Source organism: Macaca mulatta, chromosome 1, assembly GCF_049350105.2.
Source record: "Macaca mulatta isolate MMU2019108-1 chromosome 1, T2T-MMU8v2.0, whole genome shotgun sequence".
Taxonomy (NCBI): Eukaryota; Metazoa; Chordata; class Mammalia; order Primates; family Cercopithecidae; genus Macaca; species Macaca mulatta.
In genome coordinates this window covers 187,555,659-187,815,718 of record NC_133406.1, presented here as the reverse complement: position 1 = coordinate 187,815,718, position 260,060 = coordinate 187,555,659, and the positions used below count along the sequence as shown (strand labels likewise).

At 42.6% G+C, this 260,060-nt stretch overlaps 3 protein-coding genes, 4 long non-coding RNA genes and 2 pseudogenes across 36 annotated transcripts; 5 read left to right on the top strand and 4 right to left on the bottom strand.

Annotated features, from left to right (window-relative positions):
- The first annotated feature begins 22,201 nt into the window (after positions 1–22,201).
- Positions 22,202–84,485, top strand: ZYG11A (zyg-11 family member A, cell cycle regulator). 4 transcript variants are annotated; one of them, XR_013401858.1, is made up of 14 exons: positions 22,202–22,498; positions 34,217–34,382; positions 40,854–41,605; positions 46,653–46,793; positions 54,196–54,260; positions 55,853–55,952; positions 56,041–56,091; positions 66,523–66,684; positions 66,766–66,810; positions 70,205–70,399; positions 75,747–75,808; positions 77,157–77,254; positions 82,713–83,509; positions 83,875–84,485. XR_013401858.1 is itself a non-coding variant. In XM_015139848.3 (14 exons), exons 1-14 carry the CDS (start codon positions 22,409–22,411, stop codon positions 82,898–82,900), a joined length of 2,292 nt encoding a protein of 763 aa, XP_014995334.3. In that variant the 5' UTR covers positions 22,202–22,408; the 3' UTR covers positions 82,901–84,485. The 4 variants fall into 4 exon arrangements, 3 of the variants coding, with proteins under 3 accessions (XP_014995334.3, XP_077812669.1, XP_077812671.1); XM_015139848.3 differs by adding an exon at positions 50,373–50,549 and having other exon boundaries at positions 82,713–84,485; XM_077956545.1 differs by lacking the exon at positions 22,202–22,498 and adding exons at positions 27,279–27,376; positions 50,373–50,549 and having other exon boundaries at positions 82,713–84,485.
- A 1,663-nt stretch (positions 84,486–86,148) lies between these two features.
- ECHDC2 (enoyl-CoA hydratase domain containing 2) lies at positions 86,149–112,316 on the bottom strand. Of its 11 annotated transcripts, none has more exons than XR_013401934.1 (10): positions 112,029–112,316; positions 102,852–102,919; positions 102,684–102,771; positions 98,505–98,591; positions 97,184–97,276; positions 95,705–95,761; positions 95,255–95,506; positions 88,763–88,853; positions 87,345–87,392; positions 86,149–86,514 (listed from the first exon to the last, which is right to left on the bottom strand). XR_013401934.1 is itself a non-coding variant. In XM_028833716.2 (10 exons), exons 1-10 carry the CDS (start codon positions 112,147–112,149, stop codon positions 86,437–86,439), a joined length of 879 nt encoding a protein of 292 aa, XP_028689549.2. In that variant the 5' UTR covers positions 112,150–112,316; the 3' UTR covers positions 86,149–86,436. The 11 variants fall into 11 exon arrangements, 9 of the variants coding, with proteins under 9 accessions (XP_028689549.2, XP_077812837.1, XP_077812824.1 ...); XR_013401933.1 differs by having other exon boundaries at positions 88,763–88,813; positions 95,271–95,506; XM_028833716.2 differs by having other exon boundaries at positions 88,763–88,813; positions 95,319–95,506.
- A 21,502-nt stretch (positions 112,317–133,818) lies between these two features.
- LOC100430989 (ATP synthase F(0) complex subunit j, mitochondrial pseudogene) lies at positions 133,819–134,110 on the bottom strand (annotated as a pseudogene).
- Positions 134,111–135,957: 1,847 nt separating this feature from the next.
- Positions 135,958–259,481, top strand: SCP2 (sterol carrier protein 2). Of its 17 annotated transcripts, none has more exons than XM_077956609.1 (16): positions 135,958–136,156; positions 156,786–156,843; positions 164,152–164,223; positions 166,873–167,004; positions 170,794–170,858; positions 178,684–178,810; positions 189,137–189,200; positions 191,055–191,141; positions 191,675–191,825; positions 193,884–194,031; positions 200,963–201,070; positions 224,777–224,930; positions 235,595–235,688; positions 246,790–246,919; positions 255,746–255,825; positions 258,463–259,481. In XM_077956609.1, exons 1-16 carry the CDS (start codon positions 136,088–136,090, stop codon positions 258,556–258,558), a joined length of 1,635 nt encoding a protein of 544 aa, XP_077812735.1. In that variant the 5' UTR covers positions 135,958–136,087; the 3' UTR covers positions 258,559–259,481. The 17 variants fall into 17 exon arrangements, with proteins under 17 accessions (XP_077812735.1, XP_014995343.2, XP_077812792.1 ...); XM_015139857.3 differs by having other exon boundaries at positions 235,586–235,688; XM_077956666.1 differs by having other exon boundaries at positions 189,137–189,248; positions 191,012–191,141; positions 235,586–235,688.
- Positions 153,185–156,740, bottom strand: LOC144333363 (uncharacterized). Its single transcript, XR_013401950.1, has 2 exons — positions 156,548–156,740; positions 153,185–153,975 (listed from the first exon to the last, which is right to left on the bottom strand). It is a non-coding gene; the product is annotated as an uncharacterized LOC144333363 (long non-coding RNA).
- Positions 156,948–163,391, top strand: LOC144333352 (uncharacterized). The gene is made up of 2 exons (XR_013401937.1): positions 156,948–157,080; positions 163,128–163,391. It is a non-coding gene; the product is annotated as an uncharacterized LOC144333352 (long non-coding RNA).
- On the top strand, positions 205,376–206,929 carry LOC144333339 (tubulin beta chain-like; annotated as a pseudogene).
- Positions 210,776–216,503, bottom strand: LOC144333361 (uncharacterized). The gene is made up of 2 exons (XR_013401948.1): positions 213,846–216,503; positions 210,776–211,421 (listed from the first exon to the last, which is right to left on the bottom strand). It is a non-coding gene; the product is annotated as an uncharacterized LOC144333361 (long non-coding RNA).
- Positions 215,055–217,642, top strand: LOC144333354 (uncharacterized). Its single transcript, XR_013401939.1, has 3 exons — positions 215,055–215,145; positions 215,881–216,043; positions 216,127–217,642. It is a non-coding gene; the product is annotated as an uncharacterized LOC144333354 (long non-coding RNA).
- Positions 259,482–260,060: the final 579 nt, after the last annotated feature.

The following is a 260,060-nucleotide window of genomic DNA, read 5'->3' as shown; positions in this document are numbered from 1 at the left end:
ATCGCAGATAACCACATTTTTTTTTCATAGATGGCCAGTGTTTTCAATAGGTATTTAAAATGGAATATTTAAATTATAATGATTATTCAGAAGCATTTTAATTTAGAAAGGAGCTAGTTTATTAGTTCACTGATGACATTTTTTGACAAACATTTTATACCATTATCACAATAATCAGACTTGAATTTTTTTTGAGTTTCTTCATGTGAATGAAAATTGAGTTAGAAGAAAGTAGGTATTGGCCGGGCGCGGTGGCTCAAGCCTGTAATCCCAGCACTTTGGGAGGCCGAGATGGGCGGATCACGAGGTCAGGAGATCGAGTCCATCCTGGCTAACACGGTGAAACCCCGTCTCTACTAAAAAGTACAAAAAACTAGCCGGGCGAGGTGGCGGGCACCTGTAGTCCCAGCTACTCGGGAGGCTGAGCCAGGAGAATGGCGTAAACCCGGGAGGCGGAGCTTGCAGTGAGCAGAGATCCGGCCACCGCACTCCAGCCTGGGTGACAGAGCGAGACTCCGTCTCAAAAAAAAATAAAATAAAATAAAATAAATAAAAAAAAAAAAAAAAAAGAAGAAAGTAGGTATTTAGGTCCAAATGCAGTGGCTCATGCTTGTAATCCCAGCACTTTGGGAGGCTGAAGCAGGAGGATTGCTTGAGCCCAGAAGTTCAAGACCAGCCTGGGCAACATAGTGAGACTTGATCTCTACCTAAAAAAAAAATTTTTTTTTTTTTTTTAAATTAGCTGGGTGTGGTGGCGCCTGGACAACAGAGCGAGACTCTGACTCAAAAAAGAAAGTAGATATTTAGAGTCACTGAAAACCATATTAAATACTGGGTTAATGCTGACTTAATTGGCTTAAGGAATTTTTATAGGTATAAGATAAATTTTCACAGACTAAGTTTATTTCAGACGAAATACAGAATTCTTTTAAAAGGTTTTTTTTTTCCTTTTCTGAATGTTAATGTCTAAGACAAAGTTAAGAAAATGAGATGGCCTGTGGTAGCTTAGAAATTGCTAGATATGTTGACCATTTCCAGGTCTTTTACCTAGTGTAGTTAAGGGAAAGCCTGTTTAAGAAGTTTGGCTTCAAGTTTCTGTTCTATGCTGTTAAAGACAAAAGTGCATATTTCTTTACAGGCTAATGCTAGGTTTTTGTCTCTACAAACTTTTTTTCAGAAATGGCTAAAAGTGTACAGAAAACAGTAAATCTCTTCTTTACTCAGAATAACTTCTTAATAGATGAAGCATCCAAAATATTTAAAAGCAAGGGTGGGCGTAGTGGCTCTTGCCTGTAATCCCAGCATTTTGGGAGGCCAAGGCGGGTGGATCACTTGAGATCAGGAGTTCGAGACCAGCCTGGCCAACGTGGTGAAACCCTGTCTCTGTTAAAAACACAAAAATTAGCTGGGCATGGCGGCTTTGTGCGCCTATAGTCCCAGCTACTCAGGAGGCTGAGGCACGAGAATCACTTGAACCCAGGAGGTGGAGGTTGCAGTGAGCTAAGATTTTAAGAGACTAAGATTTTAGGAGCCTTTCCTACTTTTTTTCTTTTCGTAGAGACAGAGTCTCACTCTGTCACCTAGGCTGGAGTGCAGTGGCACGATCTTAGCTCACCGCAGCTTCTTGGGCTTATGTGATCCTACCTCCTCAGCCTCTGGAATAGCTGGAACTACAGGCTAAATTTCCTACTTTGTAAACATCAGTAGTGGCCAGATATTTCTGAGTCTTAAAAGCAAAATAATTTCTTACATCCCAAATACATAAAAATTTGAGTGCCTTCGCAGTTGGGATGGTTCCTAAAATTGTGTATAGAATTAAGGCACAGAATTGTCTGTAAGGTCCTGAATCTGGCTAAAATACAGTGGATGTATATATTGGAATTATGAGGCATAAGTGGCCAGTATCTATAGTTAGAATCTACAAGGCCTCCCTTTTGCTCCTGTAGACCAGAATGTAACTGTTATTGGTGCCTTTGAGCGTTATCTCTCAGTGGCTTAGAGGTGCTATTTCAAGCACAGTTTAGACTAGGGTGGAACCACTCATTGTTCAAATCATTGGTGGGCTCCAATGTAAAATATCACTACATCAGTCCACAAGCAACAGTAAGGAAATCTACTAAAGGAAATGGAATTTGACTTTTTAGAGTATAGTGATATTCTAGGGCATAATGAGGAAAATTTTTAAAAAATAGATTATAATAATACATATTGGTATCATTGAGTAAAACAACAGATTTGAGCAAATACAATTAAGGCATTTTATTTTTTGCATCAAGTAATTATTGCTGTGGTCTTTCTACTCCACAAAATAATTTTTTCTTTTTGCAGTTGAAAATTAACTGCATTATTAACTAATTAATAAAATAAATCAAGTGGTATAAGGGATTAGTTTACCCTCAAGCCAATGACTCCGTGGCTACTGATCTTAGTTTAGGATTTTAAAAAATCATATCAGACCCCCAGTGTCAGAAATTGACTATAAATATTGCCTCTTGTCACCCCAGGATAGTAATGCCTTATAGTGGCACTAGTCACCTTAAGTAGATTACAAATGGTGGAGGTGAATAAAGCTGCATGGGAATTTGTTTTCATGATATGTTTCATTTGCAAACTTCCACATAGTCAGGTTTTATGTTTAAAACCATCAGTTCTATATATCTAGCTTTAAGAAGTTGCCCTTACAGGTGGGACCTTTTGTGTTAACCTGTTTTCTCCCAGTCATCTTATTTGGCTGTGTTAAAAAAATAAACAAATAGAGAGATGGTGTCTCACTGTGTTGCCCAGGCTGGTCTTGAACTCCTGGCCTCAAGTGATTTTCCCACCTCAGCTTCCCAAAGTGCTGGGATTATAGGCATGAGCCATGGCGCCTGGTCTTAGCTGTGTTTTTAATTATGCCATGCATCAACATAACATCGGGCCATCTTCCTATCCCTTTTGAGCACATTTTAATGAAAACATATTTTATGTGCTAAATTAGGTTAATTTACCGGAGATTTAGCTTAGTGTTTTTAAATGCATTACCCCCAAAGAACAATGTACAGCAGCACCCAGGGTTGAAAAGAGGTAGCAGGGAAAACAAACTTATACTCTTCGTATATGGTGAAACCCATCCCTCTCCTGCCCTCTAATGGTATGTTTACATTATTTGGTTATTATACAACGTTTATAGTGGTATAAACAGTATTATTAAACTGAAGGCATAAGTTAAAGGAAGTATGTTACTTTGAGCTGATGTAGGCTCTTCCACTTTTATCTGTATTTTACTTATTTGGGGACTTTGTATTGCTAGGGCTTCAGAATACTAACTTTGACACAGCTCCCAGAGAGGTTTGCAAACTTTTGGTTTCCCTTTCAAATCCATGGTAGCAGTTTCAGATGAGTTTGTGGATAATGGATGTTTAGTCCTTATCATTTGCTGTGTATTGGCAGTTTTTAATTTGCAGTATTCACTCACAAACTGTTTTATTTTGGAATAATGCAAAACCAACCTTTGTCCGGTGATGAGAATAGCCGTATGATAAGAAAATTTGCTCATTGTGCTTTAAATGAGTAATTGTTTTACCTTATTTAGTATTTCATAGACTTTGCATGACATGGTACACTCCTAATTATGCATTCTTTGGTTTCCAAATCTTAACCTAAGATACTTTGTTAACTGGTAGCCTAAGAAAGAGACTTTTCTTCCTGTTTTTCTCTCTCCCCGTTTTTTGGGGTACATTTTGCAAAGATCAGCGCTGCTTTTCATGACTCTAAAGCTCTTTTGGATAGCACAGCGTAACTTTACAGCTAGACAGAATGGCTATTAAGAATATTTCCAGAATCCAAATTTGTCAAAATTATTTTGTGGGAAATCATAAATCTACTTGATTAATATTATGTGCTTAATTGTGGACTTATTTTGGGAAAAACTGTTCAAATTGGGTCCTTTTAAGCTTATTTTAAGCAGCCTAGAAGGAAGAAGCTACTTAGCTAATGAAAGCTGAGACACTTTAATAAAGCAGGATCTTAAGAGCACTGTTTTTCCTTAAAAACTTTATACTCTCAGATTATCTGCAACAATAAAAATTAAGAAATTCCTAACTTCTGTAGAATTCTCACTGTCAAATTCTCTCTGACTTATGAGTGTGAGAAAAGTTATCTTTTGTTTGAATTCTGATAGAACAGTTTAACTCCTTTCTAAGGATATAAAAAATTCATTGGAAAGTGTGTATATTTCAAAGACTCTCAATTATCTGGACTGAAGGCACTGTTTTCACTATGGCCAGATGAATGGGAGTATTCTGTACAATGAATCATGCTATATTTTAAATCAGGACATCACTTAATTATTAATGTTATGTGTACAGATTTTCGTTTTGGGATTTTTTTTTTTTTTTTTTTTTTTGCCTAAATAAATGTTATAAATTTTATGTAAAGCGTGTCTTGTCTACTTTTATTCTAGACATTTGGCTTTAAAAGTTAATATTAATGCAAACTTCAAATTCCTTAGTGATCCACTTGTAATGACTGCTTTCTGAAAAAGGCTACTTTTACTAGAGAAGTTTTTATTTTTATTTTATTTTTTGAGACAGGGTCTTACTCTGTCACTCAGGCTGGAGTGCAATGGCATGATCATGATGCATGCCACCACACTTGGCTAATTTTTTAATTTTTTGTAGAGATGGGGGTCTCCCTATGTTGCTCAGGCTGGTCTTGAACTCTTGTCCTCAAACTATCCTCTTGCTTCAATCTCCTAAAGTGCTGAAATTACAGGTGTGAGCCACCACGCCCCGCCTGCAGACGTTTTTAATACTGGAACATCATCCATTTCCTTTTTTGTTTTTTTTTTCCCACTCAGCGATAGCCTTGAACATTAATTTCCTTAAATACCTATGCTAAGTACTATTTAAGTGTTGTAACTTATATAACTTATAAATACTTCGGGGAACTTAAATTTACTGGAGAAGGAATAATTATTAAATAAACATAAATATTGCATAACAGTATATTACAGACTAGTCCTCAGTACCTGTAGAGAGAGACCACACCTAATCCAGACTGGACACCCATTAGACAGTCCCAGAAGACTTTCGGGAGAAAAGAGTTGACATTCACACAAAGATTGAGATAATTAACTGGCATAACAGATATTGTTTAAGTGTACTTAGTGAGGGGGGATCCTAAAAACTGAAGCATTATATTCTTATATTAATATAAAGACTCCGTGGCTGGGAAGAATCCTTAGTGATTTTAGTTTCAGAACCTTCATTTTACAGTTAAAGAAAATAGGTGTGGCTGGGCATGATGGCTCACACCTGTAATCCCAGCACTTTGAGAGGCCGAGGTGGGAGGATTGCTTGAGCCCAAGAGTTTGAGACCAGCCTGGGCAACAAAGACTTCATCTCTACAAAAAATAAATAAATTAGGTCTACAGAGTATTCGGGAGGCTGAGGTAGGAGGATTGTTTGAGCCTGGGAGGTCAGGTACTCCAGCCTGGGTGACAGAAATAAACCCTGTCTCAAAAAAAAAAAAAAAAAAAAAAAGGTAAAATGAGTTGGTTGAAGTCACATAGCAAGTCAGTGACAGACTGTACTACAATGCTTTTTTTTTTTTTTTGAGCTGGAGTCTCACTCTGTCACCCAGGCTGCAGTGCAGTGGCACAATCTCGGCTCACTGCAACCTCTGCCTCCCAAGGTTCAAGCGATTCTGCCTCAGCCTCCCTAGTAGCTGAGATTACAGGCATGCACCACCATGCCCGGCTAACTTTTGTATATTTAGTAGAGACAGGGCTTCACCATGTTGGCCAGGCTGGTCTTGGACTCCTGACCTTGAGGTGATCTACCCGCCTTGGCCTCCCAAAGTGCTGAGATTACAGGCATGAGCCACTGCACCCAACCTAGCGTAACTTTCACAGAGAATTTAAAGTCTGTTGTGTAACGATAGCCTTTAAAGTAGCATTTGCTGTAGAGCCTATTATGAGAGAGACATTTCTAATTATTGCCTTTTCTATTCTAAACCATGGAAAAAGGACCTAACAAATGATGTCCTTGTAGAACAGTGAAGGCCTCCTGGCAGTGCTCTCTTTAATCCATGATGTGGGTTAAGAGGAGTTTTGACTGATTGTGAGGCAACATAGGTACCACTAAAGTTTGTCACCTACATTGGGCCTTCATCTCTTATCTATTAAAGTATAAGGTTATTCATGTAAAAGGCCGCCTGTAAAATCCTTCACAAATAAAAGTATACCCTATAAGTGCACATAACAGACCCTCTTTTCATTTCTATTGTTCATAGAAGCATAAGCAAGGAAAAAATACTCAAAGATAAGAGAGTCTCATGATAGTAGAGGTCTTCATCTGTGATCTTGGGAAAAGCTGTTCCTATCAAGGATGCCATCATCTTCTGGGGAGAAACGTTTCTAGTCAGTTTTACCTTAAGGGTTCCAGTGGGTGTGCTGTTCCAGGAGTGTGGAAGGACCCTTTTCAGTTGTGAGATTATGAACCCAAGGTTCAAGGCTCCAGAGTTTTGCTGTAGTATGGACAGCAAGGACAGTCTTTCTATGATGTTCTCAGAAGATCCAGTCTTCTAGGCCAGGCGCAATGGTTCATGCCTGTAATCCCATCACTTTGGGAGGCCGAGGTGGGTGGATCACCTGAGGTCGGAAGTTCAAGACCAGCCTGACCAACATGGAGAAATCCTGTCTCTACTAAAAATACAAGATCAGCTGGGCGTGGTGGCGCATGCCTGCAATCCCAGCTACTCAGGAGGCTGAGGCAGGAGAATTGCTTGAACCCGGGAGGCAGAGGTTGTGGTGACCTGAGATTGCACCATTGCACTCCAGCCTGGGCAACAAGAGTGAAACTCCGTCTCAAAAAAAAAAAAAAAAAAAAAAAAAAGATCCAATCTTCTGTAATCCCAGCATTTTGGGAGGCCAAAGCAGGTGGATCACCTGAAGTCAGGAGTTTGAGACCAGCCTGGCCAACATGGTGAAACCCCATCTCTACTAAAAATACAAAAATTAGCTGGGCATGGTGGCTCACACCTGTAATCCCAGCTAATCAGGAGGCTGAGGCAGGAGAATCGCTTGAACCCGGGAGGCAAAGTTGCAATGAGCCGAGATTGTGTCATTGCACTCCAGCCTGGGCGACAAGAGTGAAACTCCATCTCAAAAAATAAAATATATAAAAGAATATCTAATCTCCAGGTTCTAGATTGTGAAGGGATTGTCTGTCCTTGGTGACCTATAAAAAGCTTGCTTTACCTGGTGAAAATGCACTGTAGCATAATCTACTATTATAATATTAGCCCTCATGCATGTGAAAGCTTTTATACAGCCAGAAAACATGCATTGAAAATGACAATAGAGGCTGGGCGAGTGGCTCACGCCTGTAATCCCAACACTTTGGGAGGCCGAGGCGGGTGGGTCATGAGGTCAGGAGATCAAGACCATCCTGGCTAACATGGTGAAACCTCCTCTCTACTAAAAACACAAAAATAGTTGGGCGTGGTGGCGGACACCTGTAGTCCCAGCTACTCGGGAGGCTGAGGCAGGAGAATGGCGTGAACTCGGGAGGCAGAGCTTGCAGTGAGCCGAGATCACGCCGCTGCACTCCAGCCTGGGCGACAGAGCGAGACTCCGTCTCAAAAAAAAAAAAAAGAAAATGACAATACAACGAAATCCCTTTATAAATGTTTAAATGGCCCATCAGGTAGACAAATACACTTGAAGCTTTGATTGTCTTCCCAGGAATATGGAAGCAAACATTGGTTTTAAACTGTTTCCACAATTTGTAAGTCACCGCATCAATATAATTTGGATTATTTTATCTTTTCCATGACGAATCATGGAATGCAGAAGCTTTAATAACAAAAGCTTAAGGACTCAGGAAAGACAAGGTGGCTGTCCTGGTTCTTCATGAGTCCATGCTTAACACTGGACTTAGGTCCTCTTGAATACCAGTTGTTTCTCCAATATAGGTGCATGGCACTGGTAACTAATGGGTTATCACAGGTAATTTGACTTAAACCATGGAGCTCATTCAAATTGTATATTTAAACAATTTCAGTATTGGCTGATTTAGCATGATAATCTAGAGCTTGATTTTGAAAAGTTAAATAAACATCAAAGGTTTAAAACATTGGATGTTACAAAATAGAATCTTAAGTTACCGTCAGTCAGTCATTTAGCCAAAATGATAACTTGAAATTTTCTTTCTTTCTTTTTTTTTTTTTTGAGATGGAATTTCATTCTTATTGCCCAGGCTGGAGTGCAATGTCACGATCTTGGCTCACTGCAACCTCTGCCTTCTGGGTTCAAGAGATTCTCCTGCCTCAGCCTCCCAAGTAGCTGGGATTACAGGTGTGCGCCACCACACCTGGCTAATTTTTGTATTTTTAGTAGAGATGGGGTTTCACCATGTTGGCCAGGCTGATCTGGAACTCCTGACATCAGGTGATCCGCCTACCTCAGCCTGCCAAAGTGCTGGGATTACAGGTGTGAGCCACAGTGCCAGGCCAACTTGAAAATTTTTAAAAGGAAAAAGCATTATTCAGATAGCAAGGAGATTCAGCTTTCCAAACAAGACCCAGTGAAGATAGCATGAGGCCAACTGACTGTCTCCTTTCCTTCCCTTCCCCCTTTTTCTTCTGCAGTTTACTTAAATGGTAAACAAAAATGCCAGGCGTTGGAAGAATAGGGCCAGGAAAGGGGTCTCTGGTGCCTCCTGTTTTTCCCAAGGAGTCCAGGCTGTTAGAACTTGAATATCCACTTTTAATTAAGCTTTTAACCATAGCACTCTTTAATAAAATTCTTTTGTGTTTTTTTTTTTTTTTTTTTTTTTTTGAGACGGAGTCTCACGCTGTCGCCCAGGCTGGAGTGCAGTGGCCGGATCTCAGCTCACTGCAAGCTCCGCCTCCCCGGTTTACGCCATTCTCCTGCCTCAGCCTCCCGAGTAGCTGGGACTACAGGCGCCCGCCACCTCGCCCGGCTAGTTTTTTGTATTTTTTTGGTAGAGACGGGGTTTCACCGTGTTAGCCAGGATGGTCTCGATCTCCTGACCTTGTGATCCGCCCGTCTCGGCCTCCCAAAGTGCTGGGATTACAGGCTTGAGCCACCGCGCCCTGCCATAAAATTCTTTTAAAATTTCTTATTACCGCCGGGTGCGGTGGCTCAAGCCTGTAATCCCAGCACTTTGGGAGGCCGAGACGGGCGGATCACAAGGTCAGGAGATCGAGACCATCCTGGCTAACACGGTGAAACCCCGTCTCTACTAAAAAATACAAAAAACTAGCCGGGCGAGGTGGCGGGCGCCTGTGGTCCCAGCTACTCCGGAGGCTGAGGCAGGAGAATGGCGTAAACCCGGGAGGCGGAGCTTGCAGTGAGCTGAGATCCGGCCACTGCACTCCAGCCTGGGCGACAGAGCCAGACTCAGTCTCAAAAAAAAAAAAAAAAAAAAAAAAAAAAATTCTTACTACCCAATTTTAGCCAGGCCAAAAGGCTGATATTCCTGGCTTTTGAACTTTACCAAAGGTAACCTCCCAGGTTCTCAGAGAAAGGAAGATTTAAGATAGTCAGTGGAGAAGAGACTAGAGAAGGTCATGCAGATATTAAACCAGACAGGACTTACTTCCTAAGCAGGGAATTGAGCTAGTGTGAAAAGGCAAAGCCTTGACTACTGAGCTACAGCACATGCCAGTCTTCTTTTTCCCCTTCCCAGGAGTTTAGAGTAGTTAATTTTGAGCTTGCAAAGGCTTTTAGTTAAAAGATAATTTTTAGAGCTAACTATGACATAAACCCTAAAATTCCTGTTCCCTGGAAGGCGAAGACCAAGAGAAAGTATTGCCACATAGTTACAAGGTCAAGCTCCTAAGGACATAAAACAAGATGGAGACAAACAGTGATTTTTACCATTCATTCAACCATTTGCACAGAGAGAGAGAAGCCAGAAATTTGACTGGCAAGAAATGCCTGGCCAGGCACAGTGGCTCACGCCTGTAATCCCAGCACTTTGGGAGGCTGAGGTGGGCGGATCACCTGAGGTCAGGAGTTTGAGATCAGCCTGGGCAACATGGTGAAACCCTGTCTCTACTAAAAATACAAAATTAGTTGGGCACGGTGACACATGCCTGTAATCCCAGCTACTGGGAAGCCTGAGGCAGGAGAATCGCTTGAACCTGGGAGGCAGAGGATGTGGTGAGCCGAGATTGTGCCATTGCACTCCAACCTGGGCAACAAGAGTAAATCTCCGTCTCACCAAAGAAAAAAAAAAAAAACCAGGAGCCGGGCCAGGCGTGGTGGCTCATGCCTGTAATCCCAGCATTTTCGGAGGCCAAGGTGGGTGGATTGTTTCAGGTCAGGAGTTCAAGACCAGCTTGACCAACAGGATGAAACCCCGTCTCTACTTAAAATACAAAAAATTAGCTGGATGTGGTGGCGCACGCCTGTAGTCCCAGCTATTCAGTTGGCTGAGGTAGGAGAATTGCGTGAACCCGGGAGGCGGAGGTTGCAGTGAGCCGAGATCTTGCCACTGCACTCCATCCAGCCTGAGTGATAGAGCAAGACTCTATCCCAAAAGTAAAAAAGAAAAGAAAGGGAAAGGAGAGAGAGAGAAAAGCATTGCCTGCGGCAGGGTTGGGAAGGCGAAATGATCAGGGAAGCCAGAGAAAGACTCACCCATTACAATGACTCTGAAAAGTTCAGGCGGCTGCTTCTCGGTAGCAAAGGGATCTTTTCCAGCAGTCTCATCAGCTGTCAAATTTCCCCTTTTAGGGGGGAAAACGCTCCCCTGTCCCATGATCCTGTACATGCCTAATGGCCATGCACAGCCATTAGCAAAGAGTGCAAGGCAGATTATTCCAAAGAGAATAGCAGTTGACATGCTGTAGTGCCAAACTTGTTCTTAGCCAAAAGGGGCTTGACCGAGAGCCCTTAAGTTTAAATGTACTGCAGTGCATTGTTGTTCATTTGGAACATTCCACTGTAAGTTATCTTTAGTAAGATTTGGCCATTTCTGTAAGACTTCACTGCCTCCCAGGCTTAATGTATAAGCCAAAAGGAACTCAGTTTTCCAGAAATTAAGGATCCCATTTTCCCATTTTTCCCTAAAATATTGACTTTACTCAGGTTCTTTTTTTTTTTTTTTTTTCTTTTTCTGAGACGGAGTCTCACTCTGTTGCCAGGCTGGAGTGCAGTGGCGTGGTCTCAGCTCACTGCAACCTCCACCTCCTGGGTTCAAGTGATTCTTTTGCCTCTGCCTCCCAAGTAGCTGGGATTACAGGCACACACCACCACGCCCGGCTAATTTTTGTATTATTAGTAGAGATGGGGTTTCACCACGTTGGCCAGGCTGGTCTTGAACTCCTGACCTCATGATCCACCCGCCTTGGCCTCCCAAAGTGCTGGGATTACAGACGTAAGCCACTGGGCCCGGCCTACTCAGGTTCTCTTGATTAACTTGGTCAATGATTTTCTTCCCTACCTAAGCACGCACGAAAAATGAAACAAAAGGGCAGAACCCAAAAATCCATGTGAATTTCAAAAGCCACATTTTATAACCCCTGCAATATTATTGCTTACTACCAGTTCCTTTCTGACCCAGCCAGACGTAAGAGGCCTCTAACTTGATCCAAGCCAGTTAATTCCCAGGTCAAACCTGTTCCTGGACCCAGTCCAGTTTCTGTGGCAACTCCAAACCCAGTTTGGATCAGAAGTTTTCTCAAAGAAACTCGGAGAGCTCCAAACACAAATCCATGGAGCTCCAAAATCTGAGAGGGAGCTTAGCTACGATCCCCAGCCACTCCGGGAGATCATGGACACAAAAGTGGGTCCTGCAGGTACCTTGCGCGTTCACTCAGCACTCCTGGGCGTCACTAGAAGCTCCACTTCAGAACCCACTTCTGACACCATCTGATAAAAGAGAAACTTCAGCTGAATTAAATTTAAAGGAGTTTAATGGAGCAATGAACCATTCGAGAATCAGGCAGTCCCGAGAATCACAGCAGATTCAGAGACTCCTGGGGTGCCGCGTGATCAGAACAAATGTATAGATAAAAAAGGTAAAGTGGCATACAGGAATCAGAAGTGAGGTACAGAAACAGTGAGATTGGGCCCGGCGCGGTGGCTCATGCCTGTAATCCCAGCACTTTGGGAGGCCAAGGCGGGCTGATCACTTGAGGTCAGGAGTTCAAGACCAGCCTGGCCAACATGGTGAAACCCCATCTCTACTAAAAATAAAAAATGAAAAAAATTACCCAGGTCGTGGGTGCCTGTAGTCCCAGCTACTCGGAAGCCTGAGGCAGAAGAATAGCTTGAACCCAAGAGGCAGAAGTTATGGTGAGCCAAGATCACACCACTGTACTCTAGTCTGGGCAACAGAGCAATGCTCCGTGGGCGGATCACGAGGTCAGGAGATCGAGACCATCCTGTAACACGGTGAAACCTCATCTCTACTAAAAGTACAAAAAATTAGCCGGGTATGGCGGTGGGTGCTTGTAGTCCCAGCTACTCGGGAGGCTGAGGCAGGAGAATGGTGTGAGCCCAGGAGGCGGAGCTTGAGTTAGCAGAGATCACGCCACTGCACTCCAGCCTGAGCCACAGAGGGAGACTCCTCTAAAAAAAAAAAAAAAACTCGGTAACTCGGTGTTTGCCTTATTTGAATGCAGTTTGAACATTCAGCAGTCTATGAGTGGTTGAAGCATGCCCGCTAGGATTGGCCAACACTCAGCCATTGTTACAGGTGCATACTATTAAGTTCGGTTTTCAATGTTGTCTACTTTTCTTTCTTTCTTTCTTTCTTTCTTTTTTGAGACAGAGTCTTGCTCTGTTGCCCAGGCTGGAGTGCGGTGGCAGGACGTGATCTCGGCTCACCACAACCTCCGCCTCCCGGGTTCAGGAGATTCTCCTGCCTCAGTCTCCCGAGTAGCTGGGACTACAGGCGTGTGCCACCATGCCCGGCAATTTTTGTGTTTTTACTAGAGACAGGGTTTCACTATGTTGGCCAGGCTGGACTCAAACTCCTGACCTCATGATCTGCCCACCTCAGCCTCCCAAAGAGCCACTGCGCCCCAATGATTTTTTTTTTTTTTTTTTGAGATGAAGTCTCACTCTGTTATCCAGGCTGGAGTGCAGTGGTGTGATCTCTGCTCACTGCAACCTCTGCCTCCCAGGTTCAAGGAATTCTCCTGTTTCAGCCTCCCGAGTAGCTGGGATTACAGGTGATCACCACCATGCCCGGCTAATTTTTATATTTTTAGTAGAGACGGGGTTTCCGCATGTTGGCCAGGCTGGCCTCAACTCCTGACCTCAGGTGATCTGCCCACCTTGGGCTCCCAAAGTGCTGGGATTACAGCACTTTGAACCACCACGCCCAGCCTTGTCTGACTCTTAAACTAGGTTATAGTTCATCCCCAAGGACTCAAATATAGAAGTATGGAGTCCTCAGGTCATATTTAGTGTGCTTTAACACATGATACCTCTTGAGTTTAACACATTCTCAGCAGTTAGAGCTTAATAAACCTGAATGAAAAAATTTAAAAAGGTGTGTTTTCCGGTTACCTTTTCCCTATGCTGCTAAAGTATTCTGCCAAAAATGACCAAAGCATGGCAGACTGGTAGACTTGAAATGGCAATATGGTTTGTTTCTTAAGAGCCTGGGTTTTGGAATCACAAACCAGGTTCATGTCCTGGTTCTACTATTAGCTATATGGCCTCAGACAAGTTTCTTTCCGTTAGTGTTAGTTCCACATTTGTAAAAATAACAGCACCTACATCAAAGGATTGTTTGAGAACTCATTAAAATTACGCTTGTAGGGCCAGGCCCGGTCGTTCACCCTTGTAATCCCAGCACCTTGGGAGGCCAAGGCAGGCGGATCACTTGAGGCCAGGAATTTGAGACCAGCCTGGCCAGCATGGCGAAATCCCGTCTCTACTAAAAATACAAAAATTAGCTGGGTGTGGTGGCAAGCGCCTATAATCCCAGCTACTTGGGGAGGCTGAGGCTAGAGAATCGCTTGAACCTGGAAGGTGGTGGTTGCAGTGAGCCGAGATCGCGCCACTGCACTCCAGCCTGGGTGACAGACTGTCTCAAAATAAAAAACAAAAACAAAAAAATTATGCTTGTACCTAACAAATAGTAAGAGCTAAAAAGAAAAAGTGGCCACTATCATTACTATATATTTGTGATGTCTAAATTCATGAGTCAATTTGGCTGGGCCACAATGCCAGTATTTGATCAAACAATACTCTGGATGATCCAGTGATGGTGTTTTTGGATGAGATTAACATTTAAATTGGTGGACTCTGAGTAAAGTAATTTGCTCTCCAGGATGTGATGGGCCTCATCCCATCAGTTGAGGGTCTAAGGAAAACAAATACTGACTTCTGCGAGCAGGAAAGAGTTCTGCAGCAAATGACCTACTATTTGAACTGCAATATCAGCAATTCCTAGAGTCTTTAGCCCACCCACCACCTTGTATATTTTGGACTTGCCACCCTCCATAATCGAATGAGCCAGTTCGGCACACACACACACACACACACACACACAGAGTAGTGTTTCTCTGAAGAACCCTAATATCAAACTTGTAAATATAGTAATATTATTATGTACAACTTGTAAAAAAGAAAATCTGAATATAGGTAAGATTCTCATTACTTATTATAGTAAATGTCCTTTCATTTAAGTATCAAATGAGACTCAGTTACTAAGAGCAGCAGCAACAAGGCAACACAAGGAAAACTGGCTTAACAAAAAAGCATAAAGAAAAGGAGGAGGAAGAAGAGAAGAAATGCATCATCTTACGTGACTGACCTGCAGGTCGAGCTTCCTGGAGAACTGGATCCACATCTCAAAAATACCACCATGGCTTGGTTTCTTTTTTTTTTTTTTTTTTTTGAGACCGAGTCTCGCTCTGTTGCTCAGGCTGGAGTGCAGTGGGACGATCTCAGCTCACTGCAACCTCCACCTCCTGGATTCAAGTGATTCTCCTGCCTCAGCCTCCTGAGTAGCTGGGATTATAGGCGCTTGCCACCATACTAGGCTAATTTTTGTATTTTTAGTAGAGACGGGGTTTCTCCATGTTAGTCAGGCTGGTCTCAAACCCCTGACCTTGTGATCAGCCCACCTTGGCCTCCCAAAGTGCTGGGATTACAGGCGTGAGCCACCGCACCTGACCAAGGCTTGGTTTCTACTATCTCTCAGAGATGTCTTCTCCATGGGGTTTCATTCTCAGATACTGGTGTTACTATGGGCCATGCATAGGAAGAAAAATTCCTTTAGCTAATATTGAACCAAACAAGTTGTTGAGCTACGTGGTACATAGCCATCACAAAAAAAGAAGAAAGGGAGGGAAAGAGGGAGGGAGGGAGGGAGGGAGAGAGGGAGGGAGGGAGGGAGGGAGAGAGGGAGGGAGGGAGGGAGGGAGGGAGGAAGGAAGGAAGGAAGGAAGGAAGGAAGGGGAAAGAAAAGAGAATTAAAGGCCAGGCACAGTGGCTCATACCTGTAATCCTAGCACTTTGGGAGGCCAAGGCAGACGGATCACTTGAGGTCAGGAGTTCTAGATCAACCTGGCCAACATGGTGAAACCCTGTCTCTACCAAAAATACAAAAATTAGCCAGGTATGGTGGTGCATGCCTGTAATCCCAGCTACTCTGGAGGCTGAGGCAGGAGAATTGCTCTGGGACTCAGAGGTCAACGTTGTAGTGAGCCAAGATCCCACCACTGCCTCCGGCCTGGGTGACAGAGTGAGACCCTGTCTCAAAAAATAATAATAATAAATAAAAATAAATTAAAAATGAAAAGCCATCCTTTATTCTTCCCTTTCCCCTACTTGAAGTTTTTGTTATGTTGATTGACTTAGCCACTTCTTAACTGAAGTGTTCCTTTCTTTCCCCATGACACTCTTATCTTCTAGTCCGGCGTCAATCTACATCACAAAAGTCCAGTGAATTGGTCTATCTGCATAACTCCACAAATTGAGAAGTGGGAGCAAAGGGTGGAAACCTTGAGCATTCACATTAATCGTTTTCATCCCTTATAATTTAAGACTCTAATGCAGTCTCAAAATTCAGCCTTTATACAGGCTCCAATTTATGAAAAAGCAAGTCATAGTGTGGAGTAGTCATAAGAGCTCTCGGCTTCCAGAAGCCAGTCTTTGGAGCAGGGTTGGGGAGGTGATGCCGGTGGCCAGATGTTGAAGATGAAGACTCCTATGCTTTCATTTCAGTAGGATAGCTGTTTAAAATCATTTTGCATGCCAGGCTCGGAGGCTCACACTTGTAATCCCAGCACTTTGGGAGGCCGAGACAGGCAGCTCACCTGAGGTCAGGAGTTCAAGACCAGCCTGGCCAACATGGTGAAACTCTGTCTCTACTAAAAATACAAAAATTAGCTGGGCATGGTGACTCACGACTATTATCCCATCTACTCAGGAGGCAGAGATAGGAGAATCACTTGAACCCAGGAGGCAAGAGGTTGCAGCCAAGATCATGCCACTGCACTCTAGCCTCGGCAACAGAGTGAAACACCGTCTCAAAAAAAAAAAAAAAAAAAAAGTAAATAAGTTCATCTTGCAGTGACTCAGTCAAGGATTGCCTCTGAAGAGTGTCTCCTAGACCGGAATGTAAATCTAAGAGATAAGAAAACAACAACAACAGCAAACCTTAACTCTCCTGTCCCTGAACATTAATACATATTATAAAAGGAACCATTTAAGGCCAGGCCCAGTGGCTCATGCCTGTAATCCCAGCACTTTGGGAGGCCGAGGCGGATAAATCACTTGAGATAAGGAATTTGAGACCAGCCTGGCCAACATGGTGAAACCCCGTCTCTACTAAAAATGCAAAAATTAGTCAGGCAAGGGCCGGGCGTTATGGCTGCTGTGTAATCCCAGCACCTTGGGAGGCCAAGGCGGGTGGATCACCTGAGGTCAGGAGTTTGAGACCAGCCTAACCAACTTGGCGAAACCCCATCTCTACTAAAAATACAAAAATTAGCCAGGCTTGGTGGTAGGCGCTTGTAATCCCAGCTACTCGGGAGTCTGAGGCATGCAAATCACTTGAACCCAGGAGGCGGAGGTTGCAGTGAGCTGAGATCGGGCCATTGTATTCCCGCCCCGGTGACAAGAGCAAAACTGTGTCTCAAAAAAAAAACCAAAACACTACCCTGGCATGGTGGCGGGTCCCTATAATCCCAGCTACTTGGGAGGCTGAGGTAGGAGAATTGCTTGAACGCAGGAGGCAGAGGTTACAGTGAGCCGAGATGGTGCCATTGCACTCCAGCCTGGGAGACCTAGCAAAACTCCATCTCAAACAAAACAAAACAAAACAAAACAAAAAAGTCTTGTAGGGAAGATAATTATCCTCCACTTTTCAGATGAGGGGAAGCCTACTGAGGTCAAATGACTTGCCTCAAATCACACAGGTAGCAAATAGAGCAACTTGTAGATTAAACATCCACACAATTTTTTTCTTAATTTTTGTTTAAGATGTGGGCTGGCAGGGCTCGGTGGCTCACGCCTGTAATCCCATCACTTTGGGAGGGCCAGGTGGGCGGATCACCTGAGGTCATGAGTTGGAGACCAGCCTGACCAGCATGGAGAAACCCTGTCTCTACCAAAAATACAAAATTAGCTGGGCGTGGTGGCAGATGCCTGTAATCCCAGCTACTCGAGAGGCTGAGGCAGGAGAATCGCTTCAACCCAAGAGGCGGAGGTTGCAGTGAGCCGAGATCGCGCCATTGCTCTCTAGCATGGGCAACAAAAGCGAAACTCTCTGTCAAAAAACAAAACAAAACAAAATTAGCTGGGCATGGGGGCATGGTTGCACGCCTGTAATCCCAGCTATTCTGGAGGCTGAGGCAGGAGAATCGTTTGAACCCAGGAGGCGGAGGCTTCAGTGAGCCGAGATCGCGCCACTGCACTCCAGTCTGGTGACACAGCGAGACTCCCTCTCAAAAAAATAAATAAATAAATAAATAAAAACAAAGAAAGATGTGGGAGGGGGTCTCACTACGTTGCCCAGGCTGGCATCAAACTCCTGGACTCAAGCACTCCTCCCACTTTAGCCTGCCAATGAGATTAATTACAAGCTTGAACCACTGCACCCAGCCCAAACCTACATAGTATCTTGCCATTGGATTTTCTACTCTGTGGAAAACATGCTGCTTTGTTTTTTTTAATTTTTATTTTTTCCTTTTTGTGGAGAATGGGGTCTCGCTATATTGCCCAGGCAGGTCTTGTACTCCTGGGCTCGAGCTATCCTCCTGTCTCTGTCGCCCTAAGGGCTGGGATTACAGGCATGAGCCGCCACACCTGGCAACATGCTGCTTTGTATAATCTCAGTAGAATATGAGGAAAAGGGGATAGCTGGAAGCCCTCCAAAACTGATGCATAAAATAAAACACATAATTGGTTTTTTTCCTTAAACATAGAGTATCAAAAGACACAGGACAGGGTGCACTAGATCAACTGTCCTCTGCTCCAAATAATAACAACAATAATTTCATTTTTAAAATTTATTGTTATTTATTTTTTATTTTTGTTTGAGACAGAGTCTTGATCTTTTGCCCAGGCTGGAGTGCAATGGCGTAATCTCGGCTCACTGCAACCTCTGCCTCCCACATTTAAGAGATTCTCCTGCCTCAGCCTCCTGAGTAGCTAGGATTACAGGCATCTGCCACCAAGCCCAGGTAATTTTGTATTTTTAGTAGAGATAGAGTTTCACCATGTTGGCCAGGCTGGTTTTGAACTCCTGACCTCAGGTGATCCACCCACCTCGGCCTCCCGAAGTGCTGGGATTACAGGCATGAGCCACTGCGCCCAGCCGCTTTTATTTATTTATTTATTTTTTGAGACAGTTTCCCTTTTGTCGCCCAAGCTGGAGTGCAATGGCACGATCTTGGCTCACTGCAACCTCCACCTCCCAGGTTCAAGTTATTCTCTTGCCTTAGCCTCCCAAGTAGCTGGAATTACAGGCGCCTGCCACCATGCTTGGCTAATGGTTGTATTTTTAGTAGAGACAGGGTTTCATCATGTTGGCCAGGCTGGTCGGGAACTCCTGACCTCAGGTGATCCATGCACCTTGGCCTCCCACAGTGCTGGGATTACAGGAGTGAGCCACCCTACCTGGCCAACAACAATAATTTTAAAAGCGAAACCGTTCTGTAAGTTATTTGCCCAGATGCAGCACTTGGCTCCTGGCCTTAAAAATGCTGGGAGAAGACTGACAATCAGGCCACCGCTTGTGCCCGTGACAGAAACAGCAAAGCCCATTTTTAAATTTTTATTTATTTTTTAATAAAGGGAGTCTCACTCTGTCGCCAGGCTGGAGTGCACTGGCGTCATCTCGACTCACTGCAACCTCCGCCTCCCGTGTTCAAGGGATTCTCCAGCCTCAGCCTCCCGAGTAGCTGGGACTACAGGTGCACGCCACCATACCCAGCTCATTTTTATTTTTTTAGTAGAGACAGGGTTTCTCCATGTTGGTCAGGCTGGTCTCAAGCCCCGAGCTCAGGTGATCTGCTCACCTTGGCCTCCAAAAATGTGGGGATTACAGGTGTGAGCCACTGCACCTGGCCACTTTTATTTACTTATTTTTATTTTTTCCAACAAAATCTCGCTTTGTCATAAGACTGGAGTGCAATGGTGCAATCTCAGCTCACTGCAACCTCTGCCTCCTGGGTTCAAGCAAATCTCCTGGCTCAGCTTCCCAAATAGCTGGGATTACAGGGATGCACCACAATGCCCAGGTAATTTTTTTTTTTTTTTTTTGTATTTTTAGTAGAGATTGGGTTTTACCATGTTGGCCAGGCTGGTCTTGAACTCCTGACTTCAGGTGATCCACCCATCTTGGCCTCCCACAGTGCTGGGATTACAGGCGTAAACCACCATACCTGGCCTCATGTGTTAGGTTTTAAATTAATTGGTTTAATAATAAGAGCTTAAATAAAATATTTTGTCAGCAAAGTGAAAAACAATGCCTTTAGTTCATGTGACTTGGGTAATCTTTGGGAAATAAAGATGGGCTTAAAGATTACTGATAAAATACAAATGTCTTCAAAATGTAAACGTGGTTAAAATTATGTTCAAATATTAGGTTTGCTAAATGCTTTAAGGTCACAAAGTGCTTCCTTGGCTTTTGAAAACTGTTTAACTTGCCTGCTTTCTAGCTCGGTAAGGCCTGGGACATGTGGAGTTGGCCACACCTCTAGCTATGCTGGAAATAGTCAAACCTTATAACTTACCAGGTTTTATATTAAAGTTAAAATTGCTGAAATTCACACTTCAGCTGTAAAAGAAATATCCTCTCCATTGGGCATACCCCAAGGAAATGACTTTGTAACTTTCCTTCATCCTCTTCATTACATAGGGCATACCCGAAGTAGAGGGTATTTAAACTCCCAAAAATTCTGTAACGGGGCCTTTGAGCCCCAGTGCTCGGGCCCACTCCCACATTGTGGCATTATGGAGTGTACTTTCATTTTCTTTCTTTTTTTTTTTTTTTTGAGACGGAGTCTCGCTCTGTCACCCAGGCTGGAGTGCAGTGGCCAGATCTCAGCTCACTGCAAGCTCCGCCTCCCGGGTTCACGCCATTCTCCTGCCTCAGCCTCCCGAGTAGCTGGGACTATAAGCGCCCGCCACCTTGCCCGGGTAGTTTTTTGTATTTTTTAGTAGAGACGGGGTTTCACCGTGTTAGCCAGGATGGTCTCGATCTCCTGACCTCGTGATCCGCCCGTCTCTGCCTCCCAAAGTGCTGAGATTACAGGCTTGAGCCACCGCGCCCGCCCTCATTTTCAATAAATTCCTTCATTCCTTCCTTGTTTGTGCATTTTGTCCAATTCTTTGTTCAAGACACCAAGAACATGAACACCCGTTAACAAAAGCATATTGGCGGGGCACGGTGGCTCACGCCTGTAATCCCAACATTTTGGGAGGTTGAGGCCAGCAGATCATGAGGACCATCCTGGCCAACATGGTGAAACGCCGCCTCTACTAAAAATACAAAAATTAGCCGGGCGTGGTGGCGCACGCCTGGAGTCCCCGCTACTTGGGAGGCTGAGGCAGGAGAATCACTTGAACCCAGGAGGTGGAGGTTGCAGTGGGCTGAGATTGCGCCACTTGACTCCAGCCTGGGCAACAGAGTGAGACTCCATCTAAACAAACAAACAAACAAAAATGCATATTGATCGGACTTGCAGTGAGGAAACTCAATTCTGTCTCCCAGGTTGGCCACTCATCAGCTGGCTAAAAAACGTGTTGTCTATTTAACCTGTCAGTTCTTCAGTTTCCCTGTGAGTAAAATGGGGATGATACCTACAACACAGGATTTCTTTTTCTTCTTGTAAGTGGATTAAATAAAAGAATAAATGTGAAAGAAAAGTTTTAGGCAAAGTACTTAAAAATAATTTTAACATCTGAATTCAAGCCACTTATCAAGGACTTGCTATGTGCCAAGCATTGTGATATGTTTTACATACATTATTTAATCCTTACATTAACCGTGTGAGATAAAGCATTCTCATTCCAATTTACTGATGAGGAAGTTGAGCTTCAAAGACATCAAGAATCTTGCTCCAGGTTCTCCAACAGTAGACGGCTGAGCAGGCATTCTAATTCAGGATTCAAACTCCAAGGCTCATGCTCTTGAGAACTTTCCTTTTCCAGGTATTGTTTTCTCTGAAATTAGCTAATGTGTACTAACTTGTGGAGTTTCTTTCTTGGAGAAAGTTAGAAGGGTCTCTCAGGGTTTCTTTCTTGGAGCAGGTTATAAGGGTCTTCTCAGGTACTTTTTAGGTAACAAGAAAGCTAAATAGCTTTTTTTGGTAGATACTTGCCAATATTTTGTATTCGTTTTATATTTGATTTATCCAGAGACTCTAGGAGTTGAAACAGAGAGGACTGTTAGAGAGGTGCTGTTGCCAGATTTTTAGGGGCACAGTCTTTGAAATATATATTTTAATGTATGAAAGCTTCAAAATATATATATATAGAAATAATGAATATATATGTATGCATATACGTGTGTGTGTGTATATATATAGTATTCCCCAAACCTACAAAGCCGGTCCTCGGGGAATGTCCCCTCAAGCCCTGAGGCGCGGGGCTGGGGAGGAGTGGGTGAGCAGCTGGGCCATGGCAGGTTGGTCTGAGGAGGCTGGGAAGGCGGGAGGGGGACGGTTGGCCCAGGCGGCGGCGTGTCGGGGGGCGGGTGCGGCTAGGAGGCCGCCCGGGGGGTGGGGTCTGCGGCTGGCCGACCCCCGCGTGCGCGTCGACTCGCCGGGCATTTCAAAAGCCCGCCGGCCGGGCGCGGCGCTAGCTCTGTGTGCCTCGCAGGCGTGGTGGGCGCGTCCTGGCAGCCGCCCGCCTGGTTCTCGCGGGATCCGGGCCCCGGCTCGACGCCCGCTCTCTGCTTGACACCCCGCCAGTGGGGTCGCCATGGTTCATTTCTTGCACCCGGGCCACACGCCCCGGAACATCGTCCCTCCCGAAGCTCAGAAGGATGCCCTGGGCTGCTGCGTGGTACAGGTGAGCACCGGGGTGCGGGCTGCTACGCGGACCTGGCGCCACGTCCAACCCCGGCAAGCACGGCGAGTCTCCTGGGACGCTGCCGAGGCACTTGCTGGGGAGTGTGGCCCGCCCGGGGCTGCGGTCTAAATGCCGAGCCCTTTCCTGGCGCAGGCGTAGCGCGGAGTTGCGTTGCTGGGGAGGCGGCCTGGGCGCCGCGGGGCGGGGGACGTTTCTGCGCGGGGCGAGGCGCGTGGACTTTGCGCCCTGAGGCGGCGCGGCGAGAGCCCAGTCCCAGAGACCCGGGCGAGCCTCAAACGATTCCTCGCCCCAGTGCAGGGTGCTGTGAGCTTAGACGTAGGTGCAGGGCATGGCACTCGGCTTGGCCCGTGGTGGACGGTGTTTTTGCCGTCGTGAACCCAAACGCCCCAAACCTTGACCGTTTCCCCACGCGTGTTGTGGACGCGGCGCCCCGCGGAGGCGGTGACCTTTTGACCACTACCACCTGAGGCTTTTGGGCCCGGGGCCGGGCGAGTAGGTTAGTCCGGCTGGGGGAACTGGAACCCGAAGTCAAATTCTTTCAGTTCCGCGCGTCCGTCCCCGCCCCGGTCCCGTCCCCGTCCGATTCCCAGCCTTTGCCGAATGCCTGTTACTCTTAGTTCTGAACAAAATGCAAACCCAAAGAATGTGTGTTTAGCGCCTACTGTGTGTCAAGTGTCGCCTTTCTTTTTTTTTTTTTTTGAGATGGAGTCTCGCTCTGTTGTGGAGTGCAGTGTCTCAATCTGGGCCAACTGCAACCTCCGCCTCCCGGGTTCAAGCGATTCTCCTGCCTCAGCCTCCCGAGTAGCCGGGACTACAGGCGCGTGCCACCATGCCCGGCTCATTTTTTGTATTTTTAGTAGAAACGGGGTTTCACCGTGTTGGCCGGGATGGTCTCGAACTCCAGACCTCGTGCTCCGCCCGCCTCGGCCTCCCATTGTGCTGGGATTATAGGCGTCAGCCACCGAGCCTTTCTAAAGCAGTCTAGTAACCCCTAGTCTTTTGTAGGCTTTGCTAGGCTTCATTTTACCGATGTGGGGAAGTTGGGAGCTCTGAAATTGGGTTGACTTGCTCGTGAACTTGAATTTCACCTCAGGTGTTCAGACCTCCGACCCCACTTTGGAAAAAACCCGCCAAGGACCACCCTTTGGGAACTCGAGGGATTGAGTGGTCAAGGCTCGACCCAAAGTTTATGGAGAGAAGGAAATGCTCTGATTAAGGTTGTGCTTTTCATATTAACGCCTTGTTGAAAGACTTTTTGCCCTGCAGTGATCTAGCCTGTGCTCTTTTGAACTCACTTAGAAAAGTTGCTGTATAATTTGTGGATTTGTAATTCACGGAAAACTTGGATTTTTTTACGTGTGTACTAGCATCGTCTCAAGCACATTTTTTGCTGCTTGGAATCGAAACAAGATTTCTTGTTTTTGTTGTTGTTGTTTTTTTTTTTTTTTTTTTTTTAGACGGAGTCTCCCTCTGTCGACCAGGCTGCTAGCTCACTGCAAGCTCCGCCTCCCGGGTTCACGCCATTCTCCTGCCTCAGCCTCCCGAGTATCTGGGACTACAGGCGCCCGCCACCACGCCCGGCTAATTTTTTTGTATTTTAGTAGAGACGGGTTTCACCGTGTTAGCCAGGATGGTCTCGATCTCCTGACCTCTTGATCCGCCCATCTTGGCCTCCCAAAGTGCTGGGATTACAGGCGTGAGCCACCACGCCCATGCCTTCTTTTTATCCTTCTAACTTTTTATTTTTAATTAAAATGGTGGTTTTCCTATGTTGCCCAGGCTGGTCTTTGAACTGGGCTAAAGCAATCCTCTTGCCTTGGCCTCCCATATCCTTTCAATTTTTTGCTTCATGAATTTTGAATCTATTAGTAAGTTCATATGCATTTAGGAATGTTAATTCTGCTTGATGAGTTGACTCTTTTTATCATTAAGAAATGTCCATCTTGATCTCTAGCAATATTCTTGTCCAAAAGCCTCATTTTTCTGGCGATGTAGTCACTCCAGTTCCCTGTGTCTAGTGTTTAACAACTGTCTTTATGTTTTAAATTGAGTGTCTTGTAAACAGCAGCCCTGCATTTGTATGTAGCCTAAGAGTCTGTGCTTTGTTTTTTTGGAGATGGAGCCTCGCTCTGTCACTCAGGCTGGAGTACAGTGGCACACTCTTGACTCACTGCAACCTCTGCCTCCCGGGTTCAAACAATTCTCCCGCCTCAGCCTCCTGAGTAGCTGGGACTACAAGTGCATGCTGCCATGCCTGGCTAATTTTTGTATTTTTGTAGAGACAGGTATTTTTGCAGAGACAGGGTTTCACCATGTTGCCCAGGCTGGTCCTGAACTTCTGGCCTCAAGCAACCTGCCCACCTTGGCCACCCAAAGTGCTGGGATTACAGGCATGCACTGCACCCAACCTTTATTTTTGAATTTTTATTTTATTTTATTTTTTTTTTACAGAGGACAGGAAAGTAAACATTTTAATTTTTTAAATTAAAAAATGTATTCTTAAAATTGATTTTTGGGGGGAGGAGAGAGTCTCACTCTGTTGCCTAGGTTTGAGTGCAGTCTGTGATCATAGCTCATCCTCCCTCCTCAGCCTCCCTAGTAGCTGGACTATAGGTGTGCACCACCATGCCTGGCTGTTTTTTATTTTTTGTAGAGGCTGAGTCTTGCTGTGTTGCCCAGGCTAGTCTCAAACTCCTGGCTTCAGCCTCCCAAAGTTCTGGGATTCCAGATATGAGCCACCGTGCCCGGCCATTCTGTGCTATTTAATTGGAGTAAATATAATTATCAGTATTGTTGGGTTTAAGTCTACCGTGTTTTGCTCTATATGTTCCATTTGTCTTGCTTTTTCCTTTTCTTTTGAATTACTTAGAAAATACCATGTTCTCTTTTGACTTAGTAGTTCTCTCTTTCTCTCCCTTTCTCTCTTTCTCTCCTTTTCTCCTTCTTACCCTTTAATGGTCACTCAAAGGTAGCTGTTTTCAAAGTGTGGACCCCAGCACCTCCAGAATCCCAGAGATCCCATCTCTTCAATGAAACTTAGCCCACCTATCAATGAAATTTGCAAAAATGTAAAACAGTGCTGCTGTTCTCAACTAAGCTAGTTTTTAATTCTTTTGGAAATTGTGGCTTTTTAAATTTATTTTTTATATATATATATTTTCTATATATATTTTATATATATATATATAGAAACGGAGTCTCGCTCTGTTGCCCAGGCTGGAGTGCAGTGGTGTGATCTTGGCTCACCACAACCTCCTCCGCCTCCCAGGTTCAAGTGATTCTCCTGCCTCAGCCTCCTAAGTAGCTGGGACTACAGGTGTGCGCCACCATTCCCAGCTAATTTTTGTATTTTTAGTAGAGATGGGGTTTCACTATGTTGGCCAGGTTGGTCTCGAACTCCTGAACTCATGATCCACCCACCTCAGCCTCCCAAAGTACTAGGATTACAGGCAAGCCATCGAAAATGTTATCTATGTTAACATGCTCTGAGTTTTTAATATTTTCTAAGTGATTAATGTGTATTTTAAAGATTGCTAAGATTTAATTTTTAATGTGGTATATGTTGATAGATGTAACCCAATTTTTAAGAATATAGAGTGGTACAAGGACCAAAAAGCTTGGGAGCCATATCGCTAGGCTTTAAAATTACATCTTTGTCTGTTCATACTTACTTTTAAAGATACTACTTAATTTTTTTTTTTTTTTTTAATTGAGACCAAGTCTTGCTCTGTTGCCCAGGCTGTAGTGTAGTCTCGTGGTCATAACTCAATGCAGCCTCACACTCCTGGGCTCAAGCGATCTACCTGTGTTGGCCTCCCAAAGCGCTAACATTACAGGTATATGCCACCACTATACTGTTTCTTACTTTTTTTTTTTTTTTTTTTTGAGATGGTGTTTCAGTCTGTTGCCCAGGCTGGAGTGCAATGGTGCAGTCTTGGCTCACTGCAACCTCCACCTCCCTGGTTCAAGTGATTCTCCTGCTTCAGCCTCCTGAGTAGCTGGGACTACAGGAACCCGCCACCACAACTGGCTAATTTTTTTTTTTTTTTTTTGAGACAGAGTCTTGCTTTGTCACCCAGGCTAGAGTGCAGTGGCATGATCTCAGCTCACTGCCAGCTCCGCCTCCCGGGTTCACGCCATTCTCCTGCCTCAGCCTCCCAAGTAGCTGGGACTACAGGCGCCCACCACCACACCCGGCTAAGTTGTTGTATTTTTAGAAGAGATGGGGTTTCGCTGTGTTAGCCAGGATGGTCTCGATCTCCTGACCTCGTGATCCGCCCGCCTCCCAAAATGCTGGGATTATAGGCGTATAAGCCACCATGCCCAGCCACACCTGGCTAATTTTTGTGTATTTAGTAGAGATGGGGTTTTACCATGTTGGCCAGGCTGGTCTTGAACTCCTGATCTCAAGTGATCCACTGGCCATGGCCTCCCAAAGCGCTGGGATTACAGGTGTGAGCCACCATGCCTGGCCTCACTGCTTATAACAATATTTTTTGATTTTCCTTGCTCTTACCTTATTCTTTGTGCTATGGAAATAATGCATTTTACTTCTCCATGTTAAGAATTACACAGTATTTTGTTTTTATTTTTGTTTTGACCAATCAGTTATGTTAAAGAAATTCAGAATTAAGAAAAAAAAAAGTTTTATATTTAGCCACATGTTTCTGTTTTCAGTACTTCTTTTTCTCTAGATCCCAGATATCCCTCTTGTTTTTTTTTTTTTTTTTTGACACGATGTTTTGCTCTTGTTGCCCAGGCTGGAGTGCAGTGGCGCGATCTCAGCTCACTGCAGCCTCCACCTCCCAGGTTCAAGCGATTCTCCTACCTCAGCCTCCTGAATAGCTGGGATTATAGGTGCGTACCACCATGCTTGGCTAATTTTTGTGTTTTTAGTAGAGACGGGTTTCACCATGTTGATCAGGCTGGTTTTGAATTCCTGACCTTATGATCCACCCACCTCGGCCTCCCAAAGTGCTGGGATTATAGGCGTGAACCATGGTTCCTGGCCTAATTTTGTATTTTTAGTAGAGACGGGGTTTCTCCATGTTGGTCAGGTTGGTCTCGAACTCCCGACCTCAGGTGATCTGCCTGCCTCAGCCTCCCAAAGTGCTAGGATTACAGTCATGAGCCACCGTGCCCAGCCGGTCATTTTTTTGGGGGGAGCTTAAAGAACTTTTAATATTTCTCATAGCATATGAGCTGGCAACAAGCTGTCTCTGCTTTTGTTTATCTGAGAATATATTTCATTTTCACTTTTGAAAGATGTTTTCATGGATCTGACAGCGTTTCCCCTGTATTGTACTTTGTTTTTTTTTCCTTGAGACAGAGTCTCGCTCTGTCTCCAGGCTGGAGTGCAGTGGCGCGATCTCGGTTTACTAAAACCTCTGCCTCCCGGATTCAAGCAATTCTCCTGCCTCAGCCTTCTGAGTAGCTGGGACTACAGGCATGTGCCACCATGCCCCGCTAATTTTTGTATTTTTAGTAGAGATGGGGTTTCACCATATTGGCCAGGTGGGTCTTAAACTCCTGACTTTGTGATCCGCCTACCTTGGCCTCCCAAAAGTGATGGGATTACAGGTGTGAACCACTGCACCTGGCTGGCATGCTTTGTTTTGATGACAATTCAGTGATCATACTTTTTTTTTTCCTTCTGTGTCCATTCCCCCATCATAAGATTTTTCTCATTGTTGGTTTTTAGAAGTTTCCCATATTGTGCTTTTTTTGTTTGTTTATTCTGCTTTGGTCTATTTTGCTTCCGAAATCAGTGGGTCTTGCATCTTGCATCTGATTTGAACTTAAAAAAATAAAATGACATAAAGACACACTGGGTCTTGCTTTGTTGCCCAGGCCAGTCTTGAGCTCTGATCTAAAGCAATCCTCCCACCTCAGCCTTCCACACTTTGGGAGGCTGAGGTGGGCGGATCACCTGAGGCCAGGAGTTCAAGACCAGCCTGGAGAATCTTGTCTCTACCAAACATACAAAAATTAGCCAGATGTGATGGCGAATGCCTGTAGTCCCACCTACGTGGGAGGCTGAGGCACGAGAATGACTTGAACCTGGGAAGTGGAGGTTGCAGTGAGCTGAGATCATGCCACTGCACTCCAGCCTGGGCAACAGTGCTAGACTCTGTCTCAAAAATAAAAATAAAATTAAAAGAAAAAAAAAGAGACATCAAATTTGCACCCAGTGAATTAATTAACTATAACTCAATAGATATTAAACCACAAAGCAATTTTTTTTTTTTTGAGATGAAGTCTCGCTCTGTCACCCAGGCTGGAGTGCAGTGGTGTGATCTCGGCTCACTGAAAGCTCCACATCCTGGGTTCACACCATCCTTCTGCCTCAGCCTCCCGAGTAGCTGGGACTACAGGCGCCTGCCACCATGCCCGGCAGATTTTTTTGTATTTTTAGTAGAGATGGGGTTTCATTGTGTTAGCCATGGTGGTCTTGATCTCCTGACCTTGTGATCCACCCACCTCAGCCTTCCAAAGTGCTGGCATTACAGATGTGAGCCACCGTGCCCGGTACAAAGCAATTTTGTAGGTTCCAAGTATAGGACATTGTCCTTATTAAGTATTTTTTGTTAAAATATTCTTTCCCATTTCTCTCTTCTGGAGTTTCTTTCTTTCTTTCTTTTTTTTTTTTTTTTTTGAGACGGAGTCTCACCTCACTGCAACCTCCGATTTCCTAGCTTGATCTCACCTCACTGCAACCTCCGATTTCCTAGTTCAAGAGATTCTCCTGCCTCAGCCTCCGGAGTAGCTAGGACTGGGATTACAGGCACACGCCACCACACCCAGTTGATTTTTGTATTTTTAGTAGAGATGGAGTTTCACCATGTTTGCCAGGATGATCTCAATCTCCTGACCTTGTGATCTGCCCACTTCAGCCTCCCAAAGTGCTGGGATTACAGGCGTGAGCCACCGTGCCCAGCCTCTTTACTGTTTTTGAGACCAAGTCTTGCTCTGTCGCTCAAACTGGAGTGCAGTGGCGCGATCTCCGCTCACTGCAACCTTCTGCCTCCTGGGCTCAAGGGACTCTCATGTCTCAGCCTCCTGAGTAGCTGGGATTTACAGGTGTGTGCCAACATGCCCAGCTAATTTTTTTGTATTTTTAGTAGAGATGGAGTTTCACCATGTTGGCCAGACTGGTCTCGAACTCCTGGCCTCAAGTGATCTGCCTGCCTGGGCCTCCAAGTGTGCTGGGATTACAGACGTGAACCACCATGCTGGCCTAGAGTTTCAATTATACATTTCAAATAGGCTGCTTAAGATCGGTTAAGAAGTGCCTTAATTGGGGCACCATGGTTTTCAACTTTTTCCCCAGCCTTTTTCTGTTTCAGAGTCATTTCTATTGTCCTGACTTCATCTTTAGTGATCTCTTATTTTGTAGTTCTGATGTGCTGATAATCCTATCTGCTGTGTTTTTTTTTGTTTGTTTGTTTTGTTTTTTTGTTTTTTTTTTTTTCCCCAATATGCTGGGATTACAGACATGAGCCATTGCGCCCAGCTTCTAATTTTTGTATTTTTAGTAGAGGCGAGGTTTTACTGTGTTGGCCAGGATGGTCTCGATCTCCTGACCTTGTGATCTGCCCACCTCGGCCTCCAAAATCTTTGGGATTACAGGCGTGAGCCACTGTGTCTGGCCTGGTGTATTTTTTCAACTCTAGACATTTCCTTTTGGTCTTTTTCATATCTTCTGTTTTTCTGGTGTTTCCATATTTGTTCTCTTATTGTGTTCATGTTCTGTTTTAAACCCGTGAATTATAATAGCTGTTTTAAATTCCTGTCTGTTAGGTTATTAAAGTTATTTTGGGATTTTTTTCTATTGACTTTTTTTTCCTGCTTCTCATGTCTGATATTTTATTGTAAGCTGAGCTTTATGGATGCTACTTTGAGTGTCTATATATATTTTGCAATTCAGAGACTTATATATATATATTTTTTTTTGAGACAGGGTCTCATTTTGTCACCTAGGCTGGAGTGGAGTGGTGCAGTCATGGCTCATTGCCTCACTGCAGCCTTGACCTCCTGGGCTGGAGCAATTCTCCTGCCTCAGCCCCCCCAGGTAGCTGGGACTCAGGCACACCCTACCACTTTTGACTAATTTTTTTGTATTTTTTGTGGAGACAGGGTTTTGCCATGTTTCCACATCTGGTCTTGAACTCCTCAGCTCACATGATCTACCTGTCTTGACCTTTCATGCTGGGATTACACGTGTGAGCCACTGTGCCTGACCAGGAGACTTTTCATAGATGCGTAACCTTACCACAGTCAATTTATTATTATTATTATTATTATTATTATTGAGACAGGGTCTCACTCTGTCACCCAGGCTGGAGTGTAATGGCACGATCTGGGCTCACTACAACCTCTGCCTCCCGGGTACAAGTGATTCTCCTGCCTCAGCCTCCCGAGTAGCTGGGATTACAGGCGTGAGCCATCACACCTAGCTAATTTTTGTATTTTTAGTAGGGATGGGGTTTCAACATGTTGACCAGGTTGGTCTTGAACTCCTAACCTCAAGTGATCAGCCCGCCTCTGCCTCCCAAAGTGCTGGAATTACAGGTGTGAGCCACCATCCCTGGCCTACAGTTTATTTTATTATTTATTTTAATTAATTAATTACTTTTATTTTATTTTATTTTTTATTTTTTGAGATGTAGTCTCACTCTGTCACCCAGGTTGGAGTGCAGTGGTGTGATCTCAGCTCACTGCAACCTCCACCTCCCTTGTTCAAGTGATTCTGCTGCCTCAGCCTCCTGAGTAGCTGGGATTACAGGCTCCTGCCACCATGCCTTCCTAATTTTTTTTTCTTTTTTTTTTTTTTTGTGACGGAGTCTCGCACTGTCACCTGGGCTGGTGTGCAGTGGCACAATCGTGGCTCGCTGCAACCTCCGCCTCCCGGGTTCAAGTGATTCTCCTGCCTCTGCCTTCCCAGTAGCTAGGATTACAGGCGCCTGCCACCACCCTTGGCTAATTTTTCGTATTTTTATTAGAGACGGGGTTTCACTATGTTGGCCAGGCTGGTCTCAAACTCCTGACCTCATGATCCAACTGCTTCGGCCTCCCAAAATGCTGGCATTACAGGTGTGAGCCTCCGCGCCTGGCCAATTTTTGTATTTTTAGTGAAGATGGGGTTTCACCATGTTGGCCAGGCTGGTCTCGAACTCAGATGATCGACCCACCTCATCTTCCCAGAGTGGTGTGATTACAGGAGTGAGCCTCTGCACCTTGCCCGACAGTTAGTTTTATTTTATTTTATTTTATTTATTTATTTATTTATTTATTTATTTTTTTGAGACGGAGTCTCGCTCTGTCGCCCAGCCCAGGCTGGAGTGCAGTGGTGCGATCTCGGCTCACTGCAAGCTCCGCCTCCCGGGTTCACGCCATTCTCCTGCCTCAGCCTCCCGAGTAGCTGGGACTACAGGCGCCCACAACCGCGCCCGGCTAATTTTTTGTATTTTTAGTAGAGACGGGGTTTCACCGTGGTCTTGATCTCCTGACCTTGTGATCCGCCCGCCTCGGCCTCCCAAAGTGCTGGGATTACAGGCGTGAGCCACCGCGCCCGGCTGACAGTTAATTTTAGAGCACCTTTTTTTTTTGACATGGCGTCTGTCACCCATGCTGGAGTGCAGTGATGCTATCTCAGCTCACTGCACTCTCTAGCCTTCTGGGTTCGAGGGATTCTTCTGCCTCAAGGCTCCTGAGTAGCTGGGACTATAGATAGGCATGTGCTACCATGCCTGGCTAATTTTTGTATTTTTAGTAAAAACAGGGTTTTGCTATGTTGGCCAGCCTGGTCTCAAACTCATGACCTCAAGTGACTCACCCACCTCGGCCTCCCAAAGTGCAGGAATTAACAGCTACCACGCTTGGCCAGCCTTCCTGTTTTGTAGAGGAGAAAAGCATTTTTTGCTTTACGATAGGGTTATGTCCCAATAAAACCCTTGTAAATTTAAAATATTCTAAGTCCAAAATGCATTTAATACTCATAACCTACCAAATATAGGTTAGTCTGACCTACCTTAAATGTGCTCAGAACTCTTACATTAGCCTACAGTTGAACAAAATCATCCAGCACAAAGCCCATTTCATTATAGTGTTGAATATCTCATGGAATTTATTGATACTGACAGTGAAAAACAGTGGTCATATGGGTACTCACTGTTAACATATACAGCTGGAAGCACTCTGGGCCTGAAGAATGTTTGAAGCATTGAACTAAAAGTTAATTTAGATGGAGAAGCTACATCAATAGGGTCACTATTGCCCTTCAATGCCCTATTGCTCTCCAATGTTGCCCTTCTAAACATTGGAGCCCACTGACACTTGTTGATGGTTTAGCAGGCATAGTGTTCAAGAAGATATCAAGTAGTATTTGTTCACCCTCGTGATAGTGTGGCTGACTGGGAGCTGCAGCTCACTCTGCTGACCAGCATTGAAAGAATATCATATTATATGTCACTAGCCCGGTAAGAGATCAAAACTCAAAATTTCAAGTATGGTTTCTACTTTATACCATTGTAATTCCAAAAATCATGAGTCTGTACATGACTTTGTAGCCTCACCTTCCTGTCAGTTTCTTACACTTTCATAGGACCTTGAATGTATCACCGTTTGAGGTTGTGAATAGTTTTGGGAGTAGACACATGATAATCAATGAATATATATTTGTTGAATGAATGACCATGTGATCTCTGCTTGAAGTGTTCCAAATGTTGCGCTGAAATTGTCAATTTCTTGTTTGTATTCTTCAGTAAATGTTAACTCTAAAGGGACTAGAACTGTATCTTACCCATCTCTGTATTTTCAGTGGCTAGCACAGAACAGGTAAAGGATTAAGAGAACTTAATATTGGGGCCAGGTGCGGTGGCTCATGCCTGTAATCCAGCACTTGGGGAGGCTAAGGTGGGAGGATCTCTTGAGCCCAGGAGTTTCGAGACTAGCTTGGGCAACAAAGTGGGACTCTATAAAATGTACAAAAATTAGCTGGGCGTGGTGGCATGAGCTTGTAGTCCCAGTTACTCAGGAGGCTGAGGTGGAAGGATCAACTGACTGGGAAAGTCAAAGCTGCATTCAGCTATGATTGTGCCACTGCACTCCAGCCTAGGCGATAGTGAGACCCTGTTTCAAAAAAAAGAAAAAAAGAACTTAATGTTTTTCAAGATACAATATGTTCTTTCTGACTGTGGGTTCAGTATCTGTGAATTCAGCCAACTTTGGATGGAAAATATTTGGGGGAAAAAACCTGCATCTGTACTGAACATGTCCAGACTTTTTTCTTGTCATTCTGTAAACAATACAGTATAATGCATTTATACTGTATTAGTGCTTATAAGTAATTTAGAAATGATTTATAGTGTATGAGAATGTCTGCATAGGTTATATGCAAACATTACACCATTTTATGTAAGGGGACTTGAGCATCTGTGGATGCTGGTCGGGGAGTTCTGGAACCAATCTCCTGCAGGTTTTGAGGGACAGCTGTACAACAGAAGAGAAAACAGATTAAATTTTCCATTCAGTTAACGTTGGAATGAGGTGGTTTCGTTACATATAAATCATTATTAGAGTATGAAGGATGTTTCTTCACATACCCTCATCAAATGGAATATGTATGGCATGACTAGTTTTATGTTGAATTTTTGCAGATGTGTTCTAACAAAATTTGTTTGGGGTTTTGTTTGCTAGGAAGAGGCATCTCCCTACACTTTGGTCAACATCTGCCTGAATGTCCTGATTGCTAACCTGGAGAAACTATGTTCTGAAAGACCTGATGGAACGCTGTGCCTTCCGGAGCATTGGAGTTTCCCTCAGGAAGTAGCTGATCGATTTCTCAGGGTGATGACTTGGCAAGGTAGTGATAAGCCTTCTCTAAAGTCAGCTCTTGCAGTACTTTACTATTTGAAAAGCACTTTCACACACAGTTCCTATTGTGATTCTCACAAAGTATTTCCATTTCATTTGTCTGGAAGTTGAGACTCACTCTTTCTGGGATTTCATGATGGAAATTGTCTTCTAGGCTAGCCCTGCTATTGACTTGGTTTTCCACTCTTCACTTACTAAGTTATCACTTATCCATCTGCTCTCTAGCTTTCTTTTTTTTTGGGGATGGAGTTTCGCTCTTGTCACCAAGACTGGAGTATAGTGGCACAATCTTGGCTCACTGCAACCTCCACTTCCTGGGTTCAAGCGATTCTCCTGCCTCAGCCTCCCAAGTAGCTGGGATTACAGGCGCCCACCACCATGCCTGGCTGATTTTTGTATTTTTAGTAGAGACGGGGTTTCACCACATTGGCCAGGCTGGTCTCGAACTCCTGACTTCAGGTGATCCGCCTGCCTTGGCCTCCCAAAGTCCTGGGATTACAGGCGTGAGACACCACGTCCGGCCTGCTCTCTAGCTTTTTCAAAATGCTCTTGCTATAGTGTTGTTTACCATTCTTTTCATTATGGTTATGAGTCTTACCTCCCATTGTAGCTGTGCTTAAAGAACTCCACTAAAAACAGAAAGGAAAAAAAGGGCATTTTATTATTTATTTATTTATAACTTGGGATTACAGGTGTGAGCCATCACGTCCGGTGTGAGGCACCGTGCCTGGCCCATAATCAATTTTAGAACCTCGAAATTTCCATCACTTCAGAAAGAAACCTTGTGCCCGTTAGATTTTACTTCCTTTTTCCCACATCCCTCTAGCCCTAAGCAACCACTAGTCTACTTTTCATCTCTATGGATATTCCCACCAGCAGTGTCCAAGAGTGTCTCCACGTTCTCACCAAGACTCATCTGACATTTTGATTATAGCCATCCTAGTGGATGTGAAATAGTATCTGTTGGGCTTTTAATTTGCATTTCCCTAGTGACTAACAGTGTTGAGCAGCTTTTCATGTGCTTATTGGCCATTTATGTTTTGTTTTGTTTTGTTTTGTTTTGTTTTGAGACAGAGTCTCTGTTGCCCAGGCTGGAGTGCAGTGGCATGATCTCAGCTCACCACAACCTCCTCCTCCCGAGCTCAAGTGATTCTCCTGCCTCAGCCTCCCAAGTAGCTGGGACTGTAGGCGCTTGCCACCATGCCCAGCTAATTTTTGTATTTTTAGCAGAGGCGGTGTTTCACTATGTTGGCCAGGCTGGTCTCGAACTCCTGACCTCATGATCCACCGGCCTTGGCCTCCCAAAGTGCTGGGATTACAGGCGTGAACCACTGTGCCTGGCTTCTCTTTTTTTTTTTGAGACAGTTTTGTTCTTGTTGCCCAGGCTGTAGTGCAATGGCTTCCCAAAGTGCTAGGGTTACATGCATGAGCCACGGTGCCTGGCCTATTTATTGTATATTACATAATTGCTTTTTGCATGTTAAACCAACCTTGTATCCCTTGGACAAATCCCACTTGGTCATTTTTATGTGCTACTGCTTTTTAAGTTTTGTTTTGTTTATTCTGCTTGATAATGTTTTTTTTTTGAGATGGGGTCTTGCTCTGGTGCCCAGGCTGGAGTGTAGTGGCACTATCATAGCTCACTGCTGCCTTGACCTCAGCTCAAGCAGTTTTCCCACCTCAGTCTCCCGAGAAAAACACAAGTTCGAACTGTACAGATCCACCCATACACAAATCTTTTTCAATAAATATACTGCAGGTTTTTTTTTGGAGATTTGCAACAATTTGAAAAAACTCGCAAACTTTGTAGCATAGAAATATCAAAAGGTAAGAAAAGGATTTGTCATGAATGTATAAAAATATACTGCAGCACTCTTCATAATAGCCAAGGTATGGAATCAATCTAAGTGTCTATCAGTGGAGGAATGTATGAAGAAAATGTGGAATATGCACATAGTAGAATACTATTCAGCCATAAAAAAAAAAAAATCCTGTCATGTGCGGCAACATAAATGAACCTGAAGGACATTATGTTAAGTGAAATAAGCCAGGCACAGAAAGATAAATACCACATGATCTCACTCACGGAATCTAAAGAAGTTGATCTCATAGAAGAAAAGAATAGAATAGTAGTTACCAGAGGCTGGGGAGAGGGGAAGAAAGGGGAAATAGGGAGAGATTACTCAACAGGTACAAAGTTAGAGTTAGATAGGAGGAATAAATTCCGGTGGCCTATTACACAGTAGGGTTTCTATGATTAATAATAATGTATTATATATTTCAAAATAGATAGGATTTTGAATGTTCCCACAACAAAAAAATGATAAATGGGTAAGGTCATGGATATACTAAATACCTTGATTTGATGATCACAATATATATATGCATATAGAAATATCACACTATACCCCCAAATATGTACAATTATGTATCAAAAATAAAATGCAAAAGAAATGAAAGAGGGAACACAACTACTAACCTTATAGAAATGAAATGGATTAGAAAGGAATACTGTGAACAAGTGTATGCCAATAAATTCGATAACTTTCACGAAAGGGACAAGTTTCTAGAATAACACAAACTAAAATTTTAAACATGTCTTTATGGTAGCATAAAGGCTGAGGCAGGAGAATCACTTGAACTCAGGAGGCGGAGGTTGTGGTGAGCCGAGATCGTGCCACTGCACTCCAGCCTGGGCAACAGAGACTCTGTCTCAAAAAAAAAGACACAAATGGCCAATAAGCACATGACAAGTTGCTCAACACCGTTAGAGAAATGCAGATTAAAAGCCCAACAGATACTATTTCACATCCACTAGGATGGCTATTATCAAAATGTCAGATGAGTCTTGGTGAGAACGTGGAGAAACTCTTGGACACTGCTGGCGGGAATGTAAAATAGCACAGCCACAAACAACAGTCTGGCAGTTCTCAAAAAGATAACGATTTACCATTTGATCCAGCAATTTCACTCAGAGAAATGAAAACTTATATCCACATAGAAACTTTTACACATTCCTGCAGATTCATATGGGGCAGAGAAAGTTTAGAATACATTTTTTTTTAAGTTTAAAAATAAAATGTGTACACATATCTTTATGGTACCATATTATTCATAATAGCCCAAAAGTGAAAACAACACAAATGTCCATCAACCGAAAAACAGATAAATACAATGTGGTATGTCCATACAGTAGAATATGCGACTATAAAAAGGAACGAGTACAGATATACATGTTGCACAATGTGAGCCTTAAAAACATGCTAAATGAAAAAAGTTTGGCACACAAGACCACATATTGGATGATTTAATTTATATTAAATGTTCAGAACAGGCAAATCCATAGAGATGGAAAGTAGACTAGTGGTTGCTTAGGGCTGGAGGGATGTGAGAAAAAGGAAGTAAAATCTTAACGGGCACAAGGTTTCTTTCTGAGGTGATGGAAATTTTGAGGTTCTGAAATTGATTATGGGCCAGGCACGGTGCCTCATGCCTGTAATCCCAGCACTTTGGGAGGCTGAGGCAGGCAGATCATTTGAGGTCAGGAGTTTGGGACCAGCCTGGCCAACATGGTGAAACCCCATCTGTACTAAAAATACAGAAACTACGGCTGGATGTGGTGGCTCACACCTGTAACCCCAGATTATAAAACTGATCATTTGTTGTATAAAGTTTCTTGTAATAGGTATTTTGTCATATAAGTGCTATGATTTTGACGTGTTCCTCCGATCCCCGTATATCCTGTCATTTCAACGTTGGAGGTAGATGCTTGATCAAGTTCATGTCGGTTTTTTTTTTTTTTTGAACTCTTGGAGTGGTGCTATGTGCTTTCTTCAGGGAATTGATAAGGTTGGTTTGTTTTTGTGATGGCGGCGGCCATAGATGGATGATCATTGCCTAGATCCCTTAAATTATCAGGAGTGGCTGGGCACGGTGGTTCATGCCTGTAATCCCAGCACTTTGGAAGGTCTAGGCCGGAAGACTGCTTGGAACCAGGCTTTCGAGGCTATAGTGAGCTATAATCACGCCATTGCACTGCATTCCTGGGCAGGAGTGAGATTCTGTCTCTTAAAAGGAAAAAAAAAAAAGGCCGGGCGGGGTGGCTCAAGCCTGTAATCCCAGCACTTTGGGAGGCCGAGACAGGCGGATCACGAGGTCAGGAGATCGAGACCATCCTGGCTAACACAGTGAAACCCCGTCTCTACTAAAAATACAAAAAACTAGCCGGGCGTGGTGGCGAGCGCCTGTAGTCCCAGCTACTCGGAGGCTGAGACAAGGCTGAGGCGGGAGAATGGCGTGAACCCGGGAGGCGGAGCTTGCAGTGAGTTGAGATCCCGCCACTGCACTCCAGCCTGGGCGACACAGCGAGACTCCGTCTCAAAAAAAAAAAAAAAAAAAAAAAAAAATTGGGCCGGGCGCGGTGGCTCAAGCCTGTAATCCCAGTACTTTGGGAGGCCGAGACGGGCGGATCACGAGGTCAGGAGATCGAGACCATCCTGGCTAACACAGCGAAACCCTGTCTCTACTAAAAAAAAACACAAAAAACTAGCCGGGCGAGGTGGTGGGTGCCTGTAGTCCCAGCTACTCGGGAGGCTGAGGCAGGAGAATGGCGTAAACCCGGGAGGTGGAGCTTGCAGTGAGCTGAGATCCGGCCACTGCACTCCAGCCTGGGCGACAGAGCAAGGCTCTGTCTCAAAAAAAAAAAAAATTGGCCGGGTGCATTGGCTCAGGCCAATCTCAGCACTTTGGGAGGCCAAGGCGGGTGGATCACCTGAGGTCAGGAGTTTGAGACCAGCTTGACCAGCATGGAGAAACCCTGTCTCTACTAAAAATAAATACAAAAATTAGCTGGGCATGGTAGCACATGCCTGTAATCCCAGCTACTCGGGAGGCTGAGTCAGGAGAATTGCTTGAAGCTGGGAGGCAGAGGTTGCCTGGGCAACAAAAGTGAAAAAAAAAAAATTGTCAGCGTTTCTTGTTGGTTTGACTTTTAGTGGTCATTACTCTCCTTCACCTTTCTGGTTTAGAGTAGTTTTCTGTTTTGTTTTTTTTCTTGTGTCCTGGATTACTCTTCCACAATTTCCTTCTGTTTTTCTATCTGCACCTTAAGTATTTTGTGCTTCTTAAGGACCTGTCTTGGATACTTTTCTCACTCTGAACACTCCTTATGTGATTTTCCTTGGTTTATTTTACCTCCTCTACTGTCGTTCCCCAGAGTTCTCAGCCCGTTATCCTAAACTCCTGAATCATGTTACCAATTGCTCCCTTGGTGTCCTGCACTTTTCTCTGGGCAGCTGAGTCATCATATTTTCCTGATTTTCTTCCTACCTCATTGAATGCTGCTGTTTTTATTTTTTTATTTTTTATTTTTTTGAGACAGAGTTTTGCTCTTGTTGCCCAGGCTGGAGTGCCGTGGTGTGATCTTAACTTGCTGCCATGACTTAGCTCACTGCAACCTCTGCCTCCCAAGTTAAAGCATTTCTCCTGCCTCAGCCTCCCACTTTGATTACAGGGGCCTGCCACCACGCCTTGCCAACTTTTTATATTTTTAGTAAAAATGGGTTTCACCATGTTGGCCAGGCTGGTCTCGAACTCCTGATCTCAAACTCCTGACCTCAACTAATCTGCCTGCCTCAGCCTCCCAAAGTGCTTCAATTACAGGTGTGAGCCACCGCATCCAGCCTATTTTATTTTTTTTGAGACAGGGTCTCACTCTGTCTCCCAGGCTGGACTGTAGTGGTGTGATTATGGTTTACTGTAACTTCAAATTCCTGGGCCCAAGTGATCCTCCTATCTCAGCCTCCTGAGTAACTGGGACTACAGGTGTGCACTACCATGCCTGGCTAATTCAACATTTTTTTTTTGTAGAGACGGAGTGTCCCCATGTTGCCCAGGCTGCTCTCAAACTCCTGGGCTCAAGCAGTCCACATGCCTGGGACTCCCAAAGTGCTGGGGTTACAAGCATAAGCCACTGTGCACAGCCTAAATTTTTCTTTTTTCTGTCTTTTTTTTTTGGTTAGCAACAGTCTTAGTCTGTGTCTCCTAGGCTGGAGTGCAGTGGCACCTACTTGGCTCACTGTTCCGCCTCCCTCCCAGGTTCAAGCAATTCTCGTGCCTGAGCAATGAGTAGCTGGGACTACAGGCGCCCGCCACCTCGCCCAGCTAGTTTTTTTGTACTTTTTAGTAGAGACGGGATTTCACCGTGTTCGCCAGGATGGTCTCGATCTCCTGACCTCGTGATCCACCCGTCTCGGCCTCCCAAAGTGCTGGGATTACAGGCTTGAGCCGCCGCGCCCGGCCGAGATAATAATCTTACTAAAGGAGTTTAGAACAATGCTAGCACAGAGCAGTAAATGTTGTCATTATTGTTATTATTAGCATCTGTCTTCTTTGCCACATTTTATCCTGGAAAGACATGAGATCTAGTCGTCATTACAAGTTGGTTCTGGTTCTTTTATAGGCAAGCTGACTGACAGAACAGCAAGCATTTTCCGAGGCAACCAAATGAAACTGAAGCTGGTCAATATCCAAAAAGCTAAAATCTCTACAGCTGCATTCATAAAAGCCTTCTGCCATCATAAGCTCATTGAACTGAACGCTACTGCAGTGCATGCTGACCTCCCAGTTCCAGACATCATAAGTGGACTCTGCAGCAATAGCTGGATCCAGCAAAACCTCCGGTGTCTCCTGTTAGACTCGACAAGCATCCCTCAAAATTCAAGATTACTGTTCTTTAGTCAGCTCACTGGTCTTCGCATTTTAAGTGTTTTTAATGTTTGTTTTCATACTGAAGACCTGGCTAATGTTTCTCAGTTACCAAGACTGGAAAGCTTAGATATCTCTAATACTCTGGTCACTGATATTTCTGCACTGCTTACCTGTAAGGATCGATTGAAGTCTCTTACAATGCACTATCTAAAATGCCTGAGCATGACCAAACCACAAATTCTTGCAGTCATTAGAGGACTTACATGTCTGCTTCACCTTGATATTTCTGTTCACAGGCAACTCAAATCAGACCTAGCTTTTCATTTGCTACAGCAGAAGGATATCCTGCCCAATGTTGTGTCATTGGATATTTCTGGGGGCAGTTGCATCACTGATGAAGCTGTAGAACTATTTATACAACAGCGGCCTGCCATGCAATTTGTGGGACTATTGGCCACGGATGCTGGCACTTCTGACTTCTTTACTGCAAAGCAAGGCTTGAGGGTTTGTTCTTATCTAAATAAGTTTTGTTTCATTTGTTTAGAACATTATTAAACTTGTGCTATAGACCAGAATTTTTACCAGGTATTAGGGTTACGGAGACAGATAAAAAAATCTTTAAACAGCTTATTTAATAATTAACGATTATTGTGCACCTACTATGTGGTAGGTTGTGAGAATATTATTATTTTTTGAGATGGAGTTTTGCTCTTGTTGCCCAGGCTGGAGTGCAATGGTGCGATCTCGGCTCACTGCAACCTCCGCCTCCTGGGTTCAAGCGATTCTCCTGCCTCAGCCTCCCGAGTAGCTGGGATTACAGGCATGTGCCATCATACCTGGGTAGTTTTGTATTTTTAATAGAGATTGGGTTTCTTCATGTTGGTCAGGCTGGTCTCAGACTCCTGACCTCAGGTGATCTGCCTGCCTTGGCCTCCCAAAGTGCTGGAATTACAGGCGTGAGCCACCGTGCCCAGCCACACGTGAGAATATAATATTAAGATATAGGCTGAGCACGGTGGCTCACGCCTGTAATCCCAGCACTTTGGGAGGCCGAGGCGGGCAGATCACTTGAGGTCAGGAGTCCGAGGCCAGCCTGGCCAACATGGTGAAACCTGGTCTGTACTAAAAATACAAAAATTAGCCTGGTGTGGTGGCGGGCGCCTATAATCCCAGCTACTTGGGAGGCTGAGGCAGGACAATCGCTTGAACCCGGGAGGTGGAGGTTGCAGTTAGCTGAGACTGCACTACCGCATTCCAGCCTGGCCAAAAGCGAAACTCAGTCTCAAAAAAAAAAAAAAAGAAAAAAAGAAAAAAAGATACAGTCCCAGCCTCCATGTTGGCTTGATAATCAGGACCGTTTTTTTTTTTTGCGACAGAGTATCCCTCTGTTGCCCAGGGTGGAGTGCGGTGGCACCATCTCGGCTCCTTGCCACCATGCCCAGCTAATTTTTTATTTTTAGTAGAGACAGGGTTTCACCATGTTGGCCAGGCTGGTCTCAAACTCCTGACCTCAGGTGATCTGCCCACCTCCGCCTTCCAAAGTGCTGGGATTACAGGAGTAGGGCACCATGCTCTGCATGTGGTTTTCTCCTTTCATCCTCCCATTTTACATGGATGAGGAAAGTGGAAGCTTCAGGAGGTTTAGCTACTTACCCAAAATCATGGAACTATTAAGTGGTAGAGCGGGGACCTGTGCCAAAGTATGACTCTAAAACTTGTGTTCTTTAGCTCTGTGAAGAGCAGAATATAATGGATAAGGTATGTGATCAACATGGCTAACATTTTTGTGTGAAGTATTGATAAGCAATTTTACATTTTGGGGTTTTTATTGTTGTTCTTTGGAACATTTACATGAAACAAAAAGGAATTTTAGAAAGATTACTTAAGATGGCCTGGCATGGTGGCTCACGCCTGTAATCCCAGCACTTTGAGAGGCCAAGGCTGGTGGATCACTTGAGATCAGGAGTTCGAAACCAGCCTAGCCAACCCTGTCTCTACTAAAAATACAAAAATTAGCTGGGTGTGGTGGCGCCCCCCTGTAATCCCAGCTACTCAGGAGCCTGAGCCAGGAGAATCGCTTGAACCTGGGAGGCAGAAGTTGCAGTGAGCTGAGGTCGTGCCACTGTTCTCCATCCTGGGTGACAGTGAGACTCTGTCTCAAAAAAAGAAAAAAGAAAATATTACCTAAGAGAAAAGTATTGAGCATTGATGAGATGATGGGATAAGTGTATAGATGCACATGGTATTCATTTTTTATTCATTTAAAAATATTTTAAATTAAAATTTTAATATTTTTACAGGCAAGGTGTCACTATGTTGCATGACCTCACTACTGATTAGCATGGGAGTTTTGACCTCCATTTCTGGCCTTGATCAGTTCACCTCTCCTTAGGCCACCTGGTGGTCCCCTGCTCCTGGAAGCTTAACATTGATGCCAGGCTTGGTATGGATACCCAATTGGCATGCACACTATAGCCCAGAACTCCTGGGTTCAGGCAGTCCTCCTGCCTCAGCCTCCCAAGTAGCTGGAACTATAGTCATGTGCCACTGTGCCTGGCTCATGGTGTTACTTTTGAACATACATTTAAATACATGTGGTTAGGAATATATATTTTTAAAACAGTGGTTCTTTACCTTAGATGTACATTGTAATCACTGTGGGAGCTTTACTGATGCCTGTGTCCTGTCCCCCAGAGATTATGATTTAATTGGTCTGGGACTTGGCCTGGGCATTAGGATTTTAAAAACTCCTAGCTAATTATAATGTAGAGCCAAGGTTCAGAGCTATTATTATTATTTTTTGTTTTGTGGAGACAGAGTTTTGCTCTTGTTGCCCAAGGTGGAGTGCAATGGCGCAATCCCGGCTCACTGCCACCTCTGCCTCCTAGATTCAAGTGATTCTCCTACCTCAGCTTCCCGAGTAGCTGGGATTACAGGCGTGCATCACCACACCTGGCTAATTTTTTTGTATTTTTAGTAGAGGCAGAGTTTCACCATGCTAGTCAGGCTGGTCTTGAACTCCCAGACCTCAGGTGATCCACCCACCTTGGGCTCCCAAAGCGCTGGGATTACAGGCATGAGCCACCGTGCCCAGCCCAGAGCTATTGTTTGTTTTTTTTTTTTTTTTGAGACGGAGTCTCGCTGTGTCTCCCAGGCTGGAGTGCAGTGGCGTGATCTCGGCTCACTGCAAGCTCCGCCTCCCGGGTTCACGCCATTCTCCCGCCTCAGCCTCCCAAGTAGCTGAGACTACAGGTGCCCGCCACCATGCCCGGCTAGTTTTTTGTATTTTTAGTAGAGACGGGGTTTCACCATGTTAGCCAGGATAGTCTCGATCTCCTGACCTCGTGATCCACCCGCCTCGGCCTCCCAAAGTGCTGGGATTACAGGCTTGAGCCACCACGCCCGGCCCAGAGCTATTGTTTTAAAAGAATTCTTTCTTTATAATCATACCTCCTTTGTTCTTCCTAGGGGAAGAGAGTAAAGTGATTTGTATACTCATTCGTTGTGTTAACATTTTATTCTTTTGATTTGAAATTAGCAATTGTTGTATTTTAATTAATTAATTAATTTTTTTATTGAGACAGAGTCACTCTATTGTCCAGGACGGAGTGCAGTGGCACGATCTCAGCTCACTGCAACCTCTGCTGTGAGCCGAGATCTCCAAATTTTTTTGGGGACAGTCAAGTCCTGCTCTGTCGCCCAGGCTGGAGTGCAATGGTCCTATCTTAGCTCACCACCAAGGATTATCTCTTCTCCCTTGGATTAACTTGACATCTTTGTTGAAAATCGGGTGTCCGTATACGTGTGAGTCTATTACTGGGCTCTTTATTTTTTTTAATTTTTATTTATTTATTTTTTTGAGATGGAGTCTCGCCCTGTCACCCAGGCTGGAGTGCAGTAGCACGATCTCCATTCACTGCAAGCTCTGCCTCCCAGGTTCGCGCCATTCTCCTGCCTCAGCCTCCCGAGTAGCTGGGACTACAGGTGCCCACCACAATGCCCGGCCAGTTTTTTGTGTTTTTAGTAGAGATGGGGTTTCACCATGTTAGCCAAGATAGTCTCGATCTCCTGACCTCATGGTCCGCCTGCCTCGGCCACCCAAAGTGCTGGGATTATCGGCGTGAGCCACCTTTATCTGTTTGTCTATCTCCACCAATACTATATATATATGTGTGTGTGTGTGTGTGTGTATATTTTTTTTTTTTTTTTTTTTCTGAGACAGAATCTCGGTCTGTCACTCAGGCTAGAGTGCAGTGGTGTGATCTCTGCTCACTGCAACCTCCACCTCCCAGGTTCAAGTGATTCTCCTAGCTCAGCCTCCTAAGTAACTGGGACTGTAGGCATGCACCACCACGCCTAGCTAATTTTTGTACTTATTAGTAGAGATGAGGATTCACCATGTTGGCCAGGCTGGTCTTGAACTCCTGACCTCAGGTGATCTGCCCGCCTTGGCCTCCCAAAGTGTTGGGATTACAGGCCTGAGCCATCACGCCCGGCCTACTGTCTTGATTACTCTAACTTTATATGAAGTCTTGAAATTAGGTAATGTGACTTCTTCAACTATGTTATTCTGTTTCATAATTGTTTTGGTTATTCTAGGTTCTTTGTATTTCCATATGAATCATAAAAACAACTTGTCAATATCTACAAAAAGGACTACTGGTATTTTAGTTGGGATTGCATTGAATCTATAGGTCAGTTTGAGGAAAATTGCCATTTAATAACGTTGAGTCTCCTGTTATTTTGAAAAATAGAGGTGAGGTCTCACTACGTTGCCCAGGCTGATCTCATAGTCCTAGGCTCAAGCAACCCTTGTGCCTCAGACTTCCGAAGTGTTGGGATTACAGGCGTTAGCCACCATGCCTGGCACTAGTCTCCTGATTCTTTTTTTTTTTTTTTTTTTTTTTGAGACTGAGTCTGGCTCTGTCGCCCAGGCTGGAGTGCAGTGGCCGGATCTCAGCTCACTGCAAGCTCCGCCTCCCGGGTTTACGCCATTCTCCTGCCTCAGCCTCCGGAGTAGCTGGGACCACAGGCGCCCGCCACCTTGCCCGGCTAGTTTTTTGTATTTTTTAGTAGAGACGGGGTTTCACCGTGTTAGCCAGGATGGTCTCGATCTCCTGACCTTGTGATCCGCCCGTCTCGGCCTCCCAAAGTGCTGGGATTACAGGCTTGAACCACCGCGCCCGGCTAGTCTCCTGATTCTTGAACCCAGTATATCTCTGCATTTATTTAGATCTTTAATTTCTCTCAGCATATTTTGTCATGTAGCTGGGACTACAGGCGCCTGCCACCACGCCTGGCTAATTTCTGTAATTTTAGTAGAGACGGGGTTTTACCATATTGTTCAGGCTGGTCTCTAACTCCTGACCTCAGGTGAGCCACCTGCCTTAGCCTCCCAAAGTGCTGGAATTACAGGCGTGAGCCACTGCACCTGGCCAACACATGGAACATTTCATTGAACATCTGTTATTGTCTCAAACACTGGATGCCCCAAAAACCCTGTGCTTAAAAATGAATGGTGAAACCTATTTGGTAACGTCTTTATTTTCAGGTTGCTGGAGGAGCCAGTATGAGTCAGATTTCAGAAGCTCTGAGCCGATACAGGAACAGATCATGTTTTATGAAGGAAGCCCTCTGCAGGCTATTCACAGAGACATTTTCAATGGAGGTGACCATGCCTGCTATTTTAAAGGTAATTGAAGAAAGAAAAATTTTATTATTACTTCTTAACTTGGTTCAATTAATAATTGTTAATGAACCACACTGAATATAATAAATTATATGCTTTATTCTATAGTGAGTCAAGTGCTCTCATAGAGCAAAGAAAAGAATGTTAAGCTTAGCTGACAAAGTGTCTTTTGCTTTGAGTATCTGGATTTATGTGGAATAAATTTGAATCAAAACAGTTAAAATTTGGTCTAAGTAAGGGACTAATAGGATCATGTGGTAAGTGGCTTGGGAAAGAAAACTGCAGTTATTTATTTTTCTTTTATACATGTGTTTATTTGAAACATAGTTGTTTTTAGTGAAACATAACAATGAAAGGTCTTAAGAAAAATCTTTTCTTTTATTATTTGTAATTTTTTGCAATTCTTTAAAAATATGGATATTTCCCCAGCACTTTGAGAGGCTGAAGCGGGTGGATCACGAGGTCAAGAAATTGAGACCATCCTGGCCAACATAGTGAAACCCCATCTCTACTAAATACAATAGAAAAATAGCTGGGCATGGTGGTGCGCTCCTGTAGTCCCAGCTACTTGGGAGACTGAGGCAGGAGAATCGCTTGAGGTTGCAGTGAGCCGAGATCGCGCCACTGCACTCCCTCCTGGTGACAGAGCGAGACTCAAAAAATATATATATATATTTTTACAGCATGGGCGATTAACTTTATTTACAGCTCAAAAGCAATAATGTATAAAGAAAAACTCTGGGTCAGCTGTGGTGGCTCATGCCTGTAATCCCACCACTTTGGTTGGGAGGCCCAGATGGGAGGATTTCCTGAGGCCAAGAGTTCAAGACCATCCTGATCAACATTAGTAAGACCCTGTCTCTACACAAATTTAGAAAAAAAAAAATAGCTCTGGCTGGGCGCCATGGCTCACACCTGTAATCCCAGCACTTTTTGGGAGGCTGAGGTGGGCAGATCACCTGAGGTCAGGAGTTCGAGACCAGCCTGGCCTACATGGTGGAACTCCGTCTCTACTGAAAATACAAAAATTAGCCAGGCTTGGTGGCAGGTGCCTGTAATCTGAGCTACTGGGGAGGCTAAGTCAGGAGAATCACTTGAACTTAGGAGACGGAGGTTGCAGTGAGCCGAGATGATGCCACTGCACTCCAGCCTGGGCGACAGAGTGAGACTCTGTCTCAAAAAAAAAAAAAAAAAAAAAATTAGCTGGGCATGGTTGCACATGCCTATAGTCCCAGCTACTTGGGTGACTGACATTGGAGGACTTTGTGAGCTGAGGAATTTGAGGCTGCTACAGTAAGCTATGATGGTGCCACTATACTCCAGCCTGGGTAACAAAGCAAGATCCCAACTCGAAAAAATAAATAAAAAATTCTGGGCCTTTTTTTCCATCTGTAAGGAAGAGATTGAATTAAATGTTCTTCTGGGCCGGGCGCGGTGGCTCAAGCCTGTAATCCCAGCACTTTGGGAGGCCGAGACGGGCGGATCACGAGGTCAGGAGATCGAGACCATCCTGGCTAACACGGTGAAACCCCGTCTCTACTAAAAATACAAAAAACTAGCCGGGCGAGGTGGCGGGCGCCTGTAGTCCCAGCTACTCGGGAGACTGAGGCAGGAGAATGGCATAAACCTGGGAGGCGGAGCTTGCAGTGAGCTGAGATCCGGCCACTGTACTCCAACCTGGGTGGCAGAGCAAGACTCCGTCTCAAAAAAAAAAAAAAAAAAAAATAAATGTTCTTCTGTTTTTGTTTGTTTGTTTTTGTTGTTGTTCTTTGAGACAGGGTCTCACTCTGTTGCCCAGGCTGGAGTGCAGTGGCATGATATGGTCTCAGCTAACTGCAGTCTTGACCTCCTGGGCTCAAGTGATCCTCCTGCCTCAGCCTCCTGAGTAGCTGGGACTATAGGCGTGCCCCACCATGCCTGGCTATTTTTTTGTTTTTTCTATAAAGATGAGGTCTTACTATGTTGCCTAGGCTGAATTTAGATGTTCTAAATTTCTTTATTTCTTTTCATGCTAAGATTCTATAATTTTTGTGAAAATCACATTTCTTTTGGTTTCTGGATTTTTTTTTTTTTTTTTTGAGACGGAGTCTCGCTGTGTCTCCCAGGCTGGAGTGCAGTGGTGTGATCTCGGCTCACTGCAAGCTCCGCCTCCCGGGTTCACGCCATTCTCCCGCCTCAGCCTCCCAAGTAGCTGAGACTACAGGCGCCCGCCACCACGCCCGGCTAGTTTTTTGTATTTTTAGTAGAGACGGGGTTTCACCATGTTAGCCAGGATAGTCTCGATCTCCTGACCTCGTGATCCACCCGCCTCGGCCTCCCAAAGTGCTGGGATTACAGGCTTGAGCCACCGCGCCCAGCCTGGTTTCTGGATTTCTAAATTGCAGATGATGGCAATCTAATGAAACTGAAAAATCAATTTAGCAATATACAAAAAATGTCATTTTCCATAGCAGAAGTATATCCCAGGTCTGTCTCTAGTAGAGGAAACAGATCACAGTGTCCCTGAATGGCAGAGCAGGTGGGGTCTAAGCTTGGAACAATGCCTTCATTTTACATTTGTGTTCGAGGTCTTCCACAGTATAGCTTCAAGTTACCTAATGTTTTGTTTTACCATGTTTCAAATTCTTCTTCTCTGTTGGTGGATTTATCCCATCCTTTTTTCCACTTTGTTTTTCTTTTTTTTTTTTTTTTTTTTGAGACGGAGTCTCGCTGTGTCGCCCAGGCTGGAGTGCAGTGGCGCGATCTCGGCTCACTGCAAGCTCCACCTCCCGGGTTCACGCCATTCTCCCGCCTCAGCCTCCGAGTAGCTGGGACTACAGGCGCCCGCCACCACGCCCGGCTATTTTTTTTGTATTTTTAGTAGAGACGGGGTTTCACCATGTTAGCCAGGATGGTCTCGATCTCCTGACGTCGTGATCCACCCGCCTCGGCCTCCCAAAGTGCTGGGATTACAGGCTTGAGCCACCGCGCCCGGCCCACTTTGTTTTTCTTTATCACGCTTCTTTTCCCTAGGAATACCCTGTCCATTCTGCCCCCACATTTATCTCCTCCTGTGTAAATCCTGAGACTCTGCCTAAATGTGCTCTCTCAATGAGTTCTTTTGATTCTCTCCCGGAAATGACCACTCTCTCCATAATTACTGTCCTCAGACATCACTTCATTGATGCGTCTTTTATGGTGCTTTTCTTCCATTTTATTTTTTTGGCATTTCTCACAGTGTTAGTACTCTCACAAGGCTTTATGCTAATGAGTAGCTGTCACTCATGTTTGTGTCCCCTGCAGCGCCTGTCACAGTAACTTGTATGGAGTGAGGCTCAATAAATGATTTTGAGTTAATTTCACAGATAAAGGAACAGATGTCTTGAGAAAGGAAGTGACTTGGCCAAAGTCACACAGATAGTGACTCCATTTGGATTAGAAGGCTTTGCTGTAATACTCTGATGTACTAAAGAATAAATGCTTGGAGTAGGGAAAATCTGTTCCTGTCCCAATAAACGAAGATTTCTGCCAACCAAAACATGGACAAGACAGCATAGAGAATATTAGTGGCATCATATGCACTAAAAACAAGTTCATCTTCAGCTTGTGGCTGTAGGAATGAGGAATCACCCGTTGGATTTGCCAGTGCAGTTCACAGCCAGTGCTTGCGCTCTCAACCTAACACGCCAGGGCCTGGCCAAGGGGATGCCTGTTCGCCTGTTGTCAGAGGTCACCTGTCTACTTTTCAAGGCTCTGAAAAATTTCCCCCATTACCAGCAGGTAATTTCAATTGAATATTTGTTTGTGCTTTTTTTGTTGTTGTTGATACAGAGTCTAAGCTCTGTTGCCCAGGCCAGAGTGCAGTGGCACTGTTTGTTTTTGGTTTTTTTTGTTGTTTGTTTGTTTTAAAGACAGAGTCTCTCTTTGTCACCCAGGCTGGAGTGCAGTGGCATGATCTCGGTTCACTGTGACCTCTGTCTCCCGGATTCAAGCAATTTTCCTGCCTCAGCCTCCTTAGTAGCTGGGATTACAGGCGTGCACCACCACGCCCAGCTAACTTTTGTATTTTTAGTAGAGATGGGTTTCACCATGTTGGTCAGGCTGGTCTCAAACTCCTGACCTCGTGAGCCACCATGTGTGGCAGACAATTTGTGTTTTTTAACTTTAGGATAAATAGGTGAAAAATATATTATTTAGTTCTGGTTTTTCGCCCTATTAGAGAAAGAGGATAGATAAAAGAGTTTGTGTTTGTTATAGAAAAAATAGGAAATATAGATAAGCAGTGAGGTTAAAATTTTCTTTTTCTCTTTTCTTTTTTTTTTTTTTTTTTGAGAGATTTTCACTCTTGTTGCCCAGGCTGGAGTGCAGTGGTGTGATCTCGGCTCACTGCAACCTCTGCCTCCCGGGTTCAAGCGATTCAGCTGGGCCTACATGTGCATGCCACCACAGCTGGCTAATTCTTTTTTTTTTTGGGGGGGGGATAGTCTTGCTGTGTCACCCAGGCTGGAGTGCCGTGGCGCGATCTTGGCTCACTGCAAGCTCCACCTCCCAGGTTCACGCCATTCTGCTGCCTCAGCCTCTCCAGCAGCTGGGACTATAGGCACCCGCCACCACACCTGGTTAATTTTTTTTTTTTTTTGTATTTTTAGTAGAGACGGGGTTTCACCGTGTTAGCCAGAATGGTCTTGATCTCCTGACCTCGTGATCTGCCCGCCTCGGCCTCCCAAAGTGCTGAGATTACAGGTGTGAGCCGCCACACCCAGCCAGTTAATTCTTTTGTATTTTTAGTAGAGACGGGGTTTTACCATGTTGGTCCATCTGGTCTCAAACTCCAGACCTCAGTATTACAGGTGTGAGCCATTGCTCCCAACCTGAGGTTAATATTTTTAAAATCTCTCATAAACATACTGCCCAGAAACATCTATTAACACTTTATTGTTTAGACCTTTACCTCACCCTACACATGAAAATTAAGCTGAATTGAATCATACATCTAAATATAAAAGTAAGGCTGGGCTTAGTGGCTCATTCCTATAATGCCAGCACTTTGGGAGACCAAGAGGGCAGGCTCACTTGAGGCTAGGAGTTTATGATCAGCCTGGGCAACATAGCGAGACCCAGTCTTTACTAAAAATAAAAAATAAAAATTGGCTGAGCATGGTGGCAAGCATCTGTAGTCCTTGCTACTCGGGAGACTGAGGTAGGAGGATTACTTGGAGTTGGAAGCTGCAGTGAGCTTTGATCTGAGCCACTACACTCCAGCCTGGGCAACAAAGCCAAGACCCTGTCTAACAAAAACCTTGTCTAAACAAGACCCTGTGCCTGGCCTACAAAAACAGACAGACAAAAAAGAAAAGAATAAAACTTTAACAAAACATAAGAGAAAACATTTGTGACCTTGGGGTAAGTAAAGATATCTTAGGTTATGAAAAGCACATTATAAAAGAAAAAAATGAAAGTTCATCAAAATTAAAAGCTGTTCTTTCTCACACACACACATGTATATACACACACCTTTTTTTTTTTTTTGTGAGTCTCGCTCTGTTGCCTAGGCTGGAGTGCAGTGGTGCGATCTTGCCTCACTGCAATCTCCGTCTCCTGGGTTCATGCCATTCTCCTGCCTCAGCCTCCCAAGTAGCTGGGACTACAGGCGCCTGCCACCATGCCCAGCTAATTTTTTTTTTTTTTTTTTGTATTTTTAGTAGAGATAGGATTTCACCGTGTTAGCCAAGATGGTCTCGATCTCGTGACCTCGTGATCTGCCCGCCTCGGCCTTCCAAAGTGCTGGGATTACAGTCGTGAGCCACAGTGCCTAGCCTACACACATTTTCATTTTTATTATTTTTTTTGAGATGAAATCTCACTTTGTTGCCCAGGCTGGAGTGCAGTGGCATGATCTTGGCTCACTGCAACCTCTGCCTCCTGCCTCAGCCTCTCGAGTAGCTGGGATTACAGGTGCACGCCACCATGCCTGGCTGATTTTGTATTTTTAGTATAGATGCGGTTTCACCATGTTGGCCAGGCTGGTTTCAAACTGCTGACCTCAGGTGATCACCTACCTTGGCCTCCCAGAGTGCTGGGATTACAGGAGTGAGCCACCATGCCTGGCCCCCTCCCCAACACATTTTTAAAAATGAAAAGGTAGGCCGGGCGCGGTGGCTCAAGCCTGTAATCCCAGCACTTTGGGAGGCCGAGACGGGCAGATCACAAGGTCAGGAGATCGAGACCATCCTGGCTAACACGGCGAAACCCCGTCTCTACTAAAAACACAAAAAATTAGCCGGGCGAGGTGGCGGCGCCTGTGGTCCCAGCTACTCGGGAGGCTGAGGCAGGAGAATGGCGTGAACCCGGGAGGCGGAGCTTGCAGTGAGCTGAGATCTGGCCACTGCACTCCAGCCTGGGCGACAGAGCGAGACTCCGTCTCAAAAAAAAAAAAAAAAAAAAAAAAAAAAAAATGTAAAGGTAGATGATGGACTGGGAAACATGTTCATTTTATATATATGAGAATCGACTTCATTCAGAGTATCTAAAGAACTCAGCTTGTCAATACAGTACAAATAAACCAGTTATAAAAATTATCAAAGAATTTGAACAGTTTGGTAGTTTCTTTAGAAGTTAAATATATACTTTATAAACTACCTAGTCATTCCACTCCTAGGTATTTATTGAAGATAAATGAAAGCATGTATCCATATAAAGATATTTACATGAATGTTCATGGTACCTTTATTTAATTGCCAAAAACTTGAAACATACCAAATGTCCAAGAACAGGCGAATAGATACATTGTAACAAATCTATTTAGGGAAACACTGGTTGGCACACAAAGAGATGAAGTACTGATATCTGCAGTGTAGATGACACTCAAAAATGTTATATGCTTAGCAAAACAGGCCAAACTCAGAAGAGCAGAACCACATGATTCCATTTGCATAACACCTTAAAAAAACTAATCTATAATGATTGCAATTTTCCAAGGATAGGGTTACAGGGTTGAGACTGACTGGAAGAGGGGACAGTGGTACTCTCTGGGGAGATAGAAGTATTAAATCTTGATTGTAGCAGTGGTTACACAGTGGTATACATTTGTGAAATCTAATTCAAATGTGTACTTTGTAAAGGGAGTTGATTTTTTAAAAAATACAATTAGGAAGGTGGTTTTCCTCATTTATTTCTACCTTACTTTTAAAGTTGGAAAATCCTACTCAGTCTTCATTCCCTCATGACAGTCATCAGTTATAGCATTAAATGAAAATTGTGGATAGGGACAGGTATTTTCTTATGAGCTCTCAATAAGAGCTTTTGAGCTTTTCTTATGAGCTCTCAATAAGAAAAGCTCACTGGTACTACTTCCAAATACATAGAATCTTTGTTTAGAATGGAATGTTACATTTGTTCAAAATTATTTTTCTTTATTCTCTAAAAGTTACAGAAGAATTGTCTTCTCTCCTTAACCAATTCCAGGATTCTTGTGGATGTTCCGTTTGACAGGCAAGTATAAGACTTGGTCATTTGATTGGGGTGTTGGCCTTTGGTTATTAAATGCAGGGGCCTGATTAAGGCTGGGATAAGGTGTTTGGAGAGAAGGTTCTGTTGAGCTTCTTCCACATAGAAGTGATTAGAAGTACCCTACTTGAAATGTCTCCTAAAGTGATTCCAGTACAGGATAGTGGGTAAGAACAGGTTCCGAGAGCCAAACATACTTGGACTTAAGATCTAGCCCTTTCATTATCTTTGCTTATAAGTTTCCTCATTTGTTAAATAATGCCTCTTACCATCATTAGATACGATAGTGTCTGTAAAGTACAGGCTATTCTAAAGAATATTAGTAATAGGCCGGGCGCAGTGGCTCACGCCTATAATCCCAGCACTTTGGGAGGCCGAGGCGGGTGGATCACGAGGTCAGGAGATCGAGATCACCCTGGCCAACATGGTGAAACCCCATCTCCACTAAAAATACAAAAATTAGCTGGGCATGGTGGCATGCGCCTGTAGTCCCAGCTACTTGGCAGGCTGAGGCAGGAGAATCGCTTGAACCCCGGAGGCGGAGGTTGCAGTGAGCCAAGATCGCACCATTGCACTCCAGCCTGGGCGACAGAGCGAGACTCCATCTCAAAAAAAAAAAAAAAAAAAAAGAAAGAAAGAAAAAAAGAAAAAGAATATTAGTAATTTATTCATTTTGTTATGTAATTATTATTTTAATAGTAATTTACTTTTTAATTATTTAGAAAATCATCATCATCATCCTAGCCATTCCAGAAGGATTTCCCTTGAGGCTTTAGCAGTCTCTCAGATTCACAAGTTTTAAAACATTTATAATAGCTGACATAAAAGAGCAGAGAAAACAGGCCGGGCGCGGTGGCTCAAGCCTGTAATCCCAGCACTTTGGGAGGCCGAGGCGGGCGGATCACAAGGTCAGGAGATCGAGACCACAGTGAAACCCCGTCTCTACTAAAAATACAAAAAATTAGCCGGGCGCGGTGGCGGGTGCCTGTAGTCCTAGCTACTCAGGAGGCTGAGGCAGGAGAATGGCGTGAACCCAGGAGGCGGAGCTTGCAGTGAGCCGAGATCGCGCCACTGCACTCCAGCCTGGGCAACAGCGTGAGACTCCGTCTCAAAAAAAAAAAAAAAAAAAAAAAAAGCAGAGAAATGAGGCACAAGCTAACAAGAGCAAAGCCCCTGATTTGTGAATACAAGATTTAGGCTCCGTCACTTTGTAACTGAGTGATGTTTGCTGCAGCATTTTAGCATTGTCTGCTACTCAGATTACAAATTGCTACCACTCTGGAAATTCTCTTTCTTTTTCAGACCCATCGTAGTAGAAACTGGATGATAAATACATTTTTTCTTAGATTTGCTCATCTTTGTGTAAATTCTGTGTATTTTGCTCACATTCTTATTTGCATACTCTCCTATCCCCTGCCTGGTCTCTCTGCCAAATGCTCTTGGTTTTCATAGTTGAGGATGTAAAAGTCCAGGACTGTTTTTGTTATGGAATTACTCGGAGAATGCCAAATGATTTCTTCTGTGTAGTTTCACAAACTTTCTATATAGTTGTGAGAAAAATAAATACTGCTTTTCAGGTTTGATGCTGCCAAGTTTGTCATGAGATGGCTCTGTAAGCATGAAAACCCCAAGATGCAAACAATGGCAGTGAGTGTCACCTCTATTCTAGCTCTGCAGGTATGTGATTTCTTAAAGGCAAGATTTCTGTCTCTCTAGTTTTTATACAGGTTCCATAGTTCACTTGAGTCTTTCTGTTTGCTTACAGCTCTCACCTGAGCAAATGGCACAGCTTGAAGAGCTCTTCATGGCAGTTAAGGTAGGTTCCTTATCACGTTCATAACCTTTTTTTTTTTTTTTTAAAGTCAAATTTATGATTGTAGCTTAAAAAAAAATCAAATCATTCCAAAAGGCCTATTAAAGTGAGAAATCTGAAAGACTTTCTCCCCAGAAGAAACTTTCTAATTTTGTAGCTATTTCTTTTGATATATACCTCTACGTATCTTTTTTTTTTTTTTTTTTGAGACAGTCTCACTCTGTCGCCCAGGCTGGAGTGCAGTGGTGCGATCTCGGCTCACTGCAACCTCTGCCTCCCGGATTCAAGCGATTCTCCTGCCTCACCCTCCTGAGTAGCTGGGATTATAGGCATCCCACACCCGGCTAATTTTTGTATTTTTAGTAGAGATGGGGTTTCACCATGTTGGACAGGCTGGTCTTGAACTCCTGACCTTGTCATCTGCGTGCCTAGGCATCCCAAAGTGCAGGGATTACAGGCATGAGCCACCACGCCTGGCCATACCTCCACATTTCTAAATAAAATGCTTATACTATAGTTTCTTGATTGAGCAGTTTTAGGTGTTACTGATTTTGCTACTACTACGGTAGGTAAGAACTTAGTTCTCCTACATATCTTTCTACAAATTACTTCCTCCTCAAGTCCCCAACAAATTTATATCACAATTTAAAATAAATCATTAATCAGTATTTATGTTATGATTATGTTAACATCGTTCACTAAAAAATTTATATCATGGCCGGGCGCGGTGGCTCAAGCCTGTAATCCCAGCACTTTGGGAGGCCGAGACGGGCGGATCACAAGGTCAGGAGATCAAGACCATCCTGGCTAACACGGTGAAACCCCATCTCTACTAAAAAATACGAAAAACTAGCCGGGCGAGGTGGCGGGCGCCTGTAGTCCCAGCTACACGGGAGGCTGAGGCAGAAGAATGGCGTAAACCCGGGAGGTGGAGCTTGCAGTGAGCTGAGATCCGGCCACTGCACTCCAGCCTGGGCGACAGAGCGAGACTCTGTCTCAAAAAAAAAAAAAAAAAAAAAAATTTATATCATTGGGCTGGGCGTGGTGGCTCACGCCTGTATTCCCAGCACTTTGGGAGGCTGAGGCGGGTGGATCACAAGTCAGGAGATCGAGACCATCTTGGACAATGTGGTGAAACCCCCTCTCTACTAAAAATACAAAAATATAAAAATTAGATGGTTGTGGTGGTGCATGCCTGTAATCCCAGCTACATGGGAGACTGAGGCACGAGAATTGTTTGAACCCAGGAGGTGGAGGTTGCAGTGAGCTGAGATCGCACAGGTGCACTCCAGCCTGGTGACAGAGTAAGACTGTCTCAAAAAAAAAAAAAAAAAATCATTGTTTTATTCTGTACTTTTTATTTTTATTTTATTATATGAATTTTTTTCCTCTTGTCGCTCAGGCTAGTGTGCAATGGCACGATCTCGGCCCACTGTAATCTCTGCCTCCTGGGTTCAAGCAATTCTCCTGCCTCAGCCTCCCAAATAGCTGGGATTACAGGCATGTGCCACCACGCCTGGCTAATTTTGTATTTTTTGTAGAGACAGGGTTTCACTATGTTGGTCAGGCTGTTCTTGAACTCCTGACCCTCAGGTGATCCACCCAACTCAGCTTTCCAGAGTGCTGGGTTTACAGGTCTGAGCTGCTGCGCTCAGCCTGTTATATGAATTTTTATCATTAATGTCTCAGCATATTTTTGTACTTTTTTTTAATGGCATTTGAGCCATCTTTTTTTTTTTTTTTTTTTTTTGAGCTGTGTGGTCTCTTTGTAGCCCACGCTGGAGTGCAGTGGCATGATGATGGCTCACTGCAGCCTCGACTTCCTGGACTCAAGTGATCCTCCCACCTTAGCCTCCCAAGTAGTTGGGGACTCAGGTGCATGCCACCAAATGACTGGCATATATATATATATATATTTCTTTTAGTTACTTGTAGAGATGACGTCTTGCTGTGTTGCCCAGGCTGGTCTTAAATTCCTGGGCTCAAGTGGTTCTCCTATCTTGGCCTTCCAAAGTGCTGGGATTACAGGTTTGAGCCACCGCAACTGGCCTTTTTTTCTTTTTCCTCAAGAGTTATTTATTTATATATTTATTTTTGAGATGGAGTCTCACTCTGTCGCCCAGGCTGGAATGCAGTGGTGCAGTCTCAGCTCGCTGCAACCTCTGCCTCCCGGGTTCAAGCGATTCTCTTGCCTCAGCCTCCTGAGTAGCTGGGATTACAGGAGCGCACCACCATGACTGGCTGATTTTTATATTTTTAGTAGAGACGGGGTTTCACTATGTTGGTCAGGCTGGTCTCCAACTGACCTTGTGATCCGTCCACCTCGGCCTCCCAAAGTGCTGGGATTACAGGAGTGAGCCACCATGCCCAGCCGAATCATTTATGTTTTTTGTAAACTGTCTGTGGCTTTTTTCTACTTTACAGGATTTTTTTTATACATTAAGAAAACAAGCCTTTGACTATGATATTGGAATGCATGTATTTTCTCCCATTTTGCTGTTTATTTTTAATTCATTTATGGGATGTTTTATGATGCAATAATTTTTTATTTTCATGTAGTTGAATTCATTCTCTTTTATTGTGCATCTGGGATTGATGGCGCACTGCAAAGTATTTCCCTCTATCATGAAGTATTTAAAAAATTTCTTTGTTTTGTTTTGTTTGAGAGACTTAATCTCATCGTGTGCTGAAGCTGGTGTGTAGTGGCAAGTGGTATGATCATGGTTCATTGCAGCTTTATCCTCCTGGGCTCAAGCGACCCTCTTGAGTAGCTGTGTTGGTAGCCACCACATTCAGCCTCCTCACGTTTTTAATCCTATGATTTCTGTTCTTTCTTTTTTTCCTTTGGAATTGTTTTGAGATGTTGGGTCAGTTCAAGTTTTCTTCTCTGTGTTTCTACTTGCCTTTGCACTCTTTATGCTACCTTTATCATATTAAATTCCCCTGTATATATCTATGTTTGGACTTTATTCTGTTCCGTTAATTTGCATGTCTGTCTACTCACTAACTTTTATCTCTTTTTTTTCTTTTTTCTTTCTTTTTTTTTTTTTTTTTGAGACGGAGTCCCGCTCTGTCGCCAGGCTGGAAGTGCAGTGGCACCATCTCGGCTCACTGCAACCTCTGCGTCCCTGGTTCAAGTGATTCTCCTGCCTCAGTCTCCTGAGTAGCTGGGATTATAGGCGTGCGCCACCACACCCTGCCAATTTTTGTATTTTTAGTAGAGATGGGGTTTTACCATTTTGGTCAGCCTGGTCACTAACTTTATCAATACTTAAATATTTAAGATCTGTCCTCAGATTTCTTTCAGTTATCCTTATCTATTTGTTTTTTCTGTGCAGACACCAGAATTGGCTTCCTGTTTCTGAGGGGAAAAAACCCATTTTCTTTGGGATTGTATTATAGATTGATGTAGAAAAATTGACATCCTGTAGTTTCTCCTATCTTGGAACAAGAGTGTGTTTATTCAAGTCTTTCATGTCCTCCAGAAGTATGTTCAAGTGTTTGTCATGTTATTATATGCTTCTTACATTTATTCTAAGGGTTTTACTTTTTGCATTGCTGTTACGGGTGGAATCTTGTGCTTATGAATATCTAATATCTAGTGTTAGGTTTATTTTGTTTTGTTAGCTTGTATGTCTGTTTACAATAGAGATGAAATCAATAATAAAAATCAAGAGTGATTTTGGATGTTTTCATTACTGAGATGCTTGAGATGTCAAGAAGGCAGTTTGAATTTTTTTTTGAGACAGAGTCTGCGTCTGTCGCCAAGGCTGAAGTGCAGTGGCCCCATCTTGGCTCACTGTAACCTGCACCTCCTGAGTTCAAGCCATTCTCCTGCCTCAGCCTTCCGAGTAACTGGGATTACAGGTGTGTGCCACCATGCCCGGCTAATATTTTTGTATCTTTAGTAGAGATGAGGTTTCACCATGTTGGCCAGGCTGGTCTCGAACTCCTGACTTCAGGTGATTCACCCGCCTTGGTCTCCCAAAGTGCTGGGATTACAGGCGTGAGCCACTGCACCTGGCCCCGTTTGAATTTTTAGTACAGATGGGGTTTCACCGTGTTGGCCAGGCTGATCTCGAACTCCTGACCTCAGGTGATCCACCCGCCTTGGCCTCCCAAAGTGCTGGGATTTTAAGTGTGAACCTCCACACCCGGCAAGATTTCTCTCAAAATGTTACTGCTCATTGATAATGCACCAGCCACCCAAGAGTTCTGATGGAGATGTACAAGCAAGGAAGTTAATATTTTCCTGCTTGTTATACAGTATCCATTTTGTAGCCCATGGATCAGAGAGTAATTTAGTAATTTATTATTTATTAATTATATTATTTATTTATTATTTAAGAAACATTTTGTGGCCCGGTGTGGTGGCTCACACCTGCAATCCCAGCATTTTGGGAGGCTGAGGCAGGCAGATCATTGTGGTCAGGAGTTTCAGACTGGCCTGGCCAACATGGTGAAACCCCATCTCTATTAAAAATACAAAAAAATTAGCCCGGCATGGTGACACATGCCTGTAATCCTAGCCACTCAGGAGGCTGAGGTGGGAGGATCGCTTGAACCTGGGAAGTGGAGGTTGCAGTGAGCCGAGATTGAGCCACTGTACTTCAGCATGGGTCGTGACAGAGTGAGACTCTGTCTCAAAAAAGAAAAGAAAGAAAAAAGAAACATTTTATAAGGCTAGACCTGCCATAGATAGGGATTCCCTTGACGAATTTGGACAAAGTAAACTGAAAACCTTTTGAAAGGATTCACCATTCTAGATACCATTAAGAAAATACATAGCGGTAGCTCGTGTCTGTAATTCTAGCACTTTGGGAGGCCAAGGGGAGCAGATTACTTGAGGCCAGGAATTTGAGACCAGCCTGGGCAACATGGCGAAACCCTGTCTCTACAAAATATTAGCCAGGAATGGTGGCATGCGTTTGTACTCTCAGCTACTTAGGAGGCTGAGATGGGAGGATCACTGGAACCCTAGGAGATTGAAGCTGCAGTGAGCGGTGATTGTGCCATTGCATTCCAGCCTGGGTGACAGAGACAAACAAACAAAAAGAGTATTCATGATTCTTGGGAGGAGGTCAAAATATGAACATTACCAGGAGTTCAGAAGTTGGTTGGAACCCTTGTGAATAACTTTGATGGGTCCAATTCTTTAGTGGAAGGAGTAACTGTAGATGCCAAGAGAACTAAAATTATAAATGGAGCCTGGAGATGTGACTGAATTGCTGCAATCTAAAACTTTAACACATGAAGAATTGCTTGTTAGGGAAGAGCAAAGACGTACTTTGAGATGGAATCCAGTTCTGGTGAAGATTCTGTGAACATTGTTTGAATGACAACAAAGGACTTTGACTTATTATATAAACCTAGTTGGGGCCGGGCGCGGTGGCTCAAGCCTGTAATCCCAGCACTTTGGGAGGCTGAAACGGGCGGATCATGAGGTCAGGAGATCGAGACCATCCTGGCTAACATGGTGAAACCCCGTCTCTACTACAAAAAAAAAAAAAAACAAAAAATTAGCCAGCGAGGTGGCAGGCGCCTGTAGTCCCAGCTACTCGGGAGGCTGAGGCGGGAGAATGGTGTAAACCCGGGAGGTGGAGCTTGCAGTGAGCTGAGATCTGGCCACTGCGCTCCAGCCTGGGCGACAGAGCGAGACTCCATCTCAAAAAAAAAAAAAAAAAAAAAAAAACCTAGTTGGATGAGACAGCAGCAGAGTTTGAGAGGATTGACTCCAAATTTGAAAGAAGTTACACGGTGGTTCATGCCTGTAATCCCAGCACTTTGGGAGGCTGAGGAGGGCGGATCACAAGGTCAAGAAATCCAGACCAGCCTGGCCAACATGGTGAAACCCTGTCTCTACTAAAACTACAAAAATTAGCCAGGCGTGGTAGCGTGTGCCTGTAATCCCAGCTACTCAGGAGGCTGAGGCAGGAGAATCACTTGAACCCAGGAGGCAGAGGTTGCAGTGAGCCGAGATCGTGCCACTGCACTCCATCCTGGGCAACAAGAGCGAAAATTCGTCTCAAAAAAAAAAAAAAAAAAAAAAGAGAAGTTCTTTCTTGAAAGGAAGGGTCAATTGATGGGGCGGCAAACATCATTGCTATCTTAAGAAATTGCCAGCAGCCACCACCTTGATCAGTCAGCAGCCATCAACATTGAGGCAAGACCCTCCACCAGCAAAGAGATTACCACTTGCTGAAGGCTCAGGTGATTTAGCATTTTTAATCTATATATATACATATTTTTTAAGGTAGAGTCTGTTACCCAGGCTGGAGTGCAGTGGTGGGGACCCATCTCAACTGCAGCTTCGACCTCCTGGGCTCAAGTGATCTTCCTGCCTCAGCCTCCTGAGTAGGTGGGGCCACTGGTGCATATCACCACACCCAGATAAAATTTTACATTTTTTCTGATAGAGATAGGGTCTAGCCACGTCACTCAGGTTGGTCTCGAGCTCCTGGGCTTAAGCGATTCTCCTGCCACTGCCTCCCAAAGTGCTATGATTAAAGGCGTGAGCTGCTGCGCCCAGCCATAAAATATTTTAAAATTAAAGTATCTACATTGGGCTGGGTGTGGTGGCTCATGCTGTAAGCCCAGCACCTTAGGAGGCTGAGGCGGGCAGATCACGTGAAGTCAGGGGTTTGAGACCAGCCTGGCCAACATGGCGAAACCCCATCTCTACTAAAAATACAAAAACTAGTCGGGCGTGGTGGCACGAGCCTGTAATCTCAGCTACTTGGGAGGCTGAGGCAGGAGAATCCCTTGAACCCGGGAAGTGGATATTGAAGTGAGCCGAGATCATGCCACTGTACTCCAGCCTTGGCTACACAGTGAGACTGTCTCAAAAAAAAAGGGTATCCACATTGTTTTTTAGACATAGTGCTATTGCATACTTAGCAGACTACATTATAGTGTAAATATAGCTTTTGTAGGCAGTGGGAAAACAAATTTGTGTAACTTGTTATTTGTTATTTTATTGTGGTAGTCTGGAATTGAACCTACAGTCTCTCCTAGATGTGCCTGTTTACTGGGGTGGAGGGGGGAGAAGGATGAACCAGAAAAGGAGATTGAGCAGGAGCATCCAAAGTGCATTAGAAGCAAAACCAAGAGAGGGTGTTTTAGAATCCAAGAGGAATGTTTCAGGAAAAATTGGGCCATTATATCAAATACTACTGAGTGGTGGAGTGACATGAGGACAGAGCTGACCATTGGATTTGGTGAGAGGAAGTCATTAGTCAACTTGCTTATTTCAGTGGGGTGGTAGGCCAAAACCTGTTTGGAGCAGGATGAAATAGCAAATGGGAGGTGAGAAATGGATGTAACTTTTTGATATAATTTAATGAGAGGGAAAGCAGAGGTGGGGTTAGTCTTTAAAAAGATCGACTACATTAAGACATATTTTGTGCCCACGAGAAGAGTTCTAAAGAGGGAGAAGTTGGTGCCACAAGCAAAATAAAAGGAAATAATTTTGGTGCTGAATCTCTGTATGTGCAGAAATTGGGTTTAGAGTAAAAGTAAAGATGTTGGCTTTAGATTGGAGCAGAAGGGAAGGCAGAGTATATTGATGCAAGTGCAAGTAGGTTGGTAGCTTTTGTTAGGAAGAGTGGGTGTATTTCTCAATGAAAAAGAAGATGAAGAAATCAAATGAGGGGAGTGAGAAGATGGTGATTCAAGTTTGAGGAGAGAGAAGTAGTAGTAGTCTTTGGAGAAAATTCATTAGGAAATAAAGTAGTACTGACAAATACAGTTAAGTGCTCTTTTGAAATTTATGAGCAGATGTTGAAATTGAGACCAGGTGAACTCAGTCTTTTTCTTTTTTTTTTTTTTTTTTTTTTTTGAGACGGAGTCTCACGCTGTTGCCCAGGCTGGAGTGCAGTGGCGCGATCTCGGCTCACTGCAAGCTCCGCCTCCTGGGTTCACGCCATTCTCCTGCCTCAGCCTCCTGAGTAGCTAGGACTACAGGCGCCCGCCACCGCGCCCGGCTAATTTTTTGTATTTTTTTTTTTAGTAGAGACGGGGTTTCACTGTGGTCTCGATCTCCTGACCTTGTGATCCGCCCGCCTCGGCCTCCCAAAGTGCTGGGATTACAGGCTTGAGCCACCGCGCCCGGCCGAACTCAGTCTTTTTCAACATTAATATGTTGAATGTTGGGAGGTATGAAGTAACTGATAGTTACGTTTAACTTAGGTAGGAGTTTTGCCATACAATGTTATAGAGGAACATATCCCAGGAACATAAAGTTGCTGGGAGGGGTAACAGGACTAGATAAGGTACAGGTAAAGCGAGCAGGCTAGGCACTTGTCATATGACAACGGATAAGTCTCCTCTGTGTCTTAGATTTTTCATCTGGAAAACGGGTCTCAGTTGAAAAAATGACATCTGTCATAGTAGTAACAGTGCATAGTTATTTTGAGTATCATTAAGCTAAATTGTGTGATCAAGGGCCTGGCCACTGATACGCTCAGGGACAGGCTCACTTCCCCGGCTCCTGGTCTTGCTCTCATTCATCTAACTAGCTGCCTAGGTGAGTGCACCCGTCTCATCTGCCACTCTTTTCTTCTCCTCTTGACTTTCACATATTTATTTTTGTGATGAAGTCTCTTGACACATTCTCAACTGATTGGGCAGAATATTTGAGGTGGTCTCATTCTTCTTGAAAATACACATTCTGATTTGTTTGGTGCTTTGTTATATTTTATGTATCTTTTCATCAGCTGGTTAAAGTGAAAATTGTCTTTTTCCTCTCGCATGACAGTCTGATAGTGAAAGAGGCTGTAAATACTAGCTTGACTTCTTTCTAGAAATGTTGATCTCAAATGGTACTTTGCAGTCTGTTAAAGTGAACCAGTGGCCTCTTCAAGATGTGAGGTCATGTGATGGAACGCTGTCCTGGTGTTCTAGCCCCACTGACCTGCTCAGTGGCTTAGAGCAGCAGACTTTCCTGCCCCAAACTTTGCCTGGCATGTGCTTCCTCCCCTCTCCCCCGAGCCCCATTCCTGCCTGTCCCCATTTCTTTTTTTTTTTTTTTGAGACGGAGTCTGGCTCTGTCGCCCAGGCTGGAGTGCAGTGGCGCGATCTCGGCTCACTGCAAGCTCCGCCTCCTGGGTTTACGCCATTCTCCTGCCTCAGCCTCCTGAGTAGCTGGGACTACAGGCGCCCGCCACCGCGCCCGGCTAATTTTTTGTATTTTTAGTAGAGACGGGGTTTCACCGTGGTCTCGATCTCCTGACCTTGTGATCCGCCCGCCTCGGCCTCCCAAAGTGCTGGGATTACAGGCGTGAGCCACCGCGCCCGGCCAACCTGTCCCCATTTCTTTTTTTTTTTGAGACGGAGTCTCGGGAGTGCAGTGGCCAGATCTCAGCTCACTGCAAGCTCCGCCTCCCGGGTTCCCGCCATTCTCCTGCCTCAGCCTCCCGAGTAGCTGGGACCACAGGCGCCGCCACCTCGCCCGGCTAATTTTTTGTGTTTTTAGTAGAGACGGGGTTTCGCCGTGTTAGCCAGGATGGTCTCGATCTCCTGACCTTGTGATCCGCCCGTCTCGGCCTCCCAAAGTGCTGGGATTACAGGCTTGAGCCACCGCGCCCGGCCCTGTCCCCATTTCTTATTGGGCTGATTTATCCTCTTTTTCTTCTGGTCTCAGTTACATATTTTTTTTGTATGGAGGCTCCCTTCTCCCACCCTTCCTAAAGCCTAAATTTTAGGCTTTTATGTGTTTCCATCAGATAATTAACCAAAATTTAAAATTCTTTTATTTAATTTTAAAAAGTCAACTTTTTTTTGTCTGACTTCTACCCCCCCAACTTTTTTTTTTTTGAGACGGAGTCTCGCTCTGTCGCCCAGGCTGGAGCGCAGTGGCGGGATCTCGGCTCACTGCAAGCTCTGCCTCCCAGGTTCACGCCATTCTCCTGCCTCAGCCTCCCGTGTAGCTGGGACTACAGGCGCCCGCCACCACGCCCGACTAATTTTTTTGTGTTTTTAGTAGAGACGGGGTTTCACAGTGTTAGTCAGGATGGTCTCGATCTCCTGACCTTGTGATCCGCCCGCCTTGGCCTCCCAAAGTGCTGGGATTATAGGCGTGAGCCACCGCGCCTGGCCCACTTTTTTTTTTTTGTACTTGGTTTAAAGAAGGTGTTGACTAAGTGTTCTAAATAAAAATAATGGAATAGCTAACAATGTACTTGATTATGAACTTAATGACCATATACCAAGAACTGGACTAAGTGCTCACTAAACTTAAATTTTTTTCATTTAATCCTCACAAAAACTGTAAAAAGTAGTTGTAATTTATTTTATAGAAAGAAAATAGATCACAAAGCTACTAAGTGGCAGAACTTGGGTTTAGAACCGAGGTTTGATGCATCTTAACATTGCTTTCTTTATACTGCAATTGATTATTCATTACAGCATCTAACTCCCTGTCTCTTTGGTTTTTAGGAACTTCTAGCAATAGTAAAGCAAAAGACTACTAAGAATTTAGATGATGTCACCCTCTTGTTTACTTTGAAAGCACTTTGGAATCTTACAGATGGGTCTCCAGCTGCCTGCAAGCACTTTATTGAAAGTCAAGGATTGGAAATCTTCATCCAAGTCTTGGAGGTGGGAAGACAGGATTGAGTTTATATGTAAAGTTCTTTTCTTCATGATAAAGTAACCTGTATATATATATTTTTTTGACAGACGTTTTCAGAGTCAGCAATACAAAGCAAAGTACTTGGTCTTTTGGTAAGGTGAATTGTTTTGAATTAATTTTAATTGCTTGAAAACAAAACCTAACACTTATATAGTACCTACTATATGCTAGGCACTATTGTAAGCAATTTACATGTATAAACTCATTTATTCTTTACATTAGTCCTACAGAGTAAATACCATTGTGTATCAGTTATCTATTGTAAACAAACTATAGCTTAGTGGCTTAAAACAGTAGCCGTTTAATTTACTTATGAATCTGTGGGTCAGTAGTTTGAGCTCAGCTCAGCTGTAAAGTTCTTCTGGTCTGTCTGGTCTCATGTGGGGTCACTTATGTAACTGCAGTCATCTGGTGGCTTGACTGGGGGTGGAGGGTCTAAGAAGGCCTGACTCTCATGTCTGACAGTTGGGGCTGCTTACCAGCTGGCAGGCTTTTTGTCCACGGGCTTCTCCACGTGGCAGTCTCAGAGGGCAGGCCCCACTATCCAACTGCTTTTTAAACCTCTGCTTATGTCACCTTGCTAATATTTCATAGGACAACACAGATTATATATTTAAACCCAGATTAAAGGCAGTAAAGTCACATTGCTATGGGAAGTATATACAGGGATAGGAAAGGTTGTGTTATTTTTGTATTCTACCATGCACTGTTATCCACGTTTCATAGAGAATCTGTCTCAGAAATGCAGTTTATCCTAATTAGAACTCAAACTCGGCCGGGCACAGTGGCTCATGCCTGTAATCCCAGCACTTTGGGAGGCCGAAGTGGGTGGATCACCTGAGGTCAGGAGTTCAAGACCAGACTGGCCAACAAGGCAAAACCCTGTCTCTACTAAAAATAAATACAAAAATTAGCTGGGCATGGTAGCACATGCCTGTAATCCCAGCTACTTGGGAGGCTGAGGCAGGAGAATCGCTTGAACCTGGGAGGTAGAGGTTGAGGTGAACCAAGATCGTGCCACTGTACTCCAGCCTGGGCAGCAAGAACGAAACTCTGCTCAAACAAACAAAAAAAAAAAACACCACTCAGGCAGTCTGGCTCCAGACCCTCTGATACTAATCAGTTTACTATACTGCTTTATCCAGGCAGTCCATTTTTTTAGCAATTTCTTTGTTGATACTTATATACTGCCTCTCAATCAAGGTATTCTACAATTGAGACATTTCTTTGTTTCCTAGAGCTAAAGGTGAAGATTTTTCAATAAGTAATAAAGACATATAGTAAGCACCTTCACTTTGCCATGCCGTATGCATTGGAAAGACACAGATGCATGAAATATGTCAAGGTGATGTTGCTCATAACTTCGGGAAGGCAGTGTTAGACATGTGTACAAATAGGTGTCTGATTTACAACTGACAAGTGAGTGCTGCAAGAGAGGCACTGAGTCCATTGGGAGCCTTGGTCCTGAACTCATGGAGGGACTGTGCCCTATCTTCATGTATCTCACACATACAGGACTCACAACAAAGTAGATGTGAAAGGCCTCACAGAGAGGAATAAATGATTAATACTGGAAATCTGGAAGGTACGGAAAAGTATAAAGAAGGGACAAAGTCATTTTTGGCTAGGGAAGATTATTTATAATGTAATAAATAAGTGTAATCATTGAGGAACACTGTAAAATGGAATGGTTAGAATTTGGGGAAAAAGTAGGAAGGTGAAAAGGAATGGGAAATAATGCCAGAAAGTTGAATTGATGCCTCATATATCCTAAACAATTCTACATATCTTACTAGCTGACCTAAAAGATTGTCCACTTTTCTTTTTTTTTTTCTTTTTTGTCTTGCTCTTGTCACCCAGGCTGGAGTGCAATGGTGCGATCTTGGCTCATTGCAACCTCTGCCTCCAGGGTTCAAGTGATTCTCCCACCTCAGCCTTCCGAGTAGCTGGGATTACAGGCATGCACCACTACGCCCGGCTGATTTTTGTATTTTTTCAGTAGAGACAGGGTTTCACTCTGCCTGCCTCGGCCTCCCAAAGTGCTGGAATTACAGGTGTGACCCACCACACCCAGCCCACTTTCTTTCTTTCTTTTTTTTGAGAGATCCAGAATGTGAGGATTTACAAGAAAAATCTTGGGACTCACCTGTGGTGTCCCTGTCAGTTGTGCTAAGAATGTCTTGTTAGGGGGTAACATGGTAGACTTAACACTGAAATCATGCGTTGATGAGGGATATAGCTGGTCTTGGGAAAAACAGGCACGGGGGGACATCTCGATATCTGCTTCAATCTTTAGTGTCCTATGTGCCTCAATATAGTCATGTCTAGGGTGTGCTTTCCTGAATGGTTCATCAGAAGCAGCAGTTAACACTAACACAAACTGCTGTGTTTACTTTCACTGTTCCACCTCATTAAACCTTTGGTTTTTCTTTCATTTTTGTAGACAGATTCTCCCAGTGATTCCAGCCTCCTGAGACTGACATCCCCTACCCTTGAGTGTGGGCAGGACCTGTTTCTTGATTCTAGCCAAGGGAATATGGCAGAGATGATAAGATATCACTCCCATGATTACTTTGCTATATACTTATATATATGTAATCTGTCCTGCTAGCAGGCCCACTGTAGGGACTCTTTCTCTGTGGCCCTGACGGAGCAAACAGTCATGAAGTAAGTGGTTGGAGGAGGGAGGAACCCACAGTTTAAGGAACTTGGGGCAGCTTCTAGGAGCTGAACGTGGCCTCCAGCGAGAAACTGAATCACTCAGTCCTGCAGCCACCGGAAATGAATTCTGCCAGCAGTCTGAGTGAGGCTGGCAGTAAACTCTCCCCGAGTGGAGCCTCCAGGTGAAAATGCAGCCCAGCCAGCACTTTGATTGCAGCCCTGTGAGATCTCAGAGAAGAGGGTCTAGCTAAGTCATGCCGAGACTCCTGCCCCACAGAAACCAGGGAATCATAAATGCGTATTGTTTTACGCCACTAAGTTTGTGGTAATTTGTTACACAGCGTAGAAAATTAGTGTAACATATAAAATAAAGAAAATACTGCCTGACTTTCATTGTTATTATTAAGAGATAACGTAACCTTGAGCAGACCTTCAGTAATGTTAAGTATTTGAGTTAGGCCTTGATTTGTACTCTAGTTCATCCAGTTATTAGCAGTGTGAACGTGACAAGTTTGTCATGCTTAGTGTCACATTTCTTTGTAGTAGTATTTTAAAGATTAAATGAGATGAGATAGATAAAAAGACAATTGTTTATCTAGTACTGTGCCTGGCACTTAGTAAGTACCTATTTAGTGACTGTTGTTAATGATCATCCTCATCAAGGGAGTTGGATTGTGGGCTTTAGGCTAGCTTGAGGCGGAGGTGGGTACAGGAGTAAGTGTTCTGGATGTATCTGACCTGAGAAGCAGGAAAGTGAAAAAAGCCAATTCCTGATTCTCCCCTCCCTTCTCGTCTCTGGGGTTCTCTGCTCCATCTGACCTGTAGAACAACATAGCAGAAATCAGAGAGCTCTCTTCCAAGCTGGTGACCGAAGATGCGCTGAAGCATATCAGCAGTTTACTCTGTAGCAGGGAAATGGAAGTCAGCTATTTTGCTGCAGGTATCATAGCCCACCTGACATCTGACAGACAGCTTTGGATATCCCGTGACTTCCAGAGGCGTGCTCTTCTCCAAGATCTGGTACAGGAACCACATTCTTCTTTACAAAATCCAGAGTAATCTCTAATTACAGAAAATGTAGTTTTCTAAATAATAATAATATGATTGTAGAAAGTGGGAAAAATAGGCTAGGCGTGGTGGCTCATGCCTGTGATCCCAGCACTTTGGGAGGCCGAGGCAGGCAGATCACAAGGTCAGGAGATGGAGACCATCCTGGCTAACACGGTGAAACCCCATCTCTACTAAAAATACAAAAAATTGGCCGGGCGTGGTGTCAGGTGCCTGTAGTCCCAGCTACTCAGGAGGCTGAGGCAGGAGAATGGCGTGAACCCGGGAGGCGGAGCTTGCAGTGAGCTGAGATCGTGCCACTGCACTCCAGCCTGGGCAACAGAGCGAGACTCCGTCTCAAAAAAAAAAAAAGTGGGAAAAATATAGAAAAACTTATTACTAACCCATATCTTTCCACCCAAAACTATCTCTGTTAACATTTTGTTGCATATGACTTATTTCAGTCCTCTTTCCCATCATCTTCTTTTTTTTTTTTTTTTTTTGAGACAGGGTCTGTCTCCCAGGGTGGAGCTCAGTGGCACAATTCACAGCTCACTGCAGCCTCAACCTCTGAGGCTTAGGCGGTCCTCCCACCTCAATGTCCCAAATAGCTGGGACTACAGGTGTGTGCCACCACAACCAGCTAACTTTTGTATTTTTTGTAGATGGGGTTTTGCCACATTGGTCAGGCTATTGTCAAACTCCTGAGCTCAAGCGATCTGCCTACCTCGGCCTCCCAAAGTGCTGGGAATACAGGCATCGCGCCTAGCCAACTTCCTTATTTCTAAATAACATATTATGCGCTGTTCTTGACTTTATCGCTTTAGGAATCTATCAATTCATTTTCCCACTTTGGGAAACTGATTCTTTTTCTTACTGTTTCTATGCACAGCCTTTCTAAGTGTGTGCTCAAAGTATAAATCTTCATACATATTCTATACACTTCACCTACTCAGGATTTTCTTTCCCAGAGCCTTTGCGTTCCTACCATGTGGTCTGCTTGTTTGGTATACCGTATATGGTGAACTGCTGTCATCCTCGGATATTCCTTTACTATCATCCTGGGGGACCCCCTTTGCCTCTCTCGTGTTGGATTCTATGTTTCCTGGCTTATGTGCCTCCCTGTATCTTGGTTTACTCCCACCTTTTGTTGGATCATATTCTCCAGTAGCTTCCTAAGAAGAGAGTCATGAAAATGAGACCATACCTGTTTAAAAAGGCCTTTATTTTACCCTCACATTTAATTGATCAAATGGCTGGGTATAGAATTCTAGCTTTGATATTTTTCCTTCAGAATTTAAAAATGTTTGCTCTATTGTCTTTTACTTGTCAGGATCACTGTTGAGAACTCCTGTGCAATTTTTTTTTAAGCTTTAAGATTTTTGTCCGCCGGGCGCGGTGGCTCAAGCCTGTAATCCCAGCACTTTGGGAGGCCGAGACGGGCGGATCACAAGGTCAGGAGATCGAGACCATCCTGGCTAACCCGGTGAAACCCTGTCTCTACTAAAAAAATACAAAAAAAAAAACTAGCCGGGCGAGGTGGCGGGCGCCTGTAGTCCCAGCTACTCCGGAGGCTGAGGCAGGAGAATGGCGTGAACCCGGGAGGCGGAGCTTGCAGTGAGCTGAGATCCGGCCACTGCACTCCAGCCTGGGCGACAGAGCGAGACTCCGTCTCAAAAAAAAAAAAAAAAAAAAAAAAAAAAAGATTTTTGTCCTTTGTCCTCTGTATTCAGAAATCACAATGGCTTGCCTTGTGGGTTTATTTTGATTTTATTTTTTATTAATTTTTTTAATTTTTTGTGGGTTTATTTTCATATATTGTGTTGGGTACTTATCAGTCAGGAAGCTCATTTCCTCCCTGGGACATTTCTTTAATCATTTTTTTCTGGAATGTTGGCCTTCCCAGACTCATCTTTTCATATCTATCTCATTTATCTTTTTTGTTCTGAATCCTCTTCTAAAAATATAATATGCTGTTTTTGTTTCATAGGTCCTATATCTATTTTTCTCTTATCTCTTTCAACATAATAATGATAATTTAAAATTTTATTTTATTTTTTTGAGACAGGCTCTGACTCTGTTGTCCAGGTTGGAGTGCAGTGGCGCAATCTCAGCTCACTGCAACCTCTGCCTCCTGGGTTCAAGTGATTCTCCTGCCTCAGCCTCCCAAGTAGCTGGGATTACAGGTGTGGTAATGCATACTTGTAAAAACACAATAATTGTTGTGTTTTTAGTAGAGATGATTTCACCATGTTGGCCAAGCTGGTCTAGAACTGACCTCAAGTGATCCACCTGCCTTGGCCTCCTGAAGTGCTAGGATTACAGGTGTGAGCCACCATGCCCAACCAATTTTTTAAAAAAAAGTTTTTTTTTTTTTTTGAGATGGCGTCTCGGTCTATTGCCCGGGCTGGAGTGCAGTGGTGTGATCTCAGCTCATTGCATCCTCCACCTCTTGGGTTCAAGTGATCCTCCCACCTCAGCTTCCCAAGGCGCTGGACTACAGCTGCGCCACCACACCTGGCTAACTTTTTAATTTTTAGTAGTGACAAGGTTTCACTATTTTGGCCAGGCTAGTTGCAAACTCCTGACCTCAAGGGATCTGCCCACCTCGGCCTCCAAAAGTGCTGGGATTACACGCAGGAGCCATCATGCCCAGCCTAATTTTTAAGTTTTCCTGTTCCTCCAAGGCTTCTGTTTCCTGCAAGTTGCTTTTTTTTTTGCTGTTTATTTTGTTCCTTTGTGTTAGAGATTTTCTTAAAGTTATGGTGGTCCTGAGCTGTCCGTGGGGACAGCTATGAGTGGGACTGATTGAAAACTGCAGACAGGTAGAATATGTCTTACTCTGTCGCCCAGGCTGGGGTGCAATGGCACAATCATAGCTCACTGCCACCTCTGCCTCCTGGGTTCAAGGAATCCCTCCGCCTCCCGAATAGCTGGGGTTACAGGTGCCTGCCACCACACCTGGCTAGTTTTTATATATATATATATATGTATATATATTATAAATATATATATGTGTGTGTGTGTATGTGTATGTGTATATATATATTTTTTAGTAGAGATGGGGTTTCACCATGTTAGTCAGGCTTGTCTCAAACTCCTGACTTCAGGTGATCCACCCACCTCAGCCCTCATAGTGCTGGGATTGTAGGCATGAGCCACCACACCTGGCCTAGATTTGATCTTTTAATAGGTGTTCCCTGGTGGTAGTGTTTTTAGATCTTTTGTCCTAAACTGGTTGGAACTTACCTAGAGAAGAAACTTCTTTTATGTGCAAATTATAAGCTTGGCTGGGTACGGTGGATCATGCCTGTAATCCCAGCATGCTGGGAGGCCAAGGCGGGTGGATCACCTGAGGTCAGGAGTTTGAGACCAGCCTGGCCATCATGGTGAAACCCCGTCTCCTCTAAAAATACAAAAAATAGCTGGGCATGTTAGTGCATGCCTATAATCTCAGCTACTCGGGAGGCTGAGGCAGAATTGCTTGAACCCGGGAGACCAAGGCATCAGTAAGCAGAGATCATGCCACTGCACTCCAGCCTGGGTGGCAGAGCGAGACTCTGTCCCCAAAATAAATAAATGAATAAATAAAATAAATAATTTTTTGTTTTTGAGACGGAGTCTCACTCTTGTCACCCAGGCTGGAATGCAGTGGCGCAATCTCAGCTCACTGCAACCTCCGGCTCCCGGGTTAAGCGATTCTCTTGCCTCAGCTTCCCAAGTAGCTGGGACTACAGGCACGCACCACCATGCCCAGCTAATTTTGTATTTTCAGTAGAGATGGAGTTTTACCATGTTGGCCAGGCTGGTCTCGAACTCCTGACCTCAGGTGATCTGCCTGCCTCGGCCTCCCAAAGTGCTGGGATTACAGGAGTGAGCCACCACGCCTGGCCAATAAATAAAATTTTAAAAATATATATATAGCCAGCCATGGTGGTGGGCACCTGTAATCCCAGCTACTTTGGAGGGTGAGACAGGATAATTGCTTGAACTCGGGAAGCAGAGGTTGCAGTGAGCCGAGATCGTGCCATCGCACTCGAGCCTGGGCAATAAGAGTGAAATTTCATCTTCCAAAAAAAAAAAAAACATTATAAGCTTCATTGCCAATAGTCTGAAAGCCTAGTAAAAGAAGAGAGTTGAGGGGCAGGGAATCTCAACATTTAGTATTTAGATTTTAACTCCAGACACATCCCTGTTTTTAGCATGGTGTTCCCACCCTGAATTGTTTATGCGGTTGCCCAGTCCAGATGTTTTTATTAAGGATCATGGAAGAAATCTGGGAGTCCTAATCCTTTGAACCTGTCTTCCTATTTTGTTTTTCTTTCTTTTTTTTTTCCCCCAAGATGGAGTCTTGCTCTGTCGCCCAGGCTGCAGTGCAGTGCAGTGGCGCCGTCTCTGCTCACTGCAACCTCCGTCTCCCAGCTTCAAGCGAGTCTCCTGCCTCAGTCTCCCGAGTAGCTGGGATTACAGGCACACGCTACCATACCCCGCTAATTTTTATTTTTTTTAGTAGAGACAGGGTTTCACCATGTTTCCCAGGGCGGTCTCGAACTCCTGACCCCAGGTGGTCTACCCGCCTTGGCCTCCCAAAGTGCTGAGATTACAGGCATGAGCCACCGTGCCCGGCCCAGTCCTCCTATTTTCAACCCGACCTGTAATTTCACTTCAGAAAGTACCTCATATGCCAAATTTTTAAGTCTCTTAGGGGTTCTCTTCAAATTGGTTTGTGTTTTTTGTTTTGTTTTGTTTTGAGACAGAGTCTTGCTCTGTCACCCAGGCTGGAGTGCAGTGGTGCGATCTTGGCTGACTGCAAGCTCCGCCCCCGGGGTTCACGCCATTCTCCTGCCTCAGCCTCCCTAGTAACTGGGACTACAGGCACCTGCCACCACGCTCGACTAATTTTTTTTTTTTTTTTTTTTTTTTTTTTTTAGAAGAGACCTCTACTCCCAAAGTGCTGGGATTACAGGCGTGAGCCACCGCGTCCAGCCTGGTTTGTGTTTTAACCTTTCCAAGTGCTAGGTATTAAATCAGTTACCATTTTTCCATGTGCATCATTCTTTGTTTTACTTTCTGTTAATGGGATTATGGAGGGAGTAGAGGTATAAATGTGTGCTCAGTCCAGTATCTTTAAACAGATGCCCCTTGTTCTTATAGTTTTTCCCACACTGTTAAGATACTCTGTGTATATAATCGTTATGTGATTGATATTTTGCCAAGTAGGTGTATCTAAATTTGTTCAGTCATTCCCAGATTTTGAAAAATTTTGTCGTAAATGGTGAATTATTCAAATCTTGGTTTCTGTCTCTTGTTTTTGGAGTAGCATGCAGCCATCCAGAATTGGCCAAGTTCAAGTTGTAAGATGACAGCATTGGTGACCTATAGGTAATTTCATGATGTTGTGCTTTTCTTTTTCTTTTTTTTTTTTTTTTTTTGAGACAGAGTCTCTCTCTGTTCCTCAGGCTGGAGTACAGTGGCGCGATCTTGGCTCACTGGAAGCTCTGCCTCCCGGGTTCACGCCATTCTCCTGCCTCAGCCTCTCAAGTAGCTGAGACTACAGGCATCTGCCACCACGCCCGGCTAATTTTTTGTATTTTTAGTAGAGATGGGATTTCACTATGTTAGCCAGGATGGTCTCAGTCTCCTGACCTCATGATCTGCCCGCCTCGGCCTTCCAAAGTGCTGGGATTACAGGTGTAAGCCACCATGCCTGGCCCAATGTTGTGCTTTTCTTAAAGGCTGTACTCAGTGATACAGTGATGACGTGTTTAGAGTCAGTTAGCCTTATGTTCAAATCCTATTTCTCTGTGATATTGGGAAAGTCATTTCTAGAAAGTCAGTTTTCTTTGTCTGTAAAATGAGGCTGACAGCATGTAAGATTGAGGATGCAGTGAGATATTGAACGTATAAAGTGTCCAGTACAGAATGCAATTTCTTTTTTTTTTTTTTTTTTTTTTTGAGACGGGGTCTCGCTCTGTCACCCAGGCTGGAGTGCAGTGGCCGGATCTCAGCTCACTGCAAGCTCCGCCTGCCGGGTTCACGCCATTCTCCTGCCTCAGCCTCCCGAGTAGCTGGGACTACAGGCGCCCGCCACCTCGCCCGGCTAGTTTTTTGTATTTTTTAGTAGAGACAAGGTTTCACCGGGTTAGCCAGGATGGTCTCAATCTCCTGACCTTGTGATCCACCCGTCTCGGCCTCCCAAAGTGCTGGGATTACAGGCTTGAGCCACCGCGCCCGGCCCAGAATGCAATTTCTTAAATAATAGCTTCATTGTATGCTCGGTCACAGGGAGGAGTTGACCCTGTGGGGAAAATGTTGAAAATTCTTTTTTTTTCAACCCTTTGAGGCAGGGTCTTGCTCTGTTGCCCAGGCTGGAGCTGGAATGCAGTGGCAGGATCACATCTCAATGCAGCCTTGACTTCTGAGGCTCAAGTGATCCTCCCACTTGAGAATCCTCCCACTTGGCACCACAGGCGTGGACCACCAGGGCCAGCTAATTTTTTAGTTTGTTAGTTTGTTTGTTTGTTTGTTGCCCAGGCTGGTCCTGAATTCCTGAGCTCAAGTGATCCACCTGCCTTGGCCTCCCAAAGTGCTGTGATTACAGGCGTGAGCCACTGTGCCCGGCCATGAAAATTATATACATTATTATATTAATTATATAGTATAAATTATTATATCCCTGAACACTGGCCTGAGTTCTGGATTAACATCTTTGTACTTTTTTTTGTTTCAGATCTCTCAAGACATTTTTCCCACTCCTTGGCAACTTCTCTCAACCAGAGGTTCAGCTCTGGGCACTATGGGCTGTGTGTCATGTCTGCAGTAAAAATCGTATGTATTCAACATATGTTCAAAACATAATAGTTTTCCAGCTATTTTTCTGTGTAATGATTAAGTTCAAGGTGGATGTGCAAAAATTGTCTACTTCTGTCCTCTGCATTTAGCTATGTTTAAAAAGAAACTGAAAAAAGATCTTACTAGCTTAAAACAATGCTTCAGAATTAGTAATCTATTTGAGGGTAGATAGCAAGCAAAATAGAAGGTAAAAGTTTGCTCCTACTTGTATTCCCCACAGACAAGCACTGTTAATAATTTGATAATCTCCCAGATACTTGTCTATGTCCATGCTATATTTAGTATGTGCTGTGTATGTGAAATATAGTTTTTAACAAAATGGGCTCATTCTATGCATGCTGTCCTATAGCTTGGTCTTTTCACTCAACAGTTTATTGCTGACACTCTTCCTTTAGTAAAACATGGACCTGCCTCTGTGTAATGGTCTATGGGAGATTGGGAGGCCAGGAGTCAGGGGTTATTTCCCAAACACATTAAATATTTTTTGCATGTTTTGCCATTTAAAATCCCTTTTGAAGCCAGGTGAGGTGTCTCCCAAAGTGCTGAGATTACAGCACTTTGGGAGGCCGAGGCAGGAGATCGCTTGAGGCCAGGAGTTTGAGACCAGCTGAGGCAACATAGCAAGACCCCACCTATGTTTTTTACATTAAAAAAAAATTAGCCAGGTATGCGTGGCATGCACCTATAGTCGCAGCTACTCGTGAAGCCAAGGTGGAAGTACCCCTTAAGCTCAGCAGTTCGAGGCTGCAGTGATCTATGAGAGTGCCACTGTACTCTGTCTTAAAAAAATACAATCCCCTTTGAGAATTTCCCGTTGATATCTTTTGTTGAGAATTGGTATACAATTTTTCATTGTATTATAGGAGATATAAGCTATTATTTTATAACAGGAAACCCAAGAAACAACTTTTAGAATTAAAAGTTTAGCTTGTTGACTAGCTGTAAAGCAAGTGTATAAAAACTAATGGTTTTATAATGCCAGCAAAAATCAGAAAATATAATTAAGGGAAAGTATACCACCACTCACATTATTAACAAAAACATAAAATATTTTAAAATGCCTTTAACAAGTAATGAGACATATGCAGAAAACTATGAGATAATTTAAAAGCCTGAAATAATTATAAGAGCATTCCATTTTCTAAGATGGAATGACCTATTAGACATATAGATGTCATTTATTTTCAGTTTATTAATGTAATATAATTCAAATGAATAGGTAGGAGATGGAGGATCTGAAAATTATTCTAAAGTTTATCTGACAGAATCAACAGGAAAGAACAAAGAAAAATGTATGTTTGTTTGTTTGTTTCTGAGACAGAATTTCACTCTTGTTGCCCAGGCTGGAGTGCAGTGGTGCTATCTTGGCTCACTGCAACCTCTGCCTCCTGGGTTGAAGCAATTCTCCTGCCTCAGCCTCTCGAGTAGAGCTGGGATAACAGGTGCCTACCACCACACCTGGCTAATTTTTATATTTTTGTTAGAGATGGAGTTTCACCATGTTCGCCAGGCTGGTCTCGAACTCCAGACCTCAGGTGATCTGCCCGCCTCGGCCTCCCAAAGTGTTGGAATTACAGGCGTGAGCCACCGTGCCTGGCCAGAAAAATGTTTTTTATGGGCTCAGCCTGGTGGCTCGCACTTGTAATCCCAGCACTTTGGGAGGCCAAGACAGGAGGATCACTTGTGCAGGAGTTCAAGGCCACAGTAAGCCATGATCATGCAACTGCCTACTTCCAGCCTGGGGAACAGAGCAAGACTCCTGTCTCTAAGATAAGAAAGAAGGAAAGAAATGTGGTTTTTAGGAGCTTGCCTGTAGACTTCTCTTAACATTGTAAAATGGTGCCATGAGTGGTTCTGACATATGAATAGATAGCAGATGACTAGATCAGAATAGCCCTGAAACAGACTCAGACAGTTATAACAGGAGAAACTAACTACAACTGGAATTCAGTTGAGTACTTATTGTGTGCCAGGCAATGTTGTAAGCACTTCATGAATAAATCATTTAATCTTCACAACAATTAGAAGGGTAAGAATCTTATTTTATTTTTAAAATTTATTTTATTTTATTTTATTTTCATTTTATTTATTTTATTTTTGAGACAGGGTCTCACTTCATTGCCCAGGCTGAAGTGCAATGGCTTGATCACAGCTCACTGCAGTCTCAGCTCAGGTGATGCTGTCACCTCAGCCTCCCAAATAGCTGGGACTACGGGTGTACACCACCATGCCTGGGGTTCTCCCCCAAAACAGCAACCCTTACGGTATTTTTATCAGCATCATGTTAGAGTTATAAGTCAACCTAAAGAGAATTCCCATCTCTATGACAAATGAGTATTTCTTTAGAAAAATGTATTTAGTTTTTTTTTCTTTTAAATTAAAAAAAAAAAAAACACTTCAAAACAAAAAGCGACAGGGTCTTACTATGTTGCACTGGCTGGTTGTGAACTCCTGGGCTTGAGTGATCCTCCTACCTCAGCCTCCCAAAGTGCTGGGATTATAGGCATGAGCCACCACGTCCAGCCACAAATGAGTATTTCTGTCCAAGAACATGACTAATCAATATATTTCATTTCTACCTTGTTTTCATATCCTTAAAGATAGTTTAGCTGTTACTGTTTTACAGTCAAGGCTTATTTCAATTTGCTAAATACAATTTTCTTTTTTTTTTTGAGGTGGAGTCTTGCTCTGTCACCCAGGCTGGAGTGCAGTGGCGCAATCTCAGCTCACTGCAAGCTCTGCCTCCCGGGTTCACGCCATTCTCCTGCCTCAGCCTCCTGAGTAGCTGGGACTACAGGTGCCCACCACCATGCCTGGCTAAATTTTTTTGTATTTTTAGTAGAGGTAGGGTTTCACCGTGTTAGCCAGGATGGTCTCCGTCTCCTGACCTCATGATCCGCCCACCTCAGCCTCCCAAAGTGCTTGGATTACAGGCATGAGCCACCACGCCTGGCCTCAATTTGCTAAATACCATTTTCTTTGCTCATCCTGCTTTCTTTTTTTTTTTTTTTAACCCCCACCACTCGTTTTCTGTATTCAGATTTCGATGGTGTATTACTGACAAAATCTGTCACCCCACCCCTATTCTTACTCTTAAATAATAATATAACTGGGTGTAGAATTCCAGATAGTTACTTTATTTTAGCATTTGGGAGAAAAAATATTTTTAGTTTTCTTTTTTTTTTTTTGAGACAGAGTCTCTGTCACCCAGACTGGAGTGCAGTGGTGGGATCTCTGCCTCACATGTTCAAGGGATTCTCCTGCCTCAGCCTCTTGAGTAGCTGGGACTACAGGCATGCACCACCACACCCAGCTAATTTTTTATTTTTTTTAGTAGAGACGGGGTTTCACCATGTTGGCCATTCTGGGTCTCAAACTCCTGACCTCAGATGTTCGCCTCAGCCTCCCAGAGTGCTGGGATTACAGGCATGAGCCATGACGCCTGGCCATTTTTATTATTTTCTATTGCTGTTGGGGTCTACTGTCAGCCTAATTATCATTTCTTGATAGGTAATTTTTTTTTCTTTCTTTTTTTTTTTAAACAGGGTCTCACTCTATTGCCCAGGCTGGAATGCAGTGGCACAGTCACAGCTCACTGCAGCTTCAACCTCCTGGGCTCAGGTGACTCTCCCACTTCAGCCTCCTGAATAGCTGGGACTATGTAGCATCACACCCAGCTAATTTTTTTATTTTTTTGTACAGACATGGTCTCACTACATTGCCTTGATCCTCCTGCCCAGGCATCCTAAAGCACTGGGATTACAGGAATGAACCACTATGTCTGGCCTATTTCTCTTTAACTGGGTCTAAATCTTTTTCTTTTATTTATTTATTTATTTATTTATTTATTTTTTGAGACAGAGTTCCGCTCTTGTTGCCCAGGCTGGAGTGTAGTGGCATGGTCTCAGCTCACTGCAACCTCTGCCTCCTGGGTTCAAGTGACTCTCCTGCCTCAGCCTCCTGAGTAGCTGGGATTACAGAGGCCCACCACTATGCCCGTCTACTTTTTTGTATTTTTAGTAGAGACGGGGCTTCACCATGTTGGCTAAGCTGGTCTCAAACTCCTGACCTCAGGCGATTCACCCACCTCAGCCTCCCAAAGTGCTGGGATTACAGGCGTGAGCCACTGCACCCGGCCAACTGGGTCTGAATCTGCTCTTGGACTAAGTCTTTAATTTCAGTGATACATTTTTAAATGTCTGAATGTTTTATTTGCTTCTTTTTCAGATATTCCTGTTTTTTTCTTCTTTAAAAGTAATTATTTTGTAGTCTTTATCTGATCTTATTATGTGTGTTATGTTGAGTGGGGGCAGTTTTGGATTGTGAAGTCAACTTTATCAGGGCTTGTTTTTCTGAGAATTCATTTTAGACTGGATTGGCGTGTCCCTGTGGCAGTTTTGTATTCGCTTCTGTGAAGTGCTCCAGAGGTTTCCCTAGGCTTGTGCTAGATTTTTTATATTAATTTCTCAGCAGCATTCAGGTAGTGTAAATTCAAACCTTATTACCCACTTGGGATTGTGATCATGAGAAGATTTCTCCTCTCCTACTCTCGTATACCCCTACAGCCCCATCTAGGACACAGATGCTTCAGTATCTTATCCCTTCTCTTATCTAGCCCTTTGTGGGTCTACTTTTATGTATGGATTTTGCCTCCAACTCTGCAAGCTGAAATTTAAATGCCTTGATTACTAAGACCACCAGTTTCTTTCTGCCGCAGGCTTAGCTGCAGGTTAGCTTACACTAGCTGAAGTGCTCTTTGTTTCCAGCTCCTGGAACATTCCTTTAGTTTGTACATTCATCTATGCATTAAAACATTTATGAATTATATTTTATTTAACATCTGGTGTTTTCAACATCATTTAACTAGGATTAAAGATGTTTGGGCCAGGCGCAGTGGCTCACGCCTGTAATCCCAACATTTGGGAGGCCGAGGCGGGTGGATCACCTGAGGTCAGGAGTTCAACACCAGCCTGACTAACATGGTGAAACTCATCTCTATCAAAAATACAAAAAAAATTAGCCAGGTGTGGTGGCGCATGCCTATAATCTCAGCTACTTGGGAGGCTGAGGCAGGAGAATTGCTTGAGCCTGGGAGGTGGAGGTTGCAGTGAACTGAGATTGCGCCACTACACTCCAGCCTGGGCAACAAGAGTAAAACTCTGTCTCAAAAAAAAAAAAAAAAAAAAAAAATGCTTGAAGATAGAGTTTTCTGGAAGTAAACATACCAAAATGAGCAACTCTTATCTCATACAAACCAAGCATTATTTAAGTTTTGACGTACTGCTTTAGAATTGATTGACTCATTTTATCTGTTAATTCCTAGACCAAAGCATTTAAACCTTTGTATTCTTTCTTCAGCAAGGTGAATGTGGTGACATGGGAATATTTAAAATGCCAGTTGTCCATGGAGTGTCTCTGCTTGATTTTCTTTCAGCCAGCAAATACTGCAAAATGTTAGTTGAAGAAGAAGGATTGCAGCTTTTGTGTGATATCCAGGAGCACAGTGAGGCAACTCCCCAAGCACAGCAGATTGCAGCCTCCATTCTGAACGACTTCAGAATGCATTTCATGAATTATCAGAGGCCCACTCTGTCAAATGCCCTTCTGAACCTAAGGGACTAAGAGGTCTGCACTCTTCCTCAGTGTCCGGTGTTCTGCCCTGGCAGTAATTGCACATCAGCTGTCATTGGAGTTTGTGAGTTGGCTGTCTCATTGGCCTTTGATTGTTGATTTTATATATGTTACAAAAGGTTGATTTGTATGATAGCCATAATCCCAAGTCAGGTTGGACTCATTCTGCAGCCTTTCAGCAGCAATTTTGAAGACTCAAACTGTGGACTCTGGGAAGACCTGGGAGCTTGTGTTGGAACAGCTATGCCAGTTACTTTTCTCTAGCCCTGGACAATTTTTTCACTTTGGGAGCTTGTCATGGGAGCAGGACCTGTTCCCCTAGAAGAGAAAAGAAAGACCTACAGGGAGACTTTGATATTTATATTAAATTTCCTTAGTTGTTATCGTCATGTGAAGCTATGAGAAAAGCGTGGGAAGCATATGCTTGACAATGTGGTGTTTAGAAGGCAGAACCCCTGTTGGAGAGGGGGAAAAAGAATTTATTTATTTATTTATCTGTGGCCGGGTGTGGTGGCTCACGCCTGTAATCCCAGCACTTTGGGAGGCCTAGGCGGGTGGATTGTCTGACTTCAGGAGTTCAAGATCAGCCTTGCCAACATAGCGAAACTCCATCTCTACCAAAAAATACAAAAACTAGCTGGGCGTGGTGGTGTGCACCTTTACTCCTAGCTACTTGGAGGCTGAGGTGGGAAGACTACTTGAGCCCAGGAGGCAGAGGTTGCAGTAAGCCGAGATTGCACCACTGCACTCCATCCTGGATGACAGAGTGAGACCTCATGTCAAAAGAATAGAGGGGTGGAGGAAAGAGAAATATATTCTTTTACTTTTTTGTGTGTGTGTGTGACGGAGTCTCACTGTGTCGCCCGGGCTGGAGTGCAGTGGTTCTATCTCGGCTCACTACAACCTCCGCCTCCCAGGTTCCAGCAATTTTCCTGCCTCAGCCTCCTGAGTAGCTGGGACTACAGGCACATGCCATCACGTCCAGCTAATTTTTACATTTTTTAGTAGAGACGGGGTTTCACCGTATTCGTCAGGCTGGTCTCGAACTCCTGACCTCATGATCTGCCCTTCTTGGCTTCCCCAAGTGCTGGGATTACAGGTGTGAGTCACTGCACCTGGCCTTTTTTTTTTTTTTCCCACAATTTTGGGTGTCTATCTTTGGCATGTTTCCTGTTATGTGAACATGACATGCTGTGTATGTGAGTGAGCTTGTAGGGCATGGTGGGACTTCCGCATTTGCCGGCAGTGTTTAGATGAAAGATTGTATGTAATGATAAATCTGAATCCCTCCATTTTATTTGGGTGGGACCATGACCAAAACTGGCAGAAGAGGAAAGGCCAGAAAGAGACTTTGCCAAAGAGTTCACCGAGTTTTCTTACCCAGCATGAAGCTTTTCTGAAACCAGCTTCAACTACAGTATAAACTGTATCAGAAGCTTGTTTCACAAGCCCTGCGGAGCTGCTTTGAGGAATAGAGTGTGAATTCCTTCCTCGCCTTATTGTTGACTGTTAATGAACATGTTTTGTCATTTATCTGTTTAAGTTTTTCAGAAAATAAAAGTAAGGTTTTGTTGATTAGCACATTTTAAGACTAGATTTTTGTGCTTTTAGCTGGCTTGGTTCAGATTCTTAACTAGAGTACCATGTACTCTAGTTCCTCAAATGAGGAAGAAGCTTATTCTTATTCTAAACCATGTTCCAAACTATTACCAGAGTCCAACCAGATAAGCAGAATTTGTAACCTTACTTCCTTCCATAGTCCTTAAACTGTACTGTATTTTTTCACACTCTTGCATGATTCCAAAAGGGTATCTTCCTGACCTGGGTTCCAGCACTTCAGAACATTGTTATCAGATGCTAGCTTATGCTGATGTGAGGATGTGTTATGGGAACCAGTGTGTTAAGTCCAATTCTGTACAAGACATCCCTTCAAGTTCTGTGTCATTCACAACAATCCTCATGGGTAGGTGAGTTTTATTTTCCTCACTTAACAGATGAGAAAAAGGAAGTTCAGTAAGGTGGTGAGTTTCCTGGGTTGTCATAGCTGGTGTGGTTTGTGCTGACTGTAAAGGCCTGGGCTCTCCTGTGTTACTCTTCCTTCCAGGATGCAAGCATAACCCTGGGAGCACATTTGTATTTTGCAGAAATCGGCAATGTTATTTACATTGTATCCATGCCCATGGTTTAGTGACTCTAGGCCAGGCTCAGGCTCAGCTTAGCCAGAGCTCAGATCCAGTTGGAGGATGACTGCAAGGCCATAGCTTAAGATGTAGCCTTGGTACCAGAGGAGGGAGGGGTACTGGGACCAGTATGGTTATGTATCAGCCTGCTCTTGGTTTTCTAAGTGTATCAACCTCTTCCTCACCTTTGCTCATGCTGTGTCAAACTTTCTCTTCTGTCCTTGAAATGTTCCTTAATCCTTCAGGCTTCAATTCCAGTGTTACTTGCCCATTTCCTGATCCTCCCTTCTTTCCATTAGAGTTAGTTGCCCCCTTCTTCTCAGTGCTCCTAACTGCTATGAAAGAGTCTCCTGGAGGCTAGGTGTAGTGGCACACACCTGTAATCCCAGCACTTTTGGAGGCCTAGGTGGGTGAATTGCTTGAGCCTAGTAGTTCAAGACCAGCCTGGGTGACATGGCGAAATCCTGTCTCTACAAAAAATACAAAAATTAGCTGGGCATGGTGGTATACACCTATAGTCCCAGCTACTCCAGAGGCTGAGGTGGGAGGATCACTTGAGCCTGGGAAGTGGAGGCTTCAGTGAGCTGAGATCACACCACTGCGCTCCAGCCTGGATCCTGGGTGGCAGAGTGAGACCCTGTCTCAAAAAATAAAAAGATTTTTCTGCCACCCTATAGTTTACAAAGGGTTTCACAGTGATTATTTCATTTGGTTCTCACAAAAACACTGTAAGTTAACAATTAAAATGTATTTATTGACTATGAAGTGTTTTTATTTTGCTAAATCTTCACAAGTTTTGTTTTGTGGGTGAGGAAGCTGAGGCCCCGAGTGTTTAAACAATTTGTCCGAGGTTATACAGCAAGTAACTGGCAGAGACTGGGATCTGCAGTTTGACTCCTGACACATGTTCAACCAATGTCAGAGTTTATTTATTACCTCTGTTGTCCACAGGAAGAAACTAGGGGTACCTTAAAATCTTTTGACAGCTCTAGTGAGTGAGTGCCTGATAACTGAGAGAGGTCAGGGGCTGAGAGCCAATGAGACCAAGACTCAGAGAGATCTAATTTCATTCTTTATCATTCAAGTAGAGAGACAGGCATTTTCCAAAGCAAACCCAACCCTCGTGATTATTTCTAGCCAGGGTGAAGCTAAGGAAGGCAGCAGTAGGTGGTAGGATCAGCACCTTGGTTCTAGGCATCACGCCAGTCATTTGATCTCCATCATCATCTTTGTGAAGAAACGGAAGCCTGGAGAGGTGAAATAATGAAGGCAGTCCGGCCACAAATCTTCCTTCTGGATCCTGCTCTTCAGGGCATGCATCTCCCAAGCTGAAGGTTAAAGTGGGGGTCATTCACCAACAAATGTGGGGGGCCGCTTCTCCCTGAAGGCTGCCATGCCCTCTAGCCGGTCCCGGGTTGGAATGTTCTGCAACAAGGTACAAAATACTAGTTTTGGGGTAGCAGGGCCGGAGGCCCAGAAAGAGTTGCTTAAGCTTGTCCAGCCCATGACAAAGCCAGGGTCCGAGTGTTTCCATTGTCTCTGGACTCTGGTCTTGAGGCATGCAAAGGTGTAAGCCTCCGTGGCTGCTTTGTCTCCTGGGGAAGACAGGCCAGCCTTTGTATCTCTGCGCCCATCGGCATTAGCCTCCCTCGCACACTGCTTTCATGCTTTCATGCCTCCAGAGAGCTCACTGCCTTCTGCAGTGTCTGACGTGAGGCTGCTCAGTAGAGAAGAAAAATTCTTTACAGTAAGAAATCTGGCTTTGAATCCAGGTTCACACTAGTTTCTCCAAGTCCCAGCACCCCTTAGGAGTATTTTGGGTATCTGTTAACCTGGAGATTAGCATTTTTTACTCACCCATGAGTAAGAGATTTAAGAGGTCAGTCCCAAGTGTACACCCTTACATTGAACACAGCTTGCAGGCTACAACCAAGCCCTTGACCTCCCAACTCCAGCCTGGCCTTTACAGTGGCAACTGATACAGAGGCAAAAGAAGTGCTTCTTCCTCTTAAGGACCTGTGTTCTGTGATTCTCGGCATTAAGTGGGCAGGATGTACCCCAATACATTAGATGGTTGAGGGAAAAGTCCCAGAGAGAAGCACTGTGGCTCTCCTCAAGCCACTCCAGGTGACTTATGCGGGAGGATGGATGGGGTCAGACTGTGTTGAGAGGAACCTTCTAAATTGGTCATGTATTATACAAAGTCCCTCCAGCCTGGCCCAGCCTATGTTAACAAGCAGGCATGGGCTACATACCTGGGCATAGCACATCCCTTCAATGGCCATCCCAGATGCAATGTCCACCTGCAAGAAAGAAGTGCTCCCTGGATTGGTCTGACCTTGTCCATCTTCACCCACACTGGAAGCCAGCCCACCCTGTTACCTACAGACATCTCTATGTGAGCAGAGATAGCTATGAGAAGGAATTCCCTTCCTAGAGAAGGAACACCATAACTATGACAAAACAGTGCTGGGAGAAACCAGACAGACTGAGACATTTTGCCAGAGGAGTTCAGTGTTCCTCCTTCCCATCTGGCTGCCTCACCACGCTTCCTGTCACCCCTGTTAATTCCTGGACCTTTATGACCTCGCCCCTGGCAATTGCTTCAGCCTCTAGGGCTCACTGACTGGCACTTAAAAGCCTCGTTCTAAGAGAAGTACCGTGTGCGTGAACTTAATTTTCACAGCAAGGGTTAGTGTCCCTATTCTACAGCTGAGAAACCTGAGGCATAGAAAGGTGAAATAGTTTGTTGAAGTTCACAACAGTATGTGGAAGAGCAGGTCTTTGAACCCAGACAGCCCAGTGCCAGTGCTTCGAACTTGCACACAGTCCTCTTCCCTCACTCTCATCTGGTCGAGCTGCTTGCTTATCCTCCTCTGTGCCTTTGCTCATACTTTTCCTCTGGAATTCTTATCCTTCCCACAGTCCAACTGTAGAAAATATTCTTTAACCCAGCACTGCCCAGTATGGTAGCCACTAGCCACATGTGGCTGTCAAGCACTTGAACTGTGATTAGTGGGAAGGAGAAATTGAGCATTTTGCTTTTAATTTAAAAGCCACACGTGGCTATCATAATGGACCACAAAGCTCTAACCTCTCTGGGGGTGTCAGCATGGTGCCATTATCCTAGATTTGTGTCTGTAGCTGCCCCCTCCCATCTTGGGGGCAGTGACCATGTTTAACTCATCTATCTGTATCCCAATTGCCAGCTTTGGTCTGGATTCAGTATGTGATGAGTGAATGGATGGGTGAGTTGAGGTGGGCAGATGGATCAGCCACACCCAAGGCATCACCCCAAGCCCTGCCCTGAGGCCACGTTACTGACTGCCAGCACAAACCTTGCCGCATGGACTGGGAGCCACACGGACCCGGGTTCTTCCTACTCACTTCCTCTGAGACCTTGGGCAAGTCATTTACCCCTTCTGAACCTCAATCTCCTCCTCTCTCCAGGGGAGAAAGATGAGGATAGAATGTAAACAATAATATCATCTGGCCAAACTTCCAGTTTGCAGATGGTTAAACTGGGGTAGAGAGTGAGGTCAAAGTCTGTTAGAAGAGTCCACTTCCTGAGTTCTTTCCAGCTGTGCTGTCAGTCTGTCTGAGCTCTGAAAGCACTGCGTCCCAGCCATGACCAACTTCAGTGGCCCCAAGTCCCAACCCAAAACGCTCTCACCTCCATTCCTCGGTCAATGGCTACTTTGCCCAGCCGCACAGCAATGGGGGCCTGGGGAAAAGCAAAGTCTTGGTTGAGGAGGGACTCAAGGCTGATAGTTGCAGGTCTGAGGTGCACAGCTTTGTTTTGAAGGAGGGAGGCAGATGTCCGGGTCTAGTTCCAGCCATTCTACTGACACGTAGTTTCTTTAGCGTTAGTCCTATAACCTGTTAGCTGAGGTTCTTTTTCCATCATGAAATAAGCCAGCCTCTGACCCTGAACACCTGGGTTTCAGGTGTCCTTCCAACATGCACAACATAACTAGTTTATAAAGTGCTTTCCTCCCCACGGACTCATCTAATGGTGCTACCCACACTTCCAGCTGGTGTCATCACTGATCGCCCATTTTACAGCTGGGAGATTGCAGTGCAGGGAAGTGAAGCACTTGGCTGTGTTTATCCAATCATTGGTGAGACTTGGATTGGACTCCCAGCCAGCTTTCCCACTTCCTCAACCTCATTTCAGCAAATGCCAGCCTCTGTGGTAAGCAGGTTGTACGCCAGCAGAGTGAAACAAAGTCAGGGTTAGGAGCTTGGGCTTTCCAGTCGACAGGGCTGAGTTGAAATCCTGATCTGCTGGGCGGTGCAGGGGTGGGGGTGGGTGCATTTTAATACAGCCACAGAGAAGCAACAGTGTCTGCTTTGTCACTGGCCTTGGTTCCACACCAGCCCTAGCACTCCAGTCTCAGCCCCACTTCCAGGCAAGGAGGAATTACTCCTTACATCATATTATTTGAAGTGTTTAAAACTTGCTCAGGAAAAGTCAATTTTTAAAGTATATTAGCATAAAAACTATAAATGAAAAAGCTAGCTACATAAAAATGAAGAACTTCCAATTGGGAAAAACACCGTGAATGAAAGACAAAAGTAAAAAACTGGGAAAAACGGCTGGGTGCGGTGGCTCACGCCTGTAATCCCAACACTTTCGGAGGCCAAGGCGGGTGGATCACTTGAGGTCAGGAGTTTGAGACCAGCCTGGCCAACATGGCGAAACCCCATGTCTAATAAAAATACAAAAATTAGCCGGGTATAGTGGTGGGCCCCTGTAATCCCAGCTATATGGGAGGCTGAGGCGGGATGCTTAAACCCACGAGGCAGAGGCTGCAGTGAGCTGAGATCGGGCCACTGCACTTCAGCATGGGTGACAGAGTGAGACTCTGTCTAGAAAAAAAAAAAAAAACTGGGAAAAAGAATTATAATGCTTATGACAGATGAATGTCCTTGATTTACAAACATGTTAGTATAAAGTAACTTTTAAACCATTTACAAAAGCGTATGTAAAGGTCCTTCACCGGAAAAGAAATATGAACATGAAGGATGTCCAGCAGCTACATGCTTGAACGGCAAAACAGTGAGGTACTGTGCCCTTTCACCTCAGACCAGCAAATACTAAAATAGCAATAGGCCTACTACTGCCGAGACTGGGGAAACCAGTATTTACATACATTATTGATAGAAAAGTAAAAGAGTATGCCTCAGGAGAGCAATTTGGCAAAAACTGGAAAAATGCTGGTGTGCATGCTCTCTCAGAGCTGTGGCTCCTGTAGGCACTTTTATATTAACTCCACCTGTCTTGTGGTAGCAAAAAGATAGGAACAACAGAAAGGTTTAGTGTTGGGGTACTGGTTAAATGTACCCTAAAAAAGGGTAGGGAAGAATAGAAAACAAAACCTTTGTTTCGTTTTATTTATTTATTTTTTATTATTATTTTTTTGGAGACGGAGTCTCGCTCTGTCTCCCAGGCTGGAGTGCAGTGGCCGGATCTCAGCTCACTGCAAGCTCCGCCTCCCGGGTTTAGCCATTCTCCTGCCTCAGCCTCCCAAGTAGCTGGGACTACAGACTCCCGCCACCTCGCCCGGCTAGTTTTTTGTATTTTTTAGTAGAGACGGGGTTTCACCATGTTAGCCAGGATGGTCTCGATCTCCTGACCTCGTGATCTGCCCGTCTCGGCCTCCCAAAGTGCTGGGATTACAGGCTTGAGCCACCGCGCCCGGCTGTTTCGTTTTATAAATGAAGGTTTATAAATGTTTTGTTATATAAAATGAAGGTTTTGTTTTCTATTCTTCCATGTGTGAATTCTTTACTATGCATATTTAAAATTTGTTAGAACCAGATTAGCCTCGAAAGATATTTCTTGTCCTCTAAGTCATTAAAAGGAATTAATTTAAATATGTAAGCATATGTGCATAATACACGTCCTTCCATATGCAATGGAAATTTCTGGAAGAGTATGGAAGCTTAATAGTGATGATCTGGGGGGAGAGAGGGATTGGGGAATGAAGGGCTGTTTGGGTTGGCTTGTGACTGAAGGGTTACTGGGATGTGGGACTTCCACTTTTAAAACTGGGAAAGCCACAGGTAAACCAGGACTAGCTGGTCGTCTTGCCTTTGATTTTTACCTTATGCCCTTCTTACTCCTCTGTTCTTTTAGATTTGCTTGCCATATGAATGATTATTTAGGTAACTACCCAATAAAGTAATCTTAGCCAGGTGCTGTGGCTCACGCCTGTAATCACAGGGCTTTGAGAGGCTGAGGCAGAGGATTGCTTGAGCCCAAAGAGTTTGAGACCAGCCTGGGCATCACCGTGAGATCCCATCTCTACAAAAAATAAAAAATTAGCTGGGCGTGGTGACTTGCACCTGTAGTCTCAGCTACTCAGGAGGCTTAGGTGGAAGGATCACTTGAGCCTGGGAGGTCAATGCTCCAGTGAGCTGTGATCATGCCACTGTGCTCCAGCCTGGGCAAAAAAAAAAAAAAAAAAAAAAAAAAAAAGTACCCTTTAATTAAAGAAAGTTAAAAATAGTATGTACATATGTTTGTGAGTGAAAACAGCCAAATTCTAGCCAAGTCAGTAGCTTGCACCTGTAGTCCCAGCTATTCAGAGGCTGAGGTGGAAGGATGGCTCGAGCCCAGGGCTTCAAGGCTGCAGTGAGCTATGATCGTGCCACTGCACTCCAGCCTGGGCAACAGAGCAAGATCCTGTCTCTAAAAAGAAAATTAAAAAACACAGCCGAATCCATTTCTCAAAGTGTAATGTGTATTTACTATTTAAGAAAGAAATCTGATGCAAACTGAGGATATTGACAGTTTTTTTCTGGGCTGAGAAAACTCTGGAACCATTTGCTACCCTATCAGAGTGATTTGTCCACTAGATGGTGGCCATCTACACTATCCCTGGCTCCCACCTATCTGGGAACCTTTATTCTGAGCACCCAGTAACATAGGTGGAAGTTGAAGTTTCGTTTTTCAGGTTGACCCAGAAGGTCTCAACTGTGGGATTACTCACGCCAGGACTTGTTTTTGGTAGACTGGTGTTTTGGTATACAAAGCTACTTTTAAGTACTGAAAATATCAGTAATTATATAGTACCATTATTTCAGTATATTTGGAAATCTGAATTGTTTTGTGATTGTTATTTAGTTAATGCAAAAAGACAAACCCTATAGTCTACAGGTCTAGGTGTGAAAGCTGCAATCAGCCACTCCCTTGAGTGACCCAGAGTTCTGTATTAGTTCAGAGACTTTCTAACCAAGTGTAATAGAAACCTGACAGCATTAATATTGTCTAGGCAACAGCATCAGACTCTTCATTTATATATGATGAAACTTAAAAAAAAAGACAAATGCTTTCAAAAAGCTATAGTCCCTGACCCCCAAATTAAAGAAGATCTGTTTTAAGAAGTATTAGGATTATTTACATTTAAGAGACAGGAAAGAAAGGATTTTTGTTCAAAATTATACTATTTTATTTTATTAACAATCTTGCTCTGTCAATTGGGCTGGAGTGCAGTGGTACGATCTCGGCTCACTGCAACCTTCACCTGCCGGACTCAAGTGATTCTCATGTCTCAGCCTCCTGAGTAGCTGTAATTACAGGCATGAGCCATCTTGCCCAGCTAAATTTTATAATTTTAGTAAAGACGGGGTTTTGCCATGTTGGCCAGGCTGGTCTCAAACTCCTGGCATCAAGTGACCCGCCTGTCTTGACCTCCTAAAGTGCTGGGATTACAGCAATGAGCCACTGTGCCCAGCTTCTTTTCTTTTTTAATACAAGTGAGGTCTCACTATGTTGCCCAGGCTGGTCTAGAACCCCTGGTCTCAAGCAATCCTCCTGCCTCAACCTCCCAAAGTGCTGGGATTATAGGCTTGAGCCACCATGCCAAGCCAAAATGGTTACTTTTGTATGATTAATTCAATATACATCAATATTAAAATGATGTATGGTTAACTTTGTTTTGTGATATGTTTGTAAATGTTTATATTTGAAATGCATTAAATATTTAGTTTCAGTTTTTAAAATTTTGTACATATTTTACTTTTTTTTTTTTTTTTTATTCTGAGACAGAGTCTCACTCTGTCGCCCAGGCTAGGGTGCAGTGGCACGATCTCAGCTCACTGTAACCTCCGCCTCCTGAGTTCAAGTGATTCTCCTGTCTCAGCCTCCCAAATAGCTGGGACTACAGGCACATGCCACCATGCCCGGCTAATTTTTGTATTTTTAGTAGAGACGGGGTTTCACCATGTTGGCCAGGCTGGTCTCGAACTCCTGACCTCAGGTGATCCACCTGCCTCAGCCTCCCAAAGTGTTGGGATTACAGGGTGAGCTACCACACCTAGCTTACTCTCTTAAAATACCTTTTTTATATTGCATTCTGTATTGTGCAAAATAAATGCCAAAATACCAGTGTTGTTTTTTTTCTAATACTGCAATCACTCTTTGTGATCTTGATGAGCAACTCACTGAACTTTTATGGGTTTTCTCACAAATAAAATGGGGATAATCAACTCAACTGGATTGTTCTAAGAGTTGAGACACTGTATTAAGGCACCTAGCATTGTAGGCTAAGACAAATTTATTATAAATTAGTCTAACCTAGCTCCATTTCAGCCACTTTTAATCTTTTTTTTTTTTTTTTTTTTTGAGACGGAGTCTCGCTCTGCCGCCCAGGCTGGAGTGCAGTGGCCGGATCTCAGCTCACTGCAAGCTCCGCCTCCCGGGTTCACGCCATTCTCCTGCCTCAGCCTCCCGAGTAGCTGGGACTACAGGCGCCGCCACCTCGCCCGGTAGTTTTTTGTATTTTTAAAGTAGAGACGGGGTTTCACCGTGTCAGCCAGGATGGTCTCGATCTCCTGACCTCGTGATCCGCCCGTCTCGGCCTCCCAAAGTGCTGGGATTACAGGCTTGAGCCACCGCGCCCGGCCCACTTTTAATCTTTATGGAAATTTGGGATTTCCTCTACTCAACCCCCTCTATCCTGGGTCCCCTTAGAGTTGGGAGAAGCCAGCAGACCCTCACAGGGCCTTGGAGACCCCAGCCAGCCAGATCCCAGATATCCCTGCTGAGGGCTTTGGGCCCTCAGCTGGTAGGGTTGTGCCTGGGCAGAGCCTAACCTGCTCCCTAGTACCTTTTTGGGGTACCATGCTGAGAGGTTATTATTTGAGGATTTTTAAATTTTTTTCTTTTATTTCAATAGATTTTAGGGAACAGGTGGCTTTTGGTTACATGGATAAGTTCTTTAGTGGTATTTCTAAGATTTTGGTACACTGTACCCAATGTGTAGTCTTTTATCCCTCACCCCCTCCCATGCTATTTGAGGATTTCTTTAATGAAGGTGTTTTTTTGGTTGTTTTTTTGCTTTTTGTTTGTTTTTAGCAATGGGATTTCACTTTGTTGGCCAGGCTGGAAGTGCAGTGGTATGATCAGCTTACACAGAGCTGCAGTAGCAGCTTTAAATTCATGGGTGCAAGCAATGCTTTTTCCCAAATAACTGGTATTACAGGCTCAAACTACCACATCTGGCTAAAAAATGAATCCTGGCCAGGCACGGTGGTTCATGCTTGTAATTCTAACACTTTGGGAGGCTGAGGCGGGAGGATCACTTGAGTCCAGGAGTTTAAAACTGCAGTGAGCCATGATTGCTCCTCTGCACTCCAGCCTCGATGACAGAGTGAGACCCTGTCTCTTCAAAAAAAAAAAAAAGCTTAATACATGTCCAGCATGTTGTATTTCAAGAATATCTCCAGCAGGCAGTATGGTAGGAAATATGGGTTGGAAGTTCTGTATCCATTTTAGAATCTTGCTTTTCAGTCTTTGGGGTTTAAGGCTGTGCTATACAGTATAGTAGCCACAAGCCACATGTGGCTATTAGCATTTGAAATGTGGCTAGTGTGAATGAGGAACTACACTCATTTTCTCTAATTTAAATCATTTGACTAGTGGCTCCCATACTGGATAAGCACAAGTATAGACCATTTATCTCATCTCAGAATGGTCTACTGGACAGTGTTACATTCAGAGGGCTTTCAAGCCCATTTGGTTCCAGTCCTTTGGAATTCCATTTACATTACATTTTAATTCAGAATTAAAATTTGACTTGTGTTTACTGGATCGTTAAACTCTGAAGAAGGCTAATCATATGTCTCTGGGTGAATGGAAGTGCAGCCCAAGGGGCACCCTGCCCGACACTTGCCTCCCCCATGACTCCGGCCCTCCCTGCGGTGCCGAGCTGTCACCACACCTGGGGCAGGATCTCCTGGGCCAGTGCTCGTGCCCGGTGGTAGGCGGCGTCACCCTCCTCGTTCTGGGCCACAGCGTGATTCACCAGCCCCAGTGCGTTGGCCTCTGTTCCACTAAGTCGTCGGCCCGTGAAGATGAGCTCCTTCGCCAGGGCCACCCCCAGACAGCGTGGCAGCCTCTGAGTCCCTCCTGCCAGGATGGAGGGGCAGGGTGTGAATCAGCATGGGAAGTGGGAATCTAGAGAAGGCCCAGGCTGGGACTCAGCCAAGACTTCTCAGAGGAGCAGAGTTCAGATAGGAGGGCAGAGCCCGGAACAGAGGGCAAAAAAGGAAAGCAGCGAAGGACCCTGATGGGGTGGATTTGGGCAGGTGCTGTAGTTCCAATTACCTGCCCCCGGGAGGAGCCCTCGCGTGGTCTCAATCAGTCCCATGATGGCCGAGGAAGCTGCTCAGATAGAACAGAGTGAGGCCTCCCTCCCCCATCCGGTCCCTCAGTGCTAATCCCTGGGACCGCACCTGCCTCTGCTCTCTACTCGCCCCTCTAGCCACTTCCCCCATGGTCTGGCCACAGCCAGGACTCTCCAGACTATGCCTTTGGAAGAGCCCTAGCCCAGAAGTCAGGAGCCCAGGCCCTTATCTCACCACACCCCTTTGGTGGAGTTGTGTCACCAGCAAGTCCCTCACCCTTCCCAAGCCTCAAAGGTGGAAGAAAGATGGCTGGCCCTCTTCTGTCTGCTTCAGAGAGCTGCTAAAGATCACGCAAGGTACGACTCTGGGAGCAGAGAGTTCCCAGGAGTGCCCCATACCGATTTGTGGATTACTATTAATAGGTTCTCTGGCTTAACCCTGGCCTGACCTAGAGTGTCAGTGACTCCTGCTCCTGCTACGGTTGTCTCTCCCAGCTTTGTCACAGCCTGAAATTGCCCTGACTGTTCCAGTCCGTGTCCTGAGTTTTTGCTTCCTTCCTTCAAGAAACTTGCCTTGACTGACGCACGCCCCCAGGTCTGTCTCCTTTTCTGAATTCCCTCAGCATGGGCCATGTGAACGTGGGCAGAAGGGAGTGGGTTTTACATGGACTCCCTCGTAGTCTTCCCCAAACCATGTGAGTCAATCGCCTGAACATGGGCATGTGAGAAGCAGAGTTGGGGCTAGACCAGCCTGGTATTTTGGTGCCTGGACACCTGGTCAGTTCCTTCTCTTTGATCTGCATTGTGTAGACAGAAGCGACTTTCATGCCTGGAGTTACACATTTTTACATGTCTCCTGGGGTGGCAGGAGAGAGCAGGTGGGGGGAGAAGAGAGGACATTCAGACTTTGCCTAACTGCATCCAAGAAGGCTGCTCCTAATCACCAGGTCAGTCACCTGAAAAAATGATCCAGTTATCTTCTTTGTCTCCTCCCACTCTTCAAACAAAGCTCAATTGCTCAGAACAAGTAATGCAAATTTGGCTGGTGCCAGTATTCCTGCCCAGGCACCTTTGTGATGAACTCAGCCATTGACAAACTATCCCTGGGGCTCACCTGTTTCTGAAACATGGCAGATAAATCTGACTTGGACAGAATGGGAGGATTGGACATTGCTCTTTGACCTCCTTGGCTCCTAAGAGCAATTGCTCTGAGGTTGGTCAAATATTCCCAAAATGAAGGAAACAGGTTCTGACAGGTCACAGATACTACAGCAGTTAGTGGCTGTACCAGGAGGGGAAGCAGCTTCTGCCTGAGCACCCTCTGTGCCCTGCCTTGCCTTAGTTTTGCTTTTGGTTTGAAGCCAAGAACAGTGGCTGACTGCAGAGTGCCCAGACTCACCCTGTTGCACTCACCCCCAACTCCCTAGCCCCACCCTCTGCCCCCAGTCCTGGCCCAGTACCTGCCACTCGGAGGTCACAGGCCAGGGCAAGCTCCAGGCCTCCGCCCAAGGCAAACCCATCCATAGCCGCAATGGTGGGTGCAGGGAAGGCTGCTGTGGAGAGGAAGAAGGGCTCAGCCTTCGAGGCCCTGGTGGGACCAGGACAGAGACTCAAGGCTGGGGAAGGGAAAGCTGGTTGGGACAGAGGCCTCAGTGGACCCAGGTCTGGGGACATTACATGGAGCCTCAGCCAGATTATCTTATTATTTATTTGTTTAATTTTTTTTTGGTACGGAGTCTTGCTCTGTCACCTAGGCTGGAGTGCAGTAGCGCGATCTTGGCTCACTGCAACCTCTGCCTCCCAGGTTCAAGCGATTCTCCTGCCTCAGTCTCCTGAGTAGCTGGGATTACAGAGGTGCGCCACCACACCCGGCTAATTTTGTTTGTTTGTTTTTAGTAGAGACAGGGTTTCATCATGTTGGCCAGGCTGGTCTTGAACTCCTGACCTCGTGATCCGCCAGCCTCGGCCTCCCAAAGTGCTGGGATTACAGGAGTGAGCCACTGTGCCTGGCCTCTTTTTTTTTTTTTTTTTTTTTGAGAGGAGTCTTGCTGTTGTCGCCCAGGCTGGAGTGCAGTGGCACAATCTCAGCTCACTGCGACCTCTGCTTCCCGCAGCCAGGTTATCTTAGAAGCCAATTTTCCCTTTAGGGAAAGTTATGGAATCAGCCAGGGAACAGGAATGGGAGGATGGGCTGGATGATGCCTGTGTAGGCCTAATCTGCTGGCCTCCCTGGCACCTGCCTTTCTGTGTGCCAAGCCCTGTGCTGGGTGCTAGGAACTGGGAACACAGAATGAATCAGACATAGCCCTTGTTCCCATGGGGCTCAGTCTCATGGGGAAGACAAAGTGTATCAGGCATTAGTGACCCAGGATCATCAGTGCTCCAATAAAAGGAAGCTCGGAGGGTGGGTTGGGAAGGCTTCCTGGAGGAGGAGATACTCGGGGGCTTGAAGGATGAGTAAAAGTTCAAGTAACCAAGAAGGGGTATCCCAGGCAAAGGGAAGAGCAGTTGTCAAAGCCGGAAAGCATGCTTGGGGAAACTGACTTGCTTTGGAATGGCCAGGCTTGAACCCTGAGGGTAGACGCAAAAGCTGAAGAGCCAGAGCTCCTTCTCTGGGAGAATTGCCCTCTGTCATCCTCCCCCAACCCCCTGGGAGAGGCATCTGTCTTCCCACAGAACTCCCAACAGAAAGAAGACTCTCCTTAGATGCTGGTGGGGTGGCGGGGCTGTCATCGGCAGGGACCCCAAACCCCCTCCTCCACCCCACACCCAGATCCTCACCGATGTCATTCATCAGGCCCCGGAGTCGCTGGACAAACACCCCCACCTCTGCTTCACTCATCTGTTCCCGCTCCTTCAGGTCTGCACCTGCAGATGGCAAGGAGTTGGTACCAGCCCTCAGGAAAATGGCACTTTACGGAATCCCAGGCGGTTAAAGGATCCAGCAAAGAAGACCTGAGGACAGGCAGCCAGCGAGGAAGGAGAAACACCAGGAACCCGGGCAAGGAAGTCAAGGCAAAAGAGCAGCATCAAATGAGGGTGTGACAGCAGAAAGGTGAACTGGACTCCATCAAAACAGAAACCTTCTGTGCATCAGAGGACACTATCAACAGAATACAAAGACAACCCACAGAAATGGCTGGGTGCAGTGGCTCATGCTTGCAATCTTAGCACTTTGGGAGGCCAAGGCAGGTACATCACCTGAGGTCAGTAGTTCAAGACCAACATGGTGAAACCCTGTCTCCACTAAAAATACAAAAATCAGCCGGGCATGGTGGCAGACACCTATAATCCCAGCTACTCAGGTGGCAGTCAGGAGAATCACTTGAACCCAGGAGGTGAAGGCTGCAGTGAGCCAAGATCGCGCCAACTGCACTCCAGCCTGGGTGACCAGAGAGACTCCGTCTCAAAAAATAAAAAAGAAAAGACAACACACAGAATGGAAGAAAATATGTGTAAATCATGTATCTGATAAAGGATTAATATCTAGGATATATAAAGAACACCTCCAACTCAACAACAAAACAATCCAATTCAAAAATGGGCAAAGGGCCAGGCACAGTGGCTCACACCTGTAATCCCAGCACTTTGGGAGGCCGAGGTCTTGAATAGATACTTCTCCAGAGGAGATATACAGATGGTCAATAAGCACTTGAAAAGTTGCTCAATATCATCGTCATTAGAAAAATGCAAACCAAAACCACAATGAGATATTACCTCACATCTATTAGAATGGCTTTCAAAACAAACAAAAAGTTGGCATGGATGTGGAGACATGGAACCCTGGTGCATTGCTGGTGGGTTCCAAAAAGTTAAACAGAATTACCACACAATTCTAGTCCTAAGTATATACCCAAAAGAGTTGAAAGCAAGGACTCAAACAGATAGTCTCTCCTTATCCGTAGGGGACTGGTTCCGGGACTCCCTCAGATACCCAAATCCACAGATGCTTAAGCCCCTTGTATAAAATATTGTAGTATTTGCAATATGACCTATGCTCATGTATCCTCCTGTATACTCTAAGCCAGGGGTGTTCAATCTTTTGGCTTTCCTAGGCCACATTGCAAGAATTGTCTTGGGCTACACATAAAATACACTAACGATAACTGATGAGCTAAAAAAAAAAAAAAAACCACCAAAAAAACTCATGTCTTAAGAAAGTTTACAAATTTTTTTTTTTTTTTTTTTGAGAAGGAGTCTCGCTTTGTCGCCCAGGCTGGAGTGCAGTGGCGCGATCTCGGCTCACTGCAAGCTCCGCCTCCTGGGTTCACGCCATTCTCCTGCCTCAGCCTCCCGAGTAGCTGGGATTACAGGCGCGCACCACCACGCCCGGCTAATTTTTTGTATTTTTAGTAGAGATGGGGTTTCACTGTGTTAGTCAGGATGGTCTCGATCTCCTGACCTCGTGATCCGCCCGACTCAGCCTCCCAAAGTGCTGGGAATACAGGCGTGAGCCACCGCGCCCGGCGAAAGTTTACAAATTTGTGTTGGGCCACATTAAAGGCCGTCTTGGGCCACATGTGGCCCAGAGGCCAAGGGTTGGACAAGCTTGCTCTAAATCATCTCTAATACAATGTAAATACTATGTAAACTGTTGTACTGTGTTGTTTTTATCTGTATTATTTTTTATTGTTGCATTGTTATTTTTGTTATTAACATCTTCAATCCGAGGTTGGCTGAGTCTGTGCGTGCGGAACCCGCGGATGCGGAGGGCTGACGGTACTTGTACACCAATGTTCTTGGGGACATTCTTCGTAGTGGCCAAAGGTGAAAACAACCCAAGTATCTATCAACAGATGATTGGGTAAACAAAATGTGATATATACACAATAGAATGCTACTCATTACAATAGAATGTTACTCCGTAAAAAGGAATGGAGTTCTGACATTTGCCACAACTTGGAGGAACCTTGAGGACATGTTAAGTAAAATAAGCCAGACACCAAAAAACAAATACGATATGATTCTACTGGTATGAGGTATTTAGAATAGATAAATTCATAGAAACTAAGTCCCACAGAGGTTACCTGGGCTGGAGGGGAAGGGGGAAGGAGTCACTGTCTGAACAGGCTGAGTTTGTTTGGTATGATAAAGAACTTCTGGGAGTGGATAGCAGTGACATTGCACAATATTGTGAATGTACTTAATGCCACTCTGAATTGTACACTTAAAAACAGTTAAAATGGGCCGGGCGCGGTGGCTCAAGCCTGTAATCCCAGCACTTTGGGAGGCCGAGATGGGCGGATCACGAGGTCAGGAGATCGAGACCATCCTGGCTAACACGGTGAAACCCCGTCTCTACTAAGAAATACAAAAAATAGCCGGGCGAGGTGGCAGCGCCTGTAGTCCCAGCTACTCGGGAGGCTGAGGCCGGAGAATGGCGTGAACCCGGGAGGCGGAGCTTGCAGTGAGCTGAGATCCCGCCACTGCACTCCAGCCTGGGCTACAGAGCGAGACTCCGTCTCAAAAAAAAAAAAAAAAAAAAACAGTTAAAATGGTCAATTTTGTGTTATTTATATTTCACCATAATTTCTTACAGAAGCGGGCACAGGACGCAGCGGCATGCAAGTGGGCAAGCGCCTTGGCAGGAAGAGTGACCGTGGTGAGGTGCTCCAAGGCCAGATGCAGGGGTGAGCAGGAGTAGGGGGTAAATAGACTCTTCCAGTCCTAGGCTACAGGAAGTCAGAGCTGGGAGAGCCTTTGGAAGTCTTTGATCAGTTCCAGCCCTTCTGTGAGAGATGGGGAAACTGAGGCTCAGAGAGGGGCAGGAACTAGCCCAGGAATTCTAGAGCTAGTTGAGGCAGACCTGACCCTCATGCAGCCCCTTCCTTCTCTGTGCTTAGCTGGGAGAGTGACGAGCGAAGCTAATGGGGGAGAGCAGGTGTGACGTGACCTTCACAGAGGTCAGAGATGGAGCCAAAGGAAGAGGCCAGGGTAGGGTAAAGACCTCAGGCAGAGCAGCTGGGTCAAGCTGACTGGTCTGTGCACTTGTCAGCACAGACCCCAGGCTGGGCACCCTGACCCTGACAGCTCAGACCTAAGGGCTGAGCCACCTCCCCTTGAAATCTCCTGAGCATCATGCTACCCCTTTCCCATCCCTCCACAGTCCCCTCCTGATCCACAGTGGCCCCTGTCGGCCCCTCCCCAGCCACCCTCCAGAGTTCGTTCTCAGCTCAGCTCTACTGGCAGCTGACTTGCTTCTTGTGGGCCTGGTATGCATTTTTCCTCCAGTCTCTAAAATGGAAGTTCATGGTGCTCGCCCAGTTGTGAGGACCAAATGACACAGGGACAGTGGAAGGCTTTGGTGACAGGGAATAAGATCCTATTGGTAGGCAAAGGGGCATAGAGTTCCATCTTGGCCACTGACCTTATGAGCATCTTTGGGCTCCATTTTCTCTCTCTCTTTTTTTTCCCCCAGGCTGGAGTGCAGTGGTGTGATCTCGGCTCACTGCAACCTCTGCCTCCCAGGTTCAAGTGATTCTCCTGCCTCAGCCTCCTGAGTAGCTGGGACTACAGGTACCTGCCACCATACCCAGCTAATTTTTGTATTTTTTAGTAGAGAAGGGGTTTCACCATGTTGGCCAGGCTGGTCTCTAACTCGGGCCTCAAGTGATCCACCCGCCTCAGCCTCCCACAGTGCTGGGATTACAGACGTGAGCCACTGCAGCCGTCTTGGACTCCATTTTCTTATTTCCCCCGTGAAGAGTCAGAACAAAGCATGGCATAGCCGAAATAACTAGGATCTAAGGGTTAGAGGGGCCAAGTTCCAACTAAAGTCTATCCTACCTCTTACTAGCTATGTGATCCTAGGCAAGGGAATTTTCCTCCCCGAGTCTGCATTCACATCTGTCAGATGGCAACAATGAGTCCCATACTGGAGCTGATCTGAGGCTTCCCCCAACCCCTGGAGGCTGGTGGGCACCGCGCGGAGCCCGGATGGCGGCAGGAGAGAGAACCTACCTGCACAGAACACACCCTTCACTCCACTTCTGAAGAGCAGGACACGCACTTGCCGGTCCTCCCGCAGCTGGGCCAGAGTTTCCAGCAGCTACAGAGGACACCCAGTTAGATCCTCCCAGCCCATCCCCAGCCCATCCCCAGCCCACCCTGGCGCCCACCCTTTCTTACCTCACTGACGAAGACGTTCCCCAAGGCATTGCGGGCACGAGGTCTGTTCATCAGAATCTCAGTGATCCCTGTAAGAAGTCAGGGCAGCCATGGGCAAGTAGCTGGCTCTGCCTAATCCTGGGCTGTGGGCTGGGGACTGGAGGCAGGAGGCCTGGGCTCTGGGCAGCCTCTGCCCTAGATGACCAGAGTGACTTGGCACAAGTCACACTCAGGCAGGCCTCAATTTTCCCAACCATAAAATGGAGGGAAAACCCCTTGCTCTTTCTGCCTCAGAGAGAAAGTGGAAGGGCTTGTAAACCGTGGAGCAAAATGGGGAGGGGAAGAATGACCACCACAGTAGCCCTCGCCTGCTTCTGCCGTTGTTAGACAGACACACACACAAGCATACCTGCACCCATGCACCTTCTTTAATTTTACAACTCCCTCCCTCCATATTAATCTTTTCTTTTTTCTTTTTTTGGGGGGAGAATTTTTCATTTTTTCTTTTTAGACTGGGTCTCAACTCTGTCACCCAGGCTGGAGTACGGTGGTGTTAACATGGCTCACTGCAGCCTCGACCTCCTGGGCTCAAGCAATTCTCTTCCCTCAATCCCTGAAATAGCTGGGACTATAAGCATGCGCCACTACCCCTGGCTAATTTTTGTGGTTTTTTTTTTGTAGAGACGAGGTTTCACCATCTCGCCCAGCCTGGTCTCAAACTCTTGAGCTCAAGTAATCTGCCTGCCTCGGCCTCCCAAAGTGCTGGGATTACAGGTGTGAGCTACCACGCGGCCTTAATCTTTTCTTCACAGCAGACTTCTTCCTCTAGATTGTGAGGAGTTATAAGGCCAATACTCTTAAAACCACCACCCAAATCAAGAAACAGAACTGTGCCGGCCACCTCAGGAACCTCACCACACACCCTGATTCAATCATAGCTCCCTCCTTCCCCCTGAATAAGTAACTCTTTGACTTACAGTAATCACCTCTGTATATTTCTTTATAATTTTTTTTTTGAGACAGAGTTTCGCTCTTGTTGCCCTGGCTCACCACAACCTCCGCCTCCTGGGTTCAAGTGATTCTCCTGCCTCAGCCTCCCGAGTAGCTGGGATTACAGGCATGTGCCACCACGCCCGACTAATTTTGTATTTTTAGTAGAGACGTGGTTTCTCCATGTTGGTCAGGCTGGTCTCGAACTCCTGACCTCAGGTGATTCACCCACCTCGGTCTCCCAAAGTGGTGGGATTACAGGCGTGAGCCACCAGGCTTGGCCATTTCTTTATAATTTTATCACCCAGGTGTACATCCTTAGGTATCATAGTTTAGATTTGCTAATTTCTAAAATTGCCATGTGTCTTTTAAGTCCTGTTACAATCCTGACGTGCTCCCCACGACCCTGTCTTTCCCTCAGAGATTATCTGTGGAGGAGCCTGGTGCATTTCACCTATAGGGTTTCTCAAAGCCTGGGTTTTGCTAACCGCACAGTCATGGGGACAGATCAATATGATCCTCTGTCATAAGAAGTTAGCAACTAAATACAGAGGCTTGGTGTTCTGTCCTGTTTGACAAGACAGTAACCCTGGCCCCACCTGTGTAATGTACTTTCACCAGCAACAGCCAAGCTTCTTGGTAGTTTTCTATACTCATTTAGTCACTTTCTTACCTTCCATTCACTCAAACCTTCTCCAACCTAGGTTCCAGCACCATCACTCAGCAGACATTATTCTCATTAAAGTGATGAATATAGCCACATCACTAACCAAGGGACACGTTTCTCTCCTCGCCTCAACCTCGCGGTGGCAAAAACCTCTGCTGACAGTAACACACTCCGCTTGATCATTTTCTGCTTTGGCTTCTTAGAATAATATTTATTTATAAATAGATTATTTTCTTAGAGCAGTTTTAGGGTCACAGCAAAATGGAGTGGAAAATACAGTTCAATACAGTGCACATATATACTCCCTGTCCCTACACAGGCACAGCCCCTTCCGCAATCCCCATCTCCGACCAGAGGCACGTGTGTTGCAACTGACGAACCTACATGGATGCACTGTCACCACCTGGGGGCCCTAGTGTACACTGGGGTTCGCTCTTGGCGGTGTACACTCTGTGGGTTTGGACAGATGCATAATGACACATACCCGCCTTGGCTTTGGCAGGCCCCCATTTTCCTTCCTTCCTTTCAGGTGATGCCTCTGCACTCCTTCACTGCTTGTCTTCTGCCCAATTATTTTAATTGCCTAAGTTCCTTAAGGCCAATCAGATTCTCTTCATTCGCTCATTTGTACATTTATATATTTGCCATGTGCTGGCCTCTACTGGACACCATGATTCCAGAGACCAGGACAGACTCAGGGCCTGTCCTCATGGAACCTACAGCCTGGGGGGGAGACAGACATTAAACAATTACTATTTGTGAGGAGAACTTGGAGAAAAAGGACAAACAAGTAAGGGGCATCCAGTGGGCAGAGGGGAGCCCTAGTATAGAAGGTCAGCAATGAGTTCTCAGAGGACAAAATGGCCTTTAAGCTGAGAGCTGACAGGAGAGTAGGAACTGGCCAGGCAAAAGATGTAAGAGTGCATGTGTGCATGTAAGTGTGCATGCACGGGTGCATATGTGAGTGTGTGCACGAGTGCCTGTGTGTGTGCATGCATATTGGCAAGGTGCAGGGAAGGGGGCAGTCCAGGAGAGGAGCCTGTTGCAGGCAGAGGGAGCGGCAGAGAAGAGGGCCCAGGTGTGGGACTGCAGGGTGCCTTCCAGAACTGGAGGAGTTCAGGCGGAGGGAGAGCAGGATAAGCTGAGGCAGGAGAGGCAGGAGGGACCTCCCTTCCACAGCTCACACACGCCTGCCTCCTGTACATCCAGGGCTCCCATGTGTGCCCAGGAGCCCAGAGCTCTCCTCTGCACCCTAGGCCTGAATAGCCAAATGCCTACTTGATATCTCAACTGATATGTCCTGCTCCATTGGTGAGCCAATGACCTTGCTATCAACCCAGAAGTTGATCCTGTCACCTTGCTCTTCCCTCACCTACAAAATGCACTGTCACTGAGGCCTGCTAATCCAACCTCTTGAAGAGATCTCAGGCCTCTTGGCTCACACCACTTCTCACAGCCATTAACCTGGCACAGGCTCTTTCCTGCATCCCTCGGATCACCCACCTGACCCTCGAGTCCTCAGTCTTGCTGCCTCCCAAGACACACATTCGTTCCCACACTTGGGTCACAGTCATCTTTCTTACCCCAATCTGACCACGTCCCTCCCCTTTCCCCTTCTTTTCCTCAAAATAAAGTTCAACTTCTTAATATCGACCACAAGGCCCCCACAGTCTGGCTCTTGCACCCACTCTGGCCCCAATCCTTTGGCCTTCAAAGACCCCTTATTATTATCTCCCAGGGTCCTCGGCTTTGTCTGTGAACAAGCAGTGTTTATGAAGTAGGCATTCTCAGTGGAAGCTGATCGGAGACACGGAAGGGCCAGTGAAAGCTTCAGGGCTGTCGAGGGACAGGGTTTCAGCCAGGAATTACAGAACTATGGCTAGGGGCAGAACTGTAACATTCAGGCAAACTGGACTTCCTTAGCCTCCCCAGAAACCTGCAAAGAGCTCTTAGAGCCCAGCAAGTCTGGAGGCTCCAGAGAGGTGTGCAGATGGCCATCCGGTCACTTCCAGCTCCAGGGCTCCAGGACAGAAAATGGGGCAACTCTGGAGAAGAGACTGCAGTGGATACAGAGATGCCAGATCTGGAGGAGTCAAGGACCCTGACCCCCACAAACTTCAGAACAGTCTAGATCCAAGATCCCCAGAGTGGCCCTCGTGTTTACATCCTGAATAATCCCCTCCCTTGCATGTGGGTGGGACCTGTGAATTGCTTCTAAGCAATAGTGTACAGCAAAGGTTATACAAGGTCACTCCCGAGATTAGGTTATCTGGCAAAGGTGAGGTGACTTCGGTAATTCGGTTATAGTATATAAAAGGCTCTGTCTTATTAGAGAAACTCATGGGCCTAAGGAGCGCGTCAAGTAGCAAAGGACTGCGGGCAACCTCTAGGAGCTGAGGGTGGCCCCCAGCCAACAATCAGCAAGAAAATAGGACTTCAGTCCAACAACCCCAGGAGGTGAATTCAGGTCTCAGCAACCTGAGGACCTTGGAAGCAGATCTTTCCCATCAAGCGTGGCCAACTCCCGACTGCAGCCCCGCCTGGCAAGACCTGAAGCAGAGAACTCTGCTAAGTTGTGCCTGGACTTCTGACATACAGAAACTACAAAATGCTAAGTGTGTGTGTGACTTTGAGCAACAAAGTTTGTGATCATTTGTTAGGTAGTAATAGAAAGCTGATAAAGGCATGGTGTCCAGGGACTGGCAGACCCTCCTCTCTCTGCTTTCCTGTTCTTTCCTTCCATTCTCTCTGGCTGACTCTTATCTTTCAGCTTCATCTCCTGTCTCCACCTACATCTCCCTCTCGCAATACTGACTGCCAAATCTTACAGCCCTCAGCTCAAGCCACAAGTCAGCCACACCCCCACCCCATGGCCTTGGGCAAACCACTTCACCCTTCTGGACTTCAATTTCCTGATCTGTAAGAGAAATAATAAAAAGGTTATTGTTAGGATTAAAAGAGATAATGCACATAAGTATCTTGCCAGAGTTTGTGTAAAACGCCCAGATACTAGGGCAAGTCTCGGACCTAATACAGTGTCTGAACTTTAAGCTGGGAGCCCCCCAGGAGCCAGGCAGGGTGTCTTTGGCTGCCAACATTCAATTGTGCAACATTCAATTTGCACTACCACATGCCAGGTCCTGGAGAAATAGAGAGGAATCAGCCAAGGTCCTGTGTTCTTAGCCTAGCCCCGATGCTGGGAACATTGCCCTTCTAGCCCCAGTAGCGGGGATGGGGCTATGCTGCACCCTTCCCACTCTTACTTACTGAACCTACCATAACACTGAGCAGCTGACCTAGGATCACTTCTGTCCAGATGGCTTGGGTCACAGGCTAGGTGGTGTGGGTAGGAGTCAACAGAAACCACTGGAAGGGTTGGGCATGGTGGCTCACACCTGTAATCCCAACACTTTGGGAGGCTGAGGAGGGTGGATCACCTGAGGTCAGGAGTTTAAGACCAGTCTGACAAACATGGTGAAACCCCATCTTTGCTAAAAAGACAAAAATTAGCCAGGCACGGTGGCACATCCCTATAATCCTAGGTACTTGGGAGGCTGGGGCACGAGAATCGCTTGAACCCAGGAGGCGGAGGCTGCAGTGGGCCGAGATCACGCTACCGCACTCCAGCCTGGGCAACAGAACAAGACCATCTCAAAGAAAAAAAAAAAGGAAACCACTGGAGGGTAGTATGGAGAACAACTGGTTTAACAACCAACCCTTTACTATACAGAAGGGGAAACTGACGTCCGGAAACAAAGAGGATTTGCTCAAATAACAGCTGGACCCAGCTGGCAATCCTCACTCTCAAAGAGCCAACAGCCTAGGAGGGAGACAAGTTCAGAAACACAAAGCATAAAAGGACAGTGTCAGGGAGAGGGCAGCAGAGCAGGGAGTTCCAAAAAGATTTCCACAGGCAGAAAAGAAGGGAGAGGAGCCAAGTCAGGGCACAGCTAGAGCAAAACACAGAGGTAACGCACCTTCAAATGAGCCCATGGGTAGAGGAGGGAGGATGGAAAGGTCAGCTTGTGGTGGAGAAACCTTGAGTGCCCAGCCAAGGAGTTGAAGGAGAGCCATTAATTACAGTCATGCACAGCATATTTTAGTTGGTCAGCTACAGACCACGTATAAGACATATAAGTCCCATCAGATTATAACGGAGCTGAAAAATTCCTATTGCCTGGTGCCACTGTAGCATCATAGCGCAATGCAACACGCAAATGCTGGTGGTGAGGCTGATGTAAACTAGCCTGCGTTACCAGTTGTACAAAAGCACAGCACATACAATTAGGCCCAGAACATAATACTTGATAATAATAATAAATGACTATGTTTTGGGTTTATATAGTTACAATATTATTTTTTACCATTATTTTAGAGTGTACTCCTACTTTTTATTTTTAATTTTTTTGAGACAGGGTCTTACTCTATTGCCCAGGCTGGAGTGCAGTAACATGATCATGGCTCACTCATGGGTCACTTTGGGCTCACTTGCAAATATCAGGAATCCTTGATATCGGACAGCCTTGACCTCCCCAGCTCAAGCCATCCTCCCACCTCAGCCTCCTGAGTAGCGGGGCTACAGGTATGCACAACCATGCCTGGATAATTTTTGTATTTTTTGTAGAGAAGGGGTTTCACCATGTGTCCTAGGCTGGTCTCAAACTCCTGGGCTCAAGCAATCTGCCCGCCTTACTTACCCTCTCAAAGTGCTGGGATTACAAGAGTGAGCCAAGTGAGCCACTGTACCAGGCCTGGCTGAGTGTACTCCTACTTATTTAAAAAAAAAAAAAAAAAAAGTTCAGTGTAACACAGCCTCAGGCAGGTCCTTCAGTAGGTGTTCCTGATTATTATCATAGGAGATGACAGCTCCATGCATGTTATCGCCCCTGAAGACCTTCCAGTGGGACAAGATATGGAGGCGGAAGACAGTGATAGGCCTAGGCTTGTGTGTGTGCTTATGTTTTTGTTTTTAACAAAAAAAAGTTTAAGAATTAAAACTTTAAAAAGCTTATAAAATAAGGATCTAAAGAAAGAAAAATTTTTTTGTACAGCTGTACAATGTGTTAAGTTTTAAGCAAAATGTTACTACAAAAGAGTCAAAAAGTTGAAAAAAATTAAGTTTATAAAGTAAAAACAGAGTAAGCTAAGGTTAATTTATTATTGAAGAAAGAAACATTTGTAAAGTAAATTTACTGTAGCCTAGGTGTACAGTGTTATAGAGTTTACAGTAGTGTACAGTAATGTCCTAGGCCAGGTGTCCCCAACCCCCAGGGCTGTGGACCCATCCCAGTCTGTGGCCTGCTAGGAACTGGGCCACACAACAGGAGGTGAGCAGCTTCATCTGTGTTTACAGCAGCTCCCCATGGCTTGAATTACCGCCTGAGTTCCACCTCCTATCAGATCAGTGGTGGCATCAGAGTCTCATAGGAGTATGAACCCTATTGTGAACTGCGCATGTGAGGTATCTAGGTTGTTGCACGCTCCTTATGAGAATCTAATGCCTGATGATCTGAGGTGGAACAGTTTCATCCCCAAACCATCTGTCCCCCTGCAAGTCCGTGTGTTTTCCATGAAAACAGTCCCTGGTGCCAAACCAGTCCCTGCTGTCCTAGGCCTTCACATTCACTCACCGACTCACCCAGGGCAGCTTCTAGTCCTGCAAGTTCCATTATGGTAACTGCCCAATACAGGTGTACTATTTAAATAATCTTTTCGACTGTATTTTTACTGTGCCTTTTCTATGTTCAGATAAATAAATACTTACCATTGTGTTACAGCTGCCTACAGTATTCAGCCCAGTCCCATGCTGTCCAGGTTTGTATTCTAGGAGCAACAGGCTATACGCCACGTAGCCTCGGTGTGCAGTAGGCTATCCCATCTAGGATTGTGTAGGTACACTCTGTGATGCTCCCACAATGACCACATCACCTAATGATGCATTTCTCAGAATGGAGCCCCGTTGTTAAGCAATACATGACTGTATGAGAAATAAAGCCGCTAAGAACAGTGAAGAGTGGTTCACCACCCAACCTCAAGTTCAAGGGCAGCAGGTAAAATGTAACAGTACTCTGGTGCCATCAGCCCCAGTGGAAGGCAGAACCCGCAGCTTCTAATGTGAACATCAAATGACCCCAACTCATTCCCTGGGAGGGCTCGGTGTGTGATCTCGTCCCCATGCCTCCTCCGCACTGTCATCTTGGTTTCCGTCTCTCCTTCTCTCACTGACTTTTCCTGCCCTTCGTGCTCTCTGGCAGGGGCAGAGGCTTAATCTGCTGATCCCTGTCATTCTGTTTTGGATAAAATGATTCCCGACATTCGCAAGTGAGCCTAAAGGTCTTTAACCCATGATACTTTTGTATTTACAGATGTACAAGTCTGTATTTTGAGTCACCGAATTACTAGAAGAGCCAGTGATTACCTAATGGTTGAGAACACAGGCTTTGAAATCAGACCTGATTCAAATAACTTAACCTTCTGTGTCTCAGTTTTTAAATCTGTAAGTGGGGAGAATAATCTTGACTAATCTTGACTGTTTTAAGAGCTGTTGCCAGTTGGGTAGTGAACTAAGCATGAGATTGGGGGTATAAGGTTCAGCAATCCCACCTGGTCAAGGAAATTCTCATCAAGTGGGACATTAGGTGGCCTGTCCGTTTCCACTGAAGGTAGTAGATGCACACTTGGGAACAGTGGGCAACAGCAGGGGGCAAGGAACTGGATTTTATGGCAAAGCCCCCCTTCAAACTTGGTGTTAAGCCAGTAAAAAGGAAGCAATACAACGAAATGTACAGTACAATGCCATCTGTGTATCAAACGCAGGGGACAGGGGATGAGATCGGGGGAGGAGACCCAAGACAGGAGAAGCAAATGAGGAGCGTTTTCAGCATCACTGAATGCTCCACAAGTCCAAACAACAAAAACGCAACAGGCGATCGGAGGCGTTTTCTGCCAGTGACCCGCGAACTTTGACCGCCCCCTCCCCATACTACTCTGGATCTTGGCCAAAAGACGGAGAAGCAGCAAACTTTTCCCTGGAGCCAGATGACGCAAAAGTTCGCTAGCGGCCCAGGGCAGGGGCGCAGCTGGAGAAGCACCCTCCTCACTCCGCCCCGCTGCCGCACTGGGCTCCCAGCTGTCGCCGCACGCCTCCCGGGATTGGCTCCGCTGCTTCCACCCCCGAACCGGGCCAGGACCCTTGGCGGGGGAGGGGGACGCGCACTTGACAGCTCCTGGCCTGGGGGCCGCTGGGCCCAGTCCTATCTGTGCGGACCCCGCTCCCCTTCCACGCAGTCGGAAGACCCCAAAGGACCTTTGAGGAGACCAAGGTTGCCAGAGGCCTCCCGCCCCCAGCTACAGTCCGGAGCCCCTAAGGCGGCCGCCCACCTCTCGGGCCTGGAGCGGCTTGGGGCGCCTAGAACTGGGATGGAGGGACTGGAGATCGAATCCTTCAACGCACTGAGCAGCCCGCCTGCCCGCCCCCGGCTGCCTCCGGGCCGGCCTCGTTCCAGTCGCGTCATGGGCGCGCCCCGGGACGGCGCATTTACCTTGGTCCGGACCCGCCAGGGCGCGCACTTGGATCTCGGAGCCCCCGGCCGCACCATCGGAAGCGCAGCCGCGGGCCCGAAGGGGCCTCCAGGGGCGCAGGAGGCACAGGACGCGCAGCATCGGGGCGCAGGCTGGGAAAGAAGGCGCTTCTTGGGTCCTGCACCGTCTCGGCTCCCACTGAGAGCTCGAAGTTCCGGCGACGGGCGAAGCCTTCGTCAATTGCTCCACCTATGGGCCAAGGGGCTGTTGCCTCCGTCCGCACCTCTTGGGGACAGGGAGACTTGAGCAGAGGAGGTGGGGGGAAGCCCAGCTCCTCCATGTGATTTGGGGTAACCCTGTCAATCTCCCAGCGTCAGTGTTTTAATCTTGTAAAATGGGGATAATAGTGACTACCCCGTGGTGGTGTGAAGATTAAATGGGGTGTGAACCTTGCTTGCACATGTGCTCAATTTCATTTTTTAAATGAAATGACATTTAATGAGTCCCTTGAGCGTGTCTGCACTCGCGAACTTCACTGCCTCACCTCCCGTTTGCGCCTCATTTTGTTTTTGTTTTTGAGACGGAGTCTCGCTGTGTCGGCCAGGCTGGAGTGCAGTGGCTTGATCTTGGCTCACTGCAACCTCCGCCTCCAGGTTCAAGCGATTCTCCTGCCTCAGCCTCCCGAGGAGCTGGGATTACAAGCGCGCGCCACCAGGCCCAGCTAATTTTTTCTGTATTTTTAGTAGAGGCAGGGTTTCACCATGTTGGCCAGGCTGGTCTCAAACTCCTGACCCCAAATGATCTGCCCTTCTCGGCCTCCCAAAGTGCTGGGATTACGGGGATGAGCCACTGTGCCAGGCCTGTTGCCTCAAATTTAATGGAAGTAAATTTAACTTGAGTCCCAATTTAGTGCTCAATAAGTTGGCTCACAAAAATATTTGTGAATGTGAATCTCTGGCTTCTAACCCCATTGTCCACCCAAACTGCCTTTGCAGAGGTCAGCAGTAGCCTTGTTTAGTTCATTCAGGGTAGATCAATAAAAGTATTCAGTGCATACTCTGTGTTCCCCAATCTCCTACTTGGGAGACATGTCAAAGATCCCAAAGCCACTAACAATCCTGGCCTGTTGGTTAAAAACATCAAATGGTGAAAGCATTAAGGTTCATTTTATTCAATCTTACTAAAGATTGTAAACCAGGAGGAGTCTTGTAGAGAGTTTCGATCAGACTGCTCCAAAGCCGTGTTTCAGCCCACAGCTTATATACAGGTTGTGGAGGTTTTTCATGTACTCAGAAATTGCATCAAATGTACTCAGAAGTTACATTAGAGAAAAATCTTTTCAAAGTTTTGGTCTGAGAGTACAGCTGATAATAGAGTACAGAGGAATAATCATTAATCTTGTCAAATGTTATTTTATGTACAGGAAAAGGCAAGGGTTAGGATCATTGAATTTATCTTTTCTTGCTGTTTTGTTTTGTTTTAAGAGACAGGGTCTCACTCTGTCACCCAGGCTAGTGGGTAGATAGGATAGCACAGTCGCACTATCATGGCTCATTGCAGCCTTGACTCCCTGGGCTCAAGCAATCCTTCTGCCTCAGTCTCCCAAAGTGCTGGGATTATAGTTGTGAACCACTGCACCCAGCCCTATTATTTAATTTAGCATAACCTTATGATTTCAAATTACATGAAAGTTTATATATAGACATTTGTGGTGCTCTGTTTACTTTTACTTAATTTTAAAAATTTACCTAGATTATTTATAACAACTGAGATATTAGGCAAAACTAGTCATCATTTCAAGTTGTTTTCTGGTTAACCACTTTTATAGCCTGTTAATATCAGGTTTTTACTTAAGTAAGAATCTTAAAGTTGAATACTTGGGTATTTTGCCAATAACTCAGAAGATTCAGCTGTTTTCATTAAACTAACAATATTAAATTAGACTTGATTATAAAAAAATCACACAAACAAAAATTATTATATTTTGGGCTGGATTTATAGTTTTATAAACTTTGTGCCAAACTCTGACACCTTAAAATATCTAGCAAAGGCAAATATAAAACCGTTAAACCACTATACCCAGGCAAAAATGTATGCTGACAATTCTGAAGACATTTCAATTCTGAAACGTCTTCATTTTATTTTATCAACAATTTAAAATCCAGCTTATTTATTAAAGATTTACTTAAGTAACAAGAGCGTGGAAAATATTTGGATTTACTAATTTAGGAACACTTATTTATTTGCAAGTCAATTTGGTGGTACCAAGTAGACAAAATAGATACTGATATGTACATATATGTAAACACATCTAGATACATACACACATACAAATAAAGAGCTTATATCTTTCACTTAAGAATTTTAGTCATGAGATAGTGATACAAACTCACTGGTTTATAAAAGACAGTTGGATCCAAATTGTTTTTTTAAATAAAATTGGGACTTGATTTATGGCTAAACTTTATTTGCTCCAATAGGTCATCTAATGAGGGACCAAATTTTGAAAGCTATAAGGTCTTTATTTGTATGTATCTAGATTTGTTTACATATATGAACATATCAGAATCTATTGTGTCTTCTTGGTACCACCAAATTAATTGACTTAAAAATAAATGAGTGTTTGTGAATTAGTAAGCCCACATATTTTCACTGGAGTTTGATTTTAAAAACCTCTTTTGCCCCTTCTTTTCCCTTCAGTTTCAAATGAGTTTATGGTTAAATTTTGAGTGTTTACATTTTAACTAGAACCAGCTTAATTGCATAAGAAAAACAAAATCTCCATGTAGCCTGGGATTAGTAATACCATAAACAGTGAGTTTTATCTCAACATCAGTAGAAAAGTCAACAGATTAAAAGTAGTCAGGGAAAAATATAGTGAGATAGAGAACTTAGAAGACTCCACATTTTAACTCTGTAGTTGCAGGTTGCTGATTTGAACTCTGAATTTTCCTTGATGTAAGTCGCCCATCAGTTTAAAAATGTACACAAGAATGGGCCATAATATGCAGCCAGCTGGAGTTCCAGAAAATATCTTGGCATGTCTTTGAACTTTCCTGGGCTAATTTAATCTAAAGCCTTAAGTAAAGTAGGAATTTCTCCAGAGTTTGTTTGTTTAACATGAAAGCCACCAGAGCATCAGAAGGTGGCTGATTAGAGACCGTTCCCTTAGAACATGGATTACCCACTGCACTGACCCAATGAAGGCATCCCTTCCAGTGCCCTTAAATGTGAACATGCTTACAAAATCAGAAACATGAGCATACCCCACAAAGCATGAGCACACCCTGCAAAAATGTGAGTGTACCTCACAAAGTGTGAGCATTTCCTGCAGGGCCCTAGATAGGGTCAGGCTCTCTGAAGAAAACAAAGTCTCCAAGACTTTCACCTAAAAATCAGAGGTCTTGGATCAGAGAGGGCTTACCTGATTTCTCCCCAGTGTACATGGGATGACAACTGAGCTCAAGGGGCTTTTGCAGGTGCTGATGCATTCGTCCAGATGATGCTTGGAAGGAGCTAGGGGCCACTTTGTATCCCATCTTCCCTGCCAAGAAATGTTAACAAAAGATCATGAGATCTGTGGAGGAAAAAGAGAGAAAGCTTCATTTTCTTTCTTTCTTTTCTTTTTTCTTTTTTTTTTTTGAGATGGATTCTTACTCTGTCATCCGGACTGGAGTTCAGTGGCACAATCTTGGCTCACTGCAACCTCCGCCTCCCAGGTTCAAGTGATTCTCCTGCCTCTGCCTCCCAAATAGCTGGGACTACAGGCGTGCGTCACCACGCCCAGCTAATTTTTGTATTTTTAGTAGAGGCGGGGTTTCACCATGTTGGCCAGGATGGTCTCGATCTCTTGACCTTGTGATCCACCTGCCTTGGCCTCCCAAAGTGCTGGGATTACAGGCATGAGCCACTGCGCCCAGCATTTTTTTTTTTTTTTTTGAGACAGTCTCGTTTTGTTGCCCAGGCTGGAGTGCAGTGGCACAATCTTGGCTTGCTGCACCTTCCGTCTCCTGGTTTCAAGTGATTCTCCTGCCTCAGCCTCCTGCGTAGCTAGGAATACAGGCATACACCACCATGCCTGGCTAAGTTTTGTATTTTTAGTAGAGACGGGGTTTCACCATGTTGGCCAGGCTGGTCTTAAACTCTTGACCTGAGGTGATCCGCTGACCTTGGCCTTCCAAAGTGCTGGAATTACAGGTGTGAGCCACTGCACCCGGACTATTTTCTTAAAAAACAAAAACAATCTGCAGATTGGGGAGACACAGCCTCTGGTGTAAATTGCACCACATTCTGGAGAAGAGGGGAACTGGCCTAAACAGGAAAAGTTTCCTCTGTAGCTCTCAAATAGGTCTACGTATGCAAATAAAGGATTTAAATTTCAGTCCCCATTGGCTGAAAATAACTGAGTCCTGATTGGGTAGTTTCTTTGTTTCCTTCTTCTACTTTCCTTTTAGGCTCCAGGGGTACATGAGCACGTTTGTTGTTGTTACATGGGTAAACTGTGTGTTGCTGAGGCTTGGTATACCAAGATCCCATCACCCAGGTAGTAAGCATAGTACCTTTATAGGTAGCCTTCCAACCTACGCTCCCTTCCCATCTTCCCCACTCAAGCAGTCCCCAGTGTCTATTGTTCCCACCTTTGTGTCCATGTGTATTTAATGTTTAGCTCCCACTTATAAATGAGAGCATGCGGTATTTGGTTCTGTTTCTGAGCTAGTTTGCTCACAATAATGGCCTCCAGCTGCATCCATATTACTGCAAGACATTGAGTTCATTCTTTTTTATAGCGGCATAGTGTTCCATCGTGTATATATGTATCACATTTTCTTTATATAGTCCACCATTTTTTTTTTTTGAGAAGGAGTCTGGCTCTGTGGCCCAGGCTGGAGTGCAGTGGCCGGATCTCAGCTCACTGCAAGCTCCGCCTTCCAGGTTTACGCCATTCTCCTGCCTCAGCCTCCCGAGTAGCTGGGAACACAGACGCCCGCCACCTCGCCCGGCTAGTTTTTTGTATTTTTTAGTAGAGACGGGGTTTCACCATGTTAGCCAGGATGGTCTCGATCTCCTGACCTCGTGATCCGCCCGTCTCGGCCTCCCAAAGTGCTGGGATTACAGGCTTCAGCCACCGTGCCTGGCCTATAGTCCACCATTGATGGGCATCTTGGTTGATTCCATGTTTTACTATTGTGACTAGTATGGCAATGAACACATGAATGCATGTGTATTTTTGGTAGAATGATTTATTTTCCTTTGGGTATATACTGAGTACTGGGATTACTTACAATGGAATGGTAGTTCTGTTTTAAGGTTTTTTTGTTTTGTTTTGTTGTTGTTGTTTTTGTTTTTCTTTTTGAGACAGGGTCTCATGGCTGGAGTGCAGTGGTACAATCTTGGCTCACTGAAACCTGTGCCTCCCAGGCTCAAATGATCCTCCCACCTCAGCCTCCCGAGTAGCTGGGACCACAGGCATGCACTATCACACCCGGTTAATTTAAAAAAATATATTTTTCTGGAGAGATGGGGTTTCACCATGTTGCCCAGGCTGGTCTCAAACTCCTGAGCTCAAGCGATCTGCCCATCTCTGCCTTCCAACGTGCTGGGGTTACAGGTGTGAGCCACTGTGCCCAGCCTTAAATTATCTGAGAAATCTCCACGCCACTTTCCACAGTGGCGAGACCAGCCTGGCCAATGTGGACAAACCCCATCTCTATTAAAAATACAAAAATCAGCTGAGCACGGTGCATGCCTGTAATCCCAGCTACTTGGGAGGCTGAGGCAGGAGAATCACTAGAGCCTGGAAGCCAAGATCACACCATTGCACTCCAGCCTGGATGACAGAGAGAAACTCTGTCTCAAAAAAATATGTGTCAAAAAATTTAATTGATTTTTTTTTCTTTTTTTGTCCCCTTTTCACTTATACAATGTTTTTGACTTTTTAGTAATAGCCATTCTGACTGGTGTGAGATGTGGTTTTGCATTTATCTAATGATTAGTGATTTTGAGCATTTTTTCATATATTTGTCGGCTCTCTATATGTCTTCTTTTGAGAAGTGTCTGTTCGTGTCCTTTGCCCATTTTTAATGGAGTTATTTGTGTTCTGTTTGAATTAACATTCTTACAGATTCTTGATATTAGATCTTTGACAGATGCATAGTTTATGAATATTTTTCCCATTCTGTAGGTTGTCTGTTTATTCTATTGATAATTTATTTTGCTGTGCAGAAGCTCTTTAGTTTTAGCTGGGTTCCACTTGTCAATTTTTGTTTTTGTTGCAATTGCTTTTGGGGGCTTAGTCATAAATTTGTTGCTAAGGTCAACATCCAGAATGGTATTTCCTAGATTTGCTTATTGAAACTGGACCTCTTCCTTTCACCATATACAAAAATTAACTGAAGGTAGGTTAAAGACTTAAATGTAAGACCATGTGGGTAGTTTCTAAGTCCAAAAACCAGGAGTGCCTGTTGGATGCTCCTTTCAGGCTAGTGGGAGGAGTTTTCAGGTCACAGTGTCTGAGCTCCAATTATAGGAACCCTCTTAGCTCAGAGATGCAAACAGGATATTTGTTTGGAGCTGCCCTCTTTGAGAATAAAGAGTGCATGAATGCCCTTCTCTCACTCACCATGGCCACTGGGTTCCTATTATCTTAATTTGGGTGTCTATCAGCCACAGAAAGTCCATCTCATCTGAAGATGTTGGGGTCTTATTTACAGTTTCATTTCACTATTATGTGTCAATTAAAAAAAATAATAAAAGCACAACATTGGATTTGGCAGTGATTTTCTGGACATTACGTTAAATACACAGGCAACTAAAGAAAAAACAGAAAAATTATACTACTGTCCTTAGCCAACAGGTCATCTGTGGCCCTGGAGAAAAACGAGAGAAGGGTAGCCTTAAGTGAAAAAGGCATTCTGGAGCTGACTTTAGAAGGTTGAATCTGCCATTTAAGAATGCAGGGAGGGGGAGCTAATCTGCATATCACCTTGGTGCTTCTAGGTTTTTAAGTAAACTTTCAGGATTCCTATTTACATGACGGCTTTGTAACCTCCAGGGGAAAACAGAGAAGGAAACTTTGAGGTTGAAAGCAAAGATGTGATTTTTGTTTCTTTAGATTTATCAATCCTGGTAGCAATGAAGTTCAGGAAGGAGAAGGCATAGTTCTTACTTAGGGTTAAAAGTGTGGGTTTTGCTGGCAGTCAGCCTTTGGCCCAAGCCTTGGCTCTATTTCTTATTTGTGATGTGTCCTTGGGCAAGTTGCTTAACTTCTCTGAACCCCATTTCTTCATCTGCAAAATGGAGTTAATAAACCAACTCCAGAGACAAGAGTTGGGAAGATTCACCAACATTCTCACCATTGTTAACACTTATACTTCACATTTGCTAGACAATCCTGTGGGGTAGATATTATTATCATCCCGATTTACAGATGAGGGGCAACCAAGACTCAGAAAGGTGACGTAACTTTCTCGAGGACAAACAACTAGCAAGTAATTGGGTTTAAATTTGATTCCAGGAAATTCGACTCCAATAGCTCCTTAAATTTAATGTTATTTTTAGGCTGGGCACGGTGGCTCACGCCTGTAATCCCAGCACTTTGTGAGGCTGAGGCGGGCGGATCACCTGAGGTTGGGAGTTCGAGACCAGCCTGGCCAATATGGAGAAACCCTGTCTCTACTAAAAAAATACAAAATTAGCCAGGTGTGGTGGCACATGCCTGTAATCCCAGCTACTCATGGGGTTGAGGCAGGAGAATCGCTTGAACCTGGGAGGCAGAGGTTGTGGTGAGCCGAGGTCACGCCATTGCACTCCAGCCTGGGCAAAAGGAGCGAAACTCTGTCTCAAAAAAAAAAAAAAAAAGCTTTAATGTTATTTTGCCTCTAAGATTAAGTAATGTATGTTAAATCCTTAGCACCATGCCTGGGTCACCATAAATGTTGAATTATTGTTAGTGAGGCAGGAAGAATAGGGTCTGGAGACAGGGAGCCATCACTTCAACCTCCAATTGGTCACAGGCTAAGTCTTAATTTGCATAGGGTGTAACTTCACTTCAGCTGCTGATTGGTTGTGAGCCAAGTGTATTAGTTCGTTTTCATGCTACTATGAATAAATACCTGAGACTGGGTAGTTTATAAAGGAAAGAAGTTTAATTGACTCACAGTTCTGCAGGGTTGGGGAGGCCTCAGGAAACTTTCAATCATGGCAGAAGGGGAAGCAAACACATCCTTCACGTGGTGACACCAAGGAGAAGTGCAGAGTGAAGTGGGGTGGGGGAACTCCTTATAAAACTATCAGATCTCATGATAATTCATTCACTATCACAAGAACAGTATGGGGGAAGCTGCCTCCGTGATTCAATTATATCCACCTGGTCCTGACCTTGACACGTGGGGACTATTACAATTCAAGGTGAGATTTTGGGTGGGGACGCAGCAAAACCATATTACCAAGTCTTCATTTACATAGAGTGTAACCAACAGGAAACCTCTAAAGGGTACTTAAACCCCGGAAGATTTTGCAATCAGGGCTCTTGAGCTGCTTGCTCCAGCCTGCTCCCACTCTGTGGAGTATACTTTCACTTCAATAAATCTATGATTTTGTCTTCCATTGCTTTGTTTGTGCATTTTGCCCAATTATTTGTTCAACATGCCAAGAACCTGGACAACTCGTAGTCAAGACCCTTCACTGGTAACAGTAGTAGTTATTATTTGGATTATCACCCAAATCCTCCAGCTTGCTGAAGTCATTTTAAGGTTGTTTTTTGTTTGTATTTGTTTTGTTTTTGAGACAGGGTGTTAAATATTAATTCTAAATTTCTCTTCAAAGAATTAATATGTCAGTCTGTTCAATGTTCAATTCCTTGCCTTATACTTTTAAACTTCCTCATAAAGCAACCTTTTTCGATTACTACGCCACCCTGACTCATTCCGATCACCTGCTCATTTCAATCACCTGCTCCACGCTAACTCATTCCAATTACCTGCTCCACCCTGACTCATTTGAATTACCTGCTACCTGCTCTGCCCTGGCTCATTGGCCACCCTGCATAACCATTTTTTTCCCCGCCAAAGCACTCACCCCGTCACTCTCTTTAAATCAGCCAATCAGAATTAGTTTAGCCTGTGTGGTCTAACCCTAGCCAATAGGGGAATGACATAGCAGCAGGGGCCACGTACGTTAGGGATAAGAACCCCTTTCCCTTCCTTGTCCAGGTGTGTGCTCAACATTGCTCCATCTGTGAGGGTGCACCCTTCTACAGAAGTATGTTGCCTTGCTGAGAATTAAAAACAACATTTTATATTTGAGTGCTATTTCTTTTGCGGCACTGAAACTTTATATGTAACAATTTGGGGGCTCGCCTGTGATTACATACATTCCCCTCCAGGGGCGGTCTCTGGTTCTTTCTCTTGAGGAGGCATGTGCCCCACCCCTTGTGGCGGCCTCAGCAGGGAGAAATCAGAACCCACCTAGTGCAAGGAATAACCCAAGCTCTCAGCAACATGGGAAAAACAAAAAAAACAAAAACAAAAACAAAAACTGGCCAGCAATGTAGCTTAAAGGATCCTCACATACTGCTGCAACGACTCTGTGCACAGACCAAGGAAGAAGCAGCTGCGGGAGCTGGTAAAGTATTTCCTTGGTGGTTGGGACTAAGGTAAGAAAGCCGTGGGGGTGGGCGGTGAAGTATTCCTTGGTTGGAGTGGCTTAGAGGTCAAAAAGAGGCGAGACATCCCCACCTGGGGGGATTGAACCTCACACAAACCTCCAGTAGTAGAAAAGGCAAGATATTTATAGTGGGGAAACTGAGCCTCACCCCAAAAGGCAAGAAGTTTCCAGTAAGGGAACTTGAACCTTACCCCAAAACCATCAAGATGGGAAATGCCCCAAGCAAGACAGGGAGGAAGGTGGATAAAGATGGTAACAAAGATATCCCTGGGGATAGCCCCCTAGGTGTCATGCTAAAACACTGGAAGGATAACGAAAGGACTAAACATAGGATAAAGCAACAGATGATAAAATACTGCTGTTTGGTTTGGACTCAGGGACCCATCCTCAAACCCTTAATCTTCTCGCCAAAGTTTGGGTCGAATGAGGATGTAATGTGTCAGCTTCTAATCCGATATGTTAATGATAAAAGTCCAGTGTCTCAAGAAGAACTAGGCTATCCCTTTTGTTGGAGGCAAGGACCTGCCCTCCTTTTCCCCTTAAAAACAAAGAGGGAAGAACCCAGTCTGGCACCTCAAAATGAAACGTCAGAGGAGCTAGCTCTCATGCCTAAAGACTCCAACACGGCCGGGCGCAGTGGCTCATGCCTGTAATCCCAGCACTTTGGGAGGCCGAGGCGGGCGGATCACGAGGTCAGGAGATCAAGACCATCCCGGCTCACACAGTGAAACCCCGACTCTACTAAAAATACAAAAAAAATTAGCCGGGCTACTCGGGAGGCTGAGGCAGGAGAATGGTGTGAACCCGGGAGGCGGAGCTTGCAGTGAGTGGAGATGCGCCACTGCACTCCAGTCTGGGCGAGACTCCATCTCAAAGAAAACAAAACGAAACAAAACAAAGACTCCAACACATGGGATCCCCTAGACTACCTTCCCCCACTCAGCGTCCCCAATCTTTCCCCTCAGACAGCCACTGCTGCCTCAGATCCTGTTCCAAATTCCCCCTCTACTCACGTTATCCCTTCTCTTTATAACCCTGACTCTTGGGAATTACCATCCCATCAGCCTGTTCCCTCCCAACCTAAATACCCCTCTCTAAAAGGACTCCAGCATGAGGCAGGACAATGTAAAAAAGATATTCAGAATTTCCCATTTCCCTCCGTACCTAAGAGGTCAGCCCTGACCCTCTTCCCTTTGAAAGGGATACCACAAGGAGAGGGGACCATTGGCTTTGCAAATGTTCCCCTAACCAGTTCAGAAGTCTGGAATTTTAAAAAGGAGCTCAAACCGCTACTAGATGACCCTTACGGAGTGGCAGATCAAATTGACCAAGTCTTAGGACCTCAGTTATACACCTGGGTCGAGTTAATGTCCATCTTGGAGTATGATTCATATGTAGGGCTGCTATGGTAGTTTGGGAACGTGAGCACCCTCCCGGTGAAAACGTTCCTACCTCGGACCAGAAATTCCCTGCCCGAGACCGCCGGGGGAACAATAACGGAGATCACAAGGAAAATATGATAATAAAAGGAATTCTGGAATCAGTACCCCGAACCCGAAATCTTTCTAAAGCGCTTTATATACAACAGGAAAAGGATGAATGGCCTATGAGATTCCTAGACAGACTGAGGGAGCAAATGAGGCAATATGCAGGCCTCAATTTGGATGATCCCCTTGGACAAGGAATGTTGAAACTCCAATTTGTCACTAAAAGTTGGCCAGACATTTCAAAAAAGTTACAAAAGATAGACAATTGGGAAGACCGTCCTCTAAGTGAGCTTCTCAGGAAAGCTCAGAAAGTGTACGTGAAAAGGGACGAAGAAAAACACCTTATATTTTCCACCTTCCAACAGATGGCTCCCAAACCAGGTACTTCTAGACAGTTTCCAGGGAGCCAGAAACTGTAAAGGGTACAAACCCTCTTTTAAAAGACCCCAGCCTCCCTCTGGAGGACCAAGATCCTTGTATCAGGCCCCCTAAAGAGTATAGGGGAGCAGGGTTAAAGAATCCCAGAACTAAGAGGGAGGAAGGACAAGATAGGTGCTATAGATGTGGAAGAACAGGCCACTTCAAGAGAGGTTGTCCTGAACTAAGAAAGGAGAAAGAAGCCCTTCCACTCATGACTTTCCAGGAAGAATAGGGGGCTCAGGGGCTCTGTCTCTTTTATCTTGAGTCCCACCAAGAGCCCTTGATAAATTTGGAGGTGGGACCTAAACATGAGCTTATCACCTTTTTAGTCGATTCAGGGGCTGCTTGCTCCTCTGTTTCCCCCCGTCTAATGTTGTCTCCTCCTCAGAGGAACTTTTAGTCTCTGGAGTAAAAGGGGAAGGATTTAGAGCAAAAATTTTAGAAAGCACCCAAGTTAGATACCAGGATTGCTCAGCTTATATTCAGTTCTTGTTAATCCCTGAAGCAGGAACTAATTTACTGGGGAGGGATTTAATATTAAAGTTGGGTATAGGTCTACAAGTCAGCCCAAGAGGATTCCTCACCTCATTAAACCTACTCACCACTGTAGGTGAAAAATATATTAATCCTAATGTCTGGTCCAAAGAAGGAAACCCAGGAAAATTCCAAGTCCCTCCAATCCACATCAAGCTAAAAACCCCGGGAGAAGTAGTAAGAAAGAAGCAATACCCTATTCCCCTAGAAGGCAGGATAGGGTTGAGACCTATGATTGAAGGCCTTATTAAGGACGGGCTTCTTGAGCCCTGTATGTCCCCTTATAACACCCTAATAAGGCCAGTCAAGAAATCAGACAAGTCATACCGACTAGTATAGGACCTTAGAGCTACCAACAAAATAGTCCAGACTACCCACCCCATTGTCCCCAATCCTTACACCATTCTTAGCAAGATTCCATATAATCATCAATGGTTTACTGTAATAGATTTGAAGGATGCTTTTTGGGCATGTCCCCTTACCGAAGATAGCCGAGATATATTTGCTTTTGAGTGGGAGGATCCCTACTCAGGGCGGAAACAATAATACCAATGGACAGTCTTGCCCCAAGGGTTCACAGACTCCTCTAATCTTTTTGGCCAAATTTTAGAACAAGTACTAGAAAAAGTTGTCATCCCAGAACAAATATGCCTTCTTCAGTATATGGACAACATTCTTATATCTGGTGAAGATACAGGGAAGGTAACTGACTTCTCTACATGTATTCTTAACCATCTGCCGTTTGAGGGGCTACGAGTCTCAAAAAGAAAGCTTCAGTATGTAGAGCCCAAAGTTAAATATTTAGGCCACTTAAGAAGTGCAGGCAAATGAAGAATAGGGCCTGGACGAATTGAGGGAATTGTGTCCTTACCCTTGCCTCAAACTAAACAAGAACTCAGGAAATTTTTAGGGTTAGTCGGATACTGCCACTTATGCATTGACTCATATGCACTGCACAGTAAACTGTTATATCAAAAACTTGCCCAGGAGAAGCCTAACCATATCCTGTAGACTTCTGAGGAAGTTGATCAAGTCCAGAGGCTGAAGGAAAGGCTCATAACTGCCCCTGTTTTAGCCTTACCCTCCCTAGAAAAGCCATTCCACCTTTTTCTTAATGTGGACAGTGGGGTAGCTTTAGGAGCGCTGACTCAAGAACACGAAGGCCATCGGCAGCCCGTAGCCTTCCTATCAAAGGTCTTAGACCCAGTCACTTGTGGATGGCCTCAATGCATCTGTCCATCGTGGCTACGGCAATACTAGTCGAGGAAAGCAGAAAGTTAACCGCTGAGGGAGAATTGACAGTAAGCACGCCTCACCAAGTTAGAACTATCTTAAACCAGAGAGCAGGGAGATGGCTTAGTGACTTGAGAATCTTACAGTATGAGGCCATTTTGTTAGAAAAGGATGATTTAACATTGACCACTGATAATTCACTCAACCCGGCAGGTTTCCTAACAGGGAATCCAAATCTAAGGAAGGAACACACATGTTTAGATTTAATTGATTGCCACACAAAGGTTCGACCAGACCTAGGAGGAACCCCCTTCCGGACTGGATGGCACTTATTCATAGATGGTTTCTCCCGGGTGATTGGGGAAAAAGACACAATGGGTATTCAGTGATTGATGGAGAAACTCTCGTAGAAATAGAGTCAGGAAAATTGCCCAACAGTTGGTCTGCTCAAACGTGTGAGCTGTTTGCACTCAGCCAAGCCTTAAAGTACTTACAAAACCAGGAAGGAACCATCTATACAGATTCCAGGTATGCCTTTGGAGTGGCTCATACGTTTGGGAAAATTTGGACTGAATGAGGTATCATTAATAGCAAAGATCAAGACCCTGTTCACAAGGAGGTAATCACACAAGTACTGAATAGTCTTCAGTTGCTGGAAGAAATAGCTATTGTCCATGTTCTCAGACACCAGAAAAACCTTTCTTTTGAAAGTTGAGGAAATAACCCAGCAGATCAGGTAGCCAAGCAGGCAGCCAAGCAGGCTGCTGTGTCTTCTGAAATGTGTATTTTTCACTTAACTCCCTACTTCCCTCCTTCTACCATAATTCCCATTTTCTCCTCTATTGAAAAAGAGGAACTAATAAAAATAGGCGCTAAAGAGAATTCAGAAGGAAAGTGGATACTGCCAGAACAGAGAGAAATGTTGTCTAAACCCCTTATGAGGGCAGTCTTATCCCAACTACATCAGGGGACTCATTAAGGGCCCCAGGCCACGCGTGATGCAATTCTCAGCATTTATGGTTTATAGGAACTTATACCCTGGTCAATCAGGTTACAGATAGTTGCTTAGTATCTCAGCTCACGGCAACCTCCACCTCCCTAGTTCAAGCAATTCTCCCACCTCAGCCTTCCAAGTAGCTGAAACTACAGGTATGTGCCACCAGGCCTAACTAATTTTTGTATTTTTTGTAGAGACAGGGTTTCACCATGTTGGCCAGGCTGGTCTTGAACTACTGACGTCAGGTGATCTGCCCACCTTGGCCTCTCAAAGTGCTGGGATTACAGGCATAAGCCACCACATCCGGCCTATGTCCATTACGATTTAAGCAAAACTGAGCTCTAATCCCCTTCCTGTATCTAATGGGAAACTGAGTTCCTCCCTGTGTCCTTCGATATTATTATTATTCTTTTGAGACAGGGTCTCACTCTGTCACCCAGGCTGGAGTGCAGTGTGGCATGATCATGGCTTACTGCAGCCTCAACCTCCTGTGCTCAGGTGATCTTACCACCTCAGCCTCCTGAATAGCTGGGACTATAGGTGTGCACCACCATGGCTGGCTAATAATTGGGGTCTGTATCTGTCCTGGTCACTTCCAACTCTATGTCCCTGGGTCCAATGAATTAATTCAGATTATAGATCACCTGGCCATCCCTCCATATCTCTTTTCTGTAACCTATTGGACACAACTTCAATTCCTTCATTCCCTAAAGAATCAAGGACATGAGGCTGCATGTGATAAATTTTACAGAAAGGTTGGGGAGGAATTATGGGACCTTACCTCTCATACTTTTGTCAACCTTAAATAATAAGACTCAGAAATATTAAGTATTGAGTTTATTGGAGCACAAAGTTTGATAATAACACTCCAGGAAATACAGGCTGCAAAGGAATGGGGTCAGTGCTCCAAAATGGGGGAATTAAGGTTTTACTTATGTAGTGGAAGCAGGGAGGTTTAGCAGGGTTACAGTATTTTTCCATACAAGGCCAGTATGTATGTTACAGTAATTTGATTGCTTATAGCTTGCTATATTCCAAGGAAGAGTGCTTTAAGGTTCTGTGAGGAGGATCTGAGGGAGTCTGATCTTTGACACCACAAGGTTTTTCCTAATGATTTACAGGAAAAAAGCAGAAGTTGCAGTTGCATGCTGCAAGACTCAGGCCACATAGCCACATCTCTCTCAAGACTTGAAATAATTTAGAGTCCAACAGCTTTAGGTTTGAATTTATTTAATTTCGCACTTTAAAGAGGTTAATACAACCAGGTGCTGTGACTCACGTCTGTAATCCCAGCACTTTGTGAGACCAAGCTGGGAGGATGGCTTGAGCCCAAGAGTTTGAGATCAGCCTGGGCAATATAGTGAGACCTTGTCTTTACAAAAAAAGTTTAAAAATTAGCCCAGCATGGCAGTGCACGCCTATAGTCCCAGCTGCTTGGGATGCTGAGATGGGAAGATCACTTGAATCTGGGAGGTCAGGGCTGCAGTGAGCCGAAATCATGCCACTGCACTCCAGCCTGGATGACAGAATGAGACCCTGTCTCAAAAAGATAAATAATATAAAATAAAAAGGTTAATGCTAACCTGTTACAGGCTGAATTGTGTCCCTCCCTGTCACCAAATTCATCATTGAAGTCCTAACCCCCAGTACATCCGAAGGTGACTATATTTGGAGGTGAGATCTTTAAAGAAGCAATTAAATAAAAATGAGATTATAAGGTTAGGCCCTAGTCCAGTATGACTGGTGTACCTAAAAGAAGAAAACAGGCCGGGTGTGGTGGCTCACACCTGTAATCCCAGCACTTTGGGAGGCTGAGGCGGGTGGATCACGAGGACAGGAGATCGAGACCATCCTGGCTAACATGGTGAAAACCCCGTCTCTACTAAAAATACAAAAAATCAGCCGGGCATGATGGCGGGCACCTGTAGTCCCAGCTACTCGGAAGGCTGAGGCAGGAGAATGGTGTGAACCCGGGAGGTGGAGCTTGCAGTGAGCTGAGATCACACCACTGCACTCCAGCCTGGGCGACAGAGCGAGACTCCGTCTCAAAAAAAAAAAAAAAAAGAAAAGAAAACGTTGGCTGGGCACGGTAGCTCATACTCATAATCTCAGCACTTTGGGAGGCTAAGGTGGGTGGATTACCTGAGGTCAGGAGTTCAAGACCAGCCTGGCCAACATGGTGAAACCCTGTTTCTACTAAAAATATAAAAATTAGCTGGGTGTGGTGGTGGGTGCCTGTAATCCCAGCTACTCAGGAGGCTGAGGCAGTATAATCGCTTGAACCTGGGAGGCAGAGGTTGCAATAAGCTGAGATTGCACCATTGCACTCCAGCCTGGGCAACAAGAGCAAAACTCCATCTCAAAGAAAAGAAGAGGAAGAGGAGGAGGAGGAGGAGGAGGAGGAAGAAAACATTTGAGCATGGATAGGTACAGAGGGAGCATCATGTGAAGACAGAGAGAAGACAGTCATCCACAAGCCTACAGAGAGGCCTCAGATGAAACCAACATTGCCAACACCATGATTTTGGACATGTAGCCTCCAGAATTGTGAGAAAATAAATTTCTGTTGTTTAAGTCCCCCAGTTTATTGTATTTTGTTATGACAGCTTTAGAAAACTAATATACTACCTGAAAGAAGTACTTCTCCTAAGAGGAAGTCTGGTGTCTGGTTTTTAAAACAAGAAAGTAAGTGAGGCACAGTAGCAGGCACTTGTAGTCCCACCTACTTGGGAGGCTGAGGTGGGAGGATTACTTGAGCCCAGGAGTTCAGGCCCAGTCTGGGCAACACAGAGAGACCCCAAATCTAAAGTAAAATAAAAGGCCAGGTTTGGTGGCTCAGGACTGTAATTCCAGCACTTTGGGAGGCTGAGGTGAGAGGGTGAGAGGATCGCTTGAACCCAGGAGTTTGAGACCAGCCTGAGCAACACAGCAAGACCTCATCTCTACCAAAAATTAAAAAAAAAAAAATTGGCCAGGTGTGGTGGCTCATGCCTGGAATCTCAGTACTTTGGGAGGCGGAGGCAAGCGGATCACTTGAGGTCAGGAGTTCAAGACCAGCCTGGCCAACATGGTGAAACCTCATCTCTACTAAAAAATACAAAAATTAGCTGGGCATGGTGGTGCATGCCTGTAATCCCAGCTACTCGGGAGGCTGAGGCAGGAGAATCGCTTGAACCAGGGAATCAGAGGTTGTAGTGAGCCAGGATCACCACTGCACTCCAGCTTGGCGACAGAGCAAGACCCCATCTCAAAAAAAAAAAAGGGTGGGGTGGGGTGGGGCTGGGCATGGCAGCAGGTGTCTGTAATCCAAGCTACTCGGAAGGTTGAGGCAGGAAGAGTTGCTTGAACCCCAGGAGGCGGAGGTTGCATTGAGCAGAGATCGTGCCACTTCACTACAGCCTGGGTGACAGAGTGAGACTCCATCTCAAACAACAACAACAACAAAAAAAATTAGCCTGGCGTGGTGGTAGGCACCTGTAATCCCAGCTACTTGGGAGGCTAAGACAGGAGAATCGCTTGAACCCGGGAGGCGGAGGTTGCAGTGAGCTGAGATCATGCCACTGCACTCTATCCTGGGTGACAAAGTGAGACTCCATCTCAAAAATAAATAAATAAACAAATAAATAAATACTAGCCAGGCATGGTGGTTCATGCTTGTAGTCCCAGCTACTTGAGAGGTCGAGGCAGGAGAATCGCTTGAACCCAGGACTTTGAGTGAGCTACGATCACAGCACACACTCTAACCTGTACAACAGAGTGATACCCTTTCTCAAAAGTAAAAATAAATATTAAATAATAAAATAACATTAGGAGGCTGAGGTGGGAGGATTTCTTGAGGCTGGGAGTTTTGGGCCAGCCTGGGCAACAGAAATACCCCGTTTCTAAAAATAAATAATAAATAAATAAGATAACAAAGTTGCTCCTGCCTTCTTTTCTCTATAGCATTTTTGTTTCTGGGATTTCAAGGCAGCTTAGCAAAGGAGCAAGGGAAGTGGGACAAGAGTGGGACAACATGGCCACAGGGAATATCAATATTTTCTCTCCTTTTAACATTCTGCTGTTTTAAAATTTTTATTTATTTTGAGATAAGGTCTCACTTTGTTGCCCAGGCTGGAGTGCACTGGTGCAATCTCAACTCATTGAAGCCTCGACCTCCCAACCTCAAGTGATTCTCCCACCTCAGCCTCCTGAGTAGCTGGGACCATAGATACACGCCACCATGCTTTGCTTATTTATTTTTATTTTTTGTAGAGACCAGGTCTTGCTATGTTGCCCAGGCTAGTCTCGAACTCCTGCTCAAGTGATCCTCCTGCCTCGGACTCCCAAAGTGTTGGCCTAATCCTGCTGTTTTTAATGAGAAATATTCCTTCACTAATCTCTTCTGATCTAAAATCTGAATTAAAAAAAATTTATTGGCCAGGCATGGTAGCTCACGCCTGTAATCCCAGCACTTTGGGAGGCTGAAGTGGGCAGATCACCTGAGGTCAGGAGTTCGAGACAAGGCTGGCCAACATGACGAAACCCTGTCTCTATTAAACATACAAAAAAATTAGCTGGGCATGGTGGTGGGCACCTGTAATCCCAGTTACTTGGGAGGCTGAGGCAGGAGAATCGCTTAAACTCGGAAGGCACAGGTTCAGTGAGCCAAGATCGCGCCACTGCACTCCAGGCTGGGCAATGAGTGAAACTCCGTCTAAAAAAAGTTTTTTTCCTTAGTTTTAAACACAGTATATACAAAGCACTCTCACATTGCTGATGTGAATGTCTTTAAATGAAAAGCAACTGGTAATTTATATCAAAATTATAAATACACAAGCTCCTTGCCCCGGAAAGTCCAATTTTAGAAATTTAACCTATGGATAAATCCACACAGCTGTGAAATGACATGTGTTCATGGCTGTACATTGCAGCATTGTTTATAATAGCAAAAGATTGGAAGCATCTGTATTAGGCCATTTTTGCATTGCTATAATGAAATATCTGAGGTTGGGTAATTTTTAAAGAGGTTTAATGGGCTCATGGTTCTGCAAGCTTTACAGGAAACATGGTGCTAGCAGGTGCTTCTGCTGAGGCCTCAGGAAGCTTACAATCATGGCTGAAGGTGACAGGGATCCAGCATGTCACATGCAGAGAATAGGAACAAGAAAGTGAGGGGGGTGAGGTCCCAGTTTATCACCAAGGGGATGGCGTTAAACCATTCACAAAGGATCTGTTCCCATGATCCAATCACCTCCCAACAGGGCCCACCTCCAACATTGGGAATCATATTTCAACATGAGATTTGGAGGGGTCAAACATCCAAACTATATCACAGTCTTAATATCCATCAGTAGAGGGTTGGTTACATAAATTATGGGGCTGTGTGTAGTGGCTCACCCTATTATACCAGCACTTTGGAAGGCCAAGGCAGGTCAGTCACTGGAAGCCAGGAGTTTGAAACCAGCCCGGGAAACATAGCAAGCCCCTATCTCTACTTTAAAAAATAAAAAAAATACATCAATAATCTGAATACTATGCAGCTATAACAAAACACAGGAAGCTCTTTATGCATTGATATGAAACCTTCAAAATCTATTGGTATTTGAAAAAAGTCAAGATGCAGAATAGTGTGTAAAGAAAGCTAAAATTTGGCCGGGTCTGGTGGCTCATGCTCATGAACCTAGCACTTTGGGAGGCTGACGCAGGAGGACTGCTTGAGGCCAGGAGTTCAAGACCAATCTAGCTAATATAGCAAAACCCCACCTCTATTAAAAGAAATAATAAAGAAAATGAAAATTTGTGTTAACAAGGGAGATAACATTAGTATGCATGTGTATATTTGATTATATTTACATAAAACATCTTTGGAAGGATAGGGAAGAACTGAGAGGCCGGGAATAGCAGTAGGAGAGATAAGTTTTACAGTTTGACCTGTTACACTTTTTTGGATGCAGGATGTTGCTGTTGCTCAGATTGGAGCGCAGTGGCAGTATCTTGGCTCACTGCAGCCTCTGCCTCCCGGGCTTAGGTGATCCTCCCACCTCACCCTCCTGAGTAGCTGGGACCACAGGTACATGCCACAACATTGGCTAATTTTTGTATTTCTTGTAGAGATGGGGTTTTGCCATGTTGCCAAGGTTGGTCTCGAACTCCTGAGCTCAAGCAATTTGCCTGCCTTGGCCTTCCAAAATGCTGGGATTACAGGTGTGAACCACCATGCCTGGCCCCTTTTATACTTTTTGAATCTTGATTTTTGTTTTAAGTATAACTTACTCAAAATAAATAATGAAAATGAGAACAAAGTACAACGACAAAAATTAAAAACATGCCTTAGCAAAAATAAAAAACTAACATATACACAAAATCAAAACATACTAACTAGCCAGGCCCGGTGGCTCATGCCTGTAATTGGAGGCTGAGGTGGGTGGGTCACCTGAGGTCAGGAGTTCAAGATCAGCCTGGCCAACATGGTGAAATCCTATCTCCACTAAAAATACAAAAAATTAGCCAGGCATGGTGGCCTGCGCCTGTAATCCCAGCTACTCAGAAGGCTGAGGCACAAGAATCACTTGAACCCAGGAGGCAGAGGTTGTAGTGAGCCGCTGCACTCTGACCTCTGCACTCTGACCTCGGCAACAGAGTGAGATTGCCACTGCACTCTGACCTCGGCAACAGAGTGAGATTCTGTCTCAAAAAAACAAAAACAAAAACAAACACAAAACAAAACATACAAACTATAGTTGGGTATAAGATTAAAAGAAAAACCCTCCCTCTTCCATATTCCATGCATTTATTTTATTGAGACAGGGTCTCACTCTGTTGCCCAGGTTGGAGTACAGTGGCGCAATCAGTTCACTACACTCTCAGACTCCTGGGCTCAGGGGATCCTCCTGTCTCAGTCTTCCAAGTACCTGGGACTACAGGTGTAGGCCACCACACTCGGCTCATTTTTAAATTTTTTTGTAGAGACAGAGGCCTCCCTATGTTGCCCAGGCTGGTCTCAAACTCCTGGCCTCAAGTGATCCTCCCACCTCAGCCTCCCAAAGTGCTGGGATTACAGGTGTGAGCCAGCATGCCTGGCCTCCACCCATTTAAAAAGATTTTTCTTCTTTTTCTTCTTTTTTTTAGAGATAGAGATGTTGCCCAGGTTGGTCTTGAACTCTTGGGCTCAATCAATCCTCCCATTTTGGCCTCCCAAAGTGCTGGGACTACAGGCATAAACCACTGTGCCTGGCTGCTTTTTGTCTTTTTGTTTTTACAGAAAAGGTCTTACTATGCTGTCCAGGCTGGAGTGCAGTGGTTATTCACAGGCATGATCATAGCTCACTGCAGCCTTGAACTCCTGGACTCAAGCAGCCTTTCTGCCTCAGCTTCCCAAGTAGATGGGACTACTGTCGCATACCACCACACCCAGCTTAAAAGGATATTTGATGTATTTTATCTAGCATTTCTGGGTGGGTTTTTTTTTTTTTTTTTTGGTACACTTATTCATGCCACAAAGTAAGTGGTACTTATACAAGTGTACAGTGATTTTTCAGGTTCCTTTCTAATATAGCTTGCTTAAATTCACAAGCCAACTAATGTTTCATTTCATGTGCACTCTAAGTGAAGCTGGTTAATGATGACCATAAGCAGGTGCAGAAGCTTTCAACATTTTACTTATTTTATCAGTACTCCTGATTTTATAAATGATGAGGCTCATCAACCCCATTCCCACTCAAATCTGACAAACTTGGGTATAAGAGGGCTTCACAGGCATCCAAACATTTTTAATAATGTTTTGAAGCATCTTGGTGTGGGACAAACAGCTCAGGCTACCCCAGAGCCCCACATCCAATGACTTAGAAAAGTCTGTGTTTTATAGTGGGAAATGTTTGGATTATTTAGTCCGCCACATTGGAAAGGGAAGTGTTTTTTCTCAATCTTTTTGGTATTAACAAATACCTTTTATATTACTATCTATCCCCTCTGCCCCTCTATGGACTCCTGTTTTGAAAGCAATATCCAGTGGACCGCCAGCATTTGTTACCTAACAATCTTGACCTTAGGACTTGTTGTTCTATTAAGTTGGTAACTTTGTTTGATCCACGAATCATACTGCTGTCTTTATCAGCCCATCAGTTTCAAGAAACAACTGTACACCTCAGTGCCCTGACTTGTGTTTTTTTCTTTTTTTTGGTTTTGTTTGGTTTTTTAGAGACATGGTCTTGGTATGTTGCCCAGGAGTGCAGTGGCTATTCAGAGGTGTAATCACAGCACATTTGTAGCCTTGAATTCCCAGGCTCAAGTGATCCTTCCGCCGAAGCCACCTGAGCAGATGGGAGAGGCATGCATCACTAAGCCCAGCAGATTTTACTAAGTAGGTCTAGTCCTAGCTCAGTAGTTCTTTACTAAGCACAGAGCGGCTTCTTAGAATCTTCTACACTTGATCTTAGCCAAATAGCCAAGAAGCACTCTTTAGAATCTTCTAGGAGAGCCTTTCTACATGCTGATACTGCAAACCGAAAAGTATATGAAACATCTCAATTAATTTAGAAGTTAATTTTGCCAACTTTAAGGACGTACCCGGAGACAGGTCCATGCCTTTCTCTAAAGATGATTTTGAGGGCTTCAGTTTTTATAGATATTGGGGAAGGATGAATGAATTTTAAAAATATGTGGGTAGATAAGAGGCAAACGGTTGCGTTCTTCTGAGTCTTTGATCAGCCTTCACATGTGAGAGAGGGGTAGAGAAATAGTCACTTATGCATTCGTCTCGCTCAATGAATCTGCATTTTTACATAAGATAAAATAAACAGAGGGCCAGGAGCTGCGGCTCACGCCTGTAATCCCACCAGTTTTCGAGGCCGAGGTGGGCAGATCACCTGAGGTCAGGAGTTCCAGACCAGCCTGGCCAACATGGCAAAACCCCATCTCTACTAAAAACACAAAAATTAGCCAGGCATGAAGGCGTGCGCCTGTAATCCCAGATACTCGGGAGGTTGAGGCAGGAGGATTGCTTGAACTCGGGAGGTGGAGGCTGCAGTGAGCCGTGTTCGCGGCATTGCACTCCAGCCCGGGCGATAGAGCGAGACTCCGTCACAAACAAACAAACAAACAAACAAACAAACAAACAAACATGGAAGGCTGTTTCTACCCGGTTTGCTGGAATAAAGTCTCTGTCTTCCAAATTCCTTTTCGGAGAACTTTTGTTCACGAGATTAAAAAAGGTCAGGCAGCTGCTTATGGAGCCTGTATTTTTTGATTTAGACATTGTATTCATGTGTGAGATCCTGCCCATCCCCGCTTTCTTGGTGTCTTGTTAGTTTTAATTCATGAATTCACTCTCAACTGCCACCGCTAACTGGACACAGGCCAATTCCAACACGAACCCCAACGGCTCTCCTCAGGATCACCTTTCACCAGTCCGCTTTCCCGCCAATTCCTCCTCTCAGTCTTAGGCCCCACTGCAGGCCTACTCCCGCTCACCGTGCAGAACCTAAGCACAGGCTCAGAGATGGGGACGGGCTGACTCAGTCCCACGCCCAAGTCCGCAAATTAGTGCTGCTGCCGTCTAGGGTTACAGAACGCTCCCCACCCCACAGGACGCGCCCCGCCCCCGCTCCCCGCCCCGCCCCGCCCCGCCCCCACGCACGCGCACTCTCACCCGCCTGTGTTGCGGTCCGCGGCCCTGACTTCGGCGCCTCTGGGAGCTCCGGTGCAGTCTGCGCCTGTCAGTCCCGGCAGTAGTCCGCCGCGCCGGCCCCCGTCCCGCACTGGTGCAGCCATGTCCTCTTCACCGTGGGAGCCTGCGCCCCTGCGCCGGGTCTTCGTGGTGGGGGTTGGCATGACCAAGGTAAACCGAGCAGCGGCCCCGCTGGCCGGCTGAGGCTCGGGGGCGGTGGGTGCCGGGTTTCTCTGCCCCTCCGGTCTCCTAGCTTCGGCTGCTCCGCGCGTGGGGCATCAGCATGGCGACTTGGTGGCTTGTAATATGCGGAATCTCTGGGGTCATAGCGTCTCGGGCTGCTTCCTGCGGCCTTCTGCTTCCTCCTTCCCTTTTCTTCTGCTCAGAGTTCATGAAGCAGCCCCGAGATAACCCAAGGATCTCACCTCTTTAGATTCTGAGCGGAGTCCCGAGGTGTGTAGGCTGGCTTGCCCCGGAGGGAGGCAGGTCGTGAATGCCGTCTGCTCGACCCTCCCAGAAACAGCCCCCACAGGAGCCCTCGTAGAGACAGCTCCAGATGCGGATGGCGAGGAGAAACGCTGCTGATGCCCAGCGCCTCGGCCAAGTGGCAGAGTCCGGCCTCCCTCTGTCCCTCCAGTGACTGCTTGGGACCCGGACGCCGCAGGCTCCCACGGCCGTTTTCCCCTCAGTGCCCGCATGCTCTCTGAATGCCAAACTGCCTTTCGTTTCTCCCCCGACTCAGTTGTCTGATGCCTCTGTTGCTTCTGTTCTGTTTGTACCGTGTGTCTTCACCTGGTTAACTTTTGTGCATCCGGAAAGGATCCGTTCAGATGGGATCTTCTCCAGGACGCCTCGGATCCTCCTGACTTTCCCCTAGAGCCTTGCACTGTGCTTACTTCTGTCTTACACTTAACTCTACTTACGCTTACTAGGCAGTACCGAAGCTCTGTATGCGTCTGTGCGCCCCCTTAGCATGGCAGCTCCTCTAGACTGGGTACCTGGCTTATTCGCTGCTGTGCCCCTCACCCTGATCGTTCCTGATGCCTGAAGACCCTCAGTGAATGTTAGTTGAACAATCCTAAATGGATATGCTTTGTGAAAGAGTTCTTAGGGAGAGTGCTATTTCTGAGAAAACAGTCCTAAAATGTTTATTATTTTACCAGTGGGCTGAGCGTATGCAATTCAGTCCAACATGTAAATAGGCTGGGAGCGGTGGCTCACGCCTGTAATCCCAGCACTTTGGGATGCCAAAGCGGGTGGATCACCTGAGGTCAAGAGTTCGATACCAGCCTGGCCAACATGGTGAAACCCCGTTTCTATTAAAAATACCAAAATTAGCTGGGCATGGTAGCACACGCCAGCTACTCAGGAGGCTGAGGTGGGAGGATTGCTTGAGCCTGGGAGATGGAGGTTTCAGTGAGCCGAGATCACGCAACTGCACCCCAGCCTGGGCTGTAGAGTCAGTCCTTGTCTCAACAAAAACCAAAAATATCCATGTAAATGGAAAAGTGGACCAATACCTTATGAAGCAGAAGGACATCATCCTAGTGTTTCACAGAAGGGGAGGCTTCTATCACAGGTGGACAGTAAGATCTTTCGAAGTAAGGTGTTAATGCAGTCAAATCTTCCTCTGGCTGCTGAATGTCTGATTATATGTGCTGTATGGAAAAGCACAGTTGTCTAAACCTTTGGGAAATAGATGTGTTCCTTTTTCCTCAAGTTGGGAGGTAGAGAGGTGGGGGTAGGTGTTACAGTCCAGAGGGAAGGGGTGAGGAGTTTGGGTAGTGCCATTAATGATGTGCCTGTTTGGCCAGTGTACTTTCCTGTGGGTCTGGTCTTCTGGACCGTGGGGCAGAGGCTGATGGAGGAGGGAGAAATATTGACTAGACAACACTGTAACACTTTTTTTTTTTTGGAGACAGGGTTTTGCTCTGTCAACCAGATGGGAATGCAGTGGTGCAATCATAGCTCACTGCAGCCTTGAACTAGTGGACTCTAGCAATCCTCCCAAATAGCTAGGACTACAGGCATGCTACCATACCCGGCTAATTAATTAATTTTTTTTTTTTTTTGTAGAGACGGGTCTCACTACTTACTACTAGATGGGTCTCATTTCTACCATATATTACTGTTACAATTTATCATAATACTTTATTTTTATTTTTTGAGACAGAGTCTCACTCTGTCCTCTAGTCTGGAGTGCAGTGGGGCGATCTCAGATCACTGCACCCTCTGCCTCCCAGGTTCAAGTGGTTCTGCTCAGCCTCCCGAGTAGGTGGGATTACAGGTGTGTGTCATCACGTCTAGCTCCTGTTTGTATTTTTATTTATGTTATTTTTTGACACAGATTCTTCCTGTGTCACCCAGGATGGAGTGCAGTGGTGCAGTCTCAGCTCACTGTAACCTCTGCCTCCTGGGTTCAAGCAATTCTCGTGCCTCAGCCTTCTGACCAGCTGGGATTATAGGTGTGCGCTACCACACCTGGCTAATTTTTATATTTTTAGTAGAAACAGGGTTTCATCGTGTTTGCCAGGCTGGTCTTAAACTCCTGGCCTCAAGTGATTCCTCTGCTTCAGCCTCCCAAAATATTGGGATTACCAGCATGAGCCACGGTGCCCAGCCTAGGTAATACTTTAAAGTTCCATTGATAGATCTCAGCTGTTGGGGTTCCTCTGTTATGTTTCTCAATTTAAATAGCTGAATTTGACAATATGAAGTTCTCTTAACAAGGTTTTATTATTCACTGTAGGAAATGAGTTGGAATTCCTATGGTGGATATCAACAGGTTTTGTTTTTTTTTGTTTTTTTGGTTTTTTTTTTGAGACAGAGTCTCGCTCTGTTGCCCAGGTTGGAGTGCAGGGGCGTGATCTCGGCTCACTGCAAGCTCGGCCTCCCGGGTTCACGCCATTCTCCTGCCTCAGCTTCCCGAGTAGCTGGGACTACAGGTGCCCGCCACCACCCCCAGCTAATTTTTTGTATTTTTTAGTAGAGACGGGGTTTCACCGTGTTAGCCACGATGGTCTCAACCTGCAGACCTCGTGATCCACCCACCTTGGCCTCCCAAAGTGCTGGGATTACAGATGTGAGCCACCGTACCCGGCCGTCAACAGGTTTTAACACAACTTAGTCATGGCTGCCATCTGACTGACAGCAAGCCACACCCTTTGCTTATGCTGCCTATCTCCAGATATACCCTCTTTTCATTTACTTAAATGCTACTTATCTTTCAAGAACTAGTCCAAGTCCCATACCTTCTTAAAACTTCCTCAGACTACTCCAGTACACCAGTCACCTTTTTTGAAATTCTAGTGCCCTTATAGTCAGAACATATAATTTAGCACTTCAGTTTTTTAGTACTTTTATGTATGGTAATTTCATGAAATAACATCTTACATCACAATCCAGTAAACACATACAAAACTTATTTATAACAACTGAAACAATTTGTTAAAGCAGCGCTTATTGCATGTGATGAACTCTTGGTATCCCTAAGGTATATCTTAAAAAAAAAAAAAAAATTGCTTGGCTGGATGTGGTAGCTCATGCCTGAAATCTCAGCACTTTAGGAGGGCGAGGCGGGTGTATCTCTTGAGCCCAGGATTTGAGAACAGCCTGGGCACTATTGGCAAAACCCCATCTCTACTAAAAATGCAAAAAATTAGGTGGGCTTAGTGGCACACATCTGTAGTCCCAACCACTCGGGAGGCTTAGGTGGGAGGATCACCTGAGCCTGGGAAGTCGAGGCTGCAGTGAGCCCTGTTTGAGCCACCACACTCCAGCCAGGGTAATGGGAGTGAGACTCTGTCTCAAAAAAAAAAAAAAAAAAAAAAAAAAAAAAAGTGCTGCTCACAACCTACTAAATTGATTTGGTCATAATCTAATAAGTACAAATTTCAGTTTGAAAAATATTACGTTATTTTATTTAATTTTCAGCATGTAATGGATTTTTATATATCCATTCAATTATCTGACTCTAAGGCTCAGAGGGACTAAGTAATTTATTTTGGTGCAGCTTTTAAGTTTTGGAACTGCCTTACTTGAAATCTTTCCATATACGGTATACTTGAAATTCCAATATATGGTATACTTGAAATCTACCGTATATTACTGTTATAATTTATCATTGAGACATATATTCAGTAAATATTCTATGGGTTATATGCTAGAGATGCAAAAATGAGAAAAACAAAGTTCCTGTTTTAAAGGAATATCTAATCTGGAGGAGAAAAGAATAAACAAGTAATTTAAATAAGATTATTTGAGATATTTGTTTAAACATGGCAGATTGAGAACATGAATTTATCTCTGTTGGTGCTTTCCATATCCCACTAAAGCAACAATAAGGAAAGAAAATGATGTTAATCCACAAGGGCAAAGTGAGTAGGAGAGGAAACAATGCTGAGAGATATCAGAAAATTTTTGGAAGATTTTAAGTTGGTGGAGAAGTGGTCACTGACTCAGAGCAGGGGGACCACTACCTAAGTTCCTGAAGAGGGGTTATACTGGTTGAGTCTCCCAGCAGAACTCCAGAAGGCCCAAAACTTGGATATACTAGGTGCCAGGTAGGGTGGGAAAGAAGAAAAAGACTATTCTAAGGAACAGTTAGGTCCCAGTCTCTTTTACCACCAGGTGACTTTACCTTTTCTTAGCAGAGTATTGGAGACTTTTTCTCTGGGAAAACTGAACAGATGCAGAGGCTCTAGAATCATCTGAGCTGTTAGGCCCAAGTTGAAAAAAAGGGAATTAAATTGAATTCTGCATGCTAAAGGGTAGTACTTCCCAGTTGTGAGAAGCAACACTGGTAGTCACACATGTACTACTTTGCTGGCAGAGATTTGGAAAATTATTTGAAATGGCTCCAGAGAGAAGCCAGCTTGCTACTCCATCATCTTGTGGTGAAGATTAGCAGTTGATAAGCTTCATTCATGCAGAGAGCTTCCTTCAGGTGTTTAATTGTTTTAATTATGAACAAATAGCCAAGGATCACCAGACATTCAAGGAAAATTTCCAACAAGACAATGGTCAACCCCCCACTCAAAAACAACAAAATACTAAGGAAAAAATTTGGAGGAGGGATCAGAAGACACTTAGGGAACAAAAGAAAACCTAAACTGTAACAACTTCAGGGAGATAAGTGAAAATATTACATCTCTGAAAAAAGAACTGAATGCTATTAAAAAAAAAAGATATAGGAAAGAGCTCTTAGGAAATTAAACATATTTTGACCAAAACAAAATATTCAATAGAAGATAACGTAAAGGAAATCTGGAAAATGGAGCAAGAACAAAGAAATGGGTATTAGGAGAGAAAATAAAATTAAATGATTAATAAAAAAGATCTAATGTCTAGTTAATGAGTTCTAGAAAAAGAACTGAGAACATAGAAAGTAGGAAATTATCAGAGAAATACGGAGAAGTTTCCAAACTGAATTTTTCAGTTTGAAGAGTCAATCCAATGAATAAAAAGAAAACTCGTATCAAGGCACATTATCATGAAATATCAGCACCATAGCATTAGATTTCTCAACAGAAACCTTGGAAGCTACAAATGACAGGATAATGCTTTCAAAATTCTTAAGTAAAATTTTTTATCCTAGTATTCTATTCCATAATAAATAATCCAAATTTGAGGGTAGAAAAAAAAGTTTTTAATGTAAGCACTAAAAAATTTACTTTTTACACGTCCCTACTCACAAAGCTAATTAGAGAATGAATGTGTCCACCAAAATGGAGTAATCCAAGGAAGAAGATACTGGATCCTGGAAACAGGGTAACATAGAATAGTGAGAAAAGCCCCAGGATGGCATCTGTGCAATGACTCAGTTTGGAATATGTTCCAGGAGGGTTCCAGGAGGGAGGTCTCTAGAAAAAAACATTTTGACCGTGTTTTAAGAGAGATTTTAGAGATGAGTATATTAGAGTTGGAGTTAGGCACATAAAAAGCAAATGAAATGAAATACATGAGTTATGCAAATTAAAATCAGTAATTATGTTACTGAGCATTAGCATTAGTATTGTTATGATATTATTATGTGTGTAACATAGTTTAAAATACATAAATAAATATAATTCTGCTTCATCCCCTGGTGCTTGAGAATTAAGATTCTTGGTGGAGAAGAAAAGAGATACAGATGTAATACAGAAGGGAGTAGGTAGAAAATTCTATAATTCTGAATTTCTGAAGAAAAGAGATACAGATATTAAACAGAAGGGAATAGGTAAAAAAATTCTATAATTCTGAAAAAGTACTAGTGTAAACTTTAGTTTTTCATCTTTAAATATTAATATAAACTTTAATTAGCATTTCATCTTTAAATATTTTTCTGGCTCTGTCCACTGAAGAAGCTTAGAAATAATGACCAAATCTGTGACCTCCATACCATTGTGGTCTTAAAATGTCTTTTTCTACTAGAAGAAATGGCTGGTTGCAGAAATTGCTGATTCCACATGGGGCAGGAAATGTACAACGTAAGTCTAGAATATTTTGTCACTCCTAATTGCAAAGAAGTTTTCAAAGCCTATTTGAGTGATGCTGAAAAGGTTCAGGAGCCAACCTGAAGTTCTCACTTACCAAAGTTGAGAAAATTTGAGCTTTAAAAAAGATAGTAATTGCAGTTGATTAAAACCCAGCAAGCTGGGCACAGTGGCTCATGCCTGTAATCCTAGCACTTTGGGAGGCCGAGGCGGGTGGATCGCTTAATTAAGCCCAGGAGTTTGAGACCAGCCTGGGCAATATGGCGAAACCTCGTCTCTACTAAAAAAAGAAAAAATCAAAAATTAAGAAAAAAATCAAACCCATCAAGTATGTTTAAACATGAGTTTGTGATAATATTTTAAAAAACTAATTATAGTCTTTGGAGGATAATAGGGAACCTACTCATGGTCTTGAAAATTTTTTGTTGTTTTTCCCGTATGAACTGTATCATTGGATAATTAAATAGTAGATGAGGAGTAGTGTCTTCTATCAAATGTATTTAAGTAATAACTGAAAAAGAAATGACAGAACATTACCATCATTTTTGACAGCTGCCAATGAATTGATCTAGCAGGGGTTCTCAAAATATGGTTTGTGGAGTCCTGGGGGGCAGTCTCTGAGACCATTTGAGGGGACCTGAAAGATCAAGACTATTCATAACAATACTAAGATATTATTTGTGATTTTCATTGTATGTTGACATTTACACTGATGGTGCAAAAGCAATGGTGGGTAACACTGTTGGCATCTTAGCATGAATCAAAGCAGTGGCACCAAACTGGTAGTCACTGTATTTGTTATGCACTTATGCATTCACAGGAAAAAAGAAAAGCACTAATTTTCACTTAAGACCTCAATGAAGCAGAAAACATTTGTTAATTTTATTGAATCTCAACCCTTAAGAGATGATTTGCATTGTGAGCTAAACCAACTACTTTTTTCACGAAACATGTTTTACTTGAGAGAACAAATGGCACACATGTGATGGTTAATTCATGCTTGAGTATTTTACAGACATTTTCTCAAAAATGAATGAAGTCAGCAGTCACTTCAAGGAAAACAACTAAAGTGTTTGCTTCTAATGAGAAAATTTGAGCTTTCAAGTGAAAATTAGAATTTTAGAAAACTTGTATCTGCTTGACAACTTCCTACTATTTAAAATTTATTATTATTTTTTAAACGGGATGGGTAATACTAACAAAGGTGAGTTTTTGGAATTATATAAAGTCAAAATTTGAAAGGGCCATATAACTCTTGAAGCCACTGTTTTTCCAGAAAACCAATGGATGATGTTCTGCATTCTTTAAATAATGATCCACTCATTTATGTATACATTGAAATACATGATTTTATTATACATTCAAATACATGATTTTATTATAACAGAGTATAAAAAGTTCATTGATACCATTTCAAATTCTACATTCCAACTAATCTTTAAGAAACCTTGGCCTGGGTGCAGTGGCTCACGCCTGTAATCCCAGCACTTTGAGAGGCCAAGGTGGGTGGATCACCTGAGGTTAGGAGTTTGAGACCAGCCTGGCTAATGTGGTAAAACTCTGTTTCTACTAAAAATACAAAAAATTAGCCAGGTGTGGTGGCGCGTGCCTATAATCCCAGCTACTCAGGAGGCTGAGGCAGGAGAATCACAGGAACCTGGGAGGCAGGGGTTGCAGTGATCCTAGATCGCGCCATTGTAGTCCAGTCTGGGCAACAAGAGAGAAACTCTGTCTCAAAAAAAAAAAAAAAAAAAAAAAAAGGAGAAAGAAGAAAAAAAGAAACCTTTACTTGGCCGGGCGTGGTGGCTCATGCGTGTAATCCTAGCACTTTGAGAAGCCGAGGAGGGTGGATTACCTGAGGTCAGAAATTCAAGACCAGCCTGGTCAACATGGCAAAACCCCAAAACCCCGTTTTTATTAAAAATACAAAAAGTAGCCAGGCGTGGTAGTGGACGCCTGTAATCCCAGCTACTTGAGAGGCTGAGGCAGGAGAATCACCTGAACCCAGGAGGTGGAGGTTGTATTGAGCTGAGATTGTGTCACAGCACTTCAGCCTCAGCCACAGTGCTAGCTAGACTCAGTCAAAAAAAAAAAAAAAAAAAAAAGAAACATCCTCTCTCAAGAAGAAAAAAGGAATGTCCATACTCAGTTGGGTCCAGTGACTCATGTCTGTAATCCCAGCAGCTGGGAGGCTGAGGTGGAAGACTCACTTGAGCCCAGGAGTTTGAGACCAGTCTGTGCAACGTGGCAAGACCCCGTCTCTACAAAAGATTAAAAAATCAGCTGGGTGCAATAGTGTATGCCTGTAGTCCCAGCTACCCAGGAGGCTGAGGCAGGAGGATTGCTCTAGCCTAGGAGTTGGAGGCTGCAGTGAGCTACATTCATGTCACTGTACTGCAGCCTGGGTGACAGAGCGAGACCCTATCTTAAAAAAAAAAAAAAGAATATCCACAATTCCAACACTCTTCCCTTTTCCAACTACATATCTGTGTTAGGTCACATGGTATACTTCATAGACTTCAACTAAAACAACATAATGCTAAAATTCGAATGAAGAATCAGATATGAGAATTCAACTGTCTCCTGAATTAAAGAGAATTGCAGAAATGCAAAACAATGCCATTCTTCCCACTTTATTTTGGAAAATATAATTATTTTTCATAGAAATTATTTATGTTAACATGTAATGGATTTATTGTTTTTGATGAATTGGAAAATCTTTTAAAATGTCTTTAGTTTTAAGTTCTATTATGACAGCTATTAGTAGATATAACCTTAATAATCGAAAGCGCTTTGGCATTTTCAATAATCTTCAAGAGTGTAAAGGGGTCCTGAAACTAAGAAGTTCGAGAATCGCTAGATCTAGTTTCTACTGCTAACAACACAGAGAAACAATCAGATATATGCTTCCTAATGAAAGAATACACTACCACCTGTAGTTTTGTCAAAGGGATAGAATGTATGATCAACTTTTGGATCCAGTTGCCAATTTACAGGAAATACAGAGAACAGAAGTACACATTCAACTACATGAGTAGGCAGTCTGCAAAATCCAGACTCTGGGAAACTGTAGGTCAAATGCTTGGGTTCTTCAACAGACATGTCCTACTGCATTTGAAAGGAAAAGAAAGTAGTAGAGGGGAGCCTGTAGATTAAAAGAGAATTAAAAGACTTTTCTATAAATGGGCAATACTAAGCTATAATGTCTTTGGATGCATATTTGGGTGATAAAAGTATGAAATATTCCAAGAGAGTAATTACTGTAAGAATCAGGATAGTAATTACTTTGGGGGTAGTGTGGGGATTGAGATTGGGACAGAGTACATGGAGGAGTTTCTGGGGTGGAAGACAAAGTTCTATTTCTTGATCTGGGTGATGATAGCAAGGGTTTTGCCTTAAAACAATTTATTAGGATATGCATTTAACTCCAGAAAAAAAAAATCCTAAAAATTGTACAGTGAGGAAATGCAATCGTAAGTAGACAACTGGCCCAGTAGTTGAAAAAAATGTATTTAATAAAGCAAACACTGAGAATTAAATTAACACCAAATTGTGATTCTGCTATGTAAGGAGGGTAAGAGATATGTAAACTAATGTATATGTGGGGTAGCAGAAAAGGCCTGATCCTCATTGGTCTTCATAGGAGATTATGATATGACTTCTTAAATTGATGAAGAAAGAAATAGTAGTATAAGAATATTTAGAAACATGTCAGTTTCTAACAAGAAATATCTGAAAGAATTGAAAGTGGATGCTTTGGGAGCAAATAAGACTACTGGGTGGCCGGGAGCAGTGACTCAAGCCTGTAATCCCAGCACTTTGGGAGGCCGAGACGGCTGGATCACGAGGTCAGGAGATCGAGACCATCCTGGCTAACACGGTGAAACCCCGTCTCTACTAAAAAAAAAAAAAAAAATACAAAACACTAGCCGGGCGAGGTGGCGGGCACCTGTAGTCCCAGCTACTCGGGAGGCTGAGGCAGGAGAATGGCGTAAACCCGGGAGGCGGAACTTGCAGTGAGCTGAGATCCGGCCACTGCACTCCAGCCTGGGCGACAAAGCGAGACTCCCTCTCAAAAAAAAAAAAAAAAAAAAAAAAAAAAAAAAAAGACTACTGGGTGCAGAGTAGTGAGACAGGATTGCTGTTTTTATTATAAAGTTTGTGGTACTTTTTGTCTTTGTTTTTTGTTTTTGCATTTCTTTTATGAAAAAATAAAATATAAATAGAATATTACTAGCACCTCAGAAGGCCCTCTTGTGTCCTCTTCCAGCCACTGACCCCTTGCCTTCAAAGGGTTACCATTATTCTGACTTCTGACCTTTAATATGCTGGATTAATTCTGGCTTTTTTTGTTTAACATTATGTTTGTGAGATTCATCCATAATTTTATGTATAATTATAGTTTGTTCATTTTTGTTGATGTAACATAGTCCATTGTGTGAATATATTGAGAGGTGAAGCCAGCTAGATTTCCTAGGTCAAGTGGGGACTTGGAGAACTTTTCTGTCTAGCTAGAGGATTGTATATGCAACAATCAGCACTCTGTAAAAATGCACCAATCAGCTCTCTGTGCCTAACTAAAGGATTGTAAACGCACCAATCAGCACTCTGTAAAATGGACCAATCAGCACTCTGTAAAATGAACCAGTCAGCTCTCTGTAAAATGGACCAATCAGCAGGATGTGGGTGGGGCCAAATAAGGAACTACAAGCTGACCACCCCAGCCAGCAGCGGTAACCCACTGGGGTCCTCTTACATGCTGTAGAAGCTTTGTTCTTTTGCTCCTCCTGAGAAATCTTGCTGCTGCTCACTCTTTGGGTCTGCACTACCTTTATGAGCTGTTAACACTCGTCGTGAGGGTCTGCAGCTTCATTCCTGAAGTCAACGAGACCACGAACCCACTGGGAGGAACAAACAACTCCATGACACACCACCTCTAAGAGCTGTAACACTCACTGCAGAGGCCTGCAGCTTCACTCCTGAAGTCAGCAAGACTACGCACCCACTGGAAGGAAGAAACTCCGGACACATCTGAACATCTGAAGGAAGAAACTCTGGATACACCATCTTTAAGAGCTGTAACACTCACCGCGAGGATCTGCGGCTTCATTCTTGAAGTCAGCAAGACCAAGAACCCACTGGAAGGAATAAATTCCGGACACAATATTATCAAAGATAAAGCTGGACACTCGTTAAGGTAGTAAGGATTGACTTGAATCAGTAATAAGTATTGCAATAGGGAAAAGAGTTCAGCATGTACTGAACTCAACTTTGATTTGTGCAGAAGTCAGTGGGTGTTTAAAGGAAAAATGAGGGAGTGGGGTAGAGAGCAAGCAAGGGTTCAGTAGAGTCAGGGAAGTAGAAAATAAGAGTGTAAATGTGACTAGGCCAGCTGTTTTGCCTCGCTGGCAATTACCTAATTTAGGATTCTGTCCTCTCACAGAGACTGGGAGACAGAGACTATCCTCAGATGTTGGCTGGAACAAATAGTACATTGTTTTGGCAGCCTAGAGTTTTGTCAGGCAAGCACTTTAAGCTGGGCAAGGGTTGTTTTAGGGATGTGGCCTTGTGCTGTTAGAAACTATGTGTTCAAATAGAGAAGAGAGCTCAGAGGAATCTAGCTAGAGTCTGTTCAAGGAGAAGATCCTTGTCATATACCAAAGTTTATCCAGTCTACTGTTAAAGGACATTTGGTAGTTTCCACATAAATTTGCTTTTAATTTTGAAGGAATAATGTTGTATGTGTTTATTTGCTTGACTAACCTTTTAAAACTTGCCTTGATTTCAGTAAGAAATTAGAAAGTGGAGTCCACATGCGGTAGCTCATGCCTCTAATCCCAGCACGTTGAGAGGCTGAGGTGGGTGGATCATTTGAGGTCAGGAGTTCGAGACCAGCCTAGCAAACGTGGTGAAACCCCATCTCTACTAAAAATACAAAAAAAAATAGCTGGGCATCGTGGTGCACACCTGTAATCCCAGCTACTCGGGAGGCTGAGGCAGGAGAATTGCTTGAACTTGGGAGATGGAGGTTGCAGTGAGCCGAGATTGTGCCACTGTACTCCAGTCTGGATGACAGAGCAAGACTCTGTCTCAAAAACAAACAAAACAAAACAAAACAAAAAAAAAAAGAAAGAAATTAGAAAGTGGAGCAGTTTCACCATACAGATGATAATTTAATCATTAATGGATATTGCTTGTTAAGAGTCTAGCACAGTACTGTTGAAATGGGAAAGGTTCCCTTGTCCACCTCACAGGGTGTGCTATGGGTGTGTGGCTTACTTCTTCAGTGCCCCCCTGTTCAAACCTCTAGGGGAGCATATAGGCAGGTAGGCTGTGGGGCTCTGACTCCACAGCAGTGTCTAGGGCTGAATGTTTACAGTTCCTGAAACCCCAGTGGGCCTGTGCTACAGGGTACTCTCTTAGTCTATAGGCAGCTTGTGTTAACCAGCTCAATTAGACCCCCTTATCACGAGAACAGATGGATTTCTGTATCCTGGGGTTTCTTGCCTTGGTGTACCAGAAGAATTGGATCACACATGGGTTTGCAGAATGAGTGCAAGGTTTTATTGAATAGAAGTAGCTCTCAGCAGATGGGGGAACCAGAAGGGAGATGATTTTTCCCTGGAGTCAGCTGCTTAGTGGCCAGGGCTCTCCTCTGACTGCCCCTGCCAAACTCCGCCTCATCCCACTGGTAGATGGCCTGCCGGTGTGCCGGTGTCTGTTGGTGTGCTCTTCTGCCAGTGTTCTCCTCTTGATGTGCTTTCGATGACCAGCCTCTTGCATCTTCTTCCACTGATGTGCTCCTCTCCACGTCTGGCCGCCTGTGTGTTTGCCTGCTAGGGTCTCGGGTTTTTATAGGCACAGGATGGGGGCATGGCAGGCCAGAGTGGTCTTGGGAAATGCAACATTTGGGCAGGAAATGCCTGACTTCACCTAGGCCCATGAAGTCCATTATTGCAGGATCTGGCCAACAGCCCGCAATGCAGTGGGGCTCTCTCTTTGTTCCCAGGTGGATTGGCAGGTCGAAAAATAATAGACACATACAAGATAGTGAAAGCTGGGTCCAGGGGGGTCACCGCCTTCTGGTCCTGTGGTGTCAACAATGCACTGGATATGCCAGCATTTATTATTAAGTTTAGTGAGGGTGGGGGTAGGTTAGTGAGGGATTTAGGATCATTTGATTATGAGGTGAGATGGTCACATGGAGATGAAGTAATTCTTTAACATAATGTCTGTATGCAGAAGTACAGTATACAGAGATTAGAATTTACAATATAGTGTGTGCATCAGTAATTTCTAACAGAGCCTTAAAACAGAAACACAGTCTTTCCATTACCTATGATTAGCAAGCTATTAATCAGCAGTAACAGTTGCAGCAAGAGCTGGTTACAAACAATCCATAGTAACAGGACGTGAAACTAGACAACCAGTTAGATCAGAAATTCTCAGAAGGGAGTATGCCTTAACCCTAAAGAGGCCTAGAAGAGCTGTGGCAAGATGAGGGCGTTTATAGCCCTATGTTATCCATATGGACAGGCGCCCCCCCATGTGTCTGTTTATAGGCTCTCCACAAGGGTCGCATTCTATTCCCAGAGCTGTGAACATCTGCTTTTCTGGGATAGGAATCTTGGTGAGGCAAAACCTCCCTGACTGCACGTCCGTTCATAGGCTCTCTGCAGGGGGAAGCACATCATGCACTGATGGCTCATTCTGGCAGTCCAGCCTGGCATTATCTTTACACAATCCTGCATGCCATTTTGTGTTCACAATAATCAGGAGCATTTCATCTTTTATTCCATAGCAATAGTTTCAGGGGGTCTCCCTACATCTCCTCCTTTTCTCTGATTTAAATGAACCATAGCAATCATAGCTTGGTGCTGATTACGATTGGATTGAAGAATATTTTTTTCCAATTTTACACATGAACAATAAACCAATAGCACAAATTATACACAGAACAAAATTAATGACAGTGGATCTTCCAAAGATTTTACTCATTGAATGGGGTTGAGATCAGATAACTCCTTAAGGATAGCGTCTAAAACTTCAGCACCGGGTAAAGCAGTTAAGTGTGCTTGAGAGGCCTCTAAAATCTGTTCTTTTAGCTTGCTTATGTCTAAACTTAAATTATCTTCTCTTCCTTGTAAATGGCGTTTTACTGATTCCTAATTGTGAACAGACTCATTATATTGAAATGGAGTTACACAAAAATCAGAAGTATTCCAATCACATTGCATTTGTAATCTATGTTCTTTTTTTTTTTTTTTTTTTTTTTTTAGACGGAGTCTCGCTCTGTAGCCCAGGCTGGAGTGCAGTGGCCGGATCTCAGCTCACTGCAAGCTCCGCCTCCCGGGTTCACGCCATTCTCCGGCCTCAGCCTCCCGAGTAGCTGGGACTACAGGCGCCCGCCACCTCGCCCGGCTAGTTTTTTGTATTTCTTAGTAGAGACGGGGTTTCACCGTGTTATCCAGGATGGTCTCGATCTCCTGACCTCGTGATCCACCCGTCTCGGCCTCCCAAAGTGCTGGGATTACAGGCTTGAGCCACCGCGCCCGGCCTGTAATCTATGTTCTAAACTCATAATTCTATCTCCCATCCATGTAACAGTTTGTGTTAGATCATTAATTTGGCCAATTTTTGATCAATACCTGACTGAGAATTCCACATCCGAGTAGAATTTTTTTGCCATTTATCCACAAAATGAACAGTGTGAATAGAGTGATGTAATGCAACTCCACCAGTAGCAGCAGTCGCAGTAACAACAATCAAGCCCATTATTACTGCAATTAATGTAAAAATAAATCATTTACTCCTTTTAAGAATTTTTTGTAGGCTGGGCGCGGTGGCTCAAGCCTGTAATCCCAGCACTTTGGGAGGCCGAGACGGGCGGATCACGAGGTCAGGAGATCGAGACCATCCTGGCTAACACGGTGAAACCCCGTCTCTACTAAAAAATACAAAAAACTAGCCGGGCGAGGTGGCTGGCGCCTGTAGTCCCAGCTACTTGGGAGGCTGAGGCAGAAGAATAGCGTAAACCCGGGAGGCGGAGCTTGCAGTGAGCTGAGATCCGGCCACTGCACTCCAGTCTGGGCGACAGAGCGAGACTCCGTCTCAAAAAAAAAAAAAAAAAAAAAAAAAAAGAATTTTTTGTAAAATATTGTTAATAACATGGATAAGAAGGGGAAGATTCCCAAGGCCTATGTAATACGGTTACGGGGAGCCAAATACCTTCTCTGGCTCTGACTATTAAAATACTATGATATTGTTTAAAGGATGAGTCAATACAAGTATACAAGTAACAATTAACACAGGTAATTATGTTGGTTTTTGAACTAATATGCATCTTTTCTACTAATAACATATATAGTGGTTTAACACAGCTTTTAAGTGGTATAGTTTTGTTGGACTCCATATAGATAGTATATTTGTTTTGGGATGGTACTGGTTTTTGTGAATGTGGAGTAGGGGGAATAGGTTGTACGAGAGGTGGTGGGGGAACATTAGCAATGAGAGGGTATAAGTCCTCATAATCTTTACTGTCCCATCTTTGAATTGACCTTTTGATGATTGCCATAGTGATATTTTTGGCTGTATAGAAATAGTAGTGTAAATCAATCTGTTGTCTTAGTTTTCGAGGTGACAAGGTGGATTTACTTATAACACTTTCTCCAGCCCAAACTCTTATACCAGTCATAGCTATGGTTAATCTCCATAATTCTGAATGTTCAGTTCCTAAGTGGGGAACAACGAGCCTTGGCTTTGGAGGGGCAACCCCTGCCCCTTTCCACTTAAAAGGAAAAAAGGAGTTTAATCTACGATATAATAGGGGAGGGCTGTCACTACTTTTTTGATAAGTAATATCATAGAGAAAATGTTGACAATCTCTGTGACCCTGAGAGCAATCATTAGTAATATGACCTTTAGGAGCCCAATCAACAGTGGTGTAGTGAGAAGAATTAAATAACACCATTCCTTCTGAACTAATACAATCCTTCCATATTAATTTGTCAGCATGTGAAGACAAGTTGAGAGGACACGCAGGTCCTAAAGGCTTATATTGCGATATGTGAATATAATCAGTGATTCTTGTTTTGATCTGCCTTAGAGGTTTTAATGAGAGCCTTGATACCAAGTGTCCTAAGGGAGGGACAGAGTGACCAGATGGTAGTGTGACTGCCCAAGTTTGAATATCTAATGAGAGACATCCATTAGTGGGTCCCAGGCACAAAGGTGGATACCTAAAACCTAAAGTGATATCGAAAGGGGTTCCTTCTTCTGAAGGTTGGGCGGGACAACGATCATCTACAGAACCAGGTGTCCAAATACTATCACTAACATAGACCTCGATAGGGGCGTCCATCCATGTCATGGCTCGAATAAGAGGAGGAAAAGGAACATAGGCCAAATATTTATAGTTTTTAACAGTCTGTGGGGTGACAGAGGGTAGAAGGATCAGTATCAGGAGGAGGCAGAGGTTGAGCCGGACCTGGATCGCTGGAGAGAAGTTGTTCAGGGTGGCTGACTGGATTGTCTGTTGTAAAGGAGTTAGCATGGTCATTTTCTTCTTTTTAGTGATACGTTGACGTCCTAACCCAATCAAAGTGGCTATTTGATCAAAATATATTGAAAGAGTTTTAGAGGCTGAATTAGGAAGAAATACCCATTCAACTAGAGAATCATTTTGTACTATTAAGTCTCATAGGAGAGTGGATGGAAGGAAAAACTAAAAATTGTAAAGGTAAATTTGGGTCAATACGAGAGACTTATGCCTCTCTCACTCGTTGTTTCATGAAAGTCTTGCTTCACTTAGGTATGTATATATGTGTGTACTGGGTTGTAAAATGTATTTTATTGTGGTTTGCAGTCAAAACAATAGTCAAAGTCGTTTCGCTTTAGCATGATCACTCAGCAGCAAGGCACTACCTCTTACCTAATCAGTCATCAAGTTCAGTAGATTTTACTTCCCTTGTATTTCTTAGGTCTATCTCTTTCTATCTTTTTTGCTTCTGTATTAGCCCTCACTTGGCCTGTTTCAGAATCATGCTAGTTGGTCTCATTGCCTCCTGCCATACTCCTTTCATCATTTCTCCACATTGTGTCTAGGATGATCTAAAATGCAAGTCTCATCATTCCCAGTCTCTTTCTCTTTAAAACTAGACTATTTTAAAAGAGAAATTTTAGGTTTACAGCAAAATTGAGTACAAGGTACAGAGATTTCCCATGTGTTTCCCCCATTCCTCCATATATAGCCTCTCCCACTATCAGCAAGGGTACATCCAGAGTGATACCTTTGTGTCAGGATGAACATACATTAACACATCATTATCACCCAGAGACCATAATTTACTTTAGGGTTCACTCTTGGTATTTTGCATCTATGGATTTTGACAAATGTGTAATGACATGTATCCAGTATTATAGGATCACACAGAATAGTTTCACTGCCCTAAAAATCCTCTGTGTTACACATATTCATCCTTCTCTCCCACCAGCTCCTGGCAACCACTGATCTTTTTACTGTCTCTATAAATTTTACCTTTACAGAGTGTCATTTACTTGGAATCATAGTTTGTAGTCTTTTAAGATTGGCTTCTTTCACTTAATATGATATCTATTTAAGGTTCCTCCATGTTTTCTCATAGCTTGATAGCTCATTTCTGTTTAGCACTGAATAATATTCCATTGTTTGGATGTGCCATGGTTTATCCATTTACCTCCTGAAGAACATCTTGATTGCCTCCAAGTTTTGACAGTTATGAATAAAGCTAATATAAACATCTGTGTGGTTCTATCAGAATGGCTCATGCCTGTAATCTCAGCACTTTGAGAGGCCGAGGCAGGAGGATTGCTTGAGCCCAGGAGTTCGAGATCAGCCTGGGCAACATAGTGAGATCCATCTCTATAAAAAAATGTAAAAATTAGCCAGGCATGATTATGAGCACCTGTGATCTCAGTTACTTAGGAGGCTGAGGTGGGAGGATTGCTTGAGCCTGGGAAGTTGAAGCTGCAGTGAGCTATGATCACACCACTGCACTCCAGCCTGGGCAACAGAGTGAGACTCCATCTCAACAAAACAAAACAACAACAAAAAACGTCCATTTGTAGGTTTTTATATGGATGTAATTTTTCAGCTCCTTTGGGTAAATGCCAAGGAGTGCTATTGCTAATTTGTACGTGTATTGTGTGTACTTTATTGTTGCTTCATTTATTTATTTATTGAAACCGAGTCTTGCTCTGTTGCCCAGGCTGGAGTGCAGTGGCACAATCTCGGCTCACTGCAACCTCTGCCTCCTGGGTTTTCCTGCCTCAGCCTCCTGAATAGCTGAGATTACAGGTGCTGGCCACCATGACCAGCTAATTTTTGTATTTTTAGTAGAGACAGGGTTTCACCATGTTGACCAGGCTGGTCTCGAATACCTGACCTCAAATGATCCATCCACCTCGGCTTCCCAAAGTGGTGAGATTACAGATGTGTGCCACCATGCCCAGCCTGTACATGTTTAGTTTTGTAAGAAATTGCCAGACTTCCTAATGCTCCATATCCTTGTCAGCATTTGATGTCAGTGTTTTGGAATTTTGCTGTTTTAATGAATAGTGGTATCTAATTGTTGTTTTATTCCAGTCTCATTTTAAAAAACATTGTTGTCTGGGCATGGTGGCTCACACCTGTAATTGCAGCACTTTGGAAGCTGAGGCAGGAGCATCACTTGAGCCCAGGAGTTTGAGACCAGCCTGGGCAACATGGCAAACCCCATCTGTACAAAAAATACAAAAATTAACTTAGCGTGGTGGTGCGTGCCTGTAGTCCCAGCTACTGTGGGTGCAAGGGGAGCTAAGGTGGGAGGATTGCTTGAGTCAGGGTGGTTGAGGCTGCAGTAAGTTGTGATCGTACCACTGCACTCCAGCCTGGGTGACAGAGCAAGACCTTGTCTCAAAAAACAAACAAACAAAAACACTGTCTTCAGGATAAAGCCCAGACTGGCATTGCGGGGCATAAAGGGTCCCTTGTGAGTTGGTTCCAGAACTAGACTAAACTTTCAACTCTATTACTTATTAGCTCTATGCCCCTGGGTTAGTTGTTTATCTCTCTGTGTCCTAGTTTTCTTATCTGTAATGCATGGAACCTACCTTTTAGGATGATTGTGAGGATTAAATGAGTAAATACATGTGAAATGCTTAACACAATGTATACCACAGTAAGTGCCCAATAAATATTAGTTGTTATCATTGTTTGGACCTAAGTTACTTTTGTGTTCATATTACTTTTTTTTTTTTTTTTTTTGGAGACAGAGTCTTGTTCTGTCATCCAGGCTGGAGTACAGTGGTGCTCTCTTGGCTCACTGCAACTCTGCCTCCTGTTTCAAGTGATTCTACTGCCTCAGCCTCCCCTCCCGAGGAGCTGGGATCACAGGTGTGTACCGCCATGCCTGTCTAATTTTTGTATTTTTAATAGAGACAGGGTTTCACGATGTTGGCCAGGCTGGTCTTGAACTCCTGACTTCAAGTGATCTGCCCGCTTCGGCCTCCCAAAGTGCTGGGATTACAGGCGTGAACCACCACACCCAGCCATCCTTAACACTTTCTACTTTGTGCTTTAACCTATGTCGTACCAAATTATGTACAGTTCTTCCACAGAGAAAAAACTGCTGTATTCTCTCACTTCTAGACCTTTACTCCAAAATTTCTTTCTCTTTCACTGTGCTAACTGCTACTCATCCATAAGGACTTAATTTAAATGGCAGTTTCTCTGGGAAGCCTTTCTTGTCCTCCCTCCAAGTCTGGGTAGATGTCTCTGTCAAGACATTCTGTACTTCTGACACTGTAGTGTAACTGTCTGTCTTAGGTTAGACAGGAAGCACTCTGAGGGCAAGGATTTTGTATTATTTATTATTGGAGTCCAAGAACACAAGAAGTGCTCAATGTGTTTTTTGTTTGAGTAGTGAATGAATAGATTTTCATTGTGTAGAAAATATAACTATACTTAGCTGGGCGCAGTAACTCATGCCTGTAATCCCAGCACTTTGGGAGGCCGAGGTGGGCGAATCACGAGGTCAGGAGTTTGAGACCAGCCTGGCCAACATGGTGAAACCCTGTCTCTACTAAAGATACAAAAATTAGCTGGGCATGGTGGTGTGCACCTGTAATCCCAGCTACTGGGGCGGCTGAACCAGGAAAATGGCTTGAACCCAGGAGGCGGAGGTTGTAGTGAGCCGAGATCATGCCACTGCATTCCAGCCTAGGTGACAGAGCAAGACTCCATCTCAAAAAAAAAAAAAAAAAAAGTAACTATACTTGTTTGTATTTATTATCTCTTTCTGTATCTCTAGTTCGTGAGGCCTGGAGCTGAGAATTCAAGAGACTACCCTGACTTGGCAGGAGAAGCAGGTAACATAGAACATTTAGATCTTTGAACATTCATAGTTTATTATGTGGTCTGTCTTGATTTCATGGATGGGGCAGCCTTGCAAGCACAAAAAGAAGCCCAGTCAAGGGAGAAGAACCTGTGCAGAGAAATGCCTAGTGACTCACTGCAAAGGAAAAGAGCTTGGGCATTCTTAGCAGCTACATAGCCAGAGCAGAGAGTGGCTTACAATTTTATGTGCTGTCCAAATATTTGCTGAGGTGGTTAAGGGATCTGTGGGAGAGAGAGGTAGGGTCATTAAAAGGGATAACATCATTCTAGTGGGTGTTAACTTTAGGAGTTCTAATAAAATTAGTGTCTTCCTTTCCTGGAAAAGGGATAATCACATTCAAAATGTATTAAATACCATTATGGTGGTTTTCTTCACTTCATTGAGCCAACATAGAGAATTCTTTTTCTGTCACTAGGTTACTGCACAACTAAAGGAGGTGTTATAGTTTGTTATTGTTTATTCTAATGAGTATTAGTACTTTTGAGCAAAAGACGGGTGAATATTAGTGTGAGTGGAACCAACAGGGAGAAAGATGTACAGGTGTACGGGTCCTGGTTCTCTAAGCATTTGGCATTCTTTAGAGACGTGCCACGACCAGGCTGCATCTGGCTACACTGTGGGTCTGAGTTCTAGCAGAGAGATCCGCATCCATTGTTCTCCTTCTCCCCCACCTCTCTTGTTTTTAAAAAGGGGACAAGCATGAGAGCTTCTTTACATGATATATATAAATAATTTGTTTTGCCATCAATAAGAAATTTAATTGTTTTGTAAAAATCTAAATGCTGGCATTGCCAGAAAAATTTAACAGGCTTTTTTTTTTTTTTTTTTTTTTTTAATTTGAAATGGAGTTTTGCTCTTGTTGCCCAAGGTGGAGTGCAATGGCGTGATCTCAGTTCACTGCAACCTCCATCTCCCGGGTTCAAGCGATTCTCTTGCCTCAGCCTCCCGAGTAGCTGGGATTACAGGCACGCACTACTACGCCTGGCTAATTTTTTTTGTATTTTTAGTAGAAACAGGGTTTCTCCATGTTAGCCAGGCTGGTCTCGAACTCCTGACCTCAGGTGATCCGCCTGCCTCAGCCTCCCAAAGTGCTGGGATTACAGGTGTGAGCCACTGCACCCAGCCTAACAGGCTTCTTTATATCCCTGCCGTTATAGTACAAATTCACACACAAATGAAAATGGAAAAACTACCAATACTTGATTTCTGTCCCCTATTTTTCCACTTGCAATCATATACTTAGATGCCTTTTGACTCCATGGGAAAAAAAAATCTAACGTTGAGAACTACCACTAACAAGAAGAAAAGAATATTTTTGTTTTTGAGAATGAAATGGTTCCCGACATAGTGGGTTCTTAAGCACCTTCTCTGCATATGTAGTATGCTAGCTTGATGTCTGTTGGTGTAATTGTTACTCATTTGGCATGGTTAGTGCACAGGTTGGTGTCTTCAAAGAGGCCGAGATAGGCCTCACTTACCTTTTGCAAAGCACCAATAGCTGCACTCTGGAAGTGCCAATCTGTTTTTAAGTCCTGAGCAATTTGTTGCACCAGATGCTGGAAGGGAGGTGTGTGAATCAGCCTAGTGGACTTCTGATAACGTCTGATTTCACCGAGTGCCACAGTACCAGGCCTGTAACGATGAGGCTTCTTCACCACTGCAGTAGAGGGCACACGCTTACGAGTGGCTTTTATAACCAGTTGCTTCCTGGATGCTTTACCACTGGCTGATTTTGGGCAGTCAGCTTTGTACTAGCCATGGTATAGAGACCTCCTTACTTACCCTCCTTCTTTGGGTGGAACTCTGCCAGCTAGAGGTGGTGCTGATGATAGAGAGGGGCAGCAGCTGCTGGAACACCTAAATAAATGTTTTGGTTTGGGGGCAAGTACTCTAAGCTTAGGTGCCAGTTGTTTAGGAGAATTCTGGGAAATACCTGCTGTCAACACTTGGAGACCTTCTCTTTCGTCCCATAAGTTGTTAGGCACAGTCCTTTTCCTAGGGAGCGTCCCCAACTCAATTCCTGCTACCTTGTTGCCAGGCAACCCAAAAGGAGTTACTGTGTTTATTCCTTAGATGTTCCTGCTTATTACCATAAGCATCCAGTACATATATATTTAGATTTTGCCTCAACTTTTTTTTTGTTTTCTTTTTTCTCTTTCTAACCATTCCTTCAACATCAACTCTTATTATTCAACTCAATACTTACATGTTATACAAGGAATCAGAACATGTCTGTCCTCCAAAACGAAGGTTCAAGAGATTTGATTAATTGCAGTGGTTCTCAGGGCAGACACTATTCACTTAATGTTTATCTTCTGCGTTGTTAAACGTTCTCCTCTTAACTGATGCCTCCAAACAGCTTCTGCCTGTCTCTTAAGTGGGAGATAATTTGATCAGTTTTCTCTATATTTTTTGACCAATTTCTTTTATTTCATTAAAAAATTTGAAGTTACTTTAGTGTGTATATAATATTTTGATTATAAAATGGTAATATTGAGGTAAAGTTATGATGTTTGAAATTAACTTTGGGGATTGACTAGTAATAAGAAATCTGGCCAGGCATGGTGACTTATGCCTGTAATCCCAACACTTTGGGAGACCGAGGCGGGCAGAGCACCTGAGGTCAGGAGTTCGAGACCAGCCTGGCCAACATATAGTGAAACCCCATTTCTACTAAAAAATACAAAAATGAGCTGGGCATGGTGGTGGGTGCCTGCAGTCTCATCTACTTAGGAAGCTGAGGCAAGAGAATTGCTTGAACCCGGGAGGCAGAGGTTGCAGTGAGCCGAGATCACATCACTGTACTCTACCCTGGGCAACTGAGTGCCCAGGTCTCTCAAAAAAAAAAAAAAAAAAAACCCGTCTGATTTACTCAGCTTACTTATTAATACTGTGTTTGCAAGCAACATTAGGAAAGTAAATATCTTTTAATAAATGAACTTTTATATGGGATAAAACTTAAAACTTCTATTTATTATTATTATTATTATTATTATTTTTTAGTTATTAAAATTAAATTGTAGAGACAGGGTTTCACCATGTTTCCCAGGCTGGTCTTGAACTCCTGAGCTTGAATGATTCGCCTGCCTTGGCCTTCCATGGTGGGATTACAGGTGTGAGCCACTGCACCTGGACAAAACTTAAAACTTTTAAAACCTAGCTTTGCTCTTAAAAATACTCCCCCATTCTAATTATGTAAAGAAGTGAGCAGTGCCAAAGGATTACTCCACTCATAGATCTCACCTACAGCACCTTCAGACCACATCAGTCACATTTCGTCAAACATTTATTCAAATACAACTTGGGGATAAAAATCCCTGAGATTCTGTAGATGCTTTTGCACTTGCTGTCTCTGGACTCATTTGTAGACTGTGGTGTTGAGGCAGGGGTATTGGTTTAGAAGTCTTACCCCACTTCTCCAGACTGCTTATAGGAGGGGGTTCTGCTCCCTTTTCTTTCCCGTTATTTCCTAAATGCATAGAATGGAGGGGAGCACACCAGCAGAATTGTGTCCTGTCACTTCCATTACTTAAGGACTTCTACTCTTTATACATTCCTATATCCTCCTTTTCCTCAGAGAATGGTTGGGGACCCCTTTACATCTAAATGCACATGACATGTGCTTGAGTGATATAGCAACCATGGAACTCCTTGAAACATTTTCAGATAGTTAACTTCTGTGCTTCCATTGTTTTCTTATCCTTTTAACATTTTTGTTTAATAATTATTTTAATCTGAAAGCTTATACAGAAAATCTGACATTAGGAAAAAGTGTGCAGCAAATAGTGAGTGCCTCCTGGGCACTGGGAAGGTTTCAGATTGGTGTGATATACTGATCTCAAGGTTCTTACCATCTAGTAGAGAAAATAAGGCAAGTTTAGAGAGACAGTGAGTAGTAGACTGTGAAAGGTACAACATGCTGTTAGCATTTTTTTTTTTTTTTTTGAGATGGAGTTTCGCTCTTTGGCCCCGGCTAGAGTGAAGTGGCTCAGTCACAGCTCACTGCAACCTCTGTCTGCTGGGTTCAAGTGATTCTCCTGCCTCAGCTTCCTGAGTAGCTGGGATTTACAGGCGCCTGCCACCACACCTGGCTAACTTTTGTATTTTTAGTAAAAATGGGGTTTAGCCATGTTGTCCAGGCTGGTTTTGAACTCCTGACCTTGGGTGATCCACCTGCCTCGGCCTCCCAAAGTGCTAGGATTACAGGCATGAGCCATCATGCCTGGCCTGCTGTTATCATTTAAAGGAGGTACAGAGTACCAGCTAAACATACCTTTTTGTAACTCATTCTTTCCCACTGATTATAAGAGCAATGCATGTGTTTTATTGTAACAAATAATTATGTACTAAAGAAAACAAAATTTTGACCCAGACCTAATCACTATTAGTATCTTGGTGTTATTCTATTTTAGCATTTTCCCCCCATGGCTATATGGGATCACATTTGTAGTTTTGTATCCTATTTATTTATTTATATATTTATATATTTTTAAGGACAACATTTCACTATGCTGCCCAGGCTAGAGTGCAGTGGCTATTCACAGGTCCAGTCATAGTGCATACCACCTCAAACTCCTGGGCTCAGGCAGTCCTCCTGAGCAGCTGGAACTACAGGCACTCGCCACCGCACCCGGCTTGTATCCTTATTTCTGAAATTGATTTTATCATGAGCATTTCCCCTTTTACTTAAAATTGTTTGGAAAAGGGCCAGGCGTGGTGGCTCATGCCTGTAATCCCAGTACTTTGGGAGGCTGAGGCGGGCAGATCACCTGAGGTCAAGAGTTCGAGACCATCCTGGCTAACACGGTGAAACTCCGTCTCTACTAAAAATACAAAAAATTAGCCAGGCATGGTGGTGGGCACCTGTAGTCCCAGCTACTCGGGAGGCTGAGGCAGGAGAATGATGTGAACCCGGGAGGCGGAGTTTGCAGTGAGCTGAGTTAGCACCACTATACTCTAGCCTAGGCAACAGAGTGAGAGTCTATCTCAAAAAAAAAAAAAAAAAAAATTGTTTGGAAAAGAATGTTTAAGTTGTGCATAATATATTATTTTATATATATGCTGTTATTTTTGTTGGACATTTAGGTTCCCAAGTTTTTGATATTTTAGAAAAATTGTAGTTAACATTTTGCTAAATAAATGTTTGTTCTAATCTCTGTTTATTTTTGAGGAAAGAGCCTAGAAGTAGAATCGTAGGAATAGTGAATATGATCATTTTTAAGTTTCTTTTTTTTTAATTGAGACATGGTCTCCCTCTGTTGCCTAGGCTGGAGTGCAGTAGTGTGATCATGGCTCACAGCAGCCTTGACCTCCTGGGCTCAAGCAATCCTTCTACCTCAGCCTCCCAAGTAGCTGGGACCACAGACACACACTACCATGCCTCCTTAATTTTTGTATTTTTTTGTAGAGACGGGGTTTTCCCATGTTGCCCAGGTTGGTCTTGAACTCCTGGGCTCAAGGAATGCTCCTGCCTTGGTCTCTCAAAGTGCTAGGATTACAGGAATGAGCCACTATGCCTGGCCTCTTTTTTTTGTTTGTTTGAAACAGCGTCTGGCTCTGTTGCCCAGGCTAGAGTGCAGTGGTGAGATCACGGCTCACTGTAGCCTTGACCTCCAGGATTCAAGTGATCCTCCCTCTTCAGCTTCCCAAGTACCTGGGACCACAGGTGTATGCTACCACACCTGGCTAATTTTTATTTTTTGTAGAGATGGGTTCCCACTATGTTGCCCAGGCTGGTCTCAAACTCCTGGGCTCAAGTGATCCTCCCACTTCAGCCTCCCAAAGTACAGTAAGCCACCATGTCAGCCAAGATTCTTGCCAAATTAATTTTCAGCATTTACACCCTTAGAGTCTCATTGGCAACATATGAGAATGTTCTTCTCAACATAGTCTTGTGAACGTTATTATAAGACATTTATTTTTTGCCCATACGTTAAGCAGGAAAAGATAACTCATTGTTTGACTAACCCAATTCTGTAATCAATTACTTTATAAATTATAATTGATTATTATAATTAGTGTGTTTGTGAATTAAAAAAATCTTTCAAATACATTTATATGGTTAAAAAAAAAGAGGCTGGGCTTGGTGGCTCATGCCTGTAATTCCAGCACCTTGGGAGGTCAAGGGAGGCGGATCACTTGAGGTCAGGAGTTTGAGACCACCCTGGCCAACACAGCGAAACCCCCTCTCTACTAAAAATACAAAAAGTAGCATGGTGGTGGGTGCCTGTAATCCCAGTTACTTGGGAGGCTGAGGCAGGAGAATCACTTGAACCTGGGAGGTGGAGGTTGCAGTGAGCCGAGATCGCGCCTTTGCACTCCAGCCTGGCGACAGAGCAAGACTTTGTCTCAAAAAAGAAAGAAAGAAAATACAGGAATACAGGGCCAGGTGTGGTGACTTATGTCTTTTACCCCTCACTTTGGGAAGCCGAGGTGGGAGGATCGTTTAAGCCCAGGAGTTAGACTGCAGTGAGTTAGGATCACAACACTGCACTTCAGTGACAGAGAGAGACCTTGTCCTTAAAAAAAAAAAAAAAAAAAAAAAAAAAAGGAAGAGTGGCTTGTAATTCTCAGGACTGTCCCCCATGGACAACTTCTTTTAACTTGTTTTGCTTTAGTTCTTCTGGTGGTTATCTAAATACTTCCTCAAGTTTTTGATTTGTCAGTTTTAGATGTCTGTTTTTTCTCACTGTCATAAATGAGGATTTAGCTCACACTTTTTTTTCAACCTCACTGTCTTGTTTCCAATTTACTTACATAATTTTTCTCATTTATTTACATAATTTTTCTCAGTTCATCCACTAGTTGTTTCTGCCACTTTTGATAGCATCCTTAAGCTCTCTTTCTTGTTCCATAGACAGAGTCATCTCTTGATCTTGGCTTTGTAAGATGAGCACATTTGTGATGTCTGCTCCCAGTAATGACAATCTTTCTCATTTTACCCTCTAGATGTGCAGTGGAGCTACAGGGATGAATAAGACAAGGACCGTGTCATTAAGGAGCTGTAAGACTCTTCAGATTTAATGTAGATAGATGTGAAGTTATAACAGAAAGTGTTAAGTACCAAAAAGGAGATACGGAAAAGTGATGCAGTAGCTTAGAGGAAAAAATGATTACTTTTGAAATTAGAGATCTGAGATGATTTGATGAAGGATTTGTCATTTGAATTGAGCATAGACTATATAGAGTAGTTTACTTTGAGAAAACTCTAAGCTTAATTTTTACTCTCCTAAAACAAATACTTAAAGCACTTTTTGATAAAAACCTTTTGTTTTTATAGGGCAGAAGGCTTTAGCTGATGCACAGATCCCTTATTCAGCAGTGGACCAGGCATGTGTTGGCTATGTTTTTGGTATGTATTAAACTGTGTATTCTAAATTTTTTTTACCTGAATCTAGTAGCAGCTACACAAACAATACAGAGACATTTGTCAGTTTTAACCCTCAAAAACTCAGAATTCATTCAATTATATTTGCATTGAAAAAAAAAAGAAAAAAATCCCTCAGAATTCAAAGTCTGATTTAAGGGGATTACCACTATTTATATATTTCCCTTATGTGTCAACCTAGTGTAATTTTTCTTTTGGTGACTATTCCAAATCATACTGTAAAGATCTTCTTTGGTCTTTTTAAAAATACGGCCAGGCACTGTGGCTCACGCCTATAATCCTAGCACTTTGGGAGGCCGAGGCGGGCAGATCACGAGGTCAGGAGATCGAGATCATCTGGCGAACACGGTGAAACCCTTCCTCTACTAAAAATACAAAAAATGCACCTGTAGTCCCAGCTACTCAGGAGGGAGAAGCCCGAGAATCGCTTGAATCCAGGAGGCAGAGGTTGCAGTGAGCTGAGATTGCACTCCAGCCTGGGCAACAAAGCAAGACTCTATCTCAAAAAAAAAAAAAAAGCATAGTGTTTCATTGAATAAATGTATTATAATTTATTTTACCAATCCCCTTTTAATGGATATTTAAAAGTTCCAGTCTCTTCACAGCATTTAAAAAATACTTAATGTCAAATAAAGATTGAATATATTCAAGGTATAAAATAAGATGATTTATGTATATATTGTGTAATAATTACCACACTCCAGTTAATTAGTACATTAATTACCACCCATGCTGTACATTAGATCCACAGAACTTGTTCATCTTATAACTGAAAGTTTGTACCAGTTGACTAACATCTCTCTGTTTCCCCAACCCCAACAACATTTTTTTTTGTTTTTGGCAAAGGGGTGGGGTGTGTGGGGGAACCCCTACATCATTTTATATGATTATATGATATTCTACTCTTGAAGGTCTACTATAGCTTATTTAGAAGTAGTAATGATATTTTCTAAATTCTAGTTATTATAAAAATACTATGAATATATACAGTATTATTAAAATACTATAGTAGGTGTTACTGTAGATGAATGTTTGTGCATATATATGATTTATTTCTTTGAGATGTCAAGATATCAAGAGAATTCTAGAAGGGAAACATACTGGGTTAAAGGGATGCAGAATATATTTATTGAAAAGCAGATCCCTAACTTTCCTGATTTTGCTGAAGACTCCTGGAGCCTGTACCTTCAGATATTCCCATCACACTGCTCCAGCATGTCTACCTTGGTGGTCATGTTACTTGTGTTTGAAATGCTTGTTCCTTGGTGCTGTAAAGAAATAGCACTTGAACATAAATTTAATTTACTCAGCAAGGCCACTTTTACTTCCTGCAGAAAGGGTACACTTGCCAGCAGTTTTGCCACGAGAGCACCAAACAAAGGAGACAGGATCATTTATAACCTGACGTGTCCACCCTACTGCTGTGTCCAGTTCCATTGGCTGGAACGGGACCTCACATTCTGTATTTGTCTCGATTGGCTAGCAACTTAGAACTTTTTAAAAGAGGCAAAGGCAGAGGAGAACAAAGGAAGGAGGAAGTAACTTGTGGAATGCCAAGAAACGTAAAAACACCTTCAAATAAGGAAGAGGAACAGGTTATGACCTAATGCTTGCTTGGACCAGTATAAGCATGCCAGGGCAAATACTTAGGCTAAATAGTGGGAACTAAGAACATAAAGTACATTGATTTCTTTACCATGGCTAGCAGATATTTAAGAATGTTAGCATAGGTCTTTGAATATATTTTGCTTCTAAGAGAAGTTACTATCTATTCCTAATTAAATGGGGAGGAAAGTCTTTGAAGAGGAACCTCTACTTTACTTTTTACACTTGGGAAAGGAAGTCACATATGTATTTAACATGGATCATGTTTTCCTGGAATGCCTTGGCATGCAGGGTCTTTTAAACTTTTCGAAGTTGTGGAGTCTTTATATGAAAAGTAAATCATGGCTTTTAATCACTGTCATAGGTTTAAAGATTTTATTTATTTATTTATTTATTTGAGACCGAGTCTCGCTCTGTCACCCAGGCTGGAGTGCAGTGGTGCAATCTTGGCTCACTGCAACCTCTGCCTCCTAGTTCAAGTGATTCTTCTGCCTCAGCCTCCTAAGTAGCTGGGATTACAGGTGCATGCCACCACACCTGGCTAATTTTTTGTATTTTTAGTAGAGATGGAGTTTCACTGTGTTAGCCAGGATGGTCTTGATCTCCTGATCTTGTGATCTGCCCGCCTTGGCCTCCCAAAGTGCTGGGATTACAGGCGTGAGCCACCGCACCTGACCAAGGTTTAAAGATTTTTATCTGACATTTAGGTGTTTATGAAATATTGCTTTCTTTATCATATAGCCTTAGCCAGATGGAATCATTTTCTATTAGCTGATCATTTCTTTACTTCTCTACCTCTGTATTATATAAAGAAAGTGCACATATATTCTGTTTTCAGTCTTTTTTGCAGAGTAAATGATGGTTAGTGTTAAAACTGTTTCTAAGATATTGTCTTGCACGTGTTATATGCTTGGCAAAGGTATAATATTAAAAAAACACATAATGTAGTATTATGTTGCATTGCAGCTCCGTAATTCTCCATATTAAAATTTTTGTTTTTCTATTCAGGTGACTCTACCTGTGGGCAGAGGGCTATCTATCACAGTTTGGGAATGACTGGAATTCCCATAATCAATGTCAACAATAACTGCTCTACTGGTTCTACTGCTTTGTTTATGGCCCGCCAGCTGATTCAGGGTGGTAAGGAGTGCTTGTCTAGTGTACTTAAATATTGCCCCATTTTAATCATTTAATCACACGACCATCAGAGGAATTATTTTATAATGTATTTGTTTTAAAAAAGGCCATATCAGGCCGGGTGTGGTGGCTTATGCTTGTAACCCCAGCACTTTGGGAGGCCGAGGTGGGTGGATTGTTTGAGCTTGTGAATTCGAGACTTGCTCTGAGCAACGTAACAAAACCCCGTCTCTACAAAAAAATAACAAAAATTAGCTGGGTATGGTGGCATGCATCTGTAGTCCCAGCTCCCTGGGAGGCTGAGGTGGGAGGATGGCTTGAGCCTGGGAGACAGAGATTGCAGTGAGCCTAGATGGCACCACTGCACTCCAGCTTGGGCGATAGAGCCAGAGCTTGTCTCAAAACAAAAACAAAAACAAAAACAAAAAAACAAAAAAACAAAAAAAAGGCTTTATCAGCCAGGCATGGTGGCTCACACTGGTAATTTCAACACTTTGGGGGACCAAGGCAAGAGCATCATTTGAGCCCAGGAGTTCAAGACCACCCTGGGCAATGTAGTTAGACCCTATGTTTACACAAAATTAAAAAAAAATTAGCCAGGCGTGGTGGTCCCAGCTACTCAGGAGGCTGAGGCTGGAGGATATATGATCATACCACTGCACTCTAGCCTGGGCAACGCAGTGAGACTCTGTCTCTAAAAAAAAAAAAAAAAAAAATTAAAGTAAGATAAAATTAAAAAGGCATTGTAAGATATAATTTATAGACCATAAAAGTATACAATTCAGTGTTTTTTGTATATTCACAGAATTGTATACCTATCACCACTATGTAATATTAGAACTTTTTTTTTTTTTTTGAGAGTGAGTCTTGTTCTGTTGCCCAGACTGGAGTGCAGTTGTGCGATCTCACCTCACTGCAACCTCCACCTCCCGGGTTCAAGTGATTCTCCTGCCTCAGCCTCCCGAGTAGCTGGGATTACAGGTACCCACCACCATGCCTGGCTAATTTTTTTGTATTTTTAATAGAGACGGGGTTTCACTATGTTGGCCAGGCTGGTCTCAAACTCCTGACCTCAAGTGATCCGCCCACCTTGGCCTCCCAAAGTGCTGGGATTGCAGGTGTGAACCATCACACCTGGTCATATTAGAACAGTTTTATCACCACAGAAAGAAACCCTGTACCCATTAGCAGTCATTCTCCATTTTCTCCTTCCCTCAGTCCCTAGAAACCACTAATTTACTTTCTCTTTGTGGAATTTCGTATTCTGAATATTTATATAAATGGAATTGTACAATACATGGCCTTTTGTGGTTTATTTCACTTAACACAATGTTTTTACAGTTTATTCATGTTGCAGCATATATCAGTACTTAATTCCTTTTCATGGCCAAATAATATTCCATTGTATGGATATATCACATTAAAAAATAGATGGACTGTTTTTTAAATGTAGAAGAAAAATAAAAAGTAAAATAAGTAGAAATGAGGTCTTGCTATGTTGCTGAGGCTGATCTCGAGCTAATAGCTTTAAGCGATCTTCCTGCCTTGGCCCCTCAAAGTGCTAGGATGGCTATACCACATTTCTTCTACCTGTTTATCAGTTGATAGACATTGTTGCTTGCGTATTTTTTTTTGGTTTCCATCAGTTGAGGGATTGTTTCTATTTTTTTTGGCTGTTATGAATAATGCTGCCATAGTGAGCATGGCACCCGTAATCCTGGCTTCTTGGGAGGCTGAGGCAGGAGGACCGCTTGAGTCTCGAGACTGAGGCTGCAGTTTGCAGTCATAACTGCACAGTCATAACTGTGCCACTATACTCCAGCCTGGGCAACAGAGCAAGACACTGTCTTTTAAAAATGGTCAGGGGAGGGCGAAGATAATGCCATTGTAAACATTGTGTATACTTTTTTTTTTTTGGTGGCCGTGTATTTTCAGTTCTTTTGTATATGTGTCATATCCTATGTTTCCATATATTCTAGGGTTTTTTATTAGGTCCTCTCTCTGTTCCACTGATTTGATTGTTGATTACTATTTCACTACCCAGCGTTTTAATTATTGGAACTTTATATTGTTTGACAATGCTAGTGGTCCCTGTTTCTGTTACATTATATTTCTTTTATTTTTTTAGGAAAAAATGTGGCAATCCTGTCTTTTTTTTTTTTTTTAATTCAGCTCCTGCAGGAATGTTTGGCTCTTCAGTTGAACTTTAGCAGCATCATTTTTAGGTGCCCCCTCTCTCCAAAAATAATTCTTTTGAGATTTTCATTGGGTTCATTTTTTAATTTTTAATTTCAAATTTTAAATGCTTTTCTAACTGTGATTCTAAATTAGCTTTTTATATTCATTACTGAAACATATTTCCACATTAACACGAAATTTTATTAACATATTGAGACTCAAGAGAAGAATTAAGCACCTTGTTGATTTTTCCTCTTTTCTTTTTTTAGAGACAGGGCCTCACTCTCTCATCCAGGCAACAGTATGGTAGCATGATCTCAGCCCCTGCAACCTGTGCCTCTTGGCCTCAGGTGATCCTCTCACTTCAGCCTCCTAAGTATTAATAGTTGGGATCATAGGTGTGTGCCACCACACCCAACCAATTTTTGTATATTTTGTAGAGATGGGGTCTTGCCGTGTTGCCCAGACTGGTCTCGAACTCCTGGTCTCAAGCGATACATCTGCCTTGGCCTCCCAAAGTTTTGGGATTACAGGCGTGATTCACCATGCCCAGCCCGATTTTTCCTCTTATCTAGAAGAATATAAAGATTTTCTCTGTAATTTTTCTGTTATTAAAAACTTTGGCTGGTTGGTGGCTTATGTCTGTAATCCCAGCACTTTGGGAAGCTGAGGTGGGTGGATCACTTGCGCCCAGGAATTTGAGACCACCCTGGGCAACATGGTGAGACTCCATCTCTACAAAAAAAAAAAAAAAAAAAGCAAGAAAACTGGTTGTGGTGCCACAGGCCTGCGGTCCCAGCTACATGCAGATTGCTTGGGCCCAGGAGGTCTAGGCTTCAGTGAGCCATGATTGCATTGCTGCACTTCAGCCTTAGTGACAGAGTGAGATACTGTCTCAAAAAAAAAAAACCAAAACCCAAAAAAACCTTTGTGGTGCTGGGCACAGTGGCTTATGCCTGTAATCCTAGCACTTGGGAGGCTGGGGTGGACAGATTGCTTGAGCCCAGGAGCTCAAGACCAGCCTAAGTAACACGGTAAAACTTTCTCTACAAAAAATACAAAAATTAGCTCTAGCTAATAGAGAGCTGAGGTGGGAGGATCGCTTGAGCCTGAGAGGTTGAAGCTGCAGTGAGCTGTGAGCCTGCCACTATACTCCAGTCTCGGTGACAGACTGAAACTTTGTGTCAAAAAAAAAAAAAGCAAACAAACAACAACAACAACAAAAACCTTTGTGGGATTATAGTATGTTTTTACATTTTATGTAAATTGGCTTATTTATTTAGAGACAATTTCTGGGCTCAAGTGACCTCCTGCCTCAGCTTACCAAGTCACTAGGACTACAGGTGTGTACCACCACACTCAGCTGATTTTTCAAACATTTTAAGTTTTTAAATTTTTGTAGAGACAGAGTCTTACTATGTTACCCTGGCTGGTCTTGACCTCCTGGCCTCAAGCAATTCATCTGCTTTGATTTCCCGAACTGATGGGACTAGGGACTAGAAGTTTGAGCCACTGTGCTCTCACTTGATGCACTTATTTCAATTGAAGTATTTAATGGTATTTTGTTGGTGTTTAGAAATTTGAAATTTCAAAATAATTACATTTTCCTTTAAGGTGTGGCAGAATGTGTCTTGGCTCTTGGGTTTGAGAAGATGAGTAAGGGAAGCCTTGGAATAAAAGTGAGTGTTATTTTGGCATAGTTACTAAATGAGCTAATATAACCCAAAAGTTGAAAGGTGATACTTATATATATGCATAGATCTTGGTAGTTTAGAATAGTGAAGAATCTTAGAGATAATTTTGTTCAAACTGTTTATTTTACCAATGATGAAACTGATGTTCAAAGATATGAGATTACTGAATTTGAAGTTGACTTATCTATTTAATTTGAAAGCCATTCATTTATTCATTTTTTTGATCAATGAATTACATTCAATAAATGAAATTCATTCAACAAATTGAAGAGAGTTAATAAAATGTGGGACTTCTAATTCTGGTAATGGCAAGCCAAGTTTTTTGAGCCAGTTCTCTCACTGATGACAACTAAAATATTTGGATAGAATATGAAAAAAGAAATCCTAAAGGTATTGAAGAACTAGCAAGAGAGAGGAAGTGCAGATGAATGCCAGAGAATTAACATCAGCATTTGCAACTAGTTTTGCCTTGAAGATCTTTGCTGATCAGGCAGCTGTGAGCCACAATTTTGACAGCCCCCTGGAATGAAAGGGGAAGTAGTCAAAGCTCAGACCTTCCCAAGATCAGAAGTTTAATACCCACATTAAATTGATACTGTGTAAGGATAAACTCTTTGGGTAGGACGAACCTGAAGTAAAACTGCCCACTTCCATGAGATGATAGGGAGAGTTACCATGGCATCCAGTAAAACAGGGGAGAAAAAAAAAAGAGAATAAAAAACCCAGTAAAACCTTTCATTGAGTTAATAAATCACAGACTAGCCCACATGTGGGATCACTGCCAACATTCTCATTATCTGAGTGGTCCAGGAAACCTCAAACCATGAATTGAATCTAAAGTAGTTCCAGAATGGTAGTAACCTAGCCAGATTTTCTTCTGGAGGAAAGCACCCTTCTTCCAGGCTTTGAGAGCCCTTCAAGTAAAATTTCAAGGACACGCAGTTAAAGATAACCTTAAGTGTTAAAGAAACAAGGCACCACAATTGAGAACCGAAAGAAAGAAGGAGCAGTAAAAGGTAATCTCTGAAGACTGCCAAAACTAGATTTATTGGATGCAGATTTAATCATGTTTGTTATGTTTAGAGAAATAAAAGACAGCTTGGAAACCTCTTTAGGCTATAGGAAACTACAAAAAAGAACATTATTGGCATGAAAAAAAAAAAACCCTAAATGGAATTTATAGAAAAGAAAAGAAAGAAAGAAAATTAAAAATTCACTCATGCCTGTAATCCCAGCACTTTGGGAGGCTGAGATGGGCGGATCACTTGAGGCCAGAAGTTCGAGACCAGCCTGGCCAACATGGCAAAACCCATCTCTACTAAAAATACAAAAAATTAGCCGGGTGTGGTGGTGTGCGCTGGTAATCGCAGCTACTCGGGAGGCTGAGGCAGGAGACTTGCCTGAGCCCAGGAGGTGGAGGTTGCGGTGAGCCAAGATGTGCCATTGCATTCCAGCCTGGGCGACAGACTGAGGCTCTGTTTCCTTTTTTTTTTTTTTTTTTTTTTGAGACGGAGTCTCGCTCTGTCTCTCAGGCTGGAGTGCAGTGGCCGGATCTCAGCTCACTGCAAGCTCCACCTCCCAGGTTCACGCCATTCTCCTGCCTCAGCCTCCTGAGTAGCTGGAACTACAGGCGCCCGCCACCTCGCCCGGCTAGTTTTTTGTATTTTTTAGTAGAGACGGGGTTTCACCGTGTTAGCCAGGATGGTCTCGATCTCCTGACCTCGTGATCTGCCCGTCTCGGCCTCCCAAAGTGCTGGGATTACAGGCTTGAGCCACCGCACCTGGCCTGAGACTCTGTTTCAAAAAAAAAAAAAAGAAAATGAGTTGAAGATAATTTTTTACTGTTATCTAAAATTATACTATTATCTAACTTATGTGATCAACCTGATCCCATTTTCTCTGTTGAAACGTTAAAGGACCTCTACCCCAAATTAACTTAAATACATATGATAATATTTCTTAGAAACCACAAAAGTGGCACTTAATAGGCATTCAAATCAATAAGTTGTTTCCCCCTTTAAAGAACACCTTTGAAAAGTGGTAGAAGTTAGATCGGATAATTTAGGAGTGGATAAGGGGAAATGTGTTCTTCCTAGATGTCAGAGAAGGCATCATGAGCCTAGTCATGGGTGTCTGAATGAATATGATACACCCAGGGAACAGTTTAAAAAACTGTCTGGATTAGAGTGGCAGCTGGAGAAGACTGAGAAATAAGGTTATGTAAGTGAATATATAATGTTTATGACACATGAAAAATACGTGTTTTTTTCAGCAGTAAATGGTATGTGCCCTGGTAACTTTTATTTGAAAATTATTAAAAATTATAAAATAGTAAAATCCATCCATAATCCCATAGTATAATTAAAAGGAAATATATATAAATTAGAAGTCCCTCCTTCTGCCTATTTTTTTTTTTTTTTTGAGACCAGGTCTCCCTCCCAAGTTCAACAGAAGGACTGACACTACTCAATTTCAAGACTTACCCTAAAGCTCCAGTAATTAAGACAGTGTGGTATTGACAAAAAAGTTCAGACAAATTAGACAAATAGATAAATAGAAAAGAATAAAGCATTCAGAAATAGACCTACATAAATATAGTCAACCGATCTTTGACAAAGAAGCAAAGGCAATATAATGGAAAAAATAATCTTTTCAACAAGTCGTGCTGGGACAACTGGATATCCACATGCAAATAATGAATCCAGGCACGACCTTACACCCCCCGCCTTTTTTTTTTTTTTTTTTTTTGAGATGTAGTCTCTGTTTCCCAGGCTGAAATGGAGTGCAGTGGCACAGTCTTGGCTCACTGCAACCTCTGCCTCCCTGTTTCAAGTGATTCTCCTGCTTTAACCTCCAAAGTAACTGGGATTACAGGCGCCGACCACCAAGCTGGGCTGAGTTTTGTACTTTTAGTTGAGACGGGGTTTTACCATGTTGACCAGGCTGGTCTCAAACTCCTGACCTCAGGCGATCCACCTGCCTCAGCCTCCTAAAGTGCTGGGATTACAGGTGTGAGCTACCGTGCCCAGCCACGTTTTTTCACAAGCTTTTTAGATATCTATTGAGATGTTCTTATTTTGTTTGTTATTCTTTTTTAGTTTGTTAATATGATGAATTATATTTGTTGATATTTGACTGTTGGTCTATCCGATATTCTGGGGTAATGTTTGGTATTTGGTCATGATATATTATCCTTTTTATATATTATTGGATTTGATTTGCTAATCTTTTTCTTTTAAGTGATGGGTTCTCCCTATGTTGCCCAGGCTGGTCTTAAGCTCCTGGGCTTGAGCAATCCTTCCGCCTGGGTCTCCCAAAGTGTTGGGATTACAGGTGTGAGCCACCGCGCCTGGCCTGATTTGTTAAAATTTTGTTAAGGATTTTTGTGTTTATGTCTGCAAGGGTGTTGGTTTGTTGTTTTCTTTCCATTGTGCAGGTTGGTCTTGAACTTCAGGGCTCAAGTGATCTGCTCACCTTGGCTTCCCAAAGTTTTGGGATTATAGGTGTGAGCCACCACACCCAGGCTTGTTTTAATACGAGAATAATGCTGGCCTCATAGAATAGCTGGGAAGTGTTCTCTTCTCTTCTGTTTTTTGGAATAGTTTATATGTAAATTGGTATTTTTTTCTCTTAAATTTTTGGTAGAATTCACCAATTCACCAGTTCACATTTGATTGGGTGACTTCGTTTCTTTTCTTTTAAATTTTTTTTTTTTTTAAGATGGAGTTTCCCTCTTGTTGCCCAAGCTGGAGTGCAATGGCACAATCTCGGCTCACCGCAACCTCCGCCTCCCAGGTTCAAGCGATTCTCCTGCCTTAGCCTCCCGAGTAGCTGGGATTACAGGCATGCACCACCACGCCTGGCTAATTTTGTATTTTTAGTAGAGATGGAGTTTCTCCATGTTGGTCAGGCTTGTCTCAAACTCCCGGCCTCAGGTGATCCGCCTGCCTTGTCCTCCCAAAGTACTGAGATTACAGGCGTGAGCCGCCGCGCCCAGCCCTAAAATATTTTTAATTAAAAAAAAATTTTTTTTTTTGCATTCTTATCTTTGGATCATGGTCTGGTGATTTCTTTATGGGAAAGTTTTCAATCTTCTAAGTTTAGTTTCTTCAGTAAATATATTACTATTCAGGTTGTCTATTTTTTCTTTTTTTAAGCGAGCTTTGATAGTTTATGTCCTTCACGGAATTTGTCCAGTTCATCTACATTGTTAACCTTATTGGTAAAAAGTCATTCATGTTATTCCCATCTTTTTAATGTAGGATCTTTGGATGTGTCTTCTCCCTTCTTCTGGTGTTGGTAATTTTTATCTTCTCTCTTTTTCCATGGTCATCTTTTGTTGTCAGAGTGATCATGGAAAAAGAAAGTTTACAATAGAAGGACCAGCTTTTGTTTTCATTGATTTTCTATATACTCTTTTTTTTTTTTTTTTTTTTTTTTTTGAGACAGAGTCTCACTCTGTCGCCCAGGCTGGAGTGCAATGGCATGATCTCGGCTCACTGCAACCTCTGCCTCCAGGGTTCAAGCAATTCTTCTGCTTCAGTCTCCTGAGTAGCTGGGATTATAGGTGCCTGCCACCACGCCCAGCTAAGTTTTGTATTTTTAGTAGCGACGGAGTTTCACCATGTTGGCCAGGCTGGCCTCAAACTCCTGACCTCGTGATCCACCCACCTGGCCTCTCAAAGTGCTGGAATTACAGGTGTGAGCCATGGTGCCTGGCCTATATTCTTCTTTTTTCTAGTTTATTCTGCTCATTTCTACTCATTCTTTTTCTTTCTGCTCATTTTCTATTTCAATCTGCTCTCATTCTTGATGTTTCCTTTCTTCTCCTTACTTTGGGTTTAATTCTTTATTTTAAATCAGCCATGCCCAGCTAATTTTTTGCAGAGACGGAATCTTGCTATGTTGCCCATGCTGGCATGACCCACCATGCCTGGCTACTATACACACACACACACACACACACGCATATATATACACACACACACACATATATACACAATACACACACACACACACACAATATACACACACATACATATATATGTGTGTGTATGTATGTGTGTTATACATATATATATATATATTTATTCCCAAGACAGAGTCTCACTCTGTCGCCCAGGCTGGAGTGCAGTGGTGTGATCTCGACTCACTGCAATCTTCAACTCCTGTGTTCAAGCAGTTCTTCCACCTCAACCTCCTGAATAGCTGGGACTGTAGGTGCACACCACCACACCTGGCTAATTTATGTATTTTTAGTAGAGATGGGGTTCACCACGTTGGCCAGGCTGGTCTCGAACTCCTGAACTCAAGTGATCCACCTGTCTCAGCCTCCCAAAGTGCTGGGATTACAGGTGGGGACTGCCAGGCCGGGCCTATATTTTTTTATTTGAGATTTGTTTTTTGGCTCAGGGTATGGTTTATTTTGAAAAATATGATGTGTGCACTTGAAAAGCGTATGTACTTTGTTCTTAGTGGATGAAGTGTTCTATAAATGCTACTTATGTCAAATTGGCTGATAAGGTTGGTCAAGTCTTTTATGACCTTACTGATTTGTCTGCTTATTCTGTCAGTTATTGAGAGGGAAATATTGCAATCTCTGCTATATCTGTAGATTTGTCTATTTCCTTCAGTTCTTTTTTTTTTTTTTTTTTTTTTTTTTTAAGATGGAGTCTCGCTCTGTCACCCAGGCTGGAGTGCAATGGCACGATCTTGGCTCACTGCAACCTCCACCTCTTGGGTTCAAGTGATTCTCCTGCCTCAGCCTCCCGAATAGCTGGGATTACAGGCGCGCACCACCACGTCTGGCTAATTTTTGTATTTTTAGTAGCGTTTCACCATGTTGGTGAGGCTGGTCTTGAACTCCTGACCTAGTGATCCGCCTGCCTTCTGCCTCCCAAAGTGCTGAGATTACAGGCGTGAGCCACCACACCCGGCCTATTTCCTTCAGTTTCTGTTTCATGTATTTTGAAGCTCTGATATTAGATATATTAACATTTAGGGTTGTTATATCCTCTTGGTAAGTTGACTCCTTCGTCATTATGAAATAATCCTCTTTAGTCCTTGTTATTAGTTCTTTGATCTTACATCTACTTTGATATTAGCATAGCCAATCCAGCTTTCTTTTGAGTAGAATTAGAATAGTATGTATTTTTCCATCCCTTTACTTATTTTTGTCTATATATTTGAATTGGGTTTTTCTAGACAGCATATTGCGGGGTCTTGCTTTTTAACAATATAATAATATTTGCCTTTTAATTGGACTTTTTATATCTTTCCCATTTGATGTGCTGATTGATGTGGTTGAGTTTAAACTAGCAGTTAGCTGAAACCGATACCTACTAGCTTGTACTATCCTGCATGATCGGATTATGCAGGATATCTTCTCCCATGTTTGGTTTCAGTGACAGCCATGTTAGTAGATTCAAACTGGCTATGGTGGGAGACTTTATACCACAAAAGTTGGCAAATGCTACCAATTAGGGCTCCCTGCATCCTGCCCCAGTGAGCCTGTTGTTAAGTATTTACTTGGACACCACTGATTTGCGGATTGTTTTCTTTTTGTTCAATCTCTTCTTTGTTCTTTTTTCTTCTTTTCTGTTAATTGAGAATTTTTTTTTTTTTTTTTTTTTTGAGACGGAGTCTCTCTGTGTTGCCCAGTCTGGAGTGCAGTGGCCGGATCTCAGCTCACTGCAAGCTCCGCCTCTCGGGTTTACGCCATTCTCCTGCCTCAGCCTCCCAAGTAGCTGGGACTACGGGCGCCCGCCACCTCGCCCAGCTAGTTTTTTTGTACTTTTCTAGTAGAGACAGGGTTTCACCGTGTTAGCCAGGATGGTCTTGATCTCCTGACCTCGTGATCCACCCGTCTCCGCCTCCCAAAGTGCTGGGATTACAGGCGTGTGCCACCGCGCCCGGCCTAATTGAGAATTTTTTATAATTTCATTTTATCTATCTTATAGGCGTATTAACTATACCTCTGCTGTTTTGTTTTGCTTTTAGTGGTTGCTTTATGTTTTATAGTTACAGCTTTAATTTATCCCCAGATTACTTTTAAGTAATATATCTGTTCACTGTAATGTTATGAGAACTCTAGGAAGTGTTTTTTGTTGTTTGCTTCCTCCAAGAAGTATATTGTAGCCAGGTGCCCTGGCTCATGCCTGTAATCCCAGTACTTTGGGAGGCAGGGCAGGAGGATTGCTTGAGACCAGAAATTCAAGACCACCCTGGGCAACATGGTGAAACCCCGGCTATTCAAAAAAATACAAAAGAATTAGTTGGGCATGGTGGTGCATGCCTGTATTTCCAGCTACTTGGGAAGCTGAGATAGGAGGATCGCTTTATATTACGAAATATAAATGTTATTTATATTTTAAATTTTATTTATTTTCTTTTTTATATTAATCATTTAATACTAATCTTTTCTTATTAGTCATTACTGAGTCATAAATATTTTTATTTATTATTGTCCTCATCACCTTTTACCTTCCTCCCTCCCCAGTGTAAATGCCAGTGAGCAAAGTCTATCTTATTAGTTCACTCTTTTTTCTCTCATGTCTGGAATAGTTACTGGCACATACTGGATGCCCAATAAATATTTCTTGAAAGAGTTAATACCTCTTTCCTCACTTGATTATTTTTTCTTCTTCCCATGTTTCCCTGTGGCGCATGTCCTAACTGATTTTATTCACATTGACCATTTCTGGTGTACTATGGGCTTAGAATAAATAAATGTCTTAATAGCGCTGTAGTAGTTTTGAAAGAGATACTTATCATGTCAGCTACTTATGAAATTTTGTCCCCCCTCTCTTAGTTTTCAGATAGGACCATTCCCACTGATAAACATCTTGACGTCCTGATCAATAAGTATGGATTGTCTGCACACCCAGTTGCTCCTCAGATGTTTGGGTATGCTGGAAAAGAACATATGGAAAAATATGGTATGTTAAAAAAAACTTTTGAGGCTTCTTACTAGTTATATACATGAGATAAGAAATGACAGTTATTTATTAAGGAACTATGGAGGATGCCAGGATATATAAGATGTAAAATGTTTTTTGAATTAAATCGAAGTAATAGTTCTTATAGAACTTAGCCATAGAGAAAGTGTTTATATATAGACTGTGGTATGGGAAGTACCTAGAGTACTCTATAGCAGGAAGTTGAAATAGGAAAAATGACATACATCTTGTCTCCTTTAATCATGGACTATAACTTTTTTTTTTTTCCAAGCTGAGGGTGTCACTCTGTTATGCAGGTTGGAGTGCAGTGGTGCCATCTTGGCTCACTGCAACTTCCGCCTCCCAGGCTCAAGTGATCCTTCCACCCAGCCTCTCGAGTAGCTGGGACTACAGATGTGCACTACCACGTTCGGCTAATTTTTTGTATTTTCGGTAGACATGGCTTTTTGCCATGTTGCTCAGGCTGGTCTCAAACTCCTGAGCTCAAGTGATCCACCTGTCTCGGCTTCCCAAAGTGTTAGGATTACAGGCGTGAGCTAGCATGACTGGTCATGGACTATAAATTGAGGATCTTAAAATTTTGTCAACCAAGACGAGGTGAAAGATCAAGCTATTCATACTCTACATTCAATATATCAGCAAGACTTTTCTCTGTATTCTCAGTATATCCATTTCTCACCATTTTTGCTACCTTTGCTGTAGTGGCATAATTTCGTACCTGAAATTTAGGAGTGTTCTAACTGGTTTCTCTACTTCTGCTTGTGTACCTCCAAAGTCAATTCTCTACTTTATAGCCGGAGCCATACTTGTAAAATATGTCAGATCATTTCACACCTGTGCTTAAAATTCTCCATTGTTTCTCATCACACTAAGATTGAAACCCAAATGTCTTCTTATGGCTTACGAGCTTCTACATGATCATTCCCTCCACCCTCATTAACTCTCTGATCTTATCTCCCACCATTTTTTCTTTCACTAGTCTGCTCCAACCACACTATCTTTTCTTTCTGTTCCTCATACACACCAAGGTTTATTTCAGGTAGGGCTTTAGCCTCTATCCTAAGATCATCAGAGCCATCTCCCTTGCTTCCATCAGGTCTTTATTTAAAAGCCACCTTCTGCTTTCTTTCATCACTCTCCTTCCCAGAACTTCCTATTCACTATCTTCTGCTTTATCATTTTATATGGCACCTATAATAATCTGACATATATCTGACACATACATATATGTCAGATAATTATAGGTGCCATATAACATGAGAGATATATATATATATATATGTATATATATTCTTGTTTATTGACTCTTCCAACCAGAATATAAGTTCAACAAAAGCATGGATTTTTATTTGTCTTATTTCCTGCACATTGATTGTTAACCTAGAATAGTACCTGGCTAAACCAAGTATAAAAGAAAAAAAAAAAAAAAAAGAATAGTGCCTGGCACAAGTCAGTGTTGCGTAATTAATTCATCTTTAAAATTTAGAAAGACCCTCCATGACTATTCAAATCAAAGTAGCCCCTCCTATTATTCTTTTTCTTAGATAGCTTCATATCGCTTCCTTCATAGCACTTAGCACTATTTATATTCATATATTTATCATATGTGGTTTTACTTGTTTAATTTTTGTCTTCTTTATTAGTCTATAAACTCCACGAAAGCAGGGGCCATGTCTGCTTTGTTTACCTTGATATACACAGCCAAGCACAGAACTTGGCATGTTATTTAACCAGAAAGAAGTTTTTTTTTTTTTTTTCTTTCTCTTCTATAGTCTTCAGCATATTTAAATACTCAACAAACATTTATTGAATGAAGGAGTGAATTTCCATATGTATGTTATCTCATTCAGCTATCACAAGGATCCATTATTGCAGGTGTTATTATCTCATTTTATAGCAGAAGAATCTGATATTCAGAAAAGTTTTTGACCAGGATCATAGGGTCAATAAGTAGGAGAGCCTATGTTCCATTCTATTTCTGTCTCACTCTAAAGCTCTTGTGCAGCCCTTTCTCCCAGTAATAGTAGCTGCTCTTTGTTGCGTGCCTCACACATCTTAGATATTTTACATACCAAATATAACAACTATTTTAAGAGGTGAGTGTACGCCTATTTTTCATATGAGGAACCTGAAGCTTGGAGAATTTGAGTAACTTCTAGTAGGTGATAGAGGGTTTCACACTCAAATCTGCCATACTATAAAACCTCCATTCTTTTCATTGTTTCTCAGATAGCTATATTAATTTTAAATAATAAAAAGTTTTTACTGTATATTAACTTTTTATTTTCTTGTCATTCCTGTACATAGTAGAGGGACATTCAGTAATGTTTGTTAGCATGTATTGTAGGTATGGAAACATGTTTTGCTTGGAATTTTCATTTGTGCTTGGCTTTCCTTTTTTCTTTTTTGACCTGTTTGGTGAAGGGGAAGGAAAACTGAATATTGTAATAGCATTTTTGTTTAAAAATCATAAATATTTAAAATTAATTAGATAGTGAATGTGGCCAGAGTATAATTTGAAATTAAACTTGTTTATGGTTGTCATTTGAAAGGTTTGTCAATTTTTTTTCTTTTCTTTAGTTTTTTTGAAACAGAGTCTCACTCTGTTGCCCAGGCTGGAGTGCAGTGGCCCGATCTCAGCTCACTGCAAGCGCTGCCTCCCAGGTTCACTCCATTCTCCTGTCTCAGCCTCCTGAGTAGTTGGGACTATAGGCACCCGCCCACCACACACGGCATTTTTTGTGTTTTTAGTAGAAACGGAGTTTCACCGTGTTAGCTGGGGTGGTCTTGATCTCCTGACCTCGTGATCTGCCTGCCTCAGCCTCCCAAAGTGCTGGGATTACAGGCGTGAGTCACCGTGCCCAGCCCAGGTTTGTCAATTTTAAAAGATGATATGCTTCATTTTTAGAGGTATGTTGTAATATACTTTAAAACTATTTTGTTTAGAAGTAATTTCAGACTGAACAAGAATGTTGCAAAAATAGTACAAGAATTCCTAATATTTTTACTCTAGATTTTCTAAAAATTAACATTTTGCCATGCTTGTTTTTTTTTGTTTTTTTTTTTGTTTTTTTTTTTTTTTTTTTTTTTGAGACGGAGTCTCGCTCAGTCGCTCAGGCTGGAGTGCAGTGGTGCGATCTCAGCTTACTGCAAGTTTCGCCTCCCGGGTTCACGCCATTCTCCTGCCTCAACCTCCCAAGTAGCTGGGACTACAGGTGCCCGCTGCCATGCCCAGCTAATTTTTTGCATTTTTAGTAGAGACGGGTTTCACCGTGTGAGCCAGGGTGGTCTCGATCTCCTGACCTCGTGATCCACCCACCTTGGCCTCCCAAAGTGCTGGGATTACAGGCGTGAGCCACCACGCCCGGCCATGCTTGTTGTTTTAATGAATTATTTTATCTATATTACTATGTAATTATTTAAAAATGTAAGGCTGGGTGCTGTGGCTCACGCCTGTAATCCCAGCACTTTGGGAGGCCGAGGTGGGCAGATCGTGAGGTCAGAAGTTCGAGACCAGCCTGGCCAACATGGGGAAACCCCGTCTCTACTAAAAATACAAAAAACTAACTGAGCATGGTAGTACGCACCTATAGTCCCAGCTACTCGGGGGGCTGAGGCAGGAGAATTGCTTGAACCCAAGAGGTAGAAGTTGCAGTGAGCCGAGATGGTGCCACTGCACTCTAGCCTGGGCAACAGAGCAAGACTCCATCTCAAAACAACAACAACAACAAAATTAATTAAAAAAATGTTTGAGAGTAAGTTGCAGTTCTTTCATAGTCACTACAGTGATCAAAATTGGGATGTTAATATTGATATGATACTATTAAATAATCTACAGACCTCATTCTAAGTTTTACCAGTTATCTGACGAACATCTTTTTCTGGACCAAGATCCCTCATAGTTTTTCAGTGTTTTCTTGCCTCCATTTATGCATAGGTTATGTGCATTGGTTATTTTTTTTCTCCATTTGAACTTTACTCTCAAACGTTATTGGTATTTTTACTGGGATTGTATTAATCTTGTTAAATTAATTTAGGGAGGACTGATGTATTTATGAGGCTGAGTTGTCCTGTCAAAGAACAGGGATTATCTTTTTATTTATTCAGTTCTGTCTTTGTGTCTTTCAGGAGTGTTTTAAGGTTTTCTTCATATATAAGTGTTTTATTTCTTGTTAAACTTATGCCTAAATACCTTCCTTAATTCCTTTAATCATCCTTGTTGCTGCTATTGCACATGGACTTTTCACTGGTGTTATATCCTTTAATCTGGTCATTACTTGTGTATACGAAGGCTACTGATCTTCCCCCCCCCCCAACGTGGAGTCTCGCTCCGTTGCCCAAGATGGAGTGTAATGGTGCAATCTTGGCTCACTGTAACCTCCATCTCCTGGATTCAAGCGATTCTCCTGCCTCAGCCTCCCAAGTAACTGGGATTACAGGTGCGCATCACCAAGCTTGGCTAATTTTTGTATTTTTTTTTTTTTAATTAGAGTCAGGGTTTTACCATGTTGGCCAGGCTGGTCTTGAACTCCTGACTTCAAGTGGTCTACCTGCCTCCGCCTCCTAAAGTGCTGGGATTACAGGTGTGAGCCACATGCCCGGCTGGCTATTGATTTTTATATATTAATCTTATGACTTGCTATCTCACTGAAGTTTTTAATTTTTGAGTTAGTTTTATTACTGATTTTACTTATAGGGGTTTCCACATATGCAGCTATATTGTATCATCTACAAAAAGAGATGGTATTACTACTTCTTTGCTCATTGTAATATTTGAATTGACTTATCTAATTAGACAAAAATGTTATTAAAATCATAAAGAAGAGAAAATATAGTTACTATTCATTAAGTGGAAGGTGATCATCTTAAAGATCTTCATCCTTGTTGCCTTCTTCATCATTTTCTCATTGAGCAGGCTGAGGAGGAAGAGGAAGGTTGGTCTTGCTGTTCCAGGTGGTAGAGGCAGAAGAAGTGGAAGAGGAGACGGAAGAGGCAGGCGTATTTGATGTAACTGTCATTGAAAAAAGTCCCCTTATAGTGGACCCATGCAGCTTAACCCTGTGTTGTTCATGAGTCAAATGTAATCAATATGTGGCCTTTTGGGTACGGTGCTACACACCTGTAATTCCAGCACTTTGGGAGGCTGAGGCAGGTAGATCGCTTGAGCCCAGGAGTTCAAGACCAGCCTGGGCAACATGGTGAAACCTCATCTCTACGAAAAATACAAAAGTTAGCTGGCACTGTGTCACATGCCTATAGTCTCAGCTACTTGGGAGGCTGAAGTGGGAGGACTGCTTGAGCCTGGAAGGAGGAGGCTGCAGTAAGCCGAGGTCGCACCTCTGCATTCCAGCCTAGTTGATAGAGTGAGACCCTGTTTTTTTTTCTTTAAAAAAAAAAGTCCAGGCACAGTGGCTCACACCTGTAATCCCAGCATTTTGGGAGGCTGAGGTGGTGGGATCACCTGAGGTCTGGAGTTCGAGACCAGCTTGGCAAACATGGTAAAACCCCATCTCTACTAAAATACAAAAATTAGCCGGGCGTGGTTGGGTGTGCCTGTAATCCCAGCAACTGAGGATGCTAACTAAGGCAAGAGAGTTGCTTGAGCCTGGGAGGTGGAGGTTGCAGTGAGCCGAGATTGCACCTCTGTACTCCAGCCTAGGTGGCAGAGCTAGACTCCGTCTCAAAAAACAAAAAAAAAAAAAAAAAAAGAGGGAAAAAAAAGTGACCTTTTGTGACTGGCTTCTTTAAGTTAGTATATTTTCACAGTTCATTCATGTCATAGCATGTATTAGGACCTCATTCCTTTTTACTGCTTAATAATAATCCTTATGTCATTTATTCTTATTAATAAATGGTTGGTGGTATATATTTTCCTGATTACTGTGTTAAATGTATCACATTGATTCTGATATGTAGTGTTTTCATTATCACTATTTTCTGACAAGTTCTATAATTTCCATTTCTATTTTCATTTTTTACCCGAGAATTATTTCATGGAAATATTTTTTAAATTTCCAGATGGACTTTTAATTTTATCAGTAATTTCTAGTTTTATTGCCTGGTGATTTGAGTGTGTTGTTTGTAGATTGGGGGGATTCTTAGTACTATGGTGCCCTTTTCTGTAAGTGTAGTGGAATGGGGTCTTGGAGTACTGCCCAGGCTGACTCTTCAGGTGCAATCATGGTGCACTATAGCCACAAACTCCTGGGCTCAGGCAATACTCCTGCCTCAGTGTCCTGAGTTGCTGGGACTACAGGTGTACCTTGTCCTTTTTTTGTCTTGTAGAACCATACAAATGTCCTCTTTTGCTGCTTTTCTCTTTCACTACCCAATTGCACCAAAAGGGACCTTGCCCTTTCATTTTGCTTTTTTTTTTTTTTTCTTTTTCTTCTCAGAACCTATGCCTTTAAGATTCCCATCTCAGATCTCCTGTGTTTTTCAGCCCATTCCATATGGTCATGGTTTGATCTATAGGAATACTTTCTTGGTATTTTCACACTTGGGGAGGAGGCCTTTCTTTTCTTGGTAGTTTAGAGCAGTTGTTGGCCTGCCATTATCTCCCGTCTTCTCTGCACAGTTTCCTCAGCCTGCCCTTGTACCCTTAAAGGTTTGTGTAGAAACGTGAGCAATTGTTGGCTGGGATTTGGGCTTATATATTTTTTCTTTTCTTTTTCTTTTTTTTTTTTTTAACTTACAGATACTTTGAAATTTGGCATTTTGTATTTTCTAATTATGCTGAGAGTATGATTTGTGCTATTTTTTCTTGTTATTCTGTATTGGTTTTAGAGGCTATAGAAAGACACAGATTTAGGCGGCCTCCATTTTTCTTCAACCAGCTGGAAATCCTGTTGCTGGTGTGTTTTTAAGTGTATATATTTTCTCAAGTTTTACATTGCTTAGAATAATTGGACAGTTTTCTAGTCTGAAATATGAAATACAGGTGTACACTATCTTAATGGAAATGTCATTGTAGGGAACAAGGGCCTTGACCTTCTGAAGGTTCACTGAAAATCACTGACATGAGGCAGATTAACAGGAGAAAAGGCATATGAATTTATTTAATGTGTGTACACAGGAGCATTCAGAATGAAGACTCAAAGAAATGGGAAATTGTCCATTTTTGTGTTTAGGTTCAACAAAGTATGGAACAGCCGTATAGAAATATGATTGGACAAAAGCGTATGATCTAATACTAATAGACTGAGCGGGGAAACCCAGCCAGGCCTGTCCATCTAGGTTCCTCATGGCCTCTGTGAGCAGCATTCCTTCCTTCTGGGTGTGGGGCAGGACTCTTTCTGGAATTGGGGTCTTATGACCTACAGTCAAACAAGATAGGTCAGACAATTTCTTTATGACCAGTTTTTGCATAGAAAGGTGGATGAAGTTAAAGTAATATTTCTAGGTTTTATGACTGGCTTTGGGGAAAAGGAGTTCTGGTTTCTATGACCTACCTTGGGGAAGGGGGATTCTAGTTTCTATGGTTAGCCTCAGGGGAGAATGGGCCTGAGAGACAGGAGGGTAGGAGAAGGTCAGTGAAAAACTTTTGCTTCTGAGGCCATCATTTTGGGGTGTTGTTTCTTTATTCTTCATTCAACAGATTTCTAAATGAATTGTAGAATTTTATAGAATTTAAATTGTTATTTAAAATTGCTGTTTGTGAATATTGTGAATGTGCACTAGAAATAAATAGGTAAGAAAGCTTATAGTAGTTTAAATCATTTGTAGAACCAGCAGATTTTGTGATGTCATAATTAAATTATAGGCTATTAAAATAGTTTTACATAAAGGCATAGCCTTTGAATAGCCAAAAATCTTAATTGGCAATTCAGAATCAGTAGTCGATAAGCCCTTCATCAGTGCCCAGGCTTAATAAATATGTAAATGGCAGAATATTTTTCAAGGGGATGCTATCTTTTATTGATAAATTGGATCCCATGTTACAAAAAAAGGAAGAAAAAATATGAACATTATTGAACATCTCTTATGTTAGACACTATGCCAGGTACTTTACTGTTTTAGCCACCCTTCTTCCTACCAATCTATGCATGGATTGCCTGTAAATCTAATAGAGACAATAAAGCATGTGTACTTCCTAAAACAAGGAATTTGTCACCAACTGAGGCCACCAATCCCATTTTTAGGAGATTCCAATTGTTACAGTTCCCTTTTTTCATGTTGAACCCAAATCTCTCAACCTATGGTTTGCATCCATGCTCTTGTTTTTGTCTTCTGAGAATGACAGAAAAAGCCTCTTTTACCTTGTAGCCCTTCAAATATCTGAAGCCAGACTGACCCTATATTTCATTTCTTCTCTGAACTATTCTCATTAGACGTGTTTCATAACCCATAACCAGTCTAATTGCTGTACTGTGATCCCAAGTAAGCTATTCTGCTAGTCACATCACACTATGAAATCTCACTGAGCTTGAGGTTTCTCATAGTTGTTGTGCCTTTTTGCAGGTTGTTGTGGGAGTTCAAGAATAGAACTGAGCATTTAATTTATATTCCGATCCATCCTATTGATAGACCTTGTTGAAATTCAACATTGTAGCAGTCCCTTCTAGCTTTAGGTTTGGTGAGAGAGCCTCTATTTTTCTTACTTACTTTGTTATATAAATATTAACAAGACCAGAGCTGAGGTTAGAAGTTAGTGCTAGAAACTTTTCTCTAGGTCAATGCATTAATTAATGCCTGTTGTTTCACATGAGTGTAATGGGAAATGCTTCATATTTTAGTCCTCTTCTAGATGGTCATAATGCACATAGTGCAATAGTAAAGGCTCCAAATGTCTTACAGTAAAGACATGTATTTAGCTTTGTTTAACCATAGTCTAAACTTACTTGACAGAAGAATCTTCTTTTTTTTTTGTAACACCAAAAAGATAAAAATGAAAATACCCCCCACTCCAAAATCCCACACTATACTATTTCCTTATCTTGTCCAAAATGGTGTTTTGAGAAATTTCGTTAATTTTCTTTCTGCTGTCCAGATACTATGTTTTCTTTGATCTACCAGTCAATTCAGTCACGAAAAGATAACACATAATTTGACTTGTCTTATTCTTGTTGAACCCCTATTGGCCTCCTCCCGATCACTATTCTTTTTTTGAGATGAAGTCTCACGCTGTCACCTAGGCTGGAGTGCAGTGGTGCAATCTCAGCTCACTGCAATCTCTGTCTCCCTAGTTCAAGTGATTCTCCTGCCTCAGCCTCCCAAGTAGCTGAGATGACAGGCTTGTGCCACTATACCTGGCTAATTTTTGTATTTTTACTACGCCTGGCTAATTTTTGCAGTTTTATTAGAGATGGAGTCTCACCATGGTGGCTAGTCTGGTCTTGAACTCCTGACCTCAAATGACCCACCCATCTCGGCTTCCCGAAGTGCTGGGGTTACAGGCATGAGCCCCCGCGCCTGGCCCTGATCACTATTTTTATTGTTAGAAGATCACAAGTGTGGAATTTATCTTCTCTTTTTATTAGAATTTGGATAAGGTTTGCTTAATTATGTGTATGTCATTTTTGCTCTGAAGATCATCCTCCTTGATAGAGAAGAGAGAGAGAAAACAGACATGGGAACTTTGTACTTTACTGTGCCATTAATATAACATTATCAGCTCTCATTGGTGGCTTTCTTTGGCCTTTACAGCACCAAATGAGAATTCAAAGCCTATTTTATTCTGTTTAGTCTTTTTAAAAGTAGTAAAAAAAAATTATTTTTGCATGTTTTACCTCATTACTGTACTTTTTTTTGTTTTCCTGACATGATTATTTAAATTTTCTGTTAAGGAATTTAAAAGGCATACGCATTTCTTATCAGGATATAACTCTTCTAAAAACTTTTCTGTTTCATCACAAGGAAAGGGAGAGAGATGAAATGTTTTATCATGCCCTGGAGAGTGCGAGTTGTGTAAAATTCTCTCAGTCTAGGGTACTAGGGTATTTGACAGATTCCTAGAGAAATTGCTGGCAGTGTTCTCCTGCCTTAAAACCACTATGTTTTGGAGTATGTTTAGGCCGTGTTTTCTTATTTTTGAAACTGGATCCTACTTATTTTAATTAGAATAGATCAGTTTGAACTGTTTTTATCTTGTGTACCAATTAGTTGATTCAGTTCATTAATTAGGCCTACATTTAATTATAAATAAAATTGTTTTGAGGGAATAGTGCTGAAGTTTTTAATGCTGATGATAATATATGAAAGGGAAAACATGGAAATATTTAGCAGAACACTGAGTACCATTGCAACATTTGTTAATAAGCAGCAGAAAAACATTCACCCGCTGGTAGATGTTTGCTTTCTCTACAGGAACAAAAATTGAACACTTTGCAAAAATTGGATGGAAAAATCATAAACATTCAGTTAATAACCCGTAAGTATTTCAGAGACATGAAATAATGAAAATCTGGGTTATCGTACTGTGTAATATGCAACTTTATGCTTGAAAAGCAAATGCCAAGATCTCAAATATATTAACTAGAATGTTTTATTTTTTTCTTACAAAAGGCTTATACCCAAGTAAACTTTTGACAATTTTTCCGTTTCAGTTTTTGGCCACTGTATATTTAGAATATTATTTAAGCTAATGATTCTTTTTTTGTTTGTTTGTTTTTGAGACAGAATCTCTCTGTGTCACCCAGGCTGGAGTGCAGTGGCGTGATCTTGGCTCACTGCAACCTCCACCTCCCTTGTAGCTGGGACTACAGGAACCACCATGCCCGGCTATTTTTTTTTTTTTTTTTAAGACACAGTCTCATTCTGTCACCGAGGTTGGAATGCAATGGCGTGATCTCAGCTCACTGCGACCTCCGCCCTCTGGGTTCAAGCGATTCTCCTGCCTCAGCCTCCCGAGTAGCTGGAATTACAGGCACCTGTCACAGCACCCGGCTAATTTTTGTATTTTTAGCAGAGACAGGGTTTCACCATCTTGGCCAGGCTGGTCTTGAACTTTTGACCTTGTGGTCCACCTGCCTCTGCCTCCCAAAGTGCTGGGATTACAGGCGTGAGCCACTGCACCCAGCCTGTATTTTTAGTTGAGATGGGGTGTTGCAATGTTGGTCAGCCTGGTCTCAAACTCCTGACCTCAGGTGATCTGCCCACCTTGGCCTCCCAAAGTGCTGGGGTTACAGGTGTGAGCCACCACGCTTGGCTATTTTGTACATTTATTTAAAAGCTCCATTAGCCATAATTAATGTACTTGTATAATGTTATCACCTCAAAAGTTGGCTGAATTGTAGGTCATTTGATTTTGCTTTTAAGGAACTAGTATTCTATAATTTGCCAGGAAACATAAATATGGTATTCTGTTTTAATCCCCAACTGGTCTAACACCAACTGGGTATATTGCAACTCAATTCCACCACGAAGCATCTGGGAGTTAATGCAAACTCCATGAATTAAGGACCCAGTCCTCCACAAGACTGCTCATATGTCAGACATTAGCTGCAAGTGGGTTGCCCATGCCACTCATACTTTTGACCAACTGACCACAAATCTAGGGGTTCCCATGAGTCCCTCAGGTTCAATAATTCACTAGAACAACTTACAGAACTCAGGCAAGTACTTAAACTTACAGTTTTACTATAAAGGATATAAATCAGAAACAGCCAAATGAAGAGGCATATACAGCGAGGTCTCGGAGGATCCCAAGCAAAGCTTTCTTGCCTTTTGCCTATGGAGTCAGGGCATGTCATCCTCCGGATCCATCAAGATGTTCACCAATCACGAAGCCCCGCTGAACACCATGTCCAGATTTTTTACTGGGGCTTCATTATATTGGCGTGCTAGATTAAATCACTGGCCACGTGACTGAGCTCAATCTCCAGCCTTCTCTTCTTCTCAGAGGTTGAGCTGGCTCAAAAGTCTCAACTCTGTAGTCACGTGGTTGGTCTTTTGGTGGTCAGTCTTCCATTTTCAAGATAACAAGGCCCACTGTAAGGGACCTCATTAGCATAACACCGACTTCTATCATTCAGGAAATTCCAACGGCTCTGGAAGCTCCAAGCCGGGAACGCAGGACAAAGACTAAATGTTTAAAAATCAAACATACTGTTTTTTAGAGTTAGGATTTTTTAAAAGGTCAATTCAGATGACATTTATAGCTATTCATAAAAATCTATCTTTTGGTTGTAAAACGAACACTTACATATTATTCTGTTTCTGACTCTGCAACAAAAATGACAGTTGCTATCTCACATTCTGTAACTAATATTTATTTTGTATTTAGGTATTCCCAGTTCCAAGATGAATACAGTTTAGATGAAGTGATGGCATCTAAAAAAGTTTTTGATTTTTTGACTATCTTACAATGTTGGTAAGAAAAATATATTTTAACATTTAATGAGAGAAGTAACTGCTCCCCTTCCTGCCACCCCCCTGTGGTTAAACCTTAGGCTCTGTATCTGGGCAGAGCTTTCACAGAACTCCTCCCAGTGCCGTCTCCATCCCACGTCCCCACTCTGGGTCACTTCACTAGAGTACCCTTACTTCCTACTCCTGCCTGGAGACAGACTGCCTCTTCTCTTGGAAAATGATGTGTTTTACTTCTTCTTGCATGACTTCTACCTGCCTAAAAAAAAAAATAGAACTTTTCTATTTTTTCTACCTACGAACTTTTCTATTTTTTCTACCTACCTAAAAAAAAAAAATAGAACTTTTTGGGACTCTTAGATACCAAGTAGTGATTGACAACATTTAAGTTCTTGATAGAGGTTCAGTCCTTAGGTGGGAAGCATGAGATTTACAACTGTAGATATCACAAAGAAGACAATCCACTGACCAGCAAGTATATTTGGCCTTTCTTTTCACATAGAAGGAACTCCTAGAACTGTTTTTACTTCCTCTTAGTCCCACTTCAGATGGTGCTGCAGCAGCAATTTTGGCCAGTGAAGCATTTGTACAGAAGTATGGCCTGCAATCCAAAGCTGTGGAAATTTTGGCACAAGAAATGATGACTGATTTGCCAAGCTCGTTTGAAGAAAAGAGCGTTATTAAAATGGTATGTCTGAGATTCTGTTTATTTGTTATTTTTATTTTTTTTTATTTTTAAGATAGAGTCTCATGCTTCTTGTGATAGAGCCATGCATTATTATATAATAACTTTTAATTTACTAGACATGCTATTTATCATTATTTTAAGTTGACTATGCCTAGAACTCCAATGTTACAGAGTTAAGGGAAAAAACAGATTATTTTGTTTTGTTGTCCCTTTTCTTTTCTCTTCTCTTCTCTTCTCTTCTTTTCTTTTCTTTTTTTAGACAGGGTCTTACTCTGTCACTCAGGCTGCAGTGCAGTAGTGCGATCTCAGCTTACTGTAATTTCCACATCCCAGGCTCAATCACTCCTCCCACTTCAGCCTCCCAAGTAGCTGGGACTACAGGCACATGCCACCACTGCCAGCTAATGTTTATAATTTTTGTAGAGACACGGTTTTGCCATGTTTCCCAGGCTGGTCTTAAACTCCTGGCTCAAGTGATCCACCTGCCTCAGCCTTCCAAAGTGCTGGGATTATAAGCGTGAATCACCACATATGGCCACAAAGATGATTTTAATGAACTTTCTTGACCCTCACCACTTTAAAAATTCTGATTAAAGATTGAGTACAAAATGGAAAAAGTAAAAAAGATGAAAATTCAGACCTAGAGGTAGTTGAATATTTGAAGACATACACACAATACACAAAATTGCATGCTAAATTATAGTTTACAGAATGATTTTACAACAACACTGTGAATTGGCAAATGTTTTTGTAACTGCCCAAGATCACAGTTAGATTGTGGCAGAGGTAGAATTTATACTTAGGTTTCCTGGTTATAGTACGTTTTTCATTACACCACAGTTTTATTTCTTTTTCTTTTTGAGACAGGATCTTGCTTTGTTGCCCAGGCTGGAGTGTGGTGATGAGATCATAGCTCACTGCAACCTCTGCCTCCTAGGCTCAAGCAGTCCTCGCACTTCAGCCTCTAGAGTAAGTGGGACTACAGGCACGTGCCACCACACCTGGCTAAATTTTTGTATTATTATTATTATTTTTTTTGTAAAGACAGTGTTTTGCCATGTTACCCAGCCTGGTCTTCTACTCCTGTACTCAAGCGATCCACCTGCCTTGGCCTTTGAAAGTGCCAAAGTGCTGGGATTACACGCATGAGCCACCATGCCTGGCCTCACAGTTTTATTCCTTGAAGAAAAGTTATTTTATCATTTGAGGCCAAAGACATATTAGGATCATGGACTTTGGAAAAATGGTTTGAATCCTAGATGATTTTCTAAAGAAGATTGTGTCAATTTATATAGAAATTCTCCCATATTTTTCAGTGTATCTGACTCATAATGATCTGGTAATAAATGTCTGCAACTTGTTTATCACAACTATACATTGTAGTTTGACAGAGGTTTTGTAACTTAGCACAAGATATGCTCTGAGGAATTCTAGGTCCTTTTAATATATTTTATTTAAAAATTCTGTCATTTTTTAGTACAAAATTGAATATGTACATACTTCTCCTAGATGTTATTTTATTTGGACTTTCTGTGTAATATAGAATCAATTGACTGACCCTCCTTCCCTCCATCCCTCCCTCCCTCCCTTCCTCCCTTTCTTTCCTTTTCCCTTTCCTCTCTTTCTTTTCTTCTTCTTTTTTTTTTTTTTTTTTGAGACAGAATCTTGCTCTTTCATCCAGGCTGGAATTGAGTGGGGTGATCCTGGTTCACTGCAGCCTTGACCTCCTGGGCTCAAACGATCCTCCCAGCTTAGCCTCCCGAGTATCTGGGACCACAGGCACATACTACCACGCCGGGCTAATTTTTAAATTATTTGTAAAGACAGGATCTTCCAGTGTTGCCCAGGCTGGCCTCAAACTCCTGGGCTCAAGCGATCCTCCTGCCTCAGCTTCCCAAAGTGCTTGGATTATAGGCATGAGCCACTGCACCTGGCCAAGATTTCAATATATATGGTCAATTATTAGTTGTTAAGGTTATGCATCTATTAATCTCTTAAACTACTTGTCTAAAAGGCCTAGTTTTGGTGCCCTTTATTTATATATGGTTTTGGTTTTAGGTTGGCTTTGATATGAGTAAAGAAGCTGCAAGAAAATGCTATGAGAAATCTGGCCTGACACCAAATGATATTGACGTAATAGAACTTCACGATTGCTTTTCTACCAACGAACTCCTTACTTATGAAGCATTGGGACTCTGTCCAGAAGGTAACATCTTTGAATAGGGCAGATTAATTTGGTAAATTTCATTGAGAAAACTTCATTTGGACCATTAGATAAAAGAATTCACTATTCGCTTTTCCCTTCACATTGGCTCTGCCACACTGTGGGAAGTGAACGTAAGGTGTTTTGGTAGTGGACTTTTTAGAACTTGTGGTATTAGGCAGTACCAACACTAAGATGATGGAGTATCCAAATAATTTGTATTCTGATTATATTATTTGTGTAGAAGGCTCTTTTATCTGATCAAAATAGCTACTCCATCTTTCTTATGCTTATTCTTTGCATGAGCTTTTATTCATTTGCTTTCAACCATTTATGTTAATTTATTTAAAGTGTATCTCTTATAGGCATGTAAGCAATAATTTTTTTTGTTTTTTCATTTTTCTGAGACAGACTCTCTCTCTGTAGCCCAGACTGGAGTGCAGTGGTGCAATCTCCGCTCACTGCAACCTCCACCTCCTGGGTTCAAGTGATTCTTCTGCCTCAGCCTCTTGTGTAGCTTGGATTACAGGCACCCACCACCATGCCCGGCTAATTTTTGTATTTTTAGTAGAAACAGGGTTTCACCATGTTAGCCAGACTGGTCTCAAACTCCTGACCTCAGGTGATTCACTCACCTAGGCCTCCCAAAGTGCTGGGATTATAGGCGTGAGCCACCATGCCCAGCCACGATAATATATTTTTTTAAATCTACTTTGTTGAATTTTGCCTTTTAACTGGAGTGTTGAAACCTGTGCTGATAATGATAGCCACTAGCTATACTTTAGTCTTTGAAATGTAGCTAGTCCAAATTGACGTGTGCTGTAAGTGTGAAGTACACATGGGGTTTGGGAGACTTAATATTGAAAAATATAATGTAAAGTATTTCATTAATAATTTTTTTTTTTTTTGAGACAGAGTCTTGCTCTGTTGCCCAGGCTGGAGTGCAATGGTGTGATCTTGGCTCATTGCAACTTCTGCCTCCTGGGTTCAAGCGATTCTTGTGCCTCAGCCTCCTGAGTAGCTGAGATTACAGGTGCACATGCCACCATGCCCAGCTAATTTTTGTAATTTTAGTAGAGACAGGGTTTCACCATGTTGCCCAGGCTGTTCTCAAACTCCTGGCCTCAAGCAATCCACCCACCTCAGCCCCCCAAAGTGCTGGGGTTACAGGCATGAGCCACCTGGCCCACTGATAATTTTTTTATGTTGATTGCATGTTGAATGAAAATATTTTATATATATATATAATGTATAAATTAAATAAAATATATACTAGAAAATTTAAAAGTATTGTGTGGGCATTATATTTCTGTTAGACAATAGTGATTTAGATCATTAATGTAATTATTGATATAGTAGGATTTAGGTTAGTCATTTAATTATCTGTTATCTATTTGACCCTGTAATTTTTGTTCCTCTGTGCCCCTCCTCTTGACTGCTTTTGCATTATTTAAATTTTTTTTTTTTTTTTTTGAGACGGAGTCTCGCTCTGTCGCCCAGCCCAGGCTGGAGTGCAGTGGCGCGATCTCGGCTCACTGCAAGCTCCGCCTCCCGGGTTCACGCCATTCTCCTGCCTCAGCCTCCCAAGTAGCTGGGACTACAGGCGCCCACAACCGCGCCCGGCTAATTTTTTGTAATTTTTAGTAGAGACGGGGTTTCACCGTGGTCTCGATCTCCTGACCTTGTGATCCGCCCGCCTCGGCCTCCCAAAGTGCTGGGATTACAGGCGTGAGCCACCGCCCGGCCTATTTAAATATTTTTAGTTTGCCATTTCAACTTATTGTTTTTTTCACCATATCTCTTTGTTTTTTCTTCTTTGTTTATCCCAGTGGTTGCTATAGAGCATGGTTTATCAACCTTGGCACTGTTGACATTTGAGCTCTATCATTCTTGTGATACAGCTTGTGTATGGTAGGATATTCAGCAATATCCCCACCTCTTATCTACTAAATGCCAGTAGCACCACCCCCCACAGTTGTAACAACCATAAAATGTCTCCAAATATTGCCAGATGTCTTCTGGGGGGTAAATCTCTCCCAGTTGGCAGGGCACGGTGGCTCACGCCTGTAATCCCAGCACTTCGGGAGGCCAAGGCAGGTGGATCACGAGGTCCAGAGATTGAGACCATCCTGGCTAACATGGTGAAAGCCTGTCTCTACTAAATATGCAAAAAATTAGCCTGAATTCTCTTTAGTTTTCCTTCAACTGAAAATGTCTTTATAATATTATATATTGGGATTTTCAATTTTTTTCTCTGCTTCTTCTGGGCTTCCAATGATGCATATATTAAACCTTTGGATATTGTCCCATAAGTCCCTGAAACTGTTCACTTTGAATCCCTTTTCTCTCTGTTCTTCACATTTGATAATTTGTGTTGATACATCTTTAAATTCACTGACTCCTCCTTCATCTTCTTTCTACTCATAAACCATTCTAGTGAGTTTTCTATTTCAAATATGGTATTTTCAGTTCTAAAATTTCCATTTGGTTCATTTTATAGTTTCTGTTTCTCTGCTGAGAGCCTGTATCTTTTTTTTCATTTCTAGTGGGCTTTCTTTACCTTGCAGTTCTAATGGCTGTTTTAAAGTCTTTAATAATTCCATAATCTGGGCTTTCTTAGGTTTTGCATCATTGATTGTCTTTTACCTTGAGAGTATTGGTTACATTTTCTGATTCTTTGTGTAGCAAATAATTTTGGATTGTATCCTGGACAGGGTGAACGTCCCGTTATACAGATCCTTTGGAGAATGTTGGTTTTTGTTTTAACAAGCATTTAAGCCAGTATGTTCTGACAATAAGTTCTGTCTTGCCTTCGGAGGGTGGTGGTTAAAGTCTTTGCTCAGCTCTCTAAACGTATGCCTACATCAGAGTGAGCCTGAGATTTGTACAGGTCTGTACACAGAATTAGGGGATCCTCTTCTCTGGTTCACTCCACTGTGGACTTCTTCTCTTACTCTCCAGCCTGCGGAGGTTTCTTTTCCTAGTTCCTTTGGTTAGGAAGATGGGGTTTCTGTTAGAGTTTTAGCTACCTTTGCTGCTTCTGCTGCCATGCTGTTCCAGGGCTGTGCTCAACCTTGGGGCAAAGCTGTTGAGAGAGAGAGCCTAAAAAGAAAAAAGACAACCAGGACCTCACCCTTATGCAGTGGCTTCTCCAAGTTTTGACTTGCTTTATAATCTCCCTGCTTTTATTTACTTTTCAGAGTCCTCAGGTAGTTTTTAAAAAATTTTTTATTTTTATATCCAGTGTTTTCAGTTGTAATCAATGCAAGAGATGAACTGTAGTGAACATATTCTGCCTAATATGGAACTTAATCTCAAAGTTAAATGTTTTATATAGATACAGATATAAAATGATTGCTTACTTACTTTTTTTTTTCTTTGAGACGGAGTTTCTCTCTTGTTGCCCAGGCTGGAGTGCAATGGGGCGATCTTGGCTCACCACAACCTCCACCACCTAGGTTCAAGTGATTCTCCTGCCTCAGCCTCCCGAGTAGCTGGGATTGCAGGCATGCGCCACCATGCCCAGCTAATTTTGTATTTTTAGTAGAGACGGGGTTTCACCATGCTGGCCAGGTTGGTCTCAAACTCCTGAATGCAGGTGATCTGCCTGCCTTGGCCTCCCAAAGTGCCAGGATTGTAGGTGTGAATCACCACCCCCGGCTTTTTTTTTTTTTCCGAGACAGAGTTTTGCTGTTGCTGCCCAGGCTGGAGCACAATGGTGAGATTTCAGCTAACTGCAACCTCCCCCTCCCAGGTTCTGGTGCTTCTCTTGCCTCAGCCTCCCGAGTAGCTGGGATTATAGGGGTGCGTCACCACACCTGGCTAATTCTTGCATTTTTTTTTTTTTTAAGCAGAGATGGTTTCACCATGTTGGTCAGGCTGGTCCTGACCTCAGGTGATCCACCCACCCCAGCCTCCCAAAGTGCTGGGATTACAAGTGTGAGCCACTACGCCCGGCCAAAATGATTACTTTCAAACTTATACTCCTTGCTTGAACTGCTCCTCCAACCTCTAGACTCAAGAATCCAGCTGCCTGCTTTTTAGGGGTTTCTTTGGATGTCTCATAAGCATCTCAAACCTAAGTCCAAAATTGAGCGATGGATATTTTTCAATGTTTCTCCTCCCTCAGTCTTCCCCATCCTTCTGCTGCTTAAACTGGAAGCCATCAGGCTTGAATTCTTTTCTCTCTCTCACAGTCATCATTAAGTCTCTCTCTAAGTCCCATTGGCTATGGACTCTACCTTCAAATACATCCAGAATATGACCACATCTCACACTTTTGTCACTGCCAGCCTAGTGCAGAACAGCATCGTTTCTCATTTGTATTATTGTTAGAGTCTTATAACTGGTTCCCTGCTTCTGCCTTGTCTCTCTAGACTGATGCTAGAATGTGCAGTAAATCAGTTCATTCATTCATTCAAAACCCAGTAGTTTCTCAACTCACTCAGACGAACAAGCCAAATGTGATCTGTCCTCCTTACTCCCCACTCCCATCTCTGGCTTCCTCTGCTTTTCTCTGAATCGTCTACTCTGCTGCAGCCACATTGGCTTCCTTCTTCAAGCACTGGAAGCTCGCTCCTGTTTCAGGGCCTTTGTTCCAACTATACATGATTTGCTTCCTCACTCCCTTCAGGTCTTTGACTAATATCCTTCTCAGTGGAAGCCTTCTCCAATCACTTTGTCTGAAATATAAATCACTCACCTCCATCTTCCTTGTCTCAATGCGTCCTATGCCCTTTTCTTGCTTTCTTTTTTCCCTTGGCATTTATCACCACTTTACATATTTCTTTACTTATTTTACCTATTGTCTGTCTTTTCCTCACCCCTCTCCCCACAATAACTTAAACTCCATGATAGTAAGGATTTTCATTTGGTTCGCTGTTGTATCCTTAAGTTCCTAGTTTAGTTTTTGGCACAGAACAGGTATAATAATTGTTTTCCAAAAGCGTATGCATTTGTTTTCCTATCTATGCTAGGTGAGAGTGTTCATTTACAGTACTTTAGTCTCTGAATATTTTTAGTTGATGAGTTCAAGATAACTTCCCTTTGGAATCTTTTAATACTTTACAAGATTGTATACATTATAGGAAAAGTGTAGTGAATTATTCATTTTTAGGGGTTAGCTTGTGTTTAGTTTGCTATTACTTGCTATAGAAACAATATTTATCAGTTTGTAAGTAGCAATAGTAGATAGATTCATCTCTGATGACTACAACCTCAGAGCAATTTCTAAGATAGAAACATACCAAAAAATAAAAGAGAGAATGCCTTAACCAATGGTTTTATCTATAACCTAGATTTAAAGCCAAATTAGAAGTGTCAGTCATCTAAAATCCTGTGATTAGTGTATTTCATTTTACCAACAGAGGAACTTTTGTTTTTGAAGGCAATATAATATATTAGCTGAGAACACAGGCTGTGGAGCCAGGGTGCCTGAGTATTAATCCTGGATCTCTTGCTGTTGCCTTGGCTGATTTCTTAATATCTCTGTCTGTTTTCTCATCTCAGAAATGAGAATGATAGCACCTACTTCATAGGATTGAATATTAAATTATATAAATATGGTCATCTCTCAGTATCTGTGGGGGGTTGTTTCTAAGACCTCCCACAGATACCAAAATCCATGGAAGTTGCTTATATAAAATGGCATAATTTTTGCATATAACCTATGCACATCCTCCCGTATACTTTAAATAATGTCTAGATTACTTATAATAACTACACATCACTTCATTCACATGGATTCAATGTAGTACTCAGCACATACAAATTGAAGTTTTGCTTTTTGTAATTTTTTTCTTCTGAATATATATATATGTATTTTTGAGACAGAGTTTTGCTCTTGTCACCCAGGCTGGAGTGCAATGGTACGACCTTGACTCACTGCAACCTCCGCCTCCCAGGTTCAAGCGATTCTCCTGCCTCAGCCTCCTGAGTAGTTGGGATTACAGGGGTGCACCACCATGCCTGGCTAATTTTTGTATTTTTAGTAGAGATGGGGTTTCACCATGTTGGCCAGGCTGGTCTCGAACTCCTGACCTCAGGTGATCTACCTGCCTCGGTCTCCCAAAGTGCTGGGATTACAGGCATCAGCCATGGTGCCCGGCGTCTTCTGAATATTTTTGATCTGTGGATGGTTGAATCCATGATGTGGAACTTGTGGATGCTGACTGTGTATACAGACAATAATTAGAACAAGACCTGACCCAGAGTGAGTGCTCAAAAGCTATTCGCTACCTTTGACAGCATCACCACCATCATTATTGTCATTATTTGGAGTGTCCACATCTTATTACTTTATCGTAAATATGATGTGGAAGACAATTTTATACAATACATACATTTTTATTTACTTCTTAACCATCTGGGAGAATGACCAAATGACCAGGAAATTGACAGGAATATTGAAGCCACCGAGCACATGAAGTAATTGTTTTTTAACCTTACTTTTGTGGCTCAACAGTGTTTTCAGACATTTGTCTTCATTTTATGAAAGTGTCTTTTTTCTCCTGTTTTTCCATATTTATTAAAAATACTTATATAGTATATAGCAGTACAGTTGAAAATAGAAAAGAACACATTTTGGCAAAATTATGCATTTTGGCAAAAAAGCTGACATAATTATTTTAGTTATAGCATTATATCCATTTCAGTTCTATTCTCCTAGTTCTCTGAATCTCTACCATATTTAGAGCAATTTTGGAAGGCAGAGAGCTCTATGGAACTAATAGGAGCTTTTGTTTCATACAGGAAATGTTCTGAAATTGTAAGTATTTATTACTTTTGAAAGTGCTTATGTCAAATTGTTGTTAGTTTGAACTGTTAAGAAATATTTGCTCCAAGAAATTCTTGGCTATATGGAAATCTTATAAAAGCATATCATTTGTTCTATTGTTACTATTAACGTTTGTAAATATTATTTTTTCTTCTATAGGACAAGGTGCAACACTGGTTGATAGAGGAGATAATACATATGGAGGAAAGTGGGTTATAAATCCTAGTGGTGGACTGATTTCAAAGGGACACCCACTAGGAGCTACAGGTAATACTACATACAGATTTCATACATTTTTAAATCATTTTTTCCTTAAGTGTGAACGAATTAGTCTTTCATTTGAATGAAATATTATATTCTTTGAACTTGGTAGCTGGTGCTCTACATGATTGTTTAGCTGCAATATTTTTGATGTTCCATTAAGTAGAGCACACTTAAATAATCTTGATTAATTGATGAGAATTTGAATTAATTAAAACTAAATTCAAGATGTTTCCAAGTAGAGATCTTACTGGACTTGCTAAATAAGAATCATTTGAAATGAGCATGTTATTTATATGTAGTTGTATACTTGGTTGACATTGCATGGAAATTATTTTCTCTTGAGACAACGGGACTAGAATTTATAAAGTAAGAATTTTACTATGGCTCTGCTGTTGACTGGCTGGCTGTGTGAAACTATTTTTATCAATCACTTTAACTTAATTCCTTAATTATAAAACGACAAACTTGTACAATGCGGTTTCTTTTTCTTTTTTTTTTTTTTGAGACGGAGTATCGCTCTGTCGCCCAGGCTGGAGTGCAGTGGCCGGATCTCAGCTCACTGCAAGCTCCGCCTCCCAGGTTCCTGCCATTCTCCTGCCTCAGCCTCCCAAGTAGCTGGGACTACAGGCGCCCACCACCTCGCCCGGCTAGTTTTTTTTGTAGTTTTAGTAGAGACGGGGTTTCACTGTGTTCGCCAGGATGGTCTCGATCTCCTGACCTCGTGATCCACCCGTCTCGGCCTCCCAAAGTGCTGGGATTACAGGCTTGAGCCACCGCGCCCGGCCTCTTTTTTTTTTAATAAAAAATTTTAAATAAAAAAGGGAACCTCACCGTGTAGTTCCTTTTTTCTTTCTTTCTTTTGCTTTTTTTTTGAGATGGAGTCTCGCTTTGTTGCCCAGGCTGGAAAGAAGTGGCACAATTTCAGCTCACTGCAACCCCTGCCTCCTCGGTTCAAGCCATTCTCCTGCCTCAGCCTCCCGAGTAGCTGGGACTACAGGCTTGTGCCAGCATGCCCAGCTAATTTTTGTATTTTCTTTTTAGTAGAGATGGGGTTTCACCATGTTGGCCAGGCTGGTCTTGAATTGCTGACCTCAAGCAATCTACCTGCTTCGGCCTCCCAGAGTGCTGGGATTACCAGCATGGGCCACACATGGCCACAACATGCATTTTTAATATATCACTGTCTACCTTCAAATAGTGTGTTATGCCATTTTGTACATAATGTAAGACTTTTACAGCCGCCTATCTATTTACCTTCTCCTATCTTTTGTGTTATTGTTTCCATACACTTACTCTTAAGTATATTGTAACCCCCACAATATACTATTATTATTGTTGCTTTAAACAATCTAGTATCTTTCAAAGAAATCTAAAAATTACAGGGATGATCAGTGATGTTATGGGAAGTGGCAAAATAACAACATCCAAAAATCTTGCCCTTTATAAAAGTTTGGAGAACACTGGCAAAAATTGTCAAGATCAACTTTTTCTGTAACTTTAAAAATTAACCGGATTTACAACAATCTGTTGGGAGTGGAGGTGGGGGGTGCTTAAAACAACAACAAAGAGCATAATCTCTGTGAGAGCAGCAAGCTGTGGCATTTTCACCTGCCTTAACACCTCCCCCTTTCTGCAGCTCCACAGTAGCCTTGAAAACCTACAGCTTGCAGTCATGGTGAAAATCAGCAGCCTAGCTGGCACTGAACAAGTCAGAACAGAGTTGGAGCTCTTTCAAAGCCCCTTCCTCAGAGAACTGTCATTATATGCCCTGTCTGGTGGTGTCCTGGTAAACCCCACTTGAAAGCTTTGTCTTTATTTCACCTCACTGAAAACTCACCCAGTGCGAAGAGTATTTTCCCTAGAGGCACTTGTCAAAAACAATCAACCACAACTGTTCAACAAAGTAGCTACCTCAGGTGCCAATTGGGGTAAACAACAAAATAACAAAAAACTTAAAAGGAAAAGTTGGGGAGTAAGATGTACATACCAGACTTTAGAAGGCTAATGGCATATATAAGGTCAGAGTTGTGTACATGCTCAGGAAAGACCTGAGAAGGTCCTAAGCTCACCTCTGGCTAAACTTGGGGCTCTGCACAAGCAAAAGGCAAAGGCTAAGGTAGAATTGTAAAATGCCTGGCTGAGGACCACATCATGCAGCTAGAGGTCCAATAAAGACCAGGAGACTTTTTAGTTCAGTCATTTAAGGACATCTCTATCTAGTCAGTAGCTGAGGGAAGAGAAAATTCAGTGGCCATGTGGGACAAAGATTACAGACTTTATAGAATTAGCTTGGAAAAGTCACTAAATAACCACAACAATAAACAGCAACAACAGCAACAAACTGGGAAAGAGGAGAGTTTGATTGATTTTTAGAGGAGCTGCATTATATTATTTAAAATGTCCAGTTTTCAACAAAAAACATAAAGACATGCAGATAAACAATAAAGGGTGACCTATATACCTAGGAAAAAAAGCAGTCAATAGAAACTATCCCCAAGGAAGCCAAAACATTGGACTTACTAGACAAAGACTTTAACTAGCTATTTTAAATATATTAAAGGAAACCATATATAAAGAACTAAAGGAAAGTAAGATAACAATGTTTCTCCAGATAGAGAATATTAATAAATAGAAATTATGAAAAAGACAACGAGGCACAGTGGGTCACACCTGTAATCCCAGCACTTTGAGAGGCAAAGGTGGGAGGATAGCTTGAACCCAGGAATTCGAAACTAGCCCAGGCAACATAGTGAGACTTCCCCTCTACTAAAAATAAAAAATTAGCTGAGTGTAGTGGCATGCATCTGTCATCCCAGCTACTTGGGAGACTGAGGCAGGAGGATCACTTGAGCCCAGGAGGTTAAAGCTGCAGTGAACTGTGATTGTGCCACTGCATTCCAGCATTCCAGCCTGGGGAACAGAGAAAAAAACAAAAACAAACAAACAAACAAAATCAAGCAAGGAAATTAAAGAACCAAATAGAAATCTGGAGTTGAAAAGAAATCTAGCACAAGACATCAAGGATAAAACCCTAAACGTTAGTAGACATCAAAGGGTATAGGTAGAGAAGAAGAACCATTTAAGAATAATGAGAGGGAATGCTCAGTTAGCCAAGGAAGGAGAGTGTTTCAAAAGTAAGAGATCAGGCAACAAAAGTTAGATAAAGAACGAAAAGTGTCCTTTGGATTTGGCTGTTACAAAGTCGTTGGCAATCCTGGAGCAATTTTGAACAAGTGTTTTGCATGGAAGCACATGAGATTCAGAAAGAATTATAAGTGAGAAAGTGGCAATAATAGTGCAGATACACTTTTAGAAATAGTGGCTATGAATGGAAAGTGATATATATGTAAGGGATGTACCTGAATTATAGGTACACGTTCTGTATGAATGAAGTCTTGGGTGTGAACCTAGCCTCTTCACTCTCTTTAGTATGTAGCTTAGCCAGTTAATCCTAGTTTCTTTTCTATAAAATGGGAATATAGTACCTACCTTATAAGGCTGTTCTGTGGATTAAATGAGGAAATATATGTATGTAAAGTATATGGTAGAGTCCCCCAAAAAGAGTAGGAACACAATAACTTCCAGAATTCTGTTCCCAACATTTCCACAAAAGGAAGCCATGATGGATCTACTTAACTAGTTCTTGTTTGTTTATTTGCCAGTAATAAACCTCTTGTTTTTATCACAGTATGAAGATATAATTTTTGACCATTTCTGGAAAAGAATGTTCTTTAATTTGTAAAGAAAATTTGTTTTCTAGTGTGACATCCTCAAGGTACCATATTTCTATGTAAATGTTGTGCCCAATGCTACACAGACACTATTTAAAAACTATTTTCTGCCTTTGGTAAATAGACTAAACTGTTTTCTTTATTCTTCAAAAGAATTAGATCATACTTCCGTGTTGATTTTGTTGCTAATGGGACATGGAGACGTCCGGGTGATAATAAATATTCCTGTGGTATAATCACTGAAGCCTTTAAGAGTTATACTGAGTTTGTGTGTAAAGAAGTGACTTAAATCCTCCTTTCAGACAGCTTCCTTATTCATATAGGAAACCTCTGTTTCATTAGGAGATGAATATGATATTTCATTTTAGTTGTTCTTGTTGACATACAACTTTTTTCTCCTCTGAAATAGCACATTTTTATTATTACTTGCTTGATTGCCATTATTAGATATTTTTGTTCTGCCATCCACTGAAACACTCAGAAATCATGCCTTATAGTAACAATATAATTTTTCATATCTATATTTGTTATTAAAATTTAGATCTAATTTTTATACAATAAAATGCACAGTTCTGCTTCTCAGAACCTTCCTGCTGCCACGTTTGCACCTTGCTGCTCTAGCCTCTGGGGCGCGTTCCATTCTTTCAGCCTGCAGCCAGCAGAGAAAAAAAAATTACATATATTCTTGCCCCGTGCATACCTAGAGGTGACCAAAAAAATTAAAATAAATTTTAACCATGAGGGAAATCATGCACATCCAGGCCGGTCAGTGTGGCAACCAGATGGGTGCCAAGTGCTGGGATGTGATCAATGATGAACGTGAAATCGACCCCACCAGCACCTAACATGGGGACAGTGACCTGCAGCTGGACTGCATCTCCATGTACTACAGTGAAGCCACAGATGGCAAATATGTTCCTTGTGCTCTCCTGGTGGATCTAGAACCTGGGACCATGGACTCTGCTAGCTCAGGCCCTTTTGGCCAGGTGCTTAAACCAGACAACTTTGTTTTTGGTCAGTCTGGGGCAAGCAACAACTGGGCCAAAGGCCACTACATAGAGGGGGCCGAGCTGGTTGATTCAGTCATAGATGTGGTGCAGGAGGACGCAGAGAGCTGTGACTGCCTGCAGGGCTTCCAGCTGACCCACTCAATGGGCTCTGGAATGTGTACTCTCCTTATCAGCAAGATCCGAGAAGAGTGCCCTGATTGCATCATGAACATCTTTTGTGTGGTGCCTCCACCCAAAGTATCTGACACCGTGGTCGAGCCCTACAACATCACCTCTCCATCCATCAGTTGGTAGAGAACACTGATGAGACCTACTGCATTGACAACGAGGCCCTCTATGACATCTGCTTCCGTACTTTGAAGCTGACCACACCAACCTATGGGCACCTGAACCACCTTCTCTCAGCCACCATAAGCATTGTTACCACCTGTCTCCACTTCCCTGGCCAGCTCAATGATGACATCCGCAAGTTGGCAGTCAACCTGGTGCCCTTCCCACGTCTCCACTACTTCATGGCTGGCTTTGCCCTCTCACCAGCTGTGGAAGCCAGCAGCATCAAGCTCTCACAGTGCCCAAACTCACCTGGCAGGTCTTTGATGCCAAGAACATAATGGCTGCCTGTGACCCCTGCCACAGCTTATATCTCACTGTGGCTGCTGTCTTTGTGGATGGATGTCCATGAGCAGATGCTCAATGTGCAGAACCAGAACAGCAGCTACTTTGTGGAATGGATCCCCAACAACATCAAGACAGCTGTCTGTGACATCCCACCTCATGGCCTCAAGATGGCGGTCACCTTCATTGGCAACAGCATGGCCATCCAGGAGCTCTTCAGGTGCATCTTGGAGCAGTTCACTGCCGTGTTCCCCTGGAAGACCTTCCTCCACTGGTACACAGGCGAGGGCATGGATGAGATGAGAGTTCACCAAGGCTGAGAGCAACATGAACAACCTCATCTCTGAGTATCAGCAGTACCAGGATGCCACCACTGAAGAGGAGGAGGATTTCAGTGAGGAGGCTGAAGAGGAGGCCTAAGGCAGAGCCCCTATCACCTCAGGCTTCTCAGTTCCCTTAGCCATCTTACTCACCTGCCCCTTTTCTCTTTTTTCAAACACAAATCTAGATCTAGAACAGTGCCTAGCATGTAGTAGGCACTCAATAAGTACTTGTTAGTTGAATGTTTCCTTTCTCTTTCTACTCTGGGAAGCCTAGGTTTCTGACACTCTGGGAAACCCTGTATTTCCTTCTGGTGCCCATCCCTTCCATCTGTCCAGTTAATATTTCCCTCTTTTTAAAATCTGCAAGAAGCTGGGTCTTATCCAGATCTCATTTAGAACCCACTGGGTTTTGAAACCCACGTGAATAATGGCCACCATCCTAAGCCCAAAGCAAAAGATGGTAGAAGGTGGCAGGTAGAAGTCACTACAAGGAAGGGGATGGGATTTTCCATCCTAAAAGTTTTGGAGAGGGAAATCCAGGCTACTAAAGTCATAATTTCCAGGTACTTCCATTTTCCATTTCTCAGCTTCAAGGGAGGTATTAGCAGTATTTTCTCCATTTTCAATCTCCCTCCAAGCTCTGCCCTTTGGAGAGGTCTGCCCCACTCTGTCAAGTGGAATCTTTCCCTCTCTGACTCGGCCTCTCTCACACATTGAATTCCTCCCTTTCCCCTAAGGGGATCAAGGAAGGAAAGAGACCAGCCTTGGTCCCTAGGCCTCCAGAAATGCCCTCCTAATCTCCACCTTTTCTTAACCCCCAAAGAGGATTAACATCCCTGGCTTTATCTGGGATGGTATATACTGCCACATCAGTGTTTGAGTTATTCCCCAGAGGAAAGGAGAACCCTCCTCCATCTTTTTGCAACGTCTCCTATTTTCCTTTTGCTATTGTTTTTTTCCACCTTACACTTGGTTTTGTTCTATCCTACACTTCAAATTTCTATTTTGAACGTGTTTCTTTTTTTCATATTGAAAAGGTGACATTGCTCCAAGAGCCAAAAATAAATGGGAATTGGAAAAAAAATGTACAGTTCTCACAAAAACATGTACACTAATGTTTATAGCAGCATTATTCATTGTCAAAAGCTGGAAACAAACCAGATGTCTATCATCAACTGATGAACAAAATGTGGTATATTTATTTTTATTTTTTTAGATTTTTTTTGAGACAGTCTCACTCTGTCCCCGAGGCTAGAGTGCAGTGGTGCAATCTTGGCTCACTGCAACCTCTGCCTCCCTGGTTCAAGCGATTCTCCTGCCTCAGCCTCCTGAGTATCTGGGACTACAGGCACCTGCCACCATGCCCAGCTAATTTTTATATTTTTAGTAGAGACGGGGTTTCATTATGTTGGCCAGGCTGGTCTCACACTCCTGACCTCAAATGATCTGCCCGCCTCGGCCTCCCAGGTGTGAGCCACTGTGTCCGGCCAAAATGTGTATTTATACTATGGAATATTTTTTGGCCATGAAAGGAATGAGGTACTGAAATATGCTACAATATAGATGAACCTTGAAAACATTTTTAAATTCCATTTTTATGACATGTCCAGAATAGGCAAATCCATATAGACAGAAAATAGATTAATGGTTGCTTAGGACTAGGGAACACAGGAGAGAGATAACTAAGGGGTAGGTGTGGAGTTTCTTTTTGAGATGATGAAAATGTCCTAAAATTGATTGTGGTGATAGTTGCACAACTCTGAGAATATACTAAAAACCACTGAATTATACACTAAATTGATAATTGTTTTTGAAAATTATATATATCCAGGTAGCAACCAGCCAAAGCAAGATCAAGAACATTTTTATTACCACCAAAAGTTCTAGCCTGTCTATTTCCAGTCAATCCTCTGGCCTCCCTGAAACACTTCTCTCTCACTCTCCACCACCACCAGGCCGAGATGTTTGACTTCTCTTGTGGTAGATTAGTTTTGCTGATCCTAGAACTTCATATAAATGGAATCATACAGCACATGTATGTATTCTTTTGTGTTTGGCTTCTTTCACTCAGCAGATTATAAAATTAATCCAAGTTTTTCTTTTTATCAGTAGTTAGTTCTTTTTTATTGCCAAGTAGTATTTTATTGTTGAAATATATCAGTTTGCATATCCATTGTCTTGTGGATGGATATTTGAATTGTTTCCTGTTTAGGGCTACATGAATAAAATTGCTATGAATGTTTGTATACAAGTCTATTTGGAGACATATATTTTTATTTCTCTTGTGTTGATAACTTGGAGTGAAATTGCTGGGTCATAGGACAGATACATATGAGTAACTGTCGAAAAGGCTGAGTGCAATAGTTCATGCCTGTAATCCCAGTACTTTGGGAGGCTGAGGTGAGAGGATTGCTTGAAGCCAGGAGTTTGAGACCGGCCTGGGCAGCAAAGCAAGACTTTGTCTCTACAAAATATTAAAAAATTAACTGGGAGCAATAGCATACACCTGTAGTCCCAGCTACCCAAGAGGCCGAGGTGGGGGGATTGCTTGAGCCCAGGAGTTTGAGACCGGCCTGGGCAACATGGTGAAACTCTGTCTTTACAAAAAATACAAAAATTAGTCAGGCGTGGTGGCGCATGTCTATGGTCTCAGCTACCTGTGTCTTTCCATACTTTTGCAGGTATATCCATAGGATAAATTTCAAACAGTGGACTCATTGTGTCAAAGGGTAGTATATATTTAAAAATTAGTGGAGATTGCCAGTTTTTCTTCAGAAAAGGTTGTATCAGTGTATGTTTCCAACAGCAGAGTACGAGAGTGCCTCTTTCCTTCAGTCTTGTCAATATTGGATTTTTTTTCTTAAATGTTAAAAAATTTGCCAATCTTGACAGGTCGTCTGTTTTTCTTCCCTGGGTACTGAAAAGGTAACCTAAAACACCCCAGGAAGATAGAATTTACTCAGTTTTTAAATATTCAAAGAGAGACTCGCATTTCCTGCAGTATCCTTTGATAACCCTTTCTAACATTTGAGTCTACACTGTTGATAAATTTTTCCTTTTATTGTTAATCTTTGAGATATTATGTCTAGTGATGGGGTAGCATTTTGTGGGGAAAAAACTTATAAATCTTGATGACTTGAGTGGTAGTCTGAATAGGGATGAGGAATTATTGAAAAGTAAATGTTTCCTTGCTACATATTGAGGATTTGGATATATTTTGATAAATCTGGCACATGGCCATTAGCTGTAATGTGCCCCAAGAAAGAATTCAGACTCCTTGAATTTATATCACAACGACAGTTATGAGTAGCTTAAACATTTTTTCTCTAGTTACTTGGATAACAAACTGCAATAGGATTCTAAGAGATTCAGAAAATGGTCAAGTTAAGTTCCAAAGTATGTTAAGACTCTTGGTGAGGGTGTAAGATTCTCTTCTGTAAATGGTATTAATTTAATTGTAAGACAGTGCCGCTTTGGTTGGGAACTCAGTATTGGGGAATTAGCTTTAAAATTAAAGCTTCATGATACTGGTTTCTGATTTTGTTTAGATCTGGATGAAAGTTTCTAGCTGCTATAACACTATCCATAATAGAAGAAAATTGTAGTTTTCAGCATTTGAATTGAGTATTCTTTTGTTCATTGTCAGTTTAAAAACATTAATTCCTTTTAGATTTCCAATCAGGAAAATTACATTAAACCTGAGCTTTTTTTGATTACTTTGCAGTGGTCATATTACAAAAATAACATTAGTGTTCAGGTAATAATGTCATATTTTATTCCAGTTTTCAAAGTGCTTTTACATATACTGTCCAACACTTACTGAACACTTGTGTTTTTTTTTTTTTTTTTTTTTTTTTGAGACGAAGTTTTACTCTGTTGCCTAGGCTGGAGTACAGTGGCGTGATCTCAGCTCACTGCAACCTCCACCTCCCAGGTTCAAGTGATTCTTCTGCCTCAGCCTCCGGAGTAGCTGGGATTACAGGGACCCGTCACCATGCCCGGCTAATTTTTGTATTTTTAGTAGGGATGGGGTTTCACCATGTTGGCCAGGCTAGCCTGGAACTACTGACCTCAAGTGATCCACCTTCCAAAGTGCTGGGATTACAGGTGTGAGCTGTCACACCTGGCCTGATCACTTGTTTTAAATGAATAAAGATTGGACATGGTGGCTCATGCCCATAATCGCAGCACTTTGGGAGGCCAAGGCAGGAGGATGACTTGAAGCCAAGAGTTTGAGACCAGCCTGGGCAACAAAGCGAGACCCTGGTTTCTACAGGAAAAAAAAAAAAAAAAAAGAATAAGTAAAATTTGACTTTAGTTTGTTCTTAGCTATCTCTACTTTTTAAAATATCCATATTAATATCTGTAATCTACTGAAAGGACATGAAAGTGTCTTTGAGATAAAGCTCCTGACAAAGGATTATTGATTGCTTTGAAGCTAGAAGTGGGTTTTTTTAGTTTGGCCTTTTGTCATAGTTCAGCCTGGCCTTTTAAGCCTTTAAGAAAGGCCTCTGTTCCTTTCCAGTAGGCTTCAACCTAGTGTTAGGTCCTGATCTTCTGTTATTCAGTCAACATCAGTTCAGTAGTGACTTACTGTGCACCCACCTCATCATTAGGTACTGTAGGTCACTGATTGTCAAATATGAGGTCTACTCATAGACCGATTCGGAGCCTCCTGAAGCTTTTAAAAATATGTGTTCCTGCCTGAGTATGGTGGCTCACGCCTGTAATCCCAGCATTTTGGGAGGCTGAGGCGGGCAGATCACTTGAGCTGAGGAGTTTGAGACCAACATGGGCAAGATGGTGAAACCCTGTCTCTACAAAAAATGCAAAAATTAGCCAGGCGTGATGGCACATACCTGTAGTCCCAGCTACTTGGGTGGGAGGATAGCTTGAGCCCAGTAGGCAGAGGTTGCAGTGAGCTGAGATCATGCCGCTGCACTCCAGCCTATGTGGTAGAGCCAGACCTTGTCTCCAAAAAAAAAAAAAGATTATATATATATATGTTCCTGTCCTACCCTTAGAAATTCTCTTTGGTCTGGGTTGGTCCTAAACAATTTATATTTTTTCAAAGTTCCCCCAGAGCTTCTCATTCATAGCCAGATTTGAGGGCTAGGGTTAGGATATAGAAGGTAACTACTAGCCTCAGGAAGTGTATAAGAGGCAGATAATACAAGAATGCAAATACTTACATATTTAAATAAGCAATTATAATACAAAGCAGTGTGCTATAGGAGAAGCACAAAGCAGAAGTATGAAGAGGAGAAAAAGGAAAGGGAGGATGGCAGGGTCATGAAGATTTGCTAAATCCCATGACATGCCAGGTGTTTTGCCAGCATTTCTAGCTACTTGAGTTTTGAGGAAGGAGATTCAGAAAGAGGAAGGGTGTTTAAACCAAACTGTTTGCTTTTACCAAACAGGTTTAATTCCTTCTTGCCTATACAAACTCTACCTTTGTTATTTTCTCAATAATAATACACTGTTCTAAGTACACTTCATGTACAAGTGCATTCAATTTTCATATCGATTTTTCTCTTTTACAAAAGAAGAAAATAGAGGCATGGAGAGTTTAAATAATTTGCATGAAGTCATCAGGCTAGAGAGTGGCAAAGCTAAGATTCAAACACAGGCTATGTATTCCTAGCATCCAGGGTCTTAACCATTATACTGTACTTCAGTGTCCTTTCCTCAGTGGAAACGCCCATCTTCAAGTGCTCTCTCAAATGTTATCCACCTTATGAAGCTCTTCCTGTTTCACTGATTTTTTCCATAGATTGAATTAATCTTTCCCTTTTTTGAACTCCCATACTTTCTCAGGACTTTTCTTTTGACATTTATGCTTATAGTATATATTATAATTATTTATAAGCTTTAAAAAATCTTCCCTATTTAAGAGCCTATGAAGTCAGGATTCATATTTCATTTGTCTCTCTACCTTGAACAGTGCACAATACATTGCATATTTAAAGGGATAGTTGAATATGTTATTGCTCCTTTAACATCTAGAACGTGGCATGGAGCAAAGGGAATACATTTGTTTAATGTGAGAAGAATTAGGATCATTAGGAAGAATTCATTGGAAGGTAGATTTTGGCTGGATACAAGATAGAACTTTCTAACATGGCTTCTCAAAAATGGAATAGGTTGCCTCCTGAGAGCATGCATTTACCTGTCACAGAGGCGTGCACAAAAAATACATGTAACAACTTGATAGGAATGTTGTAAGGAGAATTTTGCCCATCTGTTGGGCCTTAGATTTGATGAATTCATAGATCCTTTTCAATTCTATTATAAGATGCTCTGATCTCCTGTGGGAAGTAATTATTTCTCTTTCTGCATTCACGTAGTTCTTGATGTTTTTAATGACACATATATTATTATTCTATCCTGTGATTTTTGTTTACATGTTTCAGTACTTTTAAAGGCATTATAAACTTCTTAGGTCTTAAGAATTTGGGTGAAAATGATATGAGAATAAGTGGAATTTTAGCCAAGGGACCTAGCATTTTCAAATCAAACCATGGCTTAGCTCTCCTACTCTATAAGAGGTTGCCAAAATAAATCCTAGGATGATGACTGGTAAGACCTAAATCCAATATAAACTCTTAAAAAGCCAGCAAGTCAGTAAGGGCTAATTAGCTTTTCACCAAAGTTTCTATTTTACCTTTCATCATATCCTCCAGGACACCCATCCTTATTTCCATTGCCCAGAGTTTTGCATTTTTACCACTGCAATGTGAGGAGAGGTAAATTTTATCATTAAACTCTATTTGTGCCAGGACAAATGGAGCCCAGGAGATGGTGTCTACCCTAGATACCTGTTACTAGCTAGAGATAACTAGGAGAAAGCCCTGAATTTCTATTTCTATTTCTTTTCTTTTTTTTATTTTTGAAACCAAGGTTTCACTTTGTTGCTCTGGCTGGAGTGGAGTGGCATGATCACGGCTCACTGTAGCCTCGATTTCTTGGGCTCAGATGATTCTCCTATCTCAGTCTTCCAAGTAGTTTGGACTACAGGCACGCACCTTCATACCTGGCTAATTTTTTATATTATTGGTAGAGACGGGGTTTCGCCATATTGCCTAGGCTGGTTTCGAACTCCTGGGCTAAAGTGATCCACCCATGTCGGTCTTCCAAAGTGCTGGGATTACAGGCATGAACCATCATGCCTTCTTTTACTTTTTTTGAGATAGAGTCTTGCTCTGTTGCCCAGGCTGAAGTGCAATGCAGACATGGTGCAAACATGGCTCACTGAAGTCTCTACTTCCTGGGCTCGAATGATCCTCCCACCTCAGTCTCCCAGTAGCTGGGACCACAGGTGTACACCATCACACCCAGCTAATTTTATTTTATTTTTTCTTTTGTAGAGGTGGAGTCTCCCTATGCTTCCCAGGCTGGTCTCAAACTCCTGGGCTCAAGCAGTCCTCTCTCCTTGGCCTCCCAAAAAGCTGGGATTACAGGCATGAGTCACCACACCCAGCCCCTTATTCTTTCTTCACAATTTTGCGGATAGAAGATTCATTCTTACCATAGATCTTAGCAACCTCAGCATACCATTTTTTACCCTTAAAGTTGGGAACTTCCACCTTTTCACTTAAAGGAAGCACTTGTATGCACATCTGAATTGCTACTTCACTCCTCTTGCGCTTTGGGGCCATCATTAAGTAAACTAAGGATGACTTGAACATGAACACTGCAGTACCCATCACAGTCATTCTAGTAACAGAGATAGTTGCTAACTGACTAATGGGTGGGTAGCATATACCACTTGGATTTGCTGGGCAAAGGGATGATTCACATGCCAGGTGGGATGGGGCTGAATGGCGTGAGATTTTATCATGCTACTCAGAACAGCATGCAACTTAAAACTTATGAATTGTTTATTTCTGGCATTTTCTGTTCAGTATTTTTAGACCGTAATTGACTGAGAGTAACTGAAACTGTGGAAAGTGAAACCATGGATGTGAGGGCACTACTGTATTTTACTTTTGTTTTTGAAATATATTTTACATGTGATAGATAATTTTGTCAGGCCTCTAAGCCCAAGCTAAGCCATCATATCCCCTGTGACTTGCACATATACATCCAGATGGCCTGAAGCAACTGAAGATACACAAAAGAACTGAAAATAGCCAGTTCCTGTCTTAACTGATGACATGCCACCATTGTGATCTGTTCCTGCCCCACTCTAACTGATCAATTGACTTTGTGACAATACATCCTCCCCGCCCTTGTGCTAATGTACTTTGTGATATTCCCCTGCCTTTGTGAATGTACTTTGTACAATATACCCTCCCTGCCCTTAAAGGTTCCAAGATGGCCGAATAGGAACAGCTCCAGTCTATAGCTCCCAGTGTGAGTGACGCAGAAGACGGGTGATTTCTGCATTTCCAACTGAGGTACCAGGTTCATCTCACTGGGGCTTGTCGGACTGTGGGTGCAGTCCATGGAGTGTGAGCCAAAGCAGGGCAGGGTATCGCCTCACCCAGGAAGCACAAGGGGTCGGGGAATTCCCTTTCCTAGCCACGGGAAGCTGTGACAGATGGCACCTGGAAAATCGGGACACTCCCACCCGAATACTGTGCTTTTCCAACGGTCTTAGCAAATGGCACACCAGGAGATTATATCCCGCACCTGGCTCCGAGGGTCCCATGCCCACAGAGCCTCGTTCACTGCTAGCGCAGCAGTCTGAGATTGAACTGCAAGGTGGCAGTGAGGCTTGGGAAGGGGCGTCTGCCATTGCTGAGGCTTGAGTAGGTAAATAAAGCAGCCAGGAAGCTCAAACTCAGTGGAGCCCACCACAGTTCAGCAAGGCCTGCCTACCTCTATAGACTCCACCTCTGGGGGCAGGGCATAGCTGAAAAAAAGGCAGCAGAAATTTCTGCAGACTTAAATGTCCCTGTCTGACAGCTTTGAAGAGAGTAGTGGTTCTCCCAGCATAGATTTTGAGATCTGAGAACGAAGAGACTGCCTCTTCAAGTGGGTCCCTGACCCCTGAGTAGCCTAACTGGGAGACACCTCCCAGCAGAGGTCGACCAACACCTCATACAGCAGGGTACCCTTCTGAGATGAAGCTTCTAGGGGAAGGATCAGGCAGCAACATTTACTGTTCTGCAATATTTGCTGTTCTGCAGCCTCTGCTGGCGATACCCAGGCAAACAGGGTCTGGAGTGGACCTCCAGCAAACTCCAAAAGACCTGCAGCTGAGGGTCCTGACTGTTAGAAGGAAAATTAACAAACAGAAAGGACATCCACATCAAAACCCCATCTGTGTGTCACCATCATCAAAGACCAAAGGTAGATAAAACCACAAAGATGGGGAGAAACCAGAGCTGAAAAGCTGAAAATTCTAAAAATCAGAGTGCCTCTTCCCTCCAAAGGAACGCAGCTCCTCGCCAGCAATGGAACAAAGCTGGACGGAGAATGACTTTGATGAGTTAAGAGAAGAAGGCTTCAGACGATTGGTAATAACAAACTTCTCCAAGCTAAAGGAGGATGTTCGAACCCATTGCAAAGAAGCTAAATACCTTGAAAAAAGATTAGATGAATGGCTAACTAGAATAAACAGCATAGAGAAGACCTTAAATGACCTGATGGAGCTGAAAACCATGGCACGAGAACTATGTGATGCTTACTCAAGCTTCAGTAACCAGTTCGATCAAGTGGAAGAAAGGATATCAGTGATTGAAGATCAAATGAATGAAATGAAGTGAGAAGTGAAGTTTAGAGAAAAAAGAGTAAAAACAAACAAACAAAGCCTCCAAGAAATATGGACTATGTGAAACGACTAAATCTACGTCTGATTGGTGTACCTGAAAGTGACGGGAGAATGGAACCAAGTTGGAAAACACTCTTCAGGATATTATCCAGGAGAACTTCCCCAACCTTGCAAGGCAGGCCAACATTCAAATTCAGGAAATACAGAGAACTCCACAAAGATACTCCTTGAGAAGAGCAACTGCAAGACACATCATTGTCAGATTCACCAAAGTTGAAATGAAGGAAAAAATATTAAGGGCAGCCAGAGAAAAAGGTCGGGTTACCCACAAAGGGAAGCCCATCAGACTAACAGCAGATCTCTTGGCAGAAACTCTCCAAGCCAGAAGAGAGTGGGGGCCAATATTCAACGTTCTTAAAGAAAAGAATTTGCAACCCAGAATTTCATATCCAGCCAAATTAAGCTTCATAAGTGAAGGAGAAATAAAATCCTTTACAGACAAGCAAATGCTGAGAGATTTTGTCACCACCGGGCCTGCCTTACAAATGCAGACCTAATAGACATTTACAGAACTCTCCACCCCAAATCAACAGAATATACATTCTTCTCAGCACCACATCACACTTATTCCAAAATTGACCACATAATTGGAAGTAAAGCACTCCTTAGCAAATGTAAAAGAACAGAAATTATAACAAACTGTCTGTCAGACCACAGTGCAATCAAACTAGAATTCAGGATTAAGAAACTCACTCAAAACCACTCAACTACATGGAAACTGAACAACCTGCTCCTGAATGACTGCTGGGTACATAACAAAATGAAGACAGAAATAAAGATGTTCTTTGAAACCAATGAGAACAAAGACACAACCTACCAGAATCCCTGGGACACACTTAAAGCAGTGTGTAGAGGGAAATTTATAGCACTAAATGCCCACAAGAGAAAGCAGGAAAGATCTAAAATTGACACCCCAACATCACAATTAAAAGAACTAGAGAAGCAAGAGCAAACACATTTAAAAGCTAGCAGAAGGCAAGAAATAACCAAGATCAGAGCAGAACTGAAGAAAATAGAGACACAAAAAACCCTTCAAAAAATCAGTGAATCCAGGAGCTGTTTTTTTGAAGAGATCAACAAAATTGATAGACCACTAGCAAGATTAATAAAGAAGAAAAGAGAGAAGAATCAAATAGATTCAATAAAAAATGATAAAGGGGAGGGCTATCACCACCAATCCCACAGAAATACAAACTACCATCAGAGAATACTATAAACACCTCTACACAAATAAACTAGAAAGTCTAGAAGAAATGGATAAATTCCTGCACACATACACCCTCCCAAGACTAAACCAGGAAGAAGTTGAATCCCTGAATAGACCAATAACAGGCTCTGAAATTGAGGCAATAATTAATAGCCTACCAACCAAAAAAAGTCCAGGACCAGATGGATTCACAGCTGAATTCTACCAGAGGTACGAAGAGGAGCTGGTACCATTCCTTCTGAAACTATTCCAATCAATAGAAAAAGAGGGAATCCTTCCTAACTCATTTTGTGAGGCCAGCATCATCCTGATACCAAAGCCTGGCAGAGACACAGCAAAAAGGGAGAATTTTAGACCAATATCCCTGATGAACATCAGTGCAAAAATCCTCAGTAAAATAGTGGCAAATTGAATCCAGCAGCACATCAAAAAGCTTATCTACCACGATCAATTTGCCTTCATTCCTGGGATGCAAGGCTGGTTCAACATACGCAAATCAATAAACGTAATCCATCATATAAACAGAACCAAAGACAAAAGCCACATGATTATCTCAATAGATGCAGAAAAGGCCTTTGACAAAATTCAACAACCCTTCATGCTAAAAACTCTCAATAACTAGGTATCGATGGGACGTATCTCAAAATAATAAGAGCTATTTATGACAGACCCACAGCTAATATCATACTGAATGGGCAAAAACTGGAAGCATTCCCTTTGAAAACTGGCACAAGACAGGAATGCCCTCTCTCACCACTCCTATTCAGCATAGTGTTGGAAGTTCTGGCCAGGGAGATCAGGCAGGAGGAAGAAAGAAAGGGTATTCAATTAGGAAAAGAGGAAGTCAAATTGTCCCTGTTTGCAGATGACATGATTGTATATTTAGAAAACCCCATCATCTCAGCCCAAAATCTCCTTAAGCTGATAAGCAACTTCAGCAAAGTCTCAGTGTACAAAATCAATGTGCAAAAATCACAAGCAGTCCTATACACCAATAACAGACAGCCAAACCATGAGTGAACTCCCATTCACAATTGCTTCAAAGAGAATAAAATACCTAGGAATCCAACTTACAAGGGATGTGAAGGACCTCTTCAAGGAGAACTACAAACCACTGCCCAGTGAAATAAAAGGACACAAACAAATGGAAGAACATTCCATGTTCATGGATAGGAAGAATCAATATCATGAAAATGGCCATACTGCCCACGGTAATTTATAGACTCAATGCCATCCCCATCAAGCTATCATATGGAATCAAAAAAGAGCCTATATTTCCAAGACAATCCTAAGCCAAAAGAACAAAACTGAAGGCATCGTGCTACCTGACTTCAAACTATACTACAAGGCTACAGTAACCAAAACAGCATGGTACTGGTACCAAAACAGAGATATAGACCAATGGAACAGAACAGAGCCCTCAGGATTAATACCACACATCTACAGCCATCTGATCTTTGACAAACCTGACAAAAACAAGAAATGGGGAAAGATTCCCTATTTAGTAAATAGTGCTGGGAAAACTGGCTAGCCATATGTAGAAAGCTGAAACTGGATCCCTTCCTTACACCTTATACAAAAATTAATTCAAGATGGGTTAAAGACTTAAATGTAAGACCTAAAATCATAAAAACCCTAGAAGAAAACCTAGGCAATACCATTCAGGCCATAGGAATGGGCAAGGACTTCATCACTAAGACACCAAAAGCAATGACAACGAAAGCCAAAATTGACAAATGGGATCTAATTAAACTAAAGAGCTTCTGCACAGCAAAAGAAACTACCATCAGAGTGAACAGGTAACCTACAGAATGGGAGAAAATTTTTACAATCTACCCATCTGAGAAAGGGCTAATATCTACAAAGAACTTAAACAAATTTACAGAAAAAAATCAACCCCATCAAAAAGTGGTCAAAGGATGTGAACAGACACTTCTCAAAAGGAGACATTTATGCAGCCAACAGACACATGAAAAAATGCTCATCATCACTGGCCATCAGAGAAATGCAAATCAAAACCACAATGAGATACCATCTCACATCAGTTAGAATGGTGATCATTAAAAAGTCAGGAAACAACAGGTGCTGGAGAGGATGTGGAGAAACAGGAACACTTTTACACTGTTGGTGGGACTGTAAACTAGTTCAACCATTGTGGAAGACAGTGTGGCGATTCCTCAAGGATCTAGAACTAGAAATAACATTGACCCAGCCATCCCATTACTGAGTATATATCCAAGGTAGTATAAATCATGCTGTTATAAAGACACATGCACATGTATGTTTATTGCGGCACTATTCACAATAGCAAAGACTTGGAACCAACCCAAATGTCCATCAATGATAGACTGGATTAAGAAAATGTGGCACATACACACCATGGAATACTATGCAGCCATAAAAAAGGATGAGTTCATGTCCTCTGTAGGGACATGGATGAAGCTGGAAACCATCATTCTGAGAAAACTATTGCAAGGACAGAAAACCAAACACCGCATGTTCTCACTTATAAGTGGGAATTGAACAATGAGAACACTTGGACACAGGGTGTGGAACATCACACACCGGGGCCTGTTATGGGTTGGGGATAGCGGGTAGGGGTAGCATTAGGAGATATACCTAATGTAAATGACGAGTTAATGGGTGCAACACACCAACATGGCACATGTATACATATGTAACGAAGCTGCACATTGTGCACATGTGCCCTAGAACTTAAAGTATAATAATAATAAGTACTTTGTAATATTCTCCCCGCCCTTACATGTGCCCTAGAACTTAAAGTATAATAATAATAATAAAAGTAGTTTGTAATATTCTCCCTGCCCTTGAGAACTTTGTGAGATCCACCCCCTGCCTGCAAAAAATTGCTCCTAATTCCACCGCCTATCCCAAACCTGTAAGAACTAACGATATTCCCACCACCCTTTGCTGACGCCTTTTTCAGACTCAGCCCGCTTGCACCCAGGTGAAATAAACAGCCTTGTTACTCACACAAAGCCTGTTGGGTGGTCTCTTCACACAGATACATGCGACAAATTTTATATCTTTTGGAGAGAAAAACTGCTCTATTATAAATATACATTCTTCAGTCTATGCTGTGTCTATGAAAGCTTTTTGCTCTTTGAAACTCAGCAAGCCTTTTCTTCTTCAAAAATTCAGGCTCTGATAGTAGAAAACCATGCTTTTTAATGTTGTTTTTGTTAAAGCATTTAGATATCTAATTTGAAACTAAAGCCGAATTATGACTTTATTGTACTTGGCCGTCTTGATAGTATAGGAAGGTTTATAGGTTCAAGGAGAAGGAAGAAAAGACCTCAGATAATAACTCATAATGTTATCCCCTATAGCTTTTTCATTCTGTGGCTATTCATAGCGCTTAGTGTCCTTATCTTTGTTAGCACTTTATATTTACATTACACTGTGAATCCTCTGTTATCTTTAACATTTGGTAGAGTGCTTGATACATGTTCGAATGGTTTATTTTTAGAAGCAACCAGATTGTATACTCTTATCTATGTAACTGAGTCCTAGGTCAGTTACTTTCATGTAAAAAGGTTGACCAACATCTTATTAGGAAATGTTTGCAGCAAGATGATGGTTTGTAACCAGTTGGTTGGAAGTACAGGTGGCCTGGACTTGCATTTGGCATCTGAATTATGAACAGCCTGGTGGGACTCAGCCCTCAACCCATGGGATCTGACACTATCTCCAGGTAAATAGTGTTAGAATTGAAATGAATTACAGAATACCTCATTGGTGTCTGTAAAAGAATCGATTTGGTATTTGGGGGAACCCCTCACCTTCCCGACATCTGGTTACAGAAGTGTGCTGTGAGTATGCTGAGAGGAAAAACAGCTTGCTTTTTCTCTTTACATCTAGCTTATAATTTACATCACTGTTAGGGCTTAGAAAACCATACACCAGGGTAAAAGCCTCAGAAGCAAAAATTTTTCTCTGGCCTTCTCCTGGTCTCCTGTCTCTCAGTCCCATTCTCCCCACCAAGGCCAGCCGTAGAAACTGGAATCCCTCTTCCTCAAGGTAGATCTTGAAAGCCATAACCCCTTTTCCCCAAAGCCAGTCATAAAACCTAGAATACTACTATAACTTCCCTTCACCTTTCTGTGTAAAAATTGGCCATAAAGAAATTGTCTGACCTATCTTGTTTGACTGTAGGTCGTAAGACCCCAATTCCAGAAAGGGACCTGCCCCACACCCAGAAGAAAGGAATGCTGCTCACAGAGGCCATGAGGAATCTAGATGGACAGGCCTGGCTGGGTTTCCCCACTCAGTCTATTAGCATTAGATCATACACTTTTTGTCCAATCATATTTCTATACGGCTGTTCCATACTTCGTTGAACTTAAGCATAAAATGGACAATTTCCCCTGTATCTTTGGGTCTTTATTCTGAATGCTCCTATGTATACACGGTAAATAAATTTGTATACCCTTTCTCTAATTAATCTGACTTTTACAAGCTGATTTTTCAGGAAACCTTCAGAGGGCCAAGGAGAACTTGCTCCCTTTGCCCCTCTCTACCTATCTATCCATTCCCCGGTTATTTCACTTCTAGATTATCTAGATTTTCACTGTTATAACAATCTGATGAACAGATAGCTTTGTGTGTAAAACTTTCCCAACATTTGATTATTTCCATGGAATGGTTTTGAAGGCATTTTAAAGACTCTTCATAACTTTGTACGTTGCTTTCCAAAAAGGTTGTCCTGGTTTAAACTTTGACCAGTTCTGCATGGAGGTGACTATCTTGCCATAGTTTCCCCTGCATTGATTATTCCCATTTTTAAATATTCTTACCAATTTGATTGGTGTAAAATGGTATCTGTTTGATTTTTATCAATGGCGAGTTTGAGTATTTTCTCAAATAGTTGTAAATTGCATCTATTCTTTTGTGAAGACAACTAGCAGTGTATCTAAGACCAGTTTGAATATTTTTTGTCTTACATATTCATTTAGGCTTTTCATAAAAGCAGATTTCCAATAAAACTGATTGCCCCCAAATTTGGGTATAATAGAGTCATTTCAGTTTGGCCTTCCTCATTAATTTCTAAAATGTTCACAATTCAAAAAGCTATTACCAGGTGTGGAGCTACCTTTTTTTTTTCTCTCTCTCTCTTTTCTTTTTGAGACAGGGTCTCGCCCTATAATCTTGCCTTGCTGGAGTGCAGTGGCATGATTATAGCTCACTGCAGCCTTGACTTCCTGAGCTCAGGCCATCCTCCTTCCTCAGCCTCTTGAGTAGCTAGGGCTACAGATACGTGTCCCCATGCCTGGCTGATTTAAAAAATTTTTATTTTTAGGCTAGGGTGCGGTGGCTTACACCTGTAATCCCAGCACTTTGGGAGGCCAAGGTGGGCAGATCACAAGGTCAGGAGGTCAAGACCAGCCTGGCCAATATGGTGAAACCCCGTCTCTACTGAAAAATTTAAAAAAAAATTAGCCAGGAGTGGTGGCATGCGCCTGGAGTCCCAGCTACTTGGGAGGCTGAGGCAGGAGAATCACTGGAACCTGGGAGGCGGAGGTTGCAGTGAGCTGAGATTGTGTCGCTGCACTCTAGCCTGGGTGACAGAGCAAGACTCCATCTCAATAAAATAAAATAAAATAAAATAAATTTATTTTTAGTGGAGATGAGGTCTTGCTATGTTGTCCACGCTGGGAGCTACCTATTTTAAAATAGTGTTTAAGATACTTGGTCTATAAATATATAGACACTGCTTAGAAATGAAAAGCAGCAGTTAAATTTCTTGGGGAAGTTGGAGTTTATACAGGAGATTGTCACAGGTACTCAGGAATTGGAAGTTGTGGCTGGTGATGTGCCTGGAAGAATAGGCACTGTAACTAGTAGACCTGCAGATCAGTCTATCCTGATAGAACATTCTTTTTTTTTTTTTTTTTTGAGATAGAGTCTTGCTCTGTGGCCCAGGCTGGAGTGCAATGGTCCGATCTCGGCTCACTGCAAATTCCGCCTCCTGGGTTCACGGCATTCTCCTGCCTCAGCCTCCTATGTAGCTGGAACTAGAGGCACCTGCCACCAGGCCCGGCTACTTTTTTTTTTTTTTTATTTTTAGTAGAGATAGGGTTTCACCATGTTAGCCAGGATGGTCTCGATCTCCTGACCTCGTGATCTGCCCGCCTCAGCCTCTCAAAGTGCTGGGATTACAGGCGTGAGCCCCCACGCCCGGCCCTGATAGAACATTCTTAACCCAGCTCTCCTTTAATAGCTGGTCCGATAGAAAGGCAAACAAATGTACATCTAGAATCATGGGTTCTAACCTCACCTCTGGAATTAGCCTGCTTTGTAACCATTCACCTTTGTGTTTCTCAGTGTTTACATCAGTAAGTTCCTTTCAGCTCTAAACATCTTTGATTTTATTATTCAGGGGACAGAATGTTATCCTTGTGAATCCGGAACTTTTCTTGTGAGTAGCTGTGAATAGGTCTGGAAAACAACTCATTCTTTGTGTGTGTGTGTGTGTGTGTGTGTGTTTTTAGTAGAGACGGGGTTTCCCCGTGTTAGCCAGGATGGTCTCGATCTCCTGACCTCGTGATCCACCGCCTACCAAAGTGCTGGGATTACAGGCTTGAGCCACCGTGCCAGGCTTGTTGGGAACTACTTGGAGGAAAATAATAGGAAAAATTTCCCATACCAGCTAAACCTTTTAGGGAATGTGAACTTCCAAATCCTTGTTTATTTTCTTTTAATACATTAAAAATGGTAAAATTACATTTTTTTATGCCATTTTCCCTGGACTAGAGAATTGTAGATTCAGTGTTTTGTCTTTCAACATGCCAGAAAACGACAGGTTGAGTAAGTTGAAAGAGTGCAGGAAAGAAATTTAGAGAGAAAATAACTAGCTGCAAAACCCTTCAGTGTTTTAAGAGAAGTTACTATTTACACAAACGTTGTCTCGGCTTAATCAAATGCTTTAATTTAAAGTCACAAACATCCCTTTTCTGGCTTGAGAAAGCTGGTGGAAGCAGCTTTCTGATCCAACAGACTCAGTGCTCTGTGTTCGATTTGTTAGGTCTTGCTCAGTGTGCAGAACTCTGCTGGCAGCTGAGAGGGGAAGCCGGAAAGAGGCAAGTTCCTGGTGCAAAGGTGGCTCTGCAGCATAATTTAGGCCTTGGAGGAGCTGTGGTTGTAACACTCTACAAGATGGGTTTTCCGGAAGCCGCCAGGTGAGTGACATTCTGAGTTTTGTGTGTCAATTAATCCTTCTGACTTTTCACAGTTGATGATGTTTTACATGTAAAAATTTCTTATTTTATTGTTTTAGTATTTAAGGAAAAGTATCTCATTACATTGTTTTAAGAACATGGCTTTAAAAGTGGCCATCAGGTTTTAAATTTAACAAACTTTAGGAGAATTCTGTTGAAAAAGGACCCAGGATAGTCACGAGAGTACTGAACCAGCCTAAGCTGGCTAGGTATGGATCTCGGCCCTCCCAACCTGAGTTATTTAGGCAGGTCTCCTCATGGCCTTCCAAGCTTCTGAGGTGGTTTAGGGAGTCACTAAATGTGCTGATTGGATCTTTGCAAATTTGTATTTCCGAGTCCAGCTAATAAGCCCTCGTTGCTGCTAGAATTCTTTTTGTCTCTTGCTGACTTTCTTCGTCTCCTTCAACTGCCCATGCTTCTCAATTTGCAGGCACTTTCTTTCCCATCCCACTCAGGATCCCTCAACTCCCTTGCTCATCTCTCAGAGAAGTACTCCTCCCCAGAGGAAAAAAGCACCCCTCATGTCAAAGGCTCAGCTTTCCTTGTTCCCTGCTTTTGTTTCCAGTCACTTTCTGTAACTTGGTTATCTTTCCATTGACTCCTTTCCCTCTGTCAGCATACATGTTCAGGTCTTCCCTTAGAGCTCTTTTTTTTCCTTGCCTTAATTGTTGTTGTTCATGATGACCCTTTTATGTTGAGCCACCTTTATTTTTTCAAGCTGGAATACCTCACAGTCTAATTTTTTACCTCACCATTGAGGTCAGTGTCAGGTAAGGCCACCAGGATCTAAATGAAATTGAATAACCTTGTCTTTATTTTCCCTATTTACTCTCTTTAACCCTGCTGTAGCTTTTGACATTAATTGGCTCCCTTTTTTGAAATTCTTGGTAATTATTTAATCATTTATTCACACTTTTTTGTTTCTCCAACAAAGGATATGAGACACACCTCTTTTTTTTTTTTTAAATTATACTCTAAGTTGTAGGGTACATGTGCACAATGTGCAGGTTTGTTACATATGTATACATGGAGACACACTTCTTTTATTGAGTCTATTATATTCTTCTGTAAGCTCTTGGATCTCTTCTCTTGTCCTCTCCTCTTTCTCTGCCCAGAATATAATTTCTGTTGTAAGACTTATAATTTAAAGCCCGTCTCAAATACCATCTCTCTTTGAATATCCACAGCACTTTGTACGTTTTTGGGTACTATCTAGTTGGTTTGGTTGCACTATATCCAGTTTTTAATTCCCTTTATTATATGAAATCCTTGAGGCCTAAGACTGTGACTTACATCTCTTGTTCCTAGAATCTCTCATATGTTTATTAAATTGGAATAAAAGATATTGAATCTTAAGTTTTTATGGTTTTTTTTTTTGAGACAGAGTCAACATACTCTTTTTCAAAATGCTGTAGAAGCTCAGAGGAAGAAATTATTATGAAGAAAGTAAATTTGAGCTGAGATGACTAGGATTGCCCAGCAGAAGTACAGGAGAAGGGCATTCCAAGTCTGTACATAGGTACAGAAATTTGAAAATACAAGGAGGTTTGACAAGGGGTTGTGCTGTGTGGGTACAGAGTAGATTATTTTGTGTGTGTCTGGGTAGAGGGACAAAGTGGGATTATGGTTTTGAAATGATTCAAATTACACATTTTTTGCAGCATGAAGTGATGTTGTATCCTTCTAGGTGCATTATATCTGGAGGTGCATGAGGTTGTTTAACCCATATTGGTGGTGTTAGCTTTATTCACTTAATGTGGCATCTACCATGTTTTCCTCTGAAAAGTTGCTGTTCTTTTCTTTGTAGTTACTGAGAATTTGCAGCAAGATGCTTTGAGATGATACCATTTTTTCTTTACTTTTTACCTGGCATTATTCTGTAAGGAAGAACTTTCCGTTGTCTTCCATTTCAAAATTTATTCATGTATTTATATATACATACATACAAACTCATGAATTCTTATTGTATTCACTGGGTTATAGTAAAGTGGTATCAATTATTTTGATTTTCAAAATGCCCCTGATTTGGCCAGTGGGAACCTGATCAAGTTGATTCGTTTTTCCCTATGATTCCTTTTAGTAGTTCCTTACTTTCTAGCACAAGAAGAGATTCCAGGCTCATCTTGTGCTTTCCAGCCTCAGCCCTAGGATCAGTCATTTCTCTGAGTCCTGGTTCCTTTCAGTAGAGAATGGTATATGGAAACCACAAATGGCTGTTAGCTGTGTGCTTGTTATTATTACTTCTAGGCCTTTTCAGCAAGCGCAGTAGCACACACAAGCATTACTTTAGTTTTGTTTTAAAATAGATATTTAAGGAATGCACATAATAATCTTAATGTGATGTATATCTGTTTCCATACTCATGTAGTCACCAGTTTGTTAGCAGTTAGAATGAGGAATTTATAAAACTAGTTAAATGTCACTTGTATGTGACAACTTTTTAAATTTTATAGACTAGAGTTACCAGAGACAGATTTTTTTTTTTTTTTTGAGATGGAGTCTCCCTCTGTCATCCAGGCTGGAGTGCAGTGGCACAGTCTCGGCTCACTGCAACCTCTGCCTCCTGGGTTCATGCGATTCTTGTGCCTCAGCCTCCTGAGTAGCTGAGATTACAGGCGTGTGCTACCATGCCTGGCTAACTTTTTTATTTTTAGTAGAGACAGAGTTTTGCCATGTTGTCCAGGCTGGTCTCAAACTCCTGAACTCAAGTGATCCACCTGCCTCGGCCTCCCAAAGTGCTGGGATTGCAGATGTGAGCCACTGCGCCGTGCCATCAGAGACAGTTTTGATCAGTGGGAAGAGCACCTTATCAACTTTTTGATCACACTACTGGCTTTGAGCATATTAATTTAGCCTTTTCCTTATTTAGAAAATACTGAAAATACGTACTTTAGGGATCAGAAAATATCAAATTAAAAATATCTGCCACACATTGTAGTTGCTCAATAAACTGTTGGTTTTTTATTTCCCAATGCATTTTCCTTTCTTCTTTCCTATTTCTCTAGTCGTGTCACTGGTTAAAGGTCAAAAATGGTTCTATCTTAGTTTAATTTAATTTAATTTTATAGAGACAGAGTTTCACTGTGTTGCCTAGGTTGGTCTCAAATTCCTGGAGTCAAGCAGTCTGCCCACCTTGGCCTCCCATAGTGCTGGGGTTACAGATGTGAGCCACTGTGCCCAGCCTGAAAATGGTTTTATTTATTAATTACAAATATTACCTAGGGGTTTAGGAAAAAATGAACTTAAATTTTTAGTACAGAATGGGGAACATATCCAACTCATTGAAGCCCACAGGTTGGCCAAAGAGGATCTTATCATATCTCCCACCATACCTCTATGAGGTTTCTTTGTTTGTCTTCCAGCTCTCAACTCTGTGGGCTGTATTTCTATGTGTGATGGAACCATGTGCCTGCTCTGAGGTCATGGGGAGTAGCTGATTACAAATGAACCTGATATTTCCTGAAACTTATGTGTACTGTACAACCATCTCCAATCAGAACAAACTGATTACTGGTTAAATTTTAGTTTTAGAGATGAAGGTTTGATTACAGTGCAGGACTTTATAATCTTCCCAAACACTAAGAATAACAGCAACCACTGTTTTTTTTAGATAGAGTCTCACTCTGTCATCCAGGCTGGATTGCAGTGATGTTATCATGGGTCACTGCAGCCTCTACCTCCCCAGGGTCAGATAATCTTCCCACCTCAACCTCCTGAGTAGTTGGGACCACAGGCACACACTGTCATGCCCAGCTAATTTTGGTATTTTTTTTTGTAGAGGTAGGGTTTTGCCATGTTGCTCAGGTTGGTCTTGAACTCTTGGGCTCAAGTGATCCACCTGGCTTGGCCTCCCAAAGTGCTGAGATAACAGGCGTGAGCCACCATGCCTGGCCGTCAACCTTTTTTTTTTTTTTTTTTTTTTTTTGAGACGGAGTCTTGCTGTGTCGCCCAGGCTAGTGTGCAGTGGTGCGATCTTGGCTCACTGCAGCCTTTGCCTCCTGGGTTCAAGCAATTCTCTTGCCTCAGCCTCTTGAGTAGCTGGGACTACAGGCACGCACCACTAGGCCTAGCTGGCTAATTTTTGTATTTTTAGTAGAGGTGGGGTTTCCCATGTTGGCCAGGCTGGTCTTGAACTCCTGACCTCAAGTGATCCTCCCACCTCGGCCTCCCAAAGTGCTGGGATTACAGGCATGAGCCACCGAGCTCGGCCTTTTTCTTTTCTTTTCTTCTTTCTTTCTTTCTTTCTTTCTTTCTTTCTTTCTTTCTTTCTTTCTTTCTTTCTTTCTTTCTTTCTTTCTTTTTCTTTCTTTGTCTCTCTCTCTTTCTTTTCTTTTTCTTTTCTTTTCTTTTCTTTTCTTTCTTTCTTTCTTCTTTCTTTTCTCTCTTTTTTTTTTTTTTGAGACAGAGTCTTGCCTTGTCACCCAGGCTGTAATGCAGTGGTATGATCTCATCTCACCACAACCTCTGCCTCCTGGTTTCAAGCGATTCTTGTGCCTCAGCCTCCCGAGTAGCTGGGACTACAGTTGTAGGCCACCAGGCCCAGCTAATTTTTGTATTTTTAGTAGAGACGGTATTTTGCCATTTTTTCCAGGCTGGTCTTGAACTCCTGGCCTGATGTGATCCACCTGCCTTGGACTTCCAAAGTGCTGGGGTTATAGGCATAAGCCACCATGCCTGGCCTCATCAACCATTTAAAAAAAATTATTTCAAATAACTTTATTAAGACCTAATTCACATGCCCACAATTCACACATTTTAAGTGTCTGTTCAGTGGTTTTTAGCCTATCACAAAGTTGTGCAGTCATTACTGCAATTAATCTTAGAATGTTTTCATCACCTCAAGAGAAAGTGTGTACCCATTAGTAATTCCTCCTTGCAGTCTCTGGCAAACACTAACCTACTTTCTGTCCCTATGGATTTGCCTGTTATGGACATTGTATGTAAATGAAATCATACATTATATGGCCTTTGGTGACTAGCTTCTTTCATTTAGCATAATGTTGTCAAGATTCATCCATGTTGTGGCATATATCAGTACTTGATTCCTTTATATGGCTGAAGGTTCCAATTTCTCCACATTCTGTCATTACGTCTTGTTATCTTTTTAATTTTAGCCATCCTAGTGGTTGTGAGGTGGTATTTCATTGTGCTTTGCATTTCCCTGATGGCTATTGATGATCAGTATCTTTTCATGTTTATTGGCTATCTGCGTATCTTCTTTGGAGAAAAGCCTTTTCAGATCCTTTGGCATTTGAAAATTGGAGTCTTTGTATTTTAATTATTGAGTTGTAAGAGTTCTTTCACAATCACTTTTTGAGGGCCTGGTGTGTGCCAGGACCACACTAGGTGTTTCACATGTACTTCTTTCTTTAATCCTCATAAAAATCCCACACATTAGGTATTCCTGTTTATAGATGAGATTGATGATCAGAGTTAAAATAACTTATCTAAGGAGAGAGAGCCTTGAGTGGTAGGAATCAAGGTTCTAGCTGAGTGCAGTGCTTCTGTTCTCCTGGCTACTCTGTGCTCTCAGTCTTTGACATTGTTGTAGCAGAGCCTGTTTTAGGCCTTAGAATGAAAATTTTAAAGAATCATGGAGGGAATTCATATACTAAGTAAGATATTTGCTGGGTTTTATCTTCAGGTTTCCTTTCAATGTTTATATACTAGATTTATTCCAGGAAACATATATAAACCAAATTAAAAAAATAAAACCAATTGGAATTTAGTTTCTGATAAAAGAACTTTTTATGTAAAGAAATCATGAGGAACATCCATTTGTGAATGTGAATACTCTCTGAGTTTAATTTGATACATTCAGTTTTCTTAGGGCAGGGCACATATATAAATTTTAAGGAATGAGGTGTTTTCAGAAAATATTGATAAAACTTGATATATTAACTTTTATCTTAATCTGGATGAAAAGCTGGTTAATCACTAACTTCATGAACTTTTCAAAACAAGCAAGATAAAAGACACATCTGTGACCTTTGGGAACATGCACGACGTGGCAAGTTTGGAAAAGGGCACAATGATGATTAAAAGTGACTGAAAAATTGGACCAGTGAAATGAAATTGGCTTGTGGAGAACTAGTTGTGGCTACCTGATTTTAGGTTACATATTCAGACTTTTGACCAAGACAAAATAGTGTACCATAGATAATTCTGCTCTGAATGGAACAGGAAGGAATTAGGAGTTAGGCAAGGGAGAATTCAGTGTAACTTCAGCTCCATTCAGTTACTATTCACTAATGCCTATGATTTGCTGGGAACTGGCAATACAGAGATTTTTTTTTTTTTTTTTTTTTTTTTTTAAGAAAAAGTATGGTATCTGCTCTTAAGCTGTTGACATTTAGTAGGGTTTCACAGAATAGGAGTTTCCTGAATGGGCTGGGTCTCGAAGGGAGAAATGGAGTTTGCTAAGGTGGAGGCATTCTGGACCCAGGGTGCAGCAGTGGCAAAGGCATAGAGGTGTGAGGTGGCATTCTGTGCTCTGAGGACTGCACAGAGTCTGCTTGCTAGAGCTAAGGTTCCATTCCTTGTTCATAATATTATGATTCCTCTAGTAGGCTGTCTTTTCAATTTAGACTCTCCACACCCTCCCTTTCACCCTCACTCTCTGCTGATTACTTTGCCTTATGCTTTGTTGAGAAATAGAAACCATGAAACCCAAACTGCCTCAACTTCCATCCAAGACCTACGGACCCACTACACCTTACACCCATCTGATCCTCTTTCTTGGCTTGAGTCTCCTCGTCCTGTCACAGGCTACAAGATTTCTCTCCTTCCATCTCCTTGCTCCAGGTTCCTCACCATCATCAGGCATACCTGTTCTGATTTGTTCATCTTAGATGAAACCCAGCCTTTCTAAAAATCCTGATGTGCTACAGAATGGATGATCCTTGAGAACATTATGCCAAGTGATATGTCAGTCACAAAAAGACAAATACTATATTATTCCACTTAGAATCATAGTACCTAGAGTAGTCAAAATTATAGAGACAGAAAGTAGAACGGTGGTTGCCAGGGGTTGGAAGCAGGGGAAGGTGGGGAGTTACTCTTTAATGGGTAGAGTTTCAGTTTTGCAAGATGAAAAGAGTTATGGAGATGAAAGGTGGTGATGATTGCACAACATTATGACTGTATTTAATACTACTAAACTGAACACTTAAATATGGTTAGTATGGTAAATTTTTTGTGTATTTTAACACAATAAAAAATTGGAAAATAAAATATGTTTTAAAAGTTACAGGACTCTCATATGCCCACATCCAGGAGGAAATGCTACATTTCTTTCTTTCTTTCTTTTTTTTTTTTGAGACAGAGTCTTGCTCTGTTGCCCAGGCTGGAGTGCAGTTGTCTCCTGGGTTCAAGCGAATGCTTATGCCTCAGACTCCTGAGTAGCTGGGATTACAGGCGCAAACCACAATGCCCAGCTAATTTTTGTATTTTTAGTAGAGACGGGGTTTCAATATGTTGGCCAGGCTGGTCTCGAGCGCTTGACCTCAGGTGATCCACCTACCTTGGCCTCCCAAAATGCTGGAATTACAGGCGTGAGCTACCACGCCTGCCCAGAAATGCTACATTTCTTTAAGAGATTAGTCAAAATAAAGATTTCATCTTTATCCTTCCCCGCCAAAAAAAATACAAAAACAAAAACAAAAAAACCCACAACTCTTGATACCACCACATTCCTTTCCAGAGACCACCTCATTTTACTGTTCCACTAAAACTAATGTCTCAAAAGAGCCACGCTGTGTCTATTTCCCTCTTCTGTTCACTCTTCAATTCACTATATAATCTGACTTCCACCCACTGAAGACTGCTTTTGTCAAGGTCATCTGTACTCTCCATGTGCCACATCTAGTGGGTACTTGACCTTCGGGCAGCATTTGACAGTTTGCCCCTCCTTCCTGAAATCTTGCTCCCGGCTCCTGTGACACCATTCTCTTCTGGTTTTCTTCTCGCATCGCTGGCTGCTCTTTCCCTTCTGTCCCTGGCTTCTGAGTATTGGAGGTCTAAAGGGCATTGTCCAGGGCTCTCTTGTTTCTCTATAATTCTCTTACAGTCCCTGCCCAGGGATTTAAATGCTTTCACTATGCTGCTGATTACTCCATTTTATCTCTAGCTGGCCCTCTCCACTGAGCTCCAGACTCTCATATCCAATGGCTTTCTTGTTTTGTAAGATATTATACTTACTGTGCCTTAAACAGAACTTGGATCCCCTCTATTCCCACCACTTCCTCCTTGTCTTAGTAATGGCATTTCCATCACCAAGTTATTCAGGCCAAATGCCTGGGTAATCCTTGCCCTTTCCTCTTTATATCTCCCTCACCCCCACAGCAAGGCTTGTGGATTCTATTTCTATTTTGAATCTATCCCCACTCTCTATCTACTGGCAGACTGCCTCTGTAGTCCAGGCCACCATCACCTCCTATCTGGATTATTCCAACAGCCTCCTAACTAGTGCCCGCTCCTCTTGCTCCTCTCCATCCTCATTCATTCAGCACACTGTTGTAAGAATAATCACAAATCAAACAATTTCACTTCCTTGTTACCATTTCTGTGGATTTCCAAATTCCCTACTTTGGCCTACCTGCATCATCATTTGGCCTGCCTTGTTCTCCAATTTCATTTCATGTCACTCTCCCCACACCTACTGTATTGTAGAGACTCTGGTCTTACTTAACTTTCTTTTAACATACTCCTGTCTCCCTCAGGATCTTTGCAGTTTCCTCTTTGAATGGCTAGCTACTTTTCTTCCTTTAATAAGGTCTTAGAGGTCATTCCTTGACTGTCCTTCCTAAAGTAGGTTCCTTTTTTTTTTAATTTAAAATTATTTTTTATTGATGCATAACTGATGTACATAGTGTCAGGGTACAAGTATAATTTAATACATTCATGTAATTTGTGAAGATCAAATCAGTATACTTGGGATATCCATCACCTTAAATATTTGTCTTATCTTTATTTTAGAAACATTTGAATTATTCTCTTTTGAATTATTCTCTTTTTTTGCTGTTTAGAAATATAAATGTATAGTAAACTATGGTCACCTTACTCCTCCGTTTCATAATACTTGGTACAGTTTGCAGTTATTTTGTGTTCACTTCTTTTTCTCCTCCACTGGAAGAATATAAACTCAGTGAGTGCAGAGACTGGGTCTGATCCGTTCACCGTCATATCCCCAGTGTTTTGAAATGTCTTGCTTGGCATGTAGCAAGAAGTCATTAAATATTTATGAAATGAGGCCAGGCACGGTGGCTTACATCTGTAATCTCAGCACTTTGGGAGGCCTATGTGGGAGGATTGATTGAGCCCTGGAGTTTGAAACCAGCCTGGGCAACATAACAAGGCCCCTGTCTGTACAAAAAATCTTAAAAATTAGCTGGGCATGGTGGCATGCGCCTGTAGTCCCAGCTTACTCGGGAGGTTGAGGCAAGATTGCCTGAGCCCAGGAGTTTGAGGTTACAGTAAGCTATGATTGGACCACTGCACTCCAGCCTGGGTAACGGAGTCCCTGTGAGAGAGAGACAGAGAAAAAAAAAAGTATGAAATGATAGAAGGAAAAGGGAAAGAGAAAGGAGCACTGTTTTTTTTTTTTTTGACAGGGTCTAACTCTCTCACCCAGACTGGGGTGCAGCAGTGCGATCATAGCTCACTGCAGCCTCTATCTCCCAGGCTCAGGTGATCCTTCCGCTTTAGCCTCCTGAGTAGCTGGCACTACAGGCACATGCCACCGTAATAGAGTTAATAAATAACTTACTTATTTATGTAGAAATGGTCTGGTTCCATCACCCAGGCTCAAGCGATCCTTCCACCTCAGCCTCCTGAGTAGCTGAACTACAGGCAGGCACCACCATACCAGGCTAATTTTTGTATTTTTTGTAGAGTTGAGGTTGCGCCATGTTGCCCAGGCTGGTCTCAAACTCCTGAGCTCAAGCGATCTGTCTGCCTTGGCCTCCCAAAGTGCTGGGATTACAGGTGTGAGCCACTGTGTCCAGATAACTATGTTATTTATTTTTTTGTTTCTAAATTGTCTCCTCCACTAGCATGTAAGATTCATGAAGGTAGCTTCTTTGGTTTACTGTATTTTCAAGAAAAAATTCTAGCTCCTAATGAGCTGATTATGTGTTGAAAAAATGGGAAGAAGAGCTTAATTGTTTGTTTGTGACGGAGTTTCACTCTTGTTGCCCAGCATGGAGTGCAATGGCGCGATCTCGGTTCACTGCAACCTCCGCATCCTAGGTTCAAGCGATTCTCCTACGTCAGCCTCCTGAGTAGCTGGGATTACAGGCATGCACCAGCATGCCCAGCTAATTTTTGTGTTTTTAGTAGAGACGGGGTTTCTCCATGGTGGTCAGGCTGGTCTTGAACCCCTGATTTCAGGTGATCCGCTTGCCTCAGCCTCCCAAAGTGCAGGGACTACAGGCATGAGCCATCTCGCCTGGCCAATCTTAATTATTTTATATGCTTACTAAAGATTTCCTTTGGATAAGATTTGCAACATCTCTGTTCTTGTGGTTTTTGAAAATTTTGAAAATTACTATCTTATAAATGTTGAAAAACCTAGTACCTATGTGACTCCATGAATTGAAACGGTTTCTTTCCCCCAGTTCATTTAGAACTCATCAAATTGAAGCGGCTCCAACCAACTCTGCAAGTGATGGATTTAAGGCAAATCTTGTCTTTAAGGAGATTGAGAAGAAACTTGAAGAGGTAAGATTTATGTAAAATATTGCCAGGAAGGACCTTGAGGCTAGAGGAAGCAGACACAGGTGTTGCCACAAGGTGGTACAATTGAAAATTTATATCATGTTTTCAACTATTGAGTGTAGTTAGATTTCTGAGTGTCTATTAAGGCTTCCTTGTAATTCTAAAAGAAATGCATTTCAGAAATGTATAAATCTCCAGATTTGAGCTTAAAAAACTATGATAAATACTGTTAAAATTGTCGCTCTTTTCTAGGTCCTCTTTGTCAGAGGGTTATTCAGTTATGGGCAAAGTTCAAATGTAAAGGGATTCTAATTTATTTTGGTATAATTTCCTTTGAATTAAAAAGGTCTTACTTAAAATCATTCCAAAGAATAATATTTAAAACGAGCCTTTTTTGTACATAGATCAAAATTTTTTGTAAAAAGAAATTGTGTTTTGATTTCTTAAAGTAGTTAAAAATTTTTTGTTTTAAAAATGATGCTAGTTTAAAAAATTTATACTATACAGAAATGTATGTTTATGAATAATATAAATTTTATACTATACTTTCGTTTTAACCTTTTAAACAAAAGTTTAAAATCTCCCCAAATTCTGCCACTCAGAGTTTACTGAAATGTTAACAGTGGTTAACGTTCTTTCAAACATCTCTCTCTGTGTATATTAACTTATAGTTTTAAGCTAGGGTCATATAATACCTGTTGTTTTGTTGTTTTGTTTTGTTTTGAGACAGGGTCTTGCTCTGTCGCCAAGGCTGGAGTGCAGTGGTACCATCCTGGCTCACTGCAACTTTCACCTCCCGGGTTCATGCAATTCTCGTGCCTCTGCCTCCTGAGTAGCTGGGATTACAGGCGCCCACCACCACGCCAGTCTAATTTTTGTATTTTTAGTAGAGACAGGGTTTCACCATGTTGACCAGGCTGGTCTTGAACTCCTGACCTCAAGTGATCCACCCGCCTTGGCCTCCCAAAGTGCTGGGATTACAGGGGTGAGCCACCACGCCCACCACAACACCTGTTGTTTTTTATTATACTATATATGCTGATCTATTTTTTATGTACAATAATTAGTTCTTGATAGGTAATAGTCATACTAAGGCAATCTAAAAATAACTCTCCAGGCAAAATTGATATTTATTTCATTGTTTTAAACTTAGAGGAATCTTGGGATCTCTTTCTTTTTTTTTTTTGAGACAGAGTCTCACTTTGTCTCCCAGAATGGGAGTGCAGTGGCATGATCACGGCTCACTGCAGCCTTGAGCCCCTGGGCTCAAGTGATCCTTTCACCTTGGTCTCCCAAAGTGTTGGGATTATAGTCATGAGCCTCTGCTTGGATGTATTTCATTATTGATTTTAGATCTCAGACCATACAAGGCATGGTTACAGCCATAATCACAATGCAAATTACACATCTATTAAGGTGATCAAAGTGGGCTGGAATAAATAGAATGTTTAAACTGTATTTCACCACATTAGAGCCATGGTATGAAAGGCAAACATTGTGCTTATCTCATAACCCTTATTGTAGGCCAAAGGACTACTTAATATATGAGATGATTGCACTGTGGATGGGAATACAGGTGATATAACTGATGTGTCTTGTGAAAGAACCCAACATTCCCAGGACTTTCATTATAATCTACAACCATCCTGAGGGAGAGCAGGGCCAGCCATTGGCCTAGAAGCCGCAGACCTGTCCTGCAACCATCTTGGGATGCATCCACATGGGGCTACCTGTTTTATAACCTGTGTTTTTCTTTGGACAGTATGTTCCATGGCCATAATCTAAATCTTTACCCTCTTTTTTTTTTTTTTTTGAAACAAAGTCTTGCTCTGTCACCCAGGCTGGAGCTCAGTGGCACAATCTTGGCTCACTGCAACCACCACCTCCTTGGTTCAAGCGATTCTCGTGCCTCAGCCTCCCGAGTAGCTGGGATTACAGGCACGTGCCACCACACCCAGCTAATTTTTTATTTTTAGTAGAGACAGGGTTTCACCATGTTAGCCAGGAGGTCTCTATCTCCTGACCTTGTGATCTGCCTGCCTTGGCCTCCCAAAGTGCTAGGATTACAGGCATGAGCCACTGTGCCTGGCCATTTACCCTGATTTTTAATACATAGTATGTATTCATATGTATTTGTCATAATTTAAATAGCTTCCTGTGATGAATATCAGGTTGTATTTAACATTTTCAAGTAAAACAGTGCTGTAATAAATATCCTTTTGCACTCATATTTAAGTATTTAAGCTATGATCAATTTAATATAAATAAAGGAGGAAAATTGTTGAGTGGTTGGCTATGTGCATTTTGTATATTGATACATATTGCCAAACTACACCAGCAAGAGGGTACTAATTTACAAACATTACCAATTCATGAGAGTGACTATTTTTTCATTTTATTTTTTTTTATTTTATTTTTTTTTTTTTGGAGACGGAGTCTCGCTCTGCCGCCCAGGCTGGAGTGCAGTGGCCGGATCTCAGCTCACTGCAAGCTCCGCCTCCCGGGTTTACGCCATTCTCCTGCCTCAGCCTCCCCAGTAGCTGGGACTACAGGCGCCCGCCACCTCGCCCGGCTAGTTTTTTGTATTTTTTAGTAGAGACGGGGTTTCACCATGTTAGCCAGGATGGTCTCGATCTCCCGACCTCGTGATCCGCCCGTCTCGGCCTCCCAAAGTGCTGGGATTACAGGCTTGAGCCACCGCGCCCGGCCCTTCATTTTAAAAAATTTATTTACTTTTATTTTTGTAAAGATGGGGTCTTGCCATGTTGGAGAGTAACTATTTTTACTTCACACCTCTGATACTGTGTTGGCTGGTTTTTAAAAAATCTTTGGGCCGGGCACAGTGACTCACCCCTGTAATCCCAGCATTGTGGGAGGCTGAGGCGGGTGGATCACCTGATATCAGGAGTTCAAGACCAACCTGGCCAACATAGCAAAACCCTGTCTCCGCTAAAAACACAAAAATTAGCCGGGCATGATGGTGCACACCTGTAGTCCCAGCTACTAGGGAGGCTGAGGCAGGAGAATCGCTTGAACCCAGAAGGCGGGGGTTGCAGTGAGCCGAGGTCATGCCACTGCACTCCAGCCTGGGTGACACAGTGAGACTCCACCTCAAAAAAAGTAAAATAAAATAAAATAAAAATAAAAAGTCTTTGCCAACCTAGTAGGAAAAAAAATCTCATTGTTTCTTGAACTTCTTTCATTATAAGTGTTCCTATAAAATGAAGTTGCACTCTATAAAGTCTCAGCTTAAAAGTTTTGGTTTTTTAAAATGCTGCCAATATATTCCTGCAGAAGAACACATAGGATAGTTGTGTCTGACAAGTTGCTTCATTTATTTCAACCCTATTCCATCTAAAAAAAAATCAAATAAATTAATGTAGAGACTATCTACTATGAAGTGTGAGGTATGGCAGTATATCAATCATTGAATACTTCATTACTGGGATTAACAAAGTAGAGTGGTTTTTATTTTACAGTATTCTTTTAGCCTTGCAAATGTATGCCTCTTGCTCCATTTTTATTCTTTTCTCTATAACCTCCCTACCAACCTTGTTCCCTTGTTTCTTTCTCCTTCCCACGATTGTCAGTTTCCTAAGTGTTTGCAGCACTAGAAAGTTAAAGTCTTGGAATCTTTTGTCAATTCATGCATTTTCTGCATTAGCAAAGGCAGCCTGGCCAAAGATTTTATTTCCACTTCTGTCTTTGTTAGCAATTCTCCATTGCCCTTCTTTGAATTTTGTCTTAATTTTTTTGTCCCTATTAAGTCTGTGACAGGACCTACTCCTTAACCTTTTGCCTACTCAGAAAAAAGTACTTTTCTTCAAGCAAGGAGGCACTCAGAACTTTCTTAGTACTAATGATCTCCAATTTCACAACTGTATTTTATTTTCCCTTTTAACTCTCTCTCCTCATCAGTTTCCTTACCCTCTCTCACTCCCCTACTTCAATTGAAAATGTTTTATTGTCCAAGGGATGTGATTTTATAAGAGGATCAGTTGTTTCTGAAAAGTAACAGCAAGTGCAAATTATTCTCTTATCTATTTTAAGGAGGTGGGAGGATAAGCAGTAAGGTTATAGGAATTTATCTTCAAGTATGCAGGTAGAATTTCTAAATGTTTGCTGGTGTTTTCCTGCTGTAACTTGTTGGTGTCTGCACATAGCTGTATTCCTGAGGCACTGTGCAAGCAGATGGCATGGATGCACCTGGAAATAGTCATTCATGGGCCTCTGGCCCTAAAGGAAGCCTTCCTCTCAGGTGGCCTAGCACACTAATGTTATTAACCCCCTCTCATAGATTATTTCCACAGAACCTTGAGAGAAAAGATTTTAAGGAATGTGAACACTTTGAACTTTCTTCATTTTATGGTGGCAGATACAGCTCTGCTGTCATCGGCTAAAGTTTAGAAATATTGGTGTGACCTACCGTTTCAGTGTGGTATGGTCAAATGAAAGTAGCATTGAATTTGGGATTAAAGCAACCTGGGATTGAGTTCTGGTTGTACTACTCACTAGCCGTATGTCCCTGCCTCTCAGGGAACACAGAGTTTAGTGGGACGAGAGACATGGAAAAATATTTCCAGAAAAAAGTAACATGGGTTTATGTGCAGAGGGCCATCGAAGTATCTGGTGGAGATAGAGACTCCTTCCCAAAAGAGTTAGCATGTGAGCTGAGACTTGAATGAGGAGGTCAGGGGTGGGAGTGGAGGCTAGGAAGAAGTGAGTGTCCTGGGATGGGGTAGGAGTAAGGGCATGGAGGCATACAAGCACATGGCACATAAGTTCATGGAATTCAACATGTTCATGGAATTCAAAGATGAAGAGGAAGGGAAAGTGGCTGGAGTTCAGACAAATATCCTTCAGATCTGAAGACTCTAGGATAATATGTAAAGACAGACTTCATCCTGTTGACTGTGAGGAGTCACCAAGAAGTTCAAGCCTGAGAGTGCCAGATGGATATGTTAGTGTTAGATGTACTACTTGGCAGCAGTATAGAGGAGAAGCATTCTTAATCTTTATGAGCCTCAATTGCTTTTTCTGCTTAATGAGCTAATATTAATGTCTGCCCAACTATTTGTATGGTTTTGTGAAGATTAAAGAAATTATATATACAAAAGTATTAAAAACTTGAAGGCCCCTCAAAATAATTAGTATTGTTGTTAGTAGTTTTTTCTACAGTTAACTTAAAATAATTTAAGTGAGCTCTTTTAAGGGAAGCCAACATAAGAGCATTTCTTTTTCACTTAAAAGAAAAACCTGACAGTCATTTTCGTTTCTTGGTTTAACTAGAAAATACTGGTAGTTAATTTCAGGATACTCATATGTAAGAGATGCCTCCATGACTATTGAGATAAGTAGTCCCTGACTAAATATTTTAGGGCAAAACAAGTGTTTTGTCCTAAGACCCATGTCCAAGATTCCAGGTGGCTCTCAGGGGATCTACCTGTATATAAGAAAAAGGTTGACATACTGGGCACAGTGGCTCATGCCTGTATTCCCAGCACTTTGGGAGGCTGAGGTGGGTGGATCACTTGAGGCCAGGAGTTCAAGACCAGCCTGGCCACATGATGAAACCCCATCTCTACCAAAAATACGAAAAAATTAGCTGCGTGTGGTAGCGTGTGCCTGTAATCCCAGCTACTTATGAGGCTGAGGCAGGAGAATCGCTTGAACCCAGGAGGCAGATGTTGCAGTGAGCCGAGATTGCACCACAGCACTCCAACCTGAGCAAAACTCATCTCAAAAAAAAAAAGGTTGACATACCCAGTAGGATGACTAAAATAAAAAAAGCCAATAACAATTGTTTGTGAGGATGTGGAGAAATTGGAAACCCTCATTAATTGCTGGTAGGATTGTGACGTGATGTAGCCACTTTGGGAGTGCCTTAAAAAATTAAACATGACCTTATGACCTAGCAATTCGACTTCTAGATATGTAACCAAAAGAAATTAGGAGCCTGCGTTCACACAAAAACTTGCACACAAATGTCTGTAGCAGTATTATTCATAATAGGAAAAAATGGAAGCAACCATCAACTGCTGAATACATAAACAAAGTATGTTACACCCATACAATGGAATATTATTTAGCCGTAGAAAGGATTGAAGGAGGCCGGGCACAGTGGCTTATGCCTGTAATCCCAGCACTTTGGGAGGCCGAGGTAGGTGGATCACTCGAGGTCAGGAGTTCGAGACCAGCCAGGCCAACATGGTAAAACCCCATCTCTACTAAAAACACAAAAACTTTTAGTACTTTTTTTGGCACGTGGTGGTGCATGCCTGTAGTCCCAGCTACTTGGGAGGCCGAGGTGGGAGAATCACTTGAACCAAGGAGGAGAAGGTTGCAGTGAGTCAAAACATGCCACTGCACTCCAGCCTGTGTGACAGACTGACTCCATTTCAAAAAAAAAAAAAAAAAAAAAAAGGATTGAAAGACTGATCCATGTATGCATCAATGTGGATAAACCTTGGAAACATCATGCTAAGTGAAAGAAGCAGTCACAAATATATTGTGTGATTTCATTTATATGAAATGTCCATAATAAGCAAATCTGTAGATTTGGGAAGTAGATTAGTGGTTGCCAGGGGCTGAGGGGTAGAGGAGACAGGACATGACTGCTAACGGGTGTGAGTTTTTTTGGGGGTTAATAAGAATGCTCTAAAATTAGATAGTGGTTTTGGTTGTACAACCTTAAATATACTAAAACAACCACTGAATTGAATACTTTAAAAGCATGAATTTTATAGGATATAAATTATGTCTCAATGCTGTTATAAAACAAAAACACAACAAAAAGAAATAGTAAACTTAGGCCAGGCTCTCTGCATACTTAGAAACAGAGGTTAGTATCTAATGTCAGTTTATGTAAGTTCCTCAGGGGCAGTAATTATTTGAGTATTTCAGGTACTTATCACAGTGCCTGAACATTGTAAACACTTAAGTCTTTCTTAAAATAATTAATATTATGAGGCTGGGCACGGTGGCTCACGCCTGTAATCTCAGCACTTTGGGAGGCTGAGGCGGGTGGATCACGAGGTCAGGAGATCAAGACCATCCTGGCTAACACAGTGAAACCCCGTCTCTACTAAAAATACAAAAAATTAGCCGAGTGTGGCGGCGTGTGCCTGTAGTCCCAGCTACTTGGGAGGCTGAGGCAGGAGAATGGTGTGAACCCGGGAGGCGGAGCTTGCAGTGAGCCGAGATTGTGCCACTGCACTCCAGCCTGGGCGACAGAGTGAGACTCTGTCTCAAAAAAAAAAAAAAAAAAATTAATATTATGATACCAAAAGGAAGAATTTTGTGTGTAAATTATTGCAAATATGTAAGGCCGAAATAAAGAAGATAGGAAATAAAAGCTATTAGAAATTAAAGAGAACTCAACAGGTAGCCAGTTCCAAAATAAACATTAGAAGATTAGTATATTTTCTATATATTTGCAATAACCTAGCCATAAAATGTAATGCAAAGATGTGTTATTAACAAAAACAATATAAAATACCTAAGAATAAACTTATCAAGAAATGTACAGAAGTCTATGTTGGGAAGAAAAAAGACAACATTTTCCCAAAGGACATTAAAGAAAAGGTGAAGGTTTACTATATTCATGGATGGGAAGACTTAATATTGTAAAGATACTACCTCTCCCCTAAACAGATCTGTATATTTTATGTAACCCCATCCAACTCCAACAACATTTTGTGAGAAGAACTAAGTGATTGTAAAGTACATATAAAGGAAAATGTGTCCAAAAAAAAAAATACAAAATAACCAAGAATATTTGGTAGAGAGGAATTATAATTGAGATTTGCTGTGTCAAAGAGTAAAGTGTATTATAAAGCTATAATATTAGCACAGAAATAGCAGCTAGATCATATAATAAAACATCATCAACAAAATGCTAACATTCATTGAGTATGCTGTGTGTTGTGGGTATTTACATAATTCTCATACATGTCTGTAAGGGTAGTTACTATTTTATTCCCATTTAACAGATAAGAAAACTGAGATTCATACAAAAATACAAAAAATTAGCTGGGCATGGTGGCAGGCGCCTGTAGTCCCAGCTACTCGGGAGGCTGAGGCAGGAGAATGGCGTGAACCCAGGAGGCGGAGCTTGCAGTGAGCCAATATCACACCACTGCACTCCAGCCTGGGCAACACAGCGAGACTCCATCTCAAAAAAAAGCAAACTGAGATTCAGAAAGTTTTAATAACTTGGCTAACTTGTTGATAACAATCAACAGGGTATTGGTTAAATAAAATATGGTATACTTTTACAATTAAAGACTGTATGTGACCATTTAAAGTTATGTAGAATATCAGTGACACAGTAATTAGGATAATTATATTAAACAAAAAAGTAGATAATAAAACAATATGATCCCATTTAAGATATATATATATAAAGGTTTATATATGACATATGTATACTATATTTTATTTAATCGGTGCCCTGTTAATTGTTATTCAGGCTTATGCTAACTTCTGGCTTTTATCACAGTGCTATGAATAACATTCTCATATCTAAATATTTTTACAGAGCCTCATTTATTTAAGGGTAAATACCTAGAATTAAACTTTGCTAATTAAGAACACCAAATCTAGGTATCAAAATAGGTTTGAATTCTTGCTCTTCCTTGTACTTCTACAAACCTAGCCAAGTTATTAGACCTTCCTGAATATATATGTATATAATATATATATAGCATATATATCATATATAAATCTTATATATATATCTTAAGTGGGATCATATTGCTTTGTAATCTACTTTTTCTGTTTAATATAATTAAACAGATCCCATTTAAGAGACATATATATATAATCTTTTCTGTTTGATATAATTAGATCCCATGTAAGATACATATATATATAATCTTCTCTGTTTAATATAAACAGATTCCATTTAAAAGATACATATCTTAAATGAGATCATATTTTGTAATCTACTTATTCTGTTTACAGAAAGATTCTTGTTTTTGGTACAAAACTCATTTTTTTTCTCTGCATATATATGTATCAAAAATGATTTTCTTTGAGTGATAAAATTATGAATGATTTTGGCCGGGTGCTGTAGCTCACGCCTGTAATCCTAGCACTTTGGGAGGCTGAGGCAGGTGGATCACTTGAGGTCAGGAGTTCGAGACCATCTGGCCAACGTAGTGAAACCCTGTCTCTACTAAAAATACGAGAAATTAGCTGGGCATAGTGGCACGTGCTGTAGTCCCAGCTACACGGGAGGCTGAGGCAAGAGAATCGCTCGAACCCAGGAGGCAGAGGTTGCAGTGAGGCAAGATCACGCTACTGCACTCCAGCCTGGGTGACAGGGCAAGACTGTCTAAAAAATAATAATATAATAAATTACAAATGATTTGTATTTTCTTCTTGTTTGTTGATATTTTCTAATTTTTCCACAGTGAAATAAATATTCCTTCTCTAAAAATTTTTTTTCAATAAAATTATTATGTTGCTCTTGTTTTTTTTAAACAAGATATGTGAGGTTGTTGTCATTCTTTCATTATTCACCCTGCCAGCTGGCTTAGCTGCTCCTCTGTGCTCCTGCAGTCCCGTGTTTCCCTTGATCCCAGTGTATTGTCGTAGTGATTATAGCGTATTGTTATTACTTACTTTTCTGACTCCTATTTCTATATACTTGGTGCCTGTAACAATACTTGGCTCAATAAATGCTTCAGGAAGGAAAGACTGGGAATGAAAGGAAAAAAAAAGAGGAAGTGAGGGAGAAGGGAAACCCCCTTGCAGAGATATAGGTCTAAGGTTTTTTTTTCTGTATTTAGGCAGCTTCTTTCCCCAATATCCAAAAGCAAGTGGTGGATGGTATATTACTCATATAATTCTTTATACTGATAGAGAAAATGAGTTGAACAACAAGAACAAAAAAGGCCTTGATTTCAGAACCACTTGTCTTTAAGTCCTGATTGTGAGGAACCAAAAATATATGTAAGGCTAGCTGTGGTAGCTAACCCCTGTATCCCAGCACTTTGAGAGGCTGAGGCAGGAAGATTGTTTGAGCCCAGGAGTTTGAGACCAGCCTGGGCAGCATACGGAGATTCTGTCTCTATACACATACACACACATACACACACACACACACAGATCCAGATCCTGTCTCTACACACACACATAAACACACACACACATTCAATTAACCAGTTGTGGTGGCACATGCTTGTAGTCCCAACTACTTGGGGGAGGCTGAAGTATAAGGATTGCCTGAGCGCTGGAGATTTACCCTGCAGTGAGCCCTGATTGTGCCACTGCCCTCCAGCCTGGGTGACAGAGTGAGACCTTGTCTCAAAAAAAAAAAAGAAAATAAAACAATATATATATAAAATTTATATGTGTTTATATAGATACCATTTATATGCTTATATATATGTCATTTATATGTATGTGTATACACACACAGAGAGAGAAGGGAAGGTGGGGATCTTTACATTTAGAAATGCCAGAGTGAATCTTTCCCAAATTATTGGAACATATGAGGGCTATTTTGGCAGAAAATGCTGCCCTGTCCCTCCTTCCCTTTTAGATACCAGTTGTATCTAAAAAGGCCTTTTTGGTTTTTTTTTGAGACAAGGTTTTGCTTTGTTGCCCAGGCTGGAGTGCAGTGACATGATCATAGCTCACCATAACCTCAAACTCCTGGGCTCAAGTGATACTCCCATTTCAGCCTCCTGAGTAAGTGGGACCACAGGCATGCACCACTATGCTTAGTTAATTTTTTTATTTTTAGTGGAGACCAGATCTCACTATGCTGCCCAGGCTGGCCTTCAATTCTTGGGCTCAAGTGATCCCCCTACCTCTGCCTCCCAAAGTGCTGGGATTACAGGAATGATCACCATGGCTGGTTTTACAGCTAGCCTTACATATATTCCACATTTATTTTTAATAAAAGACTTGGCAGATGTGGGAGTTGTTGCCTGCTTGCCTTTCAGACTTTTCTGGGTAAAAGATCATAAAGGACCTTGGGGACTGCTCCCTGGCCCAGATACTCATATCATGTATCTATTTAAACATGAATTTGCTTGAGGAGAAAGCCAGAGAAATGGACTTAATGTAACCCCAGTGTTATTTTTCTTTCCAGGAAGGGGAACAGTTTGTGAAGAAAATTGGTGGTATTTTTGCCTTCAAGGTGAAAGATGGCCCTGGGGGTAAAGAGGCCACCTGGGTGGTGGATGTGAAGAATGGCAAAGGATCAGTACTTCCTAACTCAGGTTAGTTTGGGAATGACTTCATTTCTAGGAGCACTGACAAGTTTACAAAGGCTGTCAGCTGGGAAAATGGGGGTCTGCTCTACTGTTCCCCTAAAGGACTGGCTTTTAATGTTAAAGAACCAGTGAATTCCAGGGAACAGGAAGAGGTCAAAGCCACCTCCTCCCAAGGATTTGCAGGCTCCATCACAGAGTTGCCAATCTTAGGCTTTGGAATTAGGCAAACTTGGGTTGGAGTCCCGTCCATGCCATTCACATATTCTGACCTTGAACAAGTTATTTAACTTTTCTGAGACTCGGTTTTCTCTTCTGTAAATGGGCTTAATAAATGGCCCCTTTTCATAGGATTGGTATGAAGATTAAGAGGATTCTCTCTTAATTAACCTGTAAAGCACATGGTCCAATGCATGGCTAGTGGCCTTGGAAGACCTGTCTATAGTCACTATCGCCAGTTATCCTCATCCAAATCTTTCTTGAACTCGCTCTAGTCAGCTTTTGTCCTCATCGCTATCCCCGGACTGTTCCTGTCAAGGTCACCAGTGACTACCACATTGCTAAATTCAGTGGTTAATTCCCCGCCCTCATAATATTACACTTATACATTTTCCTTGCCTACTGGCTGTTCCTCCTTGGCCTCTCTTGATGGTTTCTTTTTGTCTTCAAATTTCTAAGCATTAGAGTGTTCCAAGGCTCAGTTCTATTTGCCTTAATTCCTTGGGGATCTTATCTAGTCCCATGCTTTAAAACAGTTTCTACACTAATGACTGTCTTTAGCGTGGACCCAGCCACTGAACTACAAGGTGTATATCCAACTGCTTAACTGACAAGTTTACTTGGACACCTAATAGGTATCGCAGAGCTAACATGTGAAACCGAACTCCTGATCTTTCTTCTTCTCCCCTGTAAGTGTGTACTCCTCTTGCTGTTATCCCATTCTTGGTAAATTGCTCCTGTGTCCTACTGGTTCCTTGGTCTAAAAACCTTGAAGTCATCTCTGGCCACTTTTTTTCTCTTACACTCCACAGTTTAACACATCGGCACATCTTGTCCTCCTCTGTAGCCACCACCACCCTGGTCTAAGCCAGCATCATTGTTTTATCTGGTCTCCCTACTTCTATTCTTGCCCACCACTCTGCACACCTGCCAGAGTGATCATTTAAAAACTTGCCGAATTGTTACCTTCCTCTGCCCAAAAGCATCCAATAGCTTTGTCTCACTGCAGGTAAAAGCAAAGTTCTTAAAATTGTACTGTATGATCTGGCTCCAGTTTTCACTGTCTTACTATGTATGTCCTTGCTCACTTGGCTCCAGTAACACTGACTTTTTTGCTGTTGCATGAATGTGGGATTCTCTTGGTTGGGGACTTTTCTACTCTCTGTTCCCTGTCCAGAATTACCTTCTCCCAGGTATCCTTGTGGCCTATTCCCTCCTTTCCTTTGGATCTTTGCTCAAATTTCACCTTCTCAGTGAGCCCCTCCCTAACCACCCTTTTTAAAATCTTACCCCCACAGTGAAACCCCATCTCTACTAAAAATACAAAAAAATTAGCTGGGTGTAGTGGCGAGTGCCTGTAGTTCCAGCTACTCAGGAGGCTGAGGCAGGAGAATGGCGTGAACCTGGGAGGCGGAGCTTGCAGTGAGCCAAGATCACGCAACTGCACTCCAGCCTGGGCAACAGAGCAAGACTACATCTAAAAAAAAAAAAATATATATATATATATATACCCCCATTACCATTCCCTATTGCCCTTTTCTGCCTTATTTTTCTCCATAGCACTTATTACTATCTGATATACCATGTAATATTTTACTTACTTTCTTTTTGTCCATCTCTCTCACTTGAATTGTAAGTTCCTTGAAGACAGAGCTTTTTGTCTGAGGTATACTCTGCATTCCCAGTGCTTAGAATGTACCTGACACATGGTAGGCCTTCAAAAATGAATAATTTAAAAATGGACAACAGAATGAATGAATGGTTCCGAGTAAGCATTCAGTAAGTGGTAGCTGTACTGTACTGTTATGCTTTTCTTGTTGGAGAGAGCCTAGGGTAATTTAGAAACACTATGGATTGGGACCAGCTTTTTGGAGGGCTTAAAATGCCATGATAGGGGCTGGGCAAGGTGGCTCACACCTGTAATCCCAGCACTTTGGGAGGCCGAGGTGGGCGGATCACAAGGTCAGGAGTTCGAGACCAGCCTGGCCAACATGGTGAAACCCCATCTGTACTAAAAATACAAAAAATTAGCTGGGCGTAGTGGTGCATGCCAGTAATCCCAGCTACTTGGGAGGCTGAGGCAAGAGAATTGCTTGAACCCAGGAGGCGGAAGTTGCAGTGAGCCGAGATGGCACCACTGCACTCCAGCCTGGGCAACAGAGCAAGACTCTGTCTTGAGAAAAAAAAAAAAAAATGCCATGATAGGAACTTTGAAAGTCATTTGGTATATAACCAGTATACCAAAGCTTTTTAATATGCATTAGAGCTTCCTAAATAGAAAAGTGAAGTCAGAGCTGTGTTTTAGAGGATGAAACTGGTACATTAGACCTGATGAATTGAAAGGGGTGAGATCAGAAGCAGAGAGAGCCATCAGGAGGATAGATGTTGCCACTGTCTAAGTGAGCGGAGAGGATGGCCGGCCTTTGTGCAGGCAGTGGGAAAAGTGAATGTTGGGAGAGTAGATGCCAGAGATACTAGAGGTGAAGGTAATGGGACCTGGGAATTGTATGGAAGAAGCATGTCTGTCAAAAATGGTGAAATTTTATTACTGACACATTTTTGAGGGAGGTCCTTTTGGAAAGGACGACATCAGGAGCACAGGTGGAAGCAAGGTTACCTCTAGTGAAAAGGGATGGATGGAAACTTCTTTCTCTGAAAGGGCAGGTAAATATTCAGTGGCATTTTGAGAGGAGAGGAGGTCGGCAAGCTCCTGGAATAGAGTATAGAGCTTGGAGTGTGGAGAAAAAGTGAAGAGTACTGTTAATGTGCATGGTTGAATAAGGGATTGATGAGAGATGAATGAAAGAAAAATTGAGCAGTAGTTAGGGCATCTGTCTAGTGTGGGCAGCATGACTTTGTTGTGGAAGGTTCCTGAATTATACAGAGTCCCTTTTTTTCCTTCCAAAATGAATGGGCAAAAAAAATGATCATAACTGCATTCTATGAGCCGCCACTCTAAGGTGGTGTACAAAGAAAAGCTAAAGGCTTTATCTGGATTCCAGCTTTTAGAAATAGAAAGAACTTCAGGAATTATATTCGTGATCTTTTTTTTTTAATGACTGAAGGTTAATGTTACTTTTGTATTTAGATATGCCCATACTGATATTAAGGTTGTTTTTAAAAAATTTCTCCTTCTCCTCCTATTTTGTTGTTGTTGATTGATAGGGTTGGTTTGTTATCAAAGATCATATGCTGATGGAAAGCTGTTGAATGATTTTGGAAAAGCTGTGTTCCCTCCAGATAGGTTCTTGCCATGTTCTTCCCACATTAGGTGCTGTACCCCAGACCCCAAGGGATCTTACCCTGGGGCAGGATAATTTCTGCTGAAACTGACACTTGTTGGCAGCCAAGAGTGGTGCTGAAATACAGACTTACCAAGAAAAGCCATCACTGGAAATTGCCAGCTCCTTTTACATCAACCAACAAATGGCTATTTGTTAGAGATTAGCTACATTAAAGCATTAATAACCTGTCCTAGTTTGAACCGGCATCTTAAGGAGAATTGCTAGTTCATTTGGCATATACATAATGTTAGGGGGTTTGTTTATTTTTAACAAAGTAAGATTTACTTAAATGTATTTTGTAAGAGCTTGGTAATGATTATTGAGATGAATATATTATGGATTTTTAGATTTTGTGCATTTTCCATCATCTGTTTTTGCTGCCTGGGTACCTTTTAGTATCTCCTCCACGAGTTCTGCCTTTGCCTCATCTCCTTTGAAACGACTCATATAGCATATATCCAGGAAGCCAGCTTTGATTAATCTAACATAAGATATTATTCCTTCATTCTTTTATTCTGCCCCTTCAGCACCTTGAGTTCTCAACTTTCTCCCTTTATGGGCAGCATGATACAGAAAGCTTCAGGGTCTCCTAACCCCAAGGTACACTAGAAAGAGCATAGCCTTTTAGAAACACCCAAAACTGGGTTCAGATCTAGGCTCTGTCACTTAGAGGGTATATACCTTCCCTGAGTCTAGTGGTCTTATCTAGAATATGATGAGAATAGTTTGTATCCGTAGAACTGTTGTGGGGATTAAATGAGATAAGGAAGATAGAGCACCTAGTAAGTGCTCAGTAAATCATTGTTTCCTCCCCAACCACATGTTAAACATTAATTGTGCTTAGACATACAGGTTTGTCTAAGGCTCCCAAAAGGACTTTGAAAACTTGGAAACCATCTGGGATTCATCAAATGCTGATAAATCAGTGAAGGCACAGTTAAAACTGAGCTGTTGAATGTTTACATACTTCCTACAACAAAAGGAAGCAATAGAGCACAGGAATAGGGAGTATGAGCTTTGGCAACAGGAATCTGCATTCAGATGTAGCTCAGCTACTTACTAGCTATGTGGTCTTGGGCAAGTTATTTGGTCCCTCTGACCCTTATAGGATTGTTATAAAGATCAGATGAGACCAGGTATGTTGAAGTGTTCAGCATCGTGAGAGCTCAATAAATGCTGATATTACAGCAGTAGCAGTAGCAGATTTTACTTCCTGAAGCCCCCTTTCAATGACCAAGAGTCCTTTCTTGGACTGTTAGGACCAGGTCCAATGATCTCAGTTTGTTTTTTACCTCGTGCTCTTTGATGTTATATATCTGCAAGAGAACTGGATTTTCTAGGCTGTAAATTTGTTTATTTTTTAAGGATTTAGACCTTTTTTCCAGTTTTAAGAGAAAATTTTGTTAGCAGCTAAGTTAGGATAACCATTGAATCTCAGTCTTTTTAGGGGCAATTCCTGAGTTGTAAGACATATAATAAAAACTTTTTTTCTATCTTGTTTCAGTTATTTAATAACAGAGGCATACTATGGTTTAACAGTTTATTCTATTTCTTTTTTTTTTTTTGAGATGGAGTCTCACTCTTGTTACCCAGGTTGGAGTGCAATGCTGTGATCTCAGCTCACTGCAACCTCCGCTCCTGGGTTCAAGAGATTCTCCTGCCTCAGCCTCCCAAGTAGCTGGGATTACAGGCACCCGCCACCATGCTCGGCTAATTTGTGTATTTTTAGTAGAGGTAGAGTTTCACCATGTTGGCCAGGCTAGTCTTGAACTCCTGACCTCAGATGATCTGCCCACCTCAGCCTCTCAAAATGCTGGGATTACAGGTGTGAGCCACTGTGCCCGGCTTCTATTCCATCTCTTTTATTAAGGTACAGGTTATCTGATTAGCTATTATGCCATAATTTGATCATCTTTTGAAATTCACATAATCTATTAATTTATTCAACAAATGTTTATTGATTTCCTATGTGTCAAGTACTCTTCAAGGGCCTGTGGATATAGCAGTGATCAACACTGACAAGGGCTCTGCCCCTTGAAGTTTTCATTCTGTTGGACAAATACAGACAGAAAACATATACACATATAAGTAGAGTAGTTTCAGATCAGTGCCCTGTGAATAAAATGTGACTTCATTTCAGGGAGAGGCCAGGTTTAATTTGAGCTAATTCTTAATGAGAGGAGGAGCCTACTGTTAGAATCCTATTGTTATATTAATTGATTGCCTAAAACGTTGACTGCTGAAAATGTTGATTTCTTGGTGAATTTTTCCTTTTGCACTTGAAACCTCTCATTTGGACAAGGTAGACACGGCTGATTTAACAATGAGGTATTAGTCTTTGTTGTCCAGTCTTTTTTCCACTATTTCACTTTGATAATAAAATTAATATTTTAAAAGCTTTGTATTATTAAAATTGCATACACTTGATGTAAAAAAAATTAGAAAAGATAGACAAATAAAATGAAGAACTACCCTGCCAAAATTCCACTGTCCAGGTTAGGAGTTGGCAAATTATGCCCTGCAGACCTAGCCTACCACCTGTTTTTACGTTTTGTGTTTTGTAAAATTTTTATTGAAGTCTAGCCTGTAGTAAGGGCATAATTCCAGAGTGTACCACATGATGAATGTTGACAAATGAATACACCTCCAAGATTAAGACACAGAATGTTGCCAGCACTCCAGAAGCCTCCCTCCTGCCCGCCTGCTCTCACTATTCACTCCCAAAACGAACCATTATTTCGAATCCTATCACCATAGCTTGATTTTATTTATAGACCAATAACATTTACTCTTTTTTAGGTCTGGCTTTTTTTATTCAACAGCATAAGATTCATTCATATGGTTGCATGTGGCAATAGTTTGTGTTTACTATGCAAATACCCCAGAATTCATTCCTAGTGCATTTGATGTATCTTTGCATTGTTTCAAGTTGGGGGCCTGATGAATAATGTTGTTATGAATATTCTTATAGATGTCTTCTAGTGGACATTTCCGTTGTACTTATTTCCACTGGACATGTACCCAGGGCTAGGTGATAAAGTACAGGATAGCCAAACAGGATTTTCGTGTGGATGTACTATTTTACGTTTCCTACCACCTTATATGAGAGTTTTAGTTCCTCTGCATTTTTGACGGTACTTGGTACTTGCCAGGTTTTTTTAAAATCAGGCTAATTGATGTACAATTAACAGTAAACAATAAAATCAACCCTTTTCAGATGTATAATTCTGTGAATTTAGACAAATGCATACAGTTGTGTAACTATCACCAGAAATCAAGATATAGACAGACTGTTTCCATTACCCCCAAAAGTGTCCTCATGTCCCTCTATAGTCAGCCCCCTCAGGCCCTTTCAGCCACTAGTTTGATTTCTCTCCCTGTAGTTTTGCTTTCCCTAGGAAGTCATACCCATGAAATCATATAGTATGTAGCTTTTTGAGCCTCCTTCTTTCACTGAAATTTATTCATGTTGTTGCATGGATCATCAAGTGTTTTGTTCTTTTTTGCTGCTGAATGGTTACCCGTTCACCAGTTGATGCACATTTGGGTTTTTTCCAGCTTTTGGCAGTTATGAATAAAGCCACTATAAGCATTCACATGCAGGTTTTTGTGTGGACATAAGTTTTCATTTTTCTTTGGTGACTACCTAGGAATAGGATTGCTAGTTCATGTAGTATGTGTATGTTTAGCTTTATGTGAAACTTCCAGACTGTTTTCCGAAAATGGCTGTATCATTTTACAGTCTTTCTGATATTATGTTGACCTTTCATTTGTTTCACTTCCTCACTAATGCTGGGTATTGCCTTTTTTTTTTCTTTTCTAAATTTCAGCCATTTGTTCTAGTAGGTATGTGGCACTCATCATGATTTTAATGTGAATTTTCTGATGGTTAAGGAAGTGAAGCACTGTTTCATGTGTTTCTTGGCCATTTGGAGATCTTTTATATAATGCCTATATGTGTCATTTGCCCATTTTTATTTTGGATCATCTAACCTTTTCTAGTTGAGCAGTAGGAGAGTAGGAGTTTTTTGTTTTTTTTTTCCCCATAATCCACTGTACCTTCGACAGGAGTTCTTCATATAGTCTGGATACAAGTTCTTTGTCAGAGATATATGAGTTGCAAGTATCTTCTCCTTCCTCTGACTGCCACCTGTTTAAAATAATTTTATTGGAACACAGCCAACATTTGTTTATATATTATCTATGGCTGCTTTTGCACTAAAGGGCAGAATTGAGTAGTTGTGATAGAGACCTGCTGACCTGCAAAGCCTAAAATATTTAGTGTTTGATCCATTACAGAAAGTTTGTTAACCCTCGATCTAGATAACCGTATTCATTTTCTATTACGGTATAACAGATTGCCACAAACTTAGTAGCTTAAAATAATGCACACATGTATTAGCCCACAGTTACCTTGGATAAGTAGGCTGAGGACAGCTTGGCTGGGTCCTCTGCATAGAGTCACACAAGGCTACAGTCAAGGTGTTGGCCAAGGCTGGGCTCTCATCTGGAGGCTTCACTGGGGAAGGATCCATGTCCAAGTTCATTCAGGTTGTTGGCAGAATTCATTTCCCTGTGGCCTTGGGAATGATAGCTTTCCTCTTTTACTGGCTATAGGCCAGAGCTGGTCCTCAGCTCCTAATGGCCAGTTCCCTGCCACATAGCCCTCTCCATAGGAAGTCCATAACATAGCAGTGAAGTCATTCAGAGTCAGCAGGAGAGCAAGAACAAATCTGCTAGCAAGGTGGAATCATTTAATGTAACAAAATCACAAGAGTGACATCTCATTATCTTTGCCATATTCTGTTAACTAGAAGCAAGTCACAGGTTCTGCTCACACTGGAAGGAAGGGGATGTACATCAGGAGGGTCACCTTAGAGTCTGTCACAGTTACTATTAGTAATATATTGGTGTCTTCAGTTTACAGATGTTTTTCTATATTTATATAGTTGAATTCTGTTTTTAAGCAAAAATGGCATCATACAGTTTATTTTGTAACTGGCATATATAATAATATCACGAATAATGTAACATGAACATTTTTTTATGTCAGTAAATCCAGATCCATGTCATTTCTTATTGTGGTTTATATCATACCTGACTATTTGAATATACCATAATTTATTTAATCAATTCCATCTTGTTAAATATCAGGATTGCTCGTGGTTTGTGTCACATTTTACCAGCCTGCCATAGAAGTATATGTGAGTGCCCATTTCCCCATACTGCCTCAGTGCTGGTTGTAATTCTGTTGCAGTCAGTGGCTTTTGACAAAAATGTATATGTGAAACTGAACACCTCCTTTTCTCCTTCTCCTGTGTATCTGTTTTAGATAAGAAGGCTGACTGCACAATCACAATGGCTGACTCAGACTTCCTGGCTTTAATGACTGGTAAAATGAATCCTCAGTCGGTAAGTATGATGGAGCTTATATCCTGCTAGTAGGTAGGTTTTCAGCCCTTTCTACTCCATCTCCTGACTCAGACTCTAAAGTGCAAAGTGGTCAGACACACAAAACTCGGCAGCGTTCCCCAAACAAGTGACAGATGTCTGTGGAGCAAGCTATGTGCCAGACACTGTCTTGTGTGCTGGAAGTGCCCAGAAGAATAAGAAATAGTTCCCACGCTCAGGGCATCCACAGATCTGGAAAAGAGTCAGTGCAGCCAGAGATCCAAGGTGCCACACCTGACTTGTGGTCAGGGGAGGATGAAGGCAGGAGCAGCCATACCTCTCTGGGCCATCAGGGAGAGCCCCACAGAGGAAGCAGCTCTTAAGTTTAGTGCCCAGGTGGAAAGTAGGAGTGTTCCAGCAGGAGGGAGTGGTGGCATGAACAAAGGCATGACCTTTTACATTCTATTTATTTGCCCATGTTCTTCTTTTTGCCTGACCTGTTCTTACCTGACAAATGATTTGTCTTTCAAAGTTAGCTCAGATGTTATCTCCAAGGACCTCTTTCCAAGTTGCTGCGGAGCTGTAACCAGTCCCTCTCCTGAGCCACGTACTGGACTGCCAGCTTAGTGCCTGTTGTGTTGTGTTAGTCATAATATGCCTCTCTCTCTTCCCTGTTAGACTGTGAGTGTCTCAAAGCATCAAAGCACATCTTATTTGTCTTTATGTTTCCAGAATTTAGCACAGTCTCTGACATTTTTAGGTATTCTGTAAACACCTGTTGGACTAAATTGCATTTGTCTAGAATGTGTTTATGCCTTGTATAGATTTTCCTAGTCCCCAGATTGTCAAGGGTCCTCTTAGATTCTTCAGCTGCAGTGTTGAATGGACTTGATACAGTGAGCTTTCTGTCAACTTGATATACTGAGCTTTCCATTAAAAAAGAAACTAAGATGTTTCTTTCCAATGTAACTTAATTTTTTTGTTGTCTCAGTCTGGTTTGTTTTAGGTCTTATTCCTGTGGTTCTCTGGTAATTTGCAAGATTGGATAAAACAACTAAATCTCACTCCCACTTGCTTTTTTAAAATGCTTTTTCTAAGTAACCAAACACATTTTAGTTGATGCCATGGCAAGTGAGATTTGTATCTGTGATGTTTCCGCTGAATACACACCATTGGCACTGACATTTCCACTGAGCTCGCTCCAGAAATCTAGACAGAACAGAGGCCACCAGTATAGGAGCTGGCTGTCATCCTGCTTCCCACCCACTGCACATGCCATGCACAGCTCTGGCAGGCTGTTCAGACTTCACACATCAGCTGCCTTCATTCTCTCAATTTATCTTTGTACTGCCCATTTTGGGGGCAAGGTGTCAGCTTATTTTCCTTCAGCACCTGTTAACACCCAAAGGAATTAAAGATAAAAATAGCAGACCTTTCTATTAATGTGCTAATGGACTTCCCTTATGCTCAGAGGATTTCCAGAGGATTTGACTGGAAATCGTTAAATGCAGTGGAAATTCTAATTTCAGTGTTTGACTCCAGCAGCAAGCATACATGAAGAACACCTAGGGGCCAGACTGAAATCATCTTTATGTATGGACTCTCTAAAGGGTGAAGATTCATGTTTTCTCCATTGTTAGTAAATAAAAAGTGATTTTCTTTGTTAACTTACAAAGGGGAAAGGTGGTGAGTTTCTCCTGTACTACTGGTCTGTATTTTTTAATGATGTTTGTTCAATATATTGTATTCTGAGTCACCTGACCTTTAAGCCATCAGACAGAAGGCTTTGTGCCATATTTAGTTTGTCCAGACAGAGGAGGGGGAAAAAAAAGAATTAGTCACCCCTACCAGGAGGTACAGAAAAAACAGAGCTCCTTACATTCCCATGGATGATATAGAAGAGCTCCTAGCTTCTTAATGTACTGTTAAAAACCTAAGACTACCAGAAACGTTTTTTAAAATCTAGCCCTTCCTTGTTTTAAACATTCAGTTAAAAGACTGAGATCATGGCAGGGAAATTATGCTGTGTTCCCAATTTTGCTATTTCTCTTAAGTTTTCCTGGGATTTTGTTACATGGTAAATTTAGCAAACATCATGTGATCTAATCCCAGGCAGTTGTTAAATGGAACAAATTGTGGCTCTGCACTTCAGATTGGTTTGATTCTTCTTATTGAGCCAAAGAGTAACACAAGCACCCCATTCTCAGCAGGCTCTGTGTCCTCTGTAGGGATAAGTCCTTTATCATTGGTGGCATTTCATCCACATGCACGTTAGATTGAACCCCAAGAGTTTCTGTGTTTTTTGTGTATGCTTTTTCTCTCAGCAGCCTGCTAAAAATTTCAGTTAGTATTTCCCACCTACGGGAATGTTTTAAAACAGAATCAGTCTAGTAACCCATTTTGAGGAGGACAGGTAAAAACAGGCTCAATTTCTATGAGAAATTTGGGAAGGCTGCTCCTTTCTGCTGCTCTGCGAAAAGTGTGGCCTTTTCAAATTCTTTTGAAGAATCTGGTTCCAAATCTATTGTAGAAAGCCAAGTTTCATATTTTAGAGAAAGTCATGTGACCTGGATAAATAAATGATCTCAGGGCTAGATAGTATAGAAACATCAGCAATCTTAAAAACACCGAGTAATGAGTTTTCTTTCTTCTTTACAGGCCTTCTTTCAAGGGAAATTGAAAATCACTGGCAACATGGGTCTGGCTATGAAGTTACAGAATCTTCAGCTTCAGCCAGGCAACGCTAAGCTCTAAAGAACTCCCTTTGGCTACTTTGAAAATCAAGATGAGATATATAGATATATATCCATACATTTCATTGTCAGAATTTAGACTGAAACTACACATTGGCAAATAGTGTGGGATAGATTTGTTTTTAAATGGGTGTGACCAATCCTGTTTTTCCTGTGCTCTGGGTGAATAGAGCCTGATGGTAGACTACTGCTTTGCGGAATTGCATACAACTGTGCATTACAAAGTTAATATGGTAATTATGGTCTGGGGTAAAATTGAGTTTCAGAATAAAATTAGGAACAGTAAAATCCAAAGAACTATGTAAACAAAAAAGCTTTTGTTTTGCTTACAAAGTATATTTAAGGATTATTCTGCTGAAGATTCAATTTAAGAGTTTTCCTTGGGAGAACTAAGTAAGAAACACAATGCCAACAGCTGGCCAGTAATTAGTGTTGTGCACTTAATGTCCTTAATCAATTTCTCAATAGTTCTTGAAATTAGTGAGATTAAGAAAAAAGTCTAAACATTTTGCATGTCATGCTATCAGAAACAGTATTTTCTTCCCAAATCAAAAAAAAGAAATATGATCAGAGCTTGCACACAGGCTTGTTTTTAAAACAAAAATATTTTTAAAACGGGTTTCCTTCTTGAAAAATCAGTGTATTAGTCATAAAACACTATCATTAAGAATAATTGAACAATAAAGTTTGCTTTGAGATGCACAGTTTTCAAATTATAATCTCACTTCAAATATATAAAGTCCTCGGTCCTTTGTTACAATTTCCTTTTTCATGTAAGTTTAATTATCTGCATTTATCTTTTTTCCTAGTTTTTCTAATACTAATGTTATTTCTTACAATTCAGTGAGATATGGGATAAAATAATGCTTTGAGAAGAATGTTTAATAGAAAATTAAAATAGCTTTTTCTGGCCTCTCTTATTTATATTACGTGTGTTCTTGCTCAGGGTTCTCTAGATAATGCAGAATAAAGAGAAACACTGGGGGATTTATAAACTGAATGTTACCTGGACATAATCACTAGTTTTTGACTGGGGAGGCAGTGTGGTATAATAGAGCACTTGACTAGGAGCCACGAGACTTGCTTCTCTTAGGCAAATAACTGCCTGCCTGGACCCGTTTGCTAAACTGTTAGGAGATTTAAGTAGATGATCCAAAGGTACCTTCTGCTCCGAATCCCTGTGAGTTTCCTCAGAGCCCAGTAGAATGGTTTGGGAATTATCCAGGCCCCGCCTTGCTGTTGTTGTCATTACTTCACCCAAAGGTGGGCAGAGGTAGAAAACAAGCTGGTTTCATTTGTTTAGGTGATTGGAGCCCTTGCTAATATAGTCAGGACTATGGATCAGGTCTCCTAAGACCATTTAGCTTTGCATGTTCTGTGACCAGCAGAACAGCATTTGGTGGTAGGGCAAGAGGATACGTTAAGCCAGTAGAAGTTGATCCCAAGTTCCATAAAATGAATTCAGAACACAGACCTACTTCCTAATCATAGTAGCTTCTTACT

Coding starts and splice junctions, on each gene's coding strand:
- ECHDC2 (XM_028833716.2), bottom strand. CDS start 112,149: ATGCTGCGCGTCCTGTGCCTCCTGCGCCCCTGGAGGCCCCTTCGGGCC. Junction 97,277..98,504: donor GGGCCTGATGAATGACATCG/GTGAGGATCTGG, acceptor TCCTCTCCACAG/CAGCCTTCCCTGCACCCACC. Junction 88,814..95,318: donor CCCAGGAGATCCTGCCCCAG/GTGTGGTGACAG, acceptor GCTTTTCCCCAG/GCCCCCATTGCTGTGCGGCT.
- ZYG11A (XM_015139848.3), top strand. CDS start 22,409: ATGGTTCATTTCTTGCACCCGGGCCACACGCCCCGGAACATCGTCCCT. Junction 66,685..66,765: donor TCTTCATCCAAGTCTTGGAG/GTGGGAAGACAG, acceptor TTTTTTTGACAG/ACGTTTTCAGAGTCAGCAAT. Junction 75,809..77,156: donor ACAGCATTGGTGACCTATAG/GTAATTTCATGA, acceptor TTTTTGTTTCAG/ATCTCTCAAGACATTTTTCC.
- SCP2 (XM_015139857.3), top strand. CDS start 136,088: ATGTCCTCTTCACCGTGGGAGCCTGCGCCCCTGCGCCGGGTCTTCGTG. Junction 156,844..164,151: donor TGACTTGGCAGGAGAAGCAG/GTAACATAGAAC, acceptor TTGTTTTTATAG/GGCAGAAGGCTTTAGCTGAT. Junction 255,826..258,462: donor GTAAAATGAATCCTCAGTCG/GTAAGTATGATG, acceptor TCTTCTTTACAG/GCCTTCTTTCAAGGGAAATT.